Source organism: Natrix helvetica, assembly GCF_964273705.1.
Source record: "Natrix helvetica genome assembly, chromosome: 1".
In the NCBI taxonomy this organism is placed as follows: domain Eukaryota; kingdom Metazoa; phylum Chordata; class Lepidosauria; order Squamata; family Natricidae; genus Natrix; species Natrix helvetica.
The window spans coordinates 185,969,001-186,253,194 of NC_138548.1; the positions used below are offsets into that span (position 1 = coordinate 185,969,001).

A 284,194-nucleotide genomic window follows, 5' to 3' on the forward strand; every position below is an offset into this window, starting at 1 on the left:
CAAATCATAAGTAAAGGGCTGGCACACTAGCCCTAGTACTAAAAATAGTTTTTTTTTCTAGTTCTTTGATATCATTGGCTATTATCACACTGTGGCAGCTCATTCCAAAGATTAATGGATACTGTACAGTGAAATCAGTGAAAAATATAATTTGAAAATGTATTTTGAAAATAACCAGAACCCAATTTTTTCCTCCCTTGTAGCTAGCAACACAAAGGAGAAGTAAAATGTGATTTCTTGTATAAACCACAGGGACGCACCAGGTTTGACAGTGTGGGTGTATTTACTACCCTTAATGCCAACTTGTTATGGATATATAAGGAAAGAAGTGTGGATACGGATTTTAAAAGAAAAACATCAAGGGAGCAAATATAATGTAGGGTTGTGGGGAAATTGTGAAATGACTTTAAAAAGATATATTTTAAATTCACATTCTTTGTGTATTTTCTCTGATTTGATAGGATTTAGCTGTCAAGTTGGTATTTATTTGTATTTATTTTTTAATCCTGCTTTATTATTTTTATAAATAACTCAAGGTAGCAAATATATTTCTTTCTACTTCTATTTCCCTCACAACAACCACCACCCTGTGAGGTGGGTTGGACTGAGAGGGAGTGACTGATCCAAAGCTCCAACTTAATGATTTCCTGAATGTTGTCAGGGATGGGGTGTGCCTGAAGTCAACAGTGAGACTGTTTTAGAGACAACACCCCCCCCCCCCCAAGCAGCATCTTTTGGCAGCAGCCCCTGAAACTGTTTTGAAAGTAAGACATCAGATGCAATTATTCTCAAGCTGTCTTCATAGTTTGGGACAATTCTGGTTGGCAAATTTATCCTGGAGCTAACTAGATCCAAGCATAAAGTTCTTTGTAAGTTAAAACCAGCACCCTGAAAACTGTAAATTGTACCCAGAAACTGATAAGGAACCAGTATAGGGTCTGCCAAACAATTGGAATGTGTTGTTGATAGCAGATGCTATATGGAACCTGAGCCACAGCTTTCCGGACCAATTACACTTTCTGAGGGACCTTTAAAGGTAGCCCTATAAGATTACAAATTAAATGGTATTTTCTATGAAATAAGTGATCATATTAAAAAATAGCTATAATTAAGATCCATTTAAATTGGATTCACCTCCCACTTGGAAAATTGAGAGCTCAATCCTAGCGGTAGATATTTCTCTTCTTTTCTGCACAAAGAAAAAAATATCTTCAAACTCTGCATGTGTCAGGGAGGGCAACCGCCCAGTAAATGCTCAGCTCCATCCAGACACTCTGACTCTACCTTGAATTAAGGGATTACAGAGTCATAAAAAGAGGGTTTTTTTAAAAAAAATATAGCTCCATATTATGAGGCTGATTCCCAGGGCCTCACAAGAAACTACCTCACTTCTGCCTGGTCTTCAAATGCCATTGGGTCTTTGGAGAAAATATGCAGCAATTGAAATCCTCCAAGAGGCACTCCTTATTTTCCATAGCTGGAGAAGGCACTATACTGTATCTGGTAAAGCAGGTAAACATTGGGTTTGGTCCCTGGATCAGGTCTAGTTCCCCATTTGTAATATAAATGGTCCTTCCTAGTGATTTATGTAAGTTACATATTCTGATTAAAGCTAGATGTAGCCTTTTGTTTTGCACTAGTAATTGCTTATGTGTCTTTTGGATATGATCTAGTTCATCGTGTAATCTAGGTAGATGACAGACCCTCTAACAAAATTTTGTTTTGATGCAGTCAATTTGGTCAATTAGATAAAAACCTCCCTGGATTCTCTTTCCTTAACACAGTCAGTTTAACCTGAAAGTTGTTAGTTGTGATCCTGCCTTGAAGTCTGTGTCTTTAACATGTTTCAATCTGTTATAAATAAATTCAAATTTGATATTTCTACAAAGTGTGCAGCTTTATTCTTACAAACCTACATGTATTTAATAAAGGAACCGGATCTGAGCTGCAGACATCCAGATCATAACCCCTAGATGGCAGCAAAGTGATTCCGAAAACTCCATTGCTATCTTTTGGTCCAATTGCAGCCCAGATCTGGTTGCTCTCCTTGGTGGTTGGCTTTATATTGTCACATTAAGTCATAAAATGACTTAGTTTATTAAAGGATAGTTGAAACAAACTATAACTTATTTTATTCTCTTTTTTTCTCCTTCCTTGATTTTCATTAGTGTATTTTGTCTTACTGAACAATGTATATTAGAAAGATTGTTCTAATATAAAATATAAAAAGATACCAAAAGTGCAAAGAATTCTGATATTCCAGACAAACTTAAGGTAAAGGCTAATTAATCTGAATTATAGCAGCAGTAATAATAGATTTTATTACGATCATTGACCAAAAATATAAAGAAAAAAAGTTTTGATAGGGTAAAACTCCTAATAAAATTTATAAAACAAAAATGGTCAAAATATGATGGTACAAACACAAAGTAAAACTTCGCTAAATACATAGAAATAAAATAACATTGAACAGACAGTAATTACTGTAAATAAAAGAATCTGGTTGGCTGCGATATTTGATTGGAGGAGGAGTTATTAATTGCACTTGGCCACATTTTTAATAAGGGCAATAATTTGGAAAAACATGGGGTAATGTTTCATTGCAGGAACAGAATAGCCCCCATGATTTCCCCTCTAAAACAACTTCTAAACTGGAAGCTCAGTTTAGAAGCATTATTTAGCTTAAATGTCTAGCCCACTTGAAAAAAACCAATTAGGTATGTCTGAATTACATGGGCTGACCCTTGGATGTAGATAAATACATATTATAATCTGAATTATAAAAATACTGAACATCTATTCCTTTTATTTCCTTTCATGTTATTTTACAAGTTACTGGTTCCTTGAAGCAGAGGTATTAGTAAACTTCTCAAATGAACTTCCCTTGAGGTGTCAGTTGAAATGCATCCCCTCCAAAGTGACTCAACTGCCATGGAACCTTATGCTTCTATGTCTCATCTTTCAGCATGCATTATTTCTTATTTAAAAATATAATCTTTGACAGTTGGCAACTCAGCTCAGTGCCTCATTTCGGCTGTTACCAGCATACCTTGCAAAATTAATAAAATTCTCAATAAACGGAGAATGAGAAGGCTGGATTGGGTGTCATGATAGGGAGAATTCCATGTTTTGGTTCCCTCCCATTTAAATTTGTTTCAGGAAAAGAAAAATCTATGGACACTTTGCCTCTTCTTATTTCTTTGAATGACAAGCTTTCTGTCTCCTAAACTATATCTCCTAAGGCCATATCAGTGAACTCCAGGTTTTTCCTTGGATAATTTGTACTAAAATATATTTGCTTTACACTGGCTACTAGGAATAATGCACATTTGCTTAGTGTAATTGATTACAGTATTAAAATTCCTCATTCTCTCAACCATTCAGAGTTTGCAAAATGGTATCGATGCTTACTTATAACTAAATGTAAAAAAAATATGCTGCAATCTCTCCACTCTCTTGATTCTTTAGTTGTCTTTTACAGTTGAGGTGGCCATTTCTGCAGACATTTCTTCTAGAATGTGATAAATCAATGTTGCTGGGTTTCATGGAAAGCTCAGTTCCACTAGCCTGGGATTTATAGGGCTTTAACTTTTAGTTCACTGCTACGAGTTGCTGTACTTTCTTATTCTTTGGTTCTGTAGTCTGTACATACACTAATCCAGAGGTGGGTTATCTTTTTCAGGTGCTAGATACCAACATGTAATTTTACTGCTCATACTAAGCCAAAACAATGCTTATGAAAGTGGTTGAAGGTAGCCAAATCTTTTTAAGACATTGGCATTCTGACTAAAAATCGAACAAGATTCATTCATTCATTTTTCATTCTTTCTTAAAATCAGTGATAAGAGCAACCATCTCATAATATTTGATATTCTCAAGATAGTTGAGCAGTTTATGAAATGTTATTTATGCTTATTTAATTTGGAAGACTCACAGTTGGCAGTGAGAGATACCATGTAGACTAGAGCATTGGTGTCCAACATTTGGCTTTCCTGGGCCACATTGAGTGAAAAGGATTGTCTTGGACTGCGATATAAAATATACAATATAGTTAATGTATATAAAAATCACTAAAAATCACATAATGTAGTTAAAAGTGTACAATCTTGTGGAACCACACCACTAGCTATCCAGGGCCACATGTTGGAAACGCCTGATGTAGAACGTAGAGCTAGGGGTTTGAATGGATCCCTACTCTATTCCTTTTAGATAACCTTAATTCTTCCAAGATTTATTAGGAAGTATCCTTTTGCTTCATGAGTAAAACATGTTTCAGCTTGGTCTCGTAAGCTTGCTACCTGCTTGGTTTGGACTTACAGGGCTGTGTGAGTACAGTCGTGTACTGATGAGTTCCATTCTTTTTCCATAGGAGCCATTTCACTCCTTTCCTATAAGCAGCCCTTGGAAGTTTTGTCAGTGGAAGGCAGTGTAGATCTATATTTGAAATGACCTGGTAGTAATAACCCTGTATTTGGAAGGAGCACACGAGAGTCATATGAATTTCCTAACATGCAAGGTTGCTTTATCTACTAAGTTATAATTCCTCAGCGGGAGGACACAGATAAATTTGTTAAAAAATTGCAGCAAACATTTCAGCTGAGTTAGTAGATTTGTTACATTTTCCCCCAAGAGAACATTTTACCAGTCAATCAAAATTTGCTTCCCTTCCGAGTAAACAGCATATTATATGTTGTCCCATTTAAACAGTTGTCTGTTGCCTAAGGCACATCTCTGCCTATTCTGTATTTATGTATAAGTTAAACCAACAGACTGCATGGATATATTTATTGTGAACCACAGCTGCAGCTTGTTGGCAGGCTTATCTGGGGCAAGAACAGAAAGTAAACAAAATGTTGCCTTTTCTTCTTCATCAGAACATGGGAAAGGAAACATAGATAGTCTCGACTTACAACAACAACTGAATCTGTTGCTAAGCAAGACAGTTATTAAGTGAGTTTTGCCCTATTTTACGAACTTTCTTGCCAAAGTTGTTAAGTGAATCACTGCAGTTGTTAAGTTAGTAATATAGTTGTAAAGTGAATCTGGCTTCCCCACTGACTTTGCTTGTTAGAAGGTGGCAAAAGATGTTCATGAACCCAGGAGACTGTAACTGTCATGAATACATGCCAGTTTCCAAGCATCTGAATTTTGATCACTTGACTGTTGGGATGATGCAACAGTCGTAAGTGTGAAAAACAGTCATAAGTCACTTTTTTAGTGCCTTTATAACTATAAGTGTCACTGTACGAATGTCATGCACAAATTATGTAATAACTGCTATTGCACAGCTATCTATCTCTCACTGTGCACAATTTTCTCAGGAGGCACAATTAGCTACACTAGGGTTTATGTTCAGCCAACTCTCAAGCTAGGACTTGATGATTTTGGACTGCCATGTGGCAGACTATCATAGGTTCACTATGAAAAAAAGATCCAGGAGTAATTTGAGAAAACATCTGAACTTACACTATTATCTTTTATAGTCATTTTCTTAAGAAATCAATGTTTATTTATTTAATAAATTTATATGATATCTCAACTCACACATAGGTAAGTCCAGATGACTTACAACATTAAAAATCCACAACATAAAAATCCCAGCCCACCCCGACTCTTATGGCAGCAGCAGCACAATCAAATCAACCACTTGATCATCTCCATCTCCATTTCTGATCCGCAGAGATGCTGACAAAACCATATCTTCAGGGGCCTTTTAGAAAAGCAACACGATGGGTCAACTGCATCTCAGGGAGAATAAAATCCCATGGGGATTGGGTCACCACCAAGAAGGCCCTTTTTTGTGAGCCCACTGGATGTATATCTTTAATTAATGGGATCCATAACATACCCTGGCTTCCCATCCTGATGGGCTGGGTGGATGTAATGTGGGACAATGTTGCCTTTGTTCCTAGATCATAAATCCCAACATAAGTTAGCGACTACTCCAATACACATAGATGAATCATACCAGAGAAAGTGGGCATTTTCTTTAATTGTGCCAACAAAGTGAAAGAAAATCACCTTCACGACAAGCTCCATCCCTGTTGATTTCATCCACGCATTCATGCAGATTTAATGCAAAGCAAACATTGAATTAACTGTAATGAATAAATAAAACAATGACATTTACTATGGTTCATGAAAACTAACAGAAAGGTGTTATGCATGTCCAACTCTGTAACACTACTTATTTATTTTAAAATGTACAAAGCTCTGAGAACACATGGTATAAGATACCTTGTGCCTCTTCTCTGGGTGTTCATGGGGGACTCAAAATAATAATAACAACAATAATAACAACAACAACAATAACAACAACAACAACAACAACAACGACAACAACAACACTACTACAAACTAATGCCATGAAAGCAAAGATACAAAAATCCACTGACAACCGAAACTGCTGACTTTGCAATAACAAAGTCGAAACTGTTTCACATTTAATCGCATAAACTGATTACAAAGCTAGATATGACTGAGTTGCTAAATTAATCCACTGGTCATTATATAAAAAATATGATTTATCTGTATCCAGAAAGTCATGGGAACATAAAGTGGAAAAAGTTATTGAAAATGAGAAGGTGAAGATCTTGTGGGACTTTCGAATACAAACAGATCGTCATTTGGAGCACAACACGCCAGATATCACGGTTGTAGAGGGCCAAAGTGTAAAGTTATTGATATCGCTGTTCCTGGAGATGCCAGAGTCGAAGAAAAAGAACTAGAAAAAATAATGAAATATCGCGACCTGGCCATCGAAACTACACAACTATGGATGAAGCATGTACAGTAACAGTGATACCCATTGTCATCGGGGCACTTGGCACCATATCCAATAATTTTACAAGATACATCAACAAATTGCAGCTTCCTGCAATAACGCCAGCAGAACTGCAAAAAACTGTGCTACTCTGAACATCTTATATTTTAAGAAAGTACTAGGATGCTGGCAGCAAACCATATCAATCATTAGCACCAGTCAATGGTATTTGTAATGCATTTTTGAATGTTCAGTTGGCTGAGTTTCATGATTAATGAATCAATCCGCTCACACAGAGAGGGACTTCTCCGGGTGCCGTCCACTAAACAGTGTCGGGGGGCGACACCCAGGAGCAGAGCCTTCTCTGTGATGGGCCCAGCCCTGTGGAATGACCTCCCCCGTGACATCAGGATTACTTCCGATCTCCGCTCCTTCCGTGTACAGCTTAAGACCCACCTTTTTCAATTATCTGGCCTGGCTCAACCGTAGTTTTTTCTTATTCCTCCTGACAGTCCTTTTAAATTTTAAATTGTGTTATTATTAAGGGGTATTTTAATGGCTGATTTTTTAACATTCTTAATGTGATGTAATTGTTACCTCCTCCGTGCATGTATGTCTTTGTATATGTGTGGATTTGCTGTTTATGTGTTTGCACATATGTTTTTATGTTTTATATGTTTTATTGTACGCCGCCCCGAGTCCTTTTTGGAGAGGGAGCGGCTAATAAATTAAAAATTATTATTATTATTAAATTATTATAAATAATAATAATAATCAAGATGAAGGCCACAATCAAATGATCAAGTCTTACCTCTTGACTCCCCTCCTCCCCTCTCTATACTTCTTGAAAAGATTTGTTCAGTCTTGCTAGTTAACTTATCTTTTTCTTTCTTTCTTTCTTTCTTTCTTTCTTTCTTTCTTTCTTTCTTTCTTTCTTTCTTTCTTTCTTTCTTTCTTTCTTTCTTTCTTTCTTTCTTTCTTTCTTTCTTTCTTTCTTTCTTGAGAACCTCTTATCCAGAGGAAGAAAATTATTGGTGACTTTCCATAATATGTTTCCTCATCAGATCTTTGTAGACATGCTGGCTGACATGATTGAACTATTGACAACCAATGCCCATGTATTTATGGTGTAGTCAAGGTGAAGATTGTAAATGCTTCTAGATGGAACAGCAAACAAATGAAGGGAATTCTTCATCAAAGTCTTTTAAGTGCTTAACACCCTGGCTTAAGAAAAGAAAGAGAATATTACAAACCTTGAGCAAGAAGTGTCAAAAGAAATGCTTAGCTTTAAAAATGCATATTTCTAAAAAAAGGCCTTTTGCATACAAAATGCTTCCACCCTTTGGATTTCTTAGTGAGCAAAGTCCTTGTTTCTAAGATAAGCCAGTATCAGGAGGAAAGGGTCATTAAAACAAAAGGTATTTTTGTTTAAATTAGTTGATATTGCAAGCTGTAATTGCGATTATTGTGTTTATCTCTTTCTTTATATGTCTATCTGGAATAAATTGTATTTTAACATAGTTTTTACTGAAGTTTTAATAAAAAGAAGTTAAAAACCTATCCAAACTAATATAAAGGGAGAAAAAAGAAAAAGGAAAAAAAAATCAAAGACAAAGCAAAAAGTGCTAGAAAACAAGCAAGTTTAAGGAAAATAGAAGAGAAAGATATAGGTAGTCCTCAATTTATAATAGTTTGCTTAGTGACCATTTGAAGTTACAATGGCATTGAAAAAATTATTTATGACTATTATTCACATTTATGGCTATTGCAGCATCCCCATGGTCTTTGCACAGGATTACAATACAATACAATACAATAGTAGAGTTGGAAGGGACCTTGGAGGTCTTCTAGTCCAACCCCCTGCCTAGGCAGGAAACCCTATACCGTTTCACACAAATAGCTATCCAACATCTTCTTAAAGACTTCCAGTGTTGGGGCATTCACAACTTCTGGAGGCAAGCTGTTCCACTGATTAATTGTTCTAACTGTCAGGAAAATTTCTCCTCAGTTCTAAGTTGCTTCTCTCCTTGATTAGTTTCCACCCATTGCTTCTTGTTCTGCCCTCAGGTGCCTTGGAGAATAGTTTGACTCCCTCTTCTTTGTGGCAACCCCTGAGATATTGGAACACTGCTATCATGTCTCCCCTAGTCCTTCTTTCTCTTAAGCTAAACATACCCAGTTCCTGCAACCATTCTTCATATGTTTTACTCTCCAGTCCCCTAATCATCTTTGTTGCTCTTCTCTGCACTCTTTCTAGAGTCTCCACATCTTTTTTACATCGTGGCGACCAGAACTGAATGCAGTATTCCAAGTGTGGCCTTACCAAGACATTATAAAGTGGTATTAGCACTTCACGTGATCTTGATTCTATCCCTCTGTTGATGCAGCCTAGAACTGTGTTGGCTTTTTTGGCAGCTGCTGCACACTGCTGGCTCATATTTAAATGGTTGTCCACTAGGACTCCAAGATCCCTTTCACAGTTACTACTACTGAGCAAGGTATCATCTATACCGTACCTGTGCATTCCATTTTTGTTGCCTAAATGTAGAACCTTACTCTTTTCACCATTGAATTTCATTTCATTAAATAGTGCCCAATGTTCAAGTTTGTCAAGATCCTTCTGTATCTTAAGCCTATCTTCTGGAGTGTTGGCTATTCCTGCCAGCTTGGTGTCATCTGCAAATTTGATGAGTTCCCCATTTATTCCCTCATCCAAATCATTGATGAAGATGTTGAAGAGTACTGAGCCCAAAACAGAGCCTTGGGGTACTCCACTGCATACTTCCCTCCATGTAGATGCAGTTCCATTGAGGACTACACGTTGAGTGCGGTTGATTAGCCAGTTACGAATCCATCTGGTGGTGATGCTGTCTAACCCACATTATTCTACTTTATCTAGTAGTAGGTTATGGTCTACCTTATCAAAAGCCTTACTGAAGTCCAAGTAAACTATATCGACGGCATTCCTCTGGTCCACTAATTTTGTCACATTATCAAAGAATGCAATAAGATTAGTCTGGCATGATCTGTTTTTGACAAATCCATGTTGGCTTTTGGCTATTACTTTGTTTGCTTCTAGGTGTTCGCAAATTTGTTGCTTGATTATTTTTTCCAGAATCTTTCCTGGTATTGAGGTCAGGCTGATAGGTCTGTAGTTTCCTGGATCTATTTTTTTCCCTTTTTTGAAGATGGGAACCACATCAGCTCTTTTCCAGTCCTCTGGTAGTTCCCCGGTGTTCCAGGATCTCTGAAAGATATAATTCAGTGGTTCTGAGATCTCGTCTGCTAGTTCCTTCAGAACCCTGGGGTGTAATCCATCCGGTCCTGGTGATTTGAACTCGTCTAGGGTAGACAGGTGCTCACTTACCATTTTCTTCCCTATTTCAATTTGTGTTCCTAATCTGATTTTTGTGGTGCTGCTTTTGATAGGTTTTATCCCTTTGTGTAAAGACAGATGCAAAACATGAGTTAAATAGTTCTGCTTTCTCCCTGTTGCTTGTCACCTTTTTGCCACTTTCTCCTAGCAATGGACCAATTGTTTCCTTAACCTTTTTCTTGTTTTTAACATGTTGGAAGAAGCTTTTTTTGTTAATTTTTACTTTTGTGGCAAGCCTTTCTTCATTGTGAGCCTTAGCTTTCCTCACTTTATCTTTACAGGCTTGGGCTATTTGCTGATATTCTGCCTTAGTTATGTCCCCCTCCTTCCACTTTTTATACTTACCTTTTTTGTCTTTCAGTTTGTCAGATAGTTCTTTATGCAGCCATGCTGTTTTCTTTTGGGAGCTGTTATTTTTCTTCTTCATTGGTATTGTGCTAGACTGGGCTTTTGTAATCTCATTTTTCAAAATTTCCCAAGCTTCTTGAGTTGCTTTCCCCTTGAGGATTCTCATCCATGGAATTTTTCCCAAGCTCTCTCTAAGTTTATTGAAATTAGCTTTCTTAAAGTCCAAGATTCTAGTTTGACTTTGTTCTACTACTTGTGTTTGGATAATGTTGAATTCCAATATTGCATGGTCACTTGCCCCCAGGGTTCCTATGGCTTCAACACCTTCTATCATTTCCTCTCTGTTAGTGAGAATTAAGTCCAATATGGCTGATCCCCTTGTTCCCTTCTCTACTTTTTGGAAAACAAAGTTGTCTGCTAGGTTTGTTAGGAACCTGTTAGATCTTCTACTTGGTGCAGAGTTTGTTTCCCAGTTGATGTCAGGGTAGTTAAAATCTCCCATTACTATTGTGGTGTGCTTCCTACATACCTTAGTTAGCTGACTAGCAAAAAGTTCATCTACTTCCTCTGCTTGGTTGGGTGGCCTATGGCAATGTCATTTTCCCACAACCTTTAATATTGACCCAAATGCATTCAAGATAGTTCTTATCATTGTTGTGCTCTATTTCTGTAGAGACATAGTTATTTCTTATATATAGTGCAACTCCACCTCCTCTTTTATTTGGTCTATTTCTTTTAAATAATTTAAATCCTTCTAGCTGTATGTTCCATTTGTCGGTTTCATCCCACCAAGTTTCTGTAATGGCAATAATATCGTATCTGCCCTCTTTTACTTGAATTTCTAATTCGCCCTGTTTATTCCTCATACTCTGTGCATTGGTGTATAGACATTTGAGTCCATTTTGATTGACCTTGTGTTTACTGTCTACATAACCTGTGTTATGCCTGACTGCCCCTATTTTCTTGCCACTTGTGTGATTCATGCACATGGTATGGCAATCACTATTAAATGCTTGGTTTTGCTTGACAGCAGGAGTGATAATCTTACACACACACACATCTATGTTACATGCACTTATAACCCTATGAATTTTAGTTTGCTGGGGACAGAAATGTTCTGAATCTATTAATTCTCTGTCCCCGCTCTTCAGTTTAAATGTTTATCAAGAAAATCTGTGAATTTAATGCCAAGTAACTCAGTCCCTTTCTTGGATGGGTGCAACCCATCTCTTTTGTACAGTTTTTCATTGGACCAGCTACAGGCATCATGACTAATAAAACCAAAGCCTTCCCTTTTACACCACTCCTTTAGCCAAACATTAAACTCTGCTGCACGCTGGCCCTTCCCTTTTTGTTCCTTATATACAGGTAAAACCTCTGAAAAGATAAGCCTACAACCTATACTATTAAATTCATACCCCAAGTTCTGGAAATCATTCTGCACAGAAAGTACATCTTTCTGGGACAGATCATTAGTGCCAAGATGTATAATAGCATCAACGTCACAGTCCTTTCTTGCATTCTTGACTATCTTAAGAATACGCCTCTTGTCTCTGCTGGCAGTAGCACCTGGCAGACACCTGACCTCTTTTTTACCTGTACAAAGATGTAGCTTCCAATATTCTTTACTGCAGTTATATGCACACTTATATTTTAACAGAATAACAGAGTGAAAGGGATCCAAAATGGATGGTGGTGGGATTCAATTTTTTTACTACTGGTTCTGTGGGTGTGGCAGGGGAAGGATACTATAAAATCTCCATTCCTTCCCCACTCTAGGGGAAAGTTACTGTAAAATCCCCATTTCTTCCCAATCAGCTGGGACTTGGGAGGCAGAGAATAGATGGCGGCGGGGCCAGTATGGTACTGAGAGTACTAATGGTACTAATACTCAGAGGTGGTATTTACTGGTTCTCTGAACTACTCAAAATTTCTGCTACTGGTTGTCCAGAACTGGTCAGAACCTGCTGATTACCACCTCTGAAGGGATCTTGGAGGTCTTCTAGTCCACCTTCCTGCATGAGACCCTGTTCAATCTCTTCTTAAAAACCTCTCATGATGGAGCATTCACAACTTCTGAATGTTTTCAATATTGCTCTATTGTTTATTGTTCTATCAGGAAATGTTTCCTTACTAGGTTGAATCTCTCCTTGATCCAACCTTTTATTTTAACCTTTTAAATTACAGCATAATAGTGTTCTTTCTATAATCTATCCTGTCTAGCTAAAAAATTCAATAAGTTACAGACTGGGGGTGGGAGGGAAATGAAGATAACTATAAGCTTCTATAAACTCCACAGGTTCCGAAGTAAAAGTGTTGGTGCAAAGTCATAAACTTATCATCACCATTTATGAAGCTGACACAGCAAATGGCTACGGTTGCTAATCTGATGCCTTCAGCAGTGCATATAGAATGAGGGAGGTCTAGTTTGGCAGTGGTAGGGCGAAAAGACTCTGGGTATCCTGGTTAAACACATTTAAATATGCACCAGCACTATGGTACAGCTGCTAAAAAGGTCAGTGGGAAGTACAGGTAGTCCTTGACTTACAACAATTCATTTAGTGACCATTCAAAGTTACAATGGCACTAAAATGTGACTTATGACCAGTTTTCACAGTTGTGACCTTTGCAGTATCCCTATGATCGTGTGATCAAAATTCAGATGCTTCGCAACTGGTTCATATTTATGACCTTTGCCTTGTCCCAAGGTCATGTGATCACCTTTTGTGACCTGACAAGCAAAGTCAATGGGAAGCCAGATTCACTTAACAACCAGGTTACTAACTTATCAACTGCAATGATTCATTTAACAATTGTGGCAAGAAAGACATAAAATGGGGCAAAACTTATTTAACAAATGTCTCACTTAACAAATTTTGGGTTCATTTGTGCTCATAAATCGAGGCCTACTTGTATTAACAGGAACATAGAAACCAGATCATGAGTCATATTTTTTCTGCTCTACCCAGTCCCAGTCAGACATTATTTGAAATATTATGATCAGTTCCAGACACCACAATTAAAAAAAATGTAGGAATAATTTGGAGCCAAATCAAATGAGGCCTACCAAGAAGGTAAGGACCCTGGAAACTAGGTTCTACCTGTTAAGGAAGGGATTTGACTATGTTTAGCCTACAAAAGTGATAGTTTAAGGGAAATATGATATCATCACCGGCAGCTCACCCACATAGCTGTTTTCCTGTGCTTTCCTTCCTTCCTGAAGCTAAGAAAAGACAATATTGGCATTAACCACACAATCCTGACACTATTCTTAATGTACTGCTGACTCACCTAGATTAGATTAACAGAGTTGGAAGGGACCTTGTGGTCATCTAGTCCAACCCTACGCCCAAACAGGAGACCCTACACCATTGATGGCGAACCTTTTAGACACCAAGTGCCCAAACTATGTGCGCTCACATGCCCAAACTGAAAGGAGCACATGCATGAATGCACACATGTGAGGGCATGCACACACATGTGAGGGCATGCGCACACATGTGAGGGCATGCACACACATGTGAGGGCATGCGCACACATGTGAGGGCATGTGCACACATGCTCACATGCACAGCAGAGACCCAGAGACCAGCTGGTCAGTGGGAGGCGGGACATCCCAACACTGGCAGCGTGGCAAAAAGTAAGATCTTTTTCTTTCGTAAGCTTCTGTTTCGTCGTTTGCAGAAGGTCACAAAAGAAACGCCATGGGGATCTGATCTGGGGCGTGGCACACGTGTCAGCAGAGGGCTCTATGTGCTACCTCTGGCACATGTGCCATGCGTTCGCCATCACATCCCTACACCATTTCTGACAAGAAGTAAGGAAATGGGTTTGACAGGAACAATAACTGCTGGCAAAGGGAATGCCACAGAAGCATAAGAATCATGTTCCTTACATGTCTGAAACCAACAATGGGTCAGTCAGTTCAAGACCTTGCTCTGTTGAGCTGGACTAAACCATTAAAGTAAAATACAAAAAAAGAAGTCGACACCAAAACGAGAGTTCTGGTCTCCCTCAGGCCCAAAACAAAACTTCAGAACTGCTCATCAAGTGCGATGACTCCTCTGGATGCTTCCCCAGTTATCTCTTCAGGTGTCAGCTCAGAGGAAGATAAACCAGTTCCAGGCACATCTGGAGGGGAGTTTGTTAATTGCTCAAACAGCTCTCTTGGAAAGGTTTGGCTCAAACACAGCTGCAGCAGGAGAGCTCAGCAACTTCAGGTGGAGAAAGTATGCAGCTGGAGCAAGGTAGGCTTGAAGAAGAGGAACTGCCTTCTGCAACTGATCCAAGAACACACAGGCAGAGAAAAGGCAGGTGCAGAGAAGGTCAGCTAGGTTACTTATTCGGAGAAGGCTTCATCCTTCTTGATGGGCTGCACCAGAAACTGGCTATGTAGCACAGCAGACAGATGGAAGAGATGCTGGGAACAACATGTTTATTTCCTAGCTGTGTGTTTGCTGTTTGTTGTGATTTTTGCCTTGCTTTGGATTGGCACCATGCCTTGTGAATTCTGGACTTTTCTTGCCTTGTAAACCCTCTTGTTTTGTGGATTTAATTTTTCCTGGTGGGTTTATTTTGATTGGGAAACTTTCAAGTGACTTTTGAACTCATTGGCCGTTGCTCTGTGGACTAGCATTGATCTGCATGTGGCTGGATTTAATTGGGACAGTTCTGGGTTTTTGATAAAGGAGTTCCAGGGGAATATTAATAAACCACTAAACCACAGGTGTGTGTGTGTGTGTGTGTGTGTGTGTGTGTGTGTGTGAGAGAGAGAGAGAGAGAGAGAGAGAGAGAGAGAGAGAGAGAGAGAGAGAGAGAGAGAGAGAGAGAGAGAATGTGTGAGCGGGACAGCATACTAGGGAATGGATGGAAGGGGACGTTCCACAGCAAACTGTCAACATGCCACAGGCTGTCTAACCTCCCAATTCCCTTTATTGTAGGGGAGGAGATCCCTGCCCCTGACCACTTCCCCTCAAATGTCTTCTTCCTCCTTGAACCAGATTGCCCAAATGGGAGATCTTTCCCAGGGAAAACACCACTTTCATGGCAGAATATCCTCAAAAATCTTTATGCTTCTCAGCCAGGTAGAGGCCTCTACCTGGCCTGATTAGGTGGAGATGTCCTTGGTAAATGGTGAGTGAGGCATCTTCATGTTGCAGTAAGCACCATGTGTGGATCAGACGTGTAAGAGGGAGCTCCACTTTGCTGGAAGTTTTCAAACTGAGTCTGGATAGTTCTGTGTCACAGATGCTCCCTGTGCTGTGGAACAGCTCAGACTAAGTGACCTCAAAGACAAATTCCAACTGTACGATCCCATCATCCTTTTAATATGTGGCAACATAGGTAAGAAAATATCTTTGCAGGGGTTTTAATTTTATCTACAGACTAGACAGAATCTTGGGCTACAAAGTTAGGTACAAATTTTTGGGTAATCTTTATATGTTATTCCCCCAATGGCAAAGGGTGAATGCTCTGAAATGGCATATGAGATTGGCTTTACTCGTGTTCAACTATATCATTTGCCATGAAAATAGTCTGAATAGAACAAGTCCAGACACAAGAAATGTGGACATGCGGGGAAAGAATTGCTTACTTTTCATTCAATATTACAATATTTCTGTCTCCTACTTTATATATTAAGTATTAATTCATTAATCAAATGAACAAATATTGCTGCCCATCTTGCAAATTTGACTCTGAATGTCTAACAACAACAAAAAAACAAAAAATAAAAAAACAATCAATCATGACAAAAACAATAAAACCTATCATGGTTGTGGGATCAAAATCAGTAAATACTCAAAAGGCACAATATAACGTTGGTGATCTAACCTCCCAACTCCCAGACCTGGTGCCCATCCAAGTGTTCAACCTTTTTAGAAGGTCAGTATATTCAGGACCAATCTAACTTCAGGGAGGGGCAGGGGGTTCTACAGGGCAGGAGCTGCAACAGAAACACATGCCAAACTGGTCACATTGAATGGAAACAATGTAAGTAATAAAGACTGTTCTTAAATAAGAATAACTAATTGTGATCCTCTTAACCCCTTTCTGAATCAACCCGTGTGCTTTGGGTGTTAAAGTGCTTATTTCCTATGTCAGCTGATTCCATTAATCCTATTGGCAATGGAGTTTGACCAATACGTTGGTTCATTTTCTTCTGCTGAAGATAACAGAAGGGTCTTATCTTTCTTACGCCTGGAAGGAGTATTGCTCCTATGTCCAGGGAAGAGCAATCAGCTACTAGTAACCCCAAAAAATATTTGAACATGGATTTTATTTTACTAACCTGAGAAGGAAACAACACATAATGAACATAGCTAGGACATTTCCAAGGAAGTGGTTGATTGTGTCAAGTTACCTATTAAATGATTATCTGTTTCATGATTACGAAAACAGTTTTTGCCTTTTGTTCTGTGTATGCAAATAGGAGGTGTTCTGGAGGTGGGTGGGTAATTCCACTTGGTAGGGGAAGGTGATTGTGTACATAAGCTACAACTGGCTGAAGTTTTCAAAAATGTTTCAATGATATGTTCATGTACAAACCAATTATTTGTGTGAAATAGTGAGGACATCCCACTAATTATAATTTGTATAAGAATATTTTAAGACATACTGGAAACGTATATGAGTTTTTATATCTGTGTAGGCAACCCTGCTTTAACATTGGAGAGTTGGAGATGAGTAAGGAAAATACATTATAAGATTTGGGATGATGATACAGGAATATCTCACTTTTTACAGATTTTTAATATTTCAACACATGTTTTGAAGTGTTATTATGATTATGTCAGTTGACATATCTTACCTGAGTTATGTATACTCATTTAGAAGTAGTAACATTTGGTAATATAATGTAATTATGCATGTATTAAGAATATCAAATCAGCAAAGCATGGGTTATTACTGTTTTGCTTGAAAAGAATGATTATTTTCTGAGTAAAGCTAGCAAATATGAAAAATTTGCTATCTGGCTTGAAGGCAAATGTCTTTAATTCCAAGTTCATGAAAATTATTCTCAACTGGCCAGTGCACACTATAATATAGTGTATGTGGACTAAAATAGGAATATTGTAGTATGCTTTTCACTAAAAGTATAAAATTGGAAAATTATTCTACTTTGGACACTTAATGTGAAAATGCCTAGTTTTCTGGAGAAAGCTCCAATGCTAGGAAAGATGGAAAGGAGGAGGAGAGGGTAACCAGCAGAAAAGTTCCAGTGTTGATAGGTGCAAGAAGATCTGAAGAACTATTTTAGAGAAATGTCATCATGGATAAAATCTTTTTTATTTTTATTTATTAAACTTACTGTATTTAAACATTAAAAAACAAAACACAAATTTCCACTCATTACAGCGAATCCGTATCAGTATCATTGATATAATTCATATTTACATAAGCTCTATTTCTATATTCTCTAATATCCTCTATATTATATAATCACTTAAAATATAGTAATATTTACAGATTTATACAGTGTTATCATATTTGTCGTAGATAATACTTAGTTCTTATACAGTATCTTGCATCTATTGTCCAACCATTTATACCATCTATTCCATACTTTATAGTACACCGATTCTTCTCTATCCTTCAGTTCCATGGCCAACTTATCCATCTCTACACATTCAAGTATCTTTCTTATTATCTGGAGGGATATTGTTCTGCTTCCAATTTTGAGCGAATACTATTGTTGCAGTTAATATATGTTGTGTTATATATTGGGATTTTTTACACATTTTTATCACCTAGTATGACCAATAGAAACAGTTCTGGTTTCCATTCAATCTTTCTATAATTTGTTCTAGCCATTCCTTTATTTTAAGCCAATATTCTCTGGCTTTGCCACAGGTCCACCACATATGGTAGAAGGTTCCTTGTTTATATGTGTTTGTGTTTATAGAAGACACTTGACTTGTTATTTTCTAATTACTATGTCTATAGAGTTTTCTTGACATCATTACAGAGAGGTTTTTCATTACCTTTGTTTTTCGGCTTTTTTGACTTCCTAGTCCTGCCAACAACTCTAAACTTCCCAGATAGTTTCCCATTTACTAATTAGTGCAGAAATCCACATTAAATCTCTCTTCATAAGGCAGTTAGTTCTCTAGTCATTTTTGCTGCCTTTCTCTAAATGTGTTCCAGTTTGTCTGAAGGGCATGTTCAGAACTGTGCATAAATTTGAGAAGTGATCAATGCAGAGCAAAGTGAAACTATTACTTTCTGTGATTTGATGTATTGTAGTATAAAATTGCATTTTTTATTTTTTATTTCTTTCAGTGGCAGACACATCATATTACTGACTTGTGCATTTTGTAATCAATACTGTTCCAAGATATTTTTCAAGAAAACTATGCCCAAGCTGGGAGAACTTTGTCTCTGTTAAAATGCATTCTATTATTTTCAACCCAATTCTCTAACTTGTCAAAATCATTTTGAATTTTATTTCAGTTTTCTATGGTATTAGCTATATCATGTAATTTTGAGTTATTTCCAAATTTTATAAGCATTGCCTTCCATATTCAAGACATCAGTAAAAATATTGAAAAGTAAAGGGTCTAGGATTTAAACCTGCTACACCCTACTCAGTATTTATTTAATTTTTTTTACATAGCTTCCCATCTTATGTTGAACTCTGGGCAGCTCTCAATCAACAATTAAAACAACATCATTAAAAATGATATAACACAAATCTATTAAACATTGAAAACTTGGCACTGAAGTTAAACTTCTAACATTAAATCTTCTCATCCACCTCCCCCTAGCGCTCTCAGTGCTTGAGGGGAAAGCCAGGTCTTCACTGATTTATTGAAGGTTAGGAGGATAGAGGCCTGCCAAACATCAAGAAGAAGGGTGTTCCAGAGGTGGGGGGCTGTCACAGAAAAAGTACACGCCTTAGATCCCAGAAGATGACTATGTTTAAGGGAAGGAACTAGGAGCCTCTAAAACTACGAGTCCAAGTATAGCCTTTTGAGAAGCGGTGTGTGTATGTACCACTGCCTCCTTCTGGGCAGGCAGTACTACTCCATCCACAAAGAGGCAATAATCACTACTTGGACTCAGAATAACAAAGTTGAAAGGGACCTTGGAGGTCTTCTAGTCCAACATACCACTTCCCTGGAGGATTTAATTGCTGTTTCAATGAAGAACCATTATCCACAACAGGGTGCAATAAAACCACATAAGAAGTATAATCACAGCAGTTAAAACTAAATAGCAGGACCATAATGACACCAGTAACAAAAGTGCATTAATTGCAAAGAGCATATGATCAAACCAAAGCCAGGAAAACAGGCAGGCTTAGGCTAAAAGCCAACTAAATCCTACAATTTAGAGACATGTTGTAAGGACAAACGTCTGAGGATTATATCACAACTACATTTGCAAGTGATACTTGAATACTTGATCTTAGCTGCTAAGAAGATACTGAATATTCAGGTGTGCTGTTGTATAAGCACAGTGATTATTTACTTAGTACTATTTATAATGGTTTGCCATTCCAATGAGTTCCAAGTAATGTCCAGAGGACAGAGAATTAAAAATAGTGAGGTCAAACCATAGCATCATAATGGTGGGGCCATCAACTACAGGCAAGCCCAAATTCAATGGCCTCCAAATGTCCTATCAAGGAGCCATGTTTTCATAGCCTGTGGAAACTTACCAGAGAGCTGATGATTTGTATGCACTGTGGGCAAACGGTTCCACAGTATTTAGCTATTTGGCAATGTATGGTTATATAGACAGAGTAAAATTGTTCCCTAGGCAAAAGACCCCAAAATATTTTTAAAGTCCAAAAGTCCATAATGTTCCAGATAATGCTTAGAAGTGGTGACACCTCTGTAATTCACTAAACTTTAATTAGTAGGAGGAGGTACAGCATAATCATACTTGCAAGATTCTACTATTACACCCAATCTCAATGGAATTAGTTTTAGACATCCTATGGAATTGATTTCATGGTCTGGTCTAACAAAAGGGGTGGACAGTAGTGTGGTACTTTCAGAACAGCCTTAATGTCCATGGATGTTTCCCATTCCAGCAATAAACTTGTGGCATTTTGCAAAAGCTTCAGTTTACAGATCAACTTCAAAGTGAGTTCTATGTAGAACTCCTTTCAGTAAACCAGCATAAAGGCAAATACTGCATAAATCACTATAGCAAAGTTATTCCTGTGAAGGAACAAGTCACACTGACAAAATAGCCAAAGCTGGGAAAAACACTCCTAGCTGTGGGAGTTATTTGAACCCCCCTGAATAAATGTGGATCTAGGATTACCTTGGATTACGTGGTTGCTTCATCTGTTTATGTGGGCAGATGAAGTAACCACATAATCCAGGTTGCTTCATCCATGAGTACAATGTCATCTAGAGCAAGAAAACTCCTTAATTCATGGATAAAGGAGTAATCTATCCAAAATGCTTCTTTTAAATGTTCTAACTCCCATTATAAAGTTTTTTATTTTTTCATTTTCATAACATATAATCACATATATACTATTACACAGCCAACATCATATTGTATTATTAAATGTTTACATCGATTCATCTTACCATCGACTCCCAAAACAATTATTGGCTCTCCTGCTCTCCATACACCATATTTGTACCTTATCCATCACTTTCTTCTCCCTTTCTCCTCCCCTTCCCTACCTCCTTCCCTCTTCCCTTCTCTACTTCCCCTTCCTCTCTCCCCTTTCCACTCCTCATATCTCTCCTCCTCTTCCCCCTTGCCCTCTCTCCTATCCCTCTCTTCTTCCCTCTCTCTCCTCTATTTCCCACTCTTCATCTCATTTACTTGGAGTATTTCAGCTTCTGACCAAGCTCCATTTTATGTTGATGGTATTTATAATTCCTTTTCAATATACATATTTAATTTTAACATGTAATCTCCTCCTTATTTAAAAAAAATAGAACAAAAAAGTATACCTATATAGTCATTGTACTTTTAAAACCCTCCCCACCAGCTTAAGTTTGGCCAAGATGTAGACCTGGTTACAATTCCCAGCTAGTCTCATCATTATCATCGACAAGATTCGACAGGAAGTTCTCCAGCTGGACAGATGTGGGGAATGTGAGCTCTGAAGAGCCTCACATGAACCCTGTCTGACAAACTTACCTTTTTTGAATCAGAACCCTCCTGGAGCAGGGGCAAAAAAGGGAAGCATCTCACCAGACCCAGAGGGAGGCAACAGGTCCCTCGCAGGTCAGAGATTTGCCTTATGAATCGGAGTGGGGGCGGTAGCCTGCAATATGGCTGACAAGATGCTGACTTCCCATCTAAGCAAATGAACAGGAGGGTGAGGAAATGAAAGACCGGTAATAAAATTTATGAAAGACTGGTAAGAAAGTTTATCTAACCCACGGTCATAAATCAAATCTGGTAAAGGCAAGAAATATTGAGAGCACAAATACTATTGATGGTCAGACCAGGATTTTCTCCAAAAGAAAGAAAGAAAAAAAGGAAAATGGTGGGTTTAAACACCAGCCCCCCCAAAAGCTATTTTGCTTGAAACAAATTCAGGCAGAAAAGGAGAAAGCAAAGAAGTGACAAACCCACTATAAACTCTAAATTTGCGTTTGAATTTGAAATAGAAATCAAACATTCCGAAGGATTTACTTCGCTTTGAAGCAACTCCAAAATATCAAAACCACACTTCTTCTCACTGATAATTGATAACCTAACCTTGACTGTGTGGGAAGTTTTAATTAACCAATTGCCATAAATCAGAATTTGGAAAAGCAGGAGGCAAAAGAGAAACGTACCCGAATCTAGCTGTTTACAAGTTTGTTCCAATTGATATACTTTGAGCAGCTGTGGCTGACTGGAGGCAGAAAGTGATAGGGGAAAGAATTATTACAGAGTCAAGAACTGGGAAATGCTGAGGGCTCCCCCCCACTCTTTCATCCTTTTTTTTCTCTGCAAAAAAATAAGATGGCCCCGGCTTCTCTTCTGGTCTCACAGTAGTTGAATTAACTCCGAAATAAGGCTTGTATAACTAACTGCAATTTTGGAACTGGACATTAAGGAAGAACAAAAGTCCAAGATGGCTCCCATTGCTCTTCCCCACAGCAGCTGAAGCAGATAAATTTAAGGTGGACTAGAACTCTGAAATAAGAACTGTATAACTAACTGTAACTTTGGAACTGGACATCATGGAAAGCTGGGAATTTGAAGAACTATGTGAAATTATAAAAAAATATATGCATAAATCATTAAAATCATTAAAATCAAGCTGAAATAGAATTCTGAACCCAGAGACACAGATATCTAAAGAAAAAATCAAAGAAGAAGGGGGCCAAGTCAACAAAGGGATAGAAATGGAGGGAAATAAAAAGCAGACAAAAAACTCAATTAGTCTTGGCAGTGGTATAGGGAAAATTGTAAAAAGAGGAGGTGTCCCAACAAAAGGGAATAAAAAGCAGACAAAAGAGGTTGAGGCTGTTAGTGGCATAAGGAAAATTGAAGTAGGAGGTTTTGCCCCAAGAAAGAGAAATATAAAACATACTGGGAAAAATTGAAGAGAGTGGATGTGTCAACAAAGAAAAGGGAGAAGACTTGAACAGAGAATTGGGACAAAAGACTTACTAGGAAAAAAATCAGACAACTAGAAACTTTTATATGGGAAAAATAAAAAGCTAAGATAAGGGTTTTATTCCTAAATATGACAATAAAATGGAGTTGTTAATTGGTTGCATATAATAATGGAAAGATAATTAAACAAAGTTTAAAATATATGGAATATGGATAAATATGATACTGATATGGGGAGGTTGTAAACTCACCGCCCCGAGTCCCCTAGGGGAGAGGGAGCGGTTAACAAATCCAATTAAAGTAAAGTAAAGTAAAGAAGTTTGTGATTCACTTTTATACATGATAATTAAACTGAGTTGTGAATTGACTGAATATGACAATAGAAGGACAACTAAGCATGGGTTAAAATATATGAAACATGGACATATATAGAACTTTTAAGATGATGAATAAAGTGAGGTGTTTACCGCTATTATTTTATGTAATAGACTAAGGGAATTGTAATGGACATTGAACAGTGAGGATTGCCATTTATAGACAATTAAGGGTAATCTAATCTAAGATATGGCAAATGGAGAGGGAACATGAAATACATCTACAATGGGAAACTATTGAGATTTAAAGACAGGATCACTAACTGGGGGCATGTAAGGATGTATAGTTATATAAAGGGGAAAAAGTTAAATGTTTTAACTCAATCTGTAGAAGGCCTGCTAATCTTGGGCCCAAATATAAATTAGTGGATGGGGTGTTGGAACCATCTACATTGGCAAAGAAAGTGCAGCATGCTGTGTAAAGCACCTCAGATCCAGAGACCTTTCCTGAATTACTGCAAACTATCCATCATGCTAACATTAGATAGCAATCAATGTTGTTGCCATTCCTATTTTAACCTCAAAGGTCAGCTAGTGTGCAGTATGTATCTCTTAAGAGAGTTTATAATGAAACTGTGGGGCTAAAAAGAAAATCTTTCACTTCATCATAAAAATTCCATTGACAAAGACGACTTCCGGCAGCCGATTGTGATGGACGCGTGCGTCCGCCTTTTCGCTGTTTCGGTGGGCTCCCCTGAAGTCTAGGGGGAGCACAGGGTGCCTTGGAGGGGCGCCCTGCTGTAGGGGCGGCTTGCTGGGACCCCCTGGAACGACAGCGGCCGCGGGAGGGGGTGTTTCCAGATTTGCCCCAGGAGCCGGAGAGCGTAGGGAGCGCGCGGAATGCCACCGCGTGCTTCGCCGAACGCAGCCTGGAAGGAAATGATCAATTCGAACGAAACAGCTGAAGCGCGGTGAGGTGAGGGGTCTCCCCAGGTCTTTTACTGTCTTTACTCTTTTGACTGTTCTGCAGGTTTTTTTGGGACTTTGTTTCAACCTCTGGAGGAGTTCAGATTGGAGGGGGGGAAATTTCCACCCCCCTTGGAAAAGCGGCACTTGGAAAATCTCTCCCTTTTATGGGGGAGAGAGAAAGTTTAAAATCTACTTTCACTTCCCTTAAATAATGGGGGATTTTTTTTTTCTTGACCACAACTGCGAGAGAAAGGATGGCTGAACTGATTCTTCTCTAAACTATGTATGAACTTTGATTTTGTTGTTTCCTGACCACTTGTACTGGCTGAGCCAATATGGCCAACTTCTTCCTTCTTCTTTGTCTTTATGAATGAGACTCCTCCTTTGGAAAACTTTCTGGCTTTCAACTAATTTCCACCCCAGAGATCTCCAGGAGCCTCTTCAAATACGCTTTCCCTCTGGATTTGGAATATTTTGACCCACCTATTTGCTCCAGTTTTGTATTAGACAATTTATTCTCTTTGGACTTGCTTGTCTGGTGATCCCTACCAGCTGTGCTCTCCCACAGACACCATTTCTTTGCATAGAACAATAACTATCTCTGAGCCTCATGATGGGTCCAAAGAAGTTACCGCCTGGTAAGGCCTCATCGGCCCCAACATCTTCCACGTCCAGCCCCATTGCTCACCAGTCACAACTGGGATCTTTTTTACAACCTAAAACCTCTGAAGAGAATGCAAAGGATTTGTCTATTCAATAGATGCTTCAATCCATCTTAAAGGGACAGGACGAAATCAAAAAACAACTGCAGGACTTAAATGAACAGCTCAGAGAGACGAAACAGCAAACCATACGGAATGAACAGAGGATAGGTGTACTGGAGGAGGGTGCGGTTGGGATGAGAGATGAGATGAAGACAATCCAAAGGGGGAATGTAGAATTTGGAAATCATATGATAAAAATGGAATTTGAAAGGATGTCTTTTTTCCTTAGGTTCCAAAACTTGCCAGAAGTTGAGAATGAAGATCTTAAGGATATTATGACCACAATACTAGCAGAATATATTAACAGAGATAAACAACAGCTTTGGTGGGATATTGACCTGATCTATAGGATTAATTCAGCCTATGCAAGAACACACAATGTTCCAAGGGAAGTTCATGTTAAATTTCTTAGAAAAACTACAAGAAATGAGGTTGTAGGAGCTCAAAGGGGAGGACCATTAAAATATAAGGATAAAGAAATAACCATTCTTAAACAGATCCCAAAGAAAGTAAGAGATAACAGAAGGAAATATTCCTTTTTAGCAAAAAAAAAAAAAAAATACAATAATGGGGTCTGGTTTAGGTGGCTGTTACTAGAAGGGATGTTGATTTTCTGGGAGGGCAGTAGAATTAGAATCAACACATGGGATGTTTGGAATTGTTAGAGTGGTATACAGCGGAAGTCAGGGGGGTGGGTTTGTGTGGGAGGTGGGGGAGGGTTAAGGTGGAGGGTGGGGCAATATATATGTATGAATAAATTAGAAGATGGGACTAATGAAACATTGTTAGGCTAGGAGAAATTTATATTAAGAGTTATAGATGTTAAATTAGCTTAGAAAATGATCAATGTGTTATTATTAATTTAAGAGTAATTTATATAGTTTTTGTTGGGAGGAGAGGGGTTATGAGTAATCTATTTTAAGATGGGGGGAGGGGAGGGGGTAAAGTGTTTGGTATAATATTTGAATGTGAATTTTTGCGGGGGGGTTGGGGGGGTATAGCATTTGTATGAGATTTATATTGTGTGGAGGGGGGGTGAAAAGGGGGAAAATTTGTTTGTACAAAACTCTTTTAATAATAATAAAAAAAAAAGAATCAACACAGTAATGGAAGCAGAGGCTTTCACTAAAAAGCACAGTGCTCTCTTAGGTGAAATGGGGGATGTTACACAAGAAACAAAGGAGGGAGGGGCTGAGGCTCTGCCAGTGGACGGGAGGGAGGATGCGACAACTAGAAGACTCAAATCACAAAAGTGATTTGAAACATTATTGCAATTGTTGTTACAATGTACCTTTATGGAAGTGATACAAAACAAAATGATTGAAACATACTGATGATTTTGTGTTAAACTCAAAACTGCTAATACCTATGTAAATGTTGATATTTTTCTATTTTTGTTTGTAAAAATTGTGAGACCTGGGGGGGCTTCTCCCCCCCCGCACGATGTAGCTGTCAAAATGTCCTATAACCTTATAATCCCTTTTCCCTGTAAAACTTTTAAAATCAATAAAATTTGAACAATAAAAAAAATAAAAAAAATTCCATTGACTTCATACAAATAGCTTATTAAAAGGCTGTTCATGTGAACTGTCACTGTTATCAGATATTTTTAAATGGACAAATTATTAAAGAATTAGAAATTATTAGTAGTAAAATTATTTTGCTTACAGATAATGACCTCTGTGGTGGAGAAAGAAAAGTTTATGTTGCACCTCCTGATGGACTATGGATGTTTCCAGGGTGTTCCAACACTATCGTTCCAGACCTTTTCTGTTTTTCCCTTTTCAATGGCATTCTCTGAGGTAAAACTGAAATAAATAGTTTGGAAAATATGGGACAGTGCCAAATGGAAAATAACAATGTTTGGATCTCCCATAAAACTGTGAATCAGGAAGTGATATGATAGAAAAAAATGTGTGGAAATGCTCTGTAACTTGAGCATTGAATAGAGTGAATCCTAAAAACTAAGAAAGGCCTTGCTCTGAATTTCAACTATAGCATAGATTGTTAGAAAAGCTAATCAAGATGGCTAAACCATAATGTGCTTTGTTTGGTTTTAGATTAGCATAGTGTGTTATTTCAATCACTGTGTTTTATTAACAATGGTTTACAGCATATAAATGAGCTATAATGGGAGTGCTTTTGTGAAGGTTTTTTCACCCAATTGTTGTGAAAGAGCTCAGCTAGTAAATCAATCCAACAGGAATTGCTCTCTTCCTCTCTGAAAAGGCTCTATTTGTTTTGAACAATGTCTTTGTATAATCCAGGATTTCACAAATTCTTCAGTTCATGGATCCCCTTCATGAAATTTAAGATTGTTCATCAATCCCCAAATGTTTATTATATGACAATAATTTAATGAATAGTACTTTAAGTAGTAGTACTATAAATAATAACACAATTGACTCCATGGATAGATCCATTAACCCTTGGGGTCAATACTGATTACTTTGGAGTACCCAGTCTCAAAGTATGTTGCATATGGACTATCATTTATTTAGCTCGGTAACTTGGACTGGCTAGAACTACCTTTGCAGGTCTCTCTTAGAAGAAAAAGAATACCCAGGAATGTTAAGAAAACGTTACCAATATGAGGCTGTGTAAAGATGGCCCAGGTGCTACCTAGGAAAAAAAATAGAATTCACACTGGAATAATTTAATTGATTATGCCTATGGAGTATTTCTTAAACTATATGTTTGTTTTAGGACAATGATATTTTTTATTTTTCTGGAAACTGACCTCTTGATATATGTAGATACTTTACTTTACTTTACTTTATTTGGACTTTTATACCGCCCCCTCTCCCCAAAGGGACTCGGATAATTTAACCTCATGACCCACCATTATACCCAAGCCTTGCCTAATTCATTTTCCGTGGGGCATGTGACTTCCTAAAGATAATGACATCAATCAGATTATAGATATTACACAAAACATTGATATTGATTCAAAACAGAACTATAAAAATGAAGTTTTGTACATTTGTTCTTTGATAACAAAAACAGATGATACCCCTTAAAATACTAATTTTAAGCCATTTCCTTAGTACTAGAACATACAATGTGGATAGCCAAATGTATTTTGGAAACTTTTTAAAAGTACTCTTTACAGATGGGTCTGCTCTAGTTCCATTTCTTTAGGATCCTTCCTTCCTTCCTTCCTTCCTTCCTTCCTTCCTTCCTTCCTTCCTTCCTTCCTTCCTTCCTTCCTTCTAGCCATTCATCTTGGTCAATGGCTGTAGGCTGCTTACAATTCAAAAAATATACTACAAACAAAACACTAAAAACTTTTTTAAAAAATAAAAGCAATTATGTAATTTAACACTATAAAAATGACATGGTAAACATTATTTATAATTTGTTTCTAATGACCTCCTTAACTTGCAAAACATATTTTTGAAGTGCAGCACTCACTTTGACTTGGCTTCTGAAGTCTAAAGTTGTTCTTTTATGAGCCAGGAGATGACATAATGGTGCAGCAACTTAATGATGCTAGAACTGTCAGCCAGAAATTATCTGCATTTCAGCAATTCAAGCCCAGCTCCATGAGATAGAGTGAGCTCCCATCACTTGATTCCTAGCTCCTGCCTACCCAGTAGTTTGAAAGCATGCAATATTGCAAGTAGATAAATAGATACAGTGACGTGCGGTGAGGTTTATGGCTGGTGAGGCACTGACATAGTGGTGGGTTTCAAATTTTTTTAGACTTGTGGACTTCAACTCCCAGAATTCCACAGCCAGGCATGCTCAGTTCCGATTTAAAGTGACAGCATTTGTTTTTCTCCTTTGCCTTTGCGCCCTCTACTATGAGGCAGGAGAACTGCATGCCTCACCTACGTCAGGAATTTTTAGGCTTTTAAGCCTTGCTTAACTCTGCTCGAGTGATCATATAGCGCCTAAAGTCAGACTAGATGAGGCATGCAGTTCTCCTGCCTCATAGTAGAGGGCACTTTTTTAGAGGCTTTTTAAAACAGTTAAGCAGAGTCATCCACGGTGAGGCAGCAACTAGCTCAGCCTGACCTCAGCTCTCGCCTTTTTCCTTTTACATTTTTTTTCTTTTCATGATGACAGTGGTGAGGCTGTGCCTCCCCTGCCTCACCTGACTGCACGTCACTGAATAGATACTACTTCAGTGGGAAAAACCTATCTGATTTCATGTGTTCTTTAAGACCACTATAAGAACGTATAAGACTATAAGACCAAGCATTTAGTTGCTAAACTATCATTGGACCATTTTTTAAAAATTTGACAGAATTTTGATAGCCAAATTAATCCTGCACAGAGAACACCCATCTGCCAAAGTCTCTTGAATATAAGCATCTCAGAGTTATGAACTAAAGGCAAATTATGAAGAAGGGCTAAACTGCAAGAGGAGAGCCCTTAGAAGTATATATATTTAGAAGGTGGTCCACATTTGAGCACTGAATCTCTGTGGAAGCATTTTTTAATTTGAAAGAAATCTCATGCTGAAAGAGCTACATTAGTCAATTGATTTAATAGTTTCTTCTTGGTTCATCTTCTAAACCATGGGTGTCAAACTCATGGCGTCACATTGCTGTCATGTGACATTTTACAATGTTCCCCCCCTTTGTAGATCTGGGGTAGGTATGGCTTGAGCATGACACGTCTGGTCCATAGGCCGCCAGTTTGACATCCCTGTTCTAGACTCTATAAATTGTCTCTTCCAGTTAGGAGACTTTTCTGTTATGATTATGGACTTACTCTCAGTACATCTTTTACGTCCTATTGATTACATGATATACCTTAACATCATCTTTACCACTCTGACCCTCTCATGCTGTTTGCTAGTATTTTTCATGCATGAAACAGGACCCTTATTAACTTTGTTTCCGCCCTCCCCCTCTGGAAGAAATTTATCAACTTTCACATGTGAATAGATATGAGCTTCAAAGCATAAAAAGGATACAGCCAATTTCTCTATTTAATATTTAAATGCAGATCATACTATGGACCAGTATTGAATATGTTGTAGGGGGAAAATTGAAATGCTCAGTTTTCAGGAAAGCTCAATATACTTTTCTTCTTGAATTATAATAATAATAATAATACAATTTATTTCTTAGCCGCACCCTCTCCCGAAGGACTCGGGGCGGCGTACAAGAAAACACATAAAATATAAAATAGACAACACATACACAATAAACAAATACATGTACATGGACATGGAGAAGGGAGGCAGATAAATAGAGACAATTAAAACACAGTAAAATCTAAAAACCCCAGAATTAAAATTAAAAAACCCGTCAGGAGCAGAGTGAGCGAACTATGGTTGAGCCAGGCCAGCTATTTGGAATAGGTGGGTCTTGAGCTTTATCCGAAAGGCGCGGAGGTCAGAGGTAGTCCTAATATCCGGGGGAAGGTCATTCCACAGGGCTGGGCCCGCTACAGAGAAGGCTCTACTCCTAGACACTGCCCCCCGACATTGTCTGGCGGACGGCACCTGGAGGAGTCCCTCTCTGTGCGACCGGATTGGTCGCAGGGATGTATGGGGCAGGATACGATCCCGCAGGTATCTAGGTCCTGAGCCATGGAGCGCTTTAAAGATCGTTATCAAGACCTTGAAACGCACCCGGTAGACCACAGGTAGCCAGTGCAGCTCGCGCAGGAAAGGTGTCACATGGGAGTACCTTGTACTCCCCATAATTACCCGCGCGGCTGCGTTCTGGACCAACTGTAGTCTCCGAGTGCATTTCAAGGGAAGCCCCATGTAGAGAGCGTTGCAGTAGTCCAGGCGAGACGTCACCAGCGCATGAGTGACTGTGCGCAAGGCATCCCGGTCCAATAGGGGGCGCAATTGGCGCACCAGGCGAACCTGGTGGAACGCCCCCCTTGCCACGGCCATCACATGGTCATCCATGGACAGCCGGGCATCCAGGAGGACACCCAAATTGCGCGCCCGCTCCACCGGGGCAAGTTGTACGCCCCCGATGGCCAGAGATGGAATTAACTGGTTGAACCGGGGGGCCGGCAGCCACAGCCACTCTGTCTTGGAAGGGTTGAGCCTGAGTCGGTTGTCATCCATCCAGACCCGTACGGCTTCCACACACCGGGACATCACTTCGACGGCTTCGTTGGGGTGGTTCGGGGTGGAAATGTACAGCTGAGTATCATCAGCGTACAGATGATATCCCACCCCAAAACCACGGATGATCTCACCCAGCGGCTTCATATATGTGTTGAACAGGAGCGGCGAGAGGACCGACCCCTGCGGCACCCCACAGATAAGGGGGCTTAGAGTCGACCTCTGCTTCCCTGTCAACACACGTTGCGTCCGGCCGGAGAGGTAGGAGCCGAACCACCGTAGAACGGTGCCCCCGACCCCCAACCCCTCCAGTCGGTGCAACAGGATACCATGGTCGATGGTATCAAAAGCCGCCGAGAGATCTAATAGGACCAGGATAGAGGAACAACCCCTATCTCTGGCCCTCCAGAGATCATCCACCAACGCGACCAAGGCCGTCTCCGTGCTGTGTCCGGGGCGAAAGCCGGACTGGCGCGGGTCTAGATAATCATTTTCCTCCAGATGTCGTGGAAACTGATAAGCCACCACACTCTCTACAACCTTCGCCAAAAAGGGAAGGTTGGAGACAGGACGATAATTGGCCAGCTCCATAGGGTCCAGGGAAGGCTTCTTGAGCAAGGGTCTCACCACCGCCTCTTTCAAGGCGGCTGGAAGAGACCCCTCGCCCAGCGAAGCGTTCACTAGGCCCTGGAGCCAGTCGCGTGTAACCTCCCAGGATGCCAGTACAAGCCAGGAGGGACACGGGTCCAGCAAACATGTGGTAGGTCACAGTCGTCCACACACTCTGTCCAAATCCTCGATGGCAACCAAATCAAACTCTTCCCAGGTTGGTTTCTCAAGACTCGCCACGGACGTCTCCACTGGGCCACTGAAAGGGACCCAGTCCTTCCGGATTTGAGCGATTTTATCCTGCAGGTATTTCCCAAATTCCTCTGCCCTACCCTGTAAAGGGGCCTCCCGCGGCCTCTGAAACAGAAGGGAGCGGGACACCCGAAACAGGGCGGCAGGGCGGTTCTCCGCGGATGCAATGAGAATTAGACATTAATGATACCATTTTTCTTGCTGGATGTTATCAGGTAAATGGTTACCTCTGAATTTAGTTGTAAGCAAAAGTTACTAAAGTGTTTGGGGTATTTGTCCAATTAAGCAAAAACTAAATATGCCTCAGTTATTACATTATTGCTGAAGAGTATTGAGTTTTGTATTGCTATGAGGTTACAACAAGAAACTCCACAACAGCTTTATTTATCATTCCCTTTGGCCAATAAAACACAATTGCTATACTTATATAGGAATGCAAAATTATACCCTCAGAGGAATGTTTGATATGGGAAATTAAGCTGATGAAATGCAAGTTTTGTCATTCCTCTCTTTGGTGCAGCTCAGGTTTATATCATGCAGTTACAAATTATATTCAGGCTATTTGTAACTTCCCATGTTTTCACATTGCTGCTTCCATTTTGAAAAACCTCTTTTCTCCTACTCAAAAACCCCATAATTTCTTAAGGTGAAAAATAAGGATTGTGCATGTCTTTTTATTGGTAACTTGGAACATGTGCAATAATATGTAATCTATTTTGTAAACATAATTAGAATTAAGACCCTGATTAAGTCCTGAATTAAGTCAGAAACTAAATGTAAATAGACAGGGGATACTGGGTAAACAGATTGAATCCTTGTAAAATGCTGAATAAAATAGCTTTTATTTTATTCTAAGAAACATCAAGATTCCTAGACAAGATATTCCCCAAATTTGCAAATTTGATATATCAATAGAATTAGCAAGAATTACATGATCTTTATATCTTAATAAATTGTAGCAGAAGAAAGCTGATACAACACACCACTGCATCTCTACCTGATTTCTAGCAGTTGGAGCTTGTTTCATACTTGTTCTAGGATTCACCTTTTCTCTATCTATTTCCCTATTTCTGTAAGGATTATGCTGGACCCTCCTTTAAGGAGGAGCAAGGAAGGAGGAGTCTTCTCCTCCTCTTTTTTTGATGGAAGATTGAGTAAAAACACAAAGCAAAAGTAGTACATTTGAGTTTTTAGCATTGTTTCTGTGCACACTTGTATACAATCCATCCTGGAAAAAATATAATCACTTTCCTCAAGATGACAAGAATGCTGAGAACCTACAAAATTGTTAAAACTTTGAAAGGACGATTTGGTGTTGTCCATGGAGCCATTCAACATAATCAGTACTTTTCAAGAATTGGCATCCGGTCACTCTCTGTGAAGGTAATTGCAACTTCTCATTAAACATTTGACCAATGTTTTCTCTCAGTGCAGAGTGAAAAATTCATGGCTGCAGGTAATTTTTCTTAAAGCAAGCACAAGAACATTATTGAGCAAATATGGGTTTCCAAGTTCTGATATAGTAGAGGCTGTTGACTGCAGATGTATTGACTTAACAAATACTAGTGTTTACCTTGAGTTTTAAACTATGGGTTAAATTGTTTTGAAAGGTGAAGGTTCAGAAATCCTGTTTAAATGTATAAAACTATGTAATCTGGGCATACTGATGTTGAGGTAACTGTTCTTAACAATAGGTTTAAAGTGAATGTAGAATTATTAGATATCAAAGATTACATTTATGAAGTTTTTATAGACTTCTAATCTATCTAGTATGTTTTCATACTAGAAAACATGATTGTAGAATTTTGCATTTTTTTTCTGATAGAACCTGAATGGGGATAATATTATGAAAATGTTCTATGGACAGCACAGAGAGTTTGGTGATTAAGAGTATATTGGGAGAATCACCAAACTATTGTTCTTGGGTATGACCTCACATATAATCATTTATATATTATGAGTATTTATGAGATAATATGGCCAATCTGAAATCTTGAAAGTTAGTAATTGGATTAGTGGGGAAAGAGATCTGCTTCTTATTGATGTTAAACTTGTTTCTGCTTTGGGTTATTTCACTTCCATATGATAAAAGTCTTTCTCAAGTCAGTTAATAACCATAAGCATATCTATTTTTTCTATTATCTCATCCTTGCTGAGAAATGTAATCCAGGATTGAAGCCTCCCTAGTCCTCCTCACTCTCTTCTTTATCATCCTCATTCTTGTAGCCAGCACTAACTGGGGCCCTGAGACAAGATGCTTGTGTAATCCCAGTATTGATTTTCTAAATTGTCCTTCTCAGATGGATTACCTGTCTCAGGGCTAACTTCTATCTTTGTTCCTACACATGGTCAGAAAACAGTTTACAAGCCATCATACGTGGGGGTGTTGTTTGCAAAGCACTTTATTTCTTTTTAAGGGAACTAATATATTCCCCCATTTCCTTTGAGTAGTGAAAATATATATGGGCACAAATCTTCTCGGCTTTTCTTTAAAAAGAAATCACTAGATGCTTATGGTGTTTTTAAATATTTGACTTTATTTACAAACATATAAGGTGGCAACCAACGTTAATGTTCTAAGTTAAATTGATAGTTCCCTATCAGGTTTTCAGAGACACAGCCAGGCTCCCTACCATTTCTAAAGTTTATTTTATTCCCATTTCTTCTCTTAGTTTGTTTCCTCATTTCTTTTCACAGACCTTGATTGCACATCCTTAGCTCAGAGAAAGACAACAACGGAAAAGCCATGTCCTTACCCATATATTTTCTAATAATTCTCAAATGTTCAGCAATATCTAGCTGTGGAATGCAATGGACAATTTCTCAATTTCTCAATTTCTTGCTATATCTTGTCACCTAAAATATAGAATAATTTTGTTTGCACACAAATATATATTACAAACTACTTCAATTATATTATTATTTTATTGGTATGATCAGTACAATTCAGCATATATAGAATCATGTTCTTACTTTTTTGAAGGCCAAATTGTAAATGATTTTTTCAACTCAGGTGTGTTGTATTCATTGACATTAATTTTAAAGAATTAATATAGATATATATTTACATTAAATGTAAATATTTTTTTAAAAAAATGATAGCATTGTATAGCAGTAATAAGAGTACTCTTTTCTTAGCTCTTACTATACAGTATAAAGATTAGTGCACATGCCAATTCCATATGCAAGGAAGAGCAGTTCAGTTCAGCAAACATGATTCTGCAGAAGACATTTTAGCCATGTGGAAACCACCACCTCTTTTTCATAGGAAACTGGCTAGCCAGGATAATTTGTTTTTAATAATTTGTAAATTAAGACCACATGCATTAAAAAACCTGGAGCATATCAACTGAGGGACTCATAAGGTCTTGTATGTTAAGGGAAAAAATTGCTTCAGCAATGTTGCATAAACAAGTCTGTTTTTAAATAATGATGATGCTAAATCAAAATATGAAAGCATTTGCTTGTCTAGAAATATGCTTAGATGCTGTGCAAGGCCCTTTGGGCAATGTACTAATAGGATCAAATAATGCAACCTTTTGCTTGTTCACACCAATCAGAATTTTATAATACACTTGTACATCTAGAGTATAGTTATTCAAAATAACTACTATTGATTTCAAAGGGATTTTCTCCAGGGAATAGTGCTGCTAACTCAGAAGAAAGATTTAGAAATTAAATCGGTGTAATTTTCATATTTAAGCAAAGGAGGGTATAAGAGGGAGACTCTGGTCATGTGAAGGTCACTGTTGATGAAAGTGAGTGGATTGAAATGGAAGCTTTTAAAATGTAAGGCAAATTTCTGATCCACTAGATCAGCGATGGCAAACCTTTTTTGGCTCGCGTGCCATAAGTGGGGGGAGTGCAGGGGGGTCGTGTGCAGGCGTGCCGCACCCATAATGCAATGCGTGACCCCCCCAGTGCGCATGCTCCCCCCATTTTTACATGCTTTTTTTGCCCTCCCCAGGCACCAGAGGCTTTATAGGAGCCTGGGGAGGGCGAAAACAGCCCCCCCTGCCCCTCCCAGACGCCCTCCGGAGGTGTCAGGGAAGTCACTTCTGGTTTGCTCGGAGGGTCGTTTCAAACGTTCCGAAGGCTTCAGGGACCATACGGAGGCTTCCCTGACTCCTTCGGAGCGCTCCAAATGACCCTCTGAGCAAACCGGAAGTCACTTCCGGTTTGTTCGGAGGATTGTTTTGAGCACTCCGAAGGCTTCAGGGACTGTCTGGAGGCTTCCTTGACGCTTCTGGAGGGCGTCCGGGGGGGGGGGGCGGGGAGGCTCTTTTCGCCCTCCCCAGGCTCCTATAAAGCCTCTGGAGCCTGGGGAGGGCGAAAATGGCTTTAAAAAAGGGTGAACTCAGCTAGCCAGCGCGCGAGATACTGTCCTCACAGGACAGCACCTCGCATTCCCTGACAAATGGCTCCGCGTGCCACCTGTGGCATGCGTGCCATAGGTTTGCCATCACTGCACTAGATCAAAGATAGATAATCTGAGGCTGCATGGAAGTTGTGAAAATCATGGCTAAAGACCCTGGAAAATTCCAAACTTTGCTACTTGATCGCAGTATTGAATGTGGCAGACAGGGAAAATCATTAAATACATAACCGGAGATAAATTGAATTAACTATATTTTAATGCTTAATTAAATATAAATTTAATGCAAAATCATGTGATTAATTTTTTTTGCCTTCATTCTATCTACTGCTTTTTCCAATGTAGTTCCGATTCTGGCTTCTCAAAGGATCTTTGCAACTCTTGGCCAGAATTTTGTACCTTGCCTTAGAGCACATAGAGCAAGAAAATGTGTGGCTGTGTTAGAAAAATGCAGGAATGCTTTATGTAGTAATGCAAATTTTGCCTATAGATATTTCATGTTTTAATTACTTAAGGAGAAAGAAGATAATACATTCATCAGGTGCTTGATTAGGAAATTGCAAATTGAGAAATTATTATTATTTCATTAATTTTTTAAAATCCCACCTTTATTTTTTATAAATAACTCAAGGCAATGAACATAATAATAGTCCTCCCTCCTCCTATTTTTCCTAAAACAATCAAACATGAGATGGTTTTGGATGAGAGAAAGTAACTGCCCCAAGGTCACCCAGCTGCCTAAGGTGGAATTAGAACTTATAGTCTCCTGATTTCTAACCTATAGCCACTCTTACCAGTGAAATATATCTCCCTGGCTTGCTTTTGAACAGATTAAATAAAGTCAAGCCAAGGAATGCGGTGGGAACATAAGCTTCTCTAGAAGCTGACATATACGTGTCAATATGGTCTACATTTTTAGCAACAATATTTATTACTAAAAGTCTGTAGGTATTCTCAGATATCCTGGTCATGGATGAGAAGTGAAACATCTTCAAAAAAGAAACAAGAAAGTCCAATTACCTCCTAAAAAAGCACCTTTGGGACAATATTTATTACTCTATTACAAACAACCTTGCAGCGGTTGTTATATTGTTTAGGCTTTATTGGTTTTAGTGTTGCCTTTATTGTACTGCATTTCTATTGTTTATTTGACCAAATTTCCCATTTCACCTGAGGAAGATTTTTGTTTTGTTTTGTTTTAAAGTTGACAAAATGGAGTCCAAGCTGAATTCTGTTAAAATACACTTACGGTAACTAATTTTACGTGCTACATTGAATTTTACTGGTATATGCTATTGTTAAATTAGGATTTTTTTCCTCATCTAACTGTAAAATATAACACAGCAACAAAAAGCCTTCCATTTTCAGTTCACTTACATATGACAGAATTATAAAGAGTAAAATGTATTACTTAGAAGTAATTATACATATGTGGATAAAGAAATGCTGATTATCATGGATTTTTTCCTCTAGGCACAGACTGCCAGTTTGGTGCTAGAAGATGGTACTAGGATGAGAGGTTACTCTTTTGGGCATTCATCCTCTACAGCTGGAGAAGTTGTATTTAATACTGGCCTTGCTGGGTAAGAGCACATAGTCTGTTTGTCATACTACCATACTAACACATTAGAATGTGAATTGTAACTAACTATAGAGAAGTACTTCACATATGTTGTTGACAACTTTGTGATTCAGTGTCACCTGAAACCAGACAGTGTCCTAATGAAAATTTAGAAGTTGTCCTATTTTTTAAAGTTAATTTCTGACCCAACGCAGATAAACATGCTTTAAAAGTCAGCATTCAAGGCTCAGAAATATAACAACAATCTTCACATATAATGTTACAGTAGATTTTTTGAACATGGTTGTACAGTTATGTTATTCAAATACAAAAATCACATCATGATTTAAGCTTGAACCAGGACAGTATTTCCACATCTTCCAGAAGGAGCCCACTCCAGATTTTTAAAAATTGTCTGCCACAACAGCTCTTCACAACCTAAAAATAATATTGACATTTTTCCCTTTCCTCTTTATAAACAAGGGAAATTATTATACATACATATATGTAATATGTGCCTGTGTGTGGGAAAAGGGTTGGAAGTGGATAAAAGCTGTAAAGGTAGAAATAAAAGAGAAAATTGGAATAATCTCTTCTCTTCTTCTATCTAGCCATTGAACCTATTTAAAAACAAAGCTTACTGTTATTTTTAAAAACAAAATGAAAAGCCATCTGCAGTTGAAATGGTTTAGAAGTGTCTTACTAACCAAAAGAGTTAATAATATATATTTAAACTGAGTAATGGAAAGTCTAAAGAAAAAAAAATATTTGTGAAGTAAAAGTAAAGGGTATTCCTTTTAATAACATTTTTTAATAAGAAAAGATGCTACCAGATTCCTTCTGATTACTACCATAGACTAAGCTAGCTGTCCTTCTACATTGACTGTGGGGGAAATGTTGGCTAAAATTGGCTGAAAATATTGCTGCCCTTTTTCAGCTCAACAACCCCACCCCCCAAAAGGAGAAAAGGGGAAGGAATATGTTTTTTGTCGTATTTAGTAGCTTCCCCCCTTACTGAACCCAGGTTTATCTGATTGCCTAATTTAGCTGCTGTGTAGCAAACTCCTTCCCTCAGCACATTGCTCAAAAACATTATCTCCCCTGCTGCTCTTCACCAGACTTCTATGCTGTTATTTGGGTTAGCTTTTCATCTGGATTCCTAGTAAATTATTTGGATCTTGATTTATCATCTCTGGCTGTTCACCTTTGCCTGCCTTCACTTGCCCTTTTTTAATCTAATAATATAGAACCATTGTCTGTGCATTCTATTTTTTTCAGATCTCTGCCGGTTGTATCTTTGGTCTATTTAGTGCATCCTTGTTTTATTCATTCTTAGTTGACTCTAAAAAGAAATTTATAACAAAAACTGATTTAGTTAAATGAAATATTTAAAGAAATTGAATACTTTTACAGTATATTATTTGCAAGGTAGCAAACAATGCAAAATGTAGCTACTCTTCCAGACAGGATGGAGTTTGGGGAAATCTTCTTAAAACTTACCTGCACTACCTAGTTGCCCTGTCATAAGAACATGATCCCAACTATCTTTGGAATGCAGAAGTGACAATGTCAGCCTTTAGTCACTTCCATGTGCTTTGAAATTTAACCTTCAAATGTGTTTTCTGTTAGATATTCACTCTAACTGCCATGGTTTCCACCAAGGTCCTCTGTTCCAGCGGGAACAGAGGTTCAATCCTATTGGTTGAGAGGTCTGACAGCTCCCTATAAAAGGGCTGCTGTCAGACCAAGCAGTTGCTGGATTGTACATACTGTTCTACTGTTAATAAAGAGCTGTTGTTGCTATAAGCCTGTGTCTGCCTTCCCAATACCCAATCTAACACTGGCGACGAAGATGGGATTGGAAGGCAAATAGGCGAAAAGAAGAACAACGAATCCAGCAAGTAGATCCAGCCCGAACTCACAATGCGCCCAAACCATCGAGGCACGTTCGCTGCCACGAATTCAATATTAGGAACCAGAAAGAGGGCGAATCAATCAATGGGTACGTGGCAGCGCTTTGTAAGGCAGCAGCCTATTGTGAGTTCCATGACCTGGAATATTAGACCGCATAATCTGCGGTGTGCGGGACATTAATCTGCAGAGAAGATTGCTTGCCAGATCAAATCTGTCTCTGCAGGTCGCACTTGAGGAGGCCAGAGCATCCAAATCAGCAGACAAGTCAACAGAGACCTTGCAACGCCAGCAAAACATGCCACAAGCCATGCAGAAACAAACATGTGTCCACCACGAGGCCACAGAGCCTGAACACTCTGACAGAGAAGAAGATGACAGCTACTGCATGCGCAGTAGCCGCACGAAGCCGGCACGAAAATTCAACTCACGTTTGCCACCTTGCGAGAGCTGTGGAGGAGACCATGCCCGGTCTACTTGCCGTTTCCAAGACGCAACAGTGTTGCAAACGAAAGGGCACATTGCCAAAGTGTGCCGGAGCGAATTCCCTGCCAACACATGGCAGCCAAAAACTACTCTGAGCCGCCAACAGAGGCCTACCCCAGGGGCCTGGCGGAAACCACAAGGATGCCCAGAGAGAGAAACAAAGGTCACACTGCGATAAGACAAGTCCCCACTAGGTGGCCAAAAAAAATGAAGATCACTGTCCTCATAGAAGACGCTCCCTGTGAGCTCGAGATAGACACTGGATCATCATTAACGAAGCAAGCCATCCCAAGCTTGAAAAAACAGCACCTTCGCACCCCTGACATCAACCTACGAGACTACCAGGGGAACCAGGTCCCCATCGTAGGCCAGGGCATGTTCTGGGTGCGAGTCAAAGAATTCTGCGCAAAGCTTCCCGTGACCGTGGCCAGCAACAACCTGCAGAGTCTCCTGGGGGCTTGACTGGTTCCAAGCCCTGGGGTTGGAAGTGACTGGGATCAACTCAGTGAAGGAAGACAGCGCCAAGGCCATCTTTAAGGAGTTCAAGGATGTCTTCAGTACCGGTCTCGGTAAGTATGTGGGGACGCCAATCTCCTTTAGCTTGAACCCCAACATAGCGCCAATAAGGCTGAAACCCAGGAGAATACCTTTTGTTCTCTGCCCTAAAATTGACAGGGAAATTGACAAGCTCGTGAGTCAGAGAATCCTAGAACCAGTGGATCATGCTCACTGGGAGACCCCTATTGTGACCCCAGTCAAGCCTGACGGGTCAGTCTGCATCTGCATGGATTATAAATGTACAATTAACAACATGCTACAACAAAGCGCATACCCTAAACCCATTGAACAGCACCTACTACATTCGCTCAGCCCAGGAAAAATATTTGCAAAATTAGACATGGCGCAGGCATACCAACAGTTGCCTGTAGATGGCGCTGCAGCAGAGGCTCAAACCATTGTGATGCACAGGGTTGCATTCAAATGCCACCGCCTGCAATTTGGTGTTAGTATCGCAGTTCCAAAGCGTCATGGAGTGACTTTTGCAGGGGATACCAGGAATCATCCCCTATTTCGATGACATCTTGGTATTGGCTGCAAACGAGGCGCAACTTTTAAAACAAGTTCGAATGGTTTTGGCCAGAATTAGAGAAAAGGGCCTCCGGCTTAAAAAAGAAAAATGCAAAATTAATGTACCATGGGTTGAATTCCTCGGGTACATGATCGATGGCTCTGGGATTCACCCGACATCACAGAAAATAAAAGCAATCCAGGAAGCACCCATACCCCGCACTCAAACTGAGCTGCAGGCATTCCTCGGGCTCCTTAATTTCTACAGCATCTTTCTTAAACAGAAAGCCACCATCGCTGAACCGCTTCACCGTCTCCTGGCCAAGAATGCAAAGTGGTCCTGGGGCAGAGCCGAGGCTACTGCATTTGGGTGGTCAAGCGACTACTGACAGCTGACTCCCTTCTAGTCCAGTACAGCCAGACCCTGCCATTGGTGTTAACCTGCAATGCTACTCCATTCAGCATTGGTGCTGTCCTCAGCCACCGCCTGCCCAATGGCACAGAATCCCCTATTGCTTTTTACTTGAGAACCTTGTCTTCTGCGGAAAGAAATTACAGCCAAAGGGACCGCGAGGCTCTGGCTGCAGTGGCGGGAGTCAAAAGGTTCCACGAGTGCCTTTACGGCCGGGATTTCAAACTTGTGACTGACCACAAGTCGTTGCTGGGACTACTGGCTGGGGACTGACCTACCCCGGTATTGTTATCACCTCATTACCAGGTGGACTGCTTTCCTGGCTGCATACTCCTACAAACTGATCCACCACCCCGGCTCCACTCTGGGATACGCAGATGCATTGAGCCGCTGCCCCCTACCAGAACTTCTTGCTGACCCCACTCCCGAGACACTGGTCTTGCTCATTGACTGCCTGGACACTGGACCTGTCTTGTCCAATGACATTGCCCATCATTCTGCAAAGGACTCCACCATCAAACAAATTTTGAACTGGGTGTGGAGGGGGTGGCCCAAAGGGCCTGTTGGGGCTGATTTTAAATTGTATTTTACAAAATGCGATGAGTTTTCGGTAATCAATGGCTGTCTACTGTGGGGGGACCGAGTGGTAATTCCAAGCAAACTGCGAAGGGTAGTATTGGAGGCTTTACATGTGGGGCATCCTGGCATTGTCAGGATGAAGTCCTTGGCTAGGAGTTACGTGTGGTGGCCTAACATGGATAGGGAGATAGAAGAATGGGTGGCTACCTGCACACCGTGCCAGGAGTCCAGACCAGCTCTCCCAGAGGCGCCTGCTAAGGAATGGGAGCATCCTCAAGCACCCTGGTTTAGGTTGCACATTGACTTTGCTGGCCCAGTTCATGGCCAGACTTTCCTCGTAGTTGTGGACGCTTACTCGAAGTGGTTAGAGGTAGTCCTGATGAACTCCATCATGGCAGAAATGGTCATCAAGGTGCTACAGAGACTTTTCTCCATGCACGGCCTGCCCAACGTCTTGGTCTCTGACAACGGGCCCCAATTCATGGCCTTACAATTTGAGACCTACTTAGCAAGTCAGGGAATCAGGCATGCCCTGGTTGCGCCATTCCATCCGGCTTCCAATGGTCAGGCGGAGAGAATGGTGCGATCTGCAAAAGAGGCCCTCGCTAGGATGGGCCCGGGGGATTGGCAAACATGGGTTGATCACTATTTGTTAATCCAACATATCACGCCAAGTGCCACTACGGGGAGAAGCCCCTCCAAGCTTCTCATGGGTCGCCGGCTAAGGTCCCACTTAGACCGGCTACACCCAAATTATTCTGCCACATCGCCCCCTGACTCCACAAGCAAGATTCAAAACTTTAGCGTAGGGGACTTGGTATATGCCCACAACTACACTGGGGGAACTCTGTGGATCCCTGCCACGGTGATAGGCATCACCGGGCCTCGCTCTTATCCTTTAGAGCTCGAGGATGGTAAAACTGGAGGAGGCATATTGACCAACTCCGTGGTCGCCTCTCCAACTCCACACTTAGAACACCAGACGCAACTCCTGAACAAATCAGCCAAAGCCCTACCCAAAAGGAGCAACCGCTCACTCCTTCTACAGCCAGCTCAAACCCGAGGGTACTGGGGAATTTATCCGAATTTGTTGCAGGCCCACAGCGAGCTCCAAATGAGCAAATCCCAGAAGCTCCAGCTGCGGCCTGGGAAAAGTTCCAGGAGGTTCCACAGAGCGGAGCTGGAGAGCAGACAGGTCCGTCCGAACTGCCCAAAGAACCGGTTCCAAATGAACTGCGCAGGTCTGGTAGGACTAAACAAAAACCTGCCTACCTGCGTGATTACATGACCAATAGAAACATCCCAACTAAGAGGGGAGGGGTGTTAGATATTCACTCTAACTACCATATTTTCCACCAAGGTCCTCTGTTCTGGTGGGAACAGAGGTTCAATCCTATTGGTTGAGAGGTCTGACAGCTCCCTATAAAAGGGCTGCTGTCAGACCAAGCAGTTGCTGGATTGTACATACTGTTCTACTGTTAATAAAGAGCTATTGTTGCTATAAGCCTATGTCTGCTTTCTCAATACCCAATCTAACATTTTCCTTTTGTTTTTTGGAAAATAATTTCTAATTGTCAGCTTATGGGCTCTTGACCACTTCTCATAGAATTCTGTCTCTCTCTACATATACTAATGGATATTAGTATACCTACATATACTACTTTTTTCCCTTTCACCTGCTTCAGTGTAGGGTTCTGTTACTTGTTTTTCCAGTTACATGTAATTTGGCCTTTAACACAACTTACTTTTTATCTACCACCCTTTTAATTCAACCAATATATATGAAAATTGATTTAAAATGATCTTTTATAATGACTTTAAGTCAATCTATCATCATAGTCTTTAATCATGCTTATTAATCAAGGAGAGATACTTATTAATTGAGAGTCAGTTTGTGTTTAAGACTCCAGGTTAGAAACCAGGAGACTGTGACTTCTGTCTTAGCCATGAAAACTTGTAGGGTAAACTTAGGCCAGTCACTGTCTCTTTGCCCAAACTACCCCACAGGGGTGTTGTGGGGAAAATAATAGGAGGGGGAGGTATTGGTTATGTTTGCCACCTTGAGATATTTGTAAGAATAAAGGTGGGATACAAATAAAAAAATATTCAAAACATATTTACAGTTTCTTCCACCTTTAAATGATGAATATTCAGTTCTGGCCAGCTTTTCTATTTCCCTATCTCTACTTATTCTATGCTTCAGAAATATTTAACATGATGGATAAATGCTTTCATCTGGAACAGAACTTTTGAAATACTGCAACTTAAGGGAACCCAGACCATTTGATCAGTTTGGGAAGATAATTAAAGCATTACTGCCACATTCTGAACAAACTCTGCTTTCTTATCTGTGAAATCATCATACCAAAGAAAGACTGTTCATTACTCTCACTGGAATCAGTAGCAGTTACATTAAAGTACATAAATTTGGTTGCAAGGTTTTGCATCTGAAAATAATTATTTGTGCTTCTTTGACATGCTAAATACTAGTTCTTTTAATATACCTGCCAGCTCACAACTGCTTCATATAGATCAGAATGATGGAGAGCGCTACTAATTTTTCTACTGTGATAGATGATGGGTAATATATTTTGCTGCATCACCACTGCCAAGTTGCACCAGAAGGATTAATTTCCCTTCAAGATGGTGCTTGTTTATTGGCGGAAATGTTGTTTGCAAACTATGCATGAGCTTGTTTTCAAATGCAATTGCTTCTCTGCTCCCCAAAATGGATCTAAGTTTCACACAGCTTGTCATGAACCACTCAATGTATTCAGAATATGTCTCATAGGAATCAATATCAGAGTTCCAGAGATTATGAGAAAGTACACCCTGCCAATTTGGAGGATGGCCAGCATAGCTTGCATGAGCTGTTGAAAAGCATCTTTGGCACAATATAAATCCTGTGCTACAGGTAGTCCTCAACTTACAACCATTCATAACCATTCAAAGTTACAACAGCATTGGAAAAACTTACTTACAACCAGTCTTAGGACTTATGTCCATTGCAGCATCCCCACAGTCACATGACCAAAATTTGGGTCCTTCGCAACTGGGTTTTATTTATGATGGTTGCAACATCCTGGGGCCATTTGTGATCTTCCCAGCCAGCTTCCAACAAGCACAGTCAATGGGAAAAGCCAGATTTGTTTAATGACTGCATGAGTCACTTAACAACTGCAATGATTTACTTGACAATGACAAAAAAAGGCTATAAAATTGAACATCACTCACTTTGCAACTGCCTTGCTTAGTAATGGAAACTTTGGTCCCAATTGTGATTATAAGTTGAGGATGACCTGTATTGAGTTCACATAGGATAAATGTAATGTTGCTGAACATTATAGGGTATTAATACCAAGGCTAGAGCAATCCCCATTACGAAGAACATAGAAACCGGAGTATAGAGAGGTATGTGGTCCAGCTAAAGTTATAAAACCACATTTATTCATATAGATATGCCTGATCTATTAGTCAATTCAGAGATACTCCTTGTGAGATTTCCTTGTTGGATGTGAGCCAAAACCAATATATTTCAAATAACTCTAAATAACTACAGAACTGGCTGCAGTTATTAAGGAATATGTAAATTATGCCTGATAACCTGCCCACTAGTATTTTGCCAATACAAGTCACAAGCTTAGGAACAAGTTGTGATACTTTAAGGCACTGTGTTTCCCTGCTCTCTTCAGATCATCAATATTCAGAAAATATTTAACCAATCTTTTGGGCCAGCACTAGCAAAAAGGCTGATCTTCCCTGCATACAGAGACCTACTGTCTTTTTTGAATACTGGATTCACAGCATATCAATGTAGGGAGATACAAAAAAGCATTGATAGGTATATTATATTTTGTAATGATTTCTGCTTTACTGAAATACTTTTCTGAAATATAACAAAGTGACTGAAAGTGACTGTATCCATACTTTTATTGCAATAACTTTTGACCCAGGGGCTATAATTAATAAAAAAGCATTCACACTTAATAGGAGACCAGGTCTGCAGTAATAATTTATGTACTTCAAAACTGCCCAACTAACTTCGACAGTATTACTTTATTATAAGCCTCCAGGGTTACAAAAATCATTCATTAAAACTAAGAACCTAATTTGTTTTAGTCATTGGCAAAATCTGCAAAAATTACAAAAACATAGTCTGACATATTTTATACCAATTGTTTAATCTGACACATCATTTCTCTTAATTGATTAATACATTTAATTGTTGATATCAGCTCACTACCACTCTGGATTAGTTAAAGTGTTTTCCTGTGTGCAACAATCCATCTTTTCACAGGGACGTCTACATTCCAAAAAAACGCTTCTTGCAATTTGCTGATATTTGAGAAATAATATGGCACTTCAATTATATATAATTTAAATAACAATGAAATAAATTCTATTTAGCCTGTGTAAATCATCCTGAAGAATGCTGGTGCCTTTACAAAGACACCAAGAATAGTTCATTTTTGAGTACTGTGATATATATCCATATAAAAATGAAGTTCATGAGTTGAAGGGGAACATTTCTTGGTAGCTATCACTTGCACAAATGTTGTATCAGACTGAATGGGAATTTTTCCCTTCAAATCTTTAGGTGCATATTGTTTACAGACAATTAATTGACTATAATTTCTTTCATTGGTCAATTTATCATAATTAATAGCAAAAATGGCAATATTTAACTTCCCCTCTCCAATTAGAAAGTGTTAATATTTCCAGCCAAATCAACAGTTCAATAAAACAGTTAACCTGGCTTCTTATATTCTGTCTTCTAGCCTGCTGATCTGGCAGGGAGTATTAATTTTGTGTGGATTTTAATCTAGAAAAAAAATTTCCTATTGTGCTAAATCCAGATACACTGAAAGTCTGACTGATCCCAGCTACCATGGGCAGATCCTCACACTGGTCAATCCCATCATAGGAAATGGTGGTGTCCCTGACACAGCTGCTTTAGATGAAATTGGCCTCAGGAGATATTTGGAGTCTGATGGCATCAAGGTAAGCAAAAAACCCTGTAACACCTCATTCAAAACCTCCTTGTTTTATTTAAACAAAAATCCCTGATGGTGCCAATAGTGACTACATTACAAATAGTCTTTGACTTGCAATCATTCATTTAGTGACTGTTCAAAATTACAACAGCATTTAAAATGACTTATGACTGTTTTTCACACTTATGACCATTGCAGCTTCCCCATGGTCACGTGGTCAAGATTCTGACACTTAGCAACTGGAATATATTTATAATAGTTGCTGTATCTTGGGTCATTTGATCAATGTTTGCAACCTTCTGATTAGCAGTTTCCAGATTCACTTAATAATAATAATAATAAATATTTATTTCTTAGCCGCACCCTCTCCCGAAGGACTCGGGGCGGCGTACAACAAAACATAGGAAATAAATATATCGACATACATATAACAAAACATATACCAAGACATATATACGACATATACAAGGAGGAGGTGAACTGATAGATAAAAACAAGTAAAAACACAATGTTTAAAAAACCCTAAATAAATTGAATGCAATTAAAATACCCCAAATAAAAAACCCGTCAGGAGCGATATAGTTGGATCAAAGTTGAGCCAGGCCAGCAACTTGAAAAAGGTGGGTCTTGAGCTTTACACGAAAGGAGCGGAGGTCAGAGGTATTCCTAATATCCGGGGGGAGGTCATTCCACAGGGCTGGGCCCGCCACAGAGAAGGCTCTACTCCTAGGCGCCGCCCCTCGACACTGTCTGGTGGACGGCACCTGGAGGAGGCCCTCTCTGTGCTACTTAATAGCCATGTTACTAACTTAACATTGCTTGTGCAAATGCAACTTCGCGTGATCATGTGCTTGTGTGACCTGGGTCCCAACAGGCCATGGCCCAGTACTGGGGGTTGGGGATCCCTGCTCTAGACCATGCCCTTAGTAAAACAGACTTGGAATTAATCCTTTACTGCTAAGCATTGTTTTAAAACACTTTTAAAATAGTTTATGTTGTCTTCATAGGTTTCAGGCTTGCTGGTGCTGGACTACAGCAATGAATACAATCACTGGCGGGCAGTCAAAACTCTGGCTGAATGGCTGAAAGAAGAAAAGGTGAGGCAGAATATATTTCCTATGGAAAATATTTTTATAATATTAATAGCGATTTGTGTTTTACTGTATTGTAGAAATCAAAGAAGATGTCTCTTTTCTATTCTTATTTACTAGATTAACAACAACCTGGAAACTGCACTTCAGTGGACTTTTTGCAGGGTTTTTTTTAAACAAAAAAGTGTTTCTCTTTCTCTTTACACCAGTGGAGAAGAACCTAGCTTGATATTACAATTTCTTTCCTGGTTCTATACGGAGCCCAGAATCTTTGAGAGAAATTATGGAAATTATGTGTTATCGGTTCAAAATAACTTTATAAAGTACACTTCTCTTTAAACCCTATCTCCCCTTAGAAATACATTTTCCAGGATTCTTTTAACAGAAATATTGGCAAGTCAAAAACCTACATGCCTTCTCTTGTGTTATACTGATCATGTTGATGTTATGATATTTTGACTGGTTTGTAGATGAAAGTAACTATACAGGATTGAAAGCTCAGTTTTTATGACATTGTTAATTTATTAGTCATCATTGTTTCTTTGCTATGATTGAAAAAAAATGAAAGTCCATCTTTGATAGCAGCTTTCACTGAATATAAAAAATATTCAACATATAGCACTTATTGATATTTTAGTATGACATATAGAAATTATATTTGTGTATAGAAATTATATTTGTGATATGTTTATATTATATATGTAATAAATGAATTAATAAATTAATTTCCATAATCAGATGGAATTATCAGAAGTTTCTATTTTTAATTTTTAGTATACTAACACTTGTTTTTCCCCCAGATACCAGCTCTTTATGGGATTGACACCAGGATGCTTTCTAAAATAATTCGAGACAAGGTAGACAAAATCAAGTTATTGAAAAGTTGGCTTTTATAATAAAATTTTCCAAATTATTTTGGGATAAATAAAAACTACAAAATAGTTCACAAACCTTTGACTTAATCATAGTCTTCTCTAAGTGGATATTAAAGTAAAAAGCAAAATAATAAGGTTGACAAGAGAAAATATTTTCCTTTCTATTGACACTTTTCTGAATTAAATTGTCAAGTTGCTTTTTCCTTGAAAACTGAAAACATGAAATCCACAGATTTTAAAAAAAATGCTTCAAAAGATCAAACTGAAATAATTTAGCACATGAAAATAACCATCATAAACTTCCTTCAAATATGAAGTAAACCATACCCATGATTTTTAATATTAAATTTCAGAATGGTTCTTGCTTGGTTTAAGCTGAGTTGAACTCTTTCACCTACATCCTTTATACCTTGTAAAACAGAATATATTTTTTTCTGTTTCTTGATACTTTTAGTTTAAAAAAAAATAGAAATAAATGGGCTTTTGGACAGAATTCAAGGCAAATACATTTTTTCTTCTCATTATGGGAATTATAGCAAATCGGATCATGGTGGCATTAAGCCTCATAGGTCTCTCCCCGAACTTTTTCCCAAAAAATCTGAAGAATTTGGGATTTTGAGATAATTCAATAAGAATGGTGTTAGGTCTGTGACAGATTATTTCTGCTCTTTATTTCAGTTGTCTTTAATTTATATATAGAAAGATTAAGTAAGGCAACTATTTTGACTTTTGGGTACTCCACATAGGCACTTAGTGGTGACTTGGAACCAGCTTTGGACTATTGCAATTACTTTATATTGAATGATTTCGAGAATTTGTTTTTCTGGCTTTGCTGTGATTTATGTGAGGCTGGGACAAAGGTGAAATTTTCTTTGTAATGCGGAGTCACCATAGAATTGTTTTGGACATTTGGGAAGTAGAAAGATAGTGGTATGAAAATGTCCTTTGTCCTTAGATATCTGATAACAATATATTTTTTTAATTGAACAGGGAACTATTCTTGGAAAGATTGAATTTGAGGGTCAGCCAGTGGAATTTTTGGATCCAAACAAGAAAAACTTAATTGCTGAAGTATCAACAAAGGTAAATATTCCATTCTCAGTCGAGACATTGTAGAAGTACAGCAGTTCCTTCTGTTGTCCTACTTTTGATTATCATGATGATGAGAATTTTGAAAGCTGTGTATATTGTTTGGGATGAGCCAAGCACCATCATGGGGCCTCATGATTATGTGATTAGAACAAGTTTAATTTGGAAAGAAGGCTAGGCCATGGGTTCTCATCATCGGTTTATGATCTTTGTTTCCTCTGAAATGAATTATCTTCATCCTAGAAGTGGGGAGAATGTCTTTAAGTTTCTTGATAACTTGACTATGAAGGTAAGATGACACGGGGAACTTTTTCTGCTATTACTACACAATTATAAAACTTTTGTGGGTGGGTGGGGGGTTAAATCTTTTGAATCAGAGGCTTTTGTCTTTGTTATGATGGACCATTCTCTATTTTATTTATTCACTGTTTTGCTTGAAAAGAGATATGATAGATTTTATTCATGTCCTTCATCAAATGGGATGTCTTACTGAATGCCGTATCCATGTTTTTGTACACTACAAACCCAGGATGGTTTATTTCACCAAGTCTCTACAAAATGCACTTGGCAATCATGCATACAAGCACATGCATAATATTACTTCCAAGTTAGAGAGAAAGATTAAATTAACCCCAATTTCCATTTGGTTACATTTGTTACAGTGAGAAGAGCCAAATCTTACTATCAAAAATAGTCTGTTGTTTTTCAAAATAAAACGAAACTTTATTAAAACCTTCACTTCTGAAAACTATTACTCTAGACTCCTTTGAATTGTGCAATTGTTGAAGACAATGCAAGACTAAGTAAATGAGAGAATTTATAGGGCAAAAGGAAATTCAAGTGGATCAATTGACATATTTGTTGCCCTTATAAGGGTCTTCCAGATGTTTCTATAGCAGCTGTTTAATATAAGCTAAGTAGTTTATGATTATGAAATGGTTATGTTGATGCTGATCCAATGATTTTACTTGTTTTATTTCAGCTGCCAATTATAAGTATATTGTTAAGTTATTGTTTGTAGAATTTTTAATTATTAGCCACCTAGAGTCATGGTTTTGAGTGGACTGCCATTTGAATGGAAATATATAAATAAAAAAGCAAGCAAGGAAAATAGGAGCTTTACACATGAATTTAGCAAGGATATGACTTAGTTATATCTATTCATGCACCTGCTTAGAAGACTGATCTATTATGGGAAAGGAACTTATACATGCTGAAATATTTAGTAAATAAACAATCTTGTGTGGATTTTGCAGTAATGAAACATGTCAAAAACTGAAAGATAATGTTGTTATATTAGTTTTGGAACTACAAATATTAATTATGTTTGCATAAAAGTATGGACTTAATAAAACCTTCAAAAATCACTAGAAAAACCAACACAATTTTGTTTGTTTATTTATTACAATAATTTATATACAGGTTTGCCTTATCCTAGGGCTGCTACTACTAATTGCAATTTTGTGTGAACTATTCCCCATTATGTTAGCTTAGAAAAAGACAACATGACAAAAGGGAGGCTTATTGCCAAGGTCTGTCCTGCCAAGCATAATAAGATAAACATTTTACAGAAGATAATAATTGCTGATTTTTTTCCAGAATAAAAGCTTATTAACTTCCCAATGAAATCAGCTTAAATTAATTAGAGCTCCAATCTAAATTTTTAGATTTTCTTGAATTAGAACAAATCCTGTTCTCATTAATTTTCCTTTCAATTCAATATGTTCCATGCAGCAACATCCTTCATATAAGTGAACAGTAAGCTATAACAGTAAGCTATAAATGTGTGATACATTTTGAATTATCATGACAGAAATTAAAATAGCCCCCAACTATTCTGAAAAATATATATGCAGATCTATAGAGTAAGTATAAATGTTTGTGACATAGAATTCTAGTTTTTCAAAGTGAAGCAAATACAGTTGTATGAAATAGAAGTAGAATATTAATTATATATTTTCTAAGCAAGATGGGATAACAAGCTGGCTTCTTTGACATTTCTAGCTGCAAATATGCCATTTGTGAGGCCATATGGTTTAGTTCCCATGATTGTCAGTGTTCCAAATATCATCCAAAATTAAATCAGAGTTCAAGGCAAAACTTTCCTCAAAATTCCAATTTATTAAGAGAGACATGTTGGCACATTTGTAGAAAACCCAAATCTGAAAGCTTCCTAGGTTTTCCACCCAGTTGAAAGTTCATGATCTTGCCCCACGCCCACAAGTCCATCGCATGGTCCAATCTTCCACTGCCAAGCTGGCATTTCCACCCATCTAGTCAGGGGCAGAGGTGCGGAAACAAAGAATGACCTTGGGCTTCTAAAAAGGAATGTTTTATTTTGACAACAACACATTCTACTCTTTACTATTCCCCCTCCAATTACCCCACTAATGAAACAGCATAGTAAAATAATAGAGAGTGTGGCAGGCCAAAGATCTTAAAAGGAATATGACTGCAGGCCTGACAATGATCTTCAAGACGCTTGACTTTGGTACTACTGATACAAAATCCATTCAAGAACATTCAACCTGAGTCTTCAGTTATAGATTTATATTGAACCTGAAATGTGCCAGTTCATATAAATTTAGAGCTAAATCTTTTTCTCCTTTTTCTCCTAAATAACCTGACATCTCCTCATATTGGTTTTTAACCTTAAGGCTATTGCACCCAGAGATGAGCATGTTGGAATGAGTGAAGTTATAAGGATATTGGACAGAAAAGAGGCTCAGTTCACCCAGTAGGATATACATCTGAGGGAATGAATTTAATGTTTCTCCAAATAGCTGGCTGGATTATTTTCAGAATTGTATGTAGAACTGATTTCTTTTACCAGCTAAATGAATATTCTATTTGCTATCCTTAAAAAAATAATTAAAGGGTATAAAATAAGAAGACGACTTTGAGATCTAAAAATTTGTTCCATTTTTAACTATTTCACAGAATTAATTATCACCAGAAGTGGATGACGTTGATAATCTGTGCTAGTACAAAGAATGAGTGACAAAGACACTGAAACTAGCAGGTGTAGATATGAGATGAACACAACTCACGTGATCCCATTATCTTTACAACTTTATTTTATAGAGTTATAAAGTAGCATCGAAAATAAAGCTGACAATTAACCAAGCTATTCAATTATAGCACACAATGATCTTATTATATTATACTATATTATATTTATAATTTAGAATTATAAGGGCTGCCCAGCCCAGCACTTCCACTATCAAGAAATGGTTTTCATATAAATCAATTTATGATAACATTTAAGCATTTTTATTATCAATAATAGGTTAGAAGAATCTGATAATATTTTTAATGAAGCAATAGGCAGCTCGTCAGAATATATTGAAACTGCAACAAATTATTTAATTTTCCTTATTTCTTTTTCTGCATTTTCAGAGTCGGGAGACTAGAGTAAATTTAATAATTTCCTTGACATTTCAAAGGGCTAAGGTTATTTCCACAGAGTATGAATGAAGGTCAGGTTAGACGTAATAGAGGCTTGCTTGTGTCTTTTTTTCCTTTTAATCTGGTTTTCCACATATGAAGTTTAAAGTTTTATGTCAAACTGTGTGAACAGATCAGGAGTAATAAACCTTAGTGCTTTCTGTTCTTTTGTATCAGGTGATAGTTGTCCCTTGCTAAGTAACATTTGAAAAAAGGAATGCTGTGTGGTATCTTCTTGAACTTATAATATCTCTTGGAAGTTCATGGTATTACTGGTGGAAGTCCATTTGTGTCATTTCCTGCATATCCAGGAACTAGAGATTTCAGCCAAAGATGTAAATGTATATTATGTAAGAACTGTCACAATAAGATTTCTCTTCTTTCTTCATAATAGGAACTATAAAGATTTGGGTCTGTAGTTGTTGTCTAGGAATCATACAATCTGGCATGTAGCCTTTGGCATTCCAGATATGTTGGAGATTGAAGGGACTGAGAAGCTCTGTATTGTATGGTGCACTAGACGTCTGGATGAGTCCAAAATTTTAAATTGCAGATAGGACTTTTGCTTTAGTAGTTCACATGTTCTCTTTAGGTCTGCTTCTTTCTTTTCCTCTGAGAAGCTTCTATTTAACTCCAGAATAGTGGTAATTCACTTGTGAAATGATTCTGTTAAGATATTATCATCTTTTCATGAAGCCTTCCAGCTGTGAAATATCGGTATGCCAAAAGAGCCTGATTAAAAGGGGGTTATTAAACAGATAAAAATAGTTTGCTCAGCAGTAGATCAGACGTGGACTTTGGGAAAATGTGCATTTAAAATCACAGTTGTCTTAAATCCAATGGATTTGATGACGATGAGGAATGCTGATTTGCGTATTGCTGTAACAGAAATAAAATATAGGCAGCCTTAAGAACTACCAATAACTTGTCAATTGATCTATATCAATGTGGGGGCAGTAAGGGTGAGCATTGAGCATATAATGATAATTTGCACAAAGTTCCTGAAAGGGCAGAATTCTATTTATATGACTAGAAGATTATTAAAACATGAACGAAAACATAGAATAGGATAGAATGAATTCCTTTTTACTTTTCTCCTAATACTAGAAGACAGCCACTCAGTGAAATTAACATTGGGCAGTAGATTCAGAAAAGATTTTCGAAGAGATTTGTGTGTGTGTGTTTTGCAAATTACATAATTTACACAAAGGTCTCTTATATAAGAAGTAATGAAATGATGGCCATAGATGTGCAAAAGAGATAGATGGCTCTTCTGTAGCCTGGTGCCCACCAGATAGCTTGAATACATACCCTGTTATTTGTAGCAAAGGCACCACCTTTGGCTAGAGCCAAGAAAAGTTCTAACTGAACATAAAGTGGATGGGTTGTTGCTAAGGAAAAAAGTGTAAAGGAGGAATACACAGCATTTTAGTTAAGATAGCTAAAAACTGTATGTACTATGCATTTTATTCTCTTAACCTGCTCTGAAAAGAGGAAGTGGTAACGTAAATTAAATTAAAGTTAAAAATGGTATGTTTGAATATCTGGAAAGGTTTTAGGGTAGGGCATGTAGGGAAGCTTCATGTCCTACTCATGAAGTGGATCTGCATAGCCATTCTAGTGAAGACAAATCTGGTGGAGATGGCTCCCCATTCTCAACCAATAGGATTCTACTTTTATTATTCATGCTAAAAGCAGAAGATAGCAGCTTAAAATATTAAAATATGACATTCTCAGCACTACCTTCCTACGTAATTACATAGATCTTAGGGGCATTTCACAAACTGAATCAGTAGGTAATGAAATGAAAAAAAAGATTGAAGAAGTTGCTGGGAAAATCACTTCTGCCTCTCACAATAGCTTCTGCTACTACTAATACTATTACTGGTTCTCCTCCTCCAAGTCCTCTTCCCTTTTGTGCCAAGCAGACTACAGGAATGATACTAATTGGAGCTATACAGATGTGAACTCCAGAAGAAGACAATAGCAAGTCATTATAGTATTGTTTATGAGAGTCAAATTCAATTACATGAAGAGATTAATTTATACCTCTATCTATACCTGTCTGTATAAAGGACATCTCAATATATTTGTAGCACGAACCCACATCCCAAGATATACAACGGGGCACCTTTCCTCAGGCTGAGGAAGCCTACATTATTCCAGTATTTGAATAAAGGCTTGATTGCTGCGGATTCTCTGTGAGATGATGTAAGCTTCTTAATAGAAGAGAATCAGAATATACATTACATTGCAGAAGATGATGATTTTCAGGGAGTACTGATTCTTAATAAAAAAATAACCCTAGATAAATTCAGGAGTAATTCAGATAAAGCAAAATTCATCAAATGCTTTGAATTAATGTTGACTCTGTCCTAACCTGTTTATTTGTTCATCTGATTTATATAGCTACCCATCTCACAAATGTGACTCTGAGTGGCATAAACAACCAGTATAATCAATTAAACAGCAATTAAAAAGTTTGATTTGGTGTGAGTTATCTTCACCTGATGCAAATCTCTAATTAACAAATAAGCATACAATAATGTTTTTTCTTTTTCCTAACATGTGTGAAGGAGGTCAGAATATATGGCAAAGGGAATCCAATCAAAATTGTAGCTGTGGATTGTGGATTGAAGCACAATGCTGTTCGTTTGCTAGTAAAGGTAAATCAACATGTTTCTTAAAAAAATATTGACTCCTTTCCTATGTATCTGTGGTTTATTAGTTTATTCATGACTAACTGGAAAGCCCGGCTTGCTAATTTCTCAAACAGCATTTCATTTTGCAGCAATCTGAAATACTGACATTGATACATTCAATTCTTATTGGAGTTGTTTGAATGTGTGTGTATTTGTATGTGCATATGCACACATTTATGGGGAGGGAAAGGCTTCTTCTCATGATGGACTACCATATTGAAAAAGGCAACAACTGTGACCACTCCAGGGATGTGATCCACTTATCGGAGGGGCTCATACTTATGTACAATGTGCTTTCACTTTATTTTATCCTGAAAACAACCTTGCACATTTATTTTAAAGACTTTATTTTAAATACATTAAATCTAGACCTTGTTCAGCAACTGCCTTAGACAGTGCCTGCAGTTACAATGGTGATGGAACCATTTTTGTTTCAAAACCAACTTTGATACCTCTTATTGATGACCTTTGCAGGCCTGCAAAGCAAAGGAAAACTGGAGTAAAATCATGAGCACAGTCACAGTTTCACTTAGCTACTGGCTAAGTGCCTAATGGCTGAATTGCCAGTCCCAATTGTGGTCCCTAAATGAGGACTGCCTTTATTTGAGAACAATTAAATATATATTAAACCCATATTAAGCAAGAACTACCTCTTTGTATATAGTTATTGTAACCTCTACCTCTAGTGTACAATTAATAATAATTCTTTATAGAGAAATGCTCTAGTAGTGGGATACTATTTAATACTGCTAAAAGTGAATATTACATTCAATTATTTATACTTCATTTTCAATCACACAGTGATTATGAAAAGAGAAAACTCATTTTTCCATTTGCTTGCAACCAACCAAATCTAAGTGGGGTATATTGGAATGGGTTTTTCTCATATTCAGACTCAAGAATGTATCCTATTAGTTGCATTGCATATAATCTAGTTAATTGCCTAACAACCTTTGATGCCATCCATCCTCTTTTGTTGTCAGAGAGGTGCTGAAGTTCATTTAGTGCCTTGGAATCATGATTTCACCTCAATGGACTATGATGGACTTTTCATTTCTGGAGGCCCTGGTGATCCAACCCAAGCACCAGAATTAATTGAAAATGTCAGGAAGGTAAAGTGTATATATTGGAATAAATGTTTTTGTTACGATGCTGTTGACTTACATTACCCATGGTTTGTTTCTTTATTTGCATTTCATTAAAATACTACTCTTGAAATAAAGATGAAGAACGTGATGGATTAGAGCAAAGCACTATAAAAGGAGATATGAAGATAAGTCATTAGAGGCACCTAGAAAAAAATAAAGATTTCAATTAAAGGAGAAGAAACCCACTGATACAAAATGGAGAATAATTTAACTCTGAAAGAATTCAAGAATATCTGGCAACAATATACTCAAACCTTTATCTCAAGATTGTGTGCTATTATAAAAAAGGGTTTTAAAAGGAGATAGAAGACAATACAACTGAGAATCAGTCTGTTTTGGATATGAGTTAAAAATGGCAGCCTACAGTAATGATATGGAAAAGATGTTACACAGGATTTACAAATGAAACCAGCTGATGTTTTAATAGCTAAAAGGGACATACAAATAAATTACAAGAGTGACTTGGCTGTGTGTAGAGTTAAACTCAGAAGAACGACTTGGACAACTTATCTTGGAGTTACAAAGGACATGTGTAATGAAAGAACTCCTGAGAAAAGATCAAGAGAAAATGAAAGGAAATCAACTTTTGAGATACTACTTAAAAGGAATAAACATTTAAAAATGATTTTTAAAGCAGAAATAAGGAATAGAAAATTGGTTTAATTGATCACAGTTAAAATATATGTTTACTCTAGTAATGTTAAATGAATTTTTCTTGACTGGCATTTAGGATTTAAAGATTTGGTTATAGATAAGATATTATATATATGTATATTATATATATGTTTTTGTTGATTTTCACGGTGTAGGTATGCTGGTCTTGTTGTATTCGGGTCTTTTCCTGTGTAAGATTGAGATTGTCTTGGCAATGTTTCAGCGAGGTCTCACTCGCCATCTTCAGGCTGGGTTTTGGGCTTAAAATGTGATTGGAGCTGCCATCTTTCTATAAATCTTGGTGGCGGGGTGTGGAGTGCTGGCTTTGTTTCAGTAAGTGGAATGATTGGTTGTATGGTTGTATCATGATTGGTAGATTGGTGCTGATTGGTGCTGGCTGTGTGTCTATTGTTGTTTCGTGTTGTAACAGCCTGAGTGGTGGGTGGGGCTCGTTTGTTGTCTAGGGTTGGTTTCTAGATGTCTGGTAGGCGGGAGGTATCGTCACGTTTATTCATGTTGTGGGGGTGTTTCTCTATTTCGATAGCTTCCATAATTATTCCCTTGTTGAAGTGTTCTTTTTTGGAGATTAACCTGGTTCCCTCAAAATTAATTTCTTTGTCGGCTAGGCGTTTGGTTCTGGAGATGAGGGAACCATACAACTCTGTAGCCAAGATCCTCATCTCCAGAACCAAATGCCTAGCCGACAAAGACCACCTAAAAACTGAATTACACACTCTCACAAACATATTAATCTCCAATGGATTCCAAAGAAAAACAATTACCAACCTAATCCAAAGGGAGACTCCCCCCAAAAACCAAGACACAGAACAGGACAATGACATCGCCCTCCTCCCTTGCATCAAAGGCACCTCAGCAAAATTCTCCACAAACACAATATCAAGACAGCCTTCAACACTGACCAAAAAATAGCCAACATCTTAAGAAACCCAAATACAAAATCCAGCTCTATAAATAAATAAATAAATATAAATAAATAAATCAAAAACATATGTACACACACACACACACACACACACACACACACACACACACAATTTCTTAGAGAAAGTAGTATTCCCTTTCCTTCTTAAAATTGAAGGAAACTGTTAAACCCGTGAAGGATTTTCTGAAAAGAAAATTTATTTATTTATTTATTTATTTATTTATTTATTTATTTATTTATTTATTTATTTATTATTTATTTATTTATTTATTTATTTATTTATTTATTTATTTATTTATTTATTTATTTATTTATTTATTAAACTTCTAGACCGCCCCCTCTCCCCGAAGGGACTCGGGGCGGTGTACAGGTACAAATTTAAAAACCATACACTCGATAATATACATAACTAAAATTGAATTAAATATCCCCTGTACAAATTTATAAGAATTAAAAACTTAAACCTTAAAACCAAACCATAAAATTTAAAAATACAAACTGAGAAGGGAAAACTGGAATTAGGCCAGGCCGGCTAGATGAAACAGGTGGGTGTGATAGGAAATTAACTTGTGGGACAGTATTTGAAGGGATTGAAGATCAAGATTTTCAATATGTTGTTTCTAGTACGTCTTAATGGAATTTTTCTTGAGTAAGTTTGAATGATGAGGCTTAAAAATGTTTATAGATATGAGATGAAATGAGATATACAGTAGGAAGAAGGTATTTTTGTTTTATTTTTTTATTTTTAGAGAAAAATATTACCGTGCTAGAAAAAGGAAAGGAACATGAAAAGGATTTGTTGTTTAAGGTGTATATACATATATGTATATGTTATATAATATGTGTATGTTATACACATACACACATACACACATATATACGCACATATAAGTATGTGTGTATGTATAAATGGACTTTTGCTAATTAAATTAATCTTATCAAAAGGCTTTATTTTAACAAAAGGACTTTATTATTTGGTAAGGGATAAAAGATGATAGGGGATGAAGATATGTTTAATTAATAAGTTAGACAAAGTGATAATTTACTAAAATTCTTTGCACTTGACTTGATGAAGGGAAAGTTGTTTCTTGATATTTATTTTTTAAATACTTATCCTTTCCCCTTTTTCTCCCTACATTTTTGTTTCTTATATTTTTGTTAGTTTTTATTAACTTTTTATCATAAAACTTTAATAACAATTATAAGAAAGGAAAAAAAATATATGAAGAGAGATAGAAAACAGATTGCAAACAGAGACAGATTTGTCCAACTAAATTCTAGAGAAGAACAAAAAGAGTTATAACTAAACAAACAGGGTAACAAATGAAGGAAAGGAAAAGAGCTATTTAAGATTTCTTTTTTAAAAAATAGGGAAAGTATTTATGCAAAGATGAACACAATTAAAGGCAAAGATATAATTTACAAAGGAGGTTCGGCACAAATGGTGGCAGCAATGTCCAAAATGATCCCCAAATTGCTGATAGCTACTAAAATTTGATTAAAATTTGTTTAAAACTATGTAACATTTGTAACTACTCAAGATTTGTAGAAAAAAAAAAAACAAATATGGAAAACTCAGTGGGGGCCAATGAAGTGGAAAATATCAATTTATATTCTAAATTTATATTTAAAAGGCCACCATTAAAGAGTGCTTGAAAACTGAACAAATGCATTTAATCCACACATTAGTAAGATAATGCTTAAGATCACACAATCCAGATTTTAACAATAACTCCCTGTCAAGTAAAGTACAACGTGGATTCAGAAGAGGAATCTAAGAACATCTAAGGCCACATTGGTAATATCCGAGGAATAATACAAAAGACAAAACATATTAAAAAACTAAATACTTGTTTTTGTTTTACTGATTATTTTTTACTGTATAGACTAGGGATGTCAAACTGGCAACCTGTGGGCCATAGGTGTCACATGCAGGCCACGCCCTCCCTGTCAAGTAAAAAAATGTTGCAATATGTCACGCTATGTCACGTGATGCGATCAAATTTGACACCCGTGGTATAGACCACAAATAGGGAGTAACTCTTGAAAACATGAGCATGAAACTATTTCTTTTGCCAATTGAAGAATTTGTATGATTAGGAAGCAACAGTTAGAATGGAGCAAATGGCTCAAAATGTTGAAAGGAGTATTAAAGGTTGCATGCTGTCAGCATGTTTATTTAACTTATATGCAGAATATATCATAAGAAATGTAAGAGAAGAAATGGAAAGTGCAGTTAATGTTACTGGGAAAAATATCAGTGAGCTCAGATATGCTGATGATACACTTCAGTGGCTGGTTGTGAGGAAGATAAGGAATGTTTTGTTAAAGGGCAAAGAATGCAATACAGAAGCTAGATTGCTCCTAAACATATTTGTAACAATCTGTAAGATTACAGTACATCAGTCAGCAATACCAACCCAGTAGAAGTAGACAGAGAAGAAGGTTGAGGAATAATAGACTTTATCTTCCTAAATTCACAGGGAATTTTAAATTAGCAAATAGCATTCTGAACAATTGAAATACACACACACACACACACACACACACACACACAAAACTTCTATTACTTGGACAAATAGTCAGAATACTCAAGTTCACAGATAGCACAATAACAAAAATTGTATTGACAAGATTATGATTGTAACATATAATTATAAAAACCAGATAACCAGAAAGGATGATCAAGAAAGAATGAATGCCTTGTGATGCTGGAGAAAATTGCTGAGAATACCTTGTATCACAAGAAGAACAATTAATTGAAAGCACTAATAATTGAGCTAATCTTGAGTATTTTGGGAAATATTTGAAAAAAATCAAAAGCAATGGAAAAAGAGGCTGAAAGATAAGATAAAAAGAGGTTAAGAGAAGTCAGGTTTGCTAATACTATTACTGATAACATAAACAGGAGAGACCAAAAAGACCAAACAGCAGTTACTGTACTGACAGAAAGTTCTGGTAAACGGATGCCCACTGGATCACAAAAAGTTGGAACCAAATGCAAATGATCCTCTTCAAAAATGAATTTTCCTGCAATTGTTTTTAACAGATCAAATCAGCAAGTAAAATTCTAAACGATTGAAATATACACAAAAGCAGGGTGATTGAAATATGTAGCACTAATGTGACAAAACAATACAAGCTGTAATTTGAGTGGTTGCTAAATGGCATATTAATTGATACTGCACTGCAATTGCTTATAATCTAACAATATATGGATTTTTAAAAAAATATCAAGTTCTCATATCCTACTTCAATAGTGGTGGGGAGCACAAGAACTAGCCCAATTCAAATTAGGATTGCTTCCTCTGCTGCTTCTACAGACCTCTGCATGAAAATGCATGAAACAGTAGCCTTTTTAAAGGCAGATTTTCTGCATCGCTTTGAACTAAAAAACGTGCCCTGATGCAATTTCTCTTTCTATAGTTATTAAAGATGTGCAAATTACTGTCAGAGAAGAAGCTGGCAGTATCATTTTAAAAAGGGGATTGTTTAGAAATCAATTTAAAATACTGTCTATTACCAGAAAGAGTTTTTTTTTAATTATCTCTGCAGGTGAAAGCCCATTTTTACTCATTTTTGATAGTAGTCTTTCCTGTCTAGGTTCTTAACAATGATCGCCAGGAACCTTTACTTGGAACCAGTATGGGGAATCTCATTACTGGATTGGCAGCTGGAGCAAAGTCCTACAAAATGACCATGGCAAACAGGTATGAAACATATATGTGCACAGGTTCAGGAACCAAGAGGCAGGAGTGCTTTTAATGATCATCCAGCACCAATCTTTTCGAGAGAAACTCAGCCAAAGAATTCCATATTTACTAAAAAGCAATTTATGTACCTCATGAGAATCATACTTTTTGCTACTTAATGTACATTCAGTTTCTTCCAAAGTTGGTGTCTGGTGTACACTTGTATTCTTTTATGTTACAAGTAATCCTCAATTAACAATTGCAGTTGGGAATATGAACTCCATTGCTAAGTTAGGCAGTTGTAAGGCTTGATGTCACATGATTGTGTTTCAGTTGCAGTTGCTAGGTGAAACCCAGGTGGTTTTTAAATAAACTTGCCTTTTGTGACTTCTCCATTGATTTGTATGGATCCTGCAGAAAGTTATAAACATTGATCATTTGATTGAGGGATGTTGTAACTATCATAATTACAAGCTAGTTGCCAAGTGCCTGAATTGCAATCATGCAATGACTGCAACCAAAGAACCCACTGTAAGCCTCCTCATTAAATACCATTGTAAATTTGAATAGTTGCTGAGCAAGAGATGGTTAAATAAGGGCAATCTGTTACTGGCCAGACAGAAACTCCTGAAACTCTCTGCCAAAACTCTCTCCCTGTTGTAAGAGTAGAGTGGACAGACCTGCTGGAGGTCAGAACTAGTAGCATATGATAGCTCTGCAGAGGCAGAACAAGGGTTCCAAGAGCACTTCAAAATTGCAGAATTTGAACAACACTTTTTATTTTATAATATATGTTTTACTTAGTGACAAGTCCCATTTGCCAAAAATCTCAATTTTAGTCAGTAACTTCTACCCTGTAGCATTTGCAGTTACCCTTTCTATTAGTGCAGTAGCCATAGCAACCATTGGCCCTTCATTATTTGCCAAAAAGCAAATAATCATGTAATAGACATCTAGTGAAGACGTTGCTATGATTTCAGAAGCTCATTTCATGGATCTTGTGCGGTTTCCTTGTGTTATATCACTGAAATCTGGGTTATTTTAAAATTATTGTGGTTAATTGTGTTGGCCTTGGGAGGGGGGGGGGAGAGTAACAAAGACACTGAATGACCAGAGAATAATTGAAGAAATAATTTTATTTTAGGTTTAACATTTTTCCTGCAGAGCAATAGCAAACAGTAGAATTTCTGGCCTTTAAATATAATTAAATATAATGCTCTGCTGCGGAGAAGTGTTCCCACATATTTATTCTACAGTACTATTTCTCATTCAACTTATTGAAATAAAAATTCCTTTCAACAATTTATTTCAAAAGAAACATTGAAAAGTTCTCAGATGTGAAGTGTGGTGTTCTTGCCCTTTGGTTAACAAAGTCACCACAAGAATGACATTCTCTCCTGTTTCTCAGTGAGCAGCCATTTCTATAGGGTTATGCAACTTTCCTGGCTTCCCATTCTTGGAAGGGAAAATGTCACCAAGGAGCTCTTTAACAGACTGCTGAGTAGGGGAGCCAGTTTGGCCTAGTGGTTAAGGCATCAAGTTAGAGGTTAGGTGGTTGTTAGTTCTACACACCTTAGGCCCAAAGCCAGGGGGTGACTTTGGGCCAGTCACTCTCTCTCAGCCCTAGGAAGCAGGCAAGGGCAACCACTTCAGGGGCTTTCCAGGTAGTTAGCAGTCACCAGGAGTCAACAATGATTCAAAAGAACCCCAAAGTGTGAGAAACAGGAATGCTTCAGAATAATGGTAAGTAGTGTGATTTATGTAATCATCTTCTTTCACTTCCTCCAATGAAATAATCTCAAAAACAGCACTCCAAAGAAATTTGAAAGAAATTCTCAAACAACTTGAGAATAAGGTAATAAAATAGGCTCTTTTACAAAGGGAAATTGCAAAGCAAAATTTGGCAGAATTATCAATTAACTGTTGTTATCTTCCCTTGCCTTTCACTTGACACATGTGATTTCCTTAACAAACCATGCCTTCTCTCCCTGATTCTTCAGAGGACAGAATCAGCCAGTTATGAATCTGTTAAATGGACAAGCTTTCATTACTGCTCAGAATCATGGATATGCAATTGATGGCAACTCTCTCCCTTCAGGCTGGAAGCCTCTGTTTGTGAATGCAAATGATCAAACCAACGAGGTAAGACTTCTTTTTCTGGGTATCTGATGTCTGCTCATCAAAGAACAGGCTGGCATCAGTATTGCTTGGATTATCAATCCCATGAATTCTTAAAGATGCTTTGCCCACTTCTCACTGAAATATTTATCTTTGGTGAATTACTGGAAAATTGTACTGGAATTATATAGAGAATACAAGGCAATATTTTATAGGGATCAGTCAAAAATCCAAAATGGTATCTAGCCATTTCTTATTCATCTGCATGTATGTAGGAAAGGGAACGGGGGAGAGAGGAGAAATGCTTCTGGGCATGGTGCAATCCCTCTGTAGTTAGCAAAAGCCTTCAGTTGAAATAGGGGCATTTTATAGAGCATGCTTGATGGAAACTGAAGTTGCAGCAAGGCATGGGAAAAGAAAGATGATGTTATTTGTGTATCTTTGAAAGTTACTCAAAAGTGCAACCTGCATTCATTGGAATTCAGAGGCCTTTTCTGAAAAAAACACCTTGTAGTATTTCTGGGTTTATTGTTAGATTCTGGACTTAAAATACATAGATGATACTCCTATAACAGAAGTAGGGTTGTATGAATGACAGATTCAAAACTTATGCAAAACTCAATAAATCATACAGATGCTGCGATGCTCATTTCAGGGATGAATCTACTGTAAATGTTTACTAGAGTTGCTCATCTGTTTCCTGGACCAGTTTGAAGATATAACAAATTTCAATTCTTCCTCTAAACTATCAAATACTTAACCTTGACTGTATGTGGGGTTTGCTAAGAAGAGCAAACAAAAGTAATTTTAAAATTATTTTTGTTGTCAGGAAGAAGACTAACATTATTACTTATTTTTAATTCTGCAGGGACTTATGCATGAAAACAAGCCAATTTTCACTGTGCAGTTCTATCCAGAAGGCAACCCGGGGCCAACTGACACTGAGGTATTTGATGGGGTGATAATAATAACTAATAATAAAATGTTCAAGCATCGGAACTTTAATCTGCAACAATGCCTCTCATCTGAAACCAGATGTTGCATATTGTTCGCATTCATCTTTGTTCAGAATTAAGGCTGTTGAGCCCAGTGTTGTGGCAGTGTGGAGGGCAAGGTGATGCTTGGTGCCTGAACAAATCTGGCTCAAAACATTTTGCATAGCATCCTTCTCTAACATCAGGATGTACAGTAGATCCATGCATATTAAAAAATCAGGTAGCCCCATTCTATTACTACAGAATACTGGCATGGGAACATTTCTGCTGCATGGACTACTGCAATGTGCTTTTGCTTGATGTTGCCCTTGAAGACCATTTTGACAAACCAACGTTTCCAAAGTATAGCAGTGTAAGCAGTGATGGGCATACCTTGATATTTTGTGATTTACACAGGTTGCTATTTTGTTTCTGGGTGTGATTCAAGCTGCTGGCTATTACTTATAAAGCTCTACATGGCATATGGTCTGGTTGCTTAAGGAGCCACCTGTCTCCTATAGTATCTGCCTAGTTGAATCGATCTGGCAGGGTGGGCACACTATGGGTTCCTTCGATTAAACAATGTCATCTCTCAGGGTCCAAGAATCATGCCTTCTCTATAGCATCTGGATCTCTACATCCTGTTTTTCTGTGATTGAATAAAATTCAATCAATTTTATGGTTGCAATGTTTTGCTGCTGTTGGCTTATCATATGTGCAGTCTAATTAAAACAGTCCCTTTTTTCTGGAGCATGCATTTCATAGGTAATTCTTCATTACCAATCACATGACCATGATCAGCTTTTAAAAGTGTATGGAGATTTATATTCTTCTAGATACTTGAGACATATATTTTCTGAAATTGGAGATTTTTAAGACTATCAATTTGTTTATAAAATCTGAGTGGCTTTTCCAAATTCTCTTGGCTTTATTTAAATGCCTTAAATTCACAAAAATAGAGTTACACACTGCCAGGTAGATCATCCTCACTATCCCCTCCCCACCCCGTTCCAAGCTCTTTGTTCTTGTTCTGTCTCTTTGTGTGATAGATTATGATAAAATTGAGGAATGAAAGTTTATCTTAGAAGAGGCAACCGAGTCCAGATGTAAGAAATGTGGAGAAAAAGTATTCCAAAAGGTCTCCATCTTAATTAACTCACTTTAACTAAGCCTGGGAATGTACTCTGATATTTTCCCCCAAGTTTCTGTATTCATTCCAGCCTAGCAGTGAAGATATTGTCCTGAAATCTGGTCATTCTTGCTTCATTGGACTTGCCAGCTACAAATAATTTGACACTGAATGTCTCTTTTTTTTCTGAGTCTAAGGCAATTTCTTGAGACTTCAGGAGAATCTTCTACTTGGATGGCAAGAAGGATGGCTGTGAAGTATTAGTATCTCTCTATAGAACCTCAGTGAGACCACAACTGGAATACTGCATCTAGTTTTGGTCATCACATTACCAAAAAGATGTTGAGACTTTGGAAAAAGTGCAGAGAAGAGCAATCATTAAAGCAATTATTATTAGGATTATTAAAGACCAGAGACTAACACATATAAAGCAGTGGTGGCTTGCCAATTTTTTTACTACCAGCTTGGGCGAACTCGCACATGCGTGCAATGCTTCTGAGCATGAGCAGAAGCTTCTGTGCATGCGCAGAAATGTCCAGGTGGGTAGGTGGACCCTCCCGCTGCCACTACTACCGGTTCACCTGATCTGGGCCAAACCAGGAGCAATCCATCTCTTATAAGAAGAACAGTTGCAGGAACTGGGTATGGCTGGAGAAGAGAAAAGAAGGACTAGGCGTGACATGATAGCAGTATTCCAGTATTTGAGGGGCTGCCACAAAGAGAAGGGAGTCAATTTATTTTCCAAAGCATCAAAAGGCAAGATAAGAAACAATGGGTGGGAAGTAATCAAGGAGAAAAGAAACCTGGAATTAAGGAGAAACTTCCTAACAGTGAGGACAATTACCCAGTGGAGCAGAAGTTGCCTTCAGAAGTTGTGGGTGCTTCATCACTGGAGGTTTTTAAGAAGAGACTGGGCAGTCACTTGTCTCAAATTGTATAGGGCCACCTGCTTGAGCAGGGGGCTGGACTAGAAAACCTCCAAAGTCCCTTCCAGCTATATTCTGATTGATTGGTTGGTTGATTGATTGATTGATTGAAGGAGAATTCTGGCCTTAACTTTCCCAATCCTGCAGTAGTTTGGTTGTTAACAAGCTAATTACATGATTGTAAATGACCAGCTAAGACAGGCCTATAATAGGAAGTAGAGCAGTAGACATTGGAGGAAGTAGAGCAGTAGACATTGGAGGAAAACCACCAGCAGCAAGAATGGAAAGAATTCAGTTTGTTTTTACTACCTCAGGCAGTGCCAAAAAGGGAGTCCGCCCTCGCACTTGTCTGGGATGTGACCTGGAAGAAAAGCAGCCCAGGGGGCATATGCACACAGGTGGGCGCATGCGTGCTGGCCAGCTAGACATCCGGTTACTGGTGTGCATGTGCGTGCGATGATCAGCTGGCCAGCGGGCATGTTCATGCCAGAAAATGGAAGATCAGCTCTGCACACACAAAGGCCAGCTGATCGTGATGTGCACATGCACACCAGAAACCCAGAAGAGGAACAGGCGATGCCATGCGTGCCAGGCAATATGGCTCCATGTGCCACTTCGGGCATGTGTGCCATAGGTTCATCATAGCAGTTGTAGAACTTTGTGTAATTATTTAAGTTTTTGGAGCACAACCCTATTGGTGGTTTAAGCATTCTGTGTGTGCATGTAAACAATCCTAAGAGCAAGAATCTGACCTGAGCAACGATTAGTGATGCAGGTTTTATAACTATAGCAGAATGGAGACTTACAAAAAATATTTTAGAGGGATAGGCAAAGCCTGGCACTTAGCTGACTACACTGTTCTAGAAAAGTCAGGAAGCATGCATTCTGTCCATCTGGGAAGAAAAGCAAAAGGTAGTCATCTCATAAAAGAAAGAGCACGCATAATGAAAAAAGATACAATCTTTAAGTCTCTATTTATACTTTGTTCCATCTATCCATTTATTGTGGCAGCTAGTCATGATATTGTGATGAGTTGGCATCCCTAGACTTGGAACTCCAGTAATTTAGTCACAATCAGTATGCCAAGAATGATGCTTTGTTTTGATCAAAGTTCCTTTTGTATGTGGTTCCATGAATGCTTTGTGTAGACCCATCACATTACATCATATTAACCACTTCTCTGACCTTTCCTGGTCTCTTGGATAGAAAACAAAGGATTGGGTGAAACATGTGGCCTGCTTCTGTTCTTCTGATTGGAGGTGGGACATTTTTTCTTTTCTACATCAAGGACCTGCCTCAAAGTAGGTCACTTCAGCAGTTGGACTCAAGACAGCTTTGCAAAGAGGTGCAATTTTTGATTGTGCACAACCCTACAGTTTACAAGAGTAAAATCAATGATAGGTCTAATTAATTTTCAAGTGTCATATTTTTCTGGTATTAGATTTGTCTAACTACTTAGGGCAGTTTTTTCTGGTCTTGACTTCCAGATGTTGGGCTCCAATTATTATCAATTCTGAACATTGATCAGACTGATGTTATTATAGGAGTTGTAATCAAACATCACTTGGGAGGCTTAAGGTGGGAAAGGCCAATTTAGGCTTAGTTGTTGCTAAGTTTTTAGTTCTATGTAATAATTTATATTAAACTCTACAGTTTAATTTGTATAAATAGAATGGGGTCCCAATTACTGATCTTTGTGAAAGAAATGTGGTATATTTCTTACTATATTTCTTTCCCCTTGAAAAGACCTATTACTTTTCAAATGCATTTTGAATACCTTTTCTTTATTGAAGTTGTAGAATTATGTAAATGAATTCACATGCACATTTTCTTGTTCTCATATTTGAAAATGAAGCTTAATCCCCTGCCTGTGATTTGTCCTGGTAATCCCACGAGCAATATGTTGAGTAATTTGGTGAGTGTAATAAGAAAACAGCTTCAGAATGTACAAGAAAGGTAAAAAAGGAACCTAATAGTATTCATTGGAGTTATTGTATTCAAAACGCATTTTAGAAAAAGTGCATTTTAATTGCTTACTGACTTTCTTGCTTTACTGAAAAAAGATTGAAATTTATCAAAGATGAGGAATAAATGTGCTCAATGAAACAGAAAAAAAAACCTTTATAAATGTTGAGCTAATCCTCCAGTCTGAATTTGGGAATCTCTGTAAGACTGAAACTTTATATGTGGGAAGGGCAGGTAGATGCATATGTCCAATTTACATGGGAGGACCAATGAGTTTAAGGAAGCATAAATAACATTTTCCCTCATCCACCATTCTTCTCTGCAATCCTCAAATTCAATTGTTGCCTCCAGATATGGAAATGATAATTAAACATACTGCCTCCAGATATGGAAATGATATTAAACATCTATGTGATTGTTACCAAACTAAGAGGAACAGACAAGAGAGAGTAAAGAACCCAACAAGGAAGCAGACCTAGAAAATTTGGGAAGCATCTCTGACTACATTGACATCTAGATAGAAGAAAAGAAGTGAGAAAGTTATTTCCTGAAACAAACACAGAAGATAAAAGATCTTGAATTCTTAAGGCTAACTGAAGCCATCTACCTCAGAAGACCTATGGAAAATACTTTCTAAAATAAAATGAAATGGAAACAGAGGAATGACAAATACAAGATACATTCAATTCTCTGAAATGAAGAAAACCTACTTTCAAAACAAAATATGTAGGCTCAATCACCACTTCATGCAAGATGCTCAAGAAAAGGAACTCTGTGAACTAAAATACTGTTCAATAAAAGAGATTCTGGCAGATGTATTCACTAAGCCTTTACTCCAAGATTGGTATGACATCCCTCAATAAATTATGAAAATTGTGATTGGTGTATGAGTCAGTGAGAAAGGATACTAAATTTTCAGTGCACCTTATGATCTACTGATTAAAAGTAGGACAAAGTTAGCTAGGTTCAACACTTTATCTATACCTGTAATATGTTTCTTCTAAAATTAACACTATTTATATCATAAAACATGCTTTACTAATTCTTGGTCAGATGCTATTTTCATCCTCAAGAAACTCACTACATGGAAGACTTTAACCTGCAAGAATGAAATAAACCTGCAAGAATGAAATAAATAATGCAGTAAATTCAAGCCTGGGTAATACAGCTAGGGAAAATTTCACAAGATTCGTAATGGACAACCACATTTCTTATTCAATTTAAACTTCTGAGGCAGATTGTTATTATACCTTTGTAATAAACAAAGAAATTAAATATGGGTAGATTTGGTTCATGATATGAGCAAGCTGATGTTATTGGCCAATAAAATCCTACACAATTGAAATCCATGTTTATATGAGATTCTATTGTAAATCAGTAGCCGAAGGTCCTAGATGACATTTAGATTTTCATGCAGATTATATAAGAAGTGTGCATTAAATTTCTTAGGCTCATGGTTGTTTAGTTTGCCTGGGATACAATGCAAAGAATTAATCTATTAATTAAGTTAACATTAATTAAAGTAATTATGTTCACAACCTAATTATCAAGAGAATGCTAATGATACTAAATAACAAATACTGGAGGGATAATTTTGCTGGCTTGTTAGGTTATTGTAGAAAAACATTCAAATTCTTTGCTTATGATAGTAATAATAGAATTTATGTGAAGCGCTTATTTACTTCTTATTCATTTGAGGAAAAAATACAGCATCTGACTTTTTGTCTAATTGCTTGCTTTGATGTCCCAAACTGGTCCCAAACTGACCAGAACTCAGGAAGCTTCTTGGATGAGGAGCGAAATGTCTTCAAGGAAAAACAAAGAAAATCCAATTGCCTTTTGAAAAAGGAACTTTGGGGCAACCATGTCCTGGATGATTGAGAATCTCCATAGACATTTGTTTGCTTTTATGTTAAAATACTTGGAAAAAATGGTTAGGATAAGTAATCAGAAGTAAGGTTGTGTATGTGGAAGAAGATGATTGAGAAATAATAGAGGTTAAATGTAATAGACTGAAATTGTGCCTCCTGAATGATTTATGTGGATATGTGTTTTTTTTTAATTCTTTTCCCTGACCCTTTGGGAATTTAAATGAGCCCTGGATCTCAAGAACAGGGTTGAACCATACATTGAAATGGGTAAAGAAGGGACTTCCGGTGGCACCATAGGCGTTGAAGGACGCTCCTTTGGGAACACCAGCCCCAAGGCCGAGTTAAACTGCTAGAACAGCGTAAATCAGCTGTCTAGTGGCTTGAAAACTCTCCCCTTGGGAAAAGAGGGGGAGGTGAGCAGCCGGGCAAGGGTAGAGCTCCCCTACACCCCCAGGAGCAATTCTGGGGCTCGAAGGGTGAGAGCCCCCAGCAGCCCGACAGAACTTCTCGTCCGGGACATTTCTGCTCTAGCAGAAACAAAACATCATGACCATCCCTGCAATCAAAGTTTCAATCTACATTTGAATAAGATGCAGGCAGAGCAAAGACAGGAGTGATTACAATTGTAAGTACAAACTTTAACTCTGATGTAGTAATACTTCCTTCTGTGAAGATTAAGGGGAACAAAAGGGAAGATGGCTCCTGAATATCAAAGGGCGTGGTGAATGTGAAACCTAAAAGGAAGGATAGTATTTGTTAAGTGCCTGTTAATGTGGTTAAAAGATCCAAGAGCTCAAGATTAAAAAAAACAGCATTGGTTTACTAACAAGCTATAAGATTTAACAAATCTGGGGATTAGGTGGACTTTTTGGACTCAATAATTTGGCTGTTGAAAAGTGTGATTTGAATATTTGGAAATGGCTTCAAAACAAACAAAATTAAGTGTTTCTAAGAGCGCTGGAAGTTCCCCAGCCCAGACACATAAATTGCAGTCTTTATTACCCCCAGCGGATACACAAATTCTGACACTTGAAGCCCTCCAAAGCGCTTTAAAGGAACAAGCTGCTGTTTTGGAAGGAAAGATCACAACTGCTTTTAAAGATGTGTCTGATGAAATGTCTGAAATTAAGGATTTAATCCAAACCCACAATCAACAGATAAGAGAGGATATAGTGGATGCATTTAAGGGCTTACTTGGTTATGTAACATCACTGGAGGATAGGGTGGAAGAAATTAATCAGTCTAATGTCAATTTGGAGAATAAAGTTGATGAGGCACAAAGTAAGATCGATAAGTAAGAGGCAGAGGTTACAATGATACAATATAGAGTGATGGAATTTGCTTTGAGAATAAGAGGCCTGGAAGAAAATAACCAAGAAAACCTGAGAGAGATTTTTGCAGAAGCTTTTGCTCAATTAATTGGCAAACCAAAAGCAGAATGTGATTGGTAGATGGACAAAATTTACCATGTTAATTCATGGACTGCCAGACAGAGACAACTACCAAGAGATATTGTAATCTATTTTGTCACCAGGAAAACAAGGAATGGAATACTACAGGCGACTAATAAAAACAAGCTACAAGTGGCAGGTCAGGAGGTGGCAGTATTGAAGGAAATTCCCCCAAAAATGTTGAGATCCAGAAAGGACTATGCATTCCTAGTGGATGAACTTAGAAATCACCAGATACAGTATTGATGGGAGGTTCCGGCCAGACTGGTGGTGAATTATTTAGGTGAAAGCTATCGTCTTAATTCAGTTTGGAAGGCGAGAGATTTTTACAGTAATGTACTAAAGGCTGGATACCCACCATCTCCAGGACTCAGAAGAAGAAAAGAAGCAGGGGAGGCTAGACAGGAAGATACCCAGGTACAAGCAGGTGCTGCTCAAGCCTTGGAATTACTCGAGGAGACAGAAGGAGTTATGGAACGAGCGGCAACCAAATGTAAAGAACAAGAATTAAAGATGCAACAAGCTCAGATAATAATCCAAGAAGCTATAAATATAAATACAGAAGCTGGGGGGGGGGGGGGAGCCAGACCCAAGAAGAAATTCCAGCAGGATTTCCAGGTGGCTCTAAAAAAGCTTCAGGGGGCTGAAGATGACAATTAAATTCTTAACCTGGAATGTTAATGGTTTAAACTCACCACAAAAAAGGAAAAAAAATATTTTACCATCTGAAACAATTTAAAAATGATGTAATTTGTTTACAAGAAGCACATATTAGAACAAATGACCAGAAATATCTGATGAATGCAAGATTGGGAATGCACTTTGTGGCATCTGCACTGGAGAAGAAAATTGGTATAGTTATATACTTAAGGAAAGGCTTAAAGGCTGAATTAATTGAAGCAGATCCTCAAGGAAGATATATCGCAATTGAATTATTAATAGAAGAAAAGAAAATACTTTTAACGGGAGTATATGCTCCCAATCAACAACAAGAAAATTTTTACAAGTTGCTCCATACTAAATTAATACAATGGGATTACAGATTATGTATATTACTGGGTGACTGGAATGGAGTATTGGATACTATGAAAGACAAGAAGGACTTTCACAAAATATTCAAACACGAGCAAGATTGCCTAAAACCTTCTTCGACATGATGGAGGATATGGAACTGAGGGATATTTGGCAAGAACGGAATTTTAAAGAACAAGACTTTACATTTTTTTCTGATAGGCACCAATCCTTTTCTAGAATTGACTTTATATTAATTACAAATGATCTTCCTTCCAGTGTGAAGAAGACGAAGATATGTCCGAGAACCCTAACAGATCATAACCCGGTGTGGATGGAACTGGAATATGGAGAGGGATCTAGGAGGTGTTGGAGGTTAAATGAAAATTTATTTAGATATGAGGGAAATGTCACAGAATATGAAAAACTACTGAAAGAATATTTTGTTTTTAACATGCATAAGGGAATATCCATGGAAACGGTTTGGGATGCAAGCAAAGCATATATGAGAGGTGTTTTAATAAACTTGAATAACCTATATAGATGTAGACGGGGAAAAACGAAGGGAACTAGAAGAAGAGATAAAAAAGAAAGAGCAGGCGCTAATATGTAACCCAGATGATAAGAAAACAAAAGAAGCAATTACCGTATTTTTCGCCCTATAAGACGCTCCGGAATATAAGACACAGCCAATTTTAAAGGAGGAAAATCTAGAAAAAAAAGATTCTGAACCAAATACTATAGTAAAATATTTTATATCAACTGTATAAAGTTAACAGCAGTTTAAGAACAATTTTATGTCAACCATGTAACACAGGGGTGTCCAAACTTTTTTCAAAGAGGGCCAGATTGGATGAAGTGAACATGCTGGAGGGCCGAACATTTTTCCGAACATTCTTTGAACAATAACAATTAAATGCAAATGAATTATTTTATGCCAAGTTAATTGCAAATGGCATACTTTTCATTTCATAACATTAAGATCAACTGACAGCTGAGTTTTCACAATGTATCCATCTTTTCCCTGAAGACTCGTGTTTAGTACATTCAGATGCTTTCTTTCCTCTTTCCCTCTTACTTGTCTATCCTTCCTTCCTTCCACCCTCCCTTCCTCCTTCTCTTCCTTCCTGCCTCCCTTCCAGTTCCCTCCTTCCTCTTTCCTCCTGCCTGCCTGCCTTCTTTCCCTCCTGCTTATCTATGCTTCCTTCCTTCCTTGCACCTCCCTCCCTTCTGCCTGCCTGCCTTCTTTCCTCTTTCCCTATCCTCCTATCCTTCCTTTCTCCCTCCCTCCTTCCCTGCCTCCCTTCCAGTTCCATCCTTCCCTCCTTCCTTCTGCCTCCTTCCTGCCTGCTTGCCTTCTTTCCTCTTTCCCTCCAGCGTGTCTGCTTTTCTTTCCTTCCTTCCACCTCCCTTCTGCCCTCCTGCTTTCTTTCCTCTTTCCCTCTTACTTGTCTATCCTCACTCCCTCCTCCCCTCCTTCCCTCCTTCCCTGCCTGAGCAGGCTTCTTGCATGGCCCCAGCCCTCCAGCCGGTGGCTCATCTAAAACTTTTAACTTCCCAATCTAGCGTTCTCCACCCACCCACCCCCAATCCGCCCGGATCTGTCATGCAGCAAAGAGATACAGTAGCTGGGCGCAATAGCAGCAATAGCAATAAGCAGATCCGGAGAGATTTGGGGTTGGGGGTGGAGAACGCTAGATGGGACACAATCAAACTTGATTCAAAGGCTTCGATCTCAGGAGCGAAAGCCTTTGAATCAAGTTTGATTGTGTCCCATCTAGCGTTCTCCACCCCCAACCCCAAATCTCTCCGGATCCGGAGAGATTTGGGGTTGGGGGTGGAGAACGCTAGATGGGACACAATCAAACTTGATTCAAAGGCTTTGGCTCCTGAGATCGGTGCGCTGCCATCCAAAATGCTATTACTACGATCTCTGCCGCCTGGAACTGCCCGAGAAGCGGCAGGTAAAGTGGGCGCTGCAGCGATCGTGGTACCAGCATTTTGGATGGCAGCGCACCGGTCTCAGGAGCCAAAGCCTTGAGGCACCTTTCGTTTGCAGGAGGAGGGCAGCTTAAAGCAGCGCCCCAGCAATGTGAGGAGCCGCTGCCACCGCCACCACCGCCTAAGCCCTCTCGGGAGCCCAGCCGAGCGGGAGCTCTGAAAGCGAAACCTCTCTCCTTTCCAGCCATCACGATCTCTGCAGCCCTCTCTTTGCCTGCCCCATTTTCAGATGACCCAGTGGCTACATTCGGCTTACAAGACGCACTCAGATTTTTACCCTCTTTTTTGGAGTAAAAAAGTGCGTCTTATAAGGCGAAAAATACGGTACTTTACTATGAGAGCAATTCAATATGCTGATGTTAGATCAAGTAGCAACTAATTTGTTATTCGCTAAACACAATACTTTTGCAATGCAAATAAACCAGATAGATGGTTAGCATATATGTTAAGGAAAAAACATAGAGAAAATAGAGTACAAAGGTAAAGAAGTTTATCAACAGGATATGATTAAAAAGGCTTTTTTAGAATTTTATACAAGACTGTATGCTGGGGATAAAATACAAGGTTTAGATATAGATAGATATTTGGAGAAAGAGAATATCCCCATAGTTACAGATGAACAAAGGGAAAGATTGAATCAACCGATTTCCACGGAGGAAATTCTCCTGGTAAGTAAGCAGTTAAAAGTTGGTAAAGCTCCTGGCACAGATGGATTGACAGTGGTTTATTACAAAAATTTACAACTCGAAATGGTAGAACCTCTTAAGGAACTATTTAAGAGGTGGAGGAAGCGCACACTGAGGGGTTTTTTAATTAATTGTTTTTTAAAAGTTGTAAGGGGTTCCAGGGGTGGGGGGGGGAAGTCAGGAGGGATGGGAGAGCCAGGCACCTAGGTGTGGTCGAGGGGGGAGGGAGCGGAGTGGGGGAGGAGAGGGAAGATAGCATTCCTGTGCAGGGCTCCTTGATACCAACGGTCGTGGGGAGGGGCAGGTGCGAGGACAGATCAAGAGCGCGTAGTCGGTTGGGAGACCGGGGTTTTTGGTCATTCCCGGTCGTTCATACCAACCCCTGCAGACTAGGTGGTCAGGTTCTACAGACCCAAGGCCTGAGACTGATGTTATGCAACGCGAGGTCCGTTGTCAATAAGGCCCCCCTCATCCACGATCTAATTTTGGAGGGGGTGCCGGACCTCGCAGGAATAACCGAGACCTGGTTGGGCCACGAGGGTGGTTTACCCCTCGTGGAAATGTGCCCGCCAGGTTATCGAGCATTTCACCAGCCTCGGGCCCAGGGAAGGGGCGGTGGGGTAGCAGTGATTATCCGGGAAGACTTAGAGCCGAGAGAGTTCACTGTGCCACAGACATCCGGGTGTGAGTCCCTTGTCGTGAGATGGGGCCCAGGGAGGCAGTTGGGCCTGCTGATAGTATACCTGGCTCCTCGCTATACGTCAGCGGCCCTGCCTGAACTCCTCGAGCTGATCTCATCGGTGGCGGTTGAGACCCCCAAACTGTTAGTGATGGGGGATTTTAATCTGCCGTCGATGGGAGAAGCGTCTGAGGGGGTTCGGGAGTTCATGGCTTCCATGACAGCCATGGACCTGACCCAGTTAATTCAGGGCCCTACTCACGAGGGAGGCCACACGCTGGACCTTGTCTTTGTCTCTGGCCAATGGACGAGTGATCTGGGAATAGGGGATCTAGCTATTATTCCCCTGTCATGGTCGGATCACTCACTTCTCCGGCTTGACTTCCCTGGTGCTACCCCCCACCGCGAGGAGGCGGAACCGGAAGGCATTAGATGGTTCCGCCCCAAGCGCCTGATGGAACCAGATAGGTTCCAGACGGAGCTTGGGCCACCTCCTGTGGATCTGACCCGCCCTCGAGTAGAGGACCTGGTAGACGCATGGAACAGTGCGACTACCGGGGCCCTAGACCGGGTGGCACCTTTGCGGCCTCTCCTGCGGCGACGAACCACCCTGGCCCCTTGGTTTACTGAGGAGCTAAGGGTGATGAAACGCCACAAGAGACGCCTAGAGAGTCGTTGGAGATCCTCCCGTTCCGAATTTGACCGAGCACAGGCACGAGCCTATTTGAGGACGTACCTTGTGGCACTAAGAGCGGCCAAACGTCAATATTGTGCCGCTCTTATTGCGTCCGCAGATAACCGCCCTGCCGCCCTGTTTCGGGTGACTCGCTCCCTCTTGTTTGAGAGACCGCGGGAAGCCCCTTTACAGGGCAGAGCAGAGGAGTTTGGGAAATATCTACAGGACAAAGTCGCTCAAATCCGGATGGGATGGGCCCCTTTCAGTGGTCCAGTAGAGACGCCCGTGGCGAGTCTTGAGGGACCGCTTTGGGAGGAGTTTGACTCGGTTGCCATCGAGGATTTGGACAGGTTGCGTGGACGTCTGCGACCCACCACATGTTTATTGGACCCGTGTCCCTCCTGGCTTGTACTGGCATCCTGGGAGGTTACGCGCGACTGGCTCCTGGGCCTAGTGAACGCCTCGTTGGGTGAGGGATCTCTACCGGCCGCCTTGAAAGAGGCGGTGGTGAGGCCCCTGCTCAAGAAGCCTTCCCTGGACCCAACGGACCTAGCCAATTATCGTCCTGTCTCCAACCTTCCTTTCTTAGCGAAGGTTGTAGAGAATGTGGTGGTACAGCAGTTCCCACGTCACCTGGAGGAAAATGATTATCTAGACCCGCGCCAGTCCGGCTTCCGACCCGGGCACAGCACGGAGACAGCCTTGGTCGCATTGGTTGATGATCTCTGGAGGGCCAGAGATAGGGGTTGTTCCTCTATCCTGGTCCTATTAGATCTCTCGGCGGCGTTCGATACCATCGACCATGGTATCCTGTTGCACCGGCTAGAGGGGCTGGGAGTCAGGGGCACCGTTTTACGGTGGTTTGGCTCCTACCTCTCTGACCGGACGCAACGTGTGTTGGCAGGGGAGCAGAGTTCGACCCGGAGGTCACTCACATGTGGAGTGCCACAGGGATCGGTGCTCTCGCCTCTCCTGTTCAACACATACATGAAACCGCTGGGCGAGATCATCCGTGGCTTTGGGGTGGGATATCATCTGTATGCTGATGATACTCAGCTATACATTTCCACCCCGAACCACCCCAATGAGGCCGTCGAAATGATGTCCCGGTGTTTGGAGGCCGTACGGGTCTGGATGGATGGCAACCGACTAAAACTCAACCCTTCCAAGACGGAGTGGCTGTGGCTTCCGGCCCCCCGGTTCAACCAGGTGCTTCCATCTCTGGCCATTGGGGGCGTGCAACTAGCCCCCATGGAACAGGTGCGCAATTTGGGCGTCCTCCTAGATGCCCGGCTGTCCATGGATGACCATGTAACAGCCGTGGCTAGGGGGGCGTTCCATCAGGTCCGCCTGATGCACCAATTGCACCCCTTATTGGACCGGGATGCCCTACGCACAGTCACCCATGCGCTAGTGACGTCTCGCCTGGACTACTGCAATGCTCTCTACATGGGGCTTCCCTTGAGATGCACTCGGAGACTACAGTTGGTCCAGAACGCGGCCGCGCGGGTGATTATGGGGAGGTTTAGATACTCCCCTGTAACACCTCTCCTGCGCGAGCTGCACTGGCTTCCTGTGGTCTACCGAGTGCGTTTCAAGGTTTTGATTATGATCTTTAAAGCGCTTCATGGCATAGGACCTAGTTACATGCAGGATCGCATCCTGCCCCACACATCCCTACGACCAATTCGCTCACACAGAGAGGGACTTCTCCGGGTGCCGTCCGCCAAACAGTGTCGGGCGACATCCAGGAGCAGAGCCTTCTCTGTGATGGGCCCAGCCCTGTGGAATGACCTCCCCCGTGACATCAGGATTATTTCCGATCTCCGCTCCTTCCGTGTACAGTTGAAGACCCACCTCTTTCAATCATCCGGCCTGGCTCAACCGTAATCTTTTCATATTCCTCCTGACTGTCTTTTTTTAAATTTTAAATTTTTATTGTATATTGGATTTTTTATTTGTTAATGGTTTTAATTTGTCTTAATGTTTTAATCTATTACCTCCTCCGTGCATGTATGTCTTTGTATATATGTATGTTTATATATGTCTTGGTGTACGCCGCCCCGAGTCCTGCCCGGAAAGGGAGCGGCTAATAAATCCAAATTTATTATTATTATTATTATTAATAAAATACAACTGGGAGGAGTGGTACCACCATCTTGGAGAACAGCCTTTATTTCCCTGATTCCGAAAGAAGATCAAGATCACAGTCAGCCAAAAAACTATAGGCCTATATCACTACTTAATACAGATTATAAAATTTTTGCTAAAATACTAGCAAATAGGTTGGTGTCAGTTATACAACAAAAGATTCACAATGATCAATCTGGTTTTATACATGGGAGACAAATGAAAAGTAATGTAAGACAAATTGTTAATATATTGGAATATTTGGGGAAGAATAACCAAATCCCTGCAGTGCTTATATTCTTGGATGTGGAGAAAGCATTTGATCGAGTGGATTGGCAGTTTTTAATGAAAATAATACAAAAGATGCAGTTTGGAGAGTATTTTACACAATCTATTAACGCAATATACCAGAAACAAACAGCACAAATTATAGTTAATGGTAGTCCAACAGAATTTTTTAAAATCAAAAAAGGAACAAGACAGGGATGTCCCCTGTCTCCATTATTGTTTATTTTAACTTTGGAATTATTGCTGAATAGAATATGTGACTCAGATGATGTACAGGGAATTAAGATTAGGCACCATGAATACAGAGTACGAGCATTCGCGAATGACTTGGTTGTAACTCTAACCCAACTGGTGAAATCAGCTATAGGTTTAATGAACATAATTAATCAATATGGTCAAGTATCCGGGTTTAAAATAAACCTAGGGAAATCAAAGATGATAGTTAAAAATATGATTATAAATCAAAAAGAAGAATTGGAAAGAGTAACAGGATGTGAGATAGTTAAAAAGGTTAAATATCTAGGAGTCTATATCACAACCTCAAATGGGAAATTATGAGCCATTATGGTATAAAATACAGACAGAGATGAATAAATGGAAACAATTGCAATTGTCTTTACTGGGACGGATAGCAGCAGTAAAAATAAACGTTTTGCCTAAGTTTTTATTTCTTTTTCAAATGATACCATTACTAAAAAAAGATGCAAATTTGGAAGAATGGCAGAAATGTATTAATAACTTTGTTTGGGCAGGGAAGAAACTGAGAATAAAACTTAAAATAATGCAAGATATACGTGAGAGAGGAGGTCTGAAAATGCCCAACTTAAAATTATATTATGAAGCAGTAGTTTTATCAACAATTAGTGATTGGATTAATTTAACAGAGGATAGAATATTGAATATTGAGGGATATGATTTGGTATATGGTTGGCATGCTTATTTAATATATGACAAGAAGGTGGACAAGATTTTTAAAAGCCACATATTAAGGAATGCTCTACTGCGTGTCTGGAAAAAATATCAATACAAGTTAAAAGATAAGATACCTATGTGGGTAGTACCCAGACATGTGATAGAGAACATAAGTATAGAACAAAAACAGGACGTAATTACATATAAAGAGCTTCTTAACATAGAAAGAGGTGTACCACAGCTAAAACCCTTGAATGTATTAAGAGAGGAAAGGGTAATTCAAACTTGGTTTCAGTATGGACAGTTACAGGCTAGATGGAAAAAAGACCAGAAAATTGTTATCATACAAAATGAGGATAATTTGGTAAAACAAATTAGGGACCAGAGTCAAATGCATATAAAGAGATTGTATAATACACTGATAGAAATAGACTCAGAAACAGAGTTAGTTAAATATTGCATGATAAAATGGGCACAAAACTTTGAAGAACCAATATAGATGGAAACATGGGAAAAGATTTGAGTAAGATATGTAAAATTTACGCAAGCTCAAAACTTGAGAGAGAATTTTTATAAGATGTTCTATAGATGGCATTTAGATCCCAAAAAGCTAGCTTGTATGTATCTGAATTTACAATCTAAATGTTGGAGATGTGATTGTGTTGACACTACATATTATTATGTATGGTGGACTTGTAAAAAAGTTAAAGCATTTTGGATAAAAATATGGTGAATTATTCAAAATATTCTTAAAAAGAGGATAAAGTTCACTACCCAGCTGTTCTTGTTAGGTATAATTACAAATTGTACAGCTATAGAGACTAATTTGATTTTGAACTTAATAACAGCAGCAAGATTGTTGGTGGCGCAGTACTGGAAGAAGGAAGTACTGCCTACTATTCAAGAATGGACGTTAAAAGTAGTAAACTTAGCAGAGATGGCCAAAATCTCAGCACATTTGAAGGATTATTCAGATGAGAAATGCAAGCTGGAATGGAAAAGATGGATTGACTACATTCACAATAAATATTGGACTAAGAAATTCCAATTAGCTTATGAATGAACAAGGAATGTTACAATTTATCTAAAGTTAGTTTAATAAAAGGGGAGTTAAAAGTACAAGAGGAGGTAGGATGCTATAGTTAGTTAGCCTATGTTAGTGTATGATTGTTAAATGTTTATACTCTGCATTTTGCTCTGGGAGGTTGGGGGGAGGTTGGGTTGGAGGAGGGGTAGGGTTGGGGTGGAGGGAGGGAAGGGGAAGGGGAAATATTTGTAAAAATTATTAAATTCTTTAATAATAATAATAAAAAAGAAATGGGTGAAGAAAAAACCCACAAGACTTAGGAGACTTGCATAACTTTAGAAGGTTTTATCACAGAGTCAGAAACATCCTTAAAGGAGATTATGTTTAGAACTGTTAGATCAGTGGCTCCACAGTATAGCCAATAATAATTCAAATATCACACAATTTGAATTGTTCTTTTTCTCCTTGTGTACAGGGTCACACTTTATGCAACATGAGAAATAAACACTAGTTTGAACTAACTTCTGTACCAATGATAATTCTAGAATTCTATTCAAATGGGATGAATAATCAATACAGGTTTTTTGAGACTGCTATACTTTATTGTTTATTTTTCTAGTTCATATTTGATTCATTTATCTCGCTCATCAAGAAGGGGAAAGGTACAAGCATTCCTTCAGTGCTGCCCAAAACCACAGCTGCAACTTCAAGAGTTCAGGTCTGTATATTACTGTGCTTTATTTTATCTTTATCTGAAATATTAGACATATTGATTATTGCTGTTATTATATGAACTGGATAGAAAAATTACTAGAAATCTGCATAACCAAAATTCCTTGCTAAAATTGTCTGACATGAAACTTACATTAACAATAGTTTGCTCCAAATGATTATTAATATGATGGAGGTTGGAATGTATCCTTTTAGTATATAAAGCAGATATTTTATTGTTTTACTTAGAGTTATACTCTTAGATCTTCATGACTTAGGTCATGTCTCCTTGAGGTTTAATCTGAGCCACTGTACATCATGGTTCTGTTTTAGAACTTGCTTTGGATGGCAAGAATTGTCTACTAGTCACAAGAAAGATTTTTGCTTATATTTCAGAATGCAGCAATCAGCCTCTTCTTACCTGGGCTCATGGAAAAAGAGTTTCCTAACTAAACAGTTCATTTTTACCATTGTGGAAACATTCTGATTTAATGAATGTTATTTGTTACTGCATTTTATCCACTCCCCCCCATCCTAAACCATTTGTACCACAGACTTAGTCATGCTGCAACCTAGCAGTCTGGCATGAGAATCATAAAGTCTAACTTTCCAGCCTCTTAAGCACAGTGTGTGTTCCTTTGAACAAAACTCAAATTAATGACTGGCTCCATCAGTGTTGTTGTAGCTTGTAGTTGAACTGTGAAATCCTTGGTACTGTCTGAGTTTAGTAGTTCACATGCAGATGTTTTGTTCACATGCAGATGTTACTAGGTAACATCTGGAAGGCTACAGGCACTGAAGATGTTACCTAGCCAGGTAATGAAATGTCTGCAAGCAAGCAACCACCCTCAGACATGAAACAAAATTAATGATTTGAGGCTGGAATATTTTAATTCTTATTGGATATGTTCCCAGTAAACTGATTTTAGGAGGTTAGTTCTGGATTTTGTCAAGGGAAGTGAATAGTTCTTAAAAGAGGGTCTCCTTTGGACAACAATGATTCTTATGATGTCTTGACAGGCACCATAAGGAATATTTGCAAACTTACTATTTGGCTGAATGTGCAGCTTTGTAAATACTTATTTTTCAACTTGAGAACTTGCTTAGAATTTCTTGTTTGCTTAAATAATGCATCATGCTTTGGCAATGCTTTGGGGGTCAGGGACAGCCCCACCCACTCTAATGAAGTGGTCTAAATAATAACTTTGTAGGGAACTTTCCATCCAAAAGGTAGACTGTGTAGCTTTTCTAGATCACTTGGGATTAGAGCTTCAAGAATTCCTAGCTGTCTAGCTATTCGTAGTGGTTACTAGTATTTGAAATGCTTGAAAATTAATGTCTTTCTCATTGCAATTATATAATCATCATGAACAGAGTCAAAGGAGAAGCATCAATTATTCCTGTTAGAAAGAAAGAAGTTAGGGCACAGCTTCCTTGATTTTAAAAAGACTGAGAATGTATGTGGTAATATAACCCCAAACCATTGGCTGAGATGGACTGCCATGGAAATTGAATGAATGAAAACCTGACTTTTCTGATTATTTTAAGGTTTCCAAAGTCCTCATCCTAGGATCTGGTGGTTTGTCTATTGGTCAAGCAGGAGAATTTGATTACTCTGGCTCCCAGGCTGTGAAAGCCATGAAGGTAAGAACAAGGATACTGAATTGCTAGCATGTGCCATAGCCATTCCTGCTCTTTCAGACAGGAATATTTTGTTCTGCTTTTATAAAATCTTTGACACAATATAGAAACATGACATACTAACTGCCTCTATTATTCATTGGAATGAACTCTGTACCTTCCCTGAACTTCTAAGTGGATTCCATTATTAATAAGCATGCAATGAAATAATTTGCATAAATTATTTAAAGTGGTTTACTATAAATGGTGAAGATAGTGATTGATTGAGAATGAAAGCATTTTATTATTTTCCAAGTTCTGCTTGGTATCTGTTACTCCGTTTTGAGGATGGAAGTGCAAATAATATTTTAAATGATGTGGCAACTGACAGGTAACAGATCTCTGGATTAACCAGAGCACAAATCGCCATGTAGACTAAGTTTACTGAGATGTTCAGGGTTTATGTATGCTATTACTGTACGATAAACTTCCAGTAATTTTGGTAAGGCAATAAAAATAAAGTATTTTTGCTGCATTACCAGTACTATCTGAAACTTTGCATGAGACCCATATTTGCAGAGCAAGTAACAGACTTTGAAAGCCCTGAATATTTATGAAATATGATATCTTTCAGGAAATAGCTTTATAAATGGGGTAATAATTAGGTTTCTCACTGTACATGCGGTTATGGATAAATGAATCTTTTGCCAGTGTTCATGTTTGGATTTTTGCATAATCTTTCTAATAAAGAGATTAAAATTATAATAGCACAGTATTAGGTATGGATTACAAAATGTGATTTCATTTTTTATTTTTATGAGAGAGGGAGGGAGAGGGAGGGTGGGAGGGAGGGAGGGAGGGAGAGAGAAAGAGAGAGAGAGAGAGAGAGAGAGAGAGAGAGAGAGGGGGGGGGAGCTCAGATTTCTGGTTGGAAAGAGCAATTCTCCCTTCTGAGAAAATGTGCATGATGCACCCAAGTGAAGTATTTTTCATTTCTAGTGATTTTAATATGAAAGCTAAAGACTTTTGGGGTGTTTAATCTATTGCATCCAACACCATTTAAATAAATTTAACATTGTCTGGATATTTTTCTGTTACCTTTTGTGATGTAACAAGCGAGTTAAAGGTGTTTTTTTATGTGATGTATGACAAGGGAACTTAGATTATAATATTTCAGTCACAAAAATACTTTCTACTAATAATCTGCATGGCATACATTTTTCCCAATTTCAGGAAAACATGTTCATAATTATGAAGGCTGGGAAGCCCTGAATTTTCTAGACCAAAGTTTCAATGTCTGACTAAGGTGATACTTGGCTGATTTAACAAAAACATTAGTGAGCCCCTAAAATTGGTAAAGTGACTGATAGAATTAAAGATAGCATACAGGAAAGGACCATTTCATTAAGGATATGGTATCTGAAGATAGCAAATTGGAAGGGAAAATGTATTTTCTTGATAACAAAAATAATTTTACTTCCCTAACTTAACTTAACTTTAACTTTATTCAATTTCTAGACCGCCCCTCTCTCAAAAGAGACTCGGGGCGGTGTACAGTCATATTAAAATAATTGAACAATAAATATACATGGTATAAATACAAAATAAATAAATTAAATATAGGACTGGAGGAGGTAATAATGATTCACTGTACAATTTAGTTAAGTTAGATTAAAATTTTAAAAAATTATAAAAACATTTACCCTAAAAACTATCCCAAAATAAAATATCCGCCAGGAGGTAAGAGTAGAACTATAAGTGGGCCAGGCCGGCTAATCGGAACAGGTGAGTCTTAAGCTTTTGTCGGAAGGAGCGGAAGTCGGTAGTACTTCTAATACCTAGCCTCTATTTTCTTTCTATTTTACAGTTTTAAAATAATATGTTTTCCATTAATCTTGATAGTGTGACTTCTTTTCTCACTACCAATCAGCTGTCCGAATTTGCTTCTAAATCAGCCTTTCTAGAAAGTACACTTATTCTTGGTGTCCTTACCTTTGGCACCATGATCTTCACCAGTACTGTGGTCAAGAGTGTTTGCATAATAGAGCAATGATAACTATGCCTCAGTACAACTGCCTTTGCAGAACTTCCTCTGAATTATTTTAATTGTTTAATAGGGCAGGTACACAAACTTATAAAATGATGCGGCTGCTTTAAGGAGATGCAATCAGGTACTAGTTGAGTACTCCCAAGTACTCAAAAAGCCATTTTTACCTTTTAAAAAATCAATGTGTTGATAGATGGATTATTATTTAAAGTTACTTTATAATTTCAGATTTACTTATGTAAATTCATTTTGTTTTTTTTTCCAGGAAGAAAATGTGAAAACTGTTCTGATGAACCCCAATATTGCATCGGTTCAGACAAATGATGTTGGCTTAAAGCAGGCTGACACTGTTTATTTCCTTCCAATCACCCCACATTTTGTTACAGAAGTCATCAAAACAGAACGACCTGATGGATTAATTCTTGGCATGGGAGGACAGACTGCTCTGAACTGTGGTAAGTTATGGCATTTCTCTAATGCAGCAGAGAAAATCCTATGCAGGTAATCCTTGATTTATAAACATTTATTTACCAACTGTTGACTTGGCAAAAGTCAGAAACCAATTAACGACTAGCCCTTGCCCTTAAGACCGTTGAAAGTGGAACCATGATCAAAATTTAGGTGCTTGGGAATTGACAAGTTTTGCAGAATTGTTATGTATAGGGCCAGCTGGCATGAATGTGCATCAGTTCTATTCTGGTGTAAGAAAAGTAGGAGTTAGTTATTTCTACAATTTATATGCCATTTCATTTCCAGAGATTCTGAGCAAGATATAATATTGTTTGAAAATAAAATAAAATAAAAAACAAATATGATAAAATGATCTTACTCATCTCCAAATGCCTTTCTGAACAACCACATTTTTACATCACTCCAAAAATGTATCAAGGAGGGGATAGTCAGGATATCTGAGAGGAAGCAGAATTGGGAGGGAGAATCCCTGAGAAGGCTCAGGCCTCAAGGGATCACCAAGGTCATGTGGTCACCACTTGCAATCTTCCCAGCTAGTTTCTGACAAGCAAAGTCAATGGGGGGGGAGGGGGGAGTCAGATTCACTTAAGAACTGCAGTGATTTGCTTAGCAACCATTTGTGTTAGATTGGGTAAATGGATGAGATAGGACTCAGGATTCAGTGAGAAACAACAGCTCTTTATCAGACAACTGTTTACAAATCCTGCACCGGCCTGTCTGACGGTTAGTCCTTTTATAGGGAGCTGTCAGATGGCTCGGCCAATCAGCTTTGAGTATTCTCCCACCGGAATGGAGGACCTTGGTGGAGCCTATTTCTTGGGTGCATGTAACAATTAGCAATGCAAATTTTGGTTACGATCAAAACATGTGGACTTCCTGTATCTGTGAGAAAAGGCAACATAGACCAAATGCAAAATATGGGAAAGGAAGCATTTCAAAGAGACTGTGTCTTAATTAAGTGGCTGGGAATTCAACTCTTTCTGGGATCCATGTAGTTCTGTTTCATTGGTTTGCCAGTTGTGTGGACAGTTTCCACCATTAAAGGAGAGACACCTTCAGGGACTCCAGGCTTGAGCCTTCTCAGGCTCAGGGATTCTCCCTCCCAATTCTGCTTATTCTCAGATATCTTGATTAACCAACAACCCACCCCACCCCCGCTACATTTTTAGAGTGATGTAAAATGTGGTTGTTCAGAAAGGCATTTGGGGATGAGTAAGATTATGCTATCTGGAAAGGTGCCTTAGTTATCATCTCATTAACCAATATTTGTTTTTAATTTTCAAACAATATTATATGTTGCTCAAAGTCTCTGGAAAGGGAATGGCACATAAATTATAGAAATAACTTAACTCCCACTTTTCTTACACTGATGCACATTCATGCCAGCTGGCCCTATATGACCCTATGTGTAACATGATGGCCTGCCTTCACTTCCCCATCATAGCTAAAGAATCAGTTGCTAAAGAGAAAAGATTTCTGAACATTTATGAATGCTAATTGTTCCAATTCATTCTGTGTACAGGAGTGGAGCTGTTTAAACGTGGCATTTTGCAGGAATATGGAGTGAAGGTCCTTGGAACATCAGTTGAATCTATCATGGCTACTGAGGACAGGCAGATTTTTGCAGACAAACTGAATGAAATTAATGAGAAGATTGCTCCCAGCTATGCTGTGGAATCGGTAATTCAGATTTCAAATAATAAATCTGGTGATAGTTTGAAATGGCTGAACTGGTGATGTGTCTGGTGTCTGGTGATAAGTTTGGAGGCCGTGTCATTCTAATTGTGGGAACAGGATATAATTCTCCATTTATCATTGCTCTGAATATATTTTGACTCACAAATATATATGAAGAAGGCAGAAATAAAGCATAATTTCAGTGAAGGGAATATATGGCATCCCATTTGCAGGCGGATCTAGGCTATATTTTGAAAGTTCTCCCTTTCAGTCTATCATTTGTCCCACTGTCTTTGCATGAGTAGTGGTGCTGCAGCAGCAAACTTTGTCTCTCCAAAGACCTTACAAGTTGAAAGGTAAAGGTATCACCATGCCGTACATCCTAGTCTCTGACTCCAACCAGGGAGGGTGCCATTTCTTCACAGTCCTTCATCACAGGCAGATCTACCCAGTTCTGGCCAGGGGTAGGACAAGCAGAGAAGAGGCACTGCAGAGCCTACCCACTTCTCTTCTTCACGACCCCAACTCAGTTCTGTCAATGGTAGAGCCAGATGACTTGATTGAGCATTTGCAGTACATTAACTATAGAGGAACTTTAGATCTTAGATCCTTTCTGACATTTTACTTGAGGGTAATTGTTTTTGAGCAAATAACTTCAATTTTTAATATTATTGAAATGCTAACATGATTTAACAACTAACTCAAAATGGTTTTTGTCCTATTAAAGTCCATAGATTATAAGGTAATGAACAATTCTGTTTATGGTTAAGGTTAGGACAATGAATTTGTTTACCCCCAGACAAATCATTCCAATTTTGTCATGATTTTTATTTTCTAATCCTTTTTTTAACTGTTAAAGAGAGTTACCCTTTCTTTCTCTTTTATGGAATCTTTTTGCATGCTCGTTTTAGTCCTGGGTTAATAGTACTATTGCAGGTAGAAGTGTACTATGTGTGCACTTAAGAATTCCTGAGAGCAGATATTTGACTTGAGCAATGATTAGCAAAGCAGGTTTCACAATTATAACAGAAAAGAGATTTATTTAAGAAAAAATAGACAAAGTCTAGCAGTTAGCTAATGATATCCTACCAGGAGACAAATGAAAAAGTCCGTGCTTTATGTATGTATGCATGAGAAGAAAGGCAAAGGCAAGTGAGTAGAAGTTAGCAATTTCTTAGACAAAAAACAGGGGAGAATGATTGAGAAAGAGCTGAGAGTAAATCCTTAAATCTCTACCTACCATTACCCATTGTAGTCAGTTAGTCATAAGGTGATGAAAAGTCAATGTTATTGAATATCCTGAGAGAATCTTGTTATCTATTCCCATGAAGTGTGTACACAGGAAAATGTAAAATTGTTCAATGAAGTTTTTTTTTTAAAAAATCACCATTCCCAAACCTAGCTTTCCCAGATTTTTTTCAGGAAAGTTATTAGAGTAAATTTATCTACCATTTTGTCCTAATTGAAAAAATATTATAAAAATTATTGTAAAAACTAATGTGTATTGCTGGTCTTTGACCGTAATAAAGTTTTACTTACTTACCTACTGTCCTAATTGAACATTAAGTATTAACTTAATCGGCATCTACAGCAGTGGTGGGATTCACATTTTTTTACTACTGGTTCTGTGGGCATGGCTTGGTGGGCATGGCAGGGGAAGGATACTGTAAAATCTCCATTCCCACCCCACTCCAGGGGAAGGTTACTACAAAATTCCCATTCCCTCCAGATCAGCTGGGACTAGGAGGCAGAGAATAGATGGGGGTGGGGCCAGTCAGAGGTGGTATTTACTGGTTCTCTGAACTACTCAAAATATCCGCTACCAGTTTTCCAGAACTGGTGGGAACCTGCTGAATACCACCTCTGATCTATAGGCCTAATTTATAGCATATTAGGCAGTAATTCAATGATATAGAGAGATTTTCTATCTACTGTAATCTTATTTTCTGTTCATTTTTGTGTTGTGGCAGATAGAAGATGCTTTGGAAGCAGCAGAAAAAATTGGCTATCCTGTTATGATCCGCTCAGCTTATGCCTTAGGAGGACTAGGATCAGGTTTATGCATTGACAAGGAGCATCTCCTGGATCTTGCTACCAAGGTATTGTTCTGGTGGTTCTTTGGTAGTATTTTGGTATCACATCTGAAACTTGAGGATCATCTGCCCAGAGTCACCTGGTTAGCTGCCCAAGGTCACCTTGCAGGGGAGATGGGCAGCATAAACATTTAATAAATGAAACACATAAATCCAAGGTAGAAATCAGGGCACAGCAGGCAGTGTCATAAGCCATATGTTGGCTTATGACAGTGTGTACACTGAAAATCCAATTTCAGCACCTATGTTAGTATACGATAGGAACAACAAGCATCATCTGAATATTAGTGTAAATACTCAATATTATATAACTATTATTATACAATTATATAAATAATTATATAATAATTAGCACTTTGATTTAAATCCATCACATACGGAAAAAATAGGTCTGTACATTAGACATTACTTCACTATTACAGCTATTTTAAGTTAAATAAGTACATATACAGGTGAAACTCGAAAAATTAGAATATCATGCAAAAGTCCACTTATTTCAGTAATGCAACTTAAAAGGTGAAACTAATATATGAGATAAGACTCATTGCATGCAAAGCAAGATAGTTCAAGCTGTGCTTTGTCATAATTGTGATGATTATGGCATACAGCTCATGAAAACCCCAAATCCACCATCTCAGAAAATTAGAATATTACATGCAATCAATAAAACAAGGATTGTACATAGTACAATATCAGACCTCTGAAAAGTATAAGGATGCATATGTACTCAGTATTTGGTTTATTTTATTTATTTATTTATTTATTATTAGCGTTTATATACTGCCCCCTCTCCCGAAAGGGACTCGGGGCGGTGTACAGTCCGTACCAAAATACAACAGATTAAAACGTAGAAATAACTATATAAATACATGTATAAGAGGAGGGTAAAATATGCCAAACTGTACAGCTAATAAATAAATCAATACAAAAGTTTAAAATATCAAGTTAAATTTAAAACAATATCCCTCTAAAAACCAGTAAGAATGTGTATGCCAGGAGGTAAACGTTAAAATTATGCCAAACCAGCCAGTCGGAACAGGTGTGTTTTCAGTTTCTGTCGGAAGGAGCGGAGGTCAGTAGTGGTTCTAATATTGGGGGGGAGGTCATTCCAGAGGGTTGGGCCCATCACAGAGAAGGCCCTACTCCTTGGTGTCGCCCGTTGGCATTGCCTCGTGGACGGCACCAGGAGAAGGCCCTCCCTGTGAGAGCGGATTGGCCGCAGGGATGTATGTGGGAGGATGCGATCCCGCAGGTAACTAGGCCCTATGCCATGGAGCGCTTTAAAGATGGTGATCAGAACCTTGAAACGCACCCGAAAGACCACAGGTAGCCAGTGCAGCTCGCGCAGAAGAGGTGTTACGTGGGAGTACCTAGTACTCCCCATGACTACCCGCACGGCTGCGTTCTGGACTAGCTGCAGTCTTCGGGCGCGTCCCAAGGGAAGCCCCATGTAGAGAGCGTTACAGTAGTCCAGGCGAGACGTCACCAGTGCATGAGTGACTGTGCGTAGGGCATCACGGTCCAGAAGGGGGCGCAATTGGCGCACCAGGCGAACCTGGTGGAACGCCCCCCTTGCCACGGCTGCCACATGATCATCCATTGACAGCCGGGCGTCTAGGAGGATGCCCAAATTGCGCGCCCGTTCCACAGGGGGCAATTGTTCGCCCCCTATGGCCAGTGATGGGATCAACTGGCTGAACCGAGGCGCCGGTAGCCACAGCCACTCAGTCTTGGAGGGGTTGAGTTTGAGTCTGTTGTCCCCCATCCAGACCCCGACGGCTTCCAAACACCGGGACATCACTTCGACAGCCTCGTTGGGGTGGCTTGGGGTTGAGATGTACAACTGAGTATCATCAGCGTACAGATGGTACTCAACCCCAAAACCACGGATGATCTCACCCAGCGGCTTAACGTATGCGTTGAACAGAAGGGGCGAGAGGACCGACCCCTGCGGCACCCCACAAGAGAGTGGCCTCGGGGTTGACCTCTGCCCCCCAGTCAACACATATTGCATCCGGCCGGAGAGGTAGGAGCCGAACCACCGTAAAACGGTGCCTCCAACTCCCATCCCCTCCAGCCGGCGCAGTAGGATACCATGGTCGATGGTATCAAAAGCCGCTGAGAGGTCTAATAGGACCAGGATAGAGGAGCAACCTCTATCTCTGGCCCTCCAGAGATCATCCACCAACGCGACCAAGGCTGTCTCGGTGCTGTGCCCGGGTCGGAAACCGGACTGGCGTGGGTCTAGATATACGGATTCGTCGAGGTGACGTGGAAATTGCTGCGCCACCACATTCTCGACAACCTTCGCTAAAAAGGGGAGGTTGGAGACTGGACGATAATTAGCTAGCTCCGTTGGGTCAAGTGAAGGCTTCTTGAGCAGGGGCCTCACCACCGCCTCTTTCAAGGCAGTCGGCAAGGAACCCTCGCTCAATGAGGCGTTCACCAGGCCCAGAAGCCAGCCTCGCGTCACCTCCCAGGATGCCAGTACCAACCAGGAGGGGCACGGGTCCATTGAACATGTGGTGGGTCGCAGCCATCCACGCAACCCGTCTAAATCCTCGGGGGCAACAGAGTCAAACTCCTCCCAGAGTGGACTCACAAGACTCACTGATGTCGGCTCGTCCGGTACACTGAGGGGGGCCCATCCGCTCCGGATCTGAGCGACTTTGTCTTGCAGATATTCCCCAAACTCCTCTGCTCTTCCCTGCAAGGGTGCCTCCCGCGTCTCCTGCGACAGGAGAGAGCGGGTCACCCTAAACAGGGCGGCAGGGCGGTTGGGCGGTTATCCGCAGACGCAATGAGAGCGGCACAATGTCTACGTTTGGCCACTCTCAATGCCACAAGGTAGGTCCGTAAATAGGCTCTTACCTGTGTTCGGTCAGATTCGGAGCGTGAGGACCTCCACCTGCTCTCTAGATGTCTCCTATGGGGCTTCATCACCCTAAGCTCCTCGGTATACCAGGGAGCCCGGGTGGGTCGTTGCCGTAGGAGAGGTCGCAGAGGCGCAACCCGGTCCAAGGCCCCCGCCGTCGCCCTATTCCAGGCGTCGACTAGGTCCTCCGACCGAGCGCAGGTCAGGGCTACAGGTAAAGGCCCAAGCTCCGTCTGGAACCTGTCCGGTTCCATCAAGTGCTTGGGGCGGTACCAGCTTGAACAAACTGGCTCCGCCTCCTCGCGGTGGAGGGTAGCGCCAGGGAAGTCCAGCCGGAGACATGAGTGATCTGACCATGACAGGGGCGTAATCTCTAAATCCCCTATTCCCAGATCACTCGTCCACTGCTCAGATACAAAGATAAGGTCCAGTGTGTGGCCGCCTTCGTGTGTTTGGGCCCCCTTTGCAGCAATTACTGCCTCAATGCAGCGTGGCATGGAAGCTATCAGCCTGTGGCATTGCTGAGGTACTATGGAAGACCAGGATGCTTCAATAGCGGCCTTCAGCTCTTCTGCATTGTTCGATCTCATGTCTCTCATCTTTCAATGCCCCATAGATCTTTCAATGCCCCATAGATCTCAAGTCAGGCGAGTTTGCTAGCCAATCAAGCACAGTAATCCCATGGTCATTGAACCAGGTTTTGGTGCTTTTGGCAGTGTGGGCAGCTGGAAAATGAAGTCAGCATCCCCATAAATCTCGTCTGCAGAAGGAAGCATGAAGTGCTCCAAAATCTCCTGGTAGACGGCTGCTTTGACCCTGGTCTTAATGAAGCACAGTGGTCCAAAGTCCTGTTGCTCAGTGGTCCAAAGTCCTCTTTTCTGATGATGCATCTCATTTTGAAACCAAGGACCCAGAGTATGGAGGAAGAATGGAGAGGCCAATCAAGCACAGTAATCCCATGGTCATTGAACCAGTTTTTGGTGCTTTTGGCAAAAGTTGCTCTCATCAGAAAAGAGGACTTTGGACCTTTTACCCTAGTCCATGTATTTTCTAAGCAACTAGCAAATTGAGTCTGAAAATTCATTTATCCATTTTCACCTTTTCATATTGATATATTTTATGATAATGGTTTAATAAACTATCAATATCCAATAATATTTAAAATCTTAATACTTTTCATTATATATGTGTTGATAGATAATCTTCAGTAGAATAAAGTAATTATTTCTGCCTAGGGAGTTTATAAAACGTGCTACCTCTAAAAAGTGATGGATGGATCCTCAGAACTGATGGGTTGTGTGGAGGATGTCATTGGTATCTGAAAATATGAACAAGGGGACAACCTCAATAGATTATGGAAACATTTTCATTCTTTGAAGTTCTCATCCTTTGGAATGCATGAGCTTTCTCAGCTTTGGAAATGTTGCCTTAATAACAAAAAAATTAGCCATAGGGAGGGCTTCTGCCACTAAAAGATGTTAGGATCATAGCAATGGTGGGATACGACCAGTACAGGTGAACCGGTGCCTGCTGAGAGCACCAGGTACCATTCTGGTACAGTGCTCCAGAGGGCCCACCCGCCGGCCCGCTCTCCTTACCTCTATTTGAGCCGATTGCGGCTTTAGCGCATGCAAACCGAGGGTACGGCGCCTGTGTGATGCTCCGCCGAGCAGCTGGAGCATTGGGAGTGGTAAGTATGCATGCATGTGCTGTACGCGTGCTGTGCACATTCACGTGGTGGATGCTGGGCCCCTTTGCAGCGTACTGGTTGCAATGGTATCCGGAACCCATCACTGGATCATAGCTTGCTTGCAAAAGAAGAGAGACATGTTTACTTAGATGATGTATGGCAGTGATGGCGAACCTATGGCACGCGTGCCACAGGTGGCACGCGGAGCCATTTGTCAGGGCACACAAGGCGCTGCCCTGTCAGCTGGCCAGCACACATGTGCATGCTGGCCAGCTGAGTTCACCCTTTTTAAAAGCCATTTTTCGCCCTCCCCAGGCTCCAGAGGCTTTATAGGAGCCTGGGAGGGTGAAAAGAGCCTCCCCCACCCCCTGAAGGCCCTCCGGAGGCTTCATGAGCTTCCCTGAAGCCTCCGGAGTGCAAAAAAACGGCCCTATGGGCAAACCAGAAGTTCGGGAACGGACTTCTGGTTTGCTTGGAGGGTTGTTTTGACTCCTCCAGAGGATTCAGGGAAGCGTCCTGAAGGTCCCTCAAGCCTCCGGAGGGCTTCCGGGGTGGGCGGGGAGGCTGTTTTCGCCCTCCCCAGGCTCCTATAAAGCCTCTGGAGCCTGGGGAGAACAAAAAAAGCATGCAAAAATGGGGGGAGCACCTGTAGTGCGCGCATGTGTATGGGTTCACCATCGCTGATGTATGGGAACCCTGTTGTGTACTCATGATTAATAGAACCATACTATAAGACTAATATAAAGTAAGAAGAATAATATAATGCCCACTTACATTATATACAAAATGACACTATTATGTTGTAGCCTCTGGAAATTTAGAGTCAGAAAGTATAGTGAAGCATATTTATCATCTGAGTAACTTGATTATCAGAAATCATCCCAAAGTAGATTATTAGACATCTTATTCTAGTTCAAGATGCAAATAGCTGACAGTTGAATTTTTTTTCAATGCTGGCAAAAGGGTAATGCTTTCACCATAGACTTCTGGCCAGATTGTGATGTTGAGGCTTTGGCTCTCTGCCATCCATGGTGACCACCTCATTCTGCCAGATGGTAGGGTTAGATTTGAATATAATAAGCAGATCAAATACTGTATATCTGATTAACTGGAGAGAAAACTGATGTTCTTTTCCTGATGCTTATCTCTTACATATTTTTAAATATAAAATATACTATTGAATATAAAATATCAATTTAAGCTGCAAGGCTGATCTCTATTTCACAGACCTGTCCCCTTTGTTTTTGTTCATCTAAAAGCCAACTAAATAGTGACTGATACAGTATCATGAAACTCTAGATATGGAATGTATTACTGTGTTCATTAGCTTTATAGGTATTCCTTGCTTCATGCCCACTCATTCAGCAATCATTCAAAGTTACAATGGCACTGAAAAAGGACATCTGTCTGTCCCTATCCACACCACCACCATGCTCCCTGCAGTAACCACCCACACTCTAAAGTCTTGTTTGTGGCATTCTTGCCATCCTACACCTATGTTTCATGATGATAAGTAGGTTTTTGGAAAATTTCACTGAAAGTATTGTGCATTTCTTTATGTAGCCAAGCTGCTCTTGCAAGTCTGTTTCTTATTAATAGAAATGGCCCTTTGACAGCAACTATGTTTCGAGAGCACTAAGAAATGTTAATTTTTTAACAGAACTATAAATCTTTATGACTTTCTCTTTGCTATAATCATCAAGGCATTTGCAATGACCAATCAAATTCTTGTGGAGAAATCAGTGGTAGGATGGAAGGAAATTGAATATGAAGTTGTGAGAGATGCAGCTGACAATTGTATCACTGTCTGCAATATGGAAAATGTTGATGCAATGGGAGTTCATACAGGTATGTTTGCTTAGCTCATTCTCATATTGTTATTTAAAACTTTGTCATTGGAGTCCCAAGCTTAGTTCTGATCCAATATCTCTAATCCAGTCTTAACACCAAATGACTCCTTTAACCTCCAGAACCATCTCTGTCCAAGGTTTGGACATTTTGACCTCAGATATTGCCAGATAGGGATAGGAGAGGGTTGGTTAATCTTTGAATTATTAAGACAGCCATGTTGTTTGCAAGCTTGAGCTTTGTTTTGCTTGAGGTATATAAATGAAAAAGCTGCTTTAATTATTACAAAAAAAGTTTTTTTAATGCACTTTCATGAATCACTTCTTTCAAACACTTGGCACCAATCTAATATGCATCAATAGCTTCAAGGAATCTTGAAAATATTTGAAAGTGTAAGGAATAATTCATTCATCTGGAGTATTATTGCAACAGGTGTGTACATATATACAGTAGAATGCAGTTATTTTATTACAGATCCAGTTTCATCAAAATTCTGTGGAATTCAAGATACAAAGAAACAAAATATAGTTAAGAGTTGGTCAGCATGTTACCAGTTTTCTACTTAATATGTCTTATAATGCATGTGTGTATGCAAACGTATATGTATGTTATTTGTACGTTGTCTACTTCTAAAGGCTTAATTTAAATTTTGTTTTAAATTGTATCAAATAACTAAATTTGCTTCCAGTACTTAGTAAATTTATTCCCATGCATTTTAGTTCTGTGCAAGCTTATTGATAATCTATTTGTTGGCTTAAAGTATGTCTCTAGCATTAATAGATACCAAATCTTGCACAGTTAAATCATGATAACTGCTATCCAATTCTTCTTCTTCTTCAATTAGGAGATTCTATTGTGGTGGCTCCCAGCCAGACCCTTTCAAATGAAGAATTACAGATGCTACGGAAATCCACCATCAACGTTGTCCGCCACTTGAACATTGTGGGAGAGTGTAATATCCAGTATGCCTTAAATCCCACCTCTCTGGAGTACTGCATCATTGAAGTTAATGCTCGACTTTCTAGAAGCTCTGCCTTGGCATCGAAGGCCACAGGGTAAGGCTGGAAACAGTAATGGGTGGGCAGCTACGTAAAGGAAGCATTTGGATTTTTTTTTTTAAAAAAGCCTTTGGAAATATTTAAATATGTAGCCAAACATACAGTAATTTCAGTTAAATTCATGAATGCCTTCCTCATATATTTAATACTTTTCTAATTCTGTTATGTTAAAATTAATAATTAAGTGTATGGAGAGACTTCGCAGGGCTGCGTGCAGCCTTCACCCTCAGGCTGGACACTCTTGCTAGAGCTGCTTGATTATCAATACTGGATGTCATGCATGTCGGCTTTGATGCCTTTTCTTCAAGGATTCCTTTCTTGCCTGGAGTGAAAAATTAAATTCTGTAGGTGTACAAAGTATGCTGTAACCTTGGGGGGGTTTTCCCCTTCTTCTTTTCCTCGGTAGTGGAAATGCTGAACACAGTTCAAGCAGACCTTACCAGATATTCCCCAAGTCTTCCAGAAATCATGATGAAGCTAGAAAGATTCTGAAACCTTGAAGAAAAATATTGAGCAAAATAAAGTTCTGTCTGTTTTGAAGAAAAATAAGTGGTCTGGTCTCTATGTGCCTAGTGGACCAAACCTAAGCGGTTTGTGCAGCTGCTGTAGGGTTGAACTGGATCAGTGTTTCTCAACCTCAGCAACTTTGCAAGATGTGTGTACTCCAGTTCCCAGAATTCCAGCTGGTTGGGGAATGCTAGCTTGAGAATTCTGGGAATTGAAGTTCACATATCTTACAAAGTAGCTGAAGCTGAGAAATACTGAATTAGATTATCCTTATGATCTTTTTAAACTCTACAATTTGTGATATGCAAAAGCTTTTGATGTACTCTCTGTCCTTTCCCCTCAATAGCCTCTTTTGTTTGGATTCATCATTGTGTGTAAATGCAAATAAAATAGTTTTACTATGTATATGGTCTTCCAAGCATTAACCAACCATCGTTTTATTTGCTGTACTCAAGATCAAATGAATACTGTATTCTACATTTTCAGTAGCATAGACAATAACTGTAAGAAATATACATTATACAATGTTTATATCCTTCAAACATGCTGAACAAATATGGACAAAAGAAGCTACACCACTAATCTGTTATGAGCTGGGCCCAATATTTAACATTTATTACATGAACTGCATTTCCAAGCAGTGAGCAATAAACGGAAATATAATGTCACTTAAATAAACAATTCTTTAAGTGGTCCATCACTGGAAGTTTTCTATTAATGTTTGGATAGTCGGAAGATTCCTGATTTGTGCACAGGGTTGGACTAGAACAGGGGTGTCCAAACTTGGCAACTTTAAGACTTGTGGACTTCGACTCCCAGAATTCTGGGAGTTGAAGTCCACAAGTCTTAAAGTTGCCAAGTTTGGACACCCCTGGACTAGAAGTTCTCGAATGCAGGTAGTCCTTGACCTTTCACTTAATAACCATTCAATGTTACCACAGCATTGAGAAAGTGACTTATGACCGTTTTTCACCCTTACAATCATTATAGCATTTCCATGGTCATGTGATCAAAATTCAGATACTTGGCAATTGATTCATATTTATGACAGTTGCAGTGTCCCAGCAAAGTCAATGGGGAAGCCAGTTTCACTTTACAATCATATTACAACTACAGTAATTCACTTAACAACTGTGGTAATAAAGGTCATAAAATGCAGCAAAACTCACTTAATAACTGTCTCACTTATCTATTTTCAATTCAATTCAATTTCAATTTATTTGTGCTTCTAGACCGCCCCCTCTCCCAGAAGGGACTCGGGGTGGTGTACAGTCCATAGAGAATATCACAAAAATACAATAAAAAATTAAATATGTACAGTTTGGAGGAGGTTAAAATGCAATTAAAAGAACTGTACAAAGCTAAATAAATATAATTTTTTTAAAATCCCTAAAACAGACACAACAGATTAAAAAACCCTAAGATAACCAGATAATAATACATTTGCCAGGAGGGACAGTTGTAATTATGCCGGGCCTGCTAATCGGAACAGGTGAGTCTTCAATTTTTGCCGGAAGGAGCGGAGGTCAGAAGTGGTTCTAATGTCGGGGGGGAGGTCATTCCAGAGGGTTGGGCCCATCACAGAGAAGGCCCTACTCCTTGGTGTCGCCCGTTGGCATTGCCTAGTGGACGGCACCAGGAGAAGTCCCTCCCTGTGTGAGCGAATTGGCCGCAGGGATGTATGTGGGAGGATGCGATCCCGCAAGTAACTAGGTCCCGTGCCATGGAGCGCTTTAAAGATGGTAATCAGCACCTTGAAACGCACCCGAAAAACCACAGGTAGCCAGTGCAGCTCGCGCAGGAGAGGTGTTACGTGGGAGTACCTCGTACTCCCCATCACAGCCCGCGCGGCTGCGTTCTGAACCAACTGCAGTCTCCGGGCGCGTCCCAAGGGCAGCCCCATGTAGAGAGCGTTGCAGTAATCCAGGCGGGACGTCACCAGCGCATGAGTGACCGTGCGTAAGGCATCCCGGTCCAGTAGGGGGCACAATTTCTAAAGAAATGTTGGGCTCAATTATGGTCATACGTACCTGAATACTTTCCAATCTATGATTCTGATTACCTATGAAAATATTTCTTTTTGTTCTTAATGCCAGGTATCCTTTGGCATTTATAGCTGCCAAAATAGCCCTTGGGATCCCACTACCCAAAATTGAGAATGTAGTATCTGGAAAGACCACTGCCTGTTTTGAACCAAGCTTGGATTACATAGTAACCAAGATACCACGCTGGGATCTTGATCGTTTTCCAGGTGCATCTAACAAGATTGGGAGCTCAATGAAGAGTGTGGGTGAGGTGAGTCCAATGCGTTCCTCATTTTCTGAAGAAATAATATTCTTCTCAAAATATTATTGAGATCATTTGGCAATGTTGAGGATAATGTTGGAAATGGGGAGGGGGAAGAAGTTGCCAAAGTTCAGAATGTTTCTCAGACACACCCTTACTCTAAGTTGTGTGACTCATGGCAGAAGTAAGATGAATTAGAACTCTTCTTTGATTTGTAGTTCTACCCATTAACCATTGCATTTTACATTCACAACCACAATAAACACTCCCTACCAGAAATAAATAACCCATATCAGGCTGAGGATTGCTCTTAGTGAACTCCTAGCTTAGAAATTCTGTTTTTGTGTGTGTGCATGGGCGTGTGTGTGTGTGTGTATTCCATCAAGTGGGTGAGCCCAAAATTTAAAAAAAAAGGATTTAACTATATTTGTATGACTATCCACATATTGAATTATTTCACCTTTATCTAGATTACCATTTGGTGACCTTTTTGGAGGCATTCTAGATCCATGGCTAGGGAATTGAGGGAATACCACCCTCAAAAATCTTTTAAACTACAATTACCATCAGTCAAATTGGCGGGAACCATTATTCATGCTGGCTGGGATTTATAAGAGTTATAATCTGAAATCTCTGAAGATCCTCTATGTGAAGATAATGTATGTGATATACCTATGCTTTAAATAATTATAGTTTCCTTTTTCCAGAATCTTCCACATCAAAGTTTGTGAGATAACTCTTCTTACCTGCTTTTTCTCACAAAATTACCAGGGTTCCTAGGAATAGAGAATTATTTTCAAAGTCAAAGTGTGTGATGTAAAAAGTAGAAAAGAAAAATATTAGAATGCCACCCAGTATAATTTTATAGTGCCCTCAAGGACAACTTGAGGAAAGCTGACTTAAGCTTTGTTATGGAAGGAATATTCTTACTAGTTGTGCCAGAAATAGTGGAAGGATTTCATCACTCTTTGTGCAAATATCTCTAAAATTCCAGGTTTTCATATTCACTGGTAAAATGGAGCAGTTCAAGCCTGTTTGTTTATTTAAGCTCACGATAGGAAAAGCTGCTTAACAAAAAGTCAACCAGTTTAGTCTGAGGACTGAATTATCACTGACTGTTGCATACATGATGCAGATCATGGTCCTTCCTTGTATGTACATCATGTTGGCTTTTTCTTCCTCCCAGAGTGGGTGCCTTTGCTGACTAGTTGTCATATTTGCTTATAAGAGCTAGAAATGACACTATCTACTTTTGCTGTTAATTTTGGAATGAATTCTTTTAAATAGTTCTTGCTGTGAATGTTGTTTGATTATTAATTCATTTTATGACAAATTAATGTGCTGAATCATTTTGAGATAAGAAAGGTGACATGAAAGTATAAAGATAAATAGAGGCTCATGCATATGGTAATTTTTATTTAATAACAGTCCATCAAAAATACGAATATTTAACAATGAGGACAACAGAGTTTCTTGCGTCTATAGATGAGTGAATAGGTTCATGAAATAACTTAGAATAGGGTTGATCTTTCGATAAATGTTTGAATTTTCTGTTATTTGAACTATTTCCAAACTGCTGGGAATTTCAGCCTTCCTTAGAAATGCCTCTCTGTTTCTGTACTTTTTAATAAAAGTGTAACTGCACATCATACTCATGCTTCATTCTTGAGGCAAGCAATGGCCTTTTCTGTTCTTTTTTTTAAATTGCCTGTTACTGCATTTATTTTTCAATGAGAACATTATCATTCAGTCTATATTTCTATAGCCAAAGATTATGACAAGAGAAATACATTTTTATTCAGACTTCCAAAAATTGTTGGGGAAGTGTACCATTCTTACAGAGAATATTCAGTGAATCTCTTTTCTGAATTTTACAAGGCAAAAATGGGAAGGATAATTTTGAAAAAATGAAATAACAGTACACTGTGTGTTCAGATTGTCACGAACAGTTGCTTAAGATTAGATTTTTCCCATTTCTAGCCAAAGACCAAGTGTTTATTCTGAACATAATTGCTCTTAACAAGCCAAGTAAGGTTCTTTGCTGCCCCTGCTATTCCTTCTACTTAAACTTTCATCCATAGGCATCTATTCCTAACCATGATGACATCAAAATGATGAAAAGAGTATTGTGGATCACAGCACAATGCAACATTATAACACATGGTTCAACCCTTGCTCCCTGCCTCCGTAGACATTGATGTATCTATTTTAGAATTATTAAAATGTACAAACAAAAAACTTGGACCAGACCTTATCATACTATTGGAGTTGTAGCTTGGTTGTTGTTTCTCAAATTATGATAGTTGCAGAAATCTTTAGTTTTGATATTAGGAAGTATTTGAGAGGACAACTTTCTATTTGTTGGAAAGATATGGTGATTTTAGTAAACCCGTGTGTGGTATGAGATTTGCTTAATATTTTTTCTTTTTATATAGTTGCCACATCTTGAATGGTATAGGGTCTCCTTCTTGAGCAGTGAGTTGGAATAGAGGACCTTTAGTGTCCCTTCCAACTCTTTTGTTATTTTGGATTCTTAAGACCTATGCAGAAGGAATACTTTGAATAATAATGACTAAATTGAATATCAACATTCAATGGGTTCACTTGTCAGCATTTTTTAAACTTCCACTCCTCTTTTTTCTTCTAATAAAACATTATATTAAACATAGTAGAAAGAGCATGGCATTTAAAATTTTAATTTAGGACTCTCTGGAGTAATATTGACACATTCATCTGTAAGTTTTAAGAAGAATGGAATGTGACATAATGGGTAAATCATGCAGTTAATTAACTAATTATCCAACAGTTTTGCAAAATATACTAATTAATAACATTTACTTGTTGTCAGACTTTTTTCTTAATCGTTTTAAAACATATTCTTTGGATATACTATTTTGACATTCAAGGCTTTTTTTAGAGCTTTAGGCTTATTTTTATTTTTTTTACCGTTTTACCGTTTTCTACTCTTGTGGAAAAAAAGGAAACTTTACACAACTCCATTATGAAAGGGCTTATTGAGCCTAATAATATACTATCTGAACATCTGTTTTACAAAAAGGGATATGCAAAGCTTGTTTATGATGTATAAATGGGTGTGTCAACCATCTAATTAACAGATCCAATAAAAGCAGGCATCTTCAGGATCTAAAATCCCAAAAGCAAGTCTTTATTGAGTACATCATTCCAACACAGAAGAAAGCAAAACCAATTCTAAATTTTCCCATGCAACCCAGCATAATTAAAAATGAGTTTCATCCCCTCCTCCCATGGAATGGGTCACACTGTCCAATTAAGCATTAGCCTGTTGTTTTGATAACAGTCCATGTCTTGGCTTACACCTGCAGAAATGTACTTGGCTCTCATGGATGAAGATTGTAGCCTCCACATTCCATTTCCTTTTCTTCCCCCCAGTTCATTGAATGGTCACAGGAAGCTTAAGCATTTTTCAATCTTGACAGGGTACTTTGCCTCATCGAAACAGCCCTTTGATATAAAATGAAACAATGTTGTGTTTTCAATTGTCGGAGCACAACTGGGTTGCTTTGATCTGTAATAGGGGCTACACCCTGAATACAGGCCATATTACCAAAATGAAACAGGTGATCCAGGCAGATAAATCTCATTTGCCATGGGCGAATAGGCAGCAATATAAATTTAATAATACATAAATAAATAAATAAATCTCCAGACATTGCTGCGCCTAGGCAGAACCAATTGCTTGCAGGAGCCAAGATGCCTAATTGAGGTGGATCTTCACTAGTCATCACAGGTCCAGTCATATTCTATCTTTCTTTTACTTTGAGTTCAAATCAGTTCACAGTGTATCAAATATTATTTCAAGCAAAAGTGTAAAAACAGTGCCCATTGGATTCATGAACCTTGCTTCATAGTCAGGTTGCCAATTCTGGAGGACAAAATTCTGACACCTGTTTATATCAGGTGCAGAACCTGGAGAAATATTTATTTCCTACATATAAAGTTTTTATTTTTTTTCATTTTCATAACATATAGCCACATGTAGTATACTATTACATAACCAACATTGTATTATATTATTAACTGTTTACATCAATTCATCTTACCATCAACTCTCGAAAACAATTATTGACTCTTCTGCTCTCCATACACCATATTTGTACCTTATCCATCACTTTCTTCTCCCTCTCTCCTCCTCCTCCCTACCTCCTTTCTTCCCTCTGTCGTCCTTCTCTTCTCTACTTCTCTTTCCTCTCTCCTTCTCCTCTCTCCCCTTTCCACTCCTTTCTCTCCTCCTCTTCCCCCTCTCTCCTATTCCTCTCTTCTTCTCTTACCTCTCTCCTCTACTTCACACTCTTCATCTCATTTACCTGGTGTATTTCAGCTTCTGAACGAGCTCCATTTTATGTTGATGGTATTTATAATTCCCTTTCAATATACATATTTAATTTTGACATATATCTTCCTCTTTCTTTTTTAAAAGAAGAAAAGAAGTATACATATATAGTAATTGTATTTTTAAACCCCCACTCCAGCCTATTTTTGGGCAAGCTGTAGACCTGGTTATAATTCCCATCTATTCTCATCATTATATTTATATAATTATGCATCCTTACATGCCCCAAATTTGTGATTCTGTCTTTGTAATCTCAATAATTTCCCATTGTAGGTATATTTCATGTTCCCTCTCCATTTTTCCATATTTTGGCTTAGGTTACCCTTAATTGTCTTTAAATAACAATCCTTACTGTTCATTGTTCATTACAATTCCCTTAATCTACTATATAGAATACCAAGTGGTACACATCTATATGTATCCATGTTTCATATATTTTAAGCCATACTTAATTGTCCTTCTATTGTCATATTCAATCAATTAGCAACTCAGTTTAATTGTCATGTATAAAAGTGAATCATATTTCTGCTTTAAGTTCTCCCCATAACAGTTTCATATTTGTCCATATTCTATATATTTTAACTTTTATTTAATTATCTTTCCATTATCATATTCAGTCAATTAGCAACTCAATTTTATCATCATATATAGGAGTAAGCCACATATCTCAGCTTTATATTTCCCCATATAACAATTTCTAATTATCTGATTTTTTTCTAGTAAGTCTTTTGTCCCACTTCTCGATTCCTGTCTTCTCCCTTTAATTGTTTTGACATGTCCACCCTCTTCAATTTTCCCCAAGCCACTGTCAAACCCAGTGAAATCTTTTGTATTTCCTTTTGTTGGTGCGTAACCCCCCCTCTGCAATTTTTCCTATGCCACTGTCAACCTCAGTAAAATCTTTTATCTGCTTTTTATTTCCTTTTGTTGGGACACATCCCCCCTTTTCAATTTTCCTTATACCACCGTCAAACTCAATGAAGTTTTTTGTCTGTTTTTTATTTTCCACTGTTTCTACCCCTTCATTATCCCTTCCCCCTTCTTCCTTCACTACTTCCTTCATTTCCTGCTTCTCTGAGTTCAAAATTCTATTTAGACTTTTAATAATGTATGCACATTTTTTATAATTTCATGTAGTTCCTCAAATTCCCACTTTTCCATAATGTCCAGTTCCAAAGTTATAGTTAGTTATACCATTCTTATTTCAGAGTTCTGGTCCACCTTAAATTTAGCTAGTTCAGCTGATGTGGAGAGGAAGGAAGGCGGGACCCATCTTAATCTTTTGCTCTTCCTTAATGTCCAGTTCCAAAATTGCAGTTAGTTATACAGTTCTTATTTCAAAGTTCTGGTCCACCTTACATTTAGCTAATTCAGCTAATGTAAAAAGGAAGAGAAGTGGGAGCCATCTTGATCTTTTGCAGAGAGAAAAAACTTCGTATTTTCCCAGTTCTTGATTTTATTATTTTTTCCCTTGTTCCCTTCCACCTCTCCGTTGGTTATAGTTGTTCAAAATATATTAATTGGAACAAACTTACATACAGCCAAATTCCAGGATGTTTCTTTTCTCCTCCTCTTTTCCAAGTTCTGATTTATAGCAATTGGTTAGTTAAATTTTCCTGCTCAGAGTTTCACATTCCATTAGCTGCAGAGGCAAGATTAGGTTATCAGTGAGAAAATAGTGCTTTTTTCTTGATTTTTTCCCTTGTTACATTCCACCTCACATTAATTGGAGTTGCTTGAGATATGTTAGTTAGAAGAAATTTGAACGGAGCAAATCTCCTCGGTATGTTTTGATTTTCATTTCAACCTCCTAGTCTCTTTTAAAAACACAGATGTCAATGCCTAAGGCATTTCCACGACTACTATCACCTTGAGAAGGGGAAGGAAATTCCATGCATACTTTTGGCCAGAGTAAAAGCCTCATATTTCTGTACTGGGATGTGAATGCGCATGTCCAGAACCCTGCCATAACGTCCTGTTGGAGAATGTGATTGATGACCTCAACCAGAGGGGAGGGGGCACAGGAGTAAAGGTCAGACACCATTAAGTGTGATTTAGTTTCAGCTACACAAAAGTCCGTGCCAAGATGTTAGTCCTAATAAACGAATGGTTTTACTTTGAATTTCATCTCGGGGCTCGTGAATTAATTAGGGCAACTCTTGGAACCTTCACAGATAGCTGAAACTCACTTTTAAACATCTATCAAGATTTCCGGGCTTCCTGAATCCTGGGCTCTCCAGTCACTCCCAAATATTTGGAGTGCTTGGAGGGAAATCAGGCAACCATGGCAGAAGGTGGATTATTGGAAGAAAGCCTGATTGCAGCTGGAGGTATGTGGCAAAACTCAGAAGCAGAAGCAAGAGAAGATAAGTACTGGTGGAAATTCCCTTACCCTAGTCCAAAGCCCCAGATGGAATCCCAAGGGAGTGCAAAAGAGCAACGGAGGAAGGAAGTGAGGGGAGGGACATCTGATCTTGTTGAAGGGAAGAGATGCAGATTGGAGCACAGCTCCCCTCCCCATCCTGATGGAAGGAGAAGGAGCCCAGAATGGCAACCAGTGCCTCTCCCATGCAGCAGGCAGGCTGCCAAGAGCAGGCCACCCCCTCCCTCTCTCCGAACTAGGAGTGAAAGAGATAACCAGCCATATCAGGCACAAGCATACCAAGGCCGACAGGAGGCTGGGGGATTAGGGCTGGATGACCCACCCCAATTCAGGGGAAAGTTTGACGGATACTCAGACCAGCTAGCCCTATTCCTTGATTCAGCTGGAACGCTATGGACACCTCTACCCATCCCCCAGAGCCATGGTGAATGCCATCGCAGAGGGTCTAGAGGGAGAAGCAAAGAAATGGCTAGCAGCCCTCCACAAGAGGAGAGCCCCCCAACTGCAAGACATAGATGACTTCTTGCAACTGCTAGGGCCAGGTTTGAGGAGGTGGAGGAGGAGGACCCATATGCAGAAGAGGAACTCAGCAACCTAAAGCAGAGGGGCCGTCCCATCAAAGAGCACATCCGTGAATTTAGGAGGGTCATAGGAAGGCTACCCCCTTTACCAGAGTGGCTGCTGGTGCATTTTTTCAGAACAAGCCTGGACAAGCAAATTGCCCAGGTAACTGCATACTGCGACATCCCAAATCAACTCTCTGAGTGGTTCCGAGTAGCAACAAAAGTCAACAGTGGGCTGCGTACCAACGACATGACAAAGCAACCGGGCACACAAGAGAGAGGTCAACCCGACCTGAAACCACCCAGCCGGGAGGGAACCACAGCACCACAGCAGGCTCTGAGACGAGCCCTCCCTCAAAGTCTGCTGAAATGCTACAAATGTGGCTGCTCCTCTGTCCTGGTCCTATTAGACCTCTCGCCGGCTTTCGATACCATCGACCATGCTATCCTACTGCGACGACTCGGGGGGTTGGGAGTGGGGGGCACCGTTTTATGGCGGTTCTCCTCCTACCTGTCGGATCGGTCGCAGTTCGTGTTGACTGAAGGGCAGGGATCGACCCCGAGGTGCATCACTTGTGGGGTGCCCCAGGGGTCGGTTCTCTCACCCCTCCTGTTCAACATATATATGAAACTGCTGGGCGAGATCATCTGTGGTTTTGGGGTATGGTATCATCAATATGCTGATGATACCCAACATCTCTACCCCAAACTACCCAAACGATGTCCTCAACGTGATGTCCCGATGCCTTGAGGCTGTGTGGATCTGGATGGGGAAGAACAGGCTCAAGCTCAATCCCTCCAAGACTGAGTGGCTGTGGTTTCTGCCATCCCGATTTGTGCATCTTGTCCCATCTTTGATGATAGGGGGAGAAATTTTAGCCCCCTCAGAGAGGGCCCGCAATCTGGGAGTCCTCATGGATACACGGCTTAGTTTAGAAGAACACCTGATGGCCGTGACCAGGGAGGCCTTTTACCAGGTTCGTCTGGTACGTCAGTTGCACGCCTTCCTGGATCGGGATGCTCTGTGCACAGTCACTCATGCCCTCGTCCTTTCTCGCCTGGACTACTGCAACACTCTCTACATGGGGCTGCCCTTGAAGAGCACCCAGAGGCTTCAGCTGGTCCAGAATGCGGCGCGCAGGTTATCATGGGGGTACCTAGGTACTCCCATGTTACACCCCTTTTAGGTGGCCTGCACTGGTTGCGGGTTGTTTTCCGGGTGCGATTCAAGGTATTAATTATGACCTTTAAAGCGCTCCATGGCTTAGCCCAGGGTACCTGCGAGACCACCTACTGCCACCAGTTCAGTACGATCCCAGAGAGTTGGCTTCCTCAGGGTGCCGTTGGCCAGACAGTGTCGGCTGGTTACCCCCAGGGGGAGAGCCTTCTCTGTGGGAGCGCCTTCCCTCTGGAATGAGTGCCCCCGGAGCTTTGCATAATCCGTGACCTCCGGTCCTTCCGATGCGCCCTAAAAAGTTGGCTTTTCCAGCAAGCCAGCCTGGCCTGTTAATTTTATCTAATTTTTAAAATGTTATTGTCATATTAATTGGGTTTGTTTTTTTGAATATTTATCTAATTTCCTTTTAACTTTTGTGATATGTGTTTTTTAATGTTGTACGCCGCCCTGAGTCCTTTGGGAGAAGGGCGGCATATTAATCCAATAAAACAAACAAACAAACAAACAGAAATGTTTGCAAAGGAGCCAGTGCTGAAGCATCCTGACCCCAAGCAACCTTTCGTGATCCAGGCAGATGCCAGCGATGTGGCAGTGGGAGCGGTGCTACTCCAAAGAAACAACCAAGGAAGCATACAACCCTGCGCCTACACCTCCCGCAAGCTCACAGACACAGAGAGACGATGGGCTGCATGGGAAAAGGAGGCTTTCGCAGTGAGATGGGCACTGCTAACCTGGAGACACCTGTTGGAAGGGAGCCAGAAAATGTTCGAAGTCTGGACCGACCACAAAAATCTGGAGGCGCTTAGGACGCCACGGAAACTATCACCCAAACAAGTCCGATGGGCTCAATACTTCAACCATTTTGATTTTGTCTTAAAGCACATTCCAGGCAGGAGGAACTTTCTAGCTGACGCCCTCTCGCGCATGCCTCAGTACAAATGTGAATGGGAGCACGTAGTGGACACCATTATTCCCTCTGCCCAAACCGCTGCCCAAGTGACCACCAGATGGCAACGCTGTGACCGGCAAGACCAACTTGCAAGCAACCTAACCACAAGGCTCAAAACTGAACTGCTAGCAGACCCCTGGTTCCAAACCAACCAACACATCTTGACAAAGAGAGATGACCTTGCATGGAAGGGGACAAAACTCTATGTCCCAGAATCCCTATGTACCTTAGTTCTCCAGAGGAGTCATGATGCCAAACCAGCAGGCCACTTTGGGTTCCTAAAGACTTTACACTTAGCCCGGAGGCAATTCTGGTGGCCTGGCATGAAGAAAGATGTAGGTAGTTGCGTGAAAATTTGTACCATTTGCGCCACAATGAAGAACGACCAGAAAAAGCCCTGGACTACTGCAAACAGTAGCAGAGCCAAGGAGGCTGTGGGAGGATATCGCAATGGACTTTATAGTAGAGTTGCCAAAAAGTGGAAGAAACACAGTGATTTGGACTGTAATAGACCTGTTCTCCAAATAGGCACACTTCATATCCTGTAGCGGACAACCCTCAGCTCACAAGCTGGCTAAACTGTTCATGAAGCATATCTACCGACTGCATGGAATACCTCAAAGAATTATCTCAGACAGAGGGGTCCAGTTCACGGCTAAGTTCTGGAGGGAGTTCCTGTGGTCCATTGCATCATCTCAGGGTCTTAGTTCAGCTTTTCATCCGAGCACCAATGGGGCAGCAGAGAGACTGAACGCCATGGTAGAGCAGTACCTGAGGTGTTACATGAACTCTCAGCAGTCCAATTGGGCAGATCTTTTATCTTTTGCTGAGGTCGCATACAATAATGCTGTCCACAGTAGCACAGGACTCACGCCATTCAAAATAGTGAGCAGTATGGACTTCGTCCCAATGCCTGAGTATCCAAGGGATCCCCCCTCCTCAGTCAGTTTGGCAGACTGGATGTCGATGCTGAAAGCGACCTGGGAAAATGTCAAAAAGGCACTGGCTAAAGCGGCACAAACCTATAAGAAACAGGCAGACAAATAGCAGGCTCCGCAACGGCCATTCCGGGTGGGAAAGAAGGTTTATCTCTCCACAAAATATTTGAGATTAAAACTGCCTAGCAAGAAACTGGGGCCAAAGTTTATGGGACCATTCTCTATAGTAAAGATCATCAACCCAGTCACAGTGCAATTGAAACTGCCTCGATTGTTGGGGAAGATACACCCAGCATTCCATAGCAGCCTCTTAAAACCCATGATTGGATCCATTCTGAGACCACTACCCCAGGAGCCCCCGGGCCCTATGGTCATAAGGGGCCAAACTCATTATGAAGTTCAGCGTATCCTTAATTCAAGGTGACACAGGAGACAACTCCAATACTTAATCAAGTGGAAGGGCTACCCCTTATTAGAGGCATCTTGGGTGAAAAGTAGAAATATCCAGGCTGATCGTCTTATAGCAAAATTCCATGCAGAAAATCCAAGCAAGCCTGGGGGAGGGACACATCTCTATACACCTGTACTCAAATTGCTTTGTTTTATACAGGTCGCTTTCAGGAAGTGAGGGGAGCTGGATGTCAATGCCTAAGGTGTTTCCATGACTACTATCACCTTGAGAAGGGGAGGGAAATTCCATGCATACTTTTGGCCAGAGTAAAAGTCTCATATTTCTGTATTGGGATGTGAATGCGCATGTCCAGAACCCTGCCACAACGTCCTGTTGGAGAATGTGATTGATGACCTCAGCCAGAGGGGAGGGGGCACAGGGGTAAAGGTCAGATGCCATTAAGTGTGATTTAGTTTCAGCTACACAGAAGTCCGTGCCAAGATGTTAGTCCTAATAAACGAATGGTTTTACTTTGAATTTCGTCTTGGGGCTCGTAAATTAATTAGGGCAACTCTTGGAACCTTCACACACAATCTTTTCAAATCCAAAACCAAATTTAGAGTTTGTATTTGAGTGGGTTTGTCACTTCTCTTCTTTCTCCTTTTCTGTCCAGATTTCTGTCCACACGCGTTTCAAGCAAATGGCTCTTTTTGGGCTAGTGGTTCAACCCTCCATTTTTCCCCTTCTTTCTTTTTTGCTAAAATCCAAATCTGTCCATTAATATTATTTATACTCTCAAGGTTCTTTGCCTTTTCCAAATTCTGATTTATGACTGTGGGTTAATTAGATCTTCTTACTGGGCTTTCATCTCGTCCTGAATGCTCTTGTTCAGTTGCTTTGGCTGGAAGCCAGCTTCTTGTGCAGCCATGTTGCCATGCTGTTGCCCCGACTCCGATTCAGAGAGCAAATCTCCGACCTACGAGGGACCTGTTGCACTCCCTCTGGGTCTGATGAGATGCTGCCCCTTCTTCACCACCACCACCCCAGATCCAAAAAGGATCTCGGAATTGATTTGCCAGACAGAGTTCATGTGAAACTCTTCAGAGCTCACACACCCCTTGTCTGTCCAGCTGGAGAACTTCCGGTTGACTCCAAGAAACATTTATTTCCAAATATGTTTCTTCCCTTTTGGCAGCTTTTTAAATAAACCCTCATTGAAAGTGATTTTCGCTAAAGTGGATATATCTAGGAAGTTTCACTTTCCTGGTTTCAGAGCTGGAGATTGTTTTTTTCTTATTGTATTACCAAATTCCATTACAGTATATGGAAATATGACTGCAGTTTTGCTTCCATATCTGTGACATTTTGTTGTATCTATAGTTCAAATTTCTTCTAATATGAGTCATATGCACATTCTTTTTTGGAGAAGGGTGAAGGCAGAAGCAATAATTGAAGATCCATTGTGGATTAATTTCACATTTATAACCTGTGGGCTATTAGGTACATAATTAAGAATGCTTTCCTATCTTTTCCTGACTCTGAAAAACTAATGCAATTTCCTTTTTCAAATTTCAGAACTAAAACATTTTCAAACTTTGAAATGTTGTCATTCAGTTCTATGCTATATCAAGTAAAACCAGTCTATTCATGAAATATTATCATTGAAAAAGTGTAGTGTAACTGCTTTCTTCCAGCATTGTGTGTCTTTGGCTTTTCTTGTGACTAGATGGAAGACAAGAATGGAGAACGATATATTCAATTTTCAATGACCCTAGTATTGCTTTTACTTGGAGTGCTAATGTTGGTGGCAGTACATTCTGACATAATTCACACATTGCATAATTCACACATTGATTTTAGCTAGTTCTATTCATGAATCCATGGCTTATTCAACAAAATTTGCTTAAAAATTATAGTGTGATATATGAACCCAGCCACTATGTGAAGTCAGCTGCTATGTGACATGGCTGTGTGGGGAGCTGAGTTATTGTATATTATTAATGTGGCTATTGTGTGTGAGGAAGAGAGTTCCTGTTAACTTTTGAATTTAGCCAGGCTGTTGAGCACAGGGCAGGGATTAAAGTATATATCAATTGCCCATTTGCATGATTTGTTTACCAGGATGGGGGAATTAGAGTTTTATGAAGATCCCTAATCCGGGAATTTAATTTGTGCAAGTGCTTTAAACACCAGAGAAATCTGTCAGGTTTTGGTTAACTCTCTCCAATCCATTGTGTTGTGTACAGTATTTACTGAATGGTTAAAAGTCCCTTCCTTGTTCCAATCAAGTAGCAAACCAAAGATCTAAGAGAAACGGTATATCGACCTCCACTTCCTTCTAATTTTTGCCTTCTGCAGTATCAGGGGAAATTAATAAAAAAGCAAAACAAAACAGAAAAAGGTGAGATTGGTCTGCCATGGTGCCAACCCCAATTATGCCACTGCATGTTTTATTTTATTATATTAATTTTTGTTTCATTTTTTAAAATAAAAAAGTAAGCTTTCTTTGTAGTTTAGAGGATGTAACAATGATTCATGCTTAACCGTGTCAGTCATCCTGGATCAACTAAGCATGTGTGAACTGCATTTGGAGTGCAATGTTCCCTTCCATGTTTTTAAAAATAGGGCTGTATTTTATCAGAAAAACCGAGGAAAAAATATTAACAATGTCAATCTCAACAAATGTAAGGAACTGAACTTAGTTTGCTCTGTCAGGCTTTCTATAGTTTGACCATAGGATTTGAAAAAAGAATAATTTCACCATAGGCTTTCTACAGTTTTTGCCATGGGATCATTAGCTTTTATGACAGATTGATTTATTTCAATATTAAAACAATATTTATTTATTGTTATAGTGTTGGTACTAAGATGATGATGATGATGATTTGGATCTTGAAATCAGCCAAGAAATGAAGAGGGATAGAGGAGAGAGCAAAACTGTATTTGTTTCTAAATGAAAGCATTTAAAAACCGCTCCCTGACCTGGCTTTTGCTTTCCTGTTCTTTTGAGGAAAACTGTATACACTAGTGAAATGTTTGAACGTTGGTTTGAATTATCCAGTTAATTAATTGGGGTTGTGGGTGGGTAGCAGAGCATGTCTGAATGAATACAACCAAATCTACAAACAGAAAATAGAGGTTAAGGCTTCAGGTCCAAAAAGATAAGCAAAGTTTACTAAGAATAAAGTTTACATGCTTCCAGAGAAAGCCTGCATCAAATTTATTCATGGTGGAGGAAAGGGGAAGATGGAAATAAGGAAGTAAGAAACACTGTTCTTGTAGGAGAAAAAGTCTGAAAGTCTTCCCATTAGGAGAAGGAAAGTAGAGATTTGTGGGCCATTTTTATTCCTAATATCCTAGTTGGTCAATCAAGTATTAGGTGCAGCCTCAAAGCTGTTAAACTCTATCTCCAAAACTTTGCACTCTTCTTTCTTCAGCACATGTGTTTTTGCCTAGAAGTCACTCTGCCTTATGCTGCTTCTCCTAATTTATTTTTAAGGTCGTAACTTGAATTTTTTTTCTTGAGAAATCTGAAACAGAATCTGTGCATGACCTTGTTAATACTTTCTTTATTCCAGGTTATGGCTATTGGACGGACCTTTGAAGAGAGCTTCCAGAAGGCTTTAAGAATGTGCCACCCATCCATTGATGGCTTCACATCATGCTTGCCAATGAATAAAGACTGGTCTGGTGAGGTGGATCTCAAAAGTGAATTATCTGAAGCCTCCAGTACCCGAATGTATGCAGTGGCTAAGGTACTGTGAGAAGCAATTGAATTTTCATCTTGTCACTAGCTAAAAGATGGAGCATTGTTTTAACTGATAGATAGCAGCAAGATAAAGATCAGCATCTTCCTTTTTTTTTTCTTAAACAAAGGTAATGCAATATTCAGTTACAGCATTTTCAGTGTGGCAGAATTCTTGTTTTAAAAGAGCAAACTATTCATGACAAACAAGACCTTTGTTGAAATTATCTCATGGTATCAAAATCTCTAGTATTCTCAAGTGTTTTTTATGATGATCAAGAACATAGGTAGTCTGGGTGGAAGCCTTTACATTAAATCCTTAATAACTAACAAGCAGGAAGAACAAGCTTGTTGTTAATTTTCTTTCTCTGAAATAGACTACTTTTCCTATTCCCCTAAGCCATTATACAGTCTGTTTATAGCATCAACCTAAGAAGAATAGACACTGATTCTTCCAGAATATGGAATTATTCAAATATGTTTTATATTCTTTTCTGTTTTGACATTTCAGTTTTCTTTACTTGTTAAAATTCATCTAGACGGCTGGAACTTGCTGGTCAGAAATCTTTAACAATTGTTATGACACTTAAAGAATGAATTATTTATTCCTGTTGGTGCAATGCCACATTAAGTCCGTTTGCTAGGCTTGTCAAAAATCCTTTAACTCTCACTTTTCTCAAAATCCAACATTTGGAGATGGAGAAGGATCTTGACACTGAGCTTTGAAAAAAATGTAGTTACAATCTTTGTACCATGATGTTACTTTCCTATTTTTAAAAAGAGGTAATATAGAGATAGGACTAAACAATTGCAGAGTCATATTCAAATTACATGATTCATTACTACATATTATGTATTTGATAATGCTGATTGCTTCTTAAACTGCCAATACTAATGCTGTAGAACTTAGATGTCAATTATACTTCTGGGGTATGCAACTTCAAGTTTGATGTAGAGATTTATATGAATGGATGCACAAAGTCCCTGCACAAAGGAAACTAGTTTGCTATGAAGAAAATTAGCTAATACTTATTCCTTAGTGGGCATAAAGTCTGAATAATTAAGTCATATTTCTGTATAGGTTTTAATAGGCGATTATCTTTTTGTGCCTCAGATGGTCCATGGTCCTTTTTTCCTGGAAAATAGTGTTTACATATTTATTGATATCTTAAAATCCAATTCAAAAACTTATAAGTAAGCAACTTTGTATAATTTAAGTAGCTGCTATTATTCTTTTCCTTTTATTCCTTTATTAATTTGGCCAAAAGATGCTTTGTATGGATGCATGTATTTTCTCAGTTGGAAGGAAGCAATTGCTTCACTGGTCATATAAGATTTTATGAGAAAGAAGAGATTGATATCAATAGGTTGTTTACATACTTGACTGATTGGGAAGAATGCTGTTGCTATAGTGCCTAATGTTTCAGTAGGGTCTCCTTGAAAATATGATATCATGATTGTCACATTTGTTTCTCTCAAGGAATATTTCCTACCTTGACAAATATGCCAACATTTTGAATCATCATCACAGAATCATGCCATATAAGTGCAGCTGGGCCATAATCAGATCTGTTGGTCCTCAGTGTTGCTAAAACACTTCTTTTAGTCTCCAGAAGGACACTTTATATAGGATTCTTGAATTAGTGAACAAGCTGTCCAACAAAGTTGGTCTTTTGCAATTGATCTTTTTATAAGGAAGCACTGGGCTCCCTAGAACTTAGTTTGAATGTGTATTTGAAGATCAGTTTTGTGGAAGAAATCTAATTCTAATGAGATTTAAACTGGCTTGAACTGAATTTTCATGCCCATTCAATTGAGATGGGGAACTTTTGATTGATCATGTAAGCAAATTGCTGAAGGTTAACACTGTTTCTCTACTTTTCAGCCAGATCCATGACAATAATCATAGGTTGGATCGATTTTTATAAAGCTCATTCTTAAGGCTTCATGGAACCTGCAAATCTTCAAACTAAGGCACAGGAAGACAATTCGACATTTTGTTTCAAAAGGAATATGAAGTCTTTGAACCTATTTAACTAATCTTTACTCCTTACATAATTCCATCTTAAAAATAATAATACAATATTATTAAGTGAAAACTATGCTGGGCTACAATTATGGCATGTGGCCAATTTGTATAGATTGAAAAGTTTGAAATGAGTTTTTGAATACAAATGAAACTTTTGAACACAATTTATAACATCGGGAATTAGGATAAAGAGTATGCAATTTTAAAGGAAATGGAGGAAATATTAAGCATGAAGGGGTTTTTTTTTTTAATACAAAAAGTGAAATAAAGTCAGGATTAAACCAGTTAAATTAACAGATGATATGCACTACAGTTAAAAAGCAATCAATATTTATAAACTATTGCTGAAAGTTAGATTTAGAAAGAGCTAAATTTCAGAATAGATTTGAGAGAGAAATAACTACTAAATATTTTTATTTAATACAGTGTTCAGGAATAAGTCAGTTAATTCATGAAACCATGACTAATCAACATTCCTTTCTGGTAGGCCTTGAATGAAAACTTCCCTGTAGATGATATCCATAGACTTACAGACATTGATAAATGGTTCATCTTTAAAATGCGTAATATCGTGAACACGGAGAAGAATTTAAAAGCTCTTGATAGGTAAGTCTATTAAACTTCCTTTTAAAGACAGCCGAGTATGTTATATTGTATTACTCTAATGTCAGATAATTGCTTCTATGAATGTGCTGATCAGCAAAAATGTCTGCATATTTCCCCTCCCCCTTTTTACATGGTGTACTAAGGGTGGTTATGGGACTGCAACCATAAACACATGGTTGTTGCTCAGTGGGCTGATTGAATTGCTGCTCCACTCTCTCCTCTTTTAGCAATCAGATTAACAGATTAACAGAGTTGATCATCTAGTCCAACCCCCCCCCCCACTCAAAAAGGAGACCCTACACCATTTCTGACAAATGGCAGTCCAATCTCTTCTTGAAATCTCAAGTGATGAAACTCCCACAACTTTCTCACAGTCAAAAAGTTCCTCCTTATTTCTAGGTTGAATCTCTCCTTGGTCAGTTTCCATCTATTATTCCTTGTCTGGCCTTCAGGTGCTTTGAAAAATAGCTTGACTCCCTCCTCTCTGTGGCAGCCCCTCAAATATTGGAATTTCATGTATCCCCTGGTCCTTCTCTTCACTAGACTAGCCATGCCCAGTTCCTGTAACCATTCTTTATATGTTTTAGTCTCCAGTCCCCTAATCATCCTGGTTGCTCCCCTCTGCACTTTTTCTAGAGTCTTAACATCTTTTTTATTGTGTGGTGACCAAAACAGGATGCAGTATTCTAGGTGTGGTCTTACTAGGGCTTTATAGAGTGGTATTAGTACCACACTTGATTTTGATTGTATTCCTCTGTTAATGCAATTTAAGATTGCATTGGCTTTTTTGGCTGCCGATGCACACTGTTAGCTCATATTTAACTGGTTGTTCACTAAGACTCCAAGATCCCTCTCACGGTCACTGCTATTAAGCCTGGTTTCACCCAGTTTATATGTGTACTTTTGGTTTTTCTTACCTAATCCTCCTATTTGTATTACTCCACTGCCTTCTCTATACACTATTTGTGATCTAGATTTCACTCTTGATTTAGTTTCCATCCTGATGCTCTTCCATATTTATGTTTCCAGTAATGGAAAGTAACCTTCAAGTTCCTTCTCCATGTGATATAGAAAATTCTCTTCTCTTTGTGATGGAAAGCATGGCTACATTGATAGAGGTTCTGTTATGGACATGAGTTCTGCAGGATCTTGTGGTTTTATCAAAATCATGAAAGCAAGATGATGCCATCCCTCTTTCCCCATCATATGACATGATGGCCTGTTTTTATCATCCTGTGGATGTACTCAAGTAAATGACCACTCTAATCTAGGCCAGAGAAGATGTTTAGATGAGCCCCTAGTCTGATATCTTAATCATTTTGCCAAACCTTCTCTTTTGCGACAGCTAAAATTGAAGATGTATTTAGATAGAAAATAGTATTTTTCTTCTTGAGCATGAATGCACAAAATACAATACAGTAGAGAGTGGCAAACCAAAGATTAAGACTGCCAGTCAGTGTTCTGCTCTGTTATTCCCTTCCCTTTTCTTTCTTGTATTTTATGAAGTCTACAGAGGGTCTTTACTGAATTATTGCCTGTATATTTTGGCATTTTTCTTAACCTAGAGATGCCAATAAATTTTGGCAGCCACATGAGGGCACCAGAAACTCACATTCTATCAAATAAATAAATAAATAAATTCCACTGTCAGGAAGGAACTTGGCAGAAGGTTTGAATTACTGTTATGAAAAAAGGCTTTTCATCTAATCTTTGTTCTGCTCCTTTGACAATCTGTAAATTTTTAATTGAGTAGTTTTCATTTTACTCAGAAAGTCAGCTGGAGCTTTAGCTAAGCTTAAGCAACTATGGAAGAATAGTAGATAGATAATTTACCATGCACACATATCTCAGGTAATTTCCCCTTTAACTTCCATGTTTTGTTACGCTGCCTTTCTGATTTCACTTAAAAGGAAATAGCCATATGCATTCAATTACCCATATTTTTGATAAGTTCCATTTCTTTTGTTGGACACAGTGATTGATTATAGTTAGCCTTTTGTACAAACCTGGAACCATAAATGAATCAAAAACAATTTGAGCTCTTTTTATTAATGCCTTTTCCATTTTGCTAGTCTATCAGATATATTTTAAGCAGAAATAATGCTAATGCTATTTTCTACACTGGCATCAGATGTAAGAAAATGAATGAACAATGAACAAAGTACAAGTGTATGAACTAAACTAGGAAGGAGCAACCTAGGAGTGGTCAGCCAACTTGATGATTTCGGTCAGCCCTTTTGACTCTCTCCTCAGTTGCTGCTGCTTAAATTTGATAGCACAATTTTATTAGACATTAATGATTTTATAAAATGTTCAATTGCTTTCACATTTTTGAAAAAAAAATTCATGTTGTTACTCACATGTCCTTTATTGGTGCTAGCAGCAAAACTCCACATAAATATTCACAAACACTTCTGTATACTAATTTTGGGTACACTTTTTCGATATCTGGACATTTTCCTATAATATTTTGTCCATATTGTTGGCTGCAAATTATATTAAAATTTTTTGGAAGGTGTGTATTTCAACATGTGTCTTTCCTTCATACCAGAAAGCACAAAAATCATATGTATAAAAATCTTCATGCAATGAATTTCTTATCCATCCTTATTCTCAGCTCCACGGTGCAATAGAAGAGAGAAGAGGCAAGAGAATAAAACACAGCATTGATGACTGAAATTAATAGGGTTTATGGTGATCAGAGGCTAGAGGGAGGGAGGGAGGGAGGGAAGGAAGGAAGGAAGGAAGGAAGGAAGGAAAAGAAAAGTAAGAGGGCAGTATAGAGATATTCTTCTTTTGACTATAGTTTGGCAGACCATCTTAGATTGCATTCAGAATTAATTTCTGTCCTTCCTTCTGTTGCTACTTTGCAAAAAGCTTGGAGGAGAATCTGACAACAACCCATTTATTTGGTTTTAAACCATAGTGATCCTTGGAGACATACACTCACCATCCACCATGGCTTATGTGGAGATAATAGTGCGAAGAAAGAAATATATTAATAAGGTCTTTGCATTAGAGCATTTACTGAAATGTAAAGTAAATGTGATTTCAATTTAGGAGAGATAGCACCTTGACTAGCACTTTTACATTTAAATTATTGCCAAAGAAAGTTAATGAAATTAATAAATTGGTTATGGCATTTTCATTCTGCAGATTTCATTCACCATTCCAACCTTACCTTCCCAATTTCTTTTTGTACTATGTTCCCTGGAGAACCTTTTCAACATAAAAATAACTTATTGTAAGATAAACTTTCTTTTTGATATTTTTGCAATGTTGAAATTACTAGACTAGAGACACAATGGCAACTTCCTTACTGCTTGATCTACATCTCTGTTATCTGCAACATTCTTTCTGTTATCGTTATTTATGTTTGCTTTATAGAAATGTCTAGAAACCTGGAACATGTAACTCTTTTTCTTTTTTAATTTTGGGAACATGATTTGTTAGGCAGGTAAAGATAATGAAGAGATTAAACATAATGAAATGAATTACAGTAAGAAGAAAATGAATATTACACATATTATGCATGTTTGGCCTATCCTTTGGATGCTTGTTCAGTTATGGATTTATAGTTCACAGAAAATTGACTAATCTCAGATGGTCAGTTTTTAATCTGTATCTCCTGAACCAAATCTACCCTTATCTGCTTATTTTATTTTCTAAGGCAACTATACTCTGGAGGTTCACCAAAATACACAAAGTCATAGATTTTGTGTGAATCGCTTGTCTGCCACGCAAATATACGTTTCATTCTATTACTCCATACATGTGTTCCACTAAGAAAAAAACTTGACTTCCCCCTGGCCATATTGTGGAACAAAATTGTCTTTTGTATTTCATGCAACTATTGGAGAAATAGAGTGATTATGACACATTTGAATGTCTATCTTTGATAGAAATTTGAAATATAAGTTTGGTATTATTACTATACAGTCGGAAGAAAGCAAAGAGGTAACACAAGTGATTTTTTCTCCTACTGAGTGTGTGTGTGTGTGTGTGTGTGTGTGTGTGTGTATGCATTTAGGAAAAGGAGAAATATATGTTTAGAATAGTTGATAATGTTTCCTCTCTGAGATTATAATATAAAAAGGGTAAATATGTGTAATAATTTGGAAGAGGCAAAGAAAGAGAACAAAAATTCTATCTTCCGTCTCCTCTTAAATGGCTTTTCCTGGGAGATGAAGGATTCTACCTGAACTCAATTGAAATGTATTTGGGATTAAGGTGTATTTAAGTCATTCTGGACATAGAATCAAGAAAGTATGAATTGGGAAGTTTTAGAAGAATTGAATAGAACAGAATGAATAAGCTGGAAAGGACCTTGGAAGTCTTCTAGTCCAGCCCCCTGCTCAAGCAGGAGACCCTATACTCTTTCAGATAAGTGACTGTCTAGACTCTTCTTAAGAACATCCAGTGATAGAACACCCACGATTTCTAGAGGCAAGCTGTTCCTCTGGTTAATTGTCCTCACTGTTAGGAAGTTCCTCCTTAATTCCAGATTGCTTCTCTCTTTGATTAGTTTCCAGCCATTGTTTCTTGTCCTGCCCTCTGGTGCTTTGGAGAATATCTGTCCCCCTCTTCTTTGCAGCAGCTTAAATAAGATTGTTTAAAGAAGAAATATAAGTTTAAATCATCTCTAGAATTTTTCATCCAGCTCCTGTTTGAAAATCACCAGTGAGGTGGGAGTCCATGACTGTAATAGGGAGATAATTCCTTTGCTTAGTCAACCCTTACAGTGAAGAATTTCCCTCAGTCTGTATTTGACACACTTCCCTTATTTTAAAATTTTCCAGTGTTGGGAAAGTCTGAATTCTCCTTTCCTAATGCTATCAGCATAGCTATGGATAAATGCTTAGACCTCTTTTACCAGTGACATGCAGTCAGAGGAGGCAGGGGAGGCAGAGCCTCACTGTTCTCATCATGAAAAGAAAAAAGAGAAAAAAAATTCTCTCCTTTTCTCTTTCATCTCTTTCTTGCGCGTGCAAGCAAAATACCCCAGGATCACGGTGGCGGGGACAGCAACTCCATCCGCTGTGCTGCGGAGAAGAGCCACGCTGTGCTCCTCAGCGCTAGCCTCAGATCAACGCGAGCCGCAGTCCCCTTCATGTTTGCTCAGGAAGGAGGGGAATGGGACCACATGCACAGGAGGCTCCTCAGTGCCAGCCTCAGATCAGCACGAGCCCTAGTCCCCTTCATGTTGGCTCAGGAAGGAGGGGAATGGGACCGCGTGTGCAGGAAGCCCCTCAGCGCCAGCCTCAGATCAGCACGAGCCGCGGTCCCCTTCATGTTGGCTCAGGAAGGAGTGGAATGGGAGCGTGTGCACAGGAGGCTCCTCAGTGCCAGCCTCAGATCAGCGCGAGCCACGGTCCCCTTCCCCTGCACATGCAGTTCCCTCCCCTCCTTCCTGAGCTAACATGAAGGGGACCACGGCTCGCACTGATCTGAGGCTAGCGCTGAGGAGCACAGCGTGGCTCTTCTCCACAGCGCAGCGAAAGGAGTTGCTGTCCCCGCCACCGTGATCCTGGGGTATTTTGCTTGCACGCTTGCAAAGATCAAAGTTGTCACAGTCCTCCCTTCATGATGATCATTTGATGACGTCACCAGCCTTACCAGCCATAAACCTCACCGCACGTCACTGTCTTTTACAGATATGATTTCTGAGAATTCTTCCTTCTAAAGCTGGTTTTAAAAGTTTCTGATTGGCTTTCAAAAATATTTGACTGTTTTTCCATTCTCACTGATAAGAATTGTTATAATTGGTTACACAGTGAGCCAGATGTTTAAATTGGATTTGGCATTTTATCTACTTGTTGAGTGGACCTGAGATAGGCAAATGTAATTGTTTGATGGTGTTAAAGGTATCATCACAAGATGTAAGCTCTTTCAAGTAACATTGCCTTTTGCAAATTGACTGATAATGATTTTGTCAATGCTGTTCAACATTCAGGTGTGCTCTAGCTGTTTTGAAATTGCACTCAGGGCAACTATTACTATTGGTACCATCTTATCACAGTCAAAGAGTGGTGGAAGCATAATAAATCAAGTCCTAACCAAGGACCTAAGAGTTATTAAGGTAGTGTCTGAGAATATAGGCAGTTCTAGCAGTTATTTTTTTCAAAGTCAGGGTGTTTGGTTCTGATAAGTTCAAAATTTCCAAATATTGAGGATTTGTGTCAGTTGTAGCATTTTCCTACAGAATGCCTTCTAACTTTCCCTTATGGAATGGTCTAGCTTTGTTGCTTTGATTTTTGTGGGATGCCAGGTAGATTGATAGAGCTAATTGCCAAGCTTACTTCTCCTGGGAAAGGCCTCTCATTTTTGGCTTCATTGGGTTCAGGCTGGGTAGATCAGCTCACTGTAGCTTTTCCTGGGCACTTCTTCTTTGTGCCATAGTTATGCTGCTAGGATTATTTCTAGTATTGATTCAGTTAGCAGAGGCATCAGAAGCAGAGGGGTGCAGTGAGATACATAGAGCAATGGTCAGGCAACAGGGAGGGAGGCTGGCACCGAGAAAGTGGCATTAGTAGCTTTGTTTCCCTCCCTCTCTTTACTGAGATTGAACTGGTTCCAGTCATGCAGGATTTTAATAAAGCAGTTTGCAGAATTCTGATTGATTCATTGCATTGAAGTGGATTTCTGTTTCTATTCCCAAATTGACTTCAGCGTGGGATTGCTTTTTCAAAGGTTTGCCCAACTCTATTCTATATCTTGTTATGTGAGGAGAGGAAACAATTGGTGTGTGTCTGTGTGCTAGGAGAATTGGTCAATGAGAAAGAGGTACTAGCTAGACAGAGAAGTTGATGCCTGTGTGCAACAGATTATCAGGGGAAAAGAAGTCACAATGGGTTGGCCAATTTTATATTTCTGGAGGATTAATAAGGCAATTTTCACATTCTTGGTTTTCCTTATTTTCTCATTTATAAACTAACTTTTACATGGGGCATTTAGAACATATACGTGGCTGACTCAAAAGTAAGCAATCATGGCAATGGCATAGGAGAAATCCTCCAGCCGATTCTGAATAATAATCCCAAAACAATTAGAGCACTACTTGAATACCATTGGCATTGACAATCATTATGAGTCAGTTGCAAAAGGCAGCTTTGCTTGGAGCATCTGCCCATCCCAGGTCATCATGAAGGATTCGATGGGTGGATAAAAATGCCAAATCCTGTCTAAACTGATGACTGTCTGTATGTCCAACCATAATAATATGTTTATGCTGAACAAATAGTTTTCCAGGGTTTCAGGACTTCAATAATTTCCCCGCTACTAATTTGTCTTTATTCTTTTATGGCTGGGTTTATCTTTGGATGAGGCATTAGTCCTCCTTTATCAACAAAAGAACATATTTTACACAGAACCTGTCAGTTAGAGGATCCTAATTTACTTAATTCAAATTTAAAAAAAAAAGCAAAAGGAAAAATGATGTTCTTGTTTTATGTATAGCTACCAGAGACTGGACAATTAATTCATCTCTTCTTCTGCTTCTCTTAAATTGTCCTGTAAATCAGACTGATGGTCAGGTAGCGAGGATTTAGCTATTCTCACAGGTTTAAAGGAGGGAAACTTTGAACTATTGTAATCCTTGTTAAAATAATTTGTAGTACTATACAAATTCATTGTAGCTGACATTTCCATAGCCGTTTGTAAATCTGAACTCTTAGGCCCTTATAGTTGCTCACTTTAGAATAAAGGAACTTGTTCTTTCCTTGAGGGCATGCCAAAGATGCCCCTTTGATTTTTAATTTTTTGATTTTTTGGAATAAACTATGCAATCCTTTCAGAAATTAGAAGTAATGAAATAATAGAAAGCACATGATAGCAGTCTTCCAGTACTTGAAGGCGGTCACAGAGAGGAGAGGGTTGACCTATTCTCCAAAACATCTGAGAGCAGGACAAGAAATAATAGATGAAAGCTTAAGAAAGAGAGATCTCACCTAGAACTAAGGAGAATTTTCCTGTCAGTGAGAACAATTAATCAGTGGAAGGGCCTGCTTCCAGAACTTGTGGGTGCTCCATCACCAGAGGCTTTAAAGAAGAGATTGGACAGCCATTTGTCCAGAATGGTATAGGGCCGTGATGGCGAACCTATCACACATGTGCCACAGGTGGCATGCAGAGCCATTTGTCAGGGCACATGAGGTGCTGCCATGTCAACAGGCCAGCATGCATACGCGCGCTGGCCAGCTGACTTCGGCCTTCTTTTGAGGCCATTTTTCGCCCTCCGGAGGCTTCCCTGAAACCTCCAAAGCACGAAAAAACGGCCCTATGAGCAAACCGGAAATCACCTTTCCTGAACTTCCAAATTCTCCGTAGATCTGGTTTTTGCTCTCCGGAGGCTTCAGAGAAGTTCCTGAGGCCTCTGGAGGGCATGGGGGGGGGGGGGGCAGGGAAGCTGTTTTTGCCCTTCCCAGGCTCCTAGAAAGCCTCTGGAGCCTGGGGAAGGTGAAAAAAAAGTGGCAAAAGCAGGGGTGGGTTGCTGATTGAGCGCATGTGTTGGGGAGCATGCGCATAGCATTATGGGTGTGGCACACCAGCACATAACTCCCTGTGCTCCGCCCACTTTTTGTACAGCAGCCAAAAAAAGGTTTGCCATCACTGGTATAGGAGGGGGGTAGAAAACCTTCAAGGTCCCTTCCAACTCTGTTATTCTATGGTTCTGTATCTACAAGACATTTTTTAAAAGGCTAGACAAGTTTTTAAAAGAGAGCTATTCTTTTCTTTTTTCAGCTCAGAACCATTGAAAATTCTCACAATTATGAAAATAATGCCCATGTCTCCTGCTATAAATAAATTGCAACAATTGGAGGATTATCTTGTGGGTGCTCCATCAGGTTTTTAAGAAGAAATTGGGCAATTTCTTTTGTCTGAAATGGCATAGGGTCTCCTGCTTGAGTAGGGGGTTGGACTAGTAGACCTCCAATGTCCCTTCCAACTCTGTTATTCTCTTAAAGAGATAACAAAAAAGAGAAGGACTTCAAGTGTTTTGTTTTTATGTTTATTGTAATTTCAAATGAAGTATAGAACAAGAAACAGAGGCTGATTTCCCCCCCCCCCCCCAGAAATGGAAAAATGCAAACAAAGTTAGAAAAATTGAGAACTAATATCTATTTTCCACCTCTGAAACTAAGGTCTGTCAGAAGAAGGAAGATCCCTATAAAACATTATATTCTCAAATTCCTTTGATGTAGCTAGAGAGGCAGAAAGAAAGCTACTGGTGGATAGAAATTTAGTGCTAAAGATGAGAATATAATCAAATATATTTTTGAACATTCCATTAATAATAGTTTATAGCCAAACTTAAATCAGTGATTTAATCAATAGATTAAAATCCTTTTTATTTCCTATCTTCTGGTTACTTCAAACAAACCTGTAAAGTTGTTGTTTTCTGGTGGATTTTCCTTCTGCTGAGAAAGGGGCCTTGGTTTCAAAACTGCAAAAATAGCTGATCTGGCAAATGCATTTTAGATCTATGTTTACTCTGTGTCCAGGGAGATGGTTCAGCTGACATAAAATCCATCTGCAGGTAAACAAGTGTGATCAGCCTTTTAAAATACCGCTTTTCAGAGCAATTTTGTATATGTATTGCTTTACAAGTATGGAATGAAAAGTTCTTCCTTACCTTAATATCACTGAAAAGTAATTTAATTATGTTTAGATTAATAAGATTAATATTTTATTTCAGATCTAAAAAAGATATAGAATAGCTTACTCTTATTATTTATTTATTTTAACTTAATTTTAAATTTGGGTGTCTGTGTGTATATTTATATAATTGTCTGTCTGTCTGTCTATCTATCTATCTATCTATCTATCTATCTATCATCTATCTATCTATCTATCTATCTATCATCTATCTATCATCTATCTATCTATCTATTATGTATTTAATAGAAAGTCAGTCATGGAGCGTTTAAACTCTTCTGTTTGAAGTTCCTGAAATTAATATTTGCATTAGTAGATTATCTTTGCTAAAGCACATCTACAATTCCTATTATCTTGCATTAGTTAGGTTCCAGCTTCTGTGACATCTATATTTATTAAGCTAGTGTTCCCAGACTTATTAAAATAGGTAGGTCAGTAAGTTGATAGATAGGTAGACAGACAGACAGACAGATTAAAAAAATGAGTAGTATAAAAGCGGTGATATACAGTATATGGAATGATTACTATGCCATATTTTTTCTTTCTAAATGGAATTTTACCAGACATTTTTGTGAGACCTGTATACTGATGCGTGAAAGGAAAATTTAAAAAAGAATGCAGTGCCTTTTGCCCTGTATGCTTTATGTTTAAAATGTCTGTAAAAGTGAGGTGCTGGGAAGCATCTCCCAATGTCCTTTGAGGACAGAATGCCTTTACAGAGGATTGGATGCTGGTGGGTTCAGCTGGGCCTGTCCCCTCAAAGAACTTGAGAACATGTATTTTTTAATTATTTATTTACTGTCCAGGATCAAATCACAAAATGCAATACACTATTTACACATTCATGTGTAACAATACATGCATATATAAAAGGAAGAAATTCTATAAAATTATAAAATATAGAAATTATTTCCAAATGAGTATGTCTAAGATAAAGTATCATGTATAAATGTATTGCCTCTTACTATGGTGATATATTCTCTTTTATATTTTGGTGCAACATAAGTTATAACTCTACAATTGAGAGAGAGAGGGAGAGGGGGAGGGAGGGAGAAAGAGCGAGCAAGCGAGAGATCTACAGCAGTCCAATAACACTTTAATATGTGTTCCAATAATACTAATAGCAATAGCAATAGCACTGAGATATATACTGCTTCCTAGTGCTTTACAGCACTTTCGGAGTAGTTTACAGAATCAGCATATTCAACAATCTGGGTCCTCATTTTACTTACCTCGGAAGGATCGAAGGCTGATTCAACCTTGAGCCTGGTGAGGATTGAACTCCTGGCAGTGAGCAGTGAGTTAGATTGCAATACTGCATTTTAACTTCCGCAGCACCACGGCTCTAATTAAAAGGAAACCCTTGGGATTTTTTAATTAACTTATTAATTAACTTTTTAAAAATATTTTTTTAAATTTAAAATTTTCAAAACAAACACAACACATAAAATCTTCCTTCTTTACATACTGTAGAAAGTGCATCAGTTATTTACAAAAGGCTTTCGTGCATCTCTTCCACTGTCATCAAGCATAATTCATATTAACTCAAGTGTTTTAACTCAGATATTTATACATGTTACCATCATCATGCCTCCATTTTCATTTGACTATAATTGTTCAAACGTCCTTCATTATAAAATATACCAAGATTTAATACATAACTACATACTGGCATTTCATTTACTACTTCTAAAATCCTCCAATAACACGGAATCCTTATGTCCTATTCTAGCTAAACATCCATAATATTTAGTAACAAAATTTTATAATCCTCCTTTCCAAATCACTGTTTACAATTTATATCCAGTTTCCTTATGTTGTACCCATACATATATATATACGTTGTTATCATTATCCCTCCTTTATTTGACTATATCCTGTATCATAACATTCCCCCCCCCCAATAATCAAGGCTTAACTGAATTTAACTTGGTTAACCTTTTTATTATCCTTTATATATAATCCAAAATGATTTCTAATCTTCCTTTCATGGGTACCATTCAATATTCATATCCAATTATTACTTATCATAACACTACACATTGTATACATTATTATAATTATCAATTATTTATTTAACTATATCTATTGTCACTAAATTTCACTAAGTTTAACTAGTTTTAAATTATACACTTCCGAGTAGCAGTGTTATTGTTGCAATTTTCTTTGTTTCTTTTTCTTTTTCTTTTTTGTATTTCTAGTTTAAAAAAGTCTGATTCTTGAATAAGTTAGAAAAACACCCACTGTAATGAAAGAGGAGAATTTTGATCCATAGGTTACAAAGAATAAAAAAAGAAAAAAAACAGAAGAAGAAAACTTAATCCATTTGTTTTAAAAGGCTTGCATAAATTCCATGCAAGAACATAGCATTTAAAAATTAAGATAATCCACTGTCCAAAACCATTCCAAACTTAATTCCACCGCTTATTTCTTCTGTTCTCCAATTTAAATTAATTTTAAGTTTTTTATAGGCAGTCTTTTTTTTAAACGGTAAAAATTCCTCACCAGCTGGAAACACTTCCTCTTTCTGTATCCTTCCATTTTGGAGCTGCCCCGACTTCATCAGTCTTGGCTGGATTTTTTGTCGCCGGCTTGAAGAACCTCTCTTGCATCGATCAGGGACTTTGCAATGTCCTTGAAATCAGCAAGACATAGTCTTCCTGTTCACCGTCTCTGCGGGATGGTTTAGGTCTGTTTGGACCACCCAGTGGCAAAACTATCGGCTGCGGTCTCGGAGTATGTCCGTATCATTGTGACATTGGCTCCTCCTCCTTATTAATTAACTTTAAAATTGTAATTACATAAAGACATTTAAGGATTAGAGCATTGCTTAATTACTTCATTCAGCAATGGTACCCACAAGATGAGCTTTTCATTGAATCATGTTGAGGGTTCAATTTAATTCTTTTTCACCAAGCTCCAATGTTTTCAGTCATGGGAGCCAAACAGAACAAAGCAATTCTGGTTCAGGCGACTATAAAACTACTTTGGGAAATAGAAGTATTTTTAAAATGAAATCTTTATTTCTATATACAACTCCACATATTGAAATAAACCCTTCAGTATGAAGTTTGCAAAGGTACAAAAATTGGAATGAAAACCCCAGATTCAGACTTTGCAAGATGAAAACAGTGGAATGAAAGTAAGATCAAAGGATCATCAATAAATAATTGCTTTTCCAATTGGGTGTCACACTGCTTTGAAAAAAAAATCAATTCTATATCTGCAAATAAGAGAATAACGTATGATTCACCAGAAGGTCCTTGCTGATATTCTTGCCTCTCTATAAAGGAGTCCCATCAGATGGAAATAATTTTTGTTTTAGCTTCAGAGAAGAAGTAGCTGCTATGATTGCTATGAATGTGCTTCTGCTGTTTTACGTATTTGGAAAATAACCGGGACTAAGTAAAAGTAATAGCATGTTTATTTATCTTAATGAGAAAAACTACCTGTGTTGTTACTAAAAGTCAATGACAACTTGATGGCTGAGAATCAATTGATGTATATTTGCCACTTCACTTTGGGGATGATACACTCAATCTTGTAAATGTCCTAGGCTCATGCACACAACTGTGTTCACCTGCACATGTCTGAAATACATTAACAAAAGGTTTTCCATGTTTGCCAATAAGCCTATAGGCTTCAATCATATTGCCATCTGGAGCTTTATTTGCTGAGCTATTCCTGAACCCCTAGGTACTTTCTTTTAAATCTAAACCTTAAAAATGGAACAAACAAAAATAAACTCATGCTTCTATTCATTACTGAGATTATTTGTTAGCTGAGATTGAGATAATATTAATGATAATTGAGATAATAATTTATTTTCAGTAAGGGATGCTAATTCAGTGTCTATTCTATCAGTTAAAATCGGTTCCAAATTATTCAGTCATGAGCTGCAATCTAAAATTTAAATATTGTACAAGAGTTATATTACAATGTATGCAAGTTAAGAGTATAGATACCGACTCAATCATATCTGATTAAGACGTGGCATCCTAGGAATGGTGTTTGCTCCCCTTCTGGATAAATATTTGAGAAGTGCTGTGATTCCTATTCATCCTTTACTACCTATGAAAACATGTAAATCTATTGGCAGGTTACAAACCAAAACATTTTTTCCACAGAGTTGAGAAATACAAAGCTTTCAGGATAATGAAGGATAGCCTTGGGATAACCAGATTTGCATATTAAAAACCACTGAAATCTTTGCAATAGGAGTTGGTTGCAGAAATTTAGCATGTTATATGAAAGAACCATTTCTACAGTTACGGGTGAAAAGCAGTCTTGTGTCTTCTTTTGTCCTTCCACGTACAAATATTGTCAACAAAGTCTAGTCTGTGCATTCAAAGGGGGAAGGGGAGGATTGGGCCAATACCCATTCACTATGGAAAAAAGTGAAAAACTATTTTTGAAAAGCCAATTTTATCTACTTGTCAATAAATCACTCAATATATTTTTCTGTGGAATAGATTATGTGATATTTTGTAACATTTGATAATCATTACTTTTCCCCCCTTAGGTTTAGATATCTGTTTGACATTTGATTGATGAGTGATATATATCAAGGATTTCCCCATGTTTAAAAATTAATAACAATAATATATATATTTAAAAAGTGTTAATACAAACGAATACTTTTATGACCCAAATCTACCCAATTATAGTGATCAGTGCTGAAAAAGACTAAGTGAAGATTGTTGTTATTTTACACCTCCCATTACTGTAATGGGCCCTGACATAACCTGACAAGCTGTCTTTTAAATAAGATTCCTCCTGAGGAAAGTAGTTATACCTTGTCTCCTTGACACAAGGAGACAAACAATATTTGCCCCAATTTCATTATTGTAATTGCTTATTCTAAAGTGTGTGAAACGTCAGAACTGATTGAGTAAATCCACATGAGCCTCAGAGGAGCAAGTTTGGCAGGAAGAAGAAAGGCAAGAGAATGCCTTTTTTACTTTTGTCTATCAGTTATTCAACTTAAAAAATTGAAACTTGAAAGAAAACACTGAGAATCGTAGATCAGCTGCTGTGATATTATAATTTCTCTTTCTCTCTCTGACTTGGAGATAGGTGCATAAGCAGATGCGCAGAGAAAGCAAGAGAAAGGAAATATTATTTGTGGGCTCATGTTTCCAAGAACATAAATTCAGTTCCTAGTACATTTATTTATATTTGTTTATAATTTCAAGGTATAATATTACCCCCGTTCAAATTGACTCTGGGTGATGTATGATTAAAACCAGTATACTAACAAAATAAACTAAAAAAAAGTGACATCAGATTGCAATACATATCACAGTCAAAATATTCATCAAATGAGGATGCCTTTTCCAGAGTTGGGGGGGGGGGGGACCATGGATGGATGGATGGATGGATGGACAAGTATAGGCAGAGGTTACATTTCCTACAAATAATTCCACACTGGTTGGTCTTTTCTTTTCGGCTGTCCCATGCTTTTGCAGTCAAAGGAAGGAGAAAAGCTCCATTTCTGAAATACTGAGATATACAAGAATAGATTACTTCACTGATTTCCAAGGTCATACCTAGGTGTGGAAACCTTTCGTGTTCTTGTCATTCCAATTCCAATTTTGCATGTTTTCTGTTCATGATACAGAGTAAGGGACCAATCACTGCTGCAGCTGCCCATCAGTTTCACCTCCTAGTAAATTCCTGGGTCTGATTACATTAGACTTGAATAATATATAGCTCAAGGTTGAGCTACATATTAGCTATGTTAGACTTTAAACATATATAGCTCAAGTTTGAACTGTTGAGTTTTTGGTGTTCTCTGAGTGTGATTGCTTTTCTTTAGACATTTCATCCTAGGGAGAATGGAATTTGTTGGTTATTCCTATACAGTAGCTTGCTCTTACAGTCTTGGTGTGTGTGTGTGTTTGTGTGTGGCTTCCTCCCTAATTGTTTCTTGATCAAGGTAGAATTTCTTCCCTGAATGTTTATCTGGTGTTGTTTACTCTTTGTTAGGTTTTTTTAATTAAAAGTTTTAAGTACAGTAGTAAAAGATAATGCAAGTGAAAAAGAAAAGAAAAGAAAAGATGAAAAAAACAAGGAAAAGTAAGTTTAGAAAGAGAAAAGAAAATCTAAGCAATTCCTACTCCTATCACAACAAATATAAACAATCTCACAATCGCTTTACCTCCTCTTAATTAATTGGTATAAAGCTCTTTGTTCCATAACTTAATTCTCAACTATAGGTGAGTCCTATAAGCAACATCTTTTCCAATGCAAGTGTCAGCAAAAACTCCAAGCAAGGCCCTAAAATAATGACATTAGTTAACAAATATAAAACTCATCATTCTTAACTGTAAGCAAATCCAATGCACAATATATGCCAAAAGTGCTTCTCAAAAGGCAACTTTTTTAGTTTTTTCATTGAAAATGTTTTGCTTCTCATCAAAGAAACTTCTTCAATTCTGAAGAAATGTTTTCAAGAAAAAACTAAGAAATCCCAATTGCCTTTTGAGAAGTATCTTTGGGACAACCATGACCTGGAGATTGAGAATCTCCTTAGACAATATGCAACATCTTTTGCAATCCAGATAGCAGCAAATCCAAAAAGAACCACTCAACATAACAGAAGCCAGTTTGGTCTAGTGATTAAGGCACCAGTCTAGAAAACAGGATACTGTGAGTTCTAGATCTTGGAGGTTTTCTAGTCCAACCTCCTGCTCAAGCAAGAGACCCTGACCATGTCAGACAAATGGCTGCCCAATCTTTTCTTAAAACCTTCTGTGATGGAGCAGGAAGGCAAGCCTTCAGAAAATCTTATAAATATACAGCTTAATTTTCTTATATCAAGGATTGAATGAGTTTCCAGCCTTGTCATTTTGAAGGTGTCAAACTTCTTTAAAGTAATTAATAGGAAATTTGCAATAATGGTTAGCAAAGGAAATGTAAACTTAATGTCCTTTGAAGATTTGACTGCAGCTAGATCAGAATGGCAAATTCTCTCATCTCCCCATTCCCCCATCCTCTAGTGAACACTGCTTTGGAGCAGCTGTATGCAACACAATGTGGGCGATCTACTTGTCAGCTCCTTCTTCTTAGCCACAATCATCAGCTCCACTCTTTGTGGAGCCATCTTCAGTCTGCCATCTTTCTGAGAAAGCCTGCTTGATAAAATTCTGACAGTGACCATTTTCCCTGCAGAATTCCAGTCGTAGTTTCCTTGCAGGACACAACTTTTAAAACAAATACTATTTTTTTTAAGAAAAGCAAAGGCTTTTTAAAGCATGGTTATACTAAGCACTTGGTTATAGCCCTGGGTCATATGTTCCGTGTTTACCATTGGTCTATTTTCCTCAGTGCCTCGTCCTCCTCCCTTATTAATAATAACTTTGTGAAGCCCTTCAGTGTGGGGTGCTCAGTTGCATATTACAGCATGGTTGATATTACGCAGGCACCAGTGGATCAGATGAAAATCAGCCAAGCGGAAGAGAAGAGTGTACTGCGGAGTTCTGGCTCCCTTCAGTAATTGCAATGCAGCAAGCATTCCTTGAGTCAGTTAATAGATTTCCTCAGTTCCTCTGTGCTAGGTGAAAATTTCCTCATTAAGAAGAATTTATTCCATTTCCCTTTATCATTTATTATTGAAGACGAAATGTGAGTGGATGGAGTTTCAGAGATGATAGGGTAGAATTTTAAACAAAACAAAACAACGCCTTGCAGCAATAAAGATCTGTCCTCCAAGATGAAAAGAGAAGGGGGCTGTGAGTGTAAAGGGAATAGTCTGCATTGTTTATAAAGAGGAAAACACAGGAGGCTTCTTTTTGTTAGAGACTAAGCACCACCACCTAACCATTAAACGATTATTGCAGTGGGTAAAATGCTTGATTGTCTCACTTAAGGACACTTTTAGCCCTAAACTTCAAATTGCCCTGTTGGGTAAGCAAATATAGAAAACAAAACGGTACCAGACATGTTGATCACTGCCTCTTAGCATTATAAAGGTTTAAATCTTTAAATCACAGAGTATAGTTAGGAAATGCTTACCTGTTCCAAGCAATTAATTTCTAGTTAAGTCTGTGGTATCTTTCACAATGAAAAAGGTCATGTGGTCAGAAAACCCTCTGCCTGAGACTTTGGAGAGCGTTTCGACTGCTTCTCAAATGTCTGTTTCACTCTAATTTGGGCTCTGGCATTGCAATAAAACAAAAGAAATACATTTAAAAGGTATCAACTGCAGCAATGAGCTTTTCACACACTTTGTTGCATTTTTGGCACTTCTCAGGACAATCAGGGGTCATACAGTATCAGATCTGGTGGTGCATAATGTAAATTAAGGCTTGTGAGATCTACTTTTTAATTAAAATTAAGGGATTCACCAACTGAAATCTGGTCAAAAGGGATATACTTAAAATTACAGTTTGACTTTTGAGACCAGGGATTTGCTTTGTGTATCAGATCTAAGTAGAAGTTATAATCCTCAGTAAACAGACTTTCAAAATAATTGGGAGCAGTGGGGTTGTAATTTTGTTGCTTCTACTATTAAACAATGAAGCACCAAAATTATGTCTTTTAAAATGTTAATATCCGATCTTTATGTGATTGTATCACACCATAGTTCATTGTTCTAATTTAATATTTTTAGTTTTAATTGTGAATATTTATCCATCTATTTAACCAAAATAGGGATTGGAAGTGGGAGGTGTAGACTTTTGGTCATAGTTGCTTGATTGGAGCAGCCTAGACATCCTGTGAGTAAGCAAGTACATAGACGCATTAACATTTATTTAATGTTGACCTCTTTCAAATCAAACTTTCCAGTGTACCTAGCTCTATCATTTTCCCATCCTCAACAGAGGGTACTCTGAGGTAGGTGGAGCTGTGATATGACTGTGCAGAAAGTTGCTTGTGTCCCAGGCACAGTAATTCTGATCTTTGTTAACAATGATGTCAAATCAGTTCACAATTGAGCCTAAAATATCCGTGGCTAAGTGAGACAGTTGGTAAGTGGGTTTTTTTCCCCCCCATTCTACAATATTTCTTGTCACAGTTGTTAAGTTAGCAACATGGTTTTTAAGTGAATCTAGCTTCCCCATTGACTTTACTTGTCAGATGGTTGCAAAAGATAATCCCATGACCCTGGGACACAGTCATAAATATGAACCAGTGGCCAAGTAATTGAATTTTAATCACATGACAATGTGGAGGCTGCCACCGTTGTAAATGTGAAAAATGGTCATAAATCACTTTTTTCAGTGCCATTGTAACTTCAAATAGTCACTAAATGAATGGTTGTAAGTCGAGGATTACCTGTACTTGGGTTGTAATATTGGGCACAAGTATGGAAGACATGTGATTAGCGTTGGGATATCACAATATGCATTTCATTACAGATATATGTCTATGGAGATTCTCAGTCATCCAGGTCATGATTGCCCCTCCCCCCCAAAGGCAGCTGGACTTTGTTTTTCCTTGAAGACGTTTAGCTTCTCATTTAAGTCAGAACTGAAGAAGCTTCTTGTTTGAGAAGCAAAACATTCTCAAGGAAAACAAAGTCCAGTTGCCTTTTGAAAACACAAGCACTTTTGGGATATTCATTACAGGCAGCGTATACAGCTAGTGAATAGTGAATGAAAATTATCCTGCATTGAGAGTGCTTTATTCTTGAGAATCTATTTGAGGCAGCAAAAAGATAGGAGCACAAGCCCAAGTGTCCTGAGACCATACTTATACTAAAGTGAAGCAATGTATCATAATGAACTTTGAACTTACCTTAACAGCTAGTGGTGACCAAGTGATATATTAGGTTGTTTTATTTTATTTTATTCATTTGCAAATTGTCATTCTATCTTACTTATAATATAAAGCCATCCAGAGTCATCTTCTAACAGAGATGAGCGGCATAAAAATATAATAAATACTACTACCACTAATGACGATAATGTACCGCAAGTTTCTAAATTATACTTTAATGATCAATACTTGGGGAATTGAACCTCAAACAGATTTGGAACTAAGTTCCAATCAGTATATGTATCAATTGTTTTCATGATGGCAGATTCTTATTAAAATACAGAAAGTAAAAGGGAGGGGAGATAATTCTAAGCATGTTACTCTGCATTTTCTTTGTCTGAATTAAGTGATACTTTCTAAGAAGTAAGGGGTGAGGTTGCACATCTTCCAGGTTTATCTAGTTTACTATTGCTACTTTTACTAGTGCAGAAGTTGATTTCTCCTATACCCCTTCCTTCACACCAAAAAAAAAAGGCAATAGGCTGGTTTCTATTTTTTTTTAATTGACAAGTTTTATTGGTTTTTACAAATTTTTTCAGGGAAAAAGGGTTAAAAAGGGTATAGAAAATTTTGACAGCTACATTGTGCGGGGGAAAGCAGTCCCCCCAAATCTCGCAACTTTTACAGTAAAGAAGAAAATAGAAAAACATCAACATTTGAATAGATATTAGCAGTTTTGAATTTAACACGAAGTCATCAATATATTTCAATCATTTTTTTGTATCACTTCCGTAAAGGTACATTATAACAACCATTGCAATAATGTTTCAAATCACTTTTGTGACCTGAGTCTTCTGGTTGTTGCATCCTCCCCCCCCCCCGTCTACTGGCAGAGCCTCAGCCCCTCCCTCCTTCATCTCTTGTGTAACATCCCCCATTTCATCTAGGAGAGCATTATGTTTTTTAGTGAAAGCCTCCGCCTCCACAACTGTGTTAATTCTAATTCTGCTGCCCTCCCAGAAAATCAACATGCCTTCTGGTAATAACCACCTAAACCAGACCCCTTTATTATATAATTTTTTTGCTAAAGAGGAATATTTCTTCCTCTTATCTCTTACTTTCTTTGGAATCTGTTTAAGAATGGTTATTTCTTTATCTTTATATTTTAGTGGTCCCCCCCCTTGAGCTCGTAGAACCTCATCTCTTGTGGTCTTTCTGAGAAATTTAACATGAACTTCCCTTGGTACATTGTGTGTTCTTGCATATGTTGAGTTAATCCTATAAATCAGGTCAATATCCCACCAGAGTTGTTGTTTATCTCTATTGATGTATTCTGCTAGTATTGTGGTCATAATCTCCTTAAGATCTTGGTTCTCAATTTCTGGCAAATTTTGAAACCTAAGGAAAAAAGACATCCTTTCAAATTACATTTTTATCATGCGGTTTTCAAATTCTATGCTCCCCCTTTGGATTGTCCTAACCTCCTCCCTCATCCCAACCTCACCCTCCTCCAGTACACCTATTCTCTGTTTATTTCATGTGGCTTGTTGTTGCGTTTCTCTGAGCTGATCATTTAGGTCTGTCAGTTGTTTTTTCAGTTCGTCCTGTCCCTTTAAGAGAGATTGAAGCATCTGGTGAATAGATAAGTCCTTTGAACTCTCTTCGGGGGCTTTAGGCTGTAAAAAAGACCCCAATTGTGACTGATGAGTAATCAGACTAGACGTAGAAGATGTTGGGGCCGAAGAGGCCTTGCCAGGCGGTAATTTTTTGGGACCCATCATGAAGCTCAGAGATAGTTATAAGTCTGTACAAAGAAATGGCATCTGTGGAAGAGCACAGCTGGTAGAGATCACAAGGCAGGCAATTCCAAAGGAGGATAAATCTTCTAGTGCAATGCCAGATCAATTAGATAAATCAAAATATTCCAAATCCAAGGGAAAAGCGTATTTAGGGAGGCTCCTGGAGATCTCTGGGGTGGAGACTAGTTCAGAACCATAAAATCTTGCAAGGAAGGAATCTCATTCATAAAGATGAAGAAGAAGGAGGAAGTTGGCCATCTTGGCTCAGCCTTTACAGGTGGTCAGGAAACAACAAGTCCAAAGTTCCCTTTCTCTCGCAATTGTGGTCAAAAGTTATTTTTCCATTGTTTAGGGGAAGTGAAAGTAAGTTTTTAACTCTCCCTCTCTCCTGTGAGAGGGAGAGATTTTGCAAGTGCTGCTTTTCCAAGGGGGGTAGAAATCCCCCCCTCCAATCTTAACTCTTCCAAGGGTTGAAACAAAGTTCTAAGCAAACTGCTGTTCATCAATTGAGTAAAACAGTAAAAGACTTGGGGAGACTTCCCACCTCACCGCACTTCAGCTGTGTCTTTCAAATTGATCGTTTCCTTCCAGGCTCCGTTCGGCGAAGGCGCGCGGTGGCATTCCGCACCCCTCATGCTTTCCGGCTCCTGGGGCAGAGCTGGAGACCCCCCCGCGGCCGCCGCCATTCCAGGGGGTCCCAGCAAGCCGCCCCTATGGCAGGGTGCCCCTCCAAGGCACCCTGTGCTCCTCCTAGGCTTAAGGGGAGCCCACCGAAAAAGCAAACAGCGGACACACACGTCTGTCGCCTTCGGATACCGGAAGTCGTCTCCCGGCTGGTTTCTGTTATCTCTCTCCTTTTCTTCCAGAGTCATCTTACAATGCCTGCATGGTTTTATTTTCATGCTTCTATTCCTGCTTATGCCACTTACAAATCATTTTACATGTTACTAAACATCTGCTACTTTATAAAGGAAGTCATTTTTCTGTATTGTATTTGTAGGAATATCTTACCAATGGCTTTCACAAGCTTTTCAAGCTCCTTACCATAGATCTAAAGGAGAAAGAAACTGTGGTGAAGCCTATTTATTTGCAAGTTAAATTTCTAAGCAAAGAGCTTCTTAATAAGAAGTACAAGTAGCAAAAGAGCTCAAAATCTATGTGAGCTTTTCTTTCTTTTTGTTAAAATAAAGCCCCAAACCAAACCAAAGCAAAACAGAACAGGGGGTAAACAGAAAACAATTCTCAGTTTCTGATATTTGAAGACTCTTGTCCAGTTTTTCTTTGATATCTTTTAGGCCAGACAAATCCAGTTTTAATATTTCATGTAAACATTGTTTGCAACCTGTCTCAACTCCCTCCCCAACCTGATTGTTTTTCCCTGGATGTGCTTCTGTGGTTAATATTTTTCTTAAGATGTGGAACTTAGAATAATTTCAGTGTAGCTTGTCTAATAGAAAAAAGCAGGATAATTATTTCCTCTGGTCTGGGAAATGATGCTATTGTGAATGAAACCAAGACTACATGAACTTTTTTAGCAGCCTTGTCTCACTATTTACTCAACTTCAGATTATCTTCCATTACTTGGATCAGATCACAGGTAGTGTTGCCAAGGAAATTCTCTCTCATGGTTATTATTACTTATGCCCTATGACTGTCCCACTATGACTGTCCCACTGTGTAGCCTGAGCCCTGGCATTTCTTGGCTGAAGTCCTAAACTTGGCTGACTCTACTTAGCTTCTGATCCCAAATAAGAAGAGGTTTGTTAGATATTAGCATATATCGCAGCAAGTCTCCTCTCTGGTCCGCCGCTACGGCGGGAAACATGTATCGCTCTGATTGGTCGAGAGGCGTACCCGATTCCTATAAAAGGGGAACCCTCCGGCCACAGAGCAAGCTGGATCACTACTACTACTAATAAAGAGCTGATAAGTCACTACGTGTCCGCAGTCTGTTCTCTTACTACCCGAATCTAACATTGGCGACGAAGGTGGGATCGAGAGACAGATAGGATGAAGAGAGCTACTTCAGAATCTCAGGATTCGATCCAGCCCAGGAATTCGGCAGAAATTCCGGCAGCCATCTCAGGACACCGCAGCGCGGCAAATTCAAACGAAGAGAAGATGGCGATGCACACTCCACCCGCTCCATTCGACCCAACGAACGACGAATGGGAGGCTTTCATGATTCGTTTCGAGTGTTTTCTCGAAGCGAACGAATACACGGGGATAACAGATGCCCGAAAGAAAAACATTTTCCTCGGCTACTGTGGGCGAGAAGTCTTCAACACGGCCAGAGACCTCACCGCGCCTACTCCGATGCAAGCGGTATCATGGACGGCGTTGCAACAGACTCTACAGACTCATTACGCGCCAAAACCTTCCCGCCACGTTTGCCGCCAGGAATTCAACACGCGAAACCAGAAGGCGGGAGAATCAATCAACCAATGTGTTGCAGCCCTACGTAAAGCATCAACTAACTGCGAGTTCAGGGATCTGGACAAGCATATCCTGGCACAATTTGTTTGTGGGTTAAGGGACATTTCGCTACAAAAAAGGCTGTTGGCAAACCCGAATTTAACCCTACAAATAGCACTAAACGAAGCAAGGGCATCCGAGTCAGCAGAAAGATCATCGGAAACCATACAATGCGGATTCAACATAAGCCAGCCAGCACCCAGACACACCAGAGTCCACTACGAGGACACCAGCCCCGACTACGAGGATCCCGAATTCGAGGACAGTCACCTGATGAGGAGCAGTCACATGAGGCCTGGGGGGAGACCCGGATTCCGTTTGCCACCCTGCGCAAGCTGCGGAGGGAATCACCCCCGGTCTACCTGTCGGTTCAGGAACATTGTTTGTTCACACTGCAACAAATTTGGGCACATCGCACGAGTGTGCCGGAGTGAAGTCCCTGCCTCAAGGCAGCCGCCTACGTACCGCCAACAGAAGCCCAACCCAGGGGCTTGGCGAATTCATAAAGGGCGCCCAGAGAGAAATACACAAGTGTTTACCCAGAGAGACAATTCCCATAGAGCTGAAAGGGCGTATTCCCAGAGAGATTATACACAAAGAGCTGAGAGAGCGTTCTACCAAGACGCTCAACGAGAGTATTTTCAGGATACAGACGCTGAGATAGAGTTGACCCAGAGAGAGGAATTGTGAACGTATCTCACCACAATAAGTCAGGTCCGCACCAAGCGGCCTAAAAAGCTGAAAGTCACAGTCCTCTTGGAGGGCTCTCCTTGCGAGCTGGAAGTTGACACAGGATCGTCCTTGACGATCATTTCATGGGCCTCCATGAAAAAGGCTATCCCTAGCCTCAAAAAGAGCCAACTACGTGCACCAGACATCCTGCTACGAGACTACCAGGGGAACCGAGTCCCCATCGTGGGCCAAGGCACGTTCCAAATTCGCTTCAAGGACATCGTAGCCCCGCTGCCCGTGACCATCACCAGCGCTCCGTTACAGAACCTTCTAGGACTACATTGGTTTGAAGCCTTGGGGTTAGAAGTCACCAGGATCAACGCCGTGGAGAACAGCAGCGCTGAACAGATCTTTAAGGAGTTCGAGGATGTGTTCAGCCCCGGTCTTGGTAAGTATGTGGGTAAACCAATCTCATTCAATTTAGACCCCAAAGTGGCGCCAATCTGACTTAAACAGAGACGAGTGCCTTTTGCACTCCGCCCAAAAATAGATAAAGAGATCGATAAGTTAGTAGAGCAAGGAATCCTTGAGCCGGTGGATCACGCGCGCTGGGAAACTCCCATTGTGACCCCAGTTAAACCAGACGGGTCAGTCTGCATCTGCGCGGACTATAAATGCACAATTAATGTCGCGCTACAACAAAGCGCATATCCTGTGCCAGTAGTACAACACTTACTGCACTCGTTGGGGCCAGGAAAGATATTTGCTAAATTAGACATGGCACAAGCTTACCAGCAGTTGCCCATGGATAGCGCCACAGCGGAGGCCCAAACTATAGTGACGCATAGAGGAGCATTCAAATGCAACCGACTACAATTCGGTGTGAGTATTGCTCCAGGTCTGTTCCAGAGCATCATGGAACGGCTTTTGCAAGGGATACCGGGAGTCGTCCCCTATTTTGACGACATCTTGGTGTCCGCTGCAAACGAGGAGCAACTATTAAAAAGAGTCAGAACTGTTTTGGCCAGAATCAGAGAAAAGGGCCTCCGCCTCAAAAAGGAGAAATGCCAAATTAACGTGCCTAGCGTAGAATTCCTGGGATATAGAATTGATGGTCAGGGAATACACCCCACTTCAAAGAAAATTAAGGTGATCCAGGACGCCCCCACACCACGAAATCAGACCGAGTTGCAGGCCTTCCTCGGAAAACTTAACTTCTACAGCGTTTTCCTGAGACAGAAGGCGACTGTTGCTGAGCCATTACATCGACTACTCCAGAGGAACGCAACATGGAGATGGGGACGATCCGAAGCAGCAGCTTTTGCCGCAGTAAAGCGTTTGCTCACCACTGACTCGCTGCTAGTACAATACAGCCAGACCCTACCGCTAGTATTGACCTGCGACACATCACCATTTGGAGTCGGTGCAGTCCTTAGCCACAGGATGCCAAACGGGAACGAAGCACCCATCGCTTTCTACTCCAGGACTCTTTCATCAGCCGAAAGGAATTACAGCCAGATGGACAGGGAAGCGTTAGCTGCTGTAGCTGGAGTGAAACGTTTCCACGAATACCTCTACGGCCGCGATTTTGAACTGATTACAGATCACAAACCGCTGTTGGGACTTTTGGCGGGAAACCGCCCCACACCAGTCTCCCTTTCTCCACGCATGACCAGGTGGACTGTTTTCCTGGCTGCGTACTCATACAAGCTAATTCATCGACCGGGCTCCACTCTAGGACATGCAGACGCACTCAGCCGTTGCCCACTTCCGGATCTCTTGCCAGACCCCACTCCCGAGGTACCGGTGTTGTTAATTAACTGTTTGGATTCAGGACCGGTTTCTTCCTGCGACGTTGCCAGATTCTCTGCTAGGGACAATATAATAAAGCAAGTTCAAACCTGGGTTTGGAAGGGGTGGCCGAAGGGAAACGTGGGCCCGGAATTCAAGTTGTTTTGGGGGAAACGCGATGAGCTTTCAGTATTGCAAGGTTGTTTATTGTGGGGGGATCGAGTTGTTATTCCGTATGCGTTACGTAGAAATGTATTAGAGGCATTACATGTGGGGCATCCGGGGATCGTTAGAATGAAGGCGTTAGCAAGAAGTTACGTTTGGTGGCCCAACATGGATAAAGAAATAGAGGAATGGGTGGCCACTTGCGATCCATGCCAGGAATCGAGACCAGCACCCCCGGAAGCGCCCGCCACAGAATGGGAGAAGCCTAAAGCACCCTGGTCGCGAATACACATCGATTTCGCAGGGCCAGTCCAAGGTCAGACTTTCCTTATAGTTGTGGATGCATACTCCAAATGGCTAGAAGTAGTCCTAATGACTTCAACCACGGCAGAGGCAGTCATTAAGGTTCTACGGCGACTTTTCGCCACTCATGGCCTGCCCGACCTACTGGTCTCCGATAATGGGCCCCAGTTCACGGCCATGCAATTTGAAACGTACTTAGCAGGTCAGGGAATTCGGCGTGCCCTCGTCGCGCCATTCCATCCGGCATCAAATGGACAGGCGGAGAGAATGGTGTGATCCGCAAAAGAGGCCCTCGCTAGGATGGGTCCAGGTGATTGGCAAACACGCATTGACCATTACCTACTAATTCAACATATTACCCCCAGCGCAACAACGGGTAGGAGCCCCGCTGAACTACTCATGGGCCGCCGTCTACGGTCTCACCTGGACCGTCTTCACCCTAATTACTCTGCCACTGCGCCCCCAGACTCTACAAGCAAAATTCGGAGTTTTAGCATAGGGGATTCAGTATACGCCCACAACTATGCAGGGGGAACATTGTGGATGCCGGCAAGGGTCATTGGCATCACGGGTCCACGATCGTATCTGCTAGAGCTCGAAGATGGACGGAATTGGAAAAGGCACATCGATCAACTACGGGGTCGCCTGGCACACTCAGACCTGCGGGCTGACGACGGAAACTACCTGCCAGCACAAAGTCAGCCACTCGAGACCCCCAACACAGAGAACCACGACACCTACGAGCCCAGGGTAGAACAAGAGGTCGAAAGAGAACCCGAACAACGCCAAAGCAACGAAAGTCTGCAGACCCCCGAACGCGAAGCAGAGAAAGCAACCGATCCTGAAACCACTCCAGATCAACCAGAACTGCGACGTTCTACCCGTGTAAGGCAAACACCAACATATCTTAAGGACTATGTAACCAACCGTAATGCGCCGTCTAAGAGGGGAGGGGTGTTAGATATTAGCATATATCGCAGCAAGTCTCCTCTCTGGTCCGCCGCTACGGCGGGAAACAGGTATCGCTCTGATTGGTCGAGAGGCGTACCCGATTCCTATAAAAGGGGAACCCTCCGGCCACAGAGCAAGCTGGATCACTACTACTACTAATAAAGAGCTGATAAGTCACTACGTGTCCGCAGTCTGTTCTCTCGCTACCCGAATCTAACAAGGTTAGAGCTACACTATCTGCTATACCTGCTAAGAACATTTATAAAATACTGAATAGCACAGGCTTCAGAACAAAAGGCTATCATATTCTACTGAAGAATTTCTTTCATCTTAACATAGAGCCAATAATGAGAACACTTATTTAACCAGCTCTTGATCCAGGATTTATTTTTTTAAATTTGTACTTTACAGTCTTGTCTATAAGGATATCATGAAAAACTTTATAGTAAACCATGAACTCATGCCCATGATTTACTATATTGATTTATAAATCTTTACACAAGTCTTTTGGCATGATATATTTCTAATACATTTATCTGGCTTCCAGTAATCAATGAATTGTTTCCTAGACAATTGCAGATATATTGCTTAATAATTAGTTCTAAAATAATGCCTTGTTTATAATTTATCTCTTTTTTTGAGGATAAAAACAGAAAGTATCTGTCTCCACCATTATTCTTACACCTTACCTGTTCTACAAGATTTCTTTAAAAATTATAGGCAGTGTCTTTAAAAACACACCTGCAAGCTTTTTCATCACACTGAAACTGCTATTTTACTTTTACAGTTGTTTCACAATGGAACAGCTGTGCATACTTGAAGTTGGTAACTTAAAATGACAATTTAAATCTAGCAATTATTTCAGGCAGAAAGTATGAGAAGGTGGAAACCTTGATTGGTGCAATATTATTAAAGAAACCGAGTACTATTTCAGAAGTTTTCATAGGCCTATTTCATAATAAACTGATTATAGTATACAATATTAATATGTTGGTGAATGCACAAATTAATCTTATATTGCAGGTAAAAGTTGCTGGTGGAAAGAACAGGATTTTAGCAACCAGGACATGGGAGTGAGGGTTAGTTATATAAAACTGGACACAGATAATGATATTTTTAGGGAAAACCTTTACCTATTGTTTAGGATCAGGTAAAAAAAATAAGTAAATACAAATGTAAAGTATTTTAATACTGAACAGATTTAATCAACTCATATGGAATAAATGAATTAGGACTATTTTAAATATTTTATGTATGAGATAACTATTGGGCATAACTACCATTTCTGCTTTTATTTTAAGAATACAAATTGAATTTTGTAGTGTATAATGTTTTATGAGCTTTTTAAAGCTTTCTCTTGATTAATAAATAATTAAAATGGATAGTAAATATAATATCTACATTTTTGGAATTAAAGAGTATAATATAACAGTGGAATATTCCTTCCAGAATTGCTTACTTGTGAGAGATACCCAAGGAAATAGTTTTGAATCTCTTGATAAGCTACGGGTCGGACGTGACCTCAGAGAAAAATCTTTCTATCCCAGATAATTGGGTTAGCAGCCAATTATTGTTCTGGATCACATATTTTCTCCAAGGAAACAGCAATATTTTAAGCACTCAGAAGTTAAGAGAACGGGTGGGATTTATTGATAGGAAAAGATTTGATTTTGGCTCCCGCTCCCGACCATTTTCTCTGCTTTTCACTTTATTCCATGTACATTTCATCCTCCCCTGAGGCTGAAAAATATAGGAGCAGAACATGAAACCTATATCCATTTGCATTCTTTTTTATGTTTTATGTTGATTACAGTGACTCTGTTCCAGAAGAAAGCCTGAGGAGAGCCAAGCAGATCGGCTTCTCAGATAAGCAGATTGGGAAATGTCTGGGACTGAGTGAAGCTCAGAGCAGGGAACTGAGAATCAAGAAGAACATAATACCTTGGGTAAAACAGGTATAAATGCATACTCATTAGCTACTTCTGTTATCACTATTTTGCTGTAAACAATGAAGATATAACACAAACTGGAAGTATGTACAGTTGATAATCATTGGCATTGTTAACTTTTCATCTCTCAAGAACAGTGTTGCTATTTACAAGAACCTGGTTGTACAGGGTGTACTCATACTGCCAAATTGCCCTGTTATGAGAATAGGCCATCAAATGTTGCTGGAGAGCAGAAATGGAAGATGACATCCTCTACTCATCTCCAGCATATTGAATGCAACCTCTAGCACAGGAGTCCCTAACCCCTTCTGGGGCATAGCCTATTTGCAACCGGGCCATGTGAGCGGTGGGCTAGCGCACATGAATGTATCTCAACTTGCATGAGTGGTCGGCTGGCATGCACAGCTCAACTTGTGCAAATCAAGCTGTACACACACATGTGTGCTGGGCCACCCTCACATGAGTCGAGCCTCACACATGCACGCCAACTCATGGAGCCTGATTCCTCTCTCTCCCCCCAGCTGGACCACCAAACCACAAATATTGGGGACTGCTGCCCTAGCAGTTGTTCTCCTGCTTTGCATTTAAGCATTCTGGCTTCTGGCAGCTCAAATGCTTCTGTTCAATTTATCCTCTTCAAGGCGTCTACACTGATTGTCTAGTGGACACTTTAGCAGAAACACCCTCTCTGTGATGGCCAACTTTGCAGCTCTCTAATCTTTACTGAAGTTACTGTTACCAATTTATTTATTTATTTATTAAACGTAGGCAACTCTAGATGGCATGTAAACATTTAATTAAAAGAGCATATAAAACATTAAAACAATAAAATAGAGGCCATATATTTAAAATTCAGAGCATGATGAAGAGGAAGAAAGCAAGTGAGCACAGGGAGGTGAGTCATATCTAAAATATTAACAATCTCCACACCTTCATTGGGAGCCCAGGCCAGTTGACAGACCCATGACTTCAAGTCCTTTCAGAAGGTCAAAAGAGAGGGTGCTTATCTTATCTTGGGAAGCACATTGTTCCAGAGGTCAGGAGCCACAGCAGAAAAAGTCTCTTCTTCTGGACCCCGCCAGCCAAAATTCCTTGACCAATGGGATCCACAAATGTATTGTTCTGTACCAGAATGGTTAGAATATTTGCTTGACAATCAAGAATCAGTTGTTTGAAATTTGGCCTGCAATAAGCAGATGCTGCTCTTTAATAATATTAAAAGTATTTTCATAGACTGTAAGCTGTTCCAGATAAAGTTACCTTTTGCAATTGATTGATGGTGATTTTGTCCATGCCAATGGTGCTTCAAATGTCTTGAAATTAAAACCAAGGCAGCCTTTTGCTATTGGTGCTACCTATGCTTTCTTTTGCCACACTCGTTCTGCTTCTACTTGTGGGTGTTTATATTTTCTTCACTTCCTTGTCTTCTGTTCTGCTGTCTGCAAGTACTGCCACATCTACTAGGCAGACTTTGTTATTTCTTACTGACATTTATTAAGTCTGGGGTGTATTATGTGGCCAATGCTTGTCTGTTTGAATTAGAAAATCCCAGAGCACTTTAGCTTCTTTGTTTTCTGTTTTAGGTAGTTCTTAATTTATGACTGGTCACTTAGTGACCGTACAAAATTACAATGGATCCCCCAAAAGCTACTTAACAACCCAGTTCTGAACTTATGACAGGGTGTTTTATGGCAGAACTTGCCTGTTTGAAGCCTAAAATCCCAGATTTAATGTCTTCATTTCCTGTTGCTTTCTCTATTTTGTGGTCCCACCAATTCTTGCTGGGAGGCAAACTACCGTATTTTTCGCCCTATAAGACGCACTTTTTTACTCCAAAAAAGAGGGTGAAAATCTGGGTGCGCCTTATAGGCCGAATGTAGCCACCTGGGCAGTGGTGGGTTTCTGCTGGTTGGTCAATGAACCCGGAAGCTCCGCCCCTGTCACTCACTCGCAAGTCCTTGGCGTTTTTTTGCATCGGGGCTTGCTGCAAGAGAGAGGGAGCAAAGACCTTTTCCAGATTGGTGGTGGTGGAGGTGCGGGCCCGTATTCACTAAAGCAAGTCCGGGGAAGTCCTTTGCGCCATCTGGAAAAGGTCTTCACTCCCCCCCCCCTTGCAGCATGCCCCGATGCAAAAAATGGCGAGATCTCTTCTCAGAAATGTCTTCTCGGGCTGGCCAGATCTCTCTCCAGATCTTGCAGCTTTTTCGGGGTTTTATTTTTAAAAAGCACCTATCCGAACTATCTTGAAAACCTGCGATTTTGCTTTGGGAGGGGGCAGGCAGCAGCATTTGCCCCTGCCGCCCTCCCTGGGCACCTGCAGCCTTGGAGCCTGCAGCTTTAAAACAAGCATTTGCACAGCTGCCCGTCTTTCCCCTCTGAAAGCAACCTCGCAGGTTTTCAAGATCGTCTGAAGAGGCGTTTTTTAAAAAGAAAACGGTCTTTTTTGGGGGGGGAATGGGCTGTGCATGGAGGAGCTGGTGGTCAGGGCGCCCTGAAGCAATGCCAGCCAGCATGTCCCTTAAGGGCAAGGGCAGCAGCGCTGCGCCCACCTCTGCCCTGCCCACTTCTCAGCAACGCGCCCCCACCTCCTCCTCCTCCTCAGCAGGTAGGCCGGGCAGGGGCGCGGGCACAGCTCAGGAGGGAGCAGCCAACGGGGGGGGGGCTCTGGCCAGCTGGTGGCTGGCGCGAACTCGTCTCCTGTTCCTTCTTCTGCGGGGGGTGCTGCCTTGGTTTGACAGCCACCTCGTTTCCAATTGGGGGGGGGGTGGAGAAATCCTCTGCATGGATCCCCCCAATTGGAAGGAGGAGGCTCCATCCGCGGGGGGAGAGATCCCCCTCACATTCCTTGTCTTCCTGGATGGGCTCCAGATCAGTGAAGCCTCCTCCTTTTTAACCAGGCGATCTCTGTCTGTCTGTCCCTCTCTCCGTCCCAACTGGAGAACAACCTTTTCTGTCCCCTTACTAGCCCATCCGGGAAGATGAGGAATGCGAGGGGGATCCCTCCCCCCCGTGGATGGGCTCCGAACCAGCGGAGCCTCGTCCTTCTTTTTAAGCAGGCGATCTTTAAGCAGGCGATCTTTAAGCAGGCGATCTTTAAGCAGGCAATCTTCACTGCTGCACAAGCCGCGCTGCCTTCTTCTCTCTGATAGCTGCCTGCTTAAAAAGAAGGACGAGGCTTCACTGGTTCGGAGCCCATCCGCGGGGGGGGGAGGGATCCCCCTCATGTTCCTCATCTTCCCAGATGGGCTGGTAAGGGGACAGAAAAGGTTGTTCTCCAGTTGGGACGGAGAGAGGGACAGACAGACAGACACACACACACACACACACACACAGAGTGAGTGATTGAGTGAGTGACAGACAGACAGACATACACACACACATATACACACAGAGTGACAGACAGAGAGGAAGGGAGGAGAGAGAAACACAGAGAGATAGAGAGGGAGGGAGGGAGAGAGAGGGAGACAGACACACACACATACAGAGTGACAGATGGAGGAGGGAGGAGAGAGAGAGACAGAGATACAGAGACAGACAGATAGACACACAGAAAGAATGACAGAGAGAGTCAGAGAGGGGGGGAGGGAGAGAGAGATAAAGAGCTACACACAGAGAGACAGACAGACAGACAGACACACAGAGAAACAGAAAGAGAGAGAAAGAAAGAAAGGCAGAAAAAATGAAAAAAGAAAAGAAAAAAAAGAAAGTGGGAGAGAGAGATGAAAGAAACAAACAAAGAAAGAAAACTTATGACCACAATTGAGCCCAAAATTGAGCTGCTCCTCACATTGCTGGGGAGTGAAGTTGTTGTGGCCATTGTCTCCCCTGAGCTGCCCCCCCCCCCGAATCTCTGAGGCACCTTTCGCTTGCAGGAGGAGGAGGGTGAGGGCTGAATATACCAAAGCCTCTGAGTAACTGGGAAAGAAAGCCGCGCTTGGAACCTGCCGAAAACTGCCGCCCGAAAAGCACGCCTTTCTTTCCCAGTTACTCAGAGGCTTTGGTTTAAGGAGGCGCTGCTTTAAGGCTCCTGAGAATCCGGAGAAATTGGGGGGGGGGGGAGATGGAGGAAGGGAAGGGAAGAGGAACAATCTCTTTTTACAATCTCCTTTCCAGCAGCATTCACTCAAACCAGATGCATATGAGGGGGTTACGAGACCACCAGATGAAATATGGGGGTTAGAGAGCACCAGATGAGATATGAGGGGGGAGGGGAAATGAAGAACATATTGGTAATATTGACAGTTCTTTCATTTCTGGATTTCTTGCTGTTTCTTGCTCTGACTGTTAATGAGAGTAAAGATAGTTCTTAATATGTTACATGGTTGACATAAAATTGTTCTTAAACTGCTGTTAACTTTATACAGTTGATATAAAATATTTTACTATAGTATTTGGTTCAGAATCTTTTTTTTCTAGATTTTCCTCCTTTAAAATTGGGTGCGTCTTATATTCCGGAGCGTCTTATAGGGCGAAAAATACGGTATATTTCTTGAAGATATTCCTAATGCTCCATTGTTGCTACTTTGTCATACCCTTATTTGTAGTCAGTCTGTGCAGTCTTTTTATAGCTAACAAGGTGGTCCACTGTTTCTTCAGCATTTTTTGCAGAGGGGGCATTTGCTGTCTGTTGCTGTCTTCCCAATTCTGGCTTTTTATGCATTTGTTCTTAAGCCTTGTTTCTGAGCAGACAGAATAACACCTCTATCTCTTTCTCTAAATTTCCTGCTTTCTTAAGTTTCCAAGCCATTGCCAGGTCTTGTTATTTAAATACTAAATATGAGCTATTTACTGGATTAAAAAAAAATCTACTTGTTAAAATACTAGTTTTTTCAAATGTCCCAGAAAAATGTAGTGATCAGTTCTTGTAGTACTTTTTCATCTGCAATTGATCCTAGTTAAAAACCAAGCAGTTGTCAAGTGTGAGGAAAAAAATTATGAAATAGAACACTGATTAATTTGTTTAAAAAAAGAAAGGGAAAATTTAAAAATAAAATAGAATAATATTTATGCTGGATTCCAAACCAGTAGTCTTCCTCTTGACAGGCCAATATTATAATCACTATAATCACTACTGGCAGTTTTACATTTTATTTTTTTAATGTTTTAAGGTTTTCTATTGTTGCTTTTATCATGTTATAAGCCACACGATGGGTAACATATAAATTAAATAGATAGGTGATAGATGATAGATAGATAGGCCTTACAGAAGCAACAGTAATTGACTGGTTTTCTTGTAGGGAAAGATGGGAGAGCAAAACAGAAGGGGACTTGTTCAACAGAAGTCTTCAGGCTGAATATTTTGTAAACATTTGCAAAAAAAAAAATTCTTAAGGTGGCTTAAAGTTCAGCTGTCATGACAACTTAAAGGTGAAGTGTGGAAATGTTCTTAGTCACAGGCTGTCTTGTGAGCCTTATGAATAAACAAGGATTCTGCCACAGATCTTCTTGGGAGTAGGTCTCTAACAAGACAAGAATAGTTTGTGTTCATTCTTTAGAAATGAAAATTGAACTAATTTCTTATGTCCTCAGAGGCTGATTGTCTTTTGTATCACTTCTTGGTTGTTTCAGATGATACTGTAAATAATATTCAGTCTTCCATTTGGGAACACATGGGACATTTTTGTGGCAGAAAGAAATAAGATACCAAAATCTATAATTATCTTAAACGCTTCTCACTTTTAGTCTTTTTCTGTCAGGTAAAAGAAAGACCTGAGTTACTAATCTGTCTCCTATTTTTTTTTCTTATCAGGCCAGTCATGGTGTGATCTGACTTGCCAAGTTTCAAATGAATCTTTTCTTTAATAACTAAAATAAATAAATAAATAACAATAAAGTAATGGATCTGCTAAACCCCTTACACATTTTTATTTTTACCTAATCTCACAGTAACTGTGAGAAGGATCTTGGAATCCTAATGGACAATGACTTTAATATGAGCCAGTAGTGTTCTGGCAGCTATCAAAAAAGCCAATGCAACCCAAGGTTGTATTAATAGAGGGATAGTGAAGTGTTAGATTTTATAATGCCATGGTAAGACTATTCTTGGAATATTGCATCCAGTTTTGGTTGCCACAATAAAAAAAAAAGATGCTAAGACTCTGGAAAGTGTGCAGAGTAACAAAGATGATTAGGGGGTCAGAGGCTAAAACATATGAGGAACAATTGCAGGAAATGGGTTTACTAGTCTAGTGAAAAGAAGGACTAGGAGTGCAATGATAGCACTCTTCCAATATTTGAGGGCTGCCACAAAAAAGGGGGTCGACTTATTTTCCAAAGCACCTTAGGGCAGGACAAGAAGCAATGGATGGAAACTAATCAAGGAGAGAAGCAACCAAGAACTAAGGAAAATTTTTCTGACAGTGAGAACAATTAGCTAGTGGAACGGGTTGCCTTCAGACATTGTTGGTCTCCATCACTACAGGTTCTTAAGAAGAGACTGGATAGCTATTAGTCCAGAATGGTATAAGAGCAGGAGGTTGAATTAGAAAACCTTCAATATCCTTTCCAACTCTGTTATTCTGTTTTATTCTGTTATTTGTTTGAGGCCACCCAGGAATCCCACAAACTTAAATAGGATTTAAACTTCTCTTTCTCTGTACTCTACTGTCTATGGTTAATGAGAATGATCAGTTCAATTGCAGATATTTGTTTTTTGTAAGCCAAATTGAAATTCTTCATTGCATAATGTTAACTGATAATTAAAACAGCAAAAACTATATATCAATTGTACAGTACAGTGCCTTTTTTCTTAGAAACACTCACCAGTTAATTCCTGCTTCAATATTTCAATTTTTGCCATACAAAGTTTTGATTCATCTCCTTTTAAAAATAAGGTTCCCATTTCATCATTAGCCATGTGAACAGTTATCTATAATTTTTTCAAGCTACTTCAAGCTACCACAAGCAACTCTTTCACTTCATCATTTCCCAATTAGTCAAATCCAGTCCCTGTTTTCATAAACAGTTTTCTTTAGTACTAACAGTGTACTATTGACACGCTAACTTGTGATTTCATTAAATCTATTTTTCTAGAAACATTAAGGCTGAAAGAGAAAAACAACAGTCTTATAGGCAATTATGTAGTGGTAGGTCTATATCCTACAAAAGGTAAGACCCTAAAGCCCAGTTAATAGAAGCATTCTGTCATGGAATGTCCTGACATAGGTTATTCAAGCGTTCCAGCAATAGTCTCACTTCACTTCTGATTTTTGAAAGGCCTAGTCTGAAAGTTCTGGTTAAAAAAATCTACCATTGCTGAAACAGGGCTCAGTTTGAGGTTGGACCACTTTGGGTGTACATAGAAAAGTCTGTTTTGAACTCTGAATGATACAAGTCCTTTTCAAGGTCAGAATGTTTCACATCTATCCAGAAAACCAATTTCCTGGCTGACTCTGTCCAGTGCTACAAGCCAAGCAGGGTCTGGCCTACTTTCTAGTGGATATGAGACAATTAAGGGCTGTTGGCTATTCTGGGAAGTTACAAAAACACCCTGGGAAGGAGGCAATGGCAAACAACTTCCATACTGTTGCCAATAAAACTGTATAAGCACATCTGTTCAATGTGCTTGAGGGAGACTTTATATTTACACAGCAGGTCTAGCCTTTATTTTCAGCAACAGAAGTCTCTCCTAGATAATGACTTCCCTGATTCAAACTGGAAATGGGTGAAAGAATGCATGACTGGAAATAGCTGAAGCATCCCAAGTAGACATTCTGTGATTTAGCAACTGATCTAAAAAATTTTTAAACCAGCCTTCTGTCTTCGGCACACCTAGCAGTACATAGACATAAATAGTCATCTGACCTGCTATACAATAAAACCAATACAATTCAATATTTTGAACATTGCTATTGTTAGCCTATAGGATTTGTCTCCTGTGACTTGTCACCAAGGGATTTTGTGCAAAATAGTCAGCTGTCTCTCTACATTGTTTAATACCTGAGCATCAGTCTACTTCATCATGAGTTCGTTTCACATTCAATCATGCATATTCATTGTCAAAATAACAGTTAACATTAAATAAATTTCACTTAATGAAAAGAAAATTTGTTTCTCCATCCTACTTTGAACTGAACTATTTCTTCTGTTTCGGTTTTAAGCAGTGAAGTAAAAAATACATTTTTCTTTATGACCACAATATGTGCAACTCCTTTTGCCTATCATATTGTAGGGTAGTATTTTAAGTGTTCCATCACTGTGGGTTCGTTCAGTATTTATTATAGTTGTGTAATATGTTCCCATCTATTCCCACAGTTGTTTCAAAGGTGTTCATGTTGCTGTCAGTTAAGGGATACTTAAATGAATGTTGTATGTTTTCTTTTTGCCTTCTTTTTAAGAGGTTATTGACTTCTCTTGAAGTTATTAGAGGATCTAGGTACACCTAAAAGCTTGTTGTCCAAATACTGTCCCCTTTCTTGCTTCACTTCCATTAAATTCTGGTCTCATTAAGGCAAGCATGAACATTTTTGTGGTGCTCTGGCTTTTCAGCATTGGTGAGTGTGCAGTTGAATGACAAGCATCAATTTATCCTTTGACAAGTCTGTCTGTCTGTCTGTCTGTGGGGGGGGGGAGCCAGCAAACAGGGAAGCAAAAGATATTTAAAAAGGAAATTTATAGAATCAGAACAAAATATTGTCTCTTACAGGGTCAGACTGTGTTCTAGGCAGAAGAAGAAAGATCTATATAAAGAATTAAAAATTACAGAAGTGATATGGGCACCTGAATAACAAGTTGTAGCTGCAGCTGATCATGGCATAAGTTTAATGTTAAAACCACCTTTACTGCTGAGCATTAGCTTTGCTTACCTTAATTGAGAGCAAACCCCATTGAATAAAGGGAGACTCCTTTTTGAGAAATTAGGAGTGCATTTATCTACTTCTGTCAAAATGGTAGCTTATTAGGTTATGTCTGTCCACAGCTTAACCATGTAGACTTTTGAAACTCCTAATCCAGATATTAAGGAAAGCATTTGAAAGTTTTCTCCATAACTATTAAGCATGACATTTGAGAAGCAGAAGAACTCCTGATCCTTCAAAATGAAATATATCTGTGTGCATGGCAGGGTTGGGCGGATTCTATTGCCTGAAGTGTATTCAATAAATAAAGCAGAAGGATGATGAATAGTTAAACTTACAGTTTTTTTCTGCAGAACCCCCCCCCCCCCCCCAGGATTCCTTTTAGTTTTGATTTAAAATGAGACCAATGTTGCTGTATGGAGGAGCATCAACCAACCACATTCCAGGCTTATGGTTAATTCTTTGTCCACATTAGATAGTAACTTTGACTGATCGCTCTTATTTTATTCTTTGAAGACTCTTTGTTCTTGGACAAACCTTGGTGGTCTCCAAAACCTCTTGTGCATACATATTATTGCATATAGGCATCAGCAAGGAGGCAGTGAATTTCAGTTAATACTTAAATTGAAATTATTCAGTTAAAATAACATTTGGCTGATGGTTACTTGTGTTGTGTCAGTAAGTACCTGAACAGATAGGTAACACACACACACACACTCATTCACACACACACACACACACAGAGGAGGGAAACAGGACAAGCAAGGAATGGTACTGCATGATTCTGACAAATAGTTGTTGTTTTCATACTGACAATTCTCCCCTTTTGCAGATTGATACGCTGGCAGGAGAATACCCTGCTGTAACTAATTACCTCTATGTCACTTACAATGGCCAGGTAAGTGCTGTCATTTATTAGGTTACAGCTATTGTGTATTATGATGTATTTTCTCCCAGTATCTACTGACCTTGCAACTCAAATTCACTCACTCTGTAGGCAGTTATAGTTTACAGCAGTTGGCAGAAGCATAATCCCATTGGGGTACAGGTGGAAATGTTTTTCTATTATTTTTATTGAGCAAGTAAAATATACCTGGGGGCATTAAAGTCCTGTTGAACAAGAAGAGTAGAGAGATAAGGAATGAGAATTTATCCATAGCACCACAGTTTTGTCTTCTGTGAATGACTGTAATAATATATATTCTTTCTCTTTGCTGTAGATGACCGAAGAGGATAATAATGATGATTTAGTTATTATTTATTAAATTTATTTGCCACCCATCTCATTTCAAAGTGACTGGGGCAGCTTACAGCCAAGGATCTTAGAGATATAAATTTTACTTGCTAGTTTGCACTGTGGAAGATTCTTTTCTTTGGGAAATTTAATCTCTTATTATCAAATAAATTTGTAGAGTCCAATACGTTGCAAGTGCAATGGGTGGTACTGTCCCATCTCATTCCATGCTGGTTATTGACAATGAATTGTATAATGAAAAAGATAACTCCCTTGATCTTTGTACAAATGGCTTTGATAAGGATGATTACTTCAGGAATTTGGTAGCATTGGAGGAGTGCAGCAGAATGGTTATCGAGTGAATGACAGAGTTTGGCTGAAGGGATAAACTAGCTTCCTTAATAAAGATTCTGTAGGAAGTATTATTTTCCAGTATTACCCTTCTGCTAGCATGCCACCGAGCCATTAGGCATCCACAAAAAATACTAGAGAACTGTAATGCCAAATCAATCTGGGATTTATGTTTGAAAGAGCTGCAGACCAGTAATTAATTATTTGAGGGAAAGGCAACTGAACATAAAAGCAAAAGGAAGAATGAAGGCTATTCTTAGATAAAGAAGCTGAGAAGAATGTGCATAAAGTACTGGAGAATGAAACCTTCAAAGTTAGCAAGATGAATCGTGATAAATTTCCAGCCAAGCATGGCAGAGACAATTAATTTTTATGCAATATTCTTGTAGGTTGAACAGTAATTAGCCTAGCCTGAGTCAAGACCACATGAAATGGAAATCAGTTAGCATGTGTTGTCCCATAAGTCTGCGGCAGTGGAGGTCAGAAAGAGAACAGCGGGCAATGACAGTAACAGACCAAATATTTAGCCTGCAATTCTATGTGCTCTTAATCTACATGTATGTTTGGTTGCCTCAGTGGCTATGGTTGGACTTAATGTGTGACCATTATTGTGTCATAGTGAAGTCCATAGTAACAGACTATGGCTTCTTTTAGGCTATGTTACTTTTAGGCTCTGGTTATCGCTCAAACAAGGCCTGAGGTTAGACATTGTTTAACTCCCACTTCTGGCATTCAGGCAAAGAGCTACAATAAGGACCTGCTATTGGCTCATTTTTATCTTCAATGAGTATGTGGAGACTATACTTCTGACAAGAAATTCGGGATAAAAAATATCTGATCAGAATAGCTTACTACTATGGTACTAACTTAGAAGCAGTTATATATGTTGTTCACACTCCAGACATTTAACTGAATTGTGGGTGTCATATGAATACCATAATTAAATCAACTACTCCAAAAAACTCCAAGCCCAATTTTAGTGTCTCCCACACATGAACATGTTTAGGTATGGTCCCCTTTTATAATCCTAAATTTGGCAACAAAGTGGTTAACTGTATCATAACCCCAGTGTTCTACTTGGGCTGTTTCCTCTATAAGCATTCCTTGTGAGTCCAATATTCCACAAATCAATACTAATACTAAATACTATATTGCAAGATGATAATGCTCCTTTGCAAGGTCATTATTCATGCTATTATCTATTATCTTTCAACAAACCCTAGACTGGGTCTTACATGACTGTACCAACTTCTTTAAAAGGGCCCTATATTAAGAAAAAAAGTAAAGCAAATAAGACCAAATTAAGCCCTTACAGTTTTATTTTTAGACAAGAACTGTGAGCCAGAAATGTTTTATTCCCATGAGCCCAGAGGATACTGCTGAAAATAATTCCTGGTGACTTCTTTTATTGTGTTCTATTTTAGGAACATGATGTAAAATTTGATGACCATGGAATGATGGTGCTGGGCTGTGGACCATATCATATAGGTAAATCTTGCTTCTATAGCTTCTGCACATTTTTCCAGCTGAGAAGCTTCTCTTGTGTAATATTGTTTCTTGTAGTACTTGAATTCTATATGCCAAATAATTGCTATTTCAGTGTTCTCAAGCATTTCATTTTGTAGGTTTAGAATGAAAGAACTGTTTTCCGGATGGAGAACTTCTAATAATGTAATTTAGAAATCCAGAAAAAGCTTGTATAGAAATAAATCTTAAGGATCATGAAGATGTGATGATAGTAAATGGCCAGGGGATCTTCTCTACCTCCTCACTTTTTCATAGCAATACTCCCCCTTTTTGATTTATCTGTCTTTATACTTTAACAGACTTGATACTTATATGTATGGCATTAACATTTATTACAAATAGTGTTAACTAGCATTGCCATTTAGTTGGGATTTGAAATGGCTAAACTACTTCCATATTTCATTGTTATGTTTACCACATATTCTGAAGGACAAAATGCTGAATCTACAGTATATCTGATTTCCTGAACTGAGTGCACAGTACAGATATCTATATATGAAATCCACTTGGAAATTTCACCAAAAAGGTGGAGATCAAATGTAAGGTCAGAACCCATAAATATTTTCCACAAACATGCTGAATACCTGGGCAGAAAATATATTTATTCATTATGTTTTAGCTATGGTTTTAGATAAACATTTTCTATTAAGACATATAAATAGCTTGCAGCCTGACCCATCATATGTTAAATTAATTTCAAGAAGCTGCTATTCAGTGGATTTATTAACTACCCAGAAATTCACAAAGGCACTTCTTTTATCAAGGTAATACATATTGTCAGTGGATACAGGCATGATGTTACAGCTGGAAACTTCCTTCCTCTGACCTTGACATAGCAGTTGCTTTTTAAACCTCCAGCCTAATGTTGTTTGCTAAAAACTCTTAACTCTATTTTTGGCAGGAAGTAGTGTGGAGTTTGACTGGTGTGCTGTTTCTTGCATCCGTACCTTGCGTCAGCTCTCCAAGAAGACAGTTGTAGTAAACTGCAACCCAGAGACAGTGAGCACTGATTTTGATGAATGTGACAAGCTTTACTTTGAGGAACTATCACTTGAGAGGATCTTGGATATTTACCAACAGGAGGTAATTTCATTTTAAAAATGGTCCAAATATTTTCAATGTAAGAAAGCTCAATACCTGATAAAATAAGCTAAATCATTTGTCAAATCAAAGTTTTATTTCCACTTTTAGCAGGGCATTTCTTAAAGTTACTAGTTTTAGATACTGACATCATATTTTACAACACATAGTTAATCCTAGTAACTGTTCAGTAATGAATGCCAAATAAATATATAACTGTGTTTCAAAGATGACATATTGCACAATATTTATAAGCTAATTTAATTATTTCACAGTTATTTATGGCATAATTTTTCCTGCCCTTGCTGAGCTTAATTTCAGCCTGTGACAGTGAAAACAATTACACACATGCTTAATTTTATGCTTGAGGACAATAGTGTTGATATGGATGTAATTTTTCAACTGCGAAATATAAACTTAAGGACACCACACATGTATGTATATGTGGCATTATAATAACTTCATGAGAAGTGTTGACTATTTGTGATAGTCTGAGGGCTCCTTAAGAGTATTATATTTTTTAATGCAAATTGTCAGAAACAAACATTGCGATGTTTCCAAAAGTTTCTCTATACTTGTTTCTTACCTGGTGGATCTTAAAAAGTTACAATGAAGTACATAATACATGCTCAGTTTTGTCCTTGTTTTCAGGAAAGCCAGTGGAAGAGTCCTCAGCTTAACTATGTAAGAGCGGCCATTTGCAAATAAGACCAGCTGCTTTTCTGAAAAGATAGAGATGGATCATGTATTAGAGATTCATGAATCTTAGTTTCATTAAGAGATGCTTCTAGGGTTAAGGGGATATGAGGATGGATGCGCTTAAAAATCCCAGCTATCCATACTATTATTAATGGGATTGGTTCAAAAGTGAAATAAGATTTCATCATATTGTCTTACTGCCATGCATTTGGTTGCACTGCTTAGATAAATCAAATATGGACCTGCAACGAGTACCCAATCCTTTTGAATAGATTTTGGTGGAGGTGACAGAAGCAGGAAGAGTTTCTTCCTTTGCTTCCCAACATTTCAACAGACCAGCTGTTGGGGAAATGAAATGTTGAAATTGCTAGCAAATGTTGTATGTAATACTTTGTATTCCCTGGATTGCTCCTAGGCATGTGACGGCTGCATCATCTCTGTAGGAGGGCAGATCCCAAATAATCTAGCTGTGCCACTTTACAGAAATGGAGTTAAAATTATGGGTACCAATCCACTGCAGATTGATCGTGCAGAAGACAGATCTGTATTCTCAGGTGTTCTGGATGAGTTGCAGGTGGCCCAGGCACCGTGGAAAGCAGTCAGTTCCTTGGTAGGTAGATCTATTTGTAAGCTGGTTTTAGTCACTAGTTGAAGCCAACATCCATGACATAATTTTTATCTGCTTAATTGGAAGATTGCATTTATTCTTTGGCAATATTGTAGCATAAAGAAATAACAAAAAGTCTCCTTTTTCATAGGAAGAAGGTTCAGCATTTCCAACTTGTCAGAGAGTTTGACTTAAAAAGTTAGAAAGACAGAATGATTAACAGAATTGCAAGTAATGAGTTTGAGCCTTATTGAAATAGAAAATGTTGGAGGAGTCAAGTTTTCTGCAGATGTAGCCAAATGCAGTGATATGAAAATCTACAGGATGGGGAAGGTTGAGTTTAATGTTACCAGTGTTATAAATAAAGTATATTTTCCAATTCTTTAGGAAGATGCTGTGGAATTTGCAAATTCAGTGGGCTACCCTTGCTTGTTGAGACCTTCTTATGTTTTGAGGTAAAACATGTACTATTAGCACAAGCTGAAATTCCTGCATTGATTGATTACTGAATAGATTGTGATATTAAGAATGCCATACTTAGAAACTTAACAGTCCCTTCGGGGAGAGGGAGCGGTTTATAAATTTAATAAAATCAAAAATAAAAAACAGTTTCACCATTCAGCACCTGAACATCTAATTAATGTAGAGACTGGCATATTTATCCTGTTGGCTGCTTGCTTAGTAAATGGGAAATATGCTTTTAGATTTAAAATTGTAATGAAAACCTCAAGATATATTAGATAAAGTATACTCTTCAAACACAAACTATGCACAGTACTTATTTTGTCAGCTTTACCAATGTAGTTTTGGATCATCTACTTCCTGGTATCCACATTATATCCAGCTAACTCTAGAGTCTACTTGTTGTCCCCAAAACTGTTCTTCTCTTTTGTGTCCTCAGTTTCCTCTTATCATTAATTAAAAATATTCAGACATATACTCACAAAAACACAATATAAGTTTCAGGAGGATCAAATAATGTTTCAAGTTCCATTTCCAGTGGTGGCTATCTAGATGCTTCTAAAAATCAATGTGTAGCACATAAAGGCAATCATGCTCTTACACTCTTTGACCCCAAACATATCTGGCATGCTAAAGGACATTTACTCCAAATATGGGTTTTCCATATAGCTACCATAGGTATTAACAGAATTTATCCATAAACTTGTGTATGTGTATGTTTGTACATACATAGGAGAGATATTGGACAAATCCATGTACATATGATACAATAAACATCTGAGCTAATGATGTTTATTTCCACTTCATTTTTTTAGTCCCATTTGTCTAGAACTTATTCAGAGCCATTCACTTTCTTGCTCTCTACTCACTTGCTTCACATCTCTCTGAGAAAATCAGTCTACATCAAGGAAGGCCTTTCATGATTGCTACTGACACTATGGTGTACCTGATGGCATGACTGACCAGGCCTTAACAGCTTATACTGAGAAATTCTGAGGCCTTTTATGGCTTGAAACTCAAGCTGAAAAACAACAGCGTCAAATTGGTTCCTATAAATAGTCCACAAAATCTCTCTTTCCAATGCCAGGAAAGGATGATTTCTTAACTGGAAAATTGAGTTTTGTAGCTTCAAGGCCCTGGAAGGTACTGGCAATAAAATGATAATTCTCTGTAGCTAATGCTACTACAGATGGGCTTATTTTGTTTGTCTGATCAGCAGCTTATTTGATCGCTCAAATATCCATGACTATCTCCATTGCATAATAAGGACATATTGGGACAATATCTATCCTTTCCTGACTCATATAAACATTAGCTCTAGCCACTATCTGGAAAAGCAGCACATTAAATAATAAATGTTAATTAAGTTGCATATATGGAGGTTCTACATATTATCCCCCCCAAAAAGCAGGGATTTATTTACAATATATTATCCTGTTTGATATAGGGCAGCTGGATCGTACATCAAGTTCAATGTCCTGCTTAGAACCAAGTTTGCAGTTTTTCCAAACCAGAACTTTTATAAAGCAATCCAGATTAAGGAAGGAACCACGTCAGTTTGGGGGCATTTTGGATGGCTGTAGAAATGCAGAAGGCAGACTTTGAAAAAATTGCAACAGTTCTTCCATGTTTTCCCAAAAAGCAGGATATGGAGGGTAATCAAAACAAAAGTGGATTCAAATAACTAACAAATCTACATTCTAATTGTATAGAATGATTCTTCAAAGGCTTCCCAATTACTGTTTTACAGCCAACCTTTGCCTACAGTGATATGATATAAAGATGCACACTAGATAGCAATTGCAGTGCCATTTGTAAGACCATGGAAATCACTGGAAGATGTTTATATACGATTTCTAAATCACTACCAGTAGTAGATGTTTATATATTTCCAAATAAAATTATTTCCTGCAAGGGATCTTCTGCGGTGCTGTATTTTAGGAACTATACCCAAAGCAAAAATGACAGATGTCATAGAGTAATACATTTTTTTTGTATGTTGTGAAAAGAAAAGACAAAGGGTGCAATGGAAATTGCAGATATTCCTGACATTGTTGTCTAACCAATCCTCTTTGTCTACCAATTTATAAGACTTTTTTTTGCACAAGGGCATCCTTGTGGTCTGAAATTGACAGTTATTTCCAGAGGAGAGGCAGATGTTGTGTAGCCTTAAAAGCAACACATTTATGGACAATATTTAACATGAAGAAACCAGAATTTAAACAAAATTCCAAAACTTCTGTACCTGTTTTTCTGAAACTGGACAGTCTTTATCTTCTCAGAAGGCTGGGGGGGGCATTAGGGGGTCAAAAAATTCAAGAAGGCAGCCACAACCATGTGATCAGCACCTTTCCATTCTTCATGTGCATTGCAAGAGATGTAAGGGGTGGGGCTTTGACAGAGGTGGGTTTCAAAAATTTTTAGAACCTCTTCTGTAGGTATGGCCTGCTTTGTGGGAGTGGCTTGCCAGCCATGTGACCGGGTGGGAATGGCTTGCCAGCCATGTGACTTGGTGGATGTGGCCAACTTGTAAAATGTGGTGAAACTCACTTAACAACGCTCTTGCTTAGCAACAAAAATGTTGGCTCAGGAACTCTGGCATTGAAGTGTGCAAGTCTTAAAGCTGTCAAGTGACAAGACCCTTGTACCCCTAACCCTTTAGAAAAAAACCCCAGGCTTGTTCAAACTTGACAGCTTTAAGACTTGTGGACTTCAACTCCCAGAATTCCTCCTCCAGTCTTGTTGGCTCAGGAACTCTGGCATTGAAGTGTGCAAGTCTTAAAGCTGTCAAGTTACAAGACCCTTTCACTCCTAACCCTTTACAAAAAAAAACCCCAGTGGTGTTCAAACTTGACAGCTTTAAGACTTCTGGACTTCAAACAGAAAAATATGTCACAGTGGTCTGGCATATTATTGTTAATATAAATTGAACCAGATGCTTTTAGGTAATCTATAACATCATTCCAATTTTGTTATAGATTTTTAAAAAAACAATCTTGATTTCGATAATTTTCTAGTCTCGGATGTTTCCCAAATAAAAATGTAAGGCTGAAAAAAAATGATGCTGCTGCAATAAGGAATAATCTAACCCAGGGGTGTCAAACTTGCATTGTCACATTGTGGCCATGTGACATATTGCAACTTTTCGCCCTTTACTAAAATGGGGGTGGCAGTGGCCAGTGTATGACACATCTGGCCCTCGGGCTGTGAGTTTGACACCCCTGATCTAACCAATCTTAATGGAGCTCTTCACACTGTAAATCTCTTTTTTTAACATCTCACAGAACCCTAAAATGGAAGCTATTCTAAAGAATAGTAGAAAGGAACTCTTTCAAAGTTCAAAATCTGAAGAATATATTCTGAATGTTTGTCCCTAGTATGATTCACCAATTTGACTGCCCTTGCTCTTCCTACTTTCCATCTGACAGTGAATATGCATGGATAGGACCACAGAAGACTGTTGAGTGATTAGCCATGTTCAAAACTAGGCAGATAAATGTCAAAAACAGACTTCCTGACACTTGAAAGAACCTGAATCCTGAAGAATTACCTCTAAATGTCAGCAGTCTTCAGCATTCTGGTAATTTATCATGAGCATGCTATTAACTCATAAAAAGTGAGGAGGGGAGGAAAACCCCTTGTGAATGATGGTACCTTTGAAACAGCCCTAAGAATGTACACATTCTCAACCCTCATGTTTCCAGTTTCATTTCTTGCTACCTCTTAGAAACAGGTATATATCTACATCATGCTGACAATATTTTGAGTTTGGCTGTTTGAAAATACTCCCCCCACCCCCATTACTATTTTCTGTCCAATACATGCTATGGCAACGGCTTTTCTTCCAAGACATAGTTGACAAAAACAAAGAGAGGCAGTGGCAATGAATTGGATTAATGTGCAGGGATATTCTAAATATCCCTCTCCAAAGCTTAATGCAGCGAAGAGCTTATTCATAGATGAGAGGATTGGAAGAGAAATAGAGTTTGCTGAGTACAGTTTGCAAGTGCTAATGGATACTGAGTCGAAGCTTTCCAATAAGAAAAAAAAGTGAACTATCAGTCTGAAGGAGGCAACCTGGACACTGAATGAAGCAGAAAGAATATTTAAGGAGGAAAAGGCAGTTCTGCTATAGTGTAGCTAGGCACTATAAGAATATGTGCATAGGCTCTTCACCATTCAATTAATTATGAATTAACTTTAAATAATTCAATCAAACCCATTTTTAAACTGGATTTTTAAAGCAGTCCAAATATCCCTAAAATGGAAAAGACTAATCTATGGATTATTTAAAATTGTTTTGAAAAGAAATTATTATCTTCACAAAAATATTTAAAACCCTTTCCCCCCTCCTGTTCAATTGTGTTTAGTTCCTGGATAAGTCCTTGCAGTTTTCTTAGCAAGGTTTTTCAGAAGTGGCTTGCCATTGTCTACTTCCTAAAGCTGAAAGAAAGTGATTGGCTCAAAGTGGCTTTGTGCCTAAGAAAAGACTAGAATATACTGTCTCCTGGTTTCTAGCGCAATGCCTTAACCACTATACCACTACAAATGGCTCTCATTAGACATGCACCTTTAAACTAAATTTTAACTGGAATTGAAACTATTATTTCCAAATGGACTCTAGCTGGACTTAAATAACAACTTTCTATATTCTTATAAGCATTGTATAAAATGTTACTTTTTATGCACATGCTGCAAAGTAATAGCTGGGTAAACAAAACCTATATGCAATGCCAAATCTGTTTTGAATGCCAGTCTTTCTTAGCAGAAAAAGTGTTCCATGGATCAGTCAGAGAGTTGAATTTGTTGTCTTGAAGTCAATGATCCACAGTGAGAATTTAATGTGGTCTTTGTTTGCAGAGTTGATTCTAGTGAGATTTTTCCTTGTATTTTCCGCCCAATGATTTAGAAGGAAACTAGCAGTACATTTTCCCACCAACAAATTTTATTAAAAGACATTATCATTTGTGAGCTGCAGCTGATTTCATCAGTTGCCTCAGATGCACAAAAGGTTATGTCTTTTAATAAAGAAAAGATGCTATTAGATTCCTTCAGACTTTTTGGTCACCAAACACTAACATATCTCTTTTCCCACAAATCTCACAATTACTGTATCCTTCTAATGTATCCAGGACTTGCTGCCTCCCAGACTAGCTGTAAATATATTAAGAATATATGACAAGTAACTAATTCTGCCTTACTTAATAAGATTAAATATTGCTGAAATACTATCTGCTAAGTTTTTCAAATTCTCAAAAATATAAACATAAATCCCAAATATCACTAATAATAATTTGGGAGGAGATAGCCATCTATATTTAAAATTTAGAAGAAATAATTTTCTTACAAGTTTTAGTTTTTATGCTAGATATTTTTTTTTCCAGGATACCAAACCTGATTTATTGGTCTGGGTAATTCAAAGGCATTTCAAGACAATTGGTGTAGGAAATAAAGATAATATGCTTTATCTAGAGAATGACAGATGGAACATGATTCTGAAACAATGCTTTATCTCTGTTCATGAAGTTTTAAATTTGCCCTCTTTACAATTTTAAAAGGAGGAAATTCATCTGAACCCAGGGCAAATTTTTTTTACTTTTTGAGTAAAATATATTTTTTCTTCTGAAGTCTGCACATTTCAGCATCTACCTTCTTTTTTAAAACGGCAAAACAACTATGCAAATTGTATATTTGGCTTGTGAGTTATCTGTCTATCTATTTTCCATACTTTTTCAGAACTATCTCACCAGGTGTTCCAGCTGACAAGATGTCGAATAAAAAATGTGTTAGGAAAACTATGATAATTTATTTCAGCATTAAACTTTAATACCACAATTATTTTAAAATTACATTGACCAGGTCTTATGTAAACCACTCACAAAGACTCAGTGCCCTTAAGTTAGACCACATTTTACAAAGAAGCATTTCTCGCAAACATCAAGTTGTGTTTGAAAAGACTGAACAAAGAAGTTATGCTAGAAAAGTGTTTCTCAAACTTGGCAACTTTAGGATGTGTGGATTTCAACTCCCAGAATTTCCCAGTAAAGCTGAAAAACCTTCTTTCTGCATACCTCCTATGCAGCAGAATGAGTCCCAACTCCTGGTTATTAATCCAATCAACCCCCCCCCCCCATTTTTTAAAATTATTCCTTTGGAGTTTCTTATGCCCATTCTTAACTAAGTGGTAAATAAGGAACAATACTCCTTTTTGGGGGAGTACAGTTCTTTCAGCTTTTCAGATCATTAGATACAAGAAGTTTTTGAATCTAAACTGTTTTCTTTTATCTTTCTTACTAGTGGTTCAGCAATGAATGTAGTACATACAGAGAAAGAAATGAAGAAGTTCTTGGCAGAGGCAACCAGAGTTTCACAGGTATTACATCAAGTTTTTCTTCTGTTCCCACTGCTAAAAGTAAGCTGTTACATTTTCAATTAAACTATCCTCATTTTTTGTACATTTAAATGCTGATTGTTTCGGGATGTGAGGTAATTTGAACACAATTAACGTAATTATCCATTGGGTAATTGATCCGTATTGTTCTCTCCTATCTATATTTATGAAGAGTATTGTACTGCCCTTATATCTAGCTAACTCACAGGAAACAGACCTGATTTCTAAATTTTTGTTTATATTCTTACTAGCACATTGGTGGTAAATTCTGGTGGGATCATCATATCTCAGTCCAGAGTCATATTCCTGTTCCATATCTGTGCCTCAGAGAAGACTTTAGAAATTCAGCAATAACTTAGCTTCTATTTCTTTTATACAGCATTCAACAATGCTGTGTTTCTGCTGAGTTGCTTCTATAATTGTCACTGACATTGATGTCTTATGTATGATAAAGCTGTAGAATCGGTAGGTAATCCCTTAACATGATTAAGATGTCTAAGGATGCTTACCAGCGTAACCAATCTCTAATTACCTAGACATACTGCTTTTGATCTAAGCAGAGAAAGCCAAATCAGGCTGGATTATATAACAGTGTATACTACACCCTTTGGGAAATTCTGTTGGGAATAGCTGGAAAGAAATGAGAAATGTAAATATCATCTCCCACTCCCCACCATCCTGTTCAGGATGTACAGCTAATTTTTTACACAATGGAACAAATAGGACCCAGCTGTAGGACAGGGAGGCCATGTTTTCATTTAGAAACAGAAGAGAACTGCAGTACAAAGGTATTTTGCTTCAGGGTTGGCAGAAAGTTCTAATTCAACTGAACAGACCAACCTAGATTCATCCAAGCAGCCAATTTTATAGGTTGGTGCTAGTTTGGAAAGTTATGGCTGTTTTAAATCTCTTTAGGGAAAGAAGTGTGGAAAAGCTTGCTGAAGGCTAGACATGATTAGATGACTTGATATTTTTTGTCAGAAGGCACCAGGGGATAAAGAAGCCCCTTTTCTACCAGATTTGGCAAAGCCATCAGTGGGTATCGGGAGCAGAGGATGCATAGAGTTCACTTCAGGGGTGGTAAACAGGCAAATAAACAAAATCTGCTTTCAACCCTGACACTGAGGAATGTTTAGCCCTATTTTAAATATATCTTTAAACAGATGACACGTACATTTAAAATAAACCACTTCCGTGTCACTGCACCTATCTTGCGGAACACCTTTGCATGGACCAGTTCCTGTGGGTCTTTTGCAAGGTGTTAAAGATCCAGACCCTCCCACAAGCATTGGAGGGAGAGGGAGGTTAAGCACCCCTCCTTATCTGATTGCATTGTCAGTAATTGGAAGATGAATGGCTTTTCAATCCCAGGGATCTTTTAGAGGGATCCTGTTTCCTAAAGTGTGATCCTAGGATCCCTGGGGATCCCCAGAAATTCTTTCATCAACAATCAAAATTATTTGCCAGCCTACACTGAAAAATAAGACAATATTAAAATCAAATCAAATCATCATGAGAAGCGAATACATCAATTTTAATTTTTATGTGGTAAATATTGATAAATACAACACTAACAAACAAAAGCTTTTTTGGGTCCTTCAAAAATTTTAAAAGTGGAAAGGTGTCCTGAGAGTAAATGTTTAAGAAACACTACTTTAGAGCATGATTTTGGAATACATGCATACGTACATAGGCAGATGATAAGGTTATGTCCTTAGGGCCACTACTGGGCAGAAGATAAATACATTCCCCACATCATGGACATATTTGGACTTTATTTTTCCTCCAAACTGTTTTTAAATTGTTCTTAAATATTAATTTTATTGGGTTTTTACAATTGGGGTATTTTAAAGCAGATTTTTAACTGTCTATTGATGTAATTTGCTTCCTCCTCCGTGTATGTATGTGTGTTGTGTATGTATGTACGTTTGGTGTTGTTATATATGTTTCATGTTATATGCTCCATTGTACGCCGCCCCGAGTCCTACTTGGAAAGGGAGCGGCTAATAAATCCAAATTTATTATTATTATTATTATTATTTTCTCTTGACAGTACAGAAGGTAAGGATCAGATTAAAAAATAGGCAGCTCATTATTTCCAAGACTGACCTTTTGTCAGGACTTCAGCTTTCAAAAATCAGCCAGCCAGCAGCTTCTATCAAGCCACTTAGACTGGATTTTCAAGAGCTTAACATCCAACATACCAATCACTTTTGGACATCTGGTTCCAGCTGGGAGCACTCTCCTTTTTAGAAAATGTGATGCTCTGTGTGATTGGCTTAGTGTCACGCACTGAATGTGTGTTGAGAATCAGAAATACAGTTAAGATTTATTGAAGGATCCTTCTGTGCCTGCCTGGCTTCCTGGACCATGAGATTGCCATCAGTGCTTTCTCACCATCACAGTCTCTTGACTGATGCTGCCAAGATTTCAGATACAAAGAAAAGTGGCAAACAAGAAAATTCTGGCATTATTCCAAGTGAAAGCTGTTAGCAGGTAATTCTGAAAAAAACTATTTGACTAGACATTATACAATTCTGAATGATAGGCCATGAAAATGTATAGCCATGGCAGGGCATCCCTAATGGGGAGAAATATTGGGGACAAGATTTGGGCAGGACCAGATTTGGGCAGAATATTGTACAACAGAATGAGTAGGAAAAATGCCAGATACTGCAGACTCAGCTTACTTTATTTTGAAGTCAGTAATTTAAATTTAAACTTCTCATCTCCAACTTAATTGAGTCAAAGCAGGTGGCAGCATCTAGCCAATTTCAACTGTTTTCTAAAGGCTAAATAGGGTTATCATTTGAACAGGAGACCACCAGAAATTTCCAGGGATGTAGAGTAGCCTAAGAAATTTTGAAAAAAAAAACGAGTAAAGGCAATGGCAAATCAGTGGTAAATACTGTACTGCTGTAGACATGTCCATACATGCACCAGGAACTAAAACAGACTTAGGTTTTAACTACTAAAGTCCAGAATCTCCCTGTGCCACTGGGAAGAAAGATTTAAAACACCTTTCCCCTGTATTTCCCTCATTATTTCCTATGCTATTTTTCTCATCCAGTCCTCATTTCTTCTTTCATCTCTCCTTTGGCCTTGCCTTGTCACATCTCATCAGCATCTTACTTATTCTCAATCCTGCTAAACAGAGGTGGGGAAAGAGTTATACCCAGTCAGGTTCCTGGTAGCTTGGCATGGTGTACCTTTTATTTCTTCAGCTTTTCCACCCACATTTCCTTCCAGTTCAGAGTTACATTTTCTATTGCTCTGATTTCTTATCCTACTTGTTGAAGACGAGTTCATTGTGCAATGTAATTCCTACAGAACACCAACACCATGCACTAAAACAGTAATAAATCCCTTTTGCTTTTTGCGCTTTAACTTTTCACTAAGAGGAAAGAACCAAAAGGGGAGGAGAGACTGTAAGGAGTCTTACTTCTTGCATTAGCCTACGGCTAATGTTGGCCAGGATATAAATTGTGGGTGTTTATAATACAGTTATTAAGAGACCAAGTTATAGAAAAGCTAGGAAAGCTGAAAAATAGTGCCAAGATCTGTTCAGGAACTGGATTCTAAAGAAGAATGTTGCACTCTTAATAAGTTCTAAGCATGTCAGTAGATGGGGGAAAACATCCAAACTCCTTTAGAAGTGAGAAAGCAGTGGTGGGTTTCAAATTTTTAAAGAACCTATTCTGTAGGTGTGGCCTGTTTTGTGTGAGTGGCTCAGTAGTCATGTGACCAGGTGGGCATGGCCAACTTGGAAAACGTGGTGAAACTCACTTAACGATGCTCTTGCTTAGCAACCAAAATATTGGGCTCCATTGTGGTCATAAGTTCTCTTCTTTCCTTCCTTCCTTCTTTCTTTCTTTCTTTCTTTCTTTCTTTCTTTCTTTCTTTCTTTCTTTCTTTCTTTCTTTTCTTTCTTTCTCTCTCTCTCCCTTCCTTCCTTCCTTCCTTCCTTCCTTCCTTCCTTCCTTTCTCTTTCTCTCTCTTTCTCTTTCTGTCTCTCTCTGTCTCTCTCTCTCTCTGTCTGTCTGTCATTCACTCTCTGTGTCTGTCTGTGTCTGTCTGTCTCTCTCTCTGTATCTCTCTGCCTCTCTCTCCTCCTTCCCCCATCTGTCACTCTCTCTGTGTGTGTGTGTGTCTGTCTCTCTCTCTCTCTCTCTCTCTCTGTCTGTCTCTCTCTGTCTCCCCCTCCCCCCCTCTCTCTGTCTCTCTCCCTTCCCTTCCTCTCTCTGTCACTCTGTGTGTATATGTGTGTGTGTGTCTGTCTGTCTCTCACTCATTCACTCACTCACTTAATCACTCACTCTGTGTGTCTCTCTGTGTCTATGTCTGTCTGTCTGTCTCTCCCTATCTTCCTCCCTCCCTCCCCCTCTCTGTCTCTCTGTCTCTCTGTGTGTGTCTGTCCTCCTTCCCCCATCTGTCACTGTGTTTTTTTGAAATTTTTTTATTGTTTTAATTAAACAAAAAACATACACACAAAAAATCATTTTTCATTACATCTTCCAGAAAGCATGTCGATTGGTTACAAATAAATTTCGTGCGTTACTACCACAATCATTCTTTATACTTCATTCATATTGGATTGTACATTTTAAATCAAAGATCTTTATGTATTTTACCATCAATGTACTATCCTTCTCATTTAACTATAATTGTTTAAACGTGCTTTTATCTAGAATCATTTATATTTAAAGACACAACCACATACTGGCATTCATTAGCTGTTTCTGTAAACCTCAGGCTTATACCCAATTGCTTCACCAATGCCAACACATATAAAATCATTAAACATTATCCATTAACATTTCATTATTGTTATTGTAGTTATCTAACATCTTTATAATAAATCTAGACATAAATTTATTAATAGAATTTATAAGTACCCAGGAGAGATTACATCTTTATAACAAAATCCAAAGCAAAAAAGTATTAGTAAAATTGATAAATCTTTTTACCAGGTCCCAAGTTAAGTTTATATCCAAATTGGATATAATTTAATTAATTTTACTAATTAAAGTTATTATTTCACTATTATTATAATAATGGATTATCTGTTAACGAATAAACATTTTAAAAACAGACATTCTATAATCATCTACAAAATCCTATTTATTAATCGCCAAGGATTAACTAAATTTTTAATTATCAACACTCCTTGTCAACCTGTGTCTTTTCAGTAACAAAACAATTTTAACTCTTTAGCCAGTAACATTTCGTTATTGTTATTGTAGTTATCTAACATCTTTATAATAAATCAAACAAAAATTTATTAGTAGAATTTATAAGTACCCAGAAGAGATTACATCTTTGTAACAAAATCCAAACAAAAAATATTAGTAAAATTAATAAATCTTTTTCCCAGGTCCCAATTTATGGTTTATATCCAGTTTGTTTTCACTAATTAAAGTTATTATTTCACTATTATTATCATAATGGATTATCTGTTAATGAATAAACATTTTAAAAACAAAAACATTCTATAAGCATCTACAAAATCCTACTTATTAATCACCAAAGATTAACTAAGTTTTTAATTATCAGTATTCATTGTCAACCTGTGTCTTTCCAGTAATAAAACAATCTTATCTCTTTAGCCAGTTGTTGCGTCAATTCTCTTATTAGCTTCTTTATAGAGTTCTTAAAAACTTCTCTGCACACTTTTTTGCTCAGAAGATCTCTCATATAGTCTCGTTGCCCTTCAGCTGGTATTAAAATTAACATTTCTTTGATTATCAGACGTCTTTCTAAAGCTGTTTCTCTTCTTAATTCCATCATCAAATCCATATCTTGACAAGAGAGGTAGAGCTCCAGATAGTCAAATTCACTTTTCAATATCCTTTCACTTTCACTCATGGGTGCTTCATTAGTAGGTTCATTTGTTGTCTTGGCTTTATCTTCTATATCTTCTATATCTTCATTCTCTTCTTTAGTTTTTAGAGCTCCAACCCTTTATCTTTTACTACGCATAACAATAATTTATCCAACTTCTTATCAAATCTCTCGGATCCTTCCAATAAATTTTGAAGTCCATCCAAAACATCTTGGAGACAAGGCTTCCTCATCTGTATATAGATACATATTTCCAAAAAAAGAAAAAAAGATCTAAACTCCACTGCCACTCTCGCCTTTAATATCTCTTTGATGCATAAAAATACTTTTATTTTGAATTCACTTATGCACAAGTTTCTTCTAATTTTTTCAGAGATGGAGGGTTCTATCTTTTCTTTTCCTTCCCTTGCCCAAAATATTTCTCACAGACACCTGCAAAGGAACAGTCCATGTCCTTGAGATGTTATCAGTCCACAAACAAGCTGCAAACCCTCCAACTTCAGTAAAATCAAGGAAAGTAGAACAAAGGATACATTGTTTCAAAAGAGAAAGAAAAACCAAGTTCTGGCTTCCAAATGGCAGATTCAACTTTCTCTTATTCGTTTCAGGCTTAAAAAAAAAGCAAAAGTCTCTAAGTATCTTTAATAAAATTTAATAAACAGTAGGAGGAAGGATTGTTAAAATAAAAAAGAAGTTTTAGTTCAGCCCAAAAATAAGGTAACAGGGAATAGAAGAAAAAATCAATTCATTCACTTAAGAGGAGAAACGGGAAGCGTTTCAATCACTTCAATCCACAAAACGTTGTTACATAGAAAAAAAAGGAAAAAAAAAACTTTCTAAGGCAGTCCAATAGATAAACTTCACCGCTTTATTTTTAGCTTAAAGGACTAATTTATCCTAGAAAAAAAAAGTTTCTTTGAGTGATAATTCTCAAAGAAAAAAATATATCTCACCAAATAGACTCACTTTCACTTTCACTGCCTTTCCTCCGGAGCCATCTCCAACTTTGTCAGCCTGGGGACTGTCTATTTACCGCCGCTTTGGAGAGCTTCCCTTGGGTCAAACAGGGTCTTTGCAATGTCCCTGTAACCAGCAAGGATTTGTCTCCCTTTCACCGTCTCTCCAGGACGGCTTAGGCCCATATGGACCGTTACAGCAGTAAAAAAATCAATGGCGGTCTCGGACTATCAAGACCGCACATTGTGTCATCGCAACATCTGGCTCCGCAATCAGTCACTCTCTCTGTGTATGTGGGTGTATCTGTCTCTCACTCACTCTCTCTCTCTCTCTTTCTCTCTCTCTGTCTCCCTCCCTCCCTCCCTCCCTCTCTCTCTGTGTCTCTCTGTCTCTCTCCCCTCCCTTCCTCTCTCTGTCACTCTGTGTGTATATGTGTGTGTGTCTGTCTGTCTGTCTCTCACTCACTCACTCACTCACTTAATCACTCTGTGTGTCTCTCTCTCTGTGTCTCTATCTGTCTGTCTGTCTGTCTCCCCTTCTCTTCCTCCCTCCCCCTCTCTGTCTCTCTGTCTCTCTCTGTGTGTATGTCTGTCTCTCTCTGATTCCTTCCCTCCCTCCCTCCCCCTCTCTCTGTGCCTCTGTCTATTCATCTGTCTGTCTGTCTGTCTGTCTGTCTGTCTGTCTGTCTGTCTCTCTCTCTCACTCACTCACTCACACACACACACACACACAGAGACACACATACTGTGGTCACCTTGTGTTCCAATCACAGGTTAAAATACCTGGCAGTGGTGTTTTTCTCTTCGGGGACAGGTCCTCTTCAGAAGGACGAGGCCCCGCTGGTCGCCCTCCCGTTCCTCGTCTTCCGGCTGTGGCTCCACGTCATGGAAAATATAGGTATGCACCTGCCCAGCACAATTACAGCCCAGAGCAGGACCAAAGCCCCTCTCCCAACTGTTTCCCGCCGTTACGAAGTCTCTGAGGCTGTAATTTACGGGGTGCGCGCACACACCTATGTTTTCTATGGTGTGGAGCCGTGGCGAGGCTCTGTGCAGCTGGCGATGACTCCGGAGCCCATCCGATAAGACGAGGAATGCGAGGGAGTCCCCTCCCCCCGCAGATGGGCTCCAGAGCAGCAGAGCCTCGTCTTTCTTTTTAACCAGGCGGCTGTCAAAAGAGGAGGGGGCAGCACACACCAAGTGGGCTTGTGCAGCAGCCAAAGAACAGGAGGCAATGATTCGGCTGCTGCACAAGCCCATGTGGCATGCACTGTCCTCTTCTCTCTGACAGCTGCCTGATTAAAAAGAAGGACGAGGCTCCGCTGGTCTGGAGCCCATCCAGGAAGAGGAGGAACGCAAGGGTGACCCATCCCCCCATGGATGGGCTCTGGACCAGTGGAGCCTTGTCCTTCTTTTTAACCAGGCAGCTGTCAAGAGAGGAGGGGGCAGTGCATGCCACGTGGTCTTGTGTAGCAGCTGAATCCTTGCCTCCTGTTTTTCGGCTGCTGCACAAGCCCATGTGGCGTACACTTCCCCCTCCTCTCTTGACAGCCACCTGGTTAAAAAGAAGGACGAGGCTCCGCTGGTCCGGAGCCCATCTGGGAAGATGAGGAATGTGAGGGGGACCCCTCCCCCTGCAGATGGGCTCCGGACCAGCGGAGCCTCGTCCTTCTTTTTAACCAGGTGGCTGTCAAGAGAGGAGGGGGCAGGAGAACGAGCCAGACATCACGATGACACAATGTGCGGTCTCGATAGTCCGAGACCGCCGTTGATTCTTTTACCAGCTTTACGGTCCATATGGACCTAAACCATCCCGGAGAGACCGTGACAGGAAGACAAACCCTTGCTGGTCTCAGGGACACCGCAAAGTCCCTGATTGACCCAAGGGAAGTTCTCCAAGCTGGTGGTAAACAGACAGCCCCCAGGCTGACAAAGTTGGAGACGGCTCCGGAAAGAAGGCAGTGAAATTGAGTCCAGCTGGTGAGATTTTTTTTTTCTTTGAGAATGATTGCCCAAAGAAATTTTTTTAAAAGATAAATTAGTCCTTTAAGCAAAAGAACAAAGCGGCAAAATGTATCTTTATTGGACTGCCTTAGAAAGTTTTTTCTTCTTCCTTTACCTTTACCTTTATTTCGATTTTTCTCCCCAAAGGGACTCGGGGCGGTGTACAGTCAAATAAAACAGATAAAATGGAATACAAACATACAAACATAAAAAACATAGAAGAGGAGGCAATACGACACTGTACAAAGTAAAGTAGATAAAACAATATTTCAACAATCCTAAAAAATACCCAATTAAAATTACCCAGTTAAAATATATCTGCCAGGAGGTATAATAAGGTTATGAATGGTCCAGGCCGGCTAAACGGAACAGGTGAGTCTTCAGTTTTCGTCGAAAGGAGGGAAAGTCGGTGGTGGTTCTGATATCGGGAGGGAGGTCATTCCAGAGGGTTGGGCCCATCACAGAGAAGGCTCTACTCCTAGGTGCCGCCCGTTGGCATTGCTTAGTGGACGGCACCCGGAGGAGTCCTTCCCTGTGAGAGCGAATCGGTCGCAGGGAAGTGTGTGGTAGGATGCGATCCCGCAAGTACCTAGGTCCTGAGCCATAGAGCGCTTTAAAGATGGTAATTAACACCTTGAAACACACTCGAAAGACCACAGGCAGCCAGTGCAGCTCGCGCAGGAGCAGTGTTACGCGGGAGTACCTAGTACTCCCCAAAATAGCCCGCGCGGCTGCGTTCTGGACTAGCTGCAGTCTTCGAGCGCGTCCCAAGGGAAGCCCCATGTAGAGGGCATTGCAGTAGTCCAGCCGAGACGTCACCAGTGCATGAGTGACCGTGCGTAGGGCATCCCGGTCCAGTAGGGGGCGCAATTGGCGCACCAGGCGAACCTGGTGGAACGCCCCCCTTGCCACGGCTGCCACATGGTCATCCATTGACAGCCGGGCATCTAGGAGGACGCTTCTATGTAACAGTGTTTTGTGTATTGAAGTGATTGGAATGCTTCCCGTTTTTCCTCTTAAGTGAATGAATTGATTTTTTCTCCTAACCTGTGCTACCTTTATTTTTTGGCTGATTTAAAACTTTTTTTACTTTAATAATCCTTCCTCTTATTGTTTATTAAATTTTATTACAGACACTTAGAGATTTTTGTTTTCCTTAAGCTTGATACAAATAAGAGAAAGTTGAATCTGCCATTTGGAAGCCAGAACTTGTTTTTTTTCTCTTTTTGAAACAAAGTATCCTTTGCTCTATTTTCTCCGAGTTTGTTGACATTGTAACTAGAGGGTTTGCAGCTTGTCTGTAGAGACTGATAACAGCTGAAGGACACGGACTGTTTTCTTGCAGATGTCTTTGTGGAATATTTTGGACAAGGGAAGGGAAAGAAAAGAAAAGATAGAACCCTCATTTTTTGGGGGGAAAAATTAAAATGATCATATGTTTAAGCAAATTTAAAACAAAAATATTTTTTATACAGAAAAGAGATATTGAAGGCAAGAGTGGCAGTGGATTTTAGACTTTTTCTTTTCTTCTGGGAAATATGCATTCATATACAGATGAAGAAACCCTAAGTTACCAGGATTTTTGGATGGAATTCTAAAGATATTGGAAGGATTTGAGAGATTTGATAAGAAGTTAGATAGATTATTGTCTGGCTCAATAAAAGATGAAGGGACTGGAGCCTCAAAAATTAAAGAAGGGAGTGAAGATAAGATAACAGATGAACCTAATAATGGAGCACCTATGAGTGAAAGTGGAAAGGAGGGAACATGGAAAAGTGAATCTGATTATTATTATATACCTGATGATCTGGAGCTTTACCCCCCATCAAGATATGGATTTGATGATGGAATTAAGAAGAGAAACAGCTTTAGAAAGACGTCTGATAATCAAAGACATGTTAATTTTAATACCAGTTCAAGGGCAACAAGACTATATGAGAGATCTTTCAAGCAAAAAAGTGCGAAGAGAAGTTTTTAAAAACTTTATAAAGAAGTTTATAAGAGAATTGACACAACAACTGGCTAAAGAGATAAGACTGTTTTGTTACTGGAAAGACATAGGCTGATGATGAAGGTTGATAACTCAAAACTTAGTTAACCTTTGGTGATTAATAAGTAGGATTTCTTAGACAATTTTAGAATGTTTTCTTTAAAATGTTTTTTGTTAATTAATAATCCATTATGATAATAATAATAATGAAGTAATAATCTCAATTAGTAAAAGTAATTTGGATATAAATGGTAAATGGCAACCTGGGGAAAAGATTTATCAATTTCACTAATATATTTTTGTTTAGGTTTTATTATAAAGTAATTTTTCTTGGGCACATATAAACTTTACTAACAAACTTTTGTTTAGACTTTATTATAAAGATATAATTTTTCTTGGGTCGGAGGGGAGGAGATGCGATATAAATGATTTAAAAAAATCTGTTTTTTTTTCTTTAGATAACTATGATAACAATAAGAAAATGTCAATGGATAATGTTTAATGATTTTTATATGTCTTTGTATTGGTAAAAACAATTAGATATAAGCCTTAGAGTTGAAAAAAAAGGGAATATGCTATTATTATTATTATTATTAGTAATTATTGGAGGTTTATAGGAATAGCTAATGAATGCCAGTAGGTGGTTGTGTCTTCAAGTGCAAATGATTCTAGATAAAAGCATATTTAAATAATTATAGCTAAATGAGAATGATGGTACATTGATGGTAAAATACATAAAGATCTTCGATTTTAAAATGTAAATTAAAAATATGAAAGATGTATAGTAACGCACGAAATTTATTTGTAACCAATCGACATGCTTTCTACAAGATGTAATGAAGAATGTTTTTGTTTGTGTTTTTGTTTAATTAAAACAATAAAAAAAATTCTAAAAAAAAACAGAGGAGGGGGCAGCGCATGCCACGTGGGCTTGTGGAGCAGCCAAAGAACAGGAGGTGAGGATTCAGCTGATGCACAATCCCAAGGGCATGTGCTGTCCTCTTTTCTCTGACAGCCTGGTTTGCTGAATCCAGTATGTCAGCGGGACTCTTGTCTTTGCCGAGAGCTTCGCTGGCAGCCGCTTCTTGTCATCGCCGTCATGCTGGAAAGAAGCTGGTCTTTGGAAAGAACCTCGCCCTCCAGAGAGCCCATGCTGGGAGAGAAAAGGGGGCGGGCTGGTTTGAATGCGGACTAGTGGGCAGTTTGGGGCCAGCACCTCCTTCGCTAATTTGGGCAGGTAAAGAAAGAAAGGAGGCTTGTGATAAAGCACCCCTTCCACCAAGGGGTAAGGGGAGCACCTTCGCCCTTGACTATTGCATGCCTCCTTTCTCCACCCACCTGAACTAGCAAGGAAGGCGGGCCACTAAACTGCCCACTCACCCGCATTCTACTATCCCATTTCCTCTCTTTCGGCATGGGCTCTCTGGAGGGGGACGGAAGGTCTCTCCCAAGACCTGCTTCCCTTACCTCGCGGCGCAGTTCTGGGACATGTTCGGGCAATGGGGGGGGGGCTTTCTCACACGCCTTTGGAGAAAGAAAGAAGGTGTGTGAGAAAGCCTCCCCCCCACTGCCCGAACGTTTGGATGAAGGAGGCTGCAGGCTCCTTTGCCCTTGGCTATACAAATCTTCTTTCATTCTCTGCTGCCTGAACAAGTGAATGAGGCAGACGGAGAATGAAAGGAGATCGTGTCGGGCGGGGGGGAGTCAACCAAGCGTTCCAACTGGTTCTAAACGGCACGGTAGATTTGTGGAACCTTTTCTACCGAACCAGTTAGAACTGGCAGGAACCCACCCCTGTGAGAAAGTAATGAAACTTGAACAAGGAGAATGATTAAGGATGTACAATTAAAAAGAGTCAAGACTATCAGGGCATTGACAAATAAAAAAGGGGATATAAAAGTTTAAGGAAGATTATCAAATGATGATAGAGTTATGACAAAATAGGAAGGGGGAAAATGCAGAAACCAAGGCAAGACATGACCAAAGCACAGACAGAGGATATCCTCCTATTTGATGCTAACATACTGTAAATATAAAATTGTTGTAACTTATTTTTGCGCTGGCCTTGAACTGTAATGGAGAGAGAGAAGAGAGGGGGGAGAGAGAGAGAGAGAGAGAGAGAAGAGAAGAGAAAAGAGAAAACATGCACAAGAAGAAGGAGTAATTAAAGCCAAAATGGTCTACAGTACTTGTGAAGTGGGCTGAAATTTATTAAAACATGTAATTTATACATACATAAACATTTATTGTGTTCTGTTAGAATCTCTATCTATACCAGGGGCGGCTCCCGGCCAAAATGAATGAGGCTCTTTGCCTCTTATTTTGTATACTGTGGCTCGGATCGCGCGCTCCCTTTTGGCGCTAAACCCGGAAGTACGGTCGACGCGACGACGCTTGCCTGCGCTCCACCAGCTCGGCTGGGAATGGAGACGTTTCTCTGCTCAGCAATGTCTTCAGTGGAGTGGTGGCAGCCTGGCAGGCTGAGCCTGTGTCCCTTTCAGGCGCTCTGCTCCGCTGAGGAAACGTCCCCGTTCCCAGCCGAGCTGGTGGAGCGCAGGCAAGCGTCGTCGCGTCGCCAGGGGCGGGGCAAGACCGTACTTCCGGGTTTAGCTGATTTGCAGAAGATTACTGAAAACAAAAGATGCCAGAAATCCCACTGAGATTATCATCCTATCACTCCAACAAGGTAACAAAAAACACCTGACTGAGCATGTTATATTATGTGTTTAATATATTATTGTTAAAATTATATGCTTTTATGTGAGTGTTTGTCTGTTTTGGCAGGTCACTGCGTGGTGTGGCTCTCTGACTCTCACAGTTTAAAATTTTGGCTCTTTTTGTCGAACTTGTTCGCCACCCCTGATCTATACTAAACACTTTTTTCCATATCAAGAGAAATATTAAAAATATGATTTGTTTTTCTTAGATCTTAAAGAATATACTGCCCAATCCACTCATTTATTTGTGTTCTACCTCAAGTTCTTCTGTATATTCCTTTTGATTTTAGAAGGACAGTTTCCAAAAATAAATTCCAGAATTCAATAGATTTTACAATGGTTTTCCTTTTATAGTAGGAAATAGGAAGTCTAGAAAAATGCAAACACATCAGTTTACATTCTTTAAACAAGTTCTCTTAACCCCCAGTTCAACAAGTGGAAAGAATCTTGCAAGGAAGACATGTTGGACATCCCATGTGGGAGGAATATTATAGCTAATTATTCACTGCCCCCAAATTGTAATGGATTAGAGGAGCCACAAAATGATCTATAACAGGCTTATAGTTCTACCCCACTGATCTCTGGTCACTGAACAGGAGACTAGAGGACTCATTCAGATTCAGACTCCAGGGGAAGGTCTACACCCTGAATTATTCAAATGTCACATTGACTGTTGGGTTCCCTTACTTGAAGGTTTATTTACTCATAAATAATTGTCACCAAATTCCAACTCTATTGTGGTCCCCATTGACCAAAAGGGTGATAAGGTTAATACCTCAAATTATAAACTGATTAGTCTAATTGACATCATAACAAAATTGTATGTCAATTATCTTTTGTATAAAAGACACAATTTTGTACAAAAGACACAAAAAAACCCTGGGAAACTGAAAATGGCTTGCTACCTGAAGAGCAAACTGGATTTAGGTCTGAGAGCTCCACTATTGATAAATTTTATTTTAGGTCAACTAAGAGAAAACTATACAGCTAAAAGAAGCCAACTGTTGACAGCTTTCATAGACCTCATTGCAACATTTGATTCAGTGAGCAGGGACCTTATTTGGAAGAAATTTACAGACCTGAGCATGATCCCAAACTCCTCTCTTTAATCAAGTAACTAAACTCATTCCTAAGTGGATGCATAGGATCACATTGTTCCCTAACAGCAAAAATTAGTAGCATTAAAGGGTACAGACAAGAATGTATATTGGCTACATTTTATATTAACCATGTCCCAAAATCCCGTCATTTAACTGATATGCATATGCCTAAAGTTAAAAATAAACATGCAAATATTCTGCTTTATACAGATGACATGGTATTTATGTCATATACCTTGGTAGGGATGATAAGAGTGCTGCACAGGTTTAGTTCATACTGTGCATTAAACTACTTGAATATCAATACGTCTAGGACCAAGGTAGTTTTTTCCCCCTCGAAGAGGTGGACTAGGTACTGTATAAGTAGAGCCTGCATAGGGAATACATAGTCCTATCAATACAGGGTTAGTTTTGTAGAAACAGATTTTTGCCTCCCACCAAAAGGACTCTTTAAGGGCTATACCTTATACCAACACCATCAAGGCAGTTCACTAACTGCAGCTACCCAGTCTATCTAATTCCAATCATAAAATTATATACAGCAACATTTTATTTATTAATTAAATTTATATGTCACTCACAGTCAAGCACATTTGATCACATATGATGCAGACCTGTGGTAATACATAAATGCTTTCTTACTGGAATAGATACATTTAAAAATGATTCTTGGGGTGGGTAAATTTACCCCAACAACAGCAGTAAGAGCAGAGCTGGGTATACCCCCTATACAAAACCATCTAATAATTAAAGTTTTCAACTAATAGCTGAAGATCTTATCTATTGACTCACACAGACACCCAATATCTGTTTCAAAGATCAATCAGTTGCTTGGGCCAAACTTTCAAATGCCACCTCACGTTGCAGATTCCCTGTTCAGTTCCCAGGGCAAACAAATCTGAAAGTCAGGAAAACAAGTGGCACAATACAAATCAGCCTCCTCGTTAGTGAAGCATTTTAACAGCCAATATGCTTCAATGTCTTAGAATAGCTTTTTCTAGAGCTTGTTTCCAACAACTAGACTCTATGGTAAGATAGGGGAGGTTTCATGGAGTTCCATCTGAAGAAAAACTGTGTATTTGTGGAACACCAACTGCTGAAATATACTTTTTGTCCACAAATTATATTTGCAGAAAGGACTGTTTACTTACATTCTTATTTAAAATTTAAAATTTCTGGGGCACCTGGGACATACTGTAAAAATGACTATATTATTTCCTACCAACTCAGCAGGATATTGTATATAGGAATTATGGGAGGCAGGCTTGAATTTATCTATGTTTTTTTCCCTTCTTCCCAATGTGTCATGGATCAAGAACAGTGTGATGGTGGGAAAAGAAATCTCTGTAGGAATATAAAATTGAAGGCTACAATTGCCAATTGCACTCAGGGTGGCAGGGTGAGGATAGGGAACGATTGACTTTCCACACAGAAAGAAATTTAATGCAGACTCTGACAGCCAAGTGTGCACTAAGGTCTGCATTCCTTTAAAATTAATGAAATGTGTATAATTGATTTCAGTTTTGTTACAGTATTTTTATTTCCATTTTAAATTCTCTAGAGCCGTGAAAGCTTTGTGAGAGTAATTTTCATACACTTTTTTCTTTTAACTTTACTTCTCCAGTTCAATTAAATATTTTTAAAAGTAGTTACTAACTTGAATACGGAATATATTCTCTCTTTATAACAGGAACACCCTGTCGTCCTAACGAAATTCATTGAAAGAGCTAGAGAGGTGGAAATGGATGCAGTTGCAAAGAATGGAAAGGTAGACACTTTTCTGCTTCGCTTTTTCTTTCCAGGATTTATAAAATGATCATAGAGAGACTTGAGAAATGTTCCATTTTCAGCTCTACTAGATGTTCTTTACAGCTGAGCTAAACAAAGGTAGACTGAACAAAGATTTTATACAACCACCTAGCCTTGAGAAATGTTTTGTCAGTAATCTGTTTTTTTCCCCAGTATGAGCTTCTTTAAAGATTATATTGCTTGCTCTTGCTTGTTGGAATTACTTTTATTGTTTTCAGCTTCAGCAGGGAACATTGCATTTACTTAACATTGTTTGTAATGCATTGAAAAGCTGTCACCTTTGCTTATTTGCCTTTCATCTTCCCACAGAAAACTGCTGGGTGTAGTGTTCAGCGACAATAACCTTTCCCTTTAAGCCTCACAAGGGCCGTTAGATACTGGGCATCTTTCCCTGTCATAATGTATAGTAGTGCTATACCAGATTAGTCTGATAACTCACACAGTCAAAGATATTTATCATTGCAACTGACCATAGCAATTTGATAGAATTCCCTGAATTGTGTGTACAGGAAAAAACCCCACATAAACCTGGTTTAACTCTCCAGCACGGACATTCAGCATTTTTCCTGCTTCTGCTGATCATAGACTTTACAAAACATTGCAAACTTTGTTTGCCAGAAAAATTGCACCATGTAGGACTACAGCTCAAATTCACAACCTAACCATTTTTCAGTTGTCTGATTATCATGTTGAATATTCTTCTTTTTCTCACAGTTAATTTAGCAGTTCTCTCATTCCTTGGTCCCATAACTCTCTTCTGTGTAAAAAAGAGCCCTGCTTGAAATCCCCTAGCTAAGTCACTGAATCATATTTAGCAGACCATACATGTGAAGTACATAGAACCAAGCCCATTGAGCATCATGGCAGGTCTATTAAGGCAGTGACACACCATGACAAAAAATGTACCTCTGAACTTTTTGTCTGATGGTGAATCAAAAGAGAAGAAAGGAGGAAATTCTTTTTCCATTTAGGAAAAGTGAAGCAGAGACAAATAAATGAAAGAGGCTGAATGAGCCCTCTAGGTCTCCCTTAATCACTACTATGGAATAGAGCAAAATTTATGCTTCTGGAGAGATATTTTTAGCAGGATTTTATAAGCCCACCAAAGTAGATTAATTATGCTTAGAAACTGCAAAGTCCTCTTATGCTGTTCTGGCATTATCCATATACAAGGGACTTAGCAGATATATTTGGTAGTAGTAATAATAAATATTATTAATGATAATAAACCATTATTGGTTTTTGAAATGCACTGCGTACATTCGGTGTCCTACGATGACTCTGTAAAAATATCAGTATCATCATAGGAGGAGGGAGGGAGTCAAAATCACTTTTCTAAGTTCATGAGATGTGTGAGATACAAATTCCTTCATCAATTGCTCAGTTCCTTAACCCTTGTGCTAAATTACTTTTCTGAAGCTAGGAGACATTTAGAAAATTAATCCAGTTAACCAGATGTATTCATATAATGCATGCATAGTTTTGGCTTCATAGTAACTTCACTTATTATAAGTTGCATGTTTAGGTCTGAGTAAACCCATATAAAATGACTGTATTTTCTTGGCTCTTTGGAACAGGTTATCTGCCATGCCATCTCTGAGCATGTGGAAGATGCAGGAGTTCATTCTGGAGATGCTACTTTGATGTTTCCTGCACAAACAATTAGCCAAGGAGCCTTAGAGAAGGTCAATATTTGGTTAACTATACAAGACAGAGGGGTATCATGGGGTTAAAATGCACAAAGTTCTAAAAATGCATTCAAAGTTCTGAAAACTATTCAACTACAGTATTTATCAGAATATTAAGCCAGCTGAATGTTGAATAAAGTAGTTGCACACTTTTCTGATGGTCAGTACAGCTGATACTATAGGATTATTTATGGCTATAGATACTGGCGTATCCAGTATCTCTCTCAGATTTTTTTTTAAAGGAAATCACTAGAATATATTCTAATTTAGAGCAAGCATATTATCTCAGAACCTCCTTTATTAGCCTGGTATCCTCCAAGAGCACTGGACTTTAATTTCTATAAGCACAGCTCAGTGTGGTAAAAGTTGAGAAATGATGGAAGCTAAAGTCCAATATATCTGAGCACTAGATTGGATAAAGTAACATTATTTGTATTTTATCACTCCATAATATACATCAATTCATAGATTTAGTAGTCTTGCATATCACGTTGGCTAAGTGGCGGATTAAGGCTCACTGGTGCCCTAAGCACTGACAAATCTTGGTGCCCCCTCCTTTGTACATACTGTACATATCAAAGTGCAAAGTTCCAGAAACAAATTATTACTAAACTTTGATAAAATATAATTTAATGAAATTGGAATAAAATATGATTTAAAATGGAATTGGAATAAAATACAGTCTAAAATGAAATTGGAATACAATACAATAATTTAAGATATAGATAAAATATGATAAAATTATATTTCGGTGTCACCTCTGCAATCTACCCCAATCAGTCCCATATATGTAGATCTCAACCAAGAAATCAAATATTATGAAGCATGGTATAATGTAGATAAATATGAAAACAAATCAAATCAATATTAAAGACTTATAATTAGAATAAGTATAATGAGAGCTTTCATTGGATTTACACTCACATTTCTCAGGCTACTTTGGTAAAATTAAAGTTTTTTTCTCTTTTATTTCTATTTATTTTACCTTTAATGGACTTTCATTATTTGGCTGAATTAGTAATGAGGTGTTTTTATGTACTCTTATAGGTGAAAATTGCAACCAGAAAGATTGCTGATACCTTTGCTATCTCTGGACCATTCAATATCCAGTTTCTCATCAGAGGAAATGATGTGTTGGTGAGGCCTCTTTGAATGTAGAAAACAGTAGATCATAATAATAAATAGCCCATTTTCTAAGAAGCCCTCTGTTTCTTCATGCACACCTGGCAAAAACGGTCAAGGCTGTTGCTGCTGTTTGCTGTACAGCACAGGCTAGAGGAAGTCATATAATACCTGCCTTGTTTGATGCCTCATGGCTGTACAGTATGTACCATTGATATTCTGTCATTCACTGCTGTATAAGGCATTTTGTGGTATGAAAGAACAGCTCCGTTTGTCCAGATAATACAGTAATTTGAGGAGAAAATAAGCTCTGTAGAATTGTTGTCTGTCAGCAAGCATGTTAGCTCAGCACTTGCTTTAAATCAGATCAGTACTAAACAAGATTTGTAAGAATATTATAAGCGACTCATCTTATTGGTGTGGCAGATGTTTGACTGCAATATACAGAGCTTGCTATTTTGCTATCTTGGGTTATTATAGATAGCTCAAAAACAAATGGGATAGAAGAAAATGCAAAGAGGACATTTGTCTTCCAGGTATTCTTGCTTATGGGATGGATCACCTACTACGATGTTAGATACAATATTAACTATAGGAATGGGAGAGGGAAGAATGTCAGGATGGCAAAGAGCTGGAGGGGGGTTATTTAGTACTTCCATTTCTCTGTGATTTTCATGAACCCTACACTTACTCCAGTTATCATAGGCATCAGTAGAGAAGCATTACAACTGTCTTTTCCTGACTATAACACTTCTTAGCTTTTCTCCAACCTACAGATAGTGTATATACTTAAAAAAAATCTTGTTGGTTGAAGTCAATTGTTAAAATTGCATTGGACTAGTTCCACTACCCTCAGCCACGATATCTTCCCCTAAAATCCAGGAAAGCAATTTAGCCACTGTCACACCCTCTCTCACTATGGATACGCTGAAGGCCCGCTTCAGTAAGTAGTTCCATTTCACAGTCCCCCTACAATAAGTCCATTGCATCAGTTGGAAAAGCCAAACAAAAACAAATGTATGCTGTTGCATGTATTATTGCTAAGCTAGTACAATACCTTCTTTATATACAAAGAGCTACTTTTACAAACATGTGATCTTGCTCGAATATGGCAAGCAGAAACATCAGAGTGCTCATGATGAAGCCAAAGCTTATGACTCAGTTCTATTCCTGTCCTTTGATAATCCCTTTGTCACCCTTTTGTATCTATATTGTTATGTACTTCACCTATCATATTTATCTTCTAATCTTATGTTTGTTGGAAAATGTAATTTGTATAGATTTGAGAAATAATAAAAACCATGCTAGAAATGTTTTTCAGTATTGATTAACAATTTGGAGCATATTAGTGGCCATCTTGAATGAATGTAATCTCAGAAAATGCTGGGAATTTAAAACACTTTTGTCCATGTTATTGTATGTATCCATTGCAGATGTAGGTAAATTCCATCTTTTCATTATGTGTGTAGGCAGGAGGATAGAGAAAGATATGATAAATATTGTAATAATGTCCAGAATTTGTAAGGTTATAAATAGTTATTGGTATAAATGTGTTATTTATCTTTCTTTGCAATCAATATAAAGGCAACCGTTAAAAGATTTTTCCCATCTCTCTCGTAGGTGATAGAGTGTAACTTGCGAGCATCACGATCTATTCCATTTATATCCAAGTCCCTTGGGCTGGATTTCATTGATGTGGCAACTAAAGTGATGACTGGGGAACAGCTCCATGAATCCTCCCTTCCTGCACTGACAAATCCTATTATTCCATCAAATTATGTTGGCATTAAGGTATGTGTGGAGTGATGTAGAATAATTAGGTAATTACACTTATGTGACTTATAAATGTAACTTCATAAGGTTAAATTCTTTTTATCCATTCATTTAATTGGGGAGAAGAAATAGGTAAAATAGTCCTCCCTATCGATATACACTGTGCTGAGTATTAAAGTTCCACATTAAAAATCACAATCAGACATCCAAATCAAATGCATATTAACAAAGTCTGTACACTGAAACAAAGAGTAAGTTTAATGAATAGTATATTACATTTGGAAGATGGATAACTCAGTGTCCCTGTAAATAGGCTAGCCTTCACTCTTCTTAGTAAAATTGCTTCTATCTAAATGAAGCAGGTTTGCATAATCAATGTCCCTCTGTATAATACACCATGTGTTCAAGACACTTTGCATTTTAGCTGAGAGCTAATGACTGAAAACACAATGTCATGAAATATTTGTTAAGTTACTCTATGTAGTTTTCTTGTGGGTCAAAATAGGGGTTTACTTTGGAACTCACAAACTGTTCAAGTTGGTCTCCTGTTTAGTGTTTCATAGAGGGTTGGAAGTTTTCAATAATAGTTGATGGGCCCTTTTCAGTAAATTACTACCCTTAGTTTTTTCAAGCTGAATGCCAACCTCCAGAAAAGGGGAAATTTATCCCCGATTGCTTCCCATTGTAAAATAGGTATTCTAATGTCACAGTGATTTGCTAAGTGATTTGCATGGAAATCCTTCTGTTCTAAACAAAATCTTTTTTTAGGAATCCAAAAATGCTTGTAAATGCCTACAGCAATAATTATTATTAAAATGCCAGAAATAATTAAAAAGTTCTGAAGCGGTCCTATGGGATAACTTTTTGAATCATACATACATTATTATGAATTAATTTTATGGAATTCTTTGATGAGCACCCCAATCATATCTTCTTTCCAGTTTGGAGTTGCTTTTGCATCAGAGGAAAGAATCTTTCCCCAGAACATTTTGCCAGAAGGCAGACTTATCAAAAATGGAAAAGGCCATGATTTCCTTCCATCTTTTTTCATAGCCACAAAATGGGAGACAAGTCATAACTGCTTTTTTGTGCTGGATTAGCTTGGCAGCTACATCTCCCTTTTCTCTCCTCCTTAATTGTGTCATTCAAAGCAAATGGTGGGAAAGGGCCTGCAAGGAAACTTTCAGAAATTGATGTAGGTGATAAATGTCTCAGTGGACAACAGATGAGTCAAGTCTTGGGTAAAATATATGGTTTACTCTGTACCAATATTCTGAATGCTATAGTCACAGTCATATTGCTGCTATATTGCTGCCTCATTTCTTTTATTATCTACCATGGAATGATGCTAGTACTTGTTATGCATCTGTGAGACAGTTCCGGGCTTAATATATATATACTATATGTATTTACTGCATATTACATGTATGTATCACTCACACACATAGACACAGATACATGGGGATGGATAGTTGGTGTTGTCCATTATTAAGGAAGTACAGTGCCAGGATTTAATGTCAGGACCATTTCCCTTTTATTCCTTTTTTTCTAGCATTTGCTAGTAGTGGCATCACCTGCTATCCCATTCCTAATTTCTGATTCTCTTTGAGAATAAGTCCAATTTTGAGGCACAATTGGATTTGCCCAGCACATTCTGTCCTCTGGGTTAAAAAAACTCAAAACTTTAAATAATACAAATTCTAAATTGTACTAGAATGCATAAAATACAGAGATCCCCCAACCCTCTGCCCAAGGCAGGAGACTTTATACCATCTGAACAAATAGATGTCCAATCTTTTCGTGAAAATCTTCAGCAATGGAACACCCACAATTCCAGGAAGGGAGCTGTTCTATTGATTTATTATTCTCACTATCAGGAAATTTCTCCTTAGTTCCAGGTTGGATCTCTCTTTAACCAGCTTCCATCCATCGCTTCTTGCCCTGCCTTCAGTGCTTTGGAAAATAAGTCAACCTCTGTCTTTGTGGCTTCCCCTCAAGTACTGGAAGAAAGCTGTCATGTCATCCCTAATCCTTCTCTTTGTTACTCTAATCGTCCTGTACCTTAGATGTTTATCATATGGTTTAGCCTTCAGACCCCTTATCATCTTTGTTGCTCTTCTCTGCACTTTTGTATAGTAGCAATGCAGTATTCCAAGTGTGGCATCACTATTGCAGTATAGAGTGGTACTATCACTTTTTGTGATCTTTAGGAAATAGCACATTTTGGCTATGCCAACATGTGTGGTACAGCTTCATCTTTCACTAATATCCTGCCTATTAATATCTTTCCTATTCTGCCAAAATGTCAAATCAGGTTCTGGTTACCAAAATGTTGTCCACTTATATCTTGCAGCCACAGTTTACTATATTTGGAGAATTAATGTTGCAAATGAATTCACATTTCTTTCTCATTTTCTAGGCTCCAATGTTCTCCTGGCCCCGTTTGAGAGATGTTGACCCTATTCTACGATGTGAAATGGCATCCACTGGGGAGGTATCAACTTTTATGATGTTTTTTCACAAAGGTCAATCAATATCCAGAAAATGATTCTTGGAGAATAGGCCACTTTTACATGACACTACATTAGTAATATTTTTATTATTAAGTTGCTTTGTTTTTGTAGTGAATCAATCTTTGAAGTTAAAAAAAAAAAACAGAATTTAGAACCTTTTTATTATCTGAAAACAGCCTTTCACATAAAAAATATCAAATTTATCTGGTAGAACGTAACTTGTTTGACCACTGGATGTCCCCCTTCATTAGTGTTTGAGTCCTATCTCTTTACAGTAGTAAAGAAACAAAAAACTTTGTTTCTCTTTTCTCCTCCCTCCACTCCCAGCACACAGAAAATTATCAGGTTTCAATAAATATTTCAGAATAACAGACATAATATTTTATGAAATATTTCTTGATATCATAGAATATATAGTCTCAATGATGTAAAGTCTACATCAGGTTCCAGAGACTACATCAGGCTTTAGAACATTTTTGTTCTAACAACAAACAAACTGGTTTTAGTCAGTTTGGTTTAGTGGTTAAGACACCAGGCTAGAAAGCAAGAACCCTTGAATTAAGTTCTGCGTTAGCCATGAAAGCCAGCTTGGGCCAGCCACTTTCTCTTAGCCCACCTCATCTCTCAGGGTTGTTGTGGGGGGAACTTGAATGTGAAAGTAACATCAGGCTAACAAAATCTGGGAGACATATATATGATTTCTTTTTAAAACCATGATGCACGATATTGGATTGGGGGGGGGGGAACCTTCATGTATTCTACATGGATGTATATTTTTTCTATTGTTAGAATCCAAGATATATAACCTCAGCAGGATTCCAGATTTAATTTGGTTTCAGCCAGAAATATAGCCCCAAATATGCCTGATCCAGGAAGTCTACTCTTAGCACAATACCAGTACTTGTCTAAAGTCTAGGACTACAAATGGTGTAAAATTGCCCAAAGTAGATATTTCATCATGCTACCCAATGGTGGATGGTGGATTTCATCTCTCTAGGAATATGTTAAAGTTTAACATTTGAGCTGAATATTTTTATTAAACTTTTTTTGACAGCTGTTCCAAATATTTCATTCGTTTAAGTCTCTCCAATTCAGGGACTGAATATTTAGGTTCTTGTGAAAGGTACTCCGAATTGAGAATGGGGAAAAATGAACCTTACTGCATGTGCACAATGTGAATATTAACTTGGTAATGGTGGTTAAGTATGATAACATTCTGTGTTTTGGGATTTGAATGTCTACATGTATTCAAAAGGGATACCATTGAAAACAATGCCAATAGACCTCCAAGGTTCCTTCCAGCACTATTATGATTGAGCTACACAGCATCAATATAAAGTGATGCATCTGACTGATATGCAAGAATATATACTGAATCAGAAAGAAGAATTTGCATAATTCTACCCTTATCATTTTAGTAAACATTCTTCAAAGAGAAAAATTACCTGAACCTCATATTGACATACACCTGTGCGTCTGTATTATGTGTATGATCTCAGAAATGGGCACAGTTTATATTTCCTACTCAGGAATTTTCTGTTCTTGCAACATAGCTATGATTAGTTTTGGCTTGAGTGAATATGGTGATTAAATTTATATGGGAATTAGTTTTAAAGTCAATAAGGACTGATGAAATGTTATAAATATATTAGAGTATACTGTAAATTGAAATGAAGAGATCATTATATTGACCTTTATGATTCTAAACACATTTACGCCCAGGTGCTTCAAATAGGTGATAAACACAGTTCTATTCAATAATAAATTAGTTCCAAAAATGTACTTTAGGATTGCAATATAATTATAGTGACCTTGATTGATTTACAATGTCCATTTTTCACATATAAAGGCCACATGAAATTTTAATATTGTATAGCTAATACTAGAACATGTCCTATATTGTTCAAGAATTTTATTATCATTATCACTCTGCTGCTGAAATTGAACTCAGAGTCACAACTGCAGCAAATTTTGCTTTGAGGCTAGTTAATGGAGAAAGAAAAGCTTATTGTCCTTCTAACTTTTTGAAGGGGCTTGATTTCATCAGAAACAAAAGAAAAAAGGAATAATATTTTAGCCGGGGGATGAAGATTATTTTTCTAAATGTTAGATAGTGAGAAAGAATATTTTAGTGATAAAGGAGAGATTATTAACTTTTATGAGTTAGAAAGATCCATATTCACAATTGCCATAAAACAGGAAAATTGTGAAGGTCTTTCTTGCCAGTGAATAGAAGGTAATAACTCTCCACTGGTAAAACAGTCACTTTATTCTACAAATGCATTTTAAATGCATGGATATGAATAGCTATAGAAACAGAATGAGCTTAGATTTAAATAGGAACTTCCAACCACTTATAAGTGCCAATAGCAGCAGCTTAAACCTTCGAGATAATGTTTCCTTTCCCCTTCTCAATATTTAATATACAAGCTTGATCATTTCTATTTTGAAAGTTGCATAAAACTTAATTATTGGGGCCCATTATATTCAAGATTATTTTTTCTGGGTTTGATTTAGCATATTATATCTCCTTAACTATCATGATTTATAAAGTGTGGTTTATAGATTAGTGTAATACATGAACCTGATATATTCAAGGGAGAAGTAGAAGAGCAATTTGATGTAAAATTTTGCAAGCCAAAACAGTTCCATTAGTAAAGCTTTTGTTTTGTTCCATTTAGAATATTACTTAGAGTTTGGTACTTCTTTTATTTGTCTAGCTCCATTCCACTGCTTTAATAATATCTTATTACAAAGGAAACCTATATGCCTACTTCTTTTTCTTCCTAAGGCACTGAAACTATGAAGATAGCGTAGGATGCCTCACTATTTTGGAAAGAAAATCTGTGAAATACTATTGATAGACTACCTAAATTGAAGACATAGCCATGATTTGTGAAATGTTTGCATATTTTTACAATATAATGTATTCTCTAAAGCATTAATGCTCAGCGTTCAACAGTGAATGATGTCTCTAATCACTCCTTAATAAAAAAGATACACTAGCAGGTGCTACTGCTGGTTTCATCACTGTGCAATTGATTTGTTATTCTCTTTTCATCAGTTGATTGCAAAACAATACCTGCAGCAAAATTCAAATTCTATCAAATAATTGACCAAGAAATTGAAGAATAACCTAATATATCACATAGACTATATAACTTGGAAAGGAACTTAAATATCATTGGACTAATTTAGCAATCAATTTATCAAAATGCTCAAAAGCTGACACTAGGCACTAACCTTGCTATTTTTTTTTATTACTTGTCCGAATTACATCTTTTATTTTCTGAGAGTTGGGTCATTGTTTAAATTCTCAGCCACTAATCCTTTAAATCCAATATATTAAGCTATATGCAAAATGCTTCTCATTCCTTTGCTTTCTACCTATACTTTTTGTGTGTTGTGTTGAGCTAAAACAGCTTCTCAAATAATCAAGAAACGTCTATACTCCCTAAGCAATTCTGCATTCTTATGGCAGGCAATATCATTCATTTATGGGCCCAGAGAAGCATTTATAACCCTCACTGTTATTTAAGCATTAAGTAGTATCAATGTTCTGTGGAATGTATTCATGCTTATGAACCAGAAGCTGTGCTTGGCATCTACATCATTCATAGATGGTTCCATTTAAGTTGCTCCATGGTGTGCTGTTTTAAAGTAGCATATTCCATATTCCTTCATTAATGCTTAATTAAAATATCAGATTAATCTCTGCTGATCTGCTATTTCCTGGCTGGTTCAAAAGCTACAAATAGGAGAAAAGAGGAAAATTGACCCCTTTAAAAATGTGTTTTTTTCAATGTCCTTGATCAAACTATCTTCCTTATCTCTTTTGGCTCTCTTTTTCTGTTTCCCCCCCAATGCCCAGGTGGCTGGCTTTGGAGAAAATGTTCACTCAGCCTTCCTAAAAGCAATGCTCTCTGCAGGATTTAAGTTGCCACGGAAGGGAATTCTGCTTGGAATCCAGGTGAGCTGTAGCAGCTTTGAGTGTAGAGCAAAGACTTATCATTGTAAAAGAGAGAGGTCAATTTATTTCTGGTTCTTCTTGTTGCTGTGTCTTGTTGCATCATCAATATTTTTAATTGATGCAAAAACACTTTTTAAAATATGCTTTGCCATGAAATATTCCTGTCATTTTTATATTTACCGTGTAACTCTTTTGAACAAAGAACTATTTTCATCAAATTCTGAGAAGTATACAATTCAAATGCTATGTACCAATCTATGGACTGTGAAGGAATTGACTTAGGGCAGTCTGCTTAAAATATGGAACACTTAGAACAGGGGTGTCCAAACTTGGGAACTTTAAGACTTGTGAACTTCAACTCCCAGAATTCCCCAGCCAGCCTGGCTGGCTGGGGAATTCTGGGAGTTGAAGTCCACAAGTCTTAAAGTTCCCAAGTTTGGACACCCCTGACTTAGAAGAACTTCCTTGAATGTTCTAAGTGCTTAGGTTCAGAGGGCCCACAGTTCAGAGTTGACCCTTAGAATGTTGTAAGGGCCCACAGTTCAGATAATAGAGTTTATGCATATAATATCCTTGTTAACTTGGAATGGATAGGGGGAGGGGGCCTTAATCTCTGTGAAAAAACATGTATTTGCTGCAGCAAAGGGAAGATGTAGTAGACTTATTAACTAATATTTCAATTATTTCATACAATAGGAGTTAATAGGTTTCCTCCTACATTGTGCAGCTGTAATTATTCATTCAAATGGAAGTTTTATCTATCCAGACAAATCCAAATCCTATTTATTTTAGCATACTAAATAGTCTGGTGTTACATAGCGGATGCCAACAATTTGTGTTATTAAGAGCAATAGCTCTCCTGAATATTCCCACACATCATGTCATCTTATCTAAGACTATTTTGACATACCCACATATTTGAATGAAACCTGAGAATACTCATTCTGCAAAATAAAAGTAACCCTCAATCTCCCTCACCCTACCCCCCCCCCCCTTTACAAGTCTGCCTATCCCTCTCTTCCTGCAATGCTTCTTCACTGCCTCAGGGTAATTACAAGCTGCAGAAGATACAGAAGAAGGGTGATGCATTAATAAATCTCCTCAAGGCCTCTGTGTCTGTTTTCCAAATGATCAGTCACTGGATCTGAGATTGGAAAATGCTAGGGGTCTCATAAAAACAATTGATGGCCTTTTGCAATCCTCCTGCTGTGCTCGTAATAAGTTTATACTCCGCATAAAGTCAATAAGAAAATAATTAAAAATAATACTGACTTCCCAATCTTGAATGATTATTGTAGACAGCAAGAAAGGATGTGAGAATTAGGCCCCTAACATTTAGCAACAGGAAACTGTCCTGAGAGAAGAGCAAAAACAAGCAAACAATAGGGTCAAATGTCTTCTCAAATTTGTCTATAAGTTCTAGTCCAATAAGTAAATCCTTTCCATTTATTTACTTCTCTGAGAAACAGGTGACTGAAGGGATTAAAAAGTGGGTTCAACTAGCCAATCACTAATAAAAATGCCTGTGCATGCCTTATAACTTTAAACAGGTTTAAAAGTCATTCCCAACCCTGAGAGAATGAGCTCAGGAAGTTTGCTTGGCAATTAATTCATCCTTTAAATGAATTATATTTCACCCAACCTTGATACGATCAGATATTTCTCTTAAGCAAAATAGTTCATTATGTTAGTCCCTGCTGTTCACTTTGGGGTCATTCAATATTTTACAAATGGGCTAGAAGCAATTCTTATCACTATAAGCTCTGTTGCTCCAGCTGTTGAGTTCTGCCATATATTCCAGTATGCTCCACAGAGCAGATGCTACTGCCCAAATAATAGTGGTCTATAAGTCATTATGAAGGTGCTATGCTTGACCTGTTGATAGAGGATGCCCAGTCAAATTGCTTGCCCTTTTGGCTAATCCCCTAGTGATGATTAATGAGCATTGCATCCACTCTGCATGATGAAAGTATAGGTCTGTCTAGAAATGTCCTAAGGTCATGGGAAGTAGAAATAAGTGTCAGGGTGTGAAATCAACTACATTATTAACTTGCTTTTTTAGTTTTTCTTCATTTAACTGCTTGTACTCCAGACGCTTCAGGAAATTAAAAATGAATCCAATTTTAAGGCAGGTGAAATTTGATTTTTCTTAAAAAAGCAGACGCTCAAGCATATTTTAGAATAAAAATGGATAGGTCAGTAAAACAAATGTATAACTTAGGTAGATGGTATAACTTGTTAGATAGAATTCTGCTAATAATGAATATAAAATAAACCAAAGAATTCAGATTGCTTAAGTTTAATAGCCTGCAAATAGACTGAGCAGAATCCTTTAGAATTAGGCAGTTAATAAATTTAAATAAATAAATAAATAGGGATAATAATAATAAAAACAATGACTTTTATGGCTGATAAATGGGAATGACTGAAGCAGGAATGATAGATGTAGGTTGGGTAGGTTGGTTTTGTAATACGATTAGCCATTACTGTGTTTACTTTCATTACAGTGGGCAATGGAATATCCTTCCCACTTGACTCTTTTATGTTGAGGAATATTTGGTTTCCCTTCAAATATTTTTGAATATATCTAAACGCAAAATAATTAGGAATATAGGGCAGGTCAAGGAGGTCCCCTTGTATACTTTACACAAAAGCAAGGTGAGCCCAAGATTTGCAGGGAGCAGAAATGAAGGCAGATTTTGTTTTACTGCATCAAATATGAAGTGACATAATAGTACATGGGAGATAAGATAGCATTCTCTGGGCAATTTATAATGTCAGCATATTGCTCCCAACAATCTGAGTCTTCATTTTACTGACCTTGGAAGGATGGAAGGCTAAGTAACCCCATCAGCCCCATCAGGATCGAACTCTAGGCTGTGGGCAGAATTTGCCTGCAATACTCCATTCTAATCATTATGCCACCTTTAGGTCCTTGAGTTTAGATCAGGGTTCCCCCAACTTTTCAGCGCATAAACTCCTTTATGAAGTTTCAGATTGTTCATTGACCCTCCAAACATTTATTATATGAAAATAATTTAGTAAATGTTATTTTAACTAACAATACTACAAATAACGATAACAACCCTTGGATAATCCCATTGATCCTTGGGGGTCCATATTGACTACTTTGGAGAACGCTGGTTTAGATAAAGAAAGGTGAGGAAAACCTGACATTTAAGAAAAACATGCAAGTTGACTAGCTGTTTTATTATCTTTCTTAAGTAGACTATTTAGTAAGGTTTATTGAAGACATGCAGCAGTAGTATCCCTGTGGTAAAATGTTACATGTTTACAACATGCAGGAAATGTTTTATCTTTAAACCTTGATGAATTATGATCTGTTCCTGACTCACTTCGCACATAGAAAATGTACGGTAAATCCTGGAAGAGACTTTTAAGATTATATAGTAAAATCTTCTGCCCAATGCCAGACAGTATGTAGTTGAATGTCTGGACAGTCGTTGTCAGTTATATCCTTTGTTAGGCAAACTAGGTATGATATATTGCTGCAGGAATTAAATCTGCTTCTGGGTATAGTACAATATGGGGACATGCTCTGAACAGATTTTATAATGCATGCATCAGATTTTTTTAAAAAAAAACACACACCAAATTGTGAGCCATATTGAGAAGAGGCACAGGGATAAGGTTCCAAATAAGTTATTTTAAAAAGACATCTCTAACTTCTAAAGAGACTGAATTTGTGGTGCGGGACGAAAGGGTTAGGTTAGCCACCTTCCCATCAATGAACAGGCCTCTGCTATAAACTGCAGCCTTTGCAGCTGATTTTAGAAAAAGAAATATGAGGCTGAAGGAGATGCAGCTATGAAACATTAAATTAACTAGAGTCTTCAATCCTTGAGAAAAAAAATCTAAATGATTTCAGGATAGAATATAATTGGAAGTGCACAAAGATGAGTTTGTTGATTAATCTGTGCAGATTTATTCTGAGTGATATTATTCTGAATGAATGAATATATATATATATATATATATATATATATATATATATATATATATATATATATATATATATATATATATATATATATATATATATTCATTCAAATTTGCTTGATTTCATATTCAACTTACAGCTAAAGTTGTCTTAACAAATGCAGTAGGAAAAGCTTATATTGCTTTTAGTACTAACTGAACTGGCATAGTTCCATAAAAACCAGAATCAGCTGAGGAGCCTCTATTCATAGGATAATTATACAGTGTATGAAAAGGAAGTTGAAAGAAATGAGAATATTCATTTTAAAATAGAACCCCAGTAGCTTGCAGTTCTAAACCAAGTTAGTGCAACTTACTCTTTAGAAGCGAGTGATTTCTACTTCAGATACTTTCAATCAGTCTTGACATCTAGGACAGCTTTGATGACTGCTGTAATTTCTCTCTCTCTCTCTCTCTCTCTCTCTCTCTCTCTCTCTCTCTATCTATCTATCTATCTATCTATCAATCTCTCTCTCTCTCAATCTCTTTTAGCGTTCAGTAACGTTTGATAGAAGCTTATCATTCTATTATGAAAGTCCAGACCAGAAGCCAGAGTGATTTGAAAATTGAGAAGATGCCAACTCTGTCAAGTTAGATATTTATATTTTCCTCTTCATTTAGAGAGCAGAAATGTCTTCTCAAGGAATGACACTTCAAACTACAATTGGCTCATTTTCCCTCACAAATTCCTTGCTATATTTGTTAGGGTTTCTCAGTGTAAACCTGTACCAAGAAAAGCAAATCCAGAAATCCTGAATCTTTGTTAAAACTCAGGCAGCAGTGGAATGCTTTTAATTTGAAAATCAGCTGCCTTTGATATGAATGAAGATCTGAACAGTAGTAGAAAGGTCTTGCTAAACAACAGAATTAATTCACTTAATAAAAATAATCTGGATGTTGAGGATGACAACAACAACAACAACAATAATAATAAATGACAACTTTGTATTTCTAGTTAAACTGATAGCCATCATTATTACAGAGGAGGTCCTAGGTGCCTCCTAGCTCTAACCCTTTATATTTGCACCACTGCATCCTCATTTTTTCACCAGCCATTTTTCAACACCAGTTTAATTCTGTTCCCTTCACCAGTGCAAATAACAATAGTTAACAGAAGTGGCCTCTTGGGGAAATTGGAGTTAATAGGTACATAAAGTAGGACATGATGTAGAGAGACCATCTCATGTGATAAAACATCACAATGGTACATGGTTATGAACATTTCTATGCTAAAATGAGGCTGCCTAGGCTGTCCTCCTCAGAAACAGTATGTTTTGGGGTTTCTAACCTGCATATTCCTGTTACACAGCTTGCTTCATTTGGCACTTCCAGGATAAAGTATAGTTCATTTTTAGCCACTTTAGGCTCTAACTTTTAAAAAGTTCTAGCTGTTACTATAAAGGAGAGAGACCTATACTTTTGTCAGTTTCTACTAAATATTTAAAATTAAATTTGAGCTTTCACATGATGTAGTCTCCGTTCTTTCCCTTCTGCCTGGTTTTTCTCTTCTCTTCTTCTTTTCCTCAAGTTCCAGGGGTCAATGGGTGCTGGACCGGATAAAGATTTATGAACTTTCCTGAAAAAAGTGATCAAGCAATGTTCTGTTGTCTAGTAATCCATACTCCCTAGTTATAAGGCTCTGAAAGGCATAGTGTTATATTAAGACTCTGGGGAACCCAGCATATTGGTGAGACATGGACTTCAATTGCAGACAGTACTTTTGTATCTTATTAATCTAAAATAACTTGCCATTACAATAAAGCTCATGTATTGTATATCTTTCTGTGACGTTCACTTTTAAGAAAAGGTAGATGTCAAAGACTAACACAGAGCTTCACTGTGTACCCTGTGGTAAAAGCAGAGATTTCCTGTATATTGCGAATGATCCTCACTGCAAACATTGTGGAACAAAAATGTTCTGTTTAGCTGATTCTTGTTTTTCTTTCAGCATTCCTTCCGTCCAAAATTTCTTTATGAAGCAGAGCAGCTGCATAATCAAGGTTTTAAGGTAGGTTATTTGTTGTATGAAAATTCAGGAAAGGCTATACTTCTTAGCTAAAGGATTATCCAGAATGATCTTCCTCTTCTCCCTCATCTCTTCATGTAAATTTCCATGAGTATAGGTGAAATACAGAATAGGAACTGGAAACTTTGAGTAACAATAAGGCACACGGGCAAGTGAGAATGAACAAATTTTGGGTTTATTCTGTGAACAGCTTCAAACATCTGGTTTAACTAGGCCTTCCTGATTTTGGTGATATCCAAATCTCCCCACTCATGGGCTAAACATGTTTCTTCTATAGCAGATGTTCTACATGTGTTTAGAAGCATGCAAACTGCAAGTAGAGGAAGGGAAAAAACTGTTCTGTGTGGGAAAGCATAGGAAATATCAATTTTGTGGAACTTCAGGTCTTATAATACGTATTTATCATGATTTCATTTTTATTAAGAGCAAGAAAAACTATATTGGCTAGACTGCAAAATTAGCCCTTCTGCCATTTATTTTTGAAAGCAATAATAGAGCGCTGTGAACACTGAAGTGCCCAGTGGCTAAGTCCTTTTCTGACACCAATCAATACTTCCTTTTCACCTTTAAATAAGAGTCTGTTGTATCAGCTATTATACTGCCAGCTGGCAAAGGCTGAAACGACATGTGACAAAGTTACTTGCAAGCTGTTTTGTAAAACACAAAATCCTGATTTGGCTCTTCAAAGTCCACTTGTTCAGTGCTGACATATAGATCTTGGTTCCATAGGCATAAGGAACACTACACTATCTATTTCTCATCTTTAGATTATATTCCTTTTACCCTATAAATGGAATAACGTAAGCTTTCTGATCACCTCTGAGTTAAACTGATATCCACATGGGAATAAAAACTATATAATGGCATAAAAGTTTCTCTCCCCACTGTCAATCCTTGACCTGAATTTATTGCCTGCTTCAGCTCACAAGTTGGTTGTGTTTTGTTTCCCATCTTGTTAAGCAAAGTGATCAGCTTTCCAATCCAACTTTTTCAGAAAGTCAACTGCTGGTGGGAATCCATCCAACAATCACAACAGTGATGCAAGAAGACAGGCTGGGAGGATAGCAAGTTTTGACAAGTGGCTCTTTCCAAACCAGGGATCTCCACTGAACGCCTGCATGCCTGTTCATGGATTTCTGGAGGTTTAGATTTTTAAAAAGTCAGTCTCCTGCTTAGAGAGAGTGCTGCTTTTTCAAAACCCACACTCTTAGGTGGCAGTAAGAAATAAATGATGCACTATCCTGAAGTGGCCAATAGACTGAGGCTGACCCTTCTCTCAGGGGTCACCAAACCGGCTGTCAATAGCATGTACAGTGAATGAAGTGCTTCAACTTGGCCATACCATTAAAGTCCCACTGTTAGCCTCTTAAGAGAATAGCACCATCACAGCTAAGGTGGTTTTGTTGCTAGAGACATAAGTGAGAAAAGGTCCACAAATATTTTTTGGCATTTAAGCTGCACAGCTTAAACATGTAAACAGCACAGATGAGAAGTGGGGACAAATACAATAGTTATTCCCCACTGCATCACCCTCTTTTTGTAGGCAGTAGCTTTCTGAGTGGAAAATGTCCATTCATATCACCCTTGGTACAAGGAGGAACGTGGCAAATGGCAGAGCCCTCAGTTTGTTCCTTACTTTACTGTCTCACCTGAAAAGACTATGTGATTTAAAGCTTTTTGACAACAGCTGTAGATACTCAGATCCTTTCTCTCTTATTGGATGACCCTGTTAGAGAAGATACAGCATGGATACAGATAACCTTTATCACTTGGCTTCCTGCCAGATCCTGGAACAAAAACTATCCATGAAGTCTTCCAGTGAACTCTGCCAAACAGCATGAAATGCTTTCTGCTTACACATTTCTACTATTCTGATAGTGTGTACTTGTTAAACTTGTAACTGAACCTTTTGTGGGACAGCTGACTTTTTACATTGCTTTACATTAGTACCAAACCACATGAATAGCCAAAATACACGTAATATGTAGAACTGTCTATTTCATATGTAACAAGGAGTAAATGGGTAGTTTTAAAAGTTTCAGGTCCTTTGGCTAGGAGAAGATTCATCTTTCTGTATAAACATTTCCAAGTGGGAGAACAGCAATCTTCCCAAAGTCCGTGGACTGGCACCAGTCCACAGCATGCCAGAAACTGGGCCATGTAAACAAGCAAAGCCCCATTTGCAGGATGCAGGCAGCACACACCTCCTCCGCTCTGAGGAAAAACTTCTCTTCACAGAACTGGTCCTTGGTGTCCAAAAGGTTGGGGGCCGCCGTTCTAAAAGATACTAATTCAATGATAGCATCTTTTTATAATATCCAAATATCAGACTTCCAATAGTAGAAGTAATAAAGCAATACTTTGTTACTAAATCAGTAAAAAAGGAATGCTTCATCATTGCTGAATCTTAGTACTTTGGATTTTTCCTGGTTTATTATTATTCCCATATCTTGTCATCCAGTTTCTATCTGGAGGAGATATAAATTATGTTAAATGGGTGGGGTCTATGACATCCCAAACCATATTACAATATCTCTTTTTTAAAAGGCAGCAACTGATTCACACCCACTCAGGCAGTTGTCATTAAAACTCAACAGGAAGCTTGTCATTGATTTTCAGTTGCTCAATCTCCTACACTACCACTGATAGTTAAATGAAACCTCCCCCCCCCTTATCATTACACAGCATATACACACTCATGCATGTATGTACATAAATCTCTTTCTGCAGCTTTATGCTACACCAGAAACTTCAGCATGGCTCAATAGTAATGACATACCTGCTTCTCCAGTTGCCTGGCCTTCGAAGGAGAACTCGGAACCCATACTTCCTCCAGTCAAACAGTAAGAGATCCAACAAACTTGAAATATTCACAGTTGAGCAAAACTTTCATTAGAACCAGCAGTGAGAGAAAATGACTTGTAAGCTTTTGACTTTTTTTAAAGAATTCTTAATCAGAGAAATGGGGTCAACAAAACTGGGCTTGCATTATCTGATCTGCCCACACCTACTTGGTATCAAATAGTAACTATTGAGCATTCTGAAATATTACCAATTATTATCTTCCTTAGTAAACTTAGGTGGATTCCAGACTCTCCAGAGCATGGAACTCTGAATCCAATTAACTCTGCAGAAGCCACAACTTTTTCTCTTCCCTGCCATTCTGATGGATCTATCATCCCAGATTAGTTTAAATTAAGATGCTGTTGTGTCTGTAATGGTTACAGCTAAAGCACAGTTCTTATGGAGCTGAATATGGCTTAATAAGTTTGACACGTCTCTACTGCTGTGCTTATGTCTCACACTGTTTGCTTTTAAATTGGAACATCTTGAGTTGGACTATAAGCAGTCAGTTTCAAGGTGCTTTAATGCCTTTGGATCTAGCTTTAGAGTTGAAAAAATTACCAACTGAGTACAAAGACCTGTATTGATGGAATTCTAAAAAATGCATTTGATTTACTGGAGATATCTTTATTTGAGTTCTTAATCTCATATATGCTTTCTTTTAGGCTCATAAAGGATGGGAGCATAGACTTGGTAATTAACCTTCCCAACAACAACACCAAGTTTGTGCAGGATAATTACCTAATCCGTAGAGCAGCTGTTGATGGTGGAATCTCTCTCCTTACTAATTTACAGGTATTTCTCATAGTCCCATTGAATCTGTTATTGCATCCTATTGAGTAATCCCCTTCCCCTCCTCCTCCTCCTCCTTCTCTGTATTGTATTTCACTATCTTGTCACCATTAGTTTTAAAACCATTTTTATTTAACAGAGAGCAGGCTGCTGATTTTCAGAAAACTCCTATCCATAAGAGCTAATACACGGCAAAGAGATTGAAATCTGATCCAGAGATTTCTGGTGCATGTCTCTGTTGGATAGCCTTAGGCAAAACCTTCTCTTCCCCAAGCTTATTCCTTAGCTGCAATACAGACCTAATGACAGCAGCCTATTTAACAAAATTGCTGATATAATTAGAACAAGAGAATGTATGTGAAGGCACACAATAGTAGTAGGGGAGCAAAGTTATTGCTCTCTTCCCCTTTCTTCATTCCTATGTTCCTGTTGTCTGTGAGAGCACTTTACCTCTCTATCCCCTCAGTGTTTGTCCTCTAGGCAGTGCACAGCTCATCAGCATTTCAGAGAGAAAAAGAAAAAGAAGAACATTCCTCCCTCTCCTCTCTCTGCCTCTTGCCAGTGTCGCTTTTGCTATCATTACTTAGAAAAGGAAAGGACAACATGGGCATTTCCACATGCCACACTTTTTACACTCAAATCTCCCCAAGCAATTTGAAATGGGCTGCCAATCCTTTTCGCCCACTCCCCTTTTCTTGAATCCTATCAGCTTGTGCTCATTTTTCAGCTAACCAAAAGGAATATGCAAATAATACTAATACTAATACTACTAATACTACTACTACCACTACTACTAATAATAATAACAACAACAACAATAATAATAATAATAATAATAATAATAATAATAATAATAATAATAATAATAATAATAATCTTATATTTTAAGAAGGTACTTGGTTGATACCTCGGACTCTGGCAGCAAACAGTATCAACTATTAGCACCAGTCACTGGTATTTGTAATGCATTTTTTGAATGCTCAGTTGGCTGCGTTTCATGTTTAATGAATAAAGTTGTTAATAATAATAATAATAATAATAATAATAATAATAATAATAATAATAATAATAATAATAATAATAATAATAATAATGGTGATGCAATCTGTGTTTTGCTTCGCTCCCCACAAAGAAGAAATGAAGTAAATTGCTAGCTGTGCACATTATTTGTCAAATGAACCTGAATGTTTTGATGGGATGAAGCTGCCTTATTACTCAGCCATAATTCCTATTATAGATCCTATTAAAAATTAGGAAGTTAACTTTCAATTTTGATTATAGGCTGCAATGATGGCAGATGGATCAATATGGATTAAAAACAAAATACTGTACACATTTTAGACTCTAGTAACTAGAACCACACCACTATGCTAGAATAATACAAACCTTCTCAATACAAAAGGAGAAAAGAAGAATTAACTCACTAAATGGCCTGATGGTTTACATGTCTCCTTGTTTTCTGCTCAAAAGAAGGAGAAAATATAACTCTCTTCAATTTTACTCCAGGAGGCCTGCCAGAATGATGAAAACTGGCTGAGTGGGCAGAAAAGATAACTCTGATACCATGGCTGCAAAGATCTATAAAACTGCTAGATGGCAGTATAAAGATGAAAGAAAACTAATTCTGAACTGCCATCCTAGTGGTCCCTTGTCCTTTTGGTGACTAACATGATAGGCATGGAGAATGCAGGAATAAATATTTCTCCAATGTGGAAGTAGACTATTCAAGGGCAAAAATAGGTAAAAGAGATTATTCAGTTCATCTGTATTGCAAAAAGAAAGATTATTTGAGTTCCACTAAATTCATTGGCTAAATTAATCTTATGCGCATCTGCTGAACTCAGTTGATATTGAAAATCTCTTTACATGCTTTGAACTAGCACACAATCCTTAGGTAGTAAAGACCTAATATGTTTCTTTTTTGTGGAAGGAAGAGGCAAAGAGGTTGGGAATTCCACATACACACATAAAAACATACATACATGTATACATACCCATATACCTATTACACCACACTGTTTCTGGGTAAGCAACAGAATGCAAAATTCAGAAAAGGAAAATTAGTAAAAAGAAACTGAAGAAATTAAAGGTATGTGATTTGAAAATGAAAACAGAAAACAAACTAGTTTTCACAATACCAATTATATCTTTCCATATTTCTTCTTTCCTTGAAAAACATTTTGTTTCTTATCCATCTCATAGTTTAACTTGAGCCAGAGAAAACAAAGCCTACAAACAAAAATGTAATTTATATGCTTATTTGAAATGTAGAAGGAAATTATAGAGAAAAGAGAAAGAAAAACAACCAACTATGAACACTTTTCTTTATGAATGAAATCACAGGCAAACTTTGAATACTTTTTTTTGAGGACCAAGTTTGGGCAGAAGATTTTAATTGACTTTTGCAACATTTACTTATTTATTTAGACTTATAGCCCCTTTTCTCCCGCAGTTCATGGAAATATACATAGCTCCATGTCATTCAGTTTCTCCCCACAATAATTCTGTGATGTCTGAAAGAGTGATTGTCCCAATGAGCTTTCATGGCTGCAAGCAGAATTAGATCAGGATTTCCCTGGACCTAATCCAGTATCTTAACCCTTGCAGCACATGGGCTCTCAGCTCTTATCACAGTAATAGGAAAAGAAAATTCTATGCACATCACTACAGCACAGCAGTAAACATAACTACTCTTCAGAATTACTATCCCCTTTTTGCTTTTGCTCACAGGCTAGATTCTGGAATTTCAGGTTACACATTATTGACATATATAGAAACATGATCCATAGTTTAATGTAATGCAGAGGTGGGTTGCTACAAGTTCGCACCGGTTCGGGCGAACTGGTAGTGGTATTTTGGCCTGGGTCACAGAACCGGCAGTGGCCCAGGCCAGCCAGCCACACCCCCAAACACCATTTCCCCAGTGTTTTTTAATAATTTTTTTATGTTCTGCGCATGCACAGAAAAAAATTATAGTCAACTGCTCATGCGTGCACAAAGTGTGCACAAAGCGAACTAGCAGCAACCCACCCCTGATGTAATGGTATGCGGGAATGAACTTAGGAGACAAGGAAAGAGGCAGAGCCAAGGCAATGGTTGGATAAGAGACAGATTAGCCCACAAAAGGAATACAGACATGGGAAACAGCTCAGAAGGGACCCTCCCTAGTTTCTTGAGCTATAAAGACAACAGGGGGAGAAATATATTTTCAGAATTTCAGGTTTCTATTGATGTAACCTCAAAATAATGTAGAATTAGTTCATCTGGGTGAGTTTCATGTCTAGACTATCTAGCAAGGCTGACATTAAGGTAGAATGGATACAGTATATAGCAAATTCTCAATAATTGCTTTATCTCATATATTTTATTATATTATATATGTGTTTCCCATTTTGTGTTCAATTTGAACCTTTGTGAGTGGGGGGAAGACTGGATCTTTTGTTTGCTTGATTTATCCCAAAGTAAGTCTCTCAGTTCTTAGCAGGTGGCATCTCTGGCCCACTGTGTCTGAGCTTAGAATTTAAGTAGAATCAGGGTATACCAGGAGAGCAGGCTAGAGAAGGAATAGATGGGGGAGCATAACCATCCAAGAAAACAGTAATGGGAAATCACTTCCATACTGTGCCTGGAAGAACTATATAGAAATCATTAAGCATTCAGCTAAGCTCAAAGGAGACTGTATTTAAACCTTTCAAATGAATTAGTTTTAATAAATGCAGCAAATCAGTCCTTCCTCCTTTCACCACCCCCTCTCCCACTCCTCAGCCATAATGATTATTGTATAAATTGAACACCAAAATAATTATCTTTTGCATCAGCCATACAATAGATTCTTTTAATGGAAAAATCTGCTGAAAATAATTTATAAATGAAACTGAGATGGAATTTGCCTAATTCTCATTAATTTGTTTTGTTAAACATTTGTACTCTTCGTGGATTTTATGGTTTTAGGTAGCAAAACTCTTCACTGAAGCTCTCCAGTATTCCGGAAAACTGGACTGTAAAAGCCTGTTTCACTATAGATGGTTGAATAGCAGCACTGCAGCATAGAAGAAACCATCTCCCAGCAATGAAGAAATTCCATTCCTAAATGAGATTTTTGTTTATTCTGTAAATCCTAATTTCAATTAATATCTTTGCACCAAACATTTTATCTTCTTTGGAGCTTTATGCTAGCAGTTTTCCCAAACTGGATTTGTACTGCCAATATGGCAGCAATCATCAACATCATTTTTAGCCACCAGTAGATTAAGGTTACCATATCCAGGTGATAAGAATTGAAATGACTGTTACCTTACAACAAAGAAATAAAAAAACCTCTAATTTTTGCTGGATGGGTAATTTGGAATTTTGCAACTTGGATATGGCAACTCAGAATAAAACATGATTACTCCAACATATTTCAGAAATAAAAAGGTTCTGTTCTTGAACTTTATTCCTCTGTGGGATGACTTAATTCCAAATTATCTTGAAAATTGTTTAAGCAAGTGAAACAAATAAAATCAGTAGCTGTTGTAATTGTTTTAATATTCTAAATTGTTAAGTATTCTAGCACAGCCTGATCTGTTTTGAGGATTTAAATAGATTTATATCTTGTCTATTCTTCAAGAATTCAAGGCAACTTGCAGAGGGATTTCCCATGGTTTTATGTCCAGAGCAATAATCCTTTGAAGTAAATTGTGTTGAAAGAGCTTGATAGATCCAAAACACTGAGAAAGCTTCTGTGACTCCTTGGTTCCAATTCTACATATTAACCAATAATCTACGCTTGCTTCCTCACCATATATGACAAAATATAATATAATAGACTTGTATGTCATACCACGGTCAGTAACCTGGTTTTTTAAAATAAAAGAGTATGATGGTAGAAGCACAGAACATAGAATATAGGGCTGGAAGGGATCTCAGAGGTGTTAGTCCATCTCCCTGCTCAAGGCAAGATAACTTATTCCATCCTAGTCAAATGGTTGTCCAATCTATTTTTGAAAACCTCTAGGGATGGAACACACACAACTCCAGAAGGCAAGTTATTCCATTGATTGTTTTCACTCTCAGGAAATTTATCCTTAGCTTTAAGTTGGATCTCTCTTTGATGATCTTCCATCCATTACTTCTTATCCTGCCCTTTGGTGCTTTGGAGAATACCAATCCCCTCTTCTCTGTTATATTCCCTCAAGTACTGGAAGACAGTTATCATTGCCCCTCCCCAACCTTCTCTTTGTTAGGTTAGACATATTTAGCTCCCTCAACTGTTCATTATTCCATGTAGTCTGCAGACAATTTATCATCTTTGTTGTTGTTCTCTGCACATTTCCTAGAGTCGCAGCATTATTATTTTTTTGCATTAGGGTGACCAGAACTGGATGCAGCATTCCAAGTGTGACTTCATGATATAAAATGGTATTATCACTTCTTGTGATCTTGATGCAGCCCGTGACTGCATTGGCTTTTTGGCATAAAATGTGAAATTGCATAAATTATCACAGATTCCATTTTTTACAAATAAGCTAAATTCATTTCTCTCCCCCATCCCATCCCAACCCAGTCACTGTTTGCTGGGACTCCTTTGGCAAAGAAAGAACGTGTGACTGTTCCTGCTGGTCTGAAAATATTCATTTGCTTTTGTTGAAGATTCACCTTGTCTATTCCTTCAGCAATTGGGGATACTTTCAGAAAATCCATAAGGTGTAGTTCAGAGCCATCATTTTAGTGTCATGTACTCTTAATCTATTTTCTTACCACCATGGCTCATTCTGAAGAATTTCCTGACTTCTCTTTTACAGCCAGTAATCAGCCTTCTACCACTTGATTTACCTCAGCAATACCACAATCACTTGCTACTGAATATGATGAATGTGACAGGAACTCTTTCAAATAAGAGGATGACAATTCCAGCTTTTAGATAACAGCTGATGGCAGATAATACAGCTTTTTTTGTTTGTTTTTCATCTTGAATTGGCTCACTGTCTTTTATACATTTGAGGCCTGATCCCAATTTATCTCATTATGTTGCATAGCAATTCCTCCACAATCTCTTTTGTAATTAAAAGCAATTCAAGTAAGATTTGAACTTATGCCAACCTCACAAAACAAAGGAAAACAGAATCCTTGTTGCTGTTCAGTCATTTAGCCTTTTCCAGCTATTTGTATCTCTGAATATTTTTTCACTAGGATTTTCTTGCCAGTAACAGCTTTAAAGATGAAATATATATATGTTTGCCCTGGTCAAGTGACTTCTTTAAAATATGGGGAGGAGTAGTGAATACACTTTCAGGCCTAACAATTTATTCAAAACTTAATTTCTATTTTGTATGCCATGCCTCAACCTCATAATGATGTATTAATAATAGAATTCCATTTGTACAATCCAGAGGCTCTTTACTATCACTATTAAATATATAATATTAATCATATGAAAAAGGACGATTACATTTCCACAAGAGTGTGACAGGCTGTACATAGGTCTGCCCTTAAAGATTACTCCATAGCTATAGCTGATGAACAATACAATTAGACCTTGCTTAACATGGGCCTTGTTTAAGGATCATTCAGAGTTACAATGACACTGAAAAAATTATTTTATGACAAGTCTTTGCATGTACAGTTGTTGCAGTGTCTGCAACAGTTGTTATCGTATGAATGCTTCATAAATGGCTTCCAACAAGCAGAGTCAATGGAGAAGCTAGCAGTAAAATTGCAAGACACAGTTGCATGAACAACACATAGTGCTTCAGAAGGAGATCATTGTCGATGGTATAGAAAGCCACCAAGAGATCAAATAGAGTAAGGATGGCTGCACTACTACCATCTTGCTCCCACCAGAGATCATAAAAAAACATGACCAATTCTGTTTTTGTCCCATATTCAGGCCTGTATCCTGATAAGTAGGAGTCTAGATAATTCATTTCATTCAAAAACCTCTGGAGCTGGCGCGCAACCACCTTTTCAACAACCTTCCCCCAAAAAGGAAGATTGTTGACAGGTTGGATATTATCCAACAGGGTGGAATCCAGTAATGGCTTTTTGAGAAGAGGATGGACCGTAGCCTCCTTAAAATGCTGGGGCACTACCCCCTCCTGTAGGGAAGCATTCATCATCATCAGCATTCACCACCTGTCACCCCCCCAGGAAGTTTTCACAAGCCAGGAGGGACATGGCTCTAAAACACAGGTGCTTGCATGCATACTCCCTAGGATCCTATTCACTTCCTCAGAAACAACAGGGTCAAACTGTTCCCAGATAACAGGGCAGGAACCTGCCTCAGGGCCTCCACTGGACCAGCAATCATGCCAGCAGCTTACTGGGAATGAAGTGGAGTGATTTTGTTTTCCAGAAAATCCTCAAATTCCCCAGTGGTCCCCTTTAGATGGACCTCAATCTTCTCCTTCCCCAGGAAGAGATGGATCACCTTAAACAGGGTCACTGGTCAATTATCTGCAGATGCAATTAGTATAGAGAAGTATTTGTTTAACTCTTCGTTAAGCTTCCACCCATTCCTTCCTGTCTTCTTCTCAGATGATTTGGAGAATATATTGACCCCCTTGTCTCTGTGACAGCCCCTAAAATAGTGGAAAACTGCTATCATGTTACTCCTAGTCTTTCTCTTTGTTAGACTAGACATACCTAATTCCTGCTATTGTCCATCGTATGGTTATGCTTCCAGTCCCCTAATTATCTTTGTTCTCTGCATTGGCTGCAGACTCCATTGGCTTTTTGGCAACTGCAGCACACTGCTGGCTTACACTTAAGTGGTTGTCCACTAGGATTCTTAGATCCCTCTCACAGCTACTGCTGTGGTACCTGGAACCAGGTACCACCTATTCTATACCTGTGCAATTCTTGCATAAGTGTAAAACTTACTTTTATCACCACTGAATTTCATTTTGTTCAATGCTTAATGCTCAAGTCTGTCAAAGTCCTTCTGGACCTTGAGTCTATTTTCTAAAGTGTTGGTGTGTTGGCTGTTCCTTCTATCTTGGTGTTGTTTGCACATTTGATAAGTTCTCTTTCTATCCCTTTACCTAACCAGTTTATGCAAATATTAAAGAATACTGGACTCAAGACAGAACCTTGAGGTACCCAACTGCATGCTTCTCTTCACACAGATGTAGTTCCACTGAGGACTACACATTGGGGGCAGCTGGTCAACCAATTACAAAGCGATCTGGTGGGGATGCTGTCCACTCCACATTTTTCTATCTTACCAAGAAATAGGATATGATCTACTTTGTCAAATGCCTTACTGAAGTCCAATTAAGTTATGTGCCTCACATTTCATAGTCCACTAATTGAGTCACTCTGTCCAAGAATGTAATAAGCTTTGTCTGGCATGATATATTTTTGACAAACTCACGTCTGCTTCTAGTAATATAACATAGAACTTACTCATTTCTAGGTGTTTGCAGATCTGTTGCTTGATTATTTTTTTCTAGAATTGATATCAGACTTGATATTTCCTGGGTTTATTTTTCACCTTTTAAAACGATTGGAACCGTGTTAGCTCTTTTCCAGTCCTCTGGTGGTTCCCTGGTGCTCCAGGATCTTTGAAAGATATGGCTGAGTGGTTCCAAGATCACGTCTGACAGTTTCTTCAGAACCCTAAGATGTGATCCATCTGATCTTGGTGATTTAAACTTGTCTAGATTAGTTGGTTTTGTACACAACACTTTTTAGTAAAGAAAGAACAGAGTAGCTATTGGCCCTGGTCATAATCAGGCTTCATACAACATTCCAGTGTTACAGAAACATCTGATCTGGTTCCAAGCGGGGAGAAAGATGCTGGAAATAAAATGGAGTCTGGCTGCAGGAAAGAAGGCCTTTGTTTATTTGGTTTTCCAGAAACTTCAGTGAAAGTAATAGGTTTTGGGGGTGGCTGACAAAATGGGTTTGAGATAGAGGGGCTTTTATACATTCTTTGGGGCTTCGTGATTGAGATGCCTGTTCCTGTGCAAGAACATGTCTTTTCATATTTTAATGGCTGTTGCCAAATTCCTATGGGATTATGTAGAGGGGTCATGGCTGGCTCTACAGCTGTTCACTTAGTGACCTTTCGAAGTTATGACCTACCCCCCAAGTACTTACGACACAGTCCCAAAATTATGAATGTTGCAGTATCACGGCAGTCATTCACATTTACGAATGACCACAGAGGCTCTGCTACATTTGTCCTGCCTATTGCCCCCACCCCTGGCCAGGTCTCCACAGGTACTAGGCCTGTGGACACTCAACTTGTGAAGATCTAGACAGCCTTCAGTTTCTTGGCCTGTTTGGTGTTTCAGACCTTTGTTGCGTTTACAAAGAATGGAGGCTTAAAGTACTGCAAGATTATGTGAGATCAGTAGTGCAAGATCTTGAGCTCCTGATTTTGCTTGATCTCATGGTATTTTAGGCCTCTGTTCTCTGCAAATGGAGGCCTAGATGAGATTTTGCAAATGGAAGGAAGGCCTGAAGCACCAAAGCCTTCCCTCCATTTTCAAAGCCTTTTGCTGTATTTGCAAAAACCCTTTGCTGCTGAGAATGTAGGCTGGAAGGGGTGTGCTCATCCCTTCAGGACTCTGTTCTTGCCAGCAAAGGGGCTGAGAATGGAGACCCGGAGTGATCCATGCAGCTGTCCTGGGTTCCATTCTTGTTGGCAAAGACTTTACAAACATCTGGAGCCCATAGGGACACAATCTCTCATCCCTATAGGCCTTGGCAAGCCTTTGCTCCAGATGAAACTGTAACAGAGGGGCTGGAAAGGAGACAGCTCCATTGATCATCAAGATCTACCTAAGATAAGTGACCTGGTCCAGGCAGGATTAGGGGAGAAGCATGAGATAACTCAGTGGGTTGGGGAAAGCACTACCCCTCCGCCCCCAATGGCCTTCCCTGCCTGAGATACCTCATGTGCACACATTCAATTAGCAAATTTGTGGGTGAAAGCAGGGAGCGATCATGTTTAACTTACGTGATTCACTCCTACAAATCCTTGGGTTATGAATGTAATTGATAGTCTCCATTACATCTATATCTTATAGAAGATTAAGCCAGAGGAAGGAAAGACAAAAATGGTATAGCAAGACAATGATACACACAGATTCTGATTCTATTTATAAATTGGAGTGTTCTTATTTGCACATTTGGAGCCACGTGTGAATCAGTCAAGTTGTACAGGCTACATAAGACCAAATGCAATAAGCCAATGTATATGGAAATCTAGTGATATATGGAGACATATATGGAAAAGAAAGAAGCCAATATGCACTATACTAATGGCACGTGTGATGATATTGTGAATCAATGCATCTAACCACACATTGAGTATAAACAAATAGTTCTCACATGCATAAAAACTTTTACAAGATTTTCATTACACTTTTCAATAAAAAGGTATTGTTGTACATCATCCAGAGTTACTCTCCATGAGATGGGCAGCCATATACCTAAGTTTGATTAATAAATAAAATTAAACAAAAAGGCAGTGTAGGCCAGGTGCTCCAAGAGGTCTAACAAATGGATTTTCAAAGTCTGTCCTACATCACCAAGAGAAAAACCCACACATGGAAGGAAATTAAAAAGATGTCAGTCTCCAAGGCAGACAGGACATGAGGTTGGAACATGCAGACATGAAATATTGCAATTAGAGATATAAAGTAATTTAATGCTTTTGGCATAGTCAGAATAGTGGAGGGAATCTATCTACATGGCTTAACTCTCTTAGCTGCATGCTACTTACATAGATCTCTTACTGTAAATGTAATGCTGTCAGAGGTTGACAGTTTTCTAGTTTGCAGTTTTATGAATAAAGAATTTGAACTGGTTCACAAGACAGTTCTTTTGTGCTGTGATTTTCTCTGTCTGAGAACAATTGCAATTTCTTCCCACTGCTGTGGCAACTCTTTCTGGTAAGAAATAGCTAGCTGGGAGCTTTCTTGTAAGGGTAATCCCCAAGTTAAGAATGAGCATTCCCTAATCCTGTCCTTGAATTTATATTTAAATTGTAACTTGTATTTAGAAACAGACTGCCAATTACTAAAAATGGTGGGTGGTGTTATCCTTCCTTGAGCCAATGAACTGCAATGCTTCTAGGAAATGCTAAAAACTGCTAAAAACAGATGGTATATTAAAAACACATGGTTTCAGTGTTGCCAGAAAGCATTGTATGGCTTCAGTGCTTCCTTGACTCCTGGAAGGATAGCTGTGTCTGGCATTTTTAGTAATAGGCAGCCTGTTCATGTCTAAAGGCTTCCCTTCAGTCAGACTTTCCTAACATGGGAATTGCCTGTAATGTATTTCTTGAAAATAAATCTTTATTATTATAAAACCTGCTATACTAATCATTGTTCAGGTTGGATTTCTGCTCTTGGGACCACACATGGAGAACACTTCAACTTCCAGCCTAAGTCATGTTTGTTATTTTTAGCATCCTTTGCTGACTTTAGCCTTTTCTGAACTTTTCCTTGCCTGACCCCAGTTCTGCAATTCCAGGTTACTTGTCTGCATTCTTTTGTGTTAAATAAGAGGCATTTGTAATAGTGTGCAAATCCCATTACAATTTTATGTCAGGCGCCTCTTTATTACAGAACATGAACCCCTATATGTTCCTTTTTCTGCTGTTTTACAAAGCCACATAGTCTTTTGTAAAAAAAAATACAGTACCTTTTTTTAGAGCTGCGCTGGAGCCTTTCCCTCTGCATCAAAAAGTATTCCTTAACTTTTAATACAGGATAGAACTGTCTGGGTTTGTCAGTGCATGATGCTTGTCAAACTTGAATATTTTCCCCAAATCTCTAGATAAAATACCTTACCCAAACTTCATAGTTAATTTCTAGAGTACTTTAAGGATGATACAAAGTGCAAAGCACTGCAAAACAACTTTTCCATCAACCATAAATACAGAGACATTTTCTTGATTTGCTTATTGTCTGTGGTAATATTTTTCAGGAAAGCAAAATGTAAGAAAGGAGTTGTAAACCCTGCTTACACCTCATCTTCCTTTACCTATGCAGCTGAAAGTACTTGAAACAGTTTCTTACAGTGTCCATAGCCTCTCATACAAAGGAGGAGGAAATTAGCTGAAAAACAGATGAGGGCTGAATGCTCACTAATGGCTTGTTAATTGCATACCAGCATTGCCATTTTGTGTGAGTGCCAAACTTCCTGCACGCACAGGTGCTCTCAGCACACCATCCATAGGTAATCACCTCTTTAATTATACACTACACCAAAGTCTCTCTGGCAACAACAGTCTTGTGGTTCTTTATGGCCATCTCACTTTTTGTTCTAATTCACAAAGAAAAAGAGGATTATTTTACCTCTCTTTTGCCAAATGAAGCAGTATGTTTTAGAAAAATCTTCCTTTCCTTTGCATAAGCAACATTGAATACTGAGGAAAAGAACAATGTCTTTATCCTCTACCTGTGAACTAAAATTGTAGCTGTGTTCCACTATCTCCTCCTTTAAGAACATGGCTGAAAAAGGACTCTGGGAAGACTTCAAGTACTCACAGCTGTTGAAAGTAACACCATGGAGTAAGGGGGGGAGGGGGGAGGGGGAAGGAAAGAAGGGAAAGGAAAGGCAAGCTGTTCACTTTATTGTACCCTCTTTTGTCTCATAAAAGTAGCTGAGCTTTTAAAAATAGCTTTTATTCCACATGGGAAAATTGATGCAACTAAGAATGAACATAGGAAAGCAAATTACCTGGCCATTTTTGTCAACTGTAGAGAGGGTAGACAACAATAAACTTCCTGAGGATGGGCAGTAATGATAAAGCAGATGTTTTAATGTCTATCCATATATCATTTATAGGGTAGAGATAGAAGCAACAGAAATGATCTGCTCTTGTTTTAAATACAGCTAGTCTTCATTTAACAATAGGATTGGGATCTGACTTCTAGTGAGGACTTAGTGAGTTAAAGATCCTTGATGGATCAAAGATGCCTGTTTATGGCAGAAATCAGTGGCTGAATGGTGGATTGTGACCAGCAAAAGCTCTCTGGAGAAAGGAGAAATCATGAGATTGCCCACATGTAATCGTGATAGTTGTTCCTCATAAATAGACTGCAGGAATTGAGGTTTTTGCAGTGGACTTGTGAGCCAAGGCACTGAGAGTTTAGGAATTCCATCTAAGCTCACAGTTGTAATGCAGGTTATATGGATATAAAGCTCAATTGAGGGGGATGTGCCCAGGGGGGCATGGCCAGCTTGACATCATTCATGTCAAGGGGCACCTGTGCTGGCTCGAGCGCTCTGCCAGTGAAAATGGGCTCCTGAGCTCCATTTTTTGGTTGGAACAGCCTCCTGCAACCCTCTGCCAGCAAAAATGGAGCTTGGCCCTCCTGAGCTCTGTTTTTGCTGGCAGAGGCACTGCAGGCCAGATCTGGCCCACAGGCCTTCAGCACGACACCCCTGACCTAGAATTTGCATTTCCTCTTCTGCCTATAGAGCCAACCCTGACCCCACAAGAATCTGACAACAGCCATTAGAATATTAAAGGACATGTTCTTGCACAGTCAGGAACACCCACCCACTCTCAACTCCATTTTGTCAGCTGTCCTAGAACTGCACCTGTCTCTGTGTTAGTCCAGTTAATCAATAAACAGAATCTTTCTTTCCAATCAGCCTCCATTTTATTCCTGACTTGGATCTGGACCTGGATATTTCTTCCAACAATTTAAAACTGTTAAGTTACAAGAAGGATATGGAAAAAGTTAATATACTGTACATACAGATCAATGATTGATGTTTTAAGAATGAAAAGGATCATACACATAATTAACTCAAAGAGTGATGAGATATGAAATGAAGAGAGCATTTGTTGTATTTTAAGAAAGGGAGATAAATGACTATACAAATATATTTCTTTTCTATTTTTCTTTCTATATTTCATTTTCTGTACTTTCTAATTTTTTTTACTCTTATATATTTTAGTTGGTATTTAGTTTTTATCTTTTCAATTATAATGCTTAGTAAAATTATTATTTAAAAGAAGATGGTAATTGGGACCAACAATTCTATCAACTAAGCAATGCAGCTGTAAAGCACTATATTATCTGACTATGCGATATTTGCAACAGCAGTTGTGGCAGTCCCAGTTGCCATAGTTAGGTGAATCCTGCAAGGTTGCAGCCTCCAGCTGTTACATGATTGCCATTTGCAGCTTCCTGCCAGTTTCCCATTGACTTCACCTCTTGGACACCAGCAGTAAACATTGCAAATGGTGATCATATGACTTACCTGATGCCATAATTGTGAGCTTGTTTCCATATGCCCAGATCACAATGACACGACTGCAGAGATGCTACAACAACTCCAACTATGAGAAATGATATAAATACTTCCATTCAGAGCTGTTGTAACTTTGAATGAATGCTAAACAAGTTATCACTTGAGAATTCTCTGTAAGGTTTTCTCCAACTGTTGAATGTTCATCCATACGGCGAACGAGTGTTCTGCTGAATAAGAAAACAGCATGTCATTCTAAATTTCTATGAGGACTCAAACTCCTGTATCACAGAAACCTGCAATGCTCCACATGTTCCTTTTTCTAGTTCTGCTAGTTCCTTATAAGATAAGAGGCATGGAGATGTTCTTGTAAAAAGCTTTAAAAACATACAGCCAGGAATTTAATCATGTGTTGATGTTTTTTGTTTTCTGTCAATTAAGAACAGAAAAACCATTTGACTCCATCTTAACAACTAAGCCAAATTACAGTAACCCTCTCAACATCTATGCCACGAGGAAACTCGGCCTACCACATTTGTCCAGATTGCCTGTCATACTGAATGGGTAGTTTGCTCAGCAATTCAGCTGGTTGCATTGTCCTCTTGTAGAGCATCAGACTGTGATTACAATTGCACTCTTAAAACATGAATCACATTAAAGGTTAGCTGTGAATAAGTGGTACTCACACTCTGCTCTACTTGTTTTTAGTCAAACATTTTAAAAAGCCAACATCATTCTTTGACAAATAGAAAAATGTAATGCCACAATCTCCAATTATTCATCTGTAGTCACAGTGAAGGTGGTAATACATTTCAAGAATGTGCACATTCCACATAACCATATCACTATGCTTCCTTTTATTTATTTAAATAGCATACTTTTCTGCTCCCAAATCTACAGCACTCTTTACAGAGAGAGAAACCATTTTGTAAACCTAGCATCATTTCAGAGCCACTTTGTTGGTTAAATGCACTGCAAATACCTCCATATTGAAGTTCAATATTTTGTAACAGTTGTCACTTAGATGTGGGGGTTGAGGCCAAGTTTCTGTAATTTTGTTTGTGGATTAAGCATTCCACTGATAGCTTACATTTCAATGTCATTTTATTTCTCTCTATTGTGTTTTTCTGCATTTAATTTCAAACATCTTTCTCTGCATCCATGCAGCATATGTTTCACTTATTTACTACTCTTCTATTTAATTCTGTTTTGTTTATATCATCAATATCTCTCTCAAAAACTTTGCTAGAGTCTGGAAACACCAAAAGGTATATTAGCTGTACAAAGTTTTGAACTAGTTTTAGTTGTAGTTAACAAAATCCATTGCTAGCATTTAAACTGTGAATAGTTTGCACCTGTAATTATTGCAATAATTTCATCTGTATTAGGTAACTTAAAATGTTATCTCAAAATAGCTTTTTTCACATTTCCTATAGATACACATATTGAAATATGAACTCTACTTACTTCACTATTACTGTATGTACAGTAGGATTACGGTTAATCCATTCTGGACTCATTAATGTCTGCAACTAAATCACATCCAATCTTTCTAGGAATTCAAATCATAGGATGAATATGTGAATTTAATAGAATAATAAACATTCCTTAAAATAACATTTAAAACTGCCAGAACTATTATCGTTTTCTTCTAGAAAATGTACATTTGGCAGCAGGTTCATTTCAGCTACTATCCTTATATTCAATTTTTGCTTCAAAAACCACTATTTGAAATTCCAGAAACACTGTTCTTTATATTAACACACAAAGCCCCCACCCTCTGTCACATTTCCTTAATACTTCTTTTTGTTGTTGTTTTTCCATAGAGTAAATAATCAAACTGGCAGTTGCCTTCCTTTCCCAAGTTTTAACTTGTAATATCTAATGAATATTTGTAGACAATACATTCAAGTTGTCTACGTCTACTTTAAAGTGTGGTGCATATTTAAATCAGCATCCAAATCTTTTTTATCATTTGCAATTAAAAGCCCGATAAATGTCTTTTTTATTTTTTTGTCTTTAGGTTTTTTTTCTATCTCTTCCTTCATTAGTGCAGATGTTTTAAATATGCAACTCTACATTTTGTCCTCATCTTTACAAAATTCAGTCTGCCACATTTTCTACAGTGTTTTCCATATGCTGAACAGGTTTGAATACTTGGTAAATTCTACAAGTTTCTTAGCTTCTGTTCTTGAATATGGCATTTGAGGTTGCTTAATTCAGTTTACCTGGATAACGTTTAACATTTATAAATGTCCAGTTGCTTTGTGCAATCTTAATCCCTTCAATTTACACATCACTATTTTTCTGCTTAGGAAACATCTAAAGCTTTTTTCAGTGTTAAATCACACTCTTAATAATCTTGTTACCTTTTCTGAGAAAACAATTAAGAGAATCTTTCAAGTGCCCAAATGCACAAGTCTGTGCTAATAATTTAAAATCTGATTTCTGTTCTTTCTTTATATTTTTACTATATAATATTCTTGGTGTACAATAGATTAAATTAGCAGAGTTGGAAGGTACTTTGTAGGTCATCTAGTCCACACGCACACCCTCAAGCAGGAGACCCTACACCATTTCTAACAAATGGCAGTCCAATCTCTTCTTGAAGATTCAAGTGATGAAACTCCCACAACTTCTGAAGGCAAGCTGTTCCACAGGTTGATTGTTCTCATGGTCAGAAAATTACTCCTTATTTCTATGTTGAATCTCTTAGCTTACAAAACTATCTAAGTTAAAGCAAAATGGATTTTGTTTTCTTCCATAAGGCTGGGTGACTGAGAAACAAGCTCCTTGCAGTTGCTTCTGCTCAAGATGGCCTGGCCAGAAAGAAGTTGTAGTTTTCTGTGGCCCTTGGGAAGCTCATTTCCTTCTGACAAATGTTATTTTCATTTGGGTAGCAGAAATAAAATTCAGTGCCTATGCCTAGACCAGTGGTCGGCAAGCCACGGCTCGCGAGCCACATGCGGCTCTTTACACATTTTAATGCGGCTCTTCTGTGTGCCGGGCGCCCGCTCCCCTCCCTCCTCTCGGGCACTTCAAAACAAGCGCCCCTTTCCCTTTTTTCTTTTTGACCCACAATGATTAGGGAGGATCCTGAAGTCGGGCGGGGATGAGAAGCGAGGAGGCAGAAAAAGAAACGGAGGCTAAGGAGCTTCCCCCCGCCCTCTCCCAGCAAAAATCTAACCGGGGAGCCGGGCGGGCAGTAGCAAATTAGCCGATCACGCCGCGTGATCGGTTAATTTGCTACTGCCCACACGGCATGATCGGCTAATTTGCTACTGCCCGCCCGGCTCCCCGGTTAGATTTTTGCTGGGAGGGGGCGGGGGGAAGCTCCTTGGCCTCCGTCTCTTTTTCTCCCTCCTCGCTTCTTGGGGCTCCACCAATGGGGGAGCAAGGCCCGCCCAGCGCCAGGCTTTGGGCTAACACAGAGGTCTGCAAAGTTGGCTGTTTTAAGACTGGTGGACTTCAATTCTCAGAATTCTGGGAGTTGAAGTCCAACAGTCTTAAGAGCCAATTTTGCAGATCCCTGGGCTAATATGATTGATGCCCTTGGTGGACTTCAATTCTCAGAATTCTGGGAGTTGAAGTCCACAAGTCTTCAAACTGTCAGGTTTGAAGACCCTGGGGTTTTTTTTCTAAAGGGTTAGGGGTGTGAGGGTCTTGCAACTTGACAGCTTTAAGAATTGCATGCTTCAATGCCAGAGTTCCTGAGCCAACATGACTGGAGGAGGAATTCTGGGAGTTGAAGTCCACAAGTCTTAAAGCTGTCAGGTTTGAAGACCGCTTGGGGTTTTTTTTCCTAAAGGGTTAGGGATGCAAGGATCTTGTAACTTGACAGCTTTAAGACTTGCGTGCTTCAAATGCCAGAGTTTATTGAAACTAAAAACAGTATACCATCCTATGTATTTTTGGTTTTAAAAATGTGGCTCTCAAAATAAATTTCAATCGTGGTTTTGGCGAGATTTGGCTCAGTTGAAAAAAAAGGTTGCCCAACACTGGCCTAGACTAACCTTTTACCCAGATTAAAAGGTGTCCTCTCCCTGCTGTGAAGTTTCAAAAAGTTCAGTTTTTCAGGGCTATACCCAGAGAAACCTTCATGCAGAAAATATGGTTTTTTTTCTTTTCTGTCTACAACATAGCTGAACAATAAATATAACCAGAAATGCCTAGATGGAGAGAGGGGGGGGGGAGAGAAAAGAAGAAGAAGAAGAAGAAGAAGAAGAAGAAGAAGAAGAAGAAGAAGAAGAAGAAGAAGAAGAAGAAGAAGAAGAAGAGACCCCTTCAGTTGTGAGGTAATAAAAAGAGAATTCTGAGCACTATAGAATGAAAAACAGCAATTAAACTCATGTATTTGCTCAAGAAATCAATATTAAATGATAGCAAATGCAATCTTAATGGATAGGAGCCGGCTGTAACACCTTCTGATGCCTTGCTCTTAAGTATATAGAATAGCGGAGTTGGAAGGGCCTTGGAGGTCTTCTAGTCCAACCTCCTGCTAAGGCAGGAAATCCTAAAATGCATTCATGCCAAATAAAATAATCATTTCTCTGACAACTGGTAAAGGAATCAATCAAAAGGGGAGGAAAACAAGTGAGGGCTATGAAATTAATAATTAGGTCTTTCATTTTCAGAATCTGGAATGCAATCTTCCCTCAGATATTTGGGGTTGGTTGTTTCACGCTATTTCTGGTGTTTTCTTCCTAGTTTGAGATTCTGGCTTTTTCCTGGAGGCAATCATTTTACTCCATACTATTGTATATAAATTATTACAACTGATATGGAATAATTATTGTATGGTTCTTACAAACTCTTTAAGTGAAAGCAGTTCTAATATTGATTTCAACCATATGCTTGCCTTTCAATTACTGCAATAACTCTTCCTGACATACAAATAATTGAATGAAAACATAAACACAGTAAAACTGTACTAGATCATATTAATCATAGATGTTGAAATAATTGAATTTGGATTTAAATGTCTTGGATCAAAAATTTTAAAGAAAGAAAGAAAAAGAAAAGAAAAGAAAGAAATGCTTACAATTTATTCAAGTCCTGGAATGGAAGATAGCCTTAAACCTCCCAGCCTATCACTATCAACATTGTCAGCCCTTTCATTTGTGACTCATGTTTTTCCCTGGAAGTTTACAGATTACAGATTTCTTATAGAGACTCATTATCACCAATGCCATTTGTTATGTCACTGATTCCTCTGTCAACAAGACAGAACAAGTCAAACCAAACACCAGAAGCATCTGACAGGCTATCCCATCTCCTTTATATGAATGATCTGAAGCTGTATACAAAAAATCCATTTCAAATAGAATCCCAGCTCAACACTGTCTGAACATACAATCAAGATATTACAAGGAAGTTTGGACTTGACATATATACCATTTTTACCATCAACGGGGGAAAATAGTGAAAAATGAGATATCAAGGTGCCTTAATATCATGAGCCTCGATGAAGATCATCACTACAACTACATTATACAAGCTGACAACATCAAGTACATTGAAGTTAAGAAAGTTAGAAGTGACATCATGAGAGAATGAAAAAAAATTTAAGTCCAAACTCACTGGAGGAAATACCATCAAGGCAATTAATACCTGAACAGTTCCAGTCATTAGATACACAGCTGGAATAGTGGACTAGTCTCAAATAGAACTAAAAGCCCTGGGTAGGAAGACCAGAAAAACAATAATTAAACATGCCCTTCAACCAGACAGTGATATTGACAGACTCTACTTACCAAGGTCAGCATGGAATATAACAAGTACACCAGACAATTGAAGAAGAAAAAAAGGGCATTGGAAGAATATCTGAAGGACAATGAAAAATATGCATTGAAGCTAATATATCATGACTGTTTAATGAGTACTGGACAAACCAAACTGGCCTAAAAGTGAGAACAAATGAAGAATATAAAATATAGAAAGGAAACTCATAAAATTTGTAGATGACACTAAGCTAGGTATAATAGGCAACACTTTAGAAGATAGGCTCAAAATACAGAAAGATCTTGACATACTTGAACCCTGGACCAGAGGTGGGTTGCTCCCGGTTTTACTACCGGTTCACTTCACGCACGCTGTGCTCGTGCATGCATGCACAGTTCAATGTAAATTGTTCTTCACGCATGCGCAGAACAATTTACAGTGAACTGCACACGTTCAGGCACTACTAAACAACATGCTGGAAATGGCAACGGTGACTGGGGAACCAGGTCTGTGGCATGGCCAGCCTGGGTTGCTGCTGGTTCTGCGACTCAGGCCAAAATACCACTACCAGTTCGGCCAAACCAGGCAATCTGGGAGCAACCCACCTCTGCCCTAAACCCTAGCCAATAAAATGCAGCTTGGTAGTAAGAAATGTAGGGTTAGGGTTAGGGTTAGAGTTGGGGAGAGACCCTACATTTCTCAGGTTCAAATGTGTCAAGATCTTTCTGTATTTTAAGCCTATCTTCTAAAGTATTGGCTATTGTACCTAACTTGGAGTCATATATACATGCAAGTAGAATTAAAGCAGTAGAGACCTCTCCCATTTGTTAAAATGCAAATTCTAACCCTTACACAAGTGTGAAGATGTTTCCTTTATCAGCTGCCCTGAGAGCCAAATAAACATACATTCCCATGGCTATCTTCCGTTAGGCATTAAAGTAAAACATCCCACATGGCCATCATAAACATCCCTCCAAGAGGTGATGGGATCTCAGGCATTTCGGCACCAGGAAACCAGTTGTAAGATATCTGTTGCCACAGGCACTGCCAATAAATTGACTCCAAGCCCCCCCCCCCACTCCTCTCAATTGAATGGCAGTATCACTTTTAGGGATCTGACACTCATGTTTATGACAGTGTCCCCAGAGTCATGTGACTTTCTGATAAGAAAAGTCAATGGGGAAGCCAGATTCACTCAACAATCATGTTATGAACTTAATAACTGCAGTGATTCACTTAGCAAACGTGGCAAGAAAGATTGTAAAATGGGACAAAACTCACTTAACAACTGTCTCGCTTAACAACATACATTCTGAGGTCAATGGTGGTTGTAAGTTGAAAACGTACTGCCTTTGTGAGGCCACACTTAGATTACGGTGTCCGGTTCTACTCAACATGATACAAAAAAAAAGATTCTGAGACTCTGGAAACAGTGCAGAGAGGAGCAACAAAGATGATTAGGGGTGTGGAGGCTAAAACATATGAAGAATGTTTGCAGGAACTGAGTATGTCTAGTCTAATAAAAAGAAAGACTGGGTGACATCATAGCAGTCTTTCAGAGGTTGTCACAAAGAAAAGGAGAACAACTTTATCTCCAAAATGCCTGAAGGCAAGACAAGAAATAACAGATTGAAAGGTATTAAAGAGAGATTCAACCTAGAACTAAGGAGAAATTTCCTGACAGAACAATTAATCAGGGGAATGTTTTGCCTTCAGAAGCTGTGGGTGTTCCATCACTGGAGGTTTGTAAGAAGAGGTTGGGCAGCTGTTTGTGAAGATTGGTATAGGGTCTCCTGCTTGACCAGGGGGTTGGACTAAAAGATCTCCGTGGTCCCTTCCAACTCTGTTATTCTGTATTCTATATAAGTACAGACATTTACCTAGTCTTCAAATCTGGGTTTTCTTTAGCTTAAGGAAAGGTTGAAGATTCCCTATGATTAAGTAGTCAGAAACAAATCCCACAGCTAGATCAGTAGATATTTGAAATCAAAACTATTCATTCCCTGAAGTGTAAAAACTCATATTTTCAATGTGTTGCTAACATCCCTTGAGTCATCAATTATTTTATATTTTAATGACACATTTCTTTTGTGTTTTATTTGTCCAGTCAGCTGTCGTGAGTTGGTGAAGGTCAGGCTTTAAATAACATGGAAAAGACTTATATCCAAGTCTAACTTCAACTAATTATAGCTCATCAAGTATCACTCTGCACTAATTGATGCTGTTAAGGTTTATTGAGCTAGCATCCCTTTGTCATTACCTGCAATCATTCTGCTGTCCTCTGAAATGCAGCTTTTGGTAAGGAATTCTTCCATATTTCCCCAAGGGCATACTGAAATAAACCCTTTTCCTTGTCTCTACTTTTATACTATGCCACTTTGGTGAAACAAAATAATATTAAGAAAATAGACAGCAATAATTATTCAGGAGAAAAAGAAAGACAAAACCTGAGGGCACCACAATCCTAAAAGGGAAGCAGGAGGAATGCAAAATATAAAAGGTGACTAGATCACTATTATAAGATATACTGACTTTGTATACTTTATATAGCATATGCTTTTATATATATTTTCTACATAACTCTTAATTGCAAAAGAAGAATGTAAAACATTTCAGATTATATAAACATGAAGAGAAGTAGAATAGAATTTGGCCATTGCTATATAGAAGGATAATACAGAATAATTACATAACTGATATTAATTAATAAGAATACAGAATAATTACAAATATTAATTATTGTTGTTCACAGGATTAAACAGCAAAAAGTAAATGTCTAGGATAAGTAGGAACAAGCCAGTAAAGAACCCCTGTACTCCCTCCTCCCTGTTTTGCAACAAATCATAGGTTAACATTAAATCAGAAAAAACAGAGTGTGCTTTTTTGTGGCTTTCCCTCTAAGTCAGATAAATAATCAATTAGGTTTAGAAGAACAAGGACACAACAGTGCTTCAACTATGGCTTCACTGAATGAAAGTTCTGATCACAATAATCATGGGGAGGAGGAATGTAGACACAATAAATAACATTAGTTCTACTCAGATATTTAGTCTGATACATGGTAATATAAAATATCTAAAGGGTCAGGAAACCTGTATCATTTTCTCTCATCATCTTGCATCATTATTTCTATCTCAATTAAAGGCAATTAAAATGGTATACATCACTCCAGTCCTTTACATCAGAGGTTGAAACAAAATTTAGCTTGAGGGCTGCAGCTAGCCACACTCAAAAACAGATGGGCTAAGACTAAAAACAGAGTTGAATTTGAAGAAAAACTGCATTTTTTCATTTAACTTCTCTATAATTATCTATCTATCTATCTATCTATCTATCTATCTATCTATCTATCTATCTATCTATCATCTATCATCTATCATCTATCATCTATCATCTATCATCTATCATCTATCATCTATCATCTATCATCTATCATCTATCATCTATCATCTATCATCTATCATCTATCATCTATCTATTTTGTATAGCAATCCTTCTCATAGAAATTGGGCAGCACACAGCAAACGAGTAAAAACAGTAAATGAACATGGCAACCATTATTTAAAACTATTATATAATAGTTATTAAAAATAATGATAAAGGCAGACGCAAAACAAAAAAAGAAAACAATAGATGGAGGGATATCAATAATATCAGAGCCCGCTCGTGAGTTCACCCTTCCCCCGGGGTCCTCAGATCTGCTGCATAACCAGACCTTGGGGGACCTTCAGAAGCCCAGGAGTGAGGAAGCCACTCTTGGGAGAGAAGATTCCACAATATGGGTGACCCGGCAGAAAAAGCTCACCAGGTAATATACTATTAATACCGGTAGAATATGTTATTATTTTGTTTAATTTGTCCTATTGACACATTAAAAAGTATAGTTCAGCAATAGGTTTTGAAAGGGCTCTAGAACAGTGATGGCAAGCACTGCACTCACCCACCCCTGCACACGCATGTGTGATCCCCATTTTGGTGCTAGCAGGTCTCCCTGAAGCCTCCTGGGATCAAAAATGGGGGGGCTGCATCCCCCAACCCCACATGCACCCCCCCACGTCCATCCCCAGTGACCCAAAAATCAGCTGGCTGGCAGGAGGCGGACACAAATGCACTGTGGAGCTGACTTGGGTGACGGCTCACGTGTGCCATAGGTTCGCCATCACAGCTCTAAAACCTTATCCAAGGCTAAGATACCTCTTCCTCACACAAATGGGGTTCTTAAACCTCAAGCCAAAGACTGGACTAGGGGTTCTGTCTTGGAATATTTGGTTCCTGTTCCAGATGGGAAGTTTAGCAGAACCCAGATCAAAGTGCACTTTTTATGAGATTGCAACAGTTAAAGGAAAAGATAGATAAGAATCAGTCTGAATGTCAAGCTGAGAAGGGCAATCAAAATACAGATGACTCAACTTGTAATAATAAAGATGAGGTTCAGAAAGAAAATCAAGATCCAGGCAACCAGCCCATTTAAACTCTTTATCAGAAGGCCCAAGAACAGGATGCAAGGGAGACAATTTGAGGAATACACAGTGCAGTATTTCCACAAACGGACTGTTTTTAAGTATGTAATTTAGCACTTGCTTGAGAAGTTACTCAAGAGCAACTTCTTTTCCTAATTATTTTTTCTTTTGGGCTTTTCTTTTGGGCTTAGGTCCAAGATACTAATTCTTCTGTACTCGCTGTACTAAGGTTGGACTTGCAGTTTGAATGTTTTCAAAGACTTCCTACTGTTAATTTTTCCTCTCTGCTTTTTATCTATTTCTTCAAAGTCTCCAAAGAAGGCCGGTGTACACATAATGGGTAATACTGGATTTAATCATAAAAGGATGCCCAGAAGTATATTTTATAGCCCTGACAATACACTGTGATAGATTCCATAACTTCTGCTCTGCTTTTTCCCCTCTATTCAACTATTTCTTTGGGTATGATTATTGCTAAAAATTTACGAATTAGAGAATGGACAAATCATATATAATGCTGAGTCATAGCACTAAATTTGGGACATTCAGATGGAATGATAAGGAAGTGATTCAGCAGCACATACAGATATACACACACAGATAATTTCTTCATAGGACACAATTTATAGAACTCAACTGTCATAGAATATAGATAACTAATAATAACTTTAACAGGATCTCAGACAAACACATGGTTCTTTAACTGTTCCCTACAATTACTTGCAGAAAGCAACAAATAATTCAGTGCTAAATGGATTCAAGAATATCTGCAAGCAAGGTCAAAAAAGGCAAGGTGGCCAGTATAACATGCATTTGATCTCTGCCTAAATCAGTCAAGGGTCCATTCAGAAACCCAAGTGGCTGATACATTTTTGTAGAAAAGGACAGAACTTCACCTGAAGCAGAAAGCCTTTCAGGAGGCCATTAAGCTCTTTTTAAAAATTATCCAGGTAATCCTTAATAACCAGTCACTTAATGACCACTGATAGACCCTCAGACGATAGGTGCATCTAGATAGAGAGGCTTTCTTTAAAGAGGGTGCGAGCTTCTGTAGTGCCAGCCACGAAATGATAGATTTGGAAGACCCCGAGTCGATCTCCATCAGACATGGAGAGCCCTCGATGGTAATGGTGAGGAAAATTTTTCATATCTTTGCGGTTTGCTTGGCTGCGATTTGGACATCCCAAGTGCCCAGCGAGCACTGGGAATGTGAGCACTGGGAACGAGAGGCAGGCATTGATCTGGTAGACCTTTTTGTAGAGAATTGCTCAGATTGACGATCAAGTTCAGGAAATATCGCCTGGCAGACACTCGCCAAATGCCCCTTCCGACCACAACACCGACAGATTGCAGTTTTAAAATGGCAATTTGAGCGTAAATGTTTGCCGCCACAACCTAGGCAACCCTTGTGAGGGAATTTGGTGGGTCCAGGAGTTGCTTTCGGTTTCGATTGAAGGTGGGCAATTTCCTCACAGTCCTCAGACCAAGTGTCATCAGACTCAGCTTGTTGGTGAATTAAAGCGGAGAATTGTTGGTTAGTGCCATTCAAGCTGTTTTGAATTTGCGTTGTAGATTTTTCGGCCATCTCATCCACAGCAGCTTGCAGTGTTAGTTCAGGTTTGGCTAAAAGCCTGCGCTGCAGTCTGATGTCCCTAATGCCACAGACTAATTACTCTAAGAGAGCTTCATCCAAATCACGGAAATCACAATGGATTGCCTCACGCCGGAGGGAAACCATATATTGGCATACAGATTCCCCATCCTTCTGCATACACTGTCTAAATGCGTGTCTATGCACTATCTTTGAGGGGGCTGGCGAATAATGATTCTTTAATTTGTTTAGCAGTACGTCCCAAGGTACCGAAGTAATAGGCGTAGGGGCAGGAAGTGCCTGGGCCATACTAAACATTTCAGGGCCACAAGCACTTAAAAAGAAGCCCTTCTTTTGATCATTAGTTACCTCAGTGAGATCATGGGCAATAAGAAAACATTAAAAGCGTTCTAAGAACGCCTCCCAAGATTCTTTCTCAGTGCTGAAGGGAGCAAAATTCAGAATGCGATTGAAAAGGTTTTTTAAAAAACTGTGGTTGAGATCACTTCTGGTTCCTGCTGGTGATGGGCGTGCTGTCTTCAGTTGGCTCCGTAGGGAGCACAGGGGGCTTTGAAGGGGTCTCCTGCCGAAGGGTGGCTTGCTGAATCCCCCCCGGACTCGGCGGCAGCCAACGGGGGTATTTTCAGCCTCACCTAGGAGCGGAGGAGTGGAGGGGGGCATGGTACAGTTTTGGGCTGTCTATCCTTTCGCTGAATGGATTCCGGGAGGAAGGAGTTAATCCAGGAGCGGCTGAATGCTGGTGGAGGGGGACCCATCCCGATCTCCTTAAATGTCCTTAAAGGATAAGCAGCAGACTACTGTAAGTTCATGTTCAACTTATTTGAAACTGAAGAGTAGAGGGGGTGTTTTTTCTCTTCCCCCCCCCCCCGATTAAGCGGCATTTGAACTATCTCTCTCTAGATTGGAATGGAGAGAGAACAAAGGCTGACTCGTCACTTGAACTAACTATGTGCGAAAGATCGAAATCACAGTTGCAAAAGGGGATTGCTGAGCTGTTTTCTAAAAGAATGGAAACTTTTGCTCTTCTCCCTGCGAAAGGGGGAGTCAAGATGGCTTCCTCCCCATCTTTGTTTTTGTACTTATAAATGAAGTCTGCCTTTCGAAACCACCTTTGGAAAAAAATTCTCTGGTATTGTCTTAAAATCTCCCCCTGAGGGTGCGCTGGACTTCTCCTATTGCGTGGTCTTCCTGGACTTCCCTGACTATTTGACTTTCCCCTTTTTGGTGTATCTCCGTGCCTTGTAACAGTGAAGGAGAACTAACTTCTCACTTTCGGTTTTGCCTGCCACCTTGGATCGGCCCAGCTGCATGCTCCGCTGACGCCATTTTCTTTGTAAAAGACTTATCATCTCTGAATTCAGACAAATGGGATCTAAAAAGCCACCAACGGGCAAGTCATTTTCAGCTCCTGCCTCTGCGACCTCCAGTCCAAGCATGCAGCAGACCAAATTTACTTCATTGTTACAAAAAGAAGGGGCTGGAGAGAGCCCAAAAGAATTATCGGTCAACCAAATGTTTCAGGAAATTATGAGGGGTCAAAACGAGCTGAAGAAGGAGGTGGCAGATCTCAAAGACAAACTCAGACGGGTACAACAGCATATTACAGAAAACAAACAGAGAATTGTGGTGTTGGAGGAGGGGACAGCTGGGCTGGAAAGGGAGGTTAAGGCAGTCCGGAAGGGAAATGTAGAATTGGATAACCTTATGGCAAAAATAGAACTTGAAAGAATGTCCTTTTTTCCCAGATTCCAGAACCTACCAGAAACAGAGAATGAAAATCTTAAAGATATTATGAGTACAATCTTAGCAGAATATATCAAGACAAATAAAGAACAGTTGCGGTGGGACATGGATCTGGTCTATAGGATTAATTCAGCATATGCTAGAACCCATAATGTTCCAAGGGAGGTACATTTTTAATTTCTTAGGAGAACCACAAGGGATGAGGTGCTAGGGGCCCAAAGGGAGGGATCATTAAAATATCAAAATAAAGAAATTACCATTCTTAAGCAAATTCCGAAAAAAAAAATAGAGAAAGAAGGAGGAAGTATTCCTCCTTATCAAAGAAACTATACAATAAAGGAGTTTGGTTTAGATGGTTATTGCCAGAGGGAATGCTGATTTTCTGGGAGGGAAACAGAATTAGAATTAACACAGTGGAAGAGGCTGAAGCCTTCACCAAAAAACATTTTTCTCTCCTGCAGGATGAAAAGAAGGGAGGTGGTGAGAAATGCAGCAATGTACAAGATATGGGGGAGGGGGGGCATGGCTCAATCTGGGGACAGGGAGGAGGGAGCAATATCAAAAAGGCTCAGATCACAAAAATAAATGTATTTGAAATATTATTGTAATTGTTGATATACTAGAAAGTAACAAAGAATGAGATGATTGAACACATTATTGATATAATGTAAGAATTCTGTTTATGCTCATCTTTTAAATGTTGTTTTCAAAATTGAAAAAAATTGTGAGATTTGGAGGATTTTCCATCACTAGCACGAGAGCTGCCAAAAATTTTATGCACCTTTGTACCCTTTCCCCATAAATGTTTTAAAAAACCAATAAAATCTTTAAAAAAAAAACTGTGGTTCAGTGTGGATTCGTCTCTGCTCCTCGTCGCCAGTATTAGATTCTCTGTGGTAGTGATAAATGACTGAGGCGATTCTGCATTCAACTGTCTTTATTAACTCAGAACATTAACACTACAGAACAGAACAGGCTAGACAGTTATTTATATGGTAGCTGTCAAACCATTAACCAATTAGAACACCGCCATTCTCCCACCGGAACGCCTCCGCGTTTCAGCCAATGAAAACTCTCGTCCGGCTTGAGTGACACTGGCTGGTCCTAACTCGAGTACACAACACTTTTGCCCTTGAAGTTCTCTCTGCTGAGAGGGAATCTCCATTTTCCACTCACAGCAAAGAGGTCTTAGCACTCAAAGGGCTGCCTGCCATAGGAACCTGTCGCACAGTTGAGATGTCAGAATTGTTGTTGTTGAGTGAAACAGTTATGTGAACATCTCCCATAATGACCACTTCCTCAACGATTGAGGTTGGTCCCAATACGGTTGTAACTTGAGGACTTGAGGACTACCTGAAAAAGCATAGAAGTTCAACAAGTGTGGCGGGGGTTGACTATGTTCCTTCTGTTCCTCTCTCATCACTCTCCATTTTGAAGAATAACTTTGAAATGGTGGAATTAATTTTCGTGGTCTTTTTGCGGTCATACTTTTTATTGTTTAAACTTTAAGAAAATCAGGAGTTTAGATTATGAGAATCTCCAAAGAAAGGTGGGATTGTCTGTGCCAACGTGTAGAGGGCAAGGCAGAGGGAGCACTGCCAATGGGCATGGGAATTCTTTCCTCCTCTTCACACACACAATTGGCATTTTAAAGAAAGGTCTTTAGTCTTGAACTAAATCTAGCAGTTGAGGCAACAGCTACAACCTTGGGTACAAATAAACAGTTTAAATCAATTGACTTCAGGGTTACTGAAGCAAACTGCATAGCATTAAAAGCCGAGACCTTCTTCACATTTCCTTTGACAAAAAGAAATATATCCTCACTCCAAAGCACAGCATAGAAAAGGCAAGTGAGAAATAGTCATTTCATAACTAATTTTGTTCAATTCCTGTATGTGACCATTTTTGTGTCTGTAGAGGAAATGTTTATATCAGTTTAGAAACTCACAGAAACACTTTCTTCTTGTCTTGATTCTTGTAAAGTCAGTTTTCCTCACACACTGGATTTGTCTTTCTGGGCAAAATGCCAAGTCATGTGAAGAAATTCAAAGCTGCACATGAGGTCCGTCTGAAGCAGCATCACTTTGCTTTGTGGGGCCATCTTGAGTTAGAGTGAAGGAGAAATTTGATGTGAAATATCTGGCTGTTCTGCTGGAAGTCTGATGAAATAGAGATGGACCCCCAATTCCTGGGTCCTTGGCACTTGATAAGTAACCTTGAAGATCATTTTTGACTAATGTAAAGCACTCCGGTTTCTACAGCCTTTCCACTCAGATATTGTAGTTGTGTTTCATTTAGCAACCTTAGAGAACCTTTCTATGCAAGTCTTTAAAAGCAATTTGCTAAATCAAGGAACTAGATAATATCCTCATTCTCAGTTATGTGAAGATCTGTACAATGATTACAATATAAGATTGCGTAATTGTCATAGGCTGCCATTTCTTGAGATCAGATAGCTTTGCATAGCTCTTATTTTTAGGGAAACTGGCATAGAAAATATAGATTGAAGTCTGCCTAACCTTTGCTTTATGTATGATCTTTTCCAGGTATCGCCATAGAGTTCTTAGTTAAAAATAGTCAGAGAAAATAGCATTTATTAAAAATGCATTTTGTGAAAAATGTTCACAAAAATATACAGGGAAGTATTTAATTTAACTTTTTAAAAAGAATAAAAAACAGCCACATTGGATGAAATGAGCTTATTGCTTCTCATGTTACTAACTTCACTTCATTTGTCAATTCTCCCTCCCTCCCCCCACATTAAGCTCAATTTTGTCCATTTCTACCCAAAGAATTTAAAAATGGTTGACATAATCTTTGTCTGAATTTCTGCTGCATTTTATTTTTGTATGAACTTTTCTTAACATTAAAAAAAAAACCAATTTGAATGTGTGCTGATTCAGCCCATTTTGTCTCTCCCTGTGTACATTGGGAACAGAAATCTGCAGAAATCTCCACAGAGAATCTTTATGGAGAAAATGTAACTCAAAGGAGTTATTTTAATTAAATATAAGGTGACTGATAATGTTTTCTTTCTTTTGCTTATTTTACAAGAAAGGCATCTTATATTTAGATTGGAACAGCTTCTGAACATTTTTTAAAATATTGCCTACCTCTGACAGGAAAACAAAGTAAGAGAAATAATTAGCACACATTGAACTCTCATGGAACTTTTGCTTAAATATTAATGTTTAACCAAAATTAGAGAAGGATGCTTCAGAACAAGAGTCAGTTTACACAGTTAATATTATTTTAGCTAGAGGACGAGCACAGGATTCAACTTAAATTGAAACAACTGTGTACACTTTGGGGATTGGGGGGGGGGGAGCTTAAAACCTTACCCCCAGATGCTTCAGTTCTGAATTGTCCTGCATGCAAATTTCAAAAAAGTAAAAAAAAAACAACCTCCACTGATGTCACTGGAGAGCCTTTTTCATTTTTTGATAAGAACCATATGCTTCTGTTAATTAAAATAAAATCAACTTTTCTATATCATATATAATTAATGTGTGCTTTGATCATATCAGATAATCCATATCATAGAGTTAGAAAGGGTCTTTTAAGTCATCCAGACCAACTCTCTGTTCCGTGAAGAAATAGATCCAAATTAAAGCATCTCAGCAAGATGGCTGCCTACCTTCCTGGTTTGTAAGGACTGAGACTCCCAAGGCAAAACTCATGGTTTTTCTGGTGAGCCAGAACAGTTATCTAATGAACTTAGAGCTGCTTTCCAAGGCCATCATGAGACAGGCCAAGCATCTGCTAACTTGGAGTGGCGGGAGGAAAAAGACTAAAGCTTAAACTCTGGACTATATGCAGGCAACAACACAATACATACTGCACCCACACACTTTATTGCACTGTGGTAGGTGCCACCTGCTGGGTATGAGGCTTCATCCTGGTCTTCAGTCAAGATTCTAATCTTGTCAAATCCTTTATTAGGATCTTCTGCCAAGTCAAGTGCTGAAGAAGGGCTTAAGTGTCAGGAAAGCTATGTTTCATTGCTGAGCCATGATGTGTAGTCAGGCACGCCTAAGTTATGATCAGTGAAACAGATCCCACCTTACTTCTCTGGATTATATTTACACTGTCAAATCATAGTGTAAGAAGATTGTTTTCTAACGTTCGGTTGGAATCTGTCTTATTGTAAGGTAAATACATTATTTTTGAGAATACATCCCAGAACAAAAAAGCAGCTATGGATCTTCTTCTGAGTGATCACTTTTCCATTCTTTTCAGAGGCCTACTTAGACTTAAGGGGAAAAAAATATTGCAGTAGGAGTTCACCAAACTAAATCTGAACCAGCAATATGATGTGGCTACAGAAAAGGCAAACACAATTTTCAGACATCAACAACAGGACTCTTAATTTCCTTATCATAGAATCATAGGGCTGGAAGGAACCTTGGAGATCTTCTAGATTAACTCCCTGCATAAAGTAGGAGTCCTTGTACTGTATCATCTCAGACAAATGTATGCCCAATCCATTCTTGAAAATCACTAGTGATGGAGCACCACAACTCCAGGAACAAACTGACCCATTGGTTAATTATTCTCATCATCAGGAAATTTCTCCTTAGTTCCAAGTTGCAACTCTCTTTAATGAGCTTCCACCCATTGATTGTTTTCCTACCCTTAGGTCTTTTGGAGAATAAGTCAACCACCTCCTCTCTGTGACTACACCTCAAATTCTGGAAGACAGCTATCATGTCACCCTTAATCCTTCTCTTCATTAGGCTAGGCATGCCTAGTTCCCTTAGCCATTCATTATACATACATTAGTCTCCAGTCCCCTTATCATCTGTTGCTCTTCTCTATACTTTTTCTAGGACATCAGCATCTTTTTTTGTATCATGGGAACCAGAACTGGATGCAGTATTCCAAGTGTGGCCTCACTAGTGCTGTAAAGCATGGTACTATCACTTCTCGTGATCTTGATGCTATCCCTCTCTTGATGCAGCCTAGGATTGCATTGGCTTTTTTGGCAGCTGCAGCATACTGGTGGCTCATCCTTAAGCGCTGGTTCACTAGGACATCTAGATCTCTATCACAGTTACTACTGCTGAGCCAGGTGCTTCCTATACTATATCTCTGCATTTTATTTTTCCTTCCTAAGTGCAGACCATTACTTTTCTCACCACTGAACTGCATCTTATTGAATAACATCCATTTGTCTAGTCTGCCAAGATCTTTCTGAATCTTGAATATATCTTCCAAGGTATTAGAAATTCCCTCCAGCTTGGTTTTGTCTGCAAATTTGATGAGTTCTCCTTCTATCCTCTCATCTCGATCATTCATGAAGATGTTGAAGAGTACTGGGCCCAAGAAAGACCTTAAGGTAGCCCACTGCATGGCTCTTTCCACATAGATGTAGTTCTGTTGAGGACTACACATTGAATGCAATTGGTCAGCCAGTTATGAATCTATCTGGTACTGTTTATCCCACATTTTTCTGTCTTACTAAGAGGTAGCTTGTGGTCTACTTTGTCAAATGCCTTACTGAAATCTAAGTATACTATATCCACAGCATTGCCTTGATTTATTAATTTAGTCACTTTATCAAAGAAGGCAATAAGGTTTGTTTGACATAATCTATTCCTAATGAACCCATGCTGGCTTCTAGTAATCAACTTGTTCATTTCTAGGCACTCACAAATCTGCTGCTTGATTACCTTTTCCAGCATTTTCCCAGGTATTGATATCAAAGTGATTGGTCTATAGCTTCCTGGTTCCACTTTTTTTCCTTTTTTGAAAACTAGAACCCCATCAGCTCTTTTCCAGTCCTTTGGCACTTCCTCCATCCTCCAGGAACACTTTAATATTTTGCCAGCATCTTCAGAACCCATGGATGTAAATCATCTGGTCCAGGCGTGGGTTCCTGTACCAATTGGTACAGGTTCAAGTCACACATGCTTTGCAGAGTTTTAACCAGTGCGCCATCATGGCTAATCAATAGATTAATATCAATAGAGTAAGTCACATGAAGAAAGATTGAAGGAAACGGAAGTTGAGCCTTGAAAACAAAAAACTAAGTAGACCTCTGATATGAAAATAATGTAAGGATGATTACATGGGAGATGATCCAGACCTGTTCTTTTATTCTGGGATGTAATCAGAATAACAGAATTGGAAGGGACCATGGAGGTCTTCTAGCCCAACCCCCTCTGCTCAGGCAGAAAACCCACACTACTTCAGACGAGTGGTTGTCCAAGGAGTTTAATAGCTCTATCTTTTTCATTTTGTTATCATTTTGTCTTTACTAAGCAGTTGGTTTGGTGTAACCATACTGGCTTTTTCTGCTGCCCTTCATATTTTTGTCAGAATTGTTTGCATTTGCCTTTTTTTTTGTATTTTCTTCTTTATGAACTCCCATGAATTGTATTTATTTTACATAATTTATATGACCACTTAATTTGTAAAAAGTATAACTCTGGGTACTTCATAGCAACAAGAATATTATTATAAAATTCCCAATAACAAAACAACCTGAAATCAATAATAAAGTACCAAGCTGGGACTCACCAACATAACTTATAATTCTCAGGATGAACTCATCCTGGCTCCAATGCCTACAGGAAGAGCCAGGTCTTCAAAGGCTTCCTAAAGCTAGCAGGGTCAGGACCAGTCAAATCTCAGGGAAGAAATTATTCCACAAGGCAGGTACCATGAGAAAAAAGGCCACCCACCCTAAGATGACATAGTTTCAAGAAGGTATATGGAGCATGTCCATTCTGTTGGAGTGTTTGGGATGGACAGAGACAATCAGATTTTTTTCTAATCCTCTTTCTTAGATTGAAAGGACAATTGAGAATACAACCAGGATCTCCAAGTTCTTAAGCTTCATTACAAGATTTTCAAAATCAGTAGTGTGTCTACGGTGTCATTTGCCCTTGCTTATATTAGCTGGAAGGATACCTGCCTCTGGATTTGATAACTCTTGGAAGTCGTTGGCACATCCTTGACCATGGTTCCTTCTGTAGGGATCCACTGTCGTCTTTCAGTCTGCAATGTGTTTTATTCTTCCCCTGAATTGAGCCTGTTACATCTGCAAAGGCTTCTGAAAACTATTTCAGAGTTCCAGTGAGGATCTTCTACATCTCTTGCTTCTGATTGTTAGTCCCATCCACTGGGCTTGCTCCACTGATCCTCTGCTCAACACCACCTTATGAAGAGCTGTTTCCTCTATCAGTTTCTGTTACAGAGCCTCCTTTCCATTCAATTAGCACATCCTTGTTCTTCCTGATTAGCCAAAGTGGGGTCATTGTTGTCCAGTCTTTTGAGCTTGCTTTTACAACAAATCCAGACCAAGTTATTTTCAAGTGAGAAAAAAAAGACACCCATATTCTAGGTCACAACTGTCCTTTTATATTCCCTCAGTTTTGTTAATTCTACCAACAGAAAGTCATTGCCATATTTTTCGGACTATAATATGCATCGGAGTATAAAATGCACCAAGATTTTGAAGAGGTAAATTTAAAAAATGTTTTTGCCCTCCCTGGCCCCCAGAGCACTCTGCAGGCCTCCCAAACCCTCTGCATGCCCCATGTTTTATGAAAAACGGGTCGTGCAGAGAGTTTAGAAGGTCTGCAGTGTGATGCTGGGGGCTTGGGAGGGCAAACACCCTCCCATTTCACAAAAATGGGTCCATTTTCACTCATTTTTGTCAGCCCCCAGGAGAACTTTAAAGGCCTCCCAAATCCTCCGCATGCCTCATTTTTTGCAAAAAACTGTTACGTTGGCACACAAAAGGCGATCAGAGTCGTGAGGAGAATTAACAAGTATTTATTGAACACGAACAGACTCAACGAATATACAGGAGAGAATCAATGCAGGGTTCGTCTGACAGCTATTTATACGAAGCTGTCAGACGAACCAGCCAATCCCCAAGCCAGAGTTTCCCCGCTCTCAGCCAGGTTGCGTCTTAGCCAATCAGACGCGACCTGGCTGTTGCTAGTGCAGATGCCGGCCGTCAGGGGGAATTCCCTGACGTCATCTGCATGGACACAATACTCCTTCCCCCCCAGTGACTGCGCATGTGCAGACAACGCACATACGTAGTCACGCAAATAGTCTGGGCGGCGCCGGATCCGCCCAGAACGCCTCAGTTCGACAGGAGGCGCCGGAGAGGAAGGTGGTGCTCGTTGAAGCTCCTCCCACAAGGGAGTGGAGCTCCGGGCGCCATCTTGGAGGCCCACCTCTGACGGAGAACGACAAGGACCAGGTAGGCAGGGCCGAGGGGGCGCGGCCGAAGGCGGGCTTGAGCGGGGAACTTCAGGGTAGGCATGGCCTGACTCGGGGAAGGCCAGTTGGAAACCGGGAGGCAAACGCCTAACGGGCGGCGCTTGCTCAACAATGGATGGCCGGGAGGCGGCGTCCGAGGACGGGACGGCCCCGGGCAGCTGGACCGGGTGATCAGTGACTGGTGGAAGGGCACCAGGAAACGAAGCGATGGAGGGCTCAGGCGCAGCGACGTTGATGGCCGACCTGGCAGGGATGTTGTCGCTGTTGCAGGGCAGGCGGCGCCTCAATTGATCCAGGTGCCGCCGCCATTCGGTCCCATCATGTAGCTGGACCCTGTAAGAACAGGGGCCGGTTATGGCAGTGATGGTGGCAGGCACCCACCTAACCGCCCCTGAAAATGCCTGAGCCCAAACGGAGTCGCCCAGAAGGAAAGAACGGGGAGGGGGCCCCAGGTTGCCAGGCTGTTCACTTGAATAGAGTGGGTGCAACCTATCCAAGGTGGTCCGCAGGTGCCGGCCCATCAGCAGCTCAGCTGGAGACTTCCCGGTCAGGGGGAAGGAGTGGCATGCTGTACCAAGAGGTAAGCAGCCACCCTTGATGGCCAGTCAGCCCCATCCATCCTGCCCAACGCCTCCTTGGCCGAGCGGACCGCCCGTTCCACCCGGCCATTACTAGCTGGATGGTATGGGGCGACTGGGGCATGGCGGATACCCTGAGAAGCCAGGAACAGCTGGAATGCGGTGGATGCAAATTGAGGCCCGTTATCAGAGACAATGACGTCCGGCAAGCCATGGGTGGCGAAAAGCCTAGTCAGTTCCCTGATCGTGGCCTCAGCTGTGGTGGACCTCATGAGGATGAGCTCCACCCAGCGCGAATATGCATCCACCACCACCATGAAGACCTGTCCTCTGAAGGGACCCGCGAAATCCACGTGGAGGCGGGACCAAGGCCCACGGGGCAATTCCCATTCCCTAGGAGCGGCAACCGGTGGCGCCGGTCAGGAATGTTGACAGGGGGAGCAGCCGGCCACCCAGGCGGCTATCTCGTCATCAATGCGAGGCCACCAGACATAGCTGCGCACCAGGCTTTTCATGCGCACTATGCCCGGGTGGCCCTCATGAAGGCGAGATAGCACCTGATGGCGCAGGCTGGGTGGAATGACCACCCTGTCACCCCACAGGAGGCACCCACTGTGAAGTGACAGCTCCAGCTGCCTGGCCTTGAAAGGACGAAGGTGCTCTGGCACCGGTCCCTCAGGCCAGCCCCTTTGGACCCATAGCATGACCTGGGACAGGTCAGGGTCAGCCCTAGATTTTGAGGCCACCTCTCCGGATGAGAGTGGCAGAGCCAAATCCGCTATGGCCAAGACCGACAGGCAAGGCACTGTCGGGGGGTCTGCAATGGGCAGGGGGCAGCGGCTGAGGGCATCAGCGTGCCCTATGTGCTTGCCCGGGCGGTAGAGCAGAGTGTAGCTGTATGCAGCTAGGAACTCTGTCCACCTGGTCATGCGCGGTGAAAGGATGGGAGGGGTCGGCTTGTTACCCGCCAAAAGCCCAAGGAGTGGCTTATGGTCGGTGAACAAAGTAAAGTGCCGACCATAGAGGTAATCATGGAACCTCTTAATCCCTGACACTGCAGCCAGAGTCTCCTTGTCAATCTGGCTGTAGTTGCGTTCTGCAGAAGTCAGTGTCCGGGAATAAAAGGCTATGGGGGCCTCCGAGCCATTGGGCAGCACATGGCTCAGGACCGCCCCCAAACCCACGGGGGAGGCGTCACAAGCAAGAGTCAAAGGCAGCTTGTCCGAATATTGGACGAGGACTGCCTCTGACGTCAGCAAGTCTTTGACAGCCGCGAACGCATGCGCTTCGCGGCTGCCCCAGCGCCAGGCTGCCGATCGGTCGAGCAACCGATGCAGCGGCTCGGCTAGTGACGCCTTATGCGGCAAAAATGGAGCATAAAAGTTAAGCAAGCCAAGGAACGCCTGCAGCTCTGTCTTGGAGGCAGGCGTGGGGGCGTTCCTGATGGCTGCTACCTTGGAAGGGGTGGGGTGAATTCCCTGGGCATCAATTGTGAAGCCCAGGAAATCAACCCGGGGCACAGCAAATGAGCATTTGCTGCGCTTTAATTTTAATCCCGCGCCCCTGAAACGCTCGAGGACCTTCACTAGTACTTCGATGAGGCCCGATCGGCTGCTGGCGGCGATCAGGACATCATCGAAGTACGGAACCACACCAGGGAGCCCATGGAGCAGCCGCTCCATTAGGCTCTGGAAGATCCCCGGGGCTACGGAAACGCCGAATTGTAAGCGGTGGCAACGGAAAGCTCCACGGTGGGTGACGATGGTCTGCGCGGCCGCCGCCTCGTCATCCACCGGGAGCTGCTGGTAGGCCTGCGCCATATCCAGCTTTGCAAAGATGCAGCCCTGCCCCAAAGAGTGGAGCAAATGCTGCACTACCGGAACTGGATAGGGGTTCACCTGGAGGGCAAGGTTGATGGTGGATTTAAAGTCGGCGCAGAGGCGAATGGACCCATCCGCCTTAACTGGGATGACCAAAGGGGTCTCCCACTTGGAGTAATCCACCGGCTCCAAGACTCCCTGCGCGACGAGCTTGTCCAGCTCCGCATCAACCTTTGCCCTCAAGGCGAAAGGCACCCTATGGGCCTTCAGCCTAATGGGGGCAACCTGGGGGTCTAGGTTCAAGGAGATGGGCATTCCCTTATACGCCCCCAGCTGCCCATCAAACACCTCGGAGAACCTGGCAAGTACGTCGGCCACGTCAGGAGGTGTGGCCACCACTTGCCTTACCCCGTGCACTGATAGGCCAAGTGCCGGGAACCAGTCAAGGCCCAGGAGGGCCGGCAAAGGCTTTTCCACTACTAGGAGGGGAAGGCACCCCGAAAAGTCCCCGTACTCCACTCGCACCAGGTGACAACCCAGGGTAGGAATTAGAGTCTCCTGGTAGTCCCGTAGGGTTGCATCTGGGGAGGAGAGCTGGGTCTTTGAGATGCCTGGGCAGAGGCGGGAGAACTCTGCCCACGACAGAAGGGATCGGGACGACCCCGAGTCCACCTCCATGGTGCAGGGGGAGCCTTCAATGAGGAGCGACGCCTTGATGCGTGTGGAAGGCCAACTCTGCGGGGTTGGCGTGGAAGTCAGCGTCCATGGCGTAGCAGCCTCCGCGCGAAGGCTGCTGCTGCTGCTGCTGCTGCTGCTGTCGTTCAGCACGGCTTCCAGGTCGCTGTTTGACGGCGGCTGTGGTCGGGACGTCATCTGGACGCTGTGGCAAGGGGAACTGCGCTCGGCAGACCTGGGCCAAATGTCCTTTCTTAAGGCAGTGGCGGCAAACCGCGGCCTTAAAGGGGCAACCCGAGAGGTCGTGGTTGCCTCCACAGCCAAGGCAAGCGGTCACAGCTTCCCGGGCTCACTGAGGGCCGCGTCTTCTGGAGGACTGGCCAATGCGCGCCACCGCTCCCTCCTCAGGGTAGTCAATTGGCAGGGGAACCAGCTCGTCCACCAGGCAAGTGCGGCCTGGCGGAGGCGGCAGGTTGAACATCTCCGCCATTGACTCGTCGGAGAGTTCAGCCGCCCTTGCCTGCTCAATGGCCCCAGTCAGCGTGATGTCCGCTTGTGACAGGAGCCGCCGGTGAAGGCGCAGGTCTTTCACGCCGCTGACGAACTGCTCTGTGAGGTTGCGATCGAGATCGGCAAACTCGCACCTCATCGCCGCTGTGCAAAGCGACTGGAGGAACTGGCTCACCGACTCCTCCGGCTTCTGGACACAGCGCCTGAAAGCGTAGTGCCTCGCCACCCAGGATGGTGTAGGGGCGTAGTGGCGCTGAAGACGCTCCGTCAAGGTAGCCCAGTCCAGAGAGTGGACTGGCTGAGGGGCAGCTAATGAGCGAGCGGTGCTAAACATTGACGTGCCGCAACAGCTCAAGAAGAAGCTGCACTTCTCATCGTCGGGCACATCGCGACGGCCGTTGGCTATGAGATAGCACTCGAAGCGCTCCAGGAACGCTTCCCATGTCTCGCCGTCGCAGCCAAAAGGGACGAAAGTTGGCATCGCCGACATGGTCTCCTCAGGTTCGAGCTAGGCTGGAAGGAACGGGTCGCCGGTACGATTGTGCCAAGATGGAACGTTCGGTGGGTTAGCGGCTGTATCCCATCCTCGTCGCCAGTGTTAGGTTGGCACACAAAAGGCGATCAGAGTCGTGAGGAGAATTAACAAGTATTTATTGAACACGAACAGACTCAACGAATATACAGGAGAGAATCAATGCAGGGTTCGTCTGACAGCTATTTATACGAAGCTGTCAGACGAACCAGCCAATCCCCAAGCCAGAGTTTCCCCGCTCTCAGCCAGGTCGCGTCTTAGCCAATCAGACGTGACCTGGCTGTTGCTAGTGCAGATGCCGGCCGTCAGGGGGAATTCCCTGACGTCATCTGCATGGACACAATAAAAACCAGGCCCATTTTTCGCTCATTTTTGCCCTCCCCATCCCCCAGGAGCACTTAGCAGGCCCCCAAACCCTCTCTGCATCCATTTTTGGTAGGGCAAGGTTTTGGGAGGCCAAAAATGCTGTATTCAGTGTATAGGACACACCCAGACTTTTACCCTCTTTTTTGGGGGGGAAAAAGGTGCGTCTGATACTCTGAAAAATACAGTATTTCTTATTAATGCTTACATAAGCTCTCAGGTTTTTTCAAGACTGGACTTAGAGAGAAAATATTTTGAACTATTTTGTCAAGCTCCTGTTACCTTTACCTGTTAGCTCATTCAGGTACACTTCAATCAGCAATTGTTATCATATATTCAATAGTTGCCAGAATAAATATTAAAAATGTGTAGTTTTAATTTGCAAATATTTTAATTCTTGTGAATTACATGCTCTAGGGTGCCACAATGAATTTTCTAGTGGAAGATCACACTGTTTCCTTTGAAAAGAAACCATACATTTTCTGTATCTTTATTCCCTTCATTGTGACTAATTAATGTAGAAAAAATATAACACATATCTCTTATGGAAAAAGTAAGGTAGAGGAATAGAAAGGCTCAACAAAAGATATTTTTAGAAAAACAGTGATAACCTGTGAGGATTGTTTTAGGGAAGGTGAAGGAAGCAAGGGCAAGAAAGATAAAATGTTCAAAATGTCCAACTGATGAATCATAAAATAAAGTTTTGTTGCTGAGGCCTTTGAATGAACTGGTATTTAAACATTATCTCTCTGGATGAGCCAAAGGAACAGAAGATGAGCTGCTGTTAGGCAATGAAACCCCTGCTGTTGCTGTAAGGGTTTAATTACTTGCCACATTACAGGGGAGTGAATGAAGCTGGCATTGCAATAACTGAGGATTTATTTTTGTCAATGAAGGACAGAAGTGGCTGCAAAAAAATATTACAAAAAGGTGGCTAATAAACTAGGTTTTATTAGCTATACTTATTTAAAATGTTTATAGGCTAGCATGCTGATGGGCATTTGATGAGATTGCATTTTTTAATTGTGATCACGCTGGGACTACTAAACAACATGAAGCATGCCAGGAATCTGAAAAGCATAATGTATGCATATGTGAAATCAAGATTTATCTATCCAGACTATACATAATCAGTTTGGCAGCTGGCATGCTAAGCTGCTGAAGCAGTTCTGGCAGTGGTCTGGTCTAATTTCTATGTTGTTTTAAAACAGGATTGGCAAAACTGGTGCCAATCTCAGAGCAGAAGATTTTTGTTGTCATTTAAATGGACAATAATACCAATCAGTCAGTTTGATCCACTGTTATTTATGATGAATGACAACCTATGTCTAGACTGCTTTACAGATAGTCCTCAAGTTATGAATAGAATGGAGTGTGACCAGTATGGTTGTAAGTTGGTAATGATTGTAAAACATGATCTACTCAATTATACTTTTTTTTGGTAGTCATTAAGCGAAGCAAACTGGTGATTCACTATGAGAGCAGTTTTGCCAAAAAATGGATTTACCAGTTTTGGTACAATTTGGTAAAATTGTTGTAAAACACAGTCACACGTCTGAGGGACACTGCAAATGATTATAAATGCCCCTGTATTGTTGAGCCAGAAGTGCCATCATGTGTGTGTGTGTGTGTGTGTGTGTGTGTGTGTGTGTGTGTGTGATGGTCAGAACTTTGGATCCTGGTTATAAATTACAATTTTTTCAGATAGGTTGTAACTTTGAATGGTCACTAAACGTCCGTTCCTATGTGGAGAATTACCTGTAGTTCATTTCAGGTGGCTCTTTGAGGATTAAATCACCTCTGTAAACTGCAAATTCACAATAATTGTGAAAATAACTTAAATTGTGTACTTGTTATTTTGAAAATGCATGGTCATTTTATAATTGGAAATATGCATGGTGAAGTGGTACAATAGAACAATACAAATCAATATAATTGTAGTAAAAAAATTATATTTTTTAGTAGAACTAAATCTAAAAGCAACAAGTAAGAATTATAGAGAATAGCCTAATTTAAACAGAGCATAAGTGTTAAGTACTTTGAGCACTTTGCATGTAAATAGCTATGTAAGTAGTTTCCACCAAGGTCCACTGTTACCATCAGGAATTCATTCAAACATGATTGGTTGAAGGCCCTGCCGGAGCCCTATAAAAGAGCTGCTGCCAGGATCTTTGCTGGATTCTAGTCACTAATAAAGAGCTGTTCTTACTGAAGCCTGAGTCTGCCTCATCCGTTCCCATGATTGAGCAATAATAGTACCCTGTTTCCCTGAAAATAAGATCTCCCCGGATAATAAGCCCAATTGGGCTTTTGAGCACATGCGCTAAAATAAGCCTTCCCCTGAAAAAAGCCCGCCCCAAAAATATTGCAACACAGCAGCAGCTATGAGGTGACTATGCTCGCCTCAACCTGCACCTCAAAAATAATAAGACCTCCCTGAAAATAAGGCCAAGTGTTTATTTCAGGGGTCAAAAGAAAAAAATACCCTGTCTTATATTTGGGGAAACACGGTAGAAGTATAAAGACTAACTCCTACATACTTCAGCAATCAAAAATCCTTAGAGGAGAATCTTCAGTGATGATCTCGAGGTTTAGCTCAAAACCAGAACTGAACACAAATCAAAAGATTTCCAAAAGCAGTTCTAGCTGCAGGGAGGGCTATAACAGTAATCCAGTCTGTCAATCCAGATCAGAAGAGATTTGTTAAAACTGGCACCTCCTCTTATTGATCACTGGAGAGAGTGAACACTAGTTGTAATATCATTCTACCCCAAAGAAAATAGTTGAAAGCTAAAGTGTTAAGATGGGGAAAGTTTGTTACTGTAATTTTCTTAGAAACTGATGTAATTGGAATTTTATTCCTTGAAAACTGATATAATCGTAGGGTAAAGTAGAATTTTAGGAAAAAACCCTCTGGAAAGTGAATTTCTCAAAGTGATGAAACTAGTCAACTCTAAAGCTGAGATACTTGAGCTGAGGCTAAAAGCCACCAACAGTCGCTTCAGAACAAAAGAGTCAGAAATAAATTGAATTTATTAGTGAATATGGGTCTGAAAAAAAGAATTGAAAAAAAGAGAAAAAGATTGGTGCTTATATCTTAGTAAAGGACCATATGTAGCTCAGTGTTGGGGGCGGGGGGGTGTCAAGGGAAATTACTGTTGTGAAGAAAAGTAGAAACCAACAGTACACAGGAAGACTTTTTCCAAGATCGGAATAATGCTCTTTTTTTTTTTTTTTTGCTTTAACTGCAAATTTATTTTGTTTAAAAAATGTCTGCAAGGCTGTTAAGTGAATTTTATCCAGTGGAGAGTTTAATACGTTTTATTTAAATTAAGGCTACCAAGGGACAAAGAAAGTTTTCTGTATCTCTTTGCTGCTATCTAATAGTAGTCTAGATTTCACAGTCAATAGTGGTAACTCTGTTTAAATCCACTTTTTCCCTTTTTCTAATATTCTAGGTGTAACTATTCTTCCAATGACATCAGGCTTTCCCTGCCTGACTGCCGGCAACAACCAAGCCACACCTGATTGGATAAGACGCGGCTTGGCTAAACGCGGGCCTTTTCTCTCCCCTGATTGGTTGCCCTGCTTGACAGCTCCATATAAATAGCTGTCAAGCAGGGAAAGCTTTGGTTCTCTCCTGTATTTTGCTGTAAGACCTGTTGAGATTAAACTGTTTGAATTACCTCAGCTGTGTCAGCCTATTCCTTGCCCACCTTTTAACACTGGTGACGAAGGTGGGATCTAGCGGCCGCTGACACTACCACGCTGACCATCGCAACAGGCGAGCCTAACAGTCATCGTAACTCTCTGAGGCAGCAGATTAATTTGTGGCTCTGGGATGGCTTCGATGCCTCCGTTCGCGCCGTTCGGAATGGCCGGAGAGACCTGGGATGCCTTCCTCGAAAGATTCGAGTGTTTCCTAATCGCAAATGGAAACAGGAACATCCCGGCGGATGAAAAGTATAGGTTTTTTTTAAGTTGCTGCGGACCAGCAGTGTTTAGCTCTGCCAGGGCTCTGGCGGCCCCTCAGTCAGTCCATTCCCTCGATTGGGACATGTTGATTCACAAGCTACAACACCATTACGCTCCAACACCATCCTGGATCGCTCGGCGCTATGCCTTCCAGCGGTGCGTACAGAAGCTGGAGGAATCCATAAGCCAATTCCTCCAGGCTCTCTGCACCTCCGCCATGCAGTGCGAGTTCACCAACATAGACTCAGCGTTGGTGGAACAATTCGTCTGCGGGGTCAAGGACATCCGCCTCAGGCGGCGCCTACTGGCCCGAGCTGAAGTGACCCTCCAGGAGGCAATTGCCGAGGCTAGAGCAGCCGAGCTCTCGGAGCAATCCATGGCAGAGATGTTCCAGCTGCCGCCTACACCGCCTCCTGTCCGCACCTGCCTAGTGGACGAATTGGTTCCCCTGCCAGAGGATCCGGAGGAAGGTGACATGGTCGCCTGCCTGGTTCCAGCTTCCTGGCATAGGACTCCACAGCGCGCTCGCCAAAGTTCCAGCACCTGCCTGAAGCCTCCAGAGGGCCTCCGGAGAGGGTGGGGGAGGCTGTTTTCACCCTCCCCAGGCTCCTATAAAGCCTCTGAAGCCTGGGAAGGGTGAAAAATGGCTTTAAAAAGGCTGAACTCAGCTGGCCAGCACACGCATGCACGCTGGCCAGCCGGCAGGGCAACGCCTCACGTGTGCCATAGGTTCGTCATCCCGGTACTAGGCTATTGGATCAGGGCTCTAAAAATCCATACAATCACTAGATGTGAGCAAAGAGATACTGGCCACTTTAGCAACTTGGTATCATCCAGTTGTGTGTACTTCTGCATCCCAGATCCTGTAGCCCTGAGGTTCATTTCAACATCTAAGATCTTTCTTCTATGTCAAACGGGGTTGGGGTTTTTGTGTGTGTGTGTTCATATAGAAGGTTGATCATTAATGTCATATGAACCCCAGCAGCAGTTTGAAATGATGTAGCCCACACACTAGATTTATTACTTTGGTGGCAACAAGGCCTTGGAGAAAATAAAAGAACATTTGCATTATTATACATCAGGACAGGTGAAATAATGATGGCACCAAGGAGTAAATAATGTTTACTTTCTTCTTAGTTTTTTTCCTTGGCACAGTTCTTCTAGCTAGTACTGACTGGATCCAACTATGAATAAAAGCAAAGATGAAACAGAATGACATGCTTCAGAACAAATAAGAGCTATATTCTAAATAGCATCTATTAGAGACTAGATTGTATCAGTTGTAACTGCTGCCAGGCAGCCTACTCATAATCCCCTTGGCAATTTTTATGAGTGCCAATTTTGCAATGAATAAGCGTTGTAATACTTTTTTTTATCTTCCAGCCTACAGAATTTGGCAGCATAGCATGTGCTAATTTAAACAGCTGAAAAGAGGAGGGAAGGTACCAAGCACTGATAATTAGGGACCACTTCTGTCAATCTGAGCCTTAAAGTTAACAAAAAAGTTTTTTTCTTATTTATGTGATTAGTGTGATGGTGATGGGGGCCATATGTGTTAACATCTGTATCAGGAGATCTAGGACTAATCATGCAGAATGAATGAGATTCACTCACTGCAATGCCATCTCCTTCCATATGTTTGGTTGAAAATTGCAAGTGGTTACCAGGATATTGGGAAAAGACATATGGCTCTATTATCTTCAGAGAAGAGCCTTTATTGGAATGAAAGAATGTGGAGAGTTAAAATATAATATTGGTAACACACACAAGCATACTCTCCCATAAGCAATATTGGCAACTGTAGTTTCACAATTACCATATTTGGCCAATGTCCTCTCAGCTTATGTTTTACTTTATCATGCACAAACTGCTGGAACTTGTGTGGAAATTAAAAGCTGGCATCTAGAAATGTATCTGTTTGTGGATGAATGAAAGCGCTGTTTTAATACCACACTGTTTTCATAACTCTTATTTATAATATTTAAATGTCCCAACACAAGTCTATGACTTTCAAAAAATCTTTCAAAATATGTACTTAAATTTGTATAGTAAACATAGCCAATGTGCATTTCCTGATGTATATATAATTTAAATAAACTACCAAGTAATGTAGTATTCAGGTTAGATAAAACAGGTGGATATTGCTTACCTGTAGTTTGTGAGATAAAACCAAATAGTAATTTCCAAATATCATGTTTCTCAGATTTTCTCTTTCTTTTTCTCCTTTACAGAATTGTGCTGGCAGCTTCTCAAGAAGAAAATAATCAGTGTTTTTTAAATAATGTTTTTTTCTGAGCCTGAAAGAAATGTAGCCCCAAATAAAAATAATTTGGTTGGAAAGAAGGCATAACTTGACGTCTTGAATTGTTTCAGAAGCATTATTGAGTTACAATAAATCTAACTTTCTAAACCCATTTAACATTTCCTGTGCTCATAAGGAAGTGGCGATAAAAGAAGGAGAAACAGAGTTCGTAACCATGGTTAAAGCAGCCCCACTTGTGCCCAGATAATGGACTTCCATGGAAAGTTATGGCTTTCTTTCTTTTTTAACATTATGTTCTATAATTTGTCATAGCATTTTCCAAAAATTATTGAAAAGGACTAGTCTGTTAACAAAATTTGTGTATTTTCAGCTTTTGAACTGTAAACCAATGGAAAGATCAAATAATAATAAGCTTTATCACTGCATTGTATTGTATGTGTATGTATATTTTTGGGCATGTATATGTGCAACATACTTTACAGTGGTGGGTTCTGGATTCTATTCCAACCGGTAGGGTTGGAACGGCCCTGGCATCATCCACATGGATGCATGCGGTGCACGCCCACATGTGCGCAGTGCACACATGCATTGTAGCTGCAAACAACGCTTCCGCAAGCCTCTGCAACATTCCAACTGCTCGGTGGAGTGTAGCGCAGGCACTGTATGTGCTATGGGTGTGCACGGAAGAACCAAAAGCTTTAAAACACAGTAAGGAGCTCGGGCGGGCGGATGGTCCCTCTGGAGCACCGGAATGGAACGGTACCCAGTGCTCCGGGCAGGTTCTGGTATGCCCGTACCGGGGCATACCGCCTGAAATCCACCAGTGATATTTTATCTTGTACACAATTTGAATGTACCATTGCACACACAGACAAACATTAATTTTCTTCTAATTTTGTATCTATTTTCATTTGTAATATTCAATCTTTCAAATGCATAGTTTGAATTATTTGAATGGCATTTACAATATTTTGCTTTTTAAATTCTATTTCTGTTTGTACTATTTAAGAAAACCATTAAGCAAAAGAAAAATGGTTATGTTTTATATGCAGAAATAGAACCTTGCAAATTTATGTATATTTTATCTCATCTCTAATATTATTTTCAGTTCAATTAAGTTTATTATAATCCAAAATCAGCCAGAAATAGTACAATTCAGTACAAAATACAAATTAAAAGATAAATAATATACCCCAGTTTACCATAGACATCTCTAGTGCATTGATAGTAAGCAAGATAGCAACATTTTGCAATTTGAAATGTTATTTTAAGTGCCTTGTGTCAACCAATCATAACAAAATATAAAGGAAAGCAGATATATCAAGATAACTACTAGAATCAGCATAACAAGTGATAAATGTACTACATCCTATACCAGTGGTGGGCAACCCGCGGCTCGGGAGCCACATGCGGCTCTTTACACCCTTTAATGCGGCTCTTCTGTGTGCCGGGTGCCCGCTCCCCTCCCTCCTCTCGGGCTTCGGAGGGAAGCTTCTGCAAAAGCCCAGGCGAGTGACAACCAATTTTGGTCCTATGACTGCAGAATGCTGCAAAATACCATAAATGCAGGCCAGTTGTTGAATGTTTCAAATGTGATTGGAACACTCAACAAGGTGACCACAGTGTGTGTGTGTGTGTGTGAGTGAGTGAGAAAGACAGACAGAGAGAGGAACAGAGAGAGGGAGTGAGTGAGGGAATCAGAGAGAGACTGACAGACAGACACACACACACACACAGACAGAGCGAGAGAGAGGGGGGAGGGAGGGAGAGAAAGATAGACAGACAGAGAGACACACACAGAGTGAGTGATTAAGTGAATGAGTGAGAGACAGACACACCCACATACACAGAGTGACAGAGAGAGAGGAAGGGAGGGGAGAGAGACAGAGGGAGAGACAGAGACAGACACACACACACACAGAGTGAGTGAGAGACAGACAGACAGACACACACACAGAGTGACAGAGATGGGGGAGGGAGGGAGAGAGAGACAAAGAGCCAGAGAGAGAGAGAGAGAAAGAAAAAGAAAAAAAGAAAGAAAGTGGGAGAGAGAGATGAAATTAAAAACAACAACATACAAACCTGACTTACTCAAACTATCCAAGGAAATGCAAGGCCAATGTTCACATTAGTGGTTGTGACTTTGTCAGTCAATGTCAGGATGTAATTTTCTCTACATTGTAAGGCAAATTTTACGGAATTTAACGTTATCGATAAATAATATCGTTCTAAAGTTTTTGTTTTATTAGTTGTGTTATTTGTATCCTCCCGACCTATGAGGATACTTGCATGCAGAATATTCTCAATAAAAACTTATTGAAACTAAAAACAGTGTACCATCCTATGTATTTTCGGTTTTAAAAATGTGGCTCTCAAAGTAAATTTCAATCGTGGTTTTGGCGAGATTTGGCTCAGTTGAAAAAAAAGGTTGCCCACCACTGTCCTATACTATTAGGAGTGTATTAAAAGATAAATGTTCCCCCGCACATGTGTGCTAGTCATTTCTGGCTCTAGGGGTGGTGCTCATCTCTGTTTCTAAGCTGAAGATCCAGTGCTGTCCGAAGATGTTTCTGTGGCAATATATGTCAGATATGTCAGCATGACTAAACGCCGAAGGCGCATGGAGCCCAGTTACCTTCCCACCAGAGTGGTTCCTATTTTTCTACTTGCATTTTTACATGCTTTCAAACTGCTAGGTTGGCAGAAGCTGGGACAAGTAACAGGAGCTCACTCTGTTACGGGGCACTAGGGATTCGAACTGCTGAACTGCCAACCTTCTGATCAATAAGCTCAGTGTCTTAGCCACTGAGCCATCGTGTCCCTGGAGGAGTGTATTAGCACATGGCTAATTGATTCCATGTCTTCATAACCACATGGACTAAGTTATTTGGAGAAAGGACTCTCTAAAACTCTTATAGGCATAGCATCAAAATGTGCTGATGTACATGCCCTCCTCAATTTGGCTTGAGAAAATCCATAGAGATAGGTTGCCAACTGTCTAAATTGCCAACAATTAATGATCTTTTTATTATCATTCCTCTGGCAATGTCTCGTAGGTGCTGTTTAACAATTTTTCTTGCCTCAGAAAGTACAGTGGCAGGTAAGGTTGATGGGTGTAGGCCTATAATAGCCATCTTCTGCTCGATTTCATATATCCAAATTGAGGGTTTGTCATGGGGAAGGCAAAAGCCCATCAAGAGCAAAGGGTAGTATGGAATAGAAAATACGTATATTAGAAAGGCTTTGGGGAGACATGCCCAAAATAAAACAAAAGTCAAGAAAACTTGCTCTGTTGAGAGGAGAGGATGGGAAAATAATTATTATCTATATAAATAAAAATGTAATGTTTGCTTGTTCAAAATCTCAAATTTCTGAAAGTTCTTCACCGATTGCTTTGAAATTTTGACACAACGTTGCATTCGAATATGCGCATGTTTTTATATATGCATATTATATAGATGTCACACCTGTGACAGGTAAAAACATGCTTTTTTGTAAAAACATGCTTTTTTGAAAACCAGCGCCATCTGCTGAACGTAAAAGCAACACACACTATACTAAATATTTCATGATTCCGTTTCAATGTTTTTGATTGCATTGTTATTGCATTGTCTCCAACAGAGTTATGGGAGAAATATAAATCGCGCATGGCTGAAGATATTTTCCATCAAATACGCAAGGAAAATGCAAATATGAACATGGATTTCACATCAGAAGTCTATAACGAAGCTTTGATAATGATTGACGATTTATGCTTAGAAATTGCGAACAAAGTTCTCAATCAATTGGGAATGCCATCACCGAATCGATCTACTGCTGCTTTGTTCGATGTAGAATTGCGTCATGAACACAATTACAATACAGGTGATCTTTTGTCGTATATTCAATCAAATATTCCTAAGCTAACGCTTGAGCAAAATGGCATTTATGATCAAATAATGCAAACTGTCAATAACGGGGTTGGAGAAATCTTCTTCTTAGATGCGCCAGGAGGAACTGGTAAAACATTCCTAATTACATTGATTCTGGCAGCAATTCGACCCCAAAATGACATAGCCTTAGCTCTTGCGTCATCGGGAATAGCTGCAACATTGCTACCAGGTGGAAGAACTGCTCATTCCACTTTGAAATTGCCATTGAACATGCAATTCATTGAAACTCCCACGTCCAACATTTCCAAAGCATCCGGCATGGGAAAAGTATTGCAGAAACGCAAACTTATTGTTTGGGATGAATACACAATGGCGCACAAAAAATCGCTTGAGGCTCTTGATCGATCATTGCAAGATTTGCAAGGAAACATCAGACCATTTGGGAACACATTAATATTGCTTGCAGGAGATTTCAGGCAAACATTACCTGTAATTCCTCGATCAACACCAGCGGATGAAATAAATGCTTGCCTGAAACAATCTACTTTGTGGCGACACATAAAGACATTAAAATTAACTACAAATATGCATATCCAGCTGCAAAACGATTGATCAGCTGAGATATTCTCACATCAATTGCTGGAAATTGGGAACGGAAAAGTGCCGGTTGATCTGACCTCAGGACGAATTTCATTGCCTCATAACTTCTACAATTTAGTGACATCAAAAGAAGAATTGGTTGTAGAAGTATTTCCCCATATTCAAACCAATTATAAGAATTCACGATTGGCTGAGTGAACGAGCTATTCTTGTGGCCAAAAACAAAAACGTCTACGAACTTAACAATATTATTCAGTCTAACATTCAAAGTGAGGCAGTCACATACAAGTCTGTCGACACTGTTGTGGAAGTAGATGAAGTGGTTAATTATCCAACAGAATTTTTGAATTCACTCGATCTGCCAGGGATGCCACCGCACGTACTGCAATTGAAAATTGGTGTGCCAATTGTCATGCTGTGAAATAGCTTTGCAACGGCACGCGGCTTGCAGTAAAAAAGTTAACAACCAACATCGTAGAAGCAACAATCTTGACAGGACCTTTCAAAGGTGAAGATGTCCTCATTCCTCGCATTCCTATGATTCCAACGGATATGCCATTTCAATTTAAGAGATTGCAATTCCCAATTCGATTGGCATTTGCCATCACCATCAATAAAGCTCAGGGCCAATCTTTAGAATTGTGTGGTTTAGATCTAGACACGGATTGTTTCTCACATGACAATTATATGTTGCGTGTTCTAGAGTCGGCAAACCAGACAATCTCTATATCTGCACACACAATGGAACAACAAAAAATATTGTATACCCACAAGCATTGTGAAATTAAACATATTAGAAACTTGCGCTCTCTCTTTTCTTTCTTTTCCATTTAACCAGCTAGTGGAGAATAAGGACAAGGTGGAACTGCTTAACTCCTTCTTTGTATCTAACTTTTCAAGAAAGAAAGAAAGCCCTTCCATACATGATTTTGGGGGAGGAATGCAGCTCATGAATTACAAAGTAAGAACTTATTTTAATTTCTAGTAAATTTTAGTCTTTCAAATCAGACAACTTATATCCCACATACAGAAGGAGCTGGCTGTCATAGAATCTTTGAAAACTTTTGAGAACTGGTGAAATACCTGAAAACTGAATTTTTTTTTAATATTGGAAAAAGAGAAGATCTGAAAAAATAGAGACCAGTTGCGTTAAAATCTGTCCTTGATATATATATAATAGTATGTTCAATGACCAGTAAAGAACAAAGTAAAATCAGATAGATGAGATAAAATCCTAGCATAACAAAGATAAAATAATGCACAAAAATGTGACATACATTGCTATAATGGTACATTAATTACCCATGCTAATAAATATCTGTAAATATTTAACTTATTACATATTATGAAGTAAATATATACAGTATATATCATCTAAAAACAAGATGGCTGGTATGTGTTAAACCTAAAGCAATAAATAAAATGGATGTGATTATTTTTGCAATAGTCATGCTTTATTTTCATTGAGGCAACACAGAATTTAGCTTCTGTGCTGGTGAATCTTCTAGAAGAGACTTCACATAGAAATTGTCTAATGTATTTGGATAGTTACATGTTTGGGGCAAATTATAAGGAGACTTGATATCCTCCTGTAGAATTTGTGATGTAATAATATATGCAACATGGTTTCAATCATCTTGTCACCGCATGGGCAGGTACGTTCAGTTGATGGGATTCTGCAGTATCTGTCTTGCAGCAATGCAGATGGTGAGATGTTATGCCTGGCTTTGAGAAATGCTATAGAGGAAAGTTAGATTTGTAAATACATTGCTGATTTCTGCCATGTTGGAAAAGCCTATTAATGTCAGTTAGAAGCACTCTAACCCTTATCTTTGAATGAGCAGTTTGGCTGGGCCATATCCTAAAGAAATTAGGAATGGTACATAAAGCCCATATAATGCAAACTTCTGCTCTTCAGTCTCTTTCCAGGGAGAAGGAAAATTGCGTATTAAAACTAAAGGGGTCAGTCTGATTGGAAAGAGCTGGATTTTCAGCCAGTAGTTTATTATCATTCGCCAGGCCTTTACCTGGATCATAAGCTTTCTTACCTAGAGCATTAACTGTAAGCTTGCTATTTCATTGAACTGAAAAATGTTATTTTCCCTGTTTCTACCCGGTTTTCCCAAAAATAAGACCTTCCAAAATAATAAGCCCAATCAGGCTTTTGAGTGCATGCACTAGATATAAGCCCCCCCCCCCACTGAAAATAAGCCTTCCCTGAAAATATTGCAACACAGCAGCAGCCATAAGGTAACCATGCTCGCTGCCTACTGCACCTCAAAAAGAATAAGGCCTCCCTCAAAATAAGGCCAAGTGTTTATTTCAGGGGATCAAAAGAAAATAAGACCCTGTCTTGTTTTTGGGGAAACATGGTAATGCATCTTACTTTGCATAAATTCTTACTTGTGTCCCATAAAAGATTTTGGTTGTTGGTTTGGCCTCAAAAATTTTTAATGCCTCAAGCATTGTCTACTGCTTATATGAAAAAAGTGCTTAACAGCACTTGTAAATCTAAGAGCCAGTTGCACTAAGTGATGCAAGAGTATTTAGGGTAGAGGTTCTCCTAGCAGAATTTTATCAACATTAAGGACCAACTTATTTTATCTGCAGTACCAAAATGTTGCTGCTTTTTTCAGTCCTACGTTTCTGTGAAATTATGGTGGCATCAATAGCATAGAGGACTACAGGGATTTTGCACCCAGCTAATGTAAGTGAATGGAAATCTAGATAATGAAGTCCAGCATTGAATTGACATGCAAGATGACAGAAGGAAAGAATCCCTGTCACACTCCTTTCTGGACACTCATTGCACCAGAGAGAGACTCTTGGATATTACACTTTACTGTTAAGGTGGTGTTGAAGTATTTCTATATCAGAAAAAGGAGGTCAATAGTTGCTTTTTTAATTTTTTCCAAAGTGGATTCCTGGAAATTGAGCCAAAGGCATATTATAAACCTAAAAAGGCCACAAAGTGGGAGGATTTCTTTTTAATGGTGTATATTTTGCAAGATAATGGAACAACAGAATGTGGCCTGCTGTTGACTTCCCTTCTCAGAATCCTGCTTGCTCTTCTTCTTGATATAATTCACTAACAACACTCAAAGTGCTGATAGGCTTATAATTGCATGGATTGTTCTTATTGTCCTTTTAATAAATTTGAACTATTATTGTCAACCTCCAATCTTATGGAACATAATCAGTCTGGGCTATGAATGTAAATAGGGATGCCAGTAATGGCTTTTTAATTATTTCAGGCAAAACAGTCAACACCTGGAGCTTTGTTCAATTAAAGGGATTCAATCTATTGGCTTATGTCTTGCACAGAGACAGGGAGCTAATTTTGAACTTGATCCAGGTTGATCTCACTCTCATTTATGTTATAGGCAGAGCCTACGTACAACTCTCCCAAGCTTGATTCAGTACTTGATTGAGTGGGGTCTTCTCAGCCTTTTGGTTAAGATCAAATGTACCATCTGCTATGGATAAAGTTTCAAAATAAATTGTGAAGCAGCAGATCCATAAGAAATCATTGCAAGGAACCAGCTCAGGTTTTTTAAGGATAACTCACATCAGATCCCCCCCCCCCCCCATGTCTATTTTGGTAGAATAGAGGAAAGTTGTGGAGACGGTATGTACTTTGTTCTTGGTAAAATGTCTGACACCATCCCTTATGATAATGCTGAGGATCCAATCTGGGATGGTCACCAGGACTAGAAGTTTTGTCTTTCAAGCTTTTGGATTCATACTGGACTCTATCTTCAGGGAACTTCTGTCTAGCAGCCTTATGATAATCTGATGCTACAGAGCTGCAGCCAACTGAACAATTTACCCAAAGGATGCTTATAAGTGATTCTGAAGCAGAAACTATTGAGTGGGGCACCAGTGCCCCTTGGCCCTGTCTTATTTAGCATCTTTATAAATGACCTAGAAGTTGGAACATAAGGGATAATTATCAAATTTGTAAATTCCATCAAACTAACATTATTGGCTTAGAGAACAAAATCAGAATTCAAACTTGCTTGAATATAGGGCTGATGATAATTTATGACATTATTATGTAAAGTCCTTGGATTGTTTCCTTGGATTGGAAAAATCAGTTGCAGCATAGAACTGGGAAGATCTGGCTTGGTGGAAGTCCTACTGGATCACCAGATGAGTACGAGCTGTTTTAAGCTATAATAATACAATTTTTTTTCATAATGTATATACTTTGATCCTCTATTTGGATAATTTTCCTATTGAAGATAGAGTCCTTTCAGCTGCAGTTAAGATAATCAAACTAACACGTGTGTCTCTAGAACAAAGCACTAATTTTGCCAGCTGCATCTGATTCAGCATGTTAGCCAAGCATTTTGTTACAGCAATAGGAAACGGACATAAGGCTCCAAATTTGGATTGGAATTTTCCCTCTGCTTTTTTTTTTTTTTGGCTCTCATTAACACTGACACTTTAAAAAGAGTGATGTTCTGATTAGTTGCAAGTGGGATAGTTGTTTGAAATGGGGGAGGGGGAGTGGAATTGTGAGTGGCATATAAGAGCAATTCTAAGTAATCTACAAAACCTGACAATGAATAAACATCAGATAAATTATTCTGAAGTTATCAGTGACTGTTTAACTATTAGGAAAGTATTTGAATCTATGATGGCAGTACTAGTCCTCCTCTTCTGGGCCTGGAAACCAAACAGGTTACTTATATGGTTGGGAGAACAAGTCTAGACTAGACAGAGTAGTTGAAAAATATTTTCCCAAAAGAAAGCAGTGATGATACTTTTACATTGCTTGCAAGTAAACTCCATGGTTGTATAGTCAATAAAAATCAATTTGTCTTCATAATAAAAATCAAACTTGCTTCAAGAGTCATCTTATAGTTAATTAATTCTACAGCAGAATTGCTCTTAGACCTCTTTGTTAAAAGGTATCCTCCTTTCTGGGACTCAGCTCAGATACATCAGCAAGTTTTTGCAAATTTCAACTTTAAACCTAGTGCTTCTATGTGAAATTCTAAATCTTTTACCTTCAGAAGTGCAGCATTAGACTATAGACCTAGATATCTTTTAAAAATATATCAGGCAATGACTGTTTTCTTTCTTTTTTTTTAACAAAGTTTTATTGGTTTTTTGGTGTTTTACAAAAGGAAAAGGTATGGGGAAGGTTACAAATTGTGGCAGCCGCAAACTGCAGTAGGTGTACGCCCCCTCCAGACTCATGGTGTACATTTGCATAGCATTCAAATATTATATAATAACATATAGTCAGTGTGGTAAATTCATAAGTAATTTCAATCAATTTGTGTCATGTGGATTTTCTTACTTATTTGTGTGATCTGAGCTTTCTTGATGTTGCCCCATCTCCCCCTGTTGGCAGTGCTCCGGCCCCTCCCGTGTCTTGTGCATCTACTGGGATGTCTTCTGGTTTTTCTAGGAGTAATTTATTTTTTTCCATAAAGGCCTGCACCTCTATGGGTGTATTAATTCTGACCCTTGTCTCCTCCCAGAATATTAACATACCTTCAGGCAGCAACCAACGAAACCACACCCCCTTCTGGTATAATTTATTCGCCAATTGCGAATAGTATTTTCTTTTCTCCCTCACTTTCTTGGGGATCTGTTTCAGTATGGTTATCTCCTTGTCTTTGTATATCAGGGCTTGTCCCCTTTGTGTAATCAGAATTTCATCTCTTGTGCTTTTCCTAAGAAATTTAATGTGAACCTCCCTGGGGACATTGTGTGTTCTAGCATATGCGGAGTTCACTCTATAGACCAGGTCTATTTCCCACCCCATCTGTTGTTTTTCTTTCTGGGTATACTCAGCCAAGATAGTTGTCATGATGTCCCTAATGTTTTCATCATCTGTCTCCATCACATTCTGAAATCTAAGATAAAAGGACATTCTCTCAAACTCTATTTTCATTTGTTGGGTGTCAAGCTCTTTGTTTCCCTTTTGCACGCCCTCCACCCCCCCCCCCTCATCTCAGCCGCCCCCTGCTCCAAGAGATCCAGTCTCTGTGAGTTCTTATCAATTTTTTCCTGGTTCCCTCTAATTTCTTCTTTCATCTCCTTCAGCTGTTTCTTAATTTCCTCTTGTCCCTGTAGAATTTGCTGAAACATTTGATGAAACTCCAAGTCCGTAGTTTTAACTTGTTTAAAAGCTGTCAATGTTGATTGTGTGCTCGGACTTGAGGTTGCAGATGTCGGGGCAGAGGCAGCAAAGCCGGACTTTCCAGGAGGTGGTCTTTTAGATGTCATTGTTAGTAATAAAGAGTCCAATCAGTATAGAGAAGAATCAGTCAGAGTGGTAGAGCAGCCAAGGGAGTTCGGGGGGTAGAGAGACCAGGCACAAGGGAACTCTCTAATCACCCTGGGAGGGAACAGACATTTTTCACTCCAGAAAGTTCAAAAGCAAACAATCCACAAGAGAATTATCCAAATAACACGGAGACAAAGACCGGAAGCCTGAAGCTAAGAGGTGGAGTCAAGTTCACCTTTCATGAAGACAATGGAAGTGTGCCATCTTGCCCTGCCAACTTCGGGTACTGAGGCAACAAATAAAGTTTTCAAAGTTCAAAGTTCCCAAGGCTTCCAGATCCCATTGTCTTGAAACTTAAAGGTTTAAATCCGAAGATCCATTTAGTTGGAGTGTGACCTCTTTGGTTTGGCTCTCCCCCTCCTCCTTCCCTTGGGGCTACGAGCACGTTTGTTTCTAGCCGCTTGTCCGAGGGGGAGGAAAATCCCCCTCCCCTCCAGCCGCACCTCTCCGAATTAACCAAAAGTTCCGATTAGACACAACTGACGAGTTTTAGAGTTGGTGATAGGTATGAAAGGAGACTACACCTCACCGCATCACTGCCGCATCCTTCAAGTTTCTTTTTTTCTTCCGGACAGTCTCGCAGTGAAGATGCTTCAGCGCGTCTCCCCTTCGCGCTCCTCGGTGCCTGGAGCGAAGCGAGAGCCCCCCGACGGCCGCCGCCAATGCAGGGGCCCTCCCGCTGTGCCGCTCCTCTGGCAGAATGTCTCTCCGGGGCGTCCTGTGCCCCCCAAGGGGTGGGGAGCCCACCGGGGATGCGCGGGGCGAGCAGTCTCTGCCCGTCGCCGTCAGCCGCCGGAACCAGAAGCCAGGCAATGACTGTTTTCCATCATCAATGTTGGGAGAAATAATTAAAAGGTTTTTTTTAAAATAATTTACTGCATAAAATCATAGCTCAATATGTAATCACTAGATGTTCCCAGAGTTAAAACATTTTTGTATTCAGATTTTGCAGAGATAGGGCTTATGCCACAATGCTGCAACTGGTTCTTCTCTTTCTCTCATACTTGTGCTGCAGGGGCTGCTGATTTTAAAATTGCAGACATGTTGGGAGTTGCATTGGAAAAGTAGGTAGGCCCATTTTCTTCAAAAATTTTACTAAAAAGATTACTTTGTCATGCAATTCTTTGTTCAAGAATTTAAAGCATCAAGGCTTTCGTTCTTTTAATACCCACCATGCATTACAATAGATTAGTTCAAACATAGCTATGATTCTTTGGATGACATTCAAGATACAATAATAACAGGTCTCAAGGTCCTGTCCCTTGGCAGCTCTTCAACTGTCTCCAATCAATGGTGGGGATAAATACATGGAATCTTTTCTGGGAAATAAGCACCCTTTGAAGGAGAATTGATTAGGAAGACATGGAAAATTCCTTGCATCCCAAGAAAATTTCCTTCTTGGTGATGCAATATTACTGGGACCTAAAAATGGCACTCAAGAAAGCTACTGAATCATCCTGGCTTTGTATCTGGCTTTGAAAAGATGTAAGATGTAACGATACAAGTCTTGGTGCAAGGGTGTTGCCACATAAAATGTAACCCATTTGTTGCCAACTTTCTTACTTTTAAAAAGTATTGACTTTCCCCAAAGGATAATTTTAAGGTCTGGCCAATTTCAAGTGGATTTCTTGGCTTGAACAGCAATTAAATATTGCTTTAGGAAAGCTAACATTTTGTGTTGTTCTTCATAGCAAATTTAGTGGTTTCTTGATGTTTAAGAGAATGCCAATCATTATCCAAGGCACCTGAAAGTGATCAAGGAGAGATTCAACCTAGAAATTAGGAGAAATTTTCTGACAATGAGAAAAATCAACCAATGAACAGCTTGCCTTCGGAAGTTGTGGGAGCTTCTCACTTGAGACTTTCAAGAAGAGATTGGACTGCCATTAGTCAGAAATGATGTAGCATCTGCTGCTTGGGCAGGAGGTTTGGACTAGATGACCTACAGTACAAGATCCCTTCCAACTCTGTTAATCTGTTACTCTATTGCTGTCATTGGATCTAACTCTCCATTTCTTTTACTGGTTTCTCATTCTTTTCCTTTCTTTCTTCCCCTCTCATTTATTAGCTGTGTAAAATTACCTTGATAGTCCTCTCATTTTATGTGAGAAATGTGGAGGCCCGGATTTAAGCCAGCCCCTGGTGTTAATTCTTTGCTTGTGAGATAACAATGTCCTCTCGGAAAAGACTTCCTTCCAGTATTGAAGAGTTTGCATGCTCAGTAGCCATTCACCCCTACTGCTTTGTTGCTATGTGGGAGTACAAGGTGACAGAAAACATCCTCTGTGATATGCAGTTCTGAGACTTTCCAAGCTTTGAAGAGCCTGATCAACCTCTCAAAGCAAAAGCACGTATGGCATAATCTCTAGCAAGACAGAATGTATTTCAGTCACCATTCCAAAGTTTCCTCTGAGAATAAGAATGAAACAGTTTTTTTCAGAAGGAAGAAAAACTCCACAGCAACAGCTTCAAAGGCAGAGGCTTCTCCAGTGAGAATATTTCAAAATGCCTCTTAAGAAACCCAGTAAAATAAAGCACATGTCTTTCTCTCGTATTTCTGCATTTCTGTACAGTAAGGTTTCAAAAATAATAGCAACAAAACAACAAAAGAAAAAAACCTTCAGGGAGGGGTGGAGAGAACAAACATATCAAAAATAGCAGGGATGAAATAGAAATGATCTGAAAACGATTAAAATCTTCATAAAAGATGAACAGTGCTTGAAATGAAAGAGCTTACTATTGTGTTGTACATTTCTTTTAACAGGGAAAGCAAGAGCCTGAACTGTTTATGACAAGACTGAGGAATTTCACACGTTCTCTTCAAAAGTTGTGGTCTGTTTTGACTGCAAGATGATGATATTCTGTGGAGAATTATAAGAATTTAATGGAATGCAAATGCCTCCATGTTAGGTTAATTTCCTGTAAGGAAAAAATGTCATTTTGAGATTGCATATTATTGGTGGGGGTTTCTGCACACCTATTTATCTAATTTGATTAAATAAAATTAACCCACAAAAATTAACATGCAGGAGTCACTGTGTTCATACTATTGACATGGAAAATAAAGGACCATCCATTTTTTATACTTGGTGATACTTTCCCTAATATATATAATCCACTGCAAAGCCAATACATTTAGAATAATAATAATAACAATTGGTGGGACCACAAAATAAATGAAGTAATAGAAAACGAAGAAGCTAAAGTATCCTGGGATTTTAAAATTCAAACAAATATCTGCCAAATAACACCTAAGAATTAACAATTGTCAATTTAAAAATATACTTTATAGAAAAAAGTATGGTGGAATAACATGAAATAGATGGCTGCGGGGAAAAACGATACAGCTGGAGAAAGCGTAGAGAGGAACAAATTCCCATGAACTACACTTCTCAGCATCCTTCATTCTAGGCCATGTTGATTGGGGCTGCTAAAAGCCATCGTTCAGCAACATTTGGAGAGTTGCAGATTTCCTACCCCAGATTTACATATATACGACATGGATTTAATGGTTCAGTAGAATAGACTGAACCATTCAATCCATTAGATTAGACAGTTACAGATTCAAAGTAGGCTAGAAAGATTTTAAAATATGCGATATCTAAATTAGTATTAATTTTTTTTCTCCTGCCGGGATTAGCAGTTTTTCTTTATTTCTCCATTCCTAACAATTTCATGAGTGTTGAAAATCCAGAATGCAGGGCAGTGGGGAAGCCAGAGGAATATCAAACTCCTCGCTTTCCCATAATTTTATACATACAACAGGATAGCTAATAAACAGTAATCACTCCTTCAGGGTTAACGCAAGGTCAGGATGCTATTCTCTTTTTTCTTCTTTTTCTCATTCTTCTTTTGCTAAATAAAACAGTTACAGATTCAAAGTAAACTGGAAACATTTTAAAATACGAGGTATCTATATCAGTAATAATAATTTTAGTTTTATTTTATTACATGTACATATACCCTGTAGGTGGCATAGCTGGTATTTCCACCTCCTAATTGCTTCCCCTAACAACTGCCTTGAGGGGTAGTTTGATTTAAGGGAAAATGCCTGATTGTTCCCAGGTGAAGGTAAAGAAATATCTCATCTGTTTCTAGGTGTCCCCTTGTGAAGTTCTCCCAACGGCAGAGTCAAACAGCTTAAAACCAGTCTATTTCTTCCTAAAAAGAAGGTGGGGGGAAAAGCAGAAACTGATCTTCCAGCCTAAATTAGAGTGGTATAAGAATTTAAGCATTGAGTTCGCTAGAAATAGAGCCTGCATTTAATACATAGCAGTTGATAGAATTTTCTTAAAGGGTTCATTTGTTTTTCTACATAAATCTCTTTATCAGAAGCTTTGTGTCCTTGAATGCTGCTTGTGCATTGCCAAGAGAGGTCTAAGAGTTAGACTATCTCATGGTGGAATTCAATTTTATCCCCTGCAGGGATGAGGCTCTATTAAAATTGCGTCCTCAGATATTTATAGAATCCAATAGTTTCCTGAATGTTCTGGGAAATTTTCCAGGAACTAGAGTAGCCATTGGACAGTGAGAATAATAGCCCATTAATGTAGCTGCTCCTGAGTGCCTTTTCTAATGCTATCAAATAGAGACTGTTCTTTGGTAGACTGCAGAGCACCGAACAATGAAGCAGATTGGACAGCACACAGAATGCTGATGATGAAGGACTCGGTATGACAATGCACATAATCATTATGGGCACATAATGCACATGAATATGTCAAATGCATGTCAGTGAGGACAGCAAAGACCTTGCTGCTTCCATTGCTTCCGTAAGAAGATGCCCAGCAAAGATCTTCTGAACTGCATGGGATTTAGTGTCACTACCCTGGAAAATGTCCTTTTACAACCTTTGGAGACTTGTGAAAAATTGTATTGCATCTATATAATGATTTTGGTGCTCTCATTTTGTCATTCAGTGCTTTAAGATAAGGTGTCCTGTTATCTGACTGTATCCAATTCCATGGAATAATTTCAGTTGCTGGTCAAGGTTTCCCCCTTTCATTGTTCTCAATTTTACTCATGAAAACAAAATTGAGCAAATGGGATTGTAGAGAAGTAGCAAATTAGTTAAGTAGCAAGTAGTTAAGAGACAGGGCAATCTATCTTGCATTACAGAAGCTGTTTGTATGTATAATCCAAAAAATCCCTCAATTGTCATAGAAGATGATACTCCCCCACCCAGTTATTACTTGTTCTTGGGCAATGTGCTCAGGAGGATAGTGATAGCCAAATTATGAACATTTCTGCAAGATTATCTAGGTTCACTTTAATTTGAATCCTAGCTTGGATATAAAATGAAATGAATATTGGTAATCCTGACATGACATGGTTTCTCTTGCTGGATCTGTCAGTAGATTTTGATGTCATGACTGTACATCTCCCTCAATTGAATCCGTAGAATATTGTTATTCAACCCAGATCCCAATACCATTGAATATTTATAGGTTGATCCCTTTGTGAACTGGTTGTGCAATACTGCTTATTATCTATATGAAACAATTGGACACAGTGATTAGAAGTATGTTGATGATACCCAGAACTATATCTTAATGTGAAGTTTGCAAAAGATGCCCTAAGTAAATTACGAGCCTTGAGACAAAGTTCAAAAGAAATCCAGTCATTTATTAGGAGCAACATTTTGGCATTTTCTTCTGCTGCACAGCCAAATCTGATTCCCGCTTAATGGCATCTGAACTTTACCCCTGTGTCTCCCCTCCAACTGTGTCATAAATCACATCCACCAATGAGATGTTGCAGCAGACTATAAACTTGCACACTTCACATGCCTGCTGTAGAAATATGAGATCCGACTCTGGCCAAAGGTATGCATGGAATTCTCCTCCTTTCAATGTCAACTTGATAATAGTCATGGAAATGCTTTACAAGTTGACCTGTGTGAAACAAAAACAATTTGAGTACAGGTATATAATTTAGGGATGCGTCCCTCCTGCAGGCTTGCTTGGATTTTCTGCATGGAATTTTGCTATAAGGTGTCCAGACTTCAAACGGTTTCTGGCCCCCTTCCAACAGGTGTTTCCAGGTTAGCAGTGCCCACCTCACTGCGAAAGCCTCCTTTTCCCATGCGGACAATCATCTCTCTGTGTCTGTGAGCTGGCGGGAGGTGGAGGTGCAGGGTTGTAAGTTTCCTTGGTTGTTTCTTTGGAGTAGCACTGTTCCCACTGCCATGTTGTTGATGTCTGCTTGGATCACAAAGGATTGCTCGGGGTCAGGATGCTTAAACACCGGCTCCTTTGCAAACATTGAGGGGAGGGCACTTCTGCATAGGCACACGGTGCATACAGCATCTGTGCAATGCTCCACTGAGCAGCTGGAGCATCACGGAGGCTCATGGAGGCATCACTGGAAGGTAGGATGCATGTGTGCACTGCGCATGTGTGCACACGGGCTGCACGCCTTCATGTGGAGGATGCCGGGCCCCTTTGCAACCAGTTGCAATGGGTTCCGGAACCCATCACTAGTCTGGCCTTGGTTTTGGGGCTGGGGTTGAGCACGCAGGTGCCATGTGGTCCATGCTCCTGCATCTGTAGCATCTCAGCGGACTTCGAGGAGGGGGCTGGTCTCGGGGCCTGCTATGGTGCTGTGGTTCCCCATTGGTTGGGTGGTTTTAGGTTAGGTTGACTTCCATCTGGGGCTTTGGAAGCCTGGTTTGTGCCCAGTCCCACATCCAGTCCACCCTTGCCAGCTCACTCGAGACCCTTCCCTTTATCTGGGAATTGGGGTAAGGGAACTCAACTTCAGCTGACTTAGGGGCTAATTTCCACCACCACCTCATCTTTCTTGCTTCTGCTGCTGGGAAAGGCATCACAGCTTGAATGTCTGGAGCTTTGATGTCTGGAGCTTTGATGTCTGGGGCTGGCTGAACTTCTCCAGCTGAAATCAGGCTTTCTTCCGATAATCCACCTTCTGCCATGGTTGCCTGATTTTTCCTCCAAGCACCCCAAATATCAGGAAGTGATTGGAGAACCCAGGATTCAGGAGACCCGCAGATCTTGATAGTTTTTAAAAGTCAGCATTGGCCCTCTGTGAAATTTCAAAAAGACGCCCTAAGTAAATTACGAGCCTTGAGACAAAGTTCAAAAGAAATCCAGTCATTTATTAGGAGCAACGTTTTGGCATTTTCTTCTGCTGTGCAGCCAAATCTGATTCCCGCTTAATGGTGTCTGAACTTTACTCCTGTGTCTCCCCTCCATCTGTGTCATAAATCACATCCACCAATGAGGTGCTGCAGCAGGATATGAACTTGTGCATCTCACACGCCTGCTGTAGAAATATGAGCTCCAACTCTGGCCGAAGGTAGGCATGGAATTCTCCTCCCTTCAATGTCAACTTGATAATAGTCATGGAAATGCTTTACAAATTGACACTTAATGGCATCAGAATTAGGTGAGACTTTTATTTAACTTAAAATTAATTAAAGGTAAATGTGGACTAGATGAGTTTCAATAAATTGAAGCTGAATCCTGGTCAGAAATAAACCAGTGCTTTTTTCTATATATTGTGAATCAATTATTGTCTAGGACAATACCAACTTGGGCTGTTACATTTTCTGCAACTGCTCATGAATAGGAGTAACTTTACAATGATTATTGCATTCATAATCCCAACTGCAAATGCCATTTCTAGAGTATTAATTAAGGTGCATTATTACTAGTACTCAATCTATGGTCAACCAAATTCCATGCCTAAAATCTATACTATAAATAACAGGAGATGAAGTTACTTTAAATAGTATCTTTTAACCTCAGCCTTCCAGGCAACTGTACCCTCAAAGTAGGACTTCATTTGATGCCACATTTTGTGAGTTGTTGGTTGGTACTGATGCAGAGAATGGCCTTCAGTATGTATCCTAAGGAATGATTCATCTGTGATATCTCAGTGTCAGAAATGTGACTTAAGTGGCACTGACTTCCTGCAGCCTATTGACTAGAAGGGGAAATTAGATGTAAGTAGAGAATTAAAATTTTACTCTGTCCCAGATTTCCAGAAATGGTGAACTAAACATGGCTCCATGAAAAGCAGAACCAATCACTGCAGCAGAATGAAGAGATGGGAAGATGACTGATTCTTCATAATTTCTGAGATTGGTCACTAGTGCTCTAGAGTCTAGACAGTTTCTCCTTATGAGAAGAACACAAGACAGTGGTCTACAGCAGGTTTAGAGTTCTGGGAGTCAAGATAATTTTCTTGCTCAAATCTTGGTTAGTGTCTTTAAAAGGACACCGAATTTGCATACTTCCTTTTTTAATCACTTTTGGAAATTGTTTGCTAACTGCTTTTCAGATATAAGGAACCTTTAAATTGACAATGTTTCTCAGTTTCCTTCAATCCTTAGTGAAAGAAGTTTGAAATACAAGTTTAAGGATTTTTTTTTCTGGAATAAACAACAAAAGGAGAATTAAAACTTTGATTATAGATTCCCACAATCAGAAATGCCATACACAAAGACTTTCCCTCTAACACTCAAGCTAAAGCATTTCAAGTTTCTTTATATACAGGCCTTCTCCAATTATTAATATTTGGTAAAAAAAATTTATTGATAGTTTTAATTTTGCTTTAATTGGTTTCTAAATTATTCTTTTTTAATTACTGCAAACTCCTTCAAGATTTTTAAAATAAATGGTCTATAAATATTTCAAAAATCATAAATAATAGATAGTACACTTTTCCTTCAATCTTACTATACAGTGAAACTACTGTACTAGGAATATCTGAGCTGGGGGTGGGGGTGGGGGTTGGCAAGTGGTGACCAGACTGTAAAAAAAAGTCCCACCCTGAGCTTTGCTCTACACATTCTCTCCCCAAGCTGCCGGAGCCCCTGACTGAACAAAGCAGGCAGCTAGATGACAGAAGCTCTGAGACACCCTCATGATGATTACCTGATGACAATTTCACAGGCTGTCAGTGACCGTCTTGCCTGAATAGGTTTCCTGAAGGGTAATGGGGTTTAATTGCCCTTTGGAGGAGAGAGAAGAGGAATTGTGGGAAGCATTTTTTAAAAAATAATCTTCATGAGACAAAGCTCAAATGTGGATGCTGACAGAAGTAGATTTACACAGCACGGGGAAGCTGTTCTGTAAAACAAACCTATCTGCAGATATATTTAAAAAATGATCCCCCTTTCCCCTCCACTCAGATTTCCAAGATCAGCATTGAGCAGAAATTGCTAAGGTCCATGAAGGGTGATCTGCATAGGATTAAACAAATCAGCAAGCAAACAATCCTTCATTTAACTGTCTGTTCCATGGTGTCACATTTATTGGAAAGAGTGATGCTAGGCAAGGCTAAGCAAGGTTAATTGGTTCTTCAAACATCTCTTCATTTTCAGCTTGCTCAAGACTGTTACTGAAAGGTGATCTTCAGTAATCATTTGAATTTCATCCTTACTACAGTTTGGCCCTGTTTGATGCTTTCAGTAAAGGACTGGAAACAACAGAAAAGCTTGTCCGGTCCAAAGGAGTGGAGCCCTGATAAAATCACTACAGGAATTTCCTTTACAAACACAAAGGCTGGCACAGGTAGAAAGGATTAGTTTTTTCCCCCATTTTGAATAAAAATAGACTTCTGCCATGCTCTGGAGAATAAATACAGATTTGCCCTCCTGGAGCAAATGGCTCCAATGATAGAGCAAGGTCAGCTTGTACCAGTGGTGGGTTTCAAAAATTTTTGGAACCTACTCTGTGGGTGTGGCCTGCTTTGTGGGAGTGGCTTGCCGGCCATGTGACCGGGTGGGAGTGGCTTGCCGGCCATGTGACTGGGTGGGAGTGGCTTGCCAGCAATGTGACCAGGTGGGGGTGGGATGTTAGAAGATCCCAAATGAAGTTAGAAAGGCTGGGTCCCAAACCCAGCTGGCTTAACTGGGATAGGGGGAATAGGGGGTAGAGGTTCACCAAGGACCCTCTTCTCCTTTCCCCCCAAAAGCAGAGGGCGTCAGTATTTAGAGGGAGGTCTCCCAACTTCCCCCCTTTGTGTGTCACTCTTTCTCTCTCTCTTCCTCTGCCCTGTATCTCTCCCCCCTTTCCTTCCTCCTCCTTTTCCTCTGCACAGTTCCCCCCAGTTTTTCACGCTGAGCCATTGGGGGAGGTCAGAGGGAGAGAGAGACGGATTGAAGGGTGCAAAGAGATGGGGGCATCCCATTTTGAGAAGCCTCCCTTAGCAAAATATCGCTGAGAGGAGGAACAGGAGGATTCCCCACCCCACTCAGTGCTGTTTTTGATGGGAGGCTTTCCCCCCCTCTCAGCTCTTTTCCTTCCCAAAAGATGGCTGAGAGGAGGAAATGGAGAATTCCCCACCCCACTCAGCGCTGTTTTCAATGGGAGGCTTTTCCCCCTCTCAGCTCTTTCCCTTCCCAAAAGATCGCTGAGAGGAGGAAAGGGAGGATTCCCCACCCCACTCAGCGCTGTTTTCAATGGGAGGCTTTCCCCCTCTCAGTTCTTTCCCTTCCCAAAAGATCGTTGAGAGGAGGAAAGGGAGGATTCCCCACCCCACTCAGCGCTGTTTTCAATGGGAGGCTTTCCCCCCTCTCAGTTCTTTCCCTTCCCAAAAGATGGCTGAGAGGAGGAATGGGAGGATTCTCCACCCCACTCAGCGCTGTTTTCAATGGGATGCTTTCCCCCTCTCAGCTCTTTCCCTTCCCAAAAGATCGCTGAGAGGAGGAAAGGGAGGATTCCCCACCCCACTCAGCGCTGTTTTCAATGGGAGGCTTTCCCCCCTCTCAGCTCTTTCCCTTCCCAAAAGATCGCTGAGAGGGGGAAAGGGAGGATTCCCCACCACACTCAGCGCTGTTTTCAATGGAAGGCTTTCCCCCTCTCAGCTCTTTTCCTTCCCAAAAGATCGCTGAGAGGAGGAAAGGGAGGATCCCCCACCCCACTCAGCGCTGTTTTCAATGGGAGGCTTTCCCCCTCTCAGCTCTTTCCCTTCCCAAAAGATCGCTGAGAGGAGGAAAGGGGGGTGAGCGAGCAATGGAGTGGCTTCTGGACGGGCAGGGGTGATAGGGGTGGGGCAGGAACGAGTGAGTGATAGGGGCGGGGCAGGAACTTACTTCCGGGTTCATTGACCAACAGGTTCACCCGAACCGGTGCGAACCGGCAGGAACCCACCACTGGCTTGTATCTTCCCTCTCTTCTCTTTGCCCATTCCTTGATTGGTAGGATATGTTTTGGCAAATCCAATTTGTTTGTTCATTTTTCATTCTCCATAGTACATTTGGAACTCTTAACTGGTAACTTGGGAAATGAGCTGTGATCGCTAAGCAACTGCCCCCTTTGGATGATAGTTAGCTGACTGATCGGTCACTCCAGCCTTGCAAACCACCTCTGTGTTTTCCATGGCAAAATAGCTGAACAAAGAACACAACTGTCCATCACAGCCCTAGACAGTAATTAAAGTGAAGAAGCAGAGTGAAAAGAGGAAGATTAAATATAAAAAATATTAAAGCAATTACAAAAGCCATAGTAACCACTCTTAACATTGATATTGAAAAAGTTAATAGCATCTGTCGGGACGACTTCCGGTCCCCGAAGGCGACGGACATGCACTTCTGCTGCTCGCCTTTTCGGTGGGCTCCTTTTGGGGAGCACAGGGTGCCTTGGAGGGGCGCCCTGCTGTAGGGCAGCTTGCTGGGACCCCATGGATCGGCGGCAGCCGCAGGGGGGTCTCCAGCTTCACCCCAGGAGCCGGGAAGCATGGGTGGTGCGCGGTGGTGCTGCATGCTTCCGCGCGTCTTCGCCGAACGGAGCCTGGAAGGAAATAATCAATTTGAAGGATACAGCTGAAGTGCGGTGAGGTGGGAAGTCTCCCCAAGTCTTTTACTGTTTTATTCAATTGATGAACTGCAGTTTTCTTAGAACTTTGTTTCAACCTTTGGAAGAATTAAGATTGGAGGGGGGGATTTCCACCCCCCTCGGAAAAGTGGCACTTGCAAAATCTCTCCCTCTCATAGGAGAGAGAGAGAGTTAAAAACTTACTTTCACTTCCTCTAAACAATGGGAGAATGATTTTTGACCACAATTGCGAGAGAAAGGATGGTTGAACTGACTCTTCTCTAAACTATGTATGGGAACTTTGGACTTGTTGTTTCCTGACCCCCTGTAAAGGCTGAGCCAAGATGGCCAACTTCCTCCTTCTTCTTTGTCTTTATGAATGAGATTCCTCTCTTGGAAGATTTTATGCCTCTGAACTAGTCTCCACCCCAGAGATCTCCAGGAGCCTCTCTAAATACGCTTTTCCCTTGGATTTGGAATATTTTGATTCATCTATTTGATTTGGAGCTGCATTAGAAGATTTATTCTCTTCTGAATTTGCCTGCCTTGTGATCTCTTCCGGCTGTGCTTCTCCACAGACGCCATTTCTTTGCATAGATGCATAACTCTCTCTCAGGTTCATGATGGGTCCTAAAAAACTACCGCCTGGCAAGGCCTCTTCGGCCCCGACATCTTCCACATCCAGCCCGATTACGCAACAGACACCATTGGTGTCATTTCTACAACCTAAAGCGTCTGAAGAGAGTACAAAGGACTTATCTGTTCACCAAATGCTTCAATCTCTCTTAAAGGTACAGGACGAATTGAAAAAACAACTGACAGACCTAAATGATCAGCTCAGAAAAACACAACAACAAACCACACAAAATAAACAGAGAATAGATGTACTGGAGGAGGGCACAGTTGGGATGAGGGAGGAGGTTAAGACAATCCAGAGGGGCAATACAGAATTTGAAAACCATATGATAAAAATGGAATTTGAGAGGATGTCTTTTTTCCTTAGATTTCAAAACTTGCCAGAAACTGAGAATGAAGATTTTAAGGAGATTATGACTACAATCCTAGCTGAATACATTAAAAGAGATAAACAGCAGCTCTGGTGGGATATTGATCTGATTTACAGGATCAACTCAGCATACGCTAGAACACACAATGTTCCAAAAGAAGTTCATGTTAAATTCCTTAGAAAGACCACAAGAGATGAGGTTCTAGGAGCTCAAAGGGGGGACCATTAAAATATAAAGATAAAGAAATAACCATTCTTAAACAGATTCCAAAGAAAGTAAGAGATAAGAGGAAGAAATATTCCTCTTTAGCAAAAAAATTATACAATAAAGGGGTCTGGTTCAGGTGGTTATTGCCAGAAGGCATGCTGATTTTCTGGGAGGGCAGCAGAATTAGAATTAACACAGTCATGGGGGCGGAGGCTTTCACTAAAAAACATAATGCTTTCCTAGATGAAATAGGGGATGGTACACAAGAGATGAAGGAGGGAGGGGCTGAGGCTCTGCCACTAGACGGGGGGGATGCAACAACCAGAAGACTCAGGTCACAAAAGTGATTTTGTTTCACTTTTTGCAAACATTATTGCAATTGTTGTTATAATGTACCTTTATGGAAGTGATACAAAAAAAATGATTGAAATATATTGATGATTTAGTGTTAAACACAAAACTGCTAATATCTATTCAAATGTTGATGTTTTTCTATTTTTTTTCTGTAAAAGTTGTGAGATTTGGGTGGACTGCTTTCCCCCGCACAATGTAGCTGTCAAAATTTTCTATACCCTTTTTAACCCTTTTTCCTTGAAAAAATTTGTAAAAACCAATAAAACTTGTTAATAAAAAAAAAGTGAATAGCATCTGTCTTTTAGGCTATCAACAATAAAGGAGCAATATCTGTGGTGGTGGCGTGTTTAGAATGCAATATTGCAGGCTCACCTAGCTTGCAGCCAGGAGTTTGACCTTGACCAACTGAAGTTTGACTCAGCCTTCCATTATTCCAAGCTTGGTAAAATGAGGACCTAGATCGTTGGGGCAATATGCTCATTCGATAAACCATGTAAGTCTAAGTGCTATTGCTATCAAGAATGGATACTCCATGGAAGTGGAAGTTGGACTTTAATGAAGCAGCCAGAAACTCTAATGAAGCAGGCTAGAAACAGCACTCATGCTTGTAATATTTGATATTACAGAAGACCATGGATATTCAAGAAAATAAATTAATCCTAGAACAAATCAATGCAGAGTTCTCACTTGAGGAATACATGTCCAACTCAAATGACACTTTGAGTATTTTGACAATTATAATCTATTTTCTTGTAAATAAACAGAAAGCTTCTAGTTTGAAACCCTGCAAAATATGTTTATATTATTATTTTTTCTTTCTCTATTTTTTACTAAATCTTTTATTTATTTTTCCCTGGGATTTAAAAACATCTTTCCCTCCCTCCTTCCCTCTTTTGTTTACTCTTCTAGCTCTGTTTCAAACTAAGGGTTTGCTGTGTCTTGGCTGCAGGTGTGATCATACCATTTACCTCAGCTTAAATAAAGTTTAAGCAGGCTCCTGGACCTCTAGAGAAAGTATATTTAGCTCACGCAGTAATGGAAAGAGGCAGACTCCACTGTGGGTACTGTAGTCATATCTTATTTGTCTTATAGATGGAAAGGTTAGGATTTGTAAGAGTGAAGTGATCTTCCAAACCGAATTCCTAAGAAAAATAAAAAATGTCTCCAGTTATCAAAAGTATGAAATACTTCAGTAACAAGACTCTTATTCAGAATTTAGAGTAAAAATCAGGCTGTGCATAATATCCAATATTCTCAGTAATCACTCATTGTTTGGAAACTCCTTCATTTATAATGGCTCTTCTACACCAGTCTCATGCGACTGCTTATAATGGCTTTCTGGTGCCACGTTGACAGTTAGTAATATAGTTCTTTTTCCATTTAAGAACCCCAGTTGAAAATCACAGGGTGCGATTGTTAAGATAAAGTTCAAGGGAACATTATTTATTTATTTGTTTGCAGGATACGAAAATATACCCTACCCATGTTTCTAGAAATCTATTAGTCAGCAAGTAATGGAATCATAGCAGGTAGATGACTTAGTGACAATTCTAATATATACCTTGGTAAAAAATCAGAAAGTAAAAAACAGGTAGAAATCTTATTTGTGTAAATGTGCTTTTAGAGAAGAATATTTATAGCTCAAGGTTGAAAAGAAGAGTTCTTGGTGCTCTCTGAGCTTGGTTGATTTCTTGCAGACATTTCATTACCCAAACTAGGTAATATTATCAATGAACATCACTGAACATCATTGGGCACTGATGATGTTACTTAGTTCTGTAATGAAACATCTGCAAAAAAGCAACTCAAGACCCCTCAAATGTGACTTTCATGTATGATGCATTCAGATCAAAGCCAAGCACCCTCTGACTAAGTATATGCTACAATAGAATGAAATTAGAAAAAAAGAACAGGGTAACAAGGATGACTACATTTCTCTGGCAAATCTTGAGTGCTCAATATTACTTAATTTTTAATTGTGTAAGTGATTCTGTTTATAACCTTTTAAAAAATAATCATCCTGAGTAATTGATCATTATCAGGACACTTGGCAACCTCAAGCTCACTCACTGTGAACATATCCCATGCTCCCCACATGCACCTGCCATCCCTGTGGAATGGCCTTGCAGAGGCCACTCCCTCAAACCCTTCTCTCAGTGGCGGCTGCAAAAGAGTGGCAGGTCCAGCAACACTAGGGCTGGCAAGAATGTGCCAGAAACAGAGACAGAAGTTCCATCCCTCTCTGGATCCACAGGCTGCAGGCCGAGGTTAAGGGGCCTCCTGCACCTCTCTGAAAATAAGGACAATCACTTATTTCAAGGGTCAAAAGAAAATAAGACCCTGTCTTATTTTCAGGGAAACACAGTAGAGTTGGAAGGGATCTTAGAGGTCTTCTAGTCCAACCTCCTTTAGGAGCCGGAGATCTTATACAATTTCAAACAATAGACTGATTGTCCAGTCTCTTTTTGAAAGCCTCCAATGATGAAGTACTCACAACTTCCAAAGGCAAGCTATTCCATTGGTGATTGATCTCACCATTAAGAATTTACTCTTTAATTCTAGATTGCTTCTCTCCTTGATTAGTTTTCATCCATTGTTACTTGACTTCCTTTTGGTGCGTTGGAAAATAGCTTGATTTCTTCATCTTTGTAGAAGCCCCTCCAATGTTGGAACACTGCTATCATGTCTCCCCTAGTCCTTCATTTCACTAGACTAGACATACCCAATTCCTGTAACTGTCCTTTGTATGCTTTAGCCTCCAACCCCCTAATCATTCTTGTTATAGGGAGGTTGGACTAGAAGATCTCCAAGTTCCTCCCAACTCTGTTATTCTGCTATAAGGAGCTATTTTAGACACAATAGAAAATGACAATGGTATCTTGTGCATGCATATCTGTTCTGACCCCCCTCTTCCCCCGCCAACACAGACACACTCCGAGCCAAAGATACTGCACGAGGTTTATTGCACAGACAGACAGATCCTTGGCAGCAATCCAACACAACTCAACTTTCAGAACCCTCCGGCACTGATACACAATAGCAGCTATCCAGCCTGCCATGCTCACAAGACTGTACTTCCACAATAGTTCCTGCGTTGACTTCTGCAAAAGGGCGTGTGCACAAGCAGTCCTTTTATAGTCTGGAGAGGAGTCTAATTATCATCAGTTGAGCGCAATTACCTCCAGTAACTGCGCAATTGCTCCTGACGCCGCTTAGCGCGCCAGTAACGAGCATTTAATAATTCACTGCTGATGTCTGACTCGCTGTCCCGTGACTCCTCCCCACTGCTCCAAGGCATGACATCAGGAGCACCCTCCCTTTGGCTTTCACCACTGCTCCATGCCTCAGGCGCCTCCTGGTGGCCGACCAGCCTCTCTGATCCCTGCTCGGAGTCAGAACCCTGCCCAGGGTCCTCAACATCCTCCAGAGGCGACTCATAGGGACCCTCACTGTCGGAGTCTGGTGGCAGCTCCAACGGCTCCTGCTGGGCCACAACACATATCTATGTTCTGTTTTCAGTCCCAGCATTGTTAGTAGTTAATTTAGAGAAGAGAGATCCGTTTTCCACTGAGAAGAAGCTGGCTGAGCAAATAATTAGGGTCAAGTCAAGATCTGTATGCCCTGTTCAAGAAGCAGATAAATTGTTACCCTCATGGAGGCAATTATGATGGCAAAGCTACAGAGAAGGGTTGGGTTTATTGCTCACATAATGGTTATCACTGTTGTGCTGGTTGCTGCAGGTTTCATTTTCCTTTCTGGATGCTCTAAATCCTTTAATCTAGGGTCAGAGAATGAAATGCTTTTATCTACTGTCATGTTGTACAGTTTATGGCAGCTATAGCCATATTGGAACATTTTGGTTTTGATGGTGGGTATTTCCTTTTCATTCTGAACTCTAGGATATTTTTGTTTTCTCATAGCTACTTTAGCCTGTTACAGAGAAAACAGCCATTTTTCCCCACATTCATGGCTGAAATACAAATTGATACAGTGCTCTAAAATCAAATATGTTGCTGAATGCATTCAAAGTATATAACAGGAATTCAGTGCCTTAGAAGTAGCATTTTCCCTATTTGTCACAGCTGTAGTGAATATGTCCACACAGTTAAGCTGAATTAACTTTGCACGTATTCAGCCAAAATCAATCAATTTAAATGGACCCTTTTTCAGCCTACTTTAATCAAGATATCAATCAGCCAAGCTAATATCTCAATTGCTAAGTTCCTACTGTACAGCAATATCCATGAATGGTCATAGGAAGAATCAGTGTTTGTGAGTGAGCTCATATGTTATGCTTGCATTTTTGAATAACAGGAAGCATATGGGGAAAAGACACTCAATATAGTCTGGTATAATATGCTTATTAACACTGACATTTTAAATTATAATTAATATACTCAGAATACCTTTTGTTTTCTATCTTTAATGGCCTAAAGTTATCTAAACATTAGATTGTCATCTTTAGTCAACACTGTATAAATATCATTGTATCAAAATAATATATTATGTCTTATAACAATATAATGTGTGTGTATGTGTGTGTGTGTGTGTGTGTATGCTTTTAGTCTTTTCGCCAGATGAGCTGTGTATTTCTTGGTGTTTTTTTTTACCCCATCAGAATCTAAAGCTCCTCTGAATTTTGCAGATATGGAAACCAAGGTAACATGCCTCCTTCCAACTTTCAGGTCCCCATCTTTGGTAACTCATTTCCCATCTTCATATTAATTGCATTTATTTGATGCTGTCAACAACTTTCATTCCTTGGAGGACAATGCCCACGTAAAACATCTAAATCATATGAGATATACATATTGGATTTTATTTTTTTTATTTTTTGAGCTAAGTCAATGTAGTCTTTTTGTTGTTAAGATTCATTATCAGCTTTGTAAATAAGTGTCAGACAACACAATGCAGTAACCCTTGATCTCCCTAAACATATTATTTCCTCAGATCACTTAGCTCACAGCTTGCAGTCTGGGTTTCTAATCAGTTTTATATAGATGAACAATAAAGCGAATGTGGAAAATAAATCCATTTTGCTTGGTGATGCACAACATATTGGTGCTTTATTTTGTTTATATTAGACCAGAATATTTAATCTATAATTCAGGACATGAAAGATAGAAGGGGCGCTAGACTGACAGCTTTATGACAAGATATGTCCAAGGGCATTTTTGAGAATAATATATAGGCTTAGATGGCGGTAAACACAATGTCTTAAATTCTGCACGAATGTTGTAAATGTGGCCACCTCAGAGTTATTACTCCATTCAGTGGCGACAGTGAGGCTAGGCCTATGGTCCTGTTTTAATTTATTTAGTAACCTTGGTTCTATTAAATAATTAAGATATTTAAGAACAATTTTGAAATATTTGTTTTTTTCTCATTGGCTCTTCAGGGCTGTGCAATGAGTGGGGGAAAGAAGAGAAATGTCTGAAGCAATGGGTGTGCAAAAGCAGGTAGTACTGAGAACCATGAGGAGATGTTGAGACTTATGATAATGAAATAATTGAGCCTGTGGAGAGCTTATCCAGTTTTCCCTCACATTTTCCAAACATCACTTATAGCCTGCTAGTAAAATTCTCCTTCCTTACATGGTGTTTTTGTGACACAGGTTCTTCCCATACCTAACTTTCTCCTTTGTTTGTTTCCAAAAGATGAAAAATCCATTTTCCTTTGATCAGGAACTTCTATCCCTCTTCAGCCAGCAGTCTATTTTCCATAGGAGGGATTTCTTACACTATCACAAAATTTCTCCATGCCTTAGCAATTTCAATTCCATCAGTAATATTCTCCCTCTCCCACTTGGTCAGCACACAGATTCCAGGGTCTTATGGTTTGCTTACAATTGATCTGCATTCATTCTCCCTCCACTCCCACCCACCCCACCCCACTCCCACCCCCCACTCTCACCTCAAAGCATTTCAAAGGGCTTTTTCCATACAGGTTAGCCTCTGCTGAAAGGTTACCTTCAAAAAGACCTTGAGCACAGGTGAGAACTATTATATCTTATTCTATTTTAATTCTGTATAATTTATATATAATTCTATTATTCTGTTATATCTGAAGCATTTCTTTCGATTTTGTAGATTTAATGTCCTCTCACATCACTTCTAAATATCTCAGAAATATTTCTGTATGCTTTTGAAAAACCAGCAAACAAATATATGAAGACTTGTGTAGATCAAACTACGGATGGTGGGGTATGAGGTGGTGGTGATGAGAGGAGACTAGTATATTCTTTTCCTCTTGTGGAATAAGAATGGAAGAATTGTTAATTCAAAAGCAATTGTTAGGGGATTAGAATCACCTGGCTGGTTCTTTTCACACTTGGTTTATCCCTCTCATTCCTAAGGTACATCTTATCTAGCAAAAAAAAAAGGCTTCAGATCAGCTTGGAGAAGAAAATAAGGAGGAAAAGGCAATTGGAGGTGGTACACAGGTCCGTCTCAGTGCAGGAAAGAGCAGGATTTGGGAAGGAAAGAGAAAATTCACTAAGTTCAAGATGAAGGCAGGAAGAGTTCAATCAGAATAGATCTGGGAGGGACATTGGAGGTCTTATAGTCCAACCCCCTGCTCAATCAGGAGATCCTATACAATTTGAGACAGAAAAACTTGAAGTAGTAGGCTAGCCTATCTCTCAGGGATGGGTTTCAATTTTTTTACTACCAGTTCTGTGGACGTGGCTAGGTAGGGGGGGGGTATGTGACTGAGAGGGCATGGCCAACTTGACATCACTGAC

General features: G+C 39.3%; 1 protein-coding gene across 4 annotated transcripts; it reads left to right on the plus strand.

The window, feature by feature from the left end:
* The first annotated feature begins 33,119 nt into the window (after positions 1 to 33,119).
* CPS1 (carbamoyl-phosphate synthase 1) lies at positions 33,120 to 211,071 on the plus strand. 4 transcript variants are annotated; one of them, XM_081937064.1, is made up of 38 exons: positions 33,120 to 33,352; positions 37,818 to 37,927; positions 47,218 to 47,362; positions 48,363 to 48,452; positions 49,247 to 49,303; positions 50,312 to 50,404; positions 56,434 to 56,523; positions 57,543 to 57,671; positions 62,908 to 63,014; positions 64,997 to 65,138; positions 65,983 to 66,060; positions 83,460 to 83,558; positions 85,100 to 85,195; positions 87,484 to 87,673; positions 89,212 to 89,369; positions 91,337 to 91,465; positions 97,728 to 97,872; positions 98,717 to 98,927; positions 101,534 to 101,732; positions 116,075 to 116,251; positions 118,758 to 118,876; positions 148,202 to 148,343; positions 157,965 to 158,030; positions 160,142 to 160,205; positions 161,146 to 161,327; positions 162,439 to 162,633; positions 163,018 to 163,085; positions 169,390 to 169,465; positions 185,782 to 185,859; positions 187,478 to 187,585; positions 188,636 to 188,725; positions 190,331 to 190,501; positions 192,903 to 192,977; positions 196,868 to 196,966; positions 202,914 to 202,973; positions 205,722 to 205,834; positions 206,501 to 206,630; positions 210,579 to 211,071. In XM_081937064.1, the coding sequence occupies exons 1-38, from the start codon at positions 33,227 to 33,229 to the stop codon at positions 210,675 to 210,677; spliced, it is 4,506 nt and encodes a 1,501-aa protein (XP_081793190.1). In that variant the 5' UTR covers positions 33,120 to 33,226; the 3' UTR covers positions 210,678 to 211,071. The 4 variants fall into 4 exon arrangements, with proteins under 4 accessions (XP_081793190.1, XP_081793191.1, XP_081793192.1 ...); XM_081937065.1 differs by lacking the exon at positions 33,120 to 33,352 and adding an exon at positions 33,390 to 33,425; XM_081937066.1 differs by lacking the exon at positions 33,120 to 33,352 and adding an exon at positions 33,441 to 33,534.
* Positions 211,072 to 284,194: the final 73,123 nt, after the last annotated feature.

What these genes read in the sequence shown, in the direction of transcription:
- CPS1 (XM_081937064.1), top strand. Translation starts at nt 33,227, where the DNA reads ATGACAAGAATGCTGAGAACCTACAAAATTGTTAAAACTTTGAAAGGA. An exon ending in TTTAATACTGGCCTTGCTGG is followed by an intron (nt 37,928 to 47,217) that starts GTAAGAGCACAT and finishes TGCTAAATCCAG; the next exon opens with ATACACTGAAAGTCTGACTG. An exon ending in AGACCTTCTTATGTTTTGAG is followed by an intron (nt 163,086 to 169,389) that starts GTAAAACATGTA and finishes CTTTCTTACTAG; the next exon opens with TGGTTCAGCAATGAATGTAG.